General features: G+C 28.6%; 15 protein-coding genes, 1 long non-coding RNA gene and 1 pseudogene across 27 annotated transcripts; 9 read left to right on the top strand and 8 right to left on the bottom strand.

Moving 5' to 3' along the window:
• The first annotated feature begins 11,451 nt into the window (after positions 1–11,451).
• Positions 11,452–14,747, top strand: LOC111030584 (U1 small nuclear ribonucleoprotein A). The gene is made up of 6 exons (XM_022310145.1): positions 11,452–11,666; positions 12,006–12,085; positions 12,197–12,369; positions 14,050–14,233; positions 14,311–14,401; positions 14,466–14,747. The coding sequence occupies exons 2-6, from the start codon at positions 12,019–12,021 to the stop codon at positions 14,623–14,625; spliced, it is 675 nt and encodes a 224-aa protein (XP_022165837.1). The 5' UTR covers positions 11,452–11,666; positions 12,006–12,018; the 3' UTR covers positions 14,626–14,747.
• Positions 14,650–18,112, bottom strand: LOC111030571 (leukocyte elastase inhibitor-like). Of its 2 annotated transcripts, none has more exons than XM_022310125.1 (7): positions 18,010–18,112; positions 17,028–17,468; positions 16,745–16,965; positions 16,460–16,684; positions 15,541–15,681; positions 15,131–15,467; positions 14,650–15,066 (listed from the first exon to the last, which is right to left on the bottom strand). In XM_022310125.1, the coding sequence occupies exons 2-7, from the start codon at positions 17,466–17,468 to the stop codon at positions 14,755–14,757; spliced, it is 1,677 nt and encodes a 558-aa protein (XP_022165817.1). In that variant the 5' UTR covers positions 18,010–18,112; the 3' UTR covers positions 14,650–14,754. The 2 variants fall into 2 exon arrangements, with proteins under 2 accessions (XP_022165817.1, XP_022165824.1); XM_022310132.1 differs by having other exon boundaries at positions 16,460–16,681.
• Positions 18,113–38,379: 20,267 nt separating this feature from the next.
• LOC111030650 lies at positions 38,380–44,552 on the top strand. Its single transcript, XM_022310266.1, has 5 exons — positions 38,380–38,697; positions 40,287–40,571; positions 43,908–44,196; positions 44,300–44,379; positions 44,456–44,552. Exons 1-5 carry the CDS (start codon positions 38,644–38,646, stop codon positions 44,477–44,479), a joined length of 732 nt encoding a protein of 243 aa, XP_022165958.1. The 5' UTR covers positions 38,380–38,643; the 3' UTR covers positions 44,480–44,552.
• A 201-nt stretch (positions 44,553–44,753) lies between these two features.
• On the bottom strand, positions 44,754–50,855 carry LOC111030588 (aurora kinase C-like). Its single transcript, XM_022310158.1, has 7 exons — positions 50,174–50,855; positions 46,632–46,820; positions 46,353–46,544; positions 46,156–46,287; positions 45,746–45,904; positions 45,430–45,661; positions 44,754–45,357 (listed from the first exon to the last, which is right to left on the bottom strand). Exons 1-7 carry the CDS (start codon positions 50,512–50,514, stop codon positions 45,274–45,276), a joined length of 1,329 nt encoding a protein of 442 aa, XP_022165850.1. The 5' UTR covers positions 50,515–50,855; the 3' UTR covers positions 44,754–45,273.
• Positions 50,856–51,058: 203 nt separating this feature from the next.
• LOC111030597 (rac guanine nucleotide exchange factor JJ) lies at positions 51,059–53,456 on the top strand. The gene is made up of 7 exons (XM_022310170.1): positions 51,059–51,570; positions 51,634–51,764; positions 51,824–52,045; positions 52,111–52,297; positions 52,398–52,828; positions 52,896–53,024; positions 53,120–53,456. The coding sequence occupies exons 1-7, from the start codon at positions 51,459–51,461 to the stop codon at positions 53,231–53,233; spliced, it is 1,326 nt and encodes a 441-aa protein (XP_022165862.1). The 5' UTR covers positions 51,059–51,458; the 3' UTR covers positions 53,234–53,456.
• A 186-nt stretch (positions 53,457–53,642) lies between these two features.
• LOC111030751 (uncharacterized protein F13E9.13, mitochondrial) lies at positions 53,643–56,164 on the bottom strand. Of its 2 annotated transcripts, none has more exons than XM_022310419.1 (7): positions 55,213–56,163; positions 55,027–55,109; positions 54,539–54,679; positions 54,280–54,479; positions 54,019–54,146; positions 53,823–53,943; positions 53,643–53,733 (listed from the first exon to the last, which is right to left on the bottom strand). In XM_022310419.1, exons 1-7 carry the CDS (start codon positions 55,289–55,291, stop codon positions 53,670–53,672), a joined length of 816 nt encoding a protein of 271 aa, XP_022166111.1. In that variant the 5' UTR covers positions 55,292–56,163; the 3' UTR covers positions 53,643–53,669. The 2 variants fall into 2 exon arrangements, with proteins under 2 accessions (XP_022166111.1, XP_022166119.1); XM_022310427.1 differs by having other exon boundaries at positions 53,658–53,749; positions 55,213–56,164.
• Positions 56,165–56,384: 220 nt separating this feature from the next.
• Positions 56,385–59,821, bottom strand: LOC111030741 (annotated as a pseudogene).
• A 139-nt stretch (positions 59,822–59,960) lies between these two features.
• LOC111030724 (uncharacterized protein MAL13P1.304-like) lies at positions 59,961–82,138 on the top strand. Of its 3 annotated transcripts, XM_022310387.1 has the most exons (13): positions 59,961–60,558; positions 64,486–65,076; positions 65,165–65,763; positions 66,792–66,905; positions 71,499–71,664; positions 71,932–72,147; positions 73,614–73,904; positions 74,746–78,340; positions 78,417–78,524; positions 79,148–80,315; positions 80,549–80,616; positions 80,791–80,948; positions 81,490–81,973. In XM_022310387.1, exons 2-13 carry the CDS (start codon positions 64,490–64,492, stop codon positions 81,971–81,973), a joined length of 7,554 nt encoding a protein of 2,517 aa, XP_022166079.1. In that variant the 5' UTR covers positions 59,961–60,558; positions 64,486–64,489. The 3 variants fall into 3 exon arrangements, with proteins under 3 accessions (XP_022166079.1, XP_022166085.1, XP_022166091.1); XM_022310393.1 differs by lacking the exon at positions 59,961–60,558 and having other exon boundaries at positions 64,490–65,076; positions 81,490–82,138; XM_022310399.1 differs by lacking the exons at positions 59,961–60,558; positions 64,486–65,076; positions 65,165–65,763; positions 66,792–66,905; positions 71,499–71,664 and adding an exon at positions 71,751–71,864 and having other exon boundaries at positions 81,490–82,138.
• A 4,973-nt stretch (positions 82,139–87,111) lies between these two features.
• LOC111030442 (adenylate cyclase type 8) lies at positions 87,112–213,724 on the bottom strand. Of its 4 annotated transcripts, none has more exons than XM_022309934.1 (24): positions 213,430–213,724; positions 197,981–198,040; positions 142,000–142,099; positions 141,865–141,916; positions 114,038–114,223; positions 113,435–113,608; positions 112,828–113,009; positions 112,145–112,337; positions 111,932–112,081; positions 111,419–111,498; positions 111,198–111,347; positions 110,569–110,705; positions 110,394–110,487; positions 110,161–110,314; positions 107,453–107,511; positions 107,190–107,381; positions 106,668–106,967; positions 105,880–106,395; positions 105,545–105,671; positions 104,388–104,494; positions 103,142–103,256; positions 102,133–102,278; positions 99,482–99,698; positions 87,112–88,153 (listed from the first exon to the last, which is right to left on the bottom strand). In XM_022309934.1, exons 2-24 carry the CDS (start codon positions 198,031–198,033, stop codon positions 87,621–87,623), a joined length of 4,017 nt encoding a protein of 1,338 aa, XP_022165626.1. In that variant the 5' UTR covers positions 198,034–198,040; positions 213,430–213,724; the 3' UTR covers positions 87,112–87,620. The 4 variants fall into 4 exon arrangements, with proteins under 4 accessions (XP_022165626.1, XP_022165635.1, XP_022165642.1 ...); XM_022309950.1 differs by having other exon boundaries at positions 88,025–88,153; positions 99,504–99,698; positions 213,430–213,720; XM_022309959.1 differs by lacking the exon at positions 87,112–88,153 and adding an exon at positions 90,308–90,858 and having other exon boundaries at positions 99,504–99,698; positions 213,430–213,721.
• LOC111030461 (EF-hand calcium-binding domain-containing protein 2-like) lies at positions 161,935–170,066 on the top strand. The gene is made up of 5 exons (XM_022309972.1): positions 161,935–162,053; positions 162,122–162,244; positions 168,355–168,478; positions 168,882–169,089; positions 169,811–170,066. The coding sequence occupies exons 1-5, from the start codon at positions 162,002–162,004 to the stop codon at positions 169,958–169,960; spliced, it is 657 nt and encodes a 218-aa protein (XP_022165664.1). The 5' UTR covers positions 161,935–162,001; the 3' UTR covers positions 169,961–170,066.
• A 29,135-nt stretch (positions 213,725–242,859) lies between the features above and the next one.
• On the top strand, positions 242,860–252,139 carry LOC111030669 (DNA mismatch repair protein Msh6). 2 transcript variants are annotated; one of them, XM_022310307.1, is made up of 22 exons: positions 242,860–243,551; positions 244,356–244,487; positions 244,620–244,723; positions 244,799–244,894; positions 244,985–245,149; positions 245,212–245,346; positions 246,130–246,265; positions 246,333–246,472; positions 246,555–246,692; positions 247,556–247,760; positions 248,307–248,500; positions 248,805–248,917; positions 249,003–249,158; positions 249,237–249,394; positions 249,468–249,586; positions 249,756–249,911; positions 249,986–250,120; positions 250,177–250,401; positions 250,606–250,800; positions 251,164–251,341; positions 251,460–251,611; positions 251,696–252,139. In XM_022310307.1, exons 1-22 carry the CDS (start codon positions 243,290–243,292, stop codon positions 251,966–251,968), a joined length of 3,567 nt encoding a protein of 1,188 aa, XP_022165999.1. In that variant the 5' UTR covers positions 242,860–243,289; the 3' UTR covers positions 251,969–252,139. The 2 variants fall into 2 exon arrangements, with proteins under 2 accessions (XP_022165999.1, XP_022165992.1); XM_022310300.1 differs by having other exon boundaries at positions 244,353–244,487.
• On the bottom strand, positions 252,087–254,373 carry LOC111030699 (G patch domain-containing protein 11). 2 transcript variants are annotated; one of them, XM_022310354.1, is made up of 4 exons: positions 253,963–254,373; positions 253,119–253,374; positions 252,812–253,050; positions 252,087–252,439 (listed from the first exon to the last, which is right to left on the bottom strand). In XM_022310354.1, exons 2-4 carry the CDS (start codon positions 253,318–253,320, stop codon positions 252,200–252,202), a joined length of 681 nt encoding a protein of 226 aa, XP_022166046.1. In that variant the 5' UTR covers positions 253,321–253,374; positions 253,963–254,373; the 3' UTR covers positions 252,087–252,199. The 2 variants fall into 2 exon arrangements, with proteins under 2 accessions (XP_022166046.1, XP_022166041.1); XM_022310349.1 differs by having other exon boundaries at positions 253,119–253,351.
• A 102-nt stretch (positions 254,374–254,475) lies between these two features.
• LOC111030717 (gonadal protein gdl) lies at positions 254,476–256,619 on the top strand. Its single transcript, XM_022310373.1, has 4 exons — positions 254,476–254,622; positions 254,699–254,859; positions 254,996–255,129; positions 256,331–256,619. The coding sequence occupies exons 1-4, from the start codon at positions 254,534–254,536 to the stop codon at positions 256,460–256,462; spliced, it is 516 nt and encodes a 171-aa protein (XP_022166065.1). The 5' UTR covers positions 254,476–254,533; the 3' UTR covers positions 256,463–256,619.
• A 295-nt stretch (positions 256,620–256,914) lies between these two features.
• On the bottom strand, positions 256,915–262,835 carry LOC111030683 (regulator of chromosome condensation). Of its 3 annotated transcripts, none has more exons than XM_022310337.1 (12): positions 262,686–262,835; positions 260,429–260,538; positions 259,813–259,887; positions 259,618–259,754; positions 259,467–259,562; positions 259,333–259,410; positions 259,087–259,274; positions 258,830–259,021; positions 258,553–258,763; positions 258,219–258,470; positions 257,183–257,332; positions 256,915–257,105 (listed from the first exon to the last, which is right to left on the bottom strand). In XM_022310337.1, exons 2-12 carry the CDS (start codon positions 260,521–260,523, stop codon positions 256,945–256,947), a joined length of 1,635 nt encoding a protein of 544 aa, XP_022166029.1. In that variant the 5' UTR covers positions 260,524–260,538; positions 262,686–262,835; the 3' UTR covers positions 256,915–256,944. The 3 variants fall into 3 exon arrangements, with proteins under 3 accessions (XP_022166029.1, XP_022166020.1, XP_022166011.1); XM_022310328.1 differs by lacking the exon at positions 262,686–262,835 and adding an exon at positions 262,527–262,671 and having other exon boundaries at positions 256,945–257,105; XM_022310319.1 differs by lacking the exon at positions 262,686–262,835 and adding an exon at positions 262,366–262,503 and having other exon boundaries at positions 256,945–257,105.
• Positions 262,836–263,105: 270 nt separating this feature from the next.
• On the top strand, positions 263,106–267,036 carry LOC111030711. Its single transcript, XM_022310363.1, has 4 exons — positions 263,106–263,698; positions 265,705–265,809; positions 266,400–266,568; positions 266,772–267,036. Exons 1-4 carry the CDS (start codon positions 263,474–263,476, stop codon positions 267,023–267,025), a joined length of 753 nt encoding a protein of 250 aa, XP_022166055.1. The 5' UTR covers positions 263,106–263,473; the 3' UTR covers positions 267,026–267,036.
• A 2,123-nt stretch (positions 267,037–269,159) lies between these two features.
• On the bottom strand, positions 269,160–276,453 carry LOC111030825. Its single transcript, XR_002604139.1, has 3 exons — positions 275,535–276,453; positions 269,751–270,370; positions 269,160–269,538 (listed from the first exon to the last, which is right to left on the bottom strand). It is a non-coding gene; the product is annotated as an uncharacterized LOC111030825 (long non-coding RNA).
• A 3,229-nt stretch (positions 276,454–279,682) lies between these two features.
• Positions 279,683–282,960, top strand: LOC111030355 (actin, muscle). The gene is made up of 4 exons (XM_022309797.1): positions 279,683–279,810; positions 280,379–280,527; positions 281,669–282,155; positions 282,232–282,960. Exons 2-4 carry the CDS (start codon positions 280,402–280,404, stop codon positions 282,747–282,749), a joined length of 1,131 nt encoding a protein of 376 aa, XP_022165489.1. The 5' UTR covers positions 279,683–279,810; positions 280,379–280,401; the 3' UTR covers positions 282,750–282,960.
• Positions 282,961–288,358: the final 5,398 nt, after the last annotated feature.

Genomic DNA, 288,358 nt, shown 5'->3' with positions numbered 1-288,358 from the left:
GAATTCAAATTCAAATATTTGAATAAATCATCCCAGCACAAGGTTTATAGTTATAATTTTTTTCGATATTTCGTGGCCATCGCAGTATTCTGTACATAAACGTACTACAATATTCCCAACCTGAAAACAGAAATATTTATGTAGTCTTCTAGTTCTTGCCCTTCGTTATCGGAAAATACTCCGAAATGCGATTTACACATACATAGGCAAAAATTAGAACGGTTACAATAGACAATAGTATTAAAGACTTCAATATCCCACAAGTGTGGCAAATATCATCTCCATTCTCTATATAACCGTGATCCCTAAAAAGTAAAAACCACTTTCTTTAACCGAACTGGTCAGCCACAAATACATAGCTAATCAGTGTAATTATGTTTTTTTAAAACAATTTTATTTTTTTGTGCTTTTTAAAGTACAAAAATGTATAATATACATATATTCTACGCGAAAGGCGTGTTTACTATAATAATATACTTGTGTTAGTTATATGTAGGTATACTACTACACTGTACATAGCACATCGACCTACAGCTACCTACGGATTTTTAATTATATAATGTTCTATATATGCTAACTAATATAAATATATATAATATCAACACGAATCATGATCGTCGATTTGCTTCTACGCGGACACATAGGTATCTATCATAAATTCATTAAATAAAATTTCCTCTCAAAATACACAAATCGGATTTGTGCGGCTGCGCATCGCTATTGCTATATGCCTATAATCTATATACATGCATAAGTGCATAACAAATATATATAGGTAATAACTAATAATAATAGATATTATAAATTATCACATTATTAGATTAATGACGATGATGCGCCGCCGACGAGGTATTTTTATTTTTTATAGAATATAATATTGTATATTGTAAGTTTATAAAACTGACTGTCTGACTCACTGCGTGAGAGCTCAACTACACTGAACACGTCCAAGGTAAATAAAGCCAGACGACGGATTTTGTGACGAATGGTTTTTTTCCACTTCCTTTTCCGACGATGACGCGGGAACAATAATTATCGTCTATACTCTATACTCATTACTCAATAGTATAAATAGTGTCCATCATCCGCGATGTAATATTTTATCGAGTTTTCAGTGTTGTATATTTGCGTTTATACAGTACGTATGTCGTATATTATAAAATCGCTGACCGCTGTTCGTACAATGCGTAATTCCTAATTAATATTATTATGCGTGTGCCAGACACTCAACTACTTTACGATTAAACACTCACTGCACAGTGCATATTGTTATTATTTTTTAACAATCGATGATTTGGTTTCAATTGATATAATTACAGTATTGATTACTATTTAATTAATATATTATGTTGCGTATTGTTATATAATTGTACTATAATTGTTACTGCTAAGTACTGCTATTGTAGTACGACCCCGTATACGGTTAATAACCGTCGGTTATAAACAATAATTATAAATTATAATTGTTAGTAGTTACAACTTATGTATAATGTAGATTGTAGGACGTAGGTAGTGTAGTACTGTAGTGTTAAGTGTTTACTGCAGTTTATTATAAACGATTATATTGCCCATAATTTCTAGGACTATACAATATCATCAATGAACGACTTAAAAGAAATCTATTTTGGTTGTTATTTATGATGAACTATGAAGACTTAATGAAAGGTTGTTTCTTTTGTCGCCTTTGGTTGTTTATGAGTCATTATGTTATTAGTCATTACTCATTAAATAGCAGAATCCAAGGAGCGTCGAAAGACGAGTGCAGTATATTTACACATAACAGATAATACAATTTAAAAGTATATCATAAACAGTAAACGCCATAAAACTCACTCGGTGACAGTACGGTGCTATCGTAATGTATTTAATAGACAGAATAATTTCAAAGCTATAAAAAAATACAGCGAGTGGCATTTGGGAATGGCAATTGCTGCAGTTATGAAGCGTCGGCAGTGTTTTATTTTATAGTATTTGAATAAGAGAAAATTTCATATTCTTTTAATAAACCACATAAGCTTTAGTAGAGGTAGACATACTTCCTAGTTCCTAATATTCTCAAACTCCCATGCCGGGTTGCATAGAAAGGTGATTAATTTAATGGTTCAATAAAATTTAATGGACCAATCATAGGCCACTAAATCAAATAAATCATGTTTAAGGGACCATTAATTAATTATTGATTCATTAAATGTTTAGTGAAGGTCCATGCAACCAGGAATTAGTCTACTAATACAACTCATCTGCTATTTTACAGGAAAATTTCTTGTTTACAACTGCAAAGCACAGCAATTTAAAGACGTACAACAAACCTAGGTGAATATGTAATTATATTACTTAGGTAACTAATTATAAGTTATAAGTAGAGTCCGGATTTGTATGCATTTATATATTTGTAATGGGTGTATGCATTTCGATGGGAGTAAGAAATGTGAACGATTTGTGTAACAGATAATGCATAGAAAAAAGTTTATTTTGCATATAGTTAAATGCATATTTTAGAGATGACTGCATATTTGAAAATTTTTGCATATTCAAGCATATTTTGTATAAAAGTTTATTAAACCAATTATTTTGTTTCAATTTCATCGTTGAAATTATTAGTTCATTACGTATTTTTGGGAAATAAATGTTATTCTCCGTATGTTATCGCCAGTAAATTGTGCACTAGTGCCCATTTATCATTTCGTAATTCGCGTTCCGTAAATTTATAAATTAAAATTTTCATTTCATTACAATTTATAAATTTTAAAATGCCGAAAAGTCGAAGCACTATTCAAACTTTAGTAAAAACATGGATTGCTCTTTATTAAATATTTACTGTTCTTTAATAAATGTTTAAAGTCAATGTCTATAATGAAAAAATTAAGTTTATCTAATTTTGTTGAATTATAATTTATGGAAGAAATTTTAAAAAAAATATTAAAATGCATATATTTTGGGTATAAGAGCATATTTTTGCATATTATTAAAAAAAATAAGAGCATATCAAGTGCATATTTTGAAGTTTTTTGATGCATAAATGCATACTATTTTTGCCCTTTTGAGTGCATACAAATCCGGACTCTAGTTATAAGTTATAATAGCTGTAGGCTGTACTGCACTACAATTATTGCTTACAGTATTATCTATAGACTAACAGTATATGTGGATATGGCCCATCATAACAAATTGATCCATAATTTTTTCTAAACATAATACAATATTTAAGTATATTATATTATATATGTATTAGTATAATTACAAAATAATATTATGTAAACCTATTATTTTATTTTCGCTTGCCAATTGGCTATGTTACAAAATAATAAGATGGGAATTATAAATTGTCAAAATGTGTTATACATTAAGTTTATGAGGACGTGTGGACATTCAAAATAATTGCCAAATTCATGGCGTTTATCGACTATAGGTTTATTTTTATAATGTCGAATATATGTAAATAAAGTGCCTATAGTCAGGATTAAACGACCATGAACGTGGCCGAGGACATGCGGTTTTATTTTTATTCGTTATATGAATGTACGGATTTACCCTTCTGAAAAATATCTTTTACGAACCCAAGATAAAAAAATTAATTAAAAATAAAAATAAAAATGAGTACTGCGAAGATAAAATAAAAAACACGAAAAAAAATATTTCTAGAAGAAAATTGATGCTTTATCCTTTCATACATCCAGGCGAACACTAGTAAGTATAACTATATAGGTAGGTAACCTTAAAATTTAGATTGAACTTTTAAAATAATTATCAAATCTCTATAACTTGGGTATATAAATTTAAATTTTATAAGAAACTGAGAAAGTAAGTATACCTACTGAATAAGTGTAATTTATATAAACACGAAGAACATAGTAAAAGGAATCGTCCTGCAGCAGTAATACATTTGAAATGATTTTAATCATATTTTTAAAAATATGTAAGCTGTATACCTACGATTAATTGTATTTTCGCAAATTAGAGACTTGGATACAGTTATTTCCCTCAAAATGTTTGTCAAATAACTCCTCCTCCCCCAACAAGTACACATAAAGAAGACAGATTAGGTTAGCCTACTACCTACTTTGTTAATCATTTATTCATTTTTTTACTGCAAGGCTAATCGGAAGATATTGAAACAACAAAACCATCGAAACTCGAAACAGTCAAAACTATAAATTCTAAATAAATATTATTAAATTGCAATTTATTTCATTTCTAAATCACAAACCATTATGATTTACACATACACATATACAGTAGAGATACATAACGATGCCCAAACTGAATTTAATTCGATGTATCGATATTTGATACATATAGAAAGGTATATATCGATATATCTCAGATACACACAAATTAATACAAATAATAAGAGTAGATCAACAAAGGATATTATTTAATATTTTGAATTGAATTATAAAATAATGTTTTTATCAACTACCTAGGTATTTATGTTTAAGTATTAGTTTGTACCTGCAGTGAGGTGTCTAAAATATAGAAATTCAATTTATTTTTCTATTTAAACTTAGAGACTATAGTCGTATCTCGCTATCTCAGTGTCTTTATGGTATAGTTTATTTGAGTAAAAACAACAAATGTGTATTTATAGGCATGGAAATGTCAGAGTGTAGGTGTACTATTTTGTTTTTTGCCAGATAGTTCAAGTCACTAGTTCTGAGTTTTTATTGTATTATACATCGCATTCAAAGAATTAGGTGTATATACAGTTGACACTGTAGACTGAATTTGTTTTCTAACATTTGCATTTCGATTTCTGAGATATATTTTATGATGGCTTTACATGTGAATTATAGATATTTATTTAATATTAACAATTTAAAATATAAAATATAGTTTAATTTAACATTTAAATACCTATTCATTTGAATAAATAAAATATTTAACGCTCATCCATAATATTATTTAGTATTTATTAATAATCACATACCAAGAAAATAAAATGCATACTTAGTTAAATATATATAATTTATTCAGTTAAATTTAATTTATCATTGATCCATACTATACTAGTACCTATACTCATAGGCGTGTACTGCTAGTCTGTGTATAAAATAACGCATACATAATATGGACGTAGGAAGAAACGTTCCATAAAAATATTTAAAGAAATTCAAAAACACATCGACCTAGTGGAATAATTATTGTATATTAGGACATACTAGTTTATAATAGTACCTATACAGTTTACATGATTATTACCATGATGGCCGATTACCAAACTGAATATTGTTGATTTATAAAATATCATCCTTATAATATAGATTATTAGGTAGGTAGTCGTTATTATGACAAATACATTGTGGTATACCTTTTTTCATTAATGTTGTGGCCTTTTAGGTAGTACATAGGAACTTGTGTTTAATATTAATGTATCAATGGGCAATAAATTGTCCAATTTATATTTCAAATAGGTTTTCGTATAATAAAATAATATCTAATATTAATAATTTGAATTTGATATAATATTATTGATGAGTAAAAATCAACTAAGACATCAACTACCAATTCTTTAGGACTATACAAACAGTGAAAATTAAATATTTTTATGCTTATAGGCACATTTATGTTTATAAAATCGAATTGCTTGAATTGTTTAGTGTTCGTTAATAACGAAGTAGATATCAATTATAAATAGGTGCTAATTAGAACTAAGTAATAACCTATAGGTACTTAATTTAATAAAATGTTAAAAATAGCCAGTCGTTCAAATTTTAGAAAATATATTCTATGGATTTGTTATTAGTGTGATTACAATCAGACAAAAGATTACACTACGACTACGCGGTTGTACGCATTCAATAATATATTGTATACTTGATATTTATACAATTATATCCAGACATACAGCTTAATAATGTTTAATATAGGCTGTATACAACTATATAAACTATACTTCCCTGACTAAACTATTTAGATTTGTAATTTAACCTGCTACTAGCTATACACTATACAACTATTTGATTTACAATTTGATTATTAAAACCCAAGTATTTTAATCCAAATGCTTAAGTCAAATAACCAAAACCCCATACATCTTAAATGATACTCTCCATAAAGATTTTTCTTTCCAGACAGTAAAAAATATTGCCGAAATTGTCTACAGACACATGCACTCTATTCTCCACAACTACCGCGACCCACTGAACTATAATGAGTGTATATAATTCATATGCCGCCATTCCGCAGTTGCAACAATGCAACATGGTCGGGCACTTCACAGAAGCTTTTGTCTGAATTTTCGTAAATTTTATTTCATTTTATTTTAATAATTTTTTTTTTATTCAAAACATCACCTATGCCAAAATATTCTTTTACATATTGAAGAATATTTACTTGTAAAAAAAGAAAAAGATTTATAATTAGAGATTATCAAACAAAATAAGAAAAATGTTACACTCTTGATTGTTTATAGTTTATTGTAAGTCATTACAATAATAATTAATAACATTGAAATATCAAATGTATTCTCTATATGAATTACGAGTATAATAATATTATAGTCATATATTATAGTACATTATTAGTACTATAGGTACATATTATCAAATGCTGATACAAAAGTACAAAACTAAGAAGACTCCAATTCTTAAAAGTTAAAAATCAAAACGTTCTTTAACTAAAACTGTGTAAAATAATAATAATTAGATTAATATTTTCATTCTTGTACTGTAGGATAGGGTAGGGCTATATAGTATATATATCATACAAATATTTAACCGCGAACCCTTTCAGTAATTACGTTTATGGAAAGCGTAACAACATAGAGGGCTCTTTTTGGTTACTCGATTACTACTGAGTAAGGTAATGCGGGGTAGCAGAGTATGATATATAGATAAATAGGTAATTGTATTTTTTCGTGTTATAAACAGCCTACATCACTGCGCTATGTTGTTACGCAGTCCAGCATGCTGTTGTTATATACACAGTTCTTGTCTGTAGTAGTATAAGGCTGTGGTTGTTTGCACATCATTAATCACCTAGGTAAAAAAAAATTGTTGGTCGTTTGCGTTTTGCACTTTTTAACAGAATAACAGGTAACACGACCGGATACTACACGGATCACTGATAACATAGGTAATATAAGTATCTATTATGATTGAATAAAATTAAAAAATATATAAATTATAAATATTTTGTATTTATTTTATGAATGTAAATAATCACCAATTTACGAATCCAGTTAAACCTAAGATTCTGGGTACTAAATCGTTTAATGCATATCTATAGTCCATACATAAGATGTGTCGATGTACTAAAATGTTTAACTTATAAGTTATAAGTCACTGTATATTTGATAGAATAACATATTGTTATTACTTATTAGTTATTAGTTGTTACTATAGTCTATAATATGTGAATACATTCTATGCCTAAACTCTATAGGCTATAATCATAATTATTCATGAACTCCAAGTTTCAGAACTCGGAATAGATATTTAATGGTGAGACCGAGACGTGACTTCTGGAAATATTATCAGTTGACAAACATTACTTATATATAAATATATAATGCGATACTAATAGTTGTTTAACGATAAAATATGAACTCGCTTATATATATATAAAATATATTATTCACATCCAGAAGTGTAACCGGTTGACTCTTCTGTCGGGGTCAATACACGCTAACATACACTTGGCCTGCTATATATTTATTACATACATATCACATATGTATAATGCCATATGATATGAACTGTCCACTGATGATGATATTATTATCACTTTTATAATAATGGCGAATTGGCGTACTTAATACGTATAAATGTATAATTAATAATATATCTGCATTCTGCACCTCTCACAATACTTCACCGAATAGGTACCGAACTACCGATTATTAAATGAGAGAATACGACGTCATACCGTTGTTAATTACTAAAACAATATTAATGGATATGTGTACGTTTATTTTTAACACTGATGACGTATTTCCGTACAGTTTGGTTGTTAAGATTAGACTAATCGACTACCTACAGCTGAGTACAGTATAGTATTACTAGTATTATATTATTAGGTAGGAACCTACAGACTCTCACAGCCTCACATCAAATTATGGGTCCTTACTCCTTGTAAAAAATATTTTTGGGGGATACATAAAATATTATTTAATATGAAATAAGTATTCCTAGTAAAAAATAAAAAATTACAAATTTATTAAACAGGTCCATAAAATAGCCGGGCCTCTATACTCCAGGTTCAACATCCTCCCCATTTACAAGTGCAATGGGTACCTAAATCGTTTGAATAGCAATACAGCATAGGTGGGTAGTACTGTAGTAGGTACTATTCAAAAAAATAAAACTAATATATGTATGTACTACCGAGTCCCAGTAGCTATAGTCTTTACTTTTTAGGTATCATTTTAATCTGTTAATGTTATCTTTGCATTGAAGCGTGCTTTTGCATTCATATCACAATCACATAAAAACTAATCATAATAACAACTTCTGTATGTCAAAACCACAGATATATAAACATATTTATGTATGTTTATATATCTGTGGTCAAAACGACACATCACAAATATGACATGTACGCATGTAAAATGCACGCATCTCTATGGTTATAATTATTATTACTTATGTAATCTCTTTTTTATCTAATATCCTTGTATAGTTATACCCTAAATTAAAAACATTTTTATTTATATTTAAGTTATAATTCAATTGTCGTGTAATGGATACAAATTATAAAGTGGACTACTTGTCTGCATGTATTTAAAATTAAGGGCCCCTGCAAAAGTGTCATTTATAAGGAGTTGTGTTTAGGCAATTGTTTTGATCCTTGTGGTCACTGTTCTTCTTTGTGTGCGTCGTTAATGATCACTAAAGATCCGATTTCAAAAATGTAAAGATGTTGGAATGCATAAACAATATAACTTTGCATCAATCGGAGCACTTTTCAATTTCAGCAAATTATTGACGGTAATAAAATTGATTATTTTTTCAATTTTACCTATCAACTATAATATTAAAAACTATTAAAAATATTGAATATATGCAAAGTAAACTTCATTATCAAACCAAAAATTTTTACATTTTTTTAATCGAACTACTAGAAATACATTAATTTCTGTCAGTCACTATAAGGTCGTTTTGATGAAAAATGTATAGAGTTTTCAGAGGCCTTAATTAAGATTATGCAGTATGCACACGCTTATATACTAATGTACATAAGTTACCTATAAGTACCTAACTAAATATAATATAATAAAACAAATTAAATGCAGCTATATACAATGCCACCTTACAGTATATTATATTCTATAAGTCTATCTTATGCTCTATAGAAAATGCAAATTTACATTTCGTCCAAAACACTTTTTAAACTTCATTAGCATTCCTTTGAAAGAAAATTCTGATTTTGAATTTAGAGCAAAAACGTGCCTTCTTTTTGGGAATTTTGAAAACAAATAGGTAGATATATTTTTTTAATTATCTTGTTTATTTATTTATAGGGCTCCATTACGACTACACCACTGCTGATGACTTAAGTTTTACGTCGCAAAATGGCCAAAACAAGAATCCAAAAATACCACTGAAAAAAAACCTATAGATTCTATAATGTTCTTTTGAATGTTATTTAAAAATATCGAAAATAAAACAATTTTATTATAAAATAAATCTCAAAATTAGGCGGTCTGGTGTGGCGCGGTGGTCAGCCGTAGTCACTAAATATGTATGTTGCGGTCAAGCATCGTCCGGTGTCACTAGCTCCCGGATCGGTGACCACCTGGCTTTTTGGTAATGAATCTTCGACCCACATACAAGGAGTTCCTTAATAAACCGTAACCACCATACAAAATGCTAATGGTCATACAGTTAAGCTAATGGTTAAAAAAAATTGGGTGTTGTGAGCACGTGAGAATGGAGTGAAACTTCTTTACGGCGGGTACGAAAAAAACCGTTAGAAAACATACGTATACGTGTACTATATGTCTATATGGTTGGTTTAGTAAAAAAGATACTGAATATACCAGAATAAGAATGCAAAAAGTCAGATTTCGCTGACCGAAATCGAACCTGCAACTGTCTTCGGGGTGTATCACCTGAGCGTAACGGTCACACACTCACACCTTTTTTGAAACTTGTAAAGAAGTTTTACTTTCAAAAATATCTCAACATTTTAAATTAACACTAAGAGAAAAACAAGATTGATACGATACACACGGAAAAGTATAAATTTAAAATTATATAGTTAAAGGTATTAGTTAGTATAACTAGTAACTACCTATAATCTATATTGTAGTAAGCGGCAAACACTGCCAATAAATTAACAAATGTATTCTCATCATCTAACTATTACTATTTTCTTATTTTGTCGTACTCGATGTTATACTTCAAATACGAACGACTAGATCGGATAACTAGTAGATACTTGAAATTTTCACTAAATGTTTATTTTATCATTTACTATACATGATCAAATTTTCAAAATATTTTGACTAGTTTTGTAATATTTATAGACATTTTGAATTAAAAATTTTGTTTAGTTTTTTTTGTATGAACATTAATACATTTTTATTCGTTAAGTCAAAATGCTTGAAAATTGAACACAAGGCTCTTCACAGTTTTATAAAATAAAAGTTGTAAAAGATTAAATATACATGTGCATGGTGATGGTTTTATTTTTTAAGTAAGTTTATTTGGAGTTAAAGTTCAACTTAAGCCAAAATGCATTAATAGTCTCTTGAATTTGCATTATTTTGTTGATAATGGTACTTACGTTGAATCATTTTCTCTTCTTACTAAGTTTTTTAATCTCTCAATCAATTTTCTCCCGCTAGTCGAACTATATTGAGTACGGGTTTTTTTTGGTGGTTACTGGTTAGTGCTTTATTTAAAAGTTTAAAACAATGTAATTGTAAGAAGATACAAAAAATAAAACTTGATTTATAATTTAGTTATCATATACCTAGGTGGCTAGGTACAAATATGAATTACTGTCTACTAAATAACACTGAACAACCAATATACAAGTACCATTTTGATTAAAGCACTCGGATATTGTCCGAATACAATAATTATAATATTTTAAATGTATAATAAGCACGATTAATAAGTAAGAACGTAAAATACCTACTAACATAACTTCTAACGGTCAATTTGCTAGAAAAATAACTTGTCATCTTATCTTCTCAGTTTTTCACTGCTCACTGGTATTATAAATTTTAATAACATTATCCATGGATTATGATATTCATATAAACATAAAACATAAATATTAATATTAATAATTATTATTAATAAATTAAATAAAAATATAAATGCATAAAATGAATATTATAATAACATAATATAATACATATTATAATATATTGTTATATTATGTTCATGAAATTTACGATTAGCAGCGCCATCTAACGTCGTTTATCATGACTAGTCAATGCTAAGCAATGATGAGCTACGAGCCAACGATGGCCGGACTGATTTTGATTAGACGACGCCGTTTTGTTTATGATGTGCGTTTCGTTATCGTTACCAAAGTTCCGGATGCCGAATGCCGAATTCGAAAACTGTCATGTTCTAGATTTACCTTTTAGTTTTTACTGAAGAGTGAATTGTTTGTATCCACAGGTTCACTTTAGAGTGATTCGGTTAATCTACCTTTACCCTCGCCTTCCAACACCAGAGAGATATCTTCGTCTGTACATAACTGATTAGGTGAGTACGTTTGAGGACTTGAGGTTTTCATCCACAACAACATTGTGTCGGCGATGTGTTTTCTTGAAAAAAAATGTTTGAAAACACGTCATTCAACTCTCCGCATCGAAACTTTGGCACCATAGGTCTTCTATACCTGCCATATTGCCGACATAATCTCGATGAAATAATATTCTATTTCTATGCACATTATGTCTTTACCAACAAATGTTCAAAGATATTGTTTAATAAACAGCATGCACACACGTTTATGATGATTACCTATTAGCTTTTTATTTTATTCATTATACCATAATATTTTATGTTGTATTAATTGACAAAATTATTTTTATCTTTTAGAAATTGTGTAAAAATGTTGGACACACGTCCGAATCATACTATCTATATAAACAACTTAAACGAAAAAATAAAAAAAGATGGTAAGCTTATATAGGAGTCAATTAATTTTGAATAATAGTTGTTTAAGACAATTGTATTGTTCTTAAATATGTAATGATTATTTACATTCTTTATAATTTTTATTTTTAAAGACTTAAAGAAATCACTGTACGCAATATTTTCACAATTTGGACAAATACTCGATATTGTGGCAATGAAAGGTATTAAAATGAATGGACAAGCGTTTGTTATATTTAAAGATATAACCAGTTCTACAAACGCTCTACGTGCGATGCAAGGGTTTCCATTTTATGATAAGCCTATGGTAAGTATTAATACCTTATATATTAAAGTTGAATCTAGGCCATTTCCCCTCTCTCAAAACAGGACGATTCCTCCCCCGGACAAAAAATTAAAAGCAAAAATATTAAACAATAATATTATGCAATTCAAATCAATAAATTTACAAATTATTAAATTAATAATTTAATTGAACAAATAAATATAAATACATTATTATAATTCTATATGTTATAATAACACTATTGCCAATACAAAAGTTCACTAAACTAAATATCAAAAATATTAAACAATATACAAATTACAAATACCTATAAATCAATAAAAGTAGGTACTGTTTACTAGATTTTTCATTAAATAATTGTACAAATTGTTCAATTAATGTACAAATGTAATTCAATAATACTTTTATATAACTTTGGTTTATCAATCATTACCCATTAAATTAAACGTGAATAATGATAATCGATAAATGATCATACATATTGGCTAAAATTAAAGAACCTATTTTCCAATCTATTAACAATATATATTGATGGAGGGGGGAATATCTTAGTCCAAAGATGAAACGTCGAGTGCCACTAAAATTCTGTTAAAACCATGTTATTGTATCAAAATTTTTCCTGCATGATGATATCGACAAATTTAAACTTTTATTTAATACTCTTTCAGTTTACTGATGATATAAAAATCAATGATACCGTTCACTTACTCTAATCAAAACTGAATATGTTTACCTCTGGAACAGCTATACCTTATCTGTAATTTAAGTAGATGCCATGCTATAACCTTTTCTAGTTGTGTGTCTGTATTAATTATTAAACTTTCTTGATGGCATTCCTTTTGAATGTCGCTTCCTTTTCAAAGACTTTGAAATCTTTGTTTATCCTACCCTGAATTTCGACCTCCACATGATCATTGGTGAAGGACCTCAACATTTTAGGTTTTATTAAACATGATACAGCAATGTTTTAGCTCCATAGTTTGCGCCCATGTATTATGCTTTGGCTTAGTTTGTTTATTTGATACTTGAGTGCAGAGTGATGGTCAAGCATTCTTATTTTACCTTATTGTGTCTTAAATTGTAAAAATGTATTTAACTATAATTTAAATGAAGGACCAAATTAACTTTGTTTTTTCCACAGTAAACAAATTCAGTTTTCAAGTAAACTTTTCAAATACTGCAAATTATAAAAACTTCTAGTATTTTACCAAGGTCATCAATCATCTTGTCATTCACCCTAGTAAACAAACTTTTTCCCAGAATATAATTACGTGTAAAATTGTAATGAATTTTATAAACCTAGCAGTTTTAATAAATGGTTTATATTCCTATGTTCTTAATTTAGTTTTTATTACATACAATTTGATTGAATAATATCTTTTCCACACACTTGACAAACAGATATTCTTTTCTATGTATCCTAATTGTTTATCTAAATTCGATAAAGTTCTTGTATTTTAATTATAATTGTATCAAATTGTATAAAATGTAACTCAGTACATACCAGACACTCAGATATTTTACTTCTAGTCATCAAGATTAATTACATGTAATATAAGTTTCAAGGTAGGACATTTATTTGTAATATAAACACTGATCCTATACCAGTTTAATAAAAAATTGAATGTTATACTGTATAATGTGTATAATCAAAAAATACACTAGTAGTGTTAGAAGAATGATTTTTATTATATTTTTCAGCGTATTCAATTTGCTAAATCAGAATCAGATATAATTGCAAAAATGAAAGGTACTTTTGTTGAGCGCCAGAAAAAACCCAAGAAGCCCAAGGATGACGAAGAAGCAAAAAAGAGACGTAAAGCAGCTAAAGAACAGGCTCGTGCTTTGGCACAACAAAACAACCCAGGGGGTGTATCTGGTGGTAGTGAGTATTCTTTATACTAATCGTTTTGCATTAAATGTATTGCCATTGTTACAAAACTAATTCTTGTTCTTCTACAGATGTACCTGAACAACCGCCTAACCAGATTCTCTTCTTGACCAACCTTCCTGACGAAACGACTGAGATGATGTTATCTATGTTGTTCAACCAGTATGTTTTGTGTGATTGTTTTGTATGTAATTGAGCTTAATATGAATTATTTTAATTCCTGTAGATTCCCTGGATTCAAAGAAGTGCGACTTGTACCAAACAGACACGATATTGCTTTTGTTGAGTTCGAAAATGAACACCAATCAAATACTGCCAAGCTATCATTAAATGGTTTCAAGATCACACCTACTCATGCGATGAAAATTACATTTGCTAAAAAGTAAAATTGTTCATAATGATTAATGCACTGATCATTTGTGAAGTAACATAACATATATATTATTATATTTGTATAAGTATTCAAGATTACAATAAAAAAAATAAAAAATATTTCAAATTACACTAATAGGGATTTATGTTTTTTTAAAAGAATTTAAATTTGGTGGTGTCAATGAATATGGCGTAGGCTTATATACAGTACTCCAAAATACTACCGTATCACTTTCTACATGATGAATAAAAAATATAAATGGCTTGTTTACATTAAAAACAGTCTGGCCTCCTCTTGTGATAGTTACTACAGTAGCTGCCGATGCCACGGTACCAATTTCATTGACATCAATTTCAACTTGATGTAAAATGTCACTAATGTAAGAACCTGGATCTGTGGCCATATTTGATAAATCAGCCTTTGAAGGGTCAAACATTTTGTTAATTCCTAAATTCTAAAAACAAAAACAACAGATACATTAAAGTCAAATTGCATTGAAAACTAAGTTAAATATGTACCTGCAAAACTGGTCGTAGGTTGGTCAAAGACTTAAGAGTCATTTTAGGCACAAAGTATGTGAGTTCTGTGAGTCTAGCATTTCTAGTTATGTTTCTGATTGTTTTTCCGTTCATTTTAGCTACTACACTGCTTAAACTGACATTTGTGTCGGGAAGCAAAAAATATGTTATAAATTGATTGCCTTTATATGGTAGCCCAATGGCTTTAAACTCTAGTCCTTCATTTTTATGAAACAATACTTCACTACTGCCAACCATCATTGGGACGTATATGCAATCTTTGTTTGGTCTTGGTGATTTTCTATCACCAGTGATTAATCCATAACAAAATGGTTTTCTAAAATTAAATATAAAATTTATTACAGTTAAATGTTAATATTTTAACTAACTTTTATAATATTTTGAATTACATTCTGGTATAGTTGATAAAAAATGGGTTCTCCCATTCGCCTGTGAAATATAAAGCACTTGCAATAATGGTCTTGGTATCAGCTGAAGGAATGTCAGGCAATATGTCATTGATTTTTCCACGTGTTTGATTAGACACCCATCTATTTAAATAAAAAAATTGTTACATAACATAATAAATCTAAAAATGTTCATTGTATTAATTTTATCCTACATTCAGTTTCAAAGATATATATTTGATTAAAAATTAAATAAACTTTGAAATTTCAGTTTAAGTTTTAATATAGGTTTTGATAACGGTTTTTAAAAACTAATAAATTGCATTAGTCTTTAATATCTCTTTTTTTGTGTGCATCACTTAGTAAATGTTTTCTAATATAAAATTGTGACAAAATAATTAATAATATATTTTATAAAACATAATTATAGTAATTTGAGATGATCAAAAAAAAAAAAAAAATTGATTAATAGAATAATAGGTGACCAAAGTTTTTAAAAACTAAAATTTATAATTCAAAATTGATAAAATTCAATAAATAAAATATTCATTAAATTTATCAATACTAAAGATTGAAATAATGTAATATTTGAAAATGAAAAACTAGTTAGTGAAATAATTCATAATCTATGATCAATTAATCATTCAGTTAATTATAGGCCCTAAGATTTTACAGTTAATACATAAGAATCTAAAATAAATGTATATGTTTATATTTATGATCTTCAGAAATATGGTATATATATTATAAATAGGAAACAATAACTGAGCAGAAAACTAACATACATTATCAGGTTTATAAATATATTAATAAAAATAAACTAAACATTTACAACAAAAAACCGAAATGTTTCAAAGAAAATTAATTAACTAAAACTTTATGACCTTTTGTATTTCATGTATGGTTAGTGATTAATACGTACTGGTTTATAATATGTTTTGTGTGTTCTCCGTCTGATTTGAAGTTAACTGTAATCAATTTGGATTTTAAATAGTCTTCAGCTGCTTTTATAAAATTTTTTGTAATATTATAACCATTTTGAACAAATATTGCTTTTGCTAGGTTAACTTCTGTGCCCAATTTTTCACCAGAGTTAACTTGAAAGTAATTTAATAATAATCCCAAATCCTTAAAATTTTGGTTACTACTATAAATATATAAAAAATATTTTTAGAGTTTAGATCCAAAATAAAATTTACAGACTCACTTGTCAGATAAATGGCTTGTTGTGATCTCATCATAACCAAACAATTTACCAACTTCTGTTTTAGTTTCACCATGAGCTCCCAGAAGGACAAGTGACAAAGCAGCTGCTATACATATCGGAGATATAACTATATTGTGATCATGATTAGAGCTATGTGATTGTAAACTTTCAATTGATCTGTCAATATTCAATGTTGCATCTAATAAACCTATAGACAATGTCTGAAATTTCAAAGTATAATTAACAACAAATACAATACAAAATTAGTGATAAAATAATTTACGTCTGCCTTTGAAGTTGAGTTTTGTACGTGTTGTTGAATTGTTTCATTCATAGGTTTAGTTTCATTCATAGGTTTAGTTTCATTCATAGGTTTAGTTTCATTCATAGGTTTAGTTTCATTCATTGTATTAGTTTCATTCATATTAAGTGTTTCATTCATTATTGTATTTATGTGCATAGGTTTATTTGTTGGTGCATTAGTTTCATTAGTCATTTTATCTAGGAATATAGAATTCATAGGTCTAGTTTCATTAGTCATTTTTTCTATAAACATAGAACTCATGAGTCCGATTTCGTTCATAGTTCCATTTTCATTCATAGCTAAGGTCTCATTAATAGGATTTTTCTTCACCACAGTATCCAAAAAAATGATTTTACTGCCATCCACTATTGACAGTAGAATGTAAATATTTAAACTTAACAGCAACATTTTTGACCACATCTAAAAATATATAAACACAAGATGTAGTTTTTAAAGGAAAATTGAACATAAAAAAAATTAGACTGTTCCTATCAAAACTAAAATATCAATTAATAGAAAGACCATTTGATTTCCTGTTAAACATAAAAAATATTACTGCCTAGGTTAGCCTTGTGTTCATGAGTCCAGTCACAACCATAATTTAAATTTTTTTAAATTTTATAATTAAATCCTATTCATGTCGATGATTAGATATCTGATCCCAAGTTTGACTGTGTTTATAGTTTAATAACACTTAGGAGGAAATTATTTTGTTGTACATATTATATTAATTATGTATGTAAAATAAATACTTAGAGGTAGTGGCGTAATCCTCATACTACTCATATTACATGATTAAGTTGTAGAACTACACTAACAAGTAACATGTGTAAATAAACATAATAATATAATATAAAAAAAATCTCATTTTAAACATACCTAGGAAGAAACATTATTAAAATAATATAAATATACATTATGATTATTATTATTATTTTAATACTTTAACATTAAAATATACCTCTGCAGTAGGTCCGACGGTGGTATCCTATGTAGATAATGTGGAGTTCACGTAGTGCGGCGTGAATTCATTAAATATAACTGATCGATTCTCAATCCAATACCTATTTAATAATAATAATAATACTCGTATAGTAGTAGAAATGATAATAATAATGGTCAAGGTCTGGCGTGTGTGAGTGTGGGTATGTTCGTACCGAGTGGTGGGGCCGTGGTGTGCAGGAGCGTATCAGTACAGCAGTTCGTACAGGAATGATTCGTTTTGTTTTTGTCTTCCTGTAATTATACATTATAATAAATAAGTGTAATGTGTATATACATATGTATAATATATTATAGAATATTATACACACAATATATCAGCGATGTTGGGCGCTCGTAACAAAAAAACTCGTTTTTGCACGTTGTAAATTGTAGTCCATTTTACTGTTCCATTTCGTGTGTATTCGACGTGTAATAATAATATTATTCATGTAATTACCTGCGCTGGTGAGCAATATTCAGTCTCTTATATTTCTGAGCTTGATAAATAACTACCAACGTGTACCTATACTATAAAAACGTCGTGAATTCGAGATGCAGAAATGTGCGAGGGGGAGCTTTAAAAAAAAGAAACTTTTATTCATATTAGGTATTATTTTATAATATCGACGAACACTGCACAGGAGTGGACAGTCTGCAAATCGCAGTACAATATGGAGTATGAAATAATATAATTTACGCAACTTATGTTTAAATACGTCGTAGATATAATAAATAATAAAACATAAACCCATTTCTACACATTTTGAAGTATTAGAAAGAATGAACAATATTAATGAATATTAAATAGGTATTGAATAATTCATATTATTATATACCTACTATTGTGTTGGACATTTCAATCATCATTTTGTTGACTCGTCGTTACTCAAATCTTTTACATCGACCTCGGGAGTCGCGATATTGTAAAATCTCAACAAATCTAAAACGTTTAGATTTATAATATTAGACGACCAAGAGTGTCATGAATACCAGTTACCAACATTTTACCAACCACTTGCAGACTGCAGTGTTCGATGTTTTATTTCATTAACCTAGTACCTATACCTACGCATTATTATAAAATAATTAAGGCGATGCAAATAAATAATAATGACAAATAACTATAATATAGGTATGCGTAAACAAAACAAGATGTATTTTGAATATTTTTATCAGTAGGTAGGTCACCAGACACCAATGTTTATTGGTTTGCGAAAATATGTTTTAATAATTAAAAACAAAATTGTGAAGGGTCTGGACCCATCGATTACAGCCTTGTTTGAAGATATAATTAAGTGATGTTGGGGGCTTCGCCCCCCTATAATTATTTACGATATTTTAATTCGTAATTTCTAATTTAAGTAGGAATGCAAATTTTTTATGTAATCAGAGTTCCTATACTATTTCTTTTCAAAAACAAGCACTGAAAATGAGGGTCTTCTCTACTTAATTTTTAACTTACTCTCCAGCCTCCACTCTAAAATAATAACAAAAAAATAAAATATATTCCTAATGGAAATACCAATTGATCACCAAAAGCACAAATACACAATGTATTGAGACATTGTACATAATACCGTTAATGTGTAGGTACTCTATAAACTATATACAATATACAATATACATATTATATAATATATATTAGTGGCATTTATTATTTTACCTTATGGTCTATAGAGTACAGACTGTGCTACTGTAGTTTATACTCTATATATAGTCTGTAGGTACTCACTGGTATCTACCTACCTACTAATTAGTTTTAAAAATAGGAGTATACGTACACTCGTAATACCTATATTAATATTGAGATTTTACAACCATGTATTCAAAGACTATAAATATAATCTAATTAATATTTAGTCCTCGAGCACACATATTTTACAAAATACTCCAAAAGTGAAACTGCATAGGTACAGTGGCATCGTGAACATTTTTGCTTGCGAGACTACATTTCAGTTACACCACAAACATTTTTTATGAGCTGAATATTGAAGGGGACGAAGTTGTCCTTCACCCAACATAACATGATTTCATGATAAATTCATATAATTTTCATAATTATTTAAAATGTATATTGATATTTATAGAGTATTGATCATCATTGACAAAATAATTTTAATAATTGGATATTTTAGTAGCATTTTTTTTTTTTACCTTGCATTTAACTATTAATTTTAATAGTGTGTACATTTTTAAGATTTTGAGTGGAGGAATAAATGTACCTATTGGTTTTACAATGATGTGCTTTATTTTTTTTTGTGTGTGGCTGGACACCTGCTTTTACAGTATACAATTTTTTTTAATTTTTAACTTCAATATCTTTGCTAATAGAAAAGTAAATCTAGTTAGTACGTTTTAGAGGACATAATTAATGCCCAGTACTCTTCGAAATAACAGGATATACAACACAATCCGATAAAAAGCCGCAAATTTTAAGCAAAAATAATTTTTTTCGTCAAAATCAATTTTCCTATTTTGTTAACTCAAAAACAAATAACAGCAAATTGCTGAAATTATATTGAAACTATTTTTTTTTTATTAGCCTTTTGCATTACAAATTTCAATGTTAGGTAACTCAACATTTACTGCACAATACACAAAATCACACCATTAAAATGTGCAAAATTAAATGAGTAAAAAACGATATTATTTTGTTCATAGCAAGTTTCGAATTAATATGTAAATATTAGAATATTATTGTAATCACATTATACTTCTATATATCTAAAATTACCAATTGTCAATTATCCACAGTACTTAAAAATATTTTTAATTATCACGTTAATCTGTTTAAACTAATATGTAAATTGTCACATAACACTAGATATAGATAGTCTTAGGCTAGGAATGTCTTATGTTTAAAATAAATATTTAAAAAAAAGAGTTAAAAAAGTTACGCTCTCAGTGTGCAAGCCGGGGATTCAAAAAGAGTGTGAGAAGGTTCTCAGGGGTTTTCTGTTAGGTGTAGGGTGCAGAGTGGGGACTCGTTATACCCAGTTTATAGGAGTGATAAGGTAAAAGTATTTGTATCCAGTGCGTAGTCGATTGTATTGAAATATAATAAATCTAGGTACATTTAATTTGTTTAACCATGTTGTGTGAAGTAAGTTCGCGACTATGTTTTTATATCTTAAGGCGAATTCCACTGGGAGATTTTTCCAATGTGACGTCCTCAGTTTTTTAAAAACCGAATGGGCGTTTGTATACTCTCCCGATTTTAATGACAAGTAAACTCTCCCGGGTCTACTCCAATACAACCTGATGAGAACATGTAAACTCTCCCGGGTCTACAATACTTCAGTACTACTAATCTAGGGAAGCATGGGGCATTCTTCGTATTACGAAGTTGGTAAGGTTGGAAAACTTGGTTGAGCCATTATAGTCAATATCGTTTTAAATATTAAAATTAAAAATAGGGTTAAGGTAGTAAAATATTTAAATATTTAAATTACGTATACTGGTTAACGGTAATACAATTGATAATAATAATATATGTTATACATTTTAAAGTAATAATACACTTAAATAAATTATGGTGATCCAAACACAAAAATTGCCATACATGTGTACATTCATGCATATTGAGTATTGTTCTATAATTAAAATTAATTTTAATTGCCACACACTATACAAAATTGTTAAATTAAAACGACAACATTAAACTAAAAACATTTATAACATTTATTAAAATATACAAAAGAAATATAATTCTTAAAAATAAATTAACTATTCCAAACGGAAATTTAACCGCCTAGATTTTTTACTCATCTCATTAATTACTTCATCAAAAGTAATATCTAATATTTAATAAGTTGAAGTCAACAAAAAAAAGTCAAAGGGGGGATATAACCTCTAACCTTCCCCCCCTTTTCCACGCCATTGGTGTAGCAATAACATTTAAAACAACTCAGGAGAGCTTACATATTTACTTCAGGTAAACATAAAGTTAACCCGGGAGAAATTACACATTTCCTTCATGTAAACATGATATTGACGAATGACCAGGGTGAGTTTACTATTTGTAAAAATCGGGAGAGTTTACCATCACCCTACGGAATACCTCGAAGATATTTTTTATGAGGGTCCGAATAATTCGGACCGAATTTAATTTGTTGATGAAAGAAGATATTCACTCTTAAAAATGTTGATAGAAAAATGTTTGCTTGGTCAAAAAGCTTAAACATTTATATTGTTCTTATAGTTATTTAAAATATTAAAGATACATAGTCACGATTTGTATCTAAATATTTTAAGTTCAAATTTGAGCGAAATTCGATATTCAAACAAAAAACTATACATCGTACCTATAGGTACATTATAATACTATTGTCATTGAATATATTAATTATATAATTATAAATCAATACTGTATATTGAATAGTTTAAATAGATTAGTTGTATAATAATCTTAATATTAGTCTAAATATTTTTAAAAAAATGTTGTACATACTTAGTAAATAACACATTACGCAGTTATTGGCAAATAGGTTTCAATAAGTTCCCACGGTTAATATTTTTTTAATTACACAACATTTTCAACCTTTTTTTATTTACCTTGCAGCAGTGCAGTGGTATTATATAGGTATATCAGTTGTAGTTTTCAAGAACACTACGCAAGTGCGTCAAATAACATTGAATGCTTAGAGTCTTTTAATTATTAAGGATATGGTGATATATGATAGCTATCATCAACGAATTCAATCAAATGATAAAATCTCTAAGACTGTAGTATAAAAACGTATGGTTTATCGAATTATAATTCTCTACCTAATGAATATTATATTTCTGATTTCAAAAACCAATCGTCGGAGATTTCAATAGTTTTGACACGAAGTCTTAAATCAGTTAAAACCATTCAAGTATATAATACGTGCCAGTATAATATTTCGTTCCGTTCGTATTAATTAAATCCAGTGATTTCAATTCGGGACGATGATGACCACAGCAGCGATCACGGCTTTTAGAAATGTTGGCCATTTTTGCAGTTTCCACCGGTGCAAACAACATTTACTTGTTTCCTATACATTTTTGGAGTGGGTGATTCAAAATAAAATGTATTTAATGCCACGGACGTATATGAGTATTTTATTATCAAGTCCTAAAACGTCCCTAGCGTCATTGTCGTTGCCTCTTACACGTTTCAACTCGCCCTGCTCATAAAACAATAATAATAACTAATAGTTATTATATGAATATACTATCATTATAACTAGTATTATACGCACACATTAACGTTCTTGTGCTCCGTGAAATTCTACAAAGGGGCTGAGCCCCTACCTCCATGTTCAGTACGCGCAGTGTTGGCCGTTGGGTAAATTACTTTCAAAAAGTAATGGAATTACGTTTCTCGTTACTTCAAATATTTTTATTTAAATTACATTTGCGTTAGTTAAAAATATTTTTATCACGTTACGTTACTTTTTCATAAATAAAGTAGTGCGTTACAAATAACGTTACTTTTTTTTTTATTTCTGATAACAGTTATCATTTTTTTTTAAACCATATTAAATACATATTATTATACACTTTACAATCATAGATTCATAGACCTAGTGATAATAGCCTATTATGTACAAATTACAAAATAATATTATGTAAATAAACAATCATCTAATCTATTATATGGCTATTATTATGGTTTAAACTCAAACTACACATGTCTATAATACTAGTAATAAGTAATGGTAATACCTATGTTATTCGTATTCATATAAAATGTTATATTCTTAGTATTATTACAATTTACATTTTGGTTAGGTAGTATATTATAGTATTAATTATAAATGGTGACTGCAGTCTAGTAAGGTATTAACATCGATGTAGGTAGGTATATCAGTTTAAATGTGTATTTAGAACAATAGCTATGTAGGTAGACAGGAAGTATAGTAGTAAATCATAATTCATTTTAATTCAATTTTATTTTTAAGCCGAACTCTTTTCTTTCTGCTAATGGAGTAATAACACTGGTTGATACCGAGTTGCGGTCGAGATTAAAATAGGTAAAAAAAAAATCCCAGTTGCGGTCGGGATCAAAACAAGTAAAATATCAAAATAGGTAAAAATCCTAGTTACGGTAAAAAAATATGATTAATAATTATTATGTTTTAAAATATTTATATATTTACATTTGTGATATTAAACCGGTTCATATTTGTATGATACACATTTCACAAATGTCAGCGAGTCAATTTGTTTTTTCAAATACTGTTGTATTTTATTTTTAGTAAATTTCTAATTTATGCTCTCGCTTTTTTATTAGTTTCCAAATCTAGTGAATTGATTTTTGAATATGTATCAATCTGAATATTTTTGACACATTTCAAAAATTCAAATATGTTGGGATGTGACGATCGGTTCTCAGTTTTGAATTTAGAATTGAACGCTTCACTTCCACTATTCGTTCTCCAAACATCATTGTTCAAAGCTGCCCAGAGTGTGGTTGAAAAAGTAGCATCATTCCCAATATAATTATCGACTAAATACTAAATAGTCACTAAATTCAGTAACTCTTGAATCTATATGTTGTTCGGCGATTAAATCTAAAAACACTTTTCCCACTTCATCTGGAGGGAGAAAAGTCAATCCATAAACGTATTGTAACCATTAATCGTTAACCGGATACTGATCGCAATTAAGACGTTAATTTTACCTTCAATATTATTAAGACCGCAATTCGACTATGGCGACCGCAACTCGGACAATACCATAACATTAAATCCTGGAATGTCTATTATCGGAATCGACGGAATCAAAAATAAATAAAATTGATTCTGGATATCTTATCGGTTTGTTTTCGTAATACTTTTAAAACTATTATTTTAGTAAATAACGTGGAAAATAACGCTTTAATGCGTTACTTCATAGAAATTACTTTTAAAAAGTAATTGCATTACAATTGCGTTACTTTAAGTAAAATGTAATGCAATTACTGCTGCGTTACTGAAAAAGTAATTGCGTTAAGTCACTACCCAACACTGTCAGTACGCCTCTGTGTCAGCTTATAATTTTTAGGATATTTGGTAGTGTGGTATTACTGGTATTTTTATGCAACTATTAGTAATTTATTTTTATTTTAGTGTATTACTTTAACTGTATGACTGCGTGATAAATATTTATTGATTCATATTATAATCGTCTAATTTATATTTATCCGTGGTATATAAAAATATTTCATGACTAACATATTATCTCAATCCTCGGGGAGTTATTAATTTTATAACATTGAGAAGAGCATTTTACTTTTGGTTGCATTTGATCTGTTTTATTTACAGAAGGATTCACCTAACGATCTCACCTCCTTTTTTCTTCAATAATATCTAATTTCCGAAGTTATTAAATATACCTTATTACTATATTTTTTTAACTCTTGAGATTTTTTTTTGTATTACGTTAAATGGATACAAGTCTTGAGGAGACACAAATCTTTGTTTTATCTTAAAAACCGACGTATAACTTAATTGTTATATTTATTTAGATCGTATTTACACAGAATAAGACAATTATTTCAACGTTAAAAATATGTTATCTAATAAAAATGAGACGCCATTGGCAATCATTGCTCCGAAATTTATAATTTATTTTCCGATTTTACATTCTTAATCCACTCTCTGAGTAGCACTTGCAGTGTATTGTGTACCTACTTCAATATTTGTATTACTACAATGTTTGTCTAAAAAATGTATATAAGTACGGGCATAACTATAATGTAACTGTATGTAAGTTGTCCTTAAATATATGCTTTGAGGGCTACAAAAAATTGTACATGGTGCAGTTTTCAATGTTTAATATTATTTTTTATGCGTACATTACGTAAGTACATCCATTCCTCACCTATTCTAAACTCCAAGCAACAATTCGCCAACTGACGTCAAGACGTCAACTCGATCTGCTTAAATTAGCTTGCGCCTTAGAGTGCTCAAATACGTATATATATATTATACACCTATATAATATATTAATATCTACGCACGTATCTATATGTACCTAAATATATAATTATTAATAGTACTGCATCATTATACTATTATTAGTTAACACGTTTATATATTTAGTTACTTATTATAGTATCTCTATAGGGCTATATCTATTATTATTAAGTATTCTGAACAACCATAAATATCATATTATTATATATCTACACATTATAAGATTTAGCTCTGTTGTGAAAACTAATATACAACAAATATAAATGCGTTTGTCTACGCTTCACATGCGGACTATATTTGTTATTTGTTAAAAGACAAGGCCATATGTCTGCGTCCTGATTGGCCCCTACCTCTGATGTTTAAAAATGTCTATTTTTCATATTTGTACAGAACCACAAAGACTATTTTTTTGAGGGTGTGATTATAACAACTTATAAGGGGTTAAGTATAGGCAATTCGACAGAAAACTAAGAAAAACGAAAATACTTTAACTTCAAAACGTTACTTTACGCCAGTTAATTTTTTCTAAAATAAATTTAGTCAGAAGTTCTATGAATTATTTTTGGTCGATTCGTAGGTGGTCCGTTAGTGTCCTTACCAAGTAAATAAGGAATGTAATGAAAAAACACGTTTTGGTACTTAAAATACTTAGATAGCTAATATAATAAGTTATTATTAATACTTAAATTTTTTTACTGTGAAATGATAGTTAGTATAGTTATTACTAGGTACGGAATTTTAGATTCTAAGCAGAGCGATGAATGTATATTGATTTTACAATGAGTATTTTTTTTTTGTAGGTATATACAATATTATAATATGTGACTGACACAGTATACAATTTGGGTGTTATATAAAATTACCTTCGTTTATTGGGAAATTTAGATGATGAATAATGATCTATATTTATCCTATAAAATTTAATTTATTAGAAAATATAATATTTTTTTAACATAAATATGTTAATGGGCTGGATACAAGATTTTGTTCCTTAGCGTTTTTTTGTAAGATTTTCGTTGCCATGATTACTGGTTAGTGGTTATAGTTATGGGTATAATTATTATTTATTTAGAACCTTAGTCCATATTTAAACAATTTAATTACAAATAAAATAAAGTTTAAATAGCTATTAGAATTTTAAGCTTAAAAGTAGATATTTCAGGAATTATGAACTGTTATGCAACTTACCAGAATTAGAGACATATATAATTAAATACAAAAAAATGATTCTTATTTGACAATTTTTTTTGATTATTTGTAATTAAGTAAAAAATTGACATATAACGTACCACGCTACTTGATATTTTTGGAATTATGTTAAAAACCCAAGAACAAATTTATGATTCATACATTTCTTATGAAGTGAAAAACATCGAGTAGCGTGCTTTTTCCCCGCTAGATTTTTCAATTTTATTTTCACTTGTTGTCGCATGTACTGCTTTCGTTGCACTTTGATATGTATAGTAACTCCGTTGCTTTGCACTTATACTTCCGTGTCTTGCACTTAGGTACATACTTACATCGGTCCGCGGTCGTATTTTTGAGTCTTGACTTCCCTAATTGGAAAATATCCGTGCTGTCCCCCGGAGTGAAATTTTTTTTTGTGGCACATCATCGACTTCCGGAAATCTTTCTTTGCAAATTACAAATCTGTTTTTACGGTATATGTTGAAATACGTTCTGAATATTCATATATATTATTGTTATAACTGTAAAAATATGTAATAATATGTGGACTGTCCCACTGTAAGAAAGCCGATAAAAACAAACAAATTAACTGATCCATATCTACAGATAATAATCCGTGCTTAATCCAGCCTTGTTATTTTGACTACGACCTTAACGATTAATTATCATTATCTACATTATCCAATATATGAAAGGTATTTTATGAGACGCTTAAATACGTACAAATTGTAAACTTTGCCCATATAACAACCCATATTAGAACCTAAGTGACCTACATATAAGACCTGTACACGAAAGATAGTAGAATAAATGCTCCGATTTTCGACTTCCTGACAGTAAATAAGATGTAGTTGGTACTTTTGAATGAGAAAAATAGAAAATGTCCAGTATTTTTGAAAATAATCGGGAAGAAAAACAAAAGCAAATTGATAAAAATGAGAATTTTCCAGAAAAAACAGTTTATGGCGAAATCAATTTCACCAAATGTTTATATTAGCTTATTTCTCTACCGACGGTAAAATTTTCAAAATATTTTGACAGTTCAACTTATTATATTTGTAGACATTTGATATTTGAAATTTTTTTCTATAAATATCGATGAACAATTTTCGCTTGTCCTAAATGTTTAAAAATTTAAGACAAGGATCATCATATTATTATAACGTTTTTGTTATAGCAATTTAATAATGTTAACCCTTTCAATACCACTGACGCACATAGGAGCGCGTCATCATTAAAATTGCCCTCAGGCTCACTGACGCACATACGCGTCTTGTATATTTTGTTATTAATAAATAATTTTAAGATATTGGTGCCTCTGAAATATAATAGTACATTTTATGAAGATTAAAAGATATCAACATCTTTATTAACTAATAAAATATTCAATCATACAGAAGAACCACGAAGACTATAGAATTCTAGTCTTCACGAGAAGAACATATTTTAGTTTTATCATCTGAATTGGTTCCCTAAATGTTATCATTCTGCATCTGCATGGGTCGTTATTTTATTCGGTTCTAGAAGGCAATAGTTAAATATTAATGCGATACCTATACTAAAAGGATTAAACATAAGAAAGATTTTTTGTATTAAGCATTTCATACTACTTTAACTTTTAAGTTCAATTTGGATGAAATGATATATTTAAACGGAGAAAAACAATTTGAATTACCTATTTTGTTGTAATTCAAAAATATTTTTAGTTAGATTAATTGTATATCTTATGCTTGTTCAGTATTCATAGTTTATACCGTATTAGTGTATAATATTACATAGCATGTGTATACACTGTGTATGATATTTCATCTATTCCGTGGTATTACTAACTGTTAAATAAATTACTATAATAATTAATAGTAATTTATTTATATGATAATAAATTTGATGACGGTATCCGCTCAGAATTGTTTTTCTTAGCAATGGTTTATCATTGAATTCAAATTTAACACATCCATTGCAGTGACCTACTCAATGATATTTACACTCAACTCCTACTGTACAGTAGAGCGGTTGCCTATACTTCCCCTCTTTTGCAGTTTAACTCTTTAAACTAATTATGTCCAACGATATACTTTTCAAAAAATATTAATTACTTTTATGTTTAAACGTGAAGATTATACGAAGGTATAGTGGTTTGTATATTATTTTATATTTACATATAATGTATTTGTTATTACAAAATACATTTGTGTATACCTTATCAAACCTACTATTAATATATTATACAGATATACGGGGCATTTAATACTATGCATCGTAGCAATAAGAATTCTGATATCGATTTCTACAAACATATATCCTTAACATAATTTTCTCTTATTAACATAATTTAAATTCACGGTATACTTTAGGTGGACAACATTTTTAAGTGTAATAAGCGTATTATGATATTGCTCATGTACCTATTTGTAATCAGATTTCGTGAGTATAAGCAATAAAGAATAAAATATAGTTTCTATAATATAATAGCTAAGTATTAACTGATTTATGATTATACATGCACATTGCATATAGTCGCATCAACTATAATAATGTATGTACTGTAATTATGATATTTAAGTATTATAGGCACAAACATTATGTTAAAATTTATTATAATACTACCTAGAACCTACATGACATATTCATTTTTTTTTAAGTCATTAAAATATTACGGCAAGCATTACTAATCAGTACCGACGATTGATGACAACTTTAACAACTTAATAAAACATTTAGTAAAAATGCTAAATAGTAATAGAAGTACCTATTATATAAAATAATATTAATTATAATTATTATATCATACATGTGATTTGTTTTTGGCAAAAACGAGTGCAACTTACCGTATTACTAATATCGAAATAAATGTATTTTGAAATATTTAATATTTTAGAAGTATAGGCTGACAGTGCCCAACACAAACATTCCGAATGCAATTTTCATATGTATGTGCGCAATTGTGCAATGATTTATCATTGAATTCAAATTTAATACATCTATTACAGTGACCTACTCAATGAAGAGGTACACTCAACAGTCAACATCTACAATACAGCAGTCCGTATAATAACCCGATTTTTTAAAATTGTATCTGCAAAATATACTATATAAATATTATGGATCACTCAACACAATCTGAGTGAATAACGACGAATTTAACTACAGTAATATTATCATTCAAAATATTACGGTTATCGTTTCTATAACTATCTCGATTACTTACCTACCACCATTATTATTATATTACGGCGCCCCATGTATATATATAATATATATAATATATGTATATCGATATTAAGTTCGTTATTTTGCATTCGTATACAGTATGTAAAATATGTAAATATGTCATTATAATAAATAATAATTTAAATTTATGTAGCTAAAGGTCAAGTTGTCAAAGTGAAAAAAAGATCAATTAAAAAGAAAAGGAAACTAAATCTCAAACCTCAATTGTGTCACAACAATCATTATAATATTCTCAAAATATTAAAAATAATATAATCATAATTATATAATAATAGTATAGACAATAAATGTATTGTAGGTATACATGTATTATGTATAATATTATGTTTATTGTTATAAATCAAGAACCGTGGCTGCATAAATATTTAAAATACTATATAGTCTATAATTCTATATAATTGTAGTAGGTAGTTACGTGTATATTTGTATGTATTTATATTTATTGTTAGATTTTACTAAAATATCAACCAACAGTAGTATGAAGTACAAACATACATACAATTTAAAAATCGAATAAAAATGAAAGCTTGACAGTTGACGGTTGGAGTGGCCAAATAAAACTATTTTATAAAATATAAATTATTTATAGTTGACTGATGATCTAAGTGATCACTTAACCTTGTGTGGTTTTTCTTTTGACATTTTCCATAGGTTGAAAATTTACCACAAAACTCAATGTCATGTGCCAAATAAATGAAACTAATTGGAATCCTATGTTGTCGGTGACAATTATTTTGATTTCATATTGTATATACCTTTATAGTGCCATTATATTAAAAACGTATTTAATTAAAATTATACCTATCCATAGTATAATTTTAGGAAATACTTCTAGAATAATAAATACTAAATTTAAATAATTACATCGTTCTACACTGGCGTCTTACTATATTTGAGTAGAAATATTGCCAGAGGGAAAGACGCATATTTTCAATTTCGGTCTCCTGAATTCAAGTAAACTGAACTCCAGTACACCGGGACTCTGTAGTTAATGAAGTTTTGATTGAGAATCTTAAAACTTGTTTTGGTGGGTAATACGGAATTAGTTCTCTGGCCAAATAATTTGTAGTTCAGAAATGGTTCCAGAATCCAGATAAAAATTACTTATCATTAAACAACTTTTCGAATTAGTTCTGGTACAAATCTGTAATTCTGTATTCTTATGATATTTCGTTAGGTTTTTCAAATTCACAATGTCAGGTGTCTGGAAAAGCTTATACATATAATTCTCCTTCTTCCTTGGTTTCGGCCATTCAAGACCATGCCTCCAGATAAACATACTGCCACCTATCTCTATCATCTGCTACTTCCTGCCAATGACTCTCCGGCTCCATTGTTTCAGCGTCTCTCTTAACGCAATCCTCCCATCTTAAACGCGGTCTTCCAAGAGGTCTCCCCCCTACTGGGTTTTCCTCTATTACTCTTCCTATTAATGAGTCATGTTTCCCTCCAGGCATGTCCTGCCCAAACTAATATACATATAATATTGTATCTAATAGAGTTCCGAAAGCAAAAGTTTATTTGTGCAAATATTAAACATTTAATGACTGCCAAATTTTGAATTTACAATAATTCGAATAACTAACGAAAGGATTATATTACATTATAATCGTGGACCTTGGAGTATACTGAATTTATATTTAAATATTTTATATTCAATGAATATTGAGAACGCAACTACACTTTAATGTTTTATACATTTAAAATAAAGACGACTATATAGTATATATTGTCTATAGTACCTATTATAGTTATAGATCAACAGATGTGGGTATAGAATAAATACCGAATTATTGAGATTGACAACATTTGTTTTTGGCAAAAACGAGTGCAACTTACCGTATTACTAATATCGAAATAAATGTATTTTGAAATATTTAATATTTTAGAAGTATAGGCTGANGTGTCTATAGTACCTATTATAGTTATAGATCAACAGATGTGGGTATAGAATAAATACCGAATTATTGAGATTGACAACAGTAACGTATTTTATAGGATAGGGCTCTCTGGTGGAAAATTATCCCTGGCCGAATCTCTTTAAAAATATTTTATACTGTAATCTTATCTTTAATTGCTGTTTATAGTTATCTAGATATAATACAGCCAATTAGTTTTTATATTTCCATTTAAATTGTTAAATCCTCAATATTTATTTATAGGTACCTATATTTAATTAAATATCAAGGTGAGGATTGAGGAGGTCGATAATATAGGAAACAATCCATGTGAAAGGTTCTAAATGCATTTAATTTTTAGCTATTAAAGTCTCAAAAATGTCTTCAAGGGTGTAATTAAATGCAGGGTGGATGGGTAGCAGTGGGCACCCCTGACAGGCGAGTGGTGGATATATGATGTACATATTATGTGATATAAATAAGTGATAACAGCCGGCGAGGTCGTATAATTATTATAAAAGGCAAAATATATATATATACCTAATAAGAATTAGTACCCGGTATCTAATTTATCTTTATGACCATGCTTGTATAAATTAAACATTATAATAATATATACAATATTACATGTGTATTAATTTATAATTACGTGACACATTTCGGACGGATTGACAAAAATTAAAAATACAAGTCACATAGTTATTACTGTTATTAGTAAACGCGACATATCCAATTCTTTGACAATAACATTAATATGATAACTGCAGATAGTAAAAACATAGACGCAGTTTATTTTGTTATGTGTTATTTTATTACACTATTATATATTATACCAGACCGCCACAGCGTTAGTATTATGATTTATTATGATTTATAGCGGTGACGCGTATCCGACTGTATAGAGGAAATATTTTTTGAACAAAAATTATTATATTATTATTATTATTATTATTATTATTATTATTATTATGGTATCGTTGCAAATATTTCATAACGGCTATTACCGATGTGCGACGACAAAGCTAATTCCCACGTTTAAAATATTATAATATAATGTGCCCAACAAATTCGACCGTGAACTTCACAATTGGCGCACTGCGAAATGCACTTGAGAGATGATAGATATTGTATGGACCGACGCGGTTAGGATGTGTTTTGCGCGATAAAAGAGTTCGACGCGCAAATTTATTAAACGGATTAGGTACTGCCCGTATTTATAAACAGCGGTATAATTAATTAATGATTTCATCAATGATAACAATTATTTGAGTTATCGATTTCATTCACAGGTATTATAGGGTATTTGAAGTTACTGGAGCCCGTGTACGTCTGTACTCTGTATGGCTGCATCCGAGTTGGGTCCCGAAATTAAAATTTCCTCTAGCAGTTGGGTCCAGAATTATTTTAGGTACTACCTACACAAGTTGGATCCCAGATTATTTTCGGTATCACACTAATTGGGTTCCGGATTTTTTTCGGTAAATATACTACACTAAACTAACGTTTTCCTTCCCATTTTTATAAACTGGCTCCATTTATAGGATTGTCTAAGATATATTATTGATTACGTCATGGTTAGGTATGGTTAAAATTATTTTTTGTCAGTAAAAATATGCCTAAATAATTAAAATTTTATAAAATATGATAAAAATAGATAATATAAATATACAAACAAAAAAAATGTCGAAAATCTAATATTGAAAATAAAGATGTATTTACTATTTAATATAAAATACAATTTAAAAAAAATCACTGTAAAATCTATAAGATATATTACATAATATCATTCGTTGCAGATATTTATCTGTAACACGAAGTGAAATATGAAGACTATATTATAGTCATATAGGGATCAACAATTGAGAGAAAAATTAAATTAATTTTGAATTACATATCATATATTTGAATCGTATTCTATATTATGTACAATATACCTATGTTTATTTGTATTAGCTATTTTATATTTACTTAGAATAACCAGTGTTGAGAACCCGACACGGATGCGCTGCTTAGGCGCCCGCTCCGTACTATCGGTATAGTCATAAACGCAAACACACAATTTTTTTTTTGGAGGGGGTGACTTAATTTCTCCTTAATATTAGTTATAAGAAAACGTGATAAGATTTTTTCCGAGTTCATTGTATTTAATACATTACTTAATATTTCATTATTATAATAGTAGGTACCTATTGCTTATATATTATATATTTATATATCATATGAATAACTATAATATTATTGTCAATTTAACTTTTGAGTCAATATTAGACCAATTTACTGTAGAACAGTGTAAATATAGGCTTATGGTAGGCCGTACTGCCGTAGGCATTAGCATAAAATTAATCTTAATGTTTTTAAAATTTCATGGTGACATTGTGTATCAAAAAATATACTAATATACGTAAAAGTTTCATATGGCCGCAAAAAATATTTTTAAATTACAAAAAAATTACCAAAATCATTTAAATATTTAATTTTGTACAAATTTGAATTCAAAATGTCTGTGAATTGTGCCCATATTTTAAAAATATTTTTATATAGTTATAAGAACAACTTATGAGGGATCACTGGGATCATTTATTACATATTAAATTGGAAAGCTCTTTAACCAAGCATTAACTTCTTGTTAAACATTTAAGAGAAACTTTAACGTTTTAAATGCCTATACAAAATAATATACAGTAAGTAAAATAGTTAAAACAAGTTCAAATATTTTGAAAATTTCAATGAGCTAGAAAGCGACGCGATGCAGGTTATTTAAATAAAATAACAGTAGAATACTAGAATGTTTTTATTATTAATACCTACTTTTAAATTGGATAAACTACATAGTTTATACTCAATGGCCAATGCTAATAGTGTATTGTATTATATATTTATATTTATATTTTAGTAATTTGTTTATTATTAGTAATATACAACATATTTTAAAATAATTCTAAATATATTGAAAAGTCAATGCGTATTTAAAATATTATACTAGGTACCTAACTAAAAATTTCAAATCCTTTTCAATTATAACAAAATAACTATTATCTTCGTTTAAATTTCTAATATCATCATCTAAATTTGAACCAAATTAAAATTATGTTACAAAAAATATTTAAATTTCTATGAATAGCTTAAAAAGAGTAAAAAAAAAAAAATTATAACATAGTATTTGGAGAAAACTTTAGTACAAAAATAATGTAATGGGAAAAAGTTAGGGGAGGAGATTTTCTAATTGAATACCTCCTGGTGTAATACGTACAAGTTATTATTTGTCCGTAGAACATTAATCATTATTATGGTGTGGGGTGGGAGATCACTTATTCCATAAAGGGACTCAACCCCTTTCCCACTATATGCGTGTTTGTCCAGGGGTTATTTACCTATATATTGTGCATATAAAATATAGTAAAGACACTATAATATGGTTCATGGAGTATAGAAGTACGCTGTCCACACAAAAATTATTGATTTTGGTAGTAGATTTTTATTATATTACATAATACATTATAATCTACCTATAGACTATGTTTGACAGCTATACGGAAAATTAATATTTTATACACGTATAAAAATAATAATATGCAAAACAAGTAACAACTAATGATGGCGATTCAGTTGAGTGTGCGAGTTTCATAAATCCGGTCACGGTTGTGGGTTGTGCAGCAGTAATGTGTTTTTCATGGGAATACCGTTTGTGGTAAAACCTAACGTTTTTTTACTCATTACTATTTATACGTAAGTATAAGTTCATATTAATAGTAGCAATAAATTCCTGACCACTGGCAATCGGTTGTTTTAATCTATACTATTCGATAGGTACTTTATTTAGTACTTATCGTGTTATAATGATTCAAATATAAACTGCCAATTTTGTTATGATGACATTTTTTTTCTAAATAACTGTGAAAAACTAAATAATTTGTGCTAGTCATCTGGAACTGGATGAGTAGGTTAACCTATCGGCTATCATCACATGGAGTGTTATTGTATAGAGTAATATTAGCCACCAAGTCGTAATATTTTCGTAATTGCTGATAAATGAATAACACAATAATAAGGTCTAACCTTACTTGAGCTAATAAAAAGATCATAAAATGCAGTATTTAAATAATTTAAAGTAGGTACTAGGTACTCCGTACATATAGTTACTAAGTGACCTACAACCTATGTGATATTGAGGTAAAAATATCAAAATATTTTGTTGTATAGCTTATAAGTATTTAAGTCACGTAGAAGAATATAATACTATAATTTGTGGGGATCAAACATTTTACCACCATTTATTCCTTTAATGCCTAATGCATTTTATTAAAATTCTGATATATGGAATTACCTATGCATAACTGCTTTAATACATATTATTTAACATATAATTACTAAATATCTACTTAGATTGTATATACCTACCATAGTACATTAGTACCATTGACACAAGCAAATTTTTTTAAATACGAGAACCTTTTCTTACAGTACATTTTTAAGCAGATGTTTTTTTTTTTGAAAATGTTGATGATGACCTATCTAAATTAATATTTGCAAGAGTTGTTCCTGATTTATTAAAATGTGTGTATGCAGGTACTAGGAATTATGATTTTTCACAAAACATAAAATGTATTATAATATTTATGGTAGGCATGTACCTACTTATTAAATTGACAATGTTACAGAGATCCGTAAAAATCTGTTTTTATTTCTTAAAAAAAGTTTAGCTTACCTACCTTGTCATAATTTGTACAATTTTAATAAAGTTCACGGTGTAGGTAGATACGGTACCAAAAGTACCTATTACCTCAGTAGCTGCAGCCAGCAAGTTCTTCAAAATTTTAAAGACTATGTCAAACATTTTTTTGTAGTACTCAATCGGTTATCAGTATTCACTGTCGTCAATACAAATTGCCTTGCTCTTAGATAGGTTCAAAGTGATTCTTCATGCTCACATACTCTTGTATTTTTTCAAATTACAATTTTTGAAATTTTGAATTTTATCTATTTATAATATTTATAAATTATAGACCATCTTTATGGTGAATAGTGAGAAGTTATCCCTTCTGGTATATACCTCAGGTTGTTATATTTCTGGTAAACAACTCAACAAAATGTAATTATTCCAAAAATTTAACTAAAAAAAATTTAAGGGTTGTGTGGCTATAGCCCTTTAGATTCCTCCTATTGTACACATACGGTGTTCGACAACTCCCTCCATAAAAAAAAAATGTATACACCTCTGGCTGTACGTATTATATAATATTATTATGCATGTCCTTGTAGGTTGTAGCATCTGTATTACGTAGTAAGTAAACTCTTGTATAGTCGTATTTATATTGCAATATTGTACGATACATGATTTACAATAGGTGCCTATATATAACACTGTATATAATATATTTTATAAGATTAACATCCTCGTCCTGCGCAGCTGCAACTCCCATAAATGCCGAATTATTCTCGAGATGTTTAATTAATTTCAATGATTTTAATGTCAGACGAACAGACATAATATATGCACCTTTATATTATGCTGTATTGCTGTACACTCTTCGTGCAGTCTACTATACCTCAGTCCTCAATTGTTGACGTGCTTATACGTATTAAACATGTATATATATATATAGGTGTACTCATTCCTTTATTATTATTATTGTCCACTTTAAAAAATAAGACACGGAAATGTATTTCGTTTTTCTCGGGACGACGAGTCCAGCGCCTACATGTATAGTATTGTATACGCCGTTTACTTATGTAAACATATATAATAACAATAATAACAATATGTTATATATATATAGTAGGTATTATAACGCGACCGAATCCAAATGATAATATATAATATACACAATTTGATATCGCCGTCGCCGGTTTGTTGCCCAATTGAAATCACGACTATAATATTGTTTGGGAACGGCGGCGTGCCAATTTAATTGTTCAATTTACACGTGCACCGCGCAAACAGGACGCGTCACTTATGTAAAACGCGTTCGGGGGAGAAAATGGAAAAAAAATCGACGTCCTCGCGTCAATTTGGTCTCCGCATAGATATTGCGTTTCATTGCTATTTAATGTGCACAGAGGTCATAATCATAACACCGCGACAAAGGCACCAGGTGCGTATAAAAGACCTCGGAGACCTCGGTCGGGCGTCAGTATAATACACGCGTCGATCGTCGTACCAAGTGACTTTATGCTGCAGCCCGAAGACAACAGAAATTAATATTACCGTCTGTCGCGTTATTAATAATCGTCGTACACATCATAGGGATACACTCACCACGCAGCCAGGCTTTAGTCCATTTACCACACTGAGCAGTCCTAGATCACCGGCATCGTGCGAGATCAGCTCTTGCAGCAGCATCGTGCATACCTAGTACATTCGTCGACATCATGAAGGTATCTGCAGCGACCGCCGTCCTGGTTGCTCTGGTCGCCACCGTGCAGGTAAAACCATTGGAAACCGCACATTTATACACCTATATATAGAAATCTACCGTTAATATAGAAGGGTGGTAGGCTATTCCTTATTATTTATTACATTAATACATTATATATACCTGCAGCTGCAGCGCAGTTTTGTTTCCAACTTGAATTTCCAAGAAGCTTTCCCGTTGTCTTATCTATATCACAAGCTCCAACGTCGGGGTGGTTTTTGATACATTTAAAACTGATAAATAAAATAAGTCTTGAAAAATGATTTCAAAAGAAAACAAAAATATGTTATGGGGCCTACAATAGGTTTAGGACAGGGAGTGCTGAGAATTCGTCTAGAAACTACATTAAATAATGGATATACTTTCCAAAATCTATTTTGATATGATGATAGGAAGCCCCAATTTCAGTTGGGTATATCTTTGTTACGTGCATTCAAATACTATTACTGATTTCCACAAGCTCCCAAACGCCACATGTATATGAAATCTATACACGTCAATGTTAAGTATAATTAAACAAAGTACAGTGAAATCTGTATATAACAGACAGTCACGAGACCATCTAAAGTGTCTGTTCGACAGTTTCTATCTTTTTAACTATTTTTTGGCCGGGACTTTATATCATATTGTTCGTTAGAGAGAGGTATCCGTTTAGACAGGTTTTGCTGTATATTTAAAATATAACTGCAAATTTTGGTTACTTAAAAATTACGCTGGTAATAATAAAAACACAGTTACAATATCAAATATAAGATATTTTTACCACTACGTACTTGCCTATAAAATATATTAGAATGAATAATAACAATGTATTTTTATTATTCATGATTCATCATTATCATGCATGACAATCATCAAATATTTATTGTGATGGCTATGTTAAATTAAAATCCCAACCGCATAGTATAACTGTCGTTACTTGTTTCACAATTGTAAGCGGGTAACGATTTACGGGGTATAAAATTTTTCAAAATGTCACTATTTTGTCCATAACTATATGGAAAACGAAGAAGGAATTTTTGTAATTTATTTTTAATTTGAAAACTCCAAATAATTAAAAATATTTTCTCGGGCGGTATGTGTTTGTAGTTTTGTACCTTCTGGTCTGAAGATACTTTTTTGGTCATCAACTTTGAGAGAGATTCCTGGGAAAATTGGATCTAGTTGGTTCTTTTGGAAGGTCGTGATTGAAAATTCTCAGTACTTTTTAAAACGGTTTATAAATTATCTTGGAATTCAAATTTAACACATGTACATCAATTACGGTGCCTAATCAATCACGATGAGGTACACTGACGAGTGACGACTGACACCTTCTGGCTTCTGCACAGCAGATACCTATACTTGGTGGTTTTTTTTATTTGAAACCATCAGGCCGTAGCTAGATGGCAAGATACATAGATTTCATCCACATCGTATTCTAAACATTCATACTACACATATCACATTATGTTAATATGGGCCGCTAATAATAAATAATAAAATTAAAATATTTAAAACGGGTAGCGTGTCTAATAAGGATAAGGACCGTTTTTATCTATGAATTTATAATACGATGAAATACTAAAGTATCATTTCAATCGGTTGTTTCATTTTTAGAGCTCGGACCCGTGTAACATATCCACTTGCTACAAGAGTGGCACGACGAAGCCGCCGATGAATGTGACGCCCACTCGCCTGCCGGTTCAGTCGTCGTCCACCCCGACCAGCCACCCACAGACCACTTACGCCAAGGACCATGCGCACGGTTCGACCACCGTCAAGTCCGGTGCCAATGCTACGGCCACGACAGCCAGCGGAGCGTCCGTCAACGGTACAGAGCGGCCAGCCGTCGCCAAGTCTTCGGCCGGAGTAACCGGAAACTCTACCACACCAAAGCCTACGGTACGTATAATGGTCACTATACATTATTATCTAAGTTAAAACCGAATCAACCCAACCATCCAAAAATATGAGTTGCTATAGACAAGAACACACCATGTAATATTTATATACCTACTCCATTAGGGCCCAGGGGCCTCAGTATAAACTCGTCGATACCCGTATAAATACATATGTATTTTGTTGTATGTGCTATTGTGCAAAAACTAAATAATATGTATAAAATATAAATATAATGTTCGAATAACAAAAAAGCGGGTAAGTGGATGTCACTCTGCTGTACGTTAGGTATCTAAGAGGTCGTTGTAATAGATGGTATTAAATTTGAATTCAATGGTAACAAATCATTGTATACGAAAAATGATTCTGCGCGGAGGCGGTATGTCAGTTTAGGATATTTTATATTGTTATTACCTATTATTAATATGGTAGCCGGTAAGTTGAATCAATATTATTCTTAAATTATCAGATGCTGGAAAAATTATAAATATATACCTATGTAAAATTGGGCTGTTTTGGGACTGAATTACAACAAAATGATAACCATCATTCTTTGTGTTAATACGCAATTTTTTCCAAATTTGAACTTAAAATGTCTGTAAAAGATAACTGTATTCATGTATTTTTTAGATTTATTAGTTATGGAAAAAACTGCTTAAGTGGAACCTTGTTTTAAATTTTCAATCCTTAGCTATAAAAATTGAACATTTCATACATTTTTAACTACAAAATCATTTTCTATTTTCAACTTGATAAATATTGTCAAAATTAGAACTTTAAATGCTTATAAAAAAATGGGCCCATGTATTTTTAATATTTTTCAACTGCTATTTTAACAAGTTATCAAGAGTCTTGTACCTATTAATTTTTCATGCTTTTCGACCAAACGAATACAATTTTATTGATAAAATTTAAAATGTCCGTCAACAGCCTAAAACGAGTCAGAATATTTTGAAAATGTTATCAAATATATAGAAAAAGTATAAGAACTGACGAAAGAAACATTTGGTGTAAATTTCAAGTGTCTTCGGTGATTCGTTTTTGAATTACAACAAAATAAGAAAATTGCTACAAGAGAAATCGAGTGAATACCCAACGTTGTAAAAATTTCAACTTAAAACGCTCATAAAAATTTAATTTGACTTTCCAATAGATATTTTTTTTTTGATAAAGGTAGACAAACTTGTAGGGAATTTCGCACTAATTTTTTTAATCTTAGATATAAATAGAAATTTTTTTATGAATTTCTAACTAAATATAATTTGTTTATTTTCATGATTTTTACGAATTTTGTCAAAATTCTAAGTTTGGATAATCTTAAAAAAATATTGTGGATGTACGCTCAACTTTTTTTAAAATTTCTATTAACAGCTTACAAGGAACCTTGTATTAAATTTTTAAGTTTTATGCCCGAGTGAAAAATTTTAAGGACTAGGGTTTAAAAAAAATAAACAGTAATTAAAAATTGAATTTGCCTATAAATACTTCAATACAAATCAAAATATTTTGAAAAATATATGTTGTATAGAAAATTCTTACACAAATATTCAGTGAAAATTTCATGTATTTACGGTCATTTCTGATAGATTTACATTAAAAATCAAAATCGATTTTTTCGAAAAATGGTTCTGCTTAAAAATTCCCGTTTTTCCTGTTGCTTTTGAGAACTATTGGGAATTTAAATTTTGACCTCCCGAATGCACCAACTAGATTCACTTTCCTACCAGAAACGCTGCTTTTTAAGAAAATCGAAGAAAAGCCACAAAAATAAAACTTAATGTAAAAACACACATCATTGTAAAATCAATACATTCATCTACCGTCTACGTTTATATACATATCTTTGTAACGTAATAAATTTGATTTGTTCTATTTTTAAACAATGAGTGTTAATTAATGTGAATGTCTAAAATATCATTTTCTCTTACATCAACATTGATAAACAGTATAAACTATAAAGTAAGCAAGTAAAATAATATCATTCACCTATTCTTACTCTATGCCATAAGGTATTGTTTAAAATGTTATCAGGTGTTATTATTTTTATTTTACTTTTCCTATAGGCTACTGTGACAATGGCTTTTTGCTAATTGTGATTTAATGTATCAAATAATATATATGATAATTATTAATTGTGTCTAAACGAAATGTTTAAAGTAGGACTTCAAAAAGAAATGGATCCAGATTTGTTAAGTAAATGTGCCAACGATAAAACTCAAAAGAAGTTAAATATTTTTTATATATTATATTTAGGCGTTAGTTACATGTGGCCCCAATAAATATTTCCTGGTAAAAAAAGTACCTATCCGCCCATGGCAGTAGGTACCAACTACTAGACTAGGAATCATTTTCAAAACTAATGTAGATTCCTAGGCAACCTACGTATACATGTTATGATGACAGTTGCAGCAGATATCTTGTATTAAAATATTTAACAACGTTATACTAATACATAGACATACGGCAACATGTGGGTCAGTATAGGTACCTAATTCTGTAACAGGTATATATTAGCTTGGTCATCTCCAAATGTCTTTCGAGTTCCTCTTAGACTGATTTTAATAATTTAGTTTTTGAATATTTTATTAATAAATAGTAAGCAATACAAAATGAATTATTTTTCATTAACACCAACTGAAATTTTTTTTTTATATCATAATTATATAATAAGAAGAAAAATCTAGGGCCAATCCCTACTATGCAGGACTATTCAATTGACAATTAGGGATGTGAATTAAATGCAGTATATGTAGGCTAAATAAAAATAAATAAATATACCTATTTGCAAGTGTAAAACATTTGGGTAGGTAGGTATCCATTCAATTATTAATCAAGTAAGAGTAATACGTCATGCGTCGTGCACTCGGAGGTACAAAACATGTAAATTAAACAATAATTCATTATGTGTAGTTCTAATTTACGTAAATGATTGAATATATAGAAAAAATTTCATTTCAAAATTGAATTCATTAGCACCTCATTAAAAATTCTGTTAAGAAAGCTGTTATAGTAAGTTTAAATGTAATGAATTTTCTACAAATGCATAGCTCTAGCGGTATTGAATATTGATATAGGTGTTAATAAAACAAAATTGAATATCATCGAGTTATTTGTTTTAAAATTGTATTTACCAAGTCTTAAATGTTAGCCAGGGGGGCTAAATGCTAATAATTGTACCAGAACTTTGACTACGCTATATACACTCAATTAAAATGAATAGTATGTATGTTTATATATTTAGCTTAAAGGGTTTGAGCATTTTTTTTTATGTTATCCACGGTGCCACGCGATCTTATGATGATATTCTATTTATTCACCACGTTATATTTATTTACGCAGATGACCGAAGGACATGTGGCTCTGAAACAGAAGTTGAACACAATCGCGGTTAAGTGCAAGGACGAGTTGCACGCCCCCCAGGAGATCATGGCACTGGTCAGCAACACGGTGGTCCCACAGAACGAGCAGCAAAGGTGTTACTTAGAGTGTGTGTACAAAAATCTAAACTTGATCAAGAATAACAAGTTCAGCGTTGACGACGGCAAGGCGATGGCTAGGATACGCTTCGCTAACCAACCGGAAGAGCACAAGAAGGCGGTGACCATAATAGAGACTTGCGAAAAAGAAGGTTGGTTCACGACTAACAATCAACTGAAAACTCGTGAATCGCGAGAAGACAAATACACAAATGTAGTTTCGGGATGATAATCGTTTTTGTTTTATTCTTCTAGCTGTTATCGATCCGAAAACCACTGAAAAATGCGCAGCTGGACGAGTGATCAGAAACTGCTTTGTTAAAAACGGAGAAAAAGTGAGTTTCTTTTGTTTTAAATTTTGAAAAAATATAATATGTTTTTATATTTATAATCTTTATACTTACCATTTAGATAAATTTCTTCCCTAAAGCATAAGGCTTGTTATGTGGATGGAAAATGGAAAGTATGAGTTTGAAAATTTCAACCAAACATGGATATACTAAAAATACCTATATTATGTAATAATAAATTATTTAAGTTATGATTTTTACGAATAAAACACAAAAAAAACATAATAAAGTATTTATTTTATTTGCATTCACCATAAAAATATTTTGATTTAGAACATGTTAAAAACTAAACAAAATGTCAAAAATAATATACTACTAGTATGTACACATTAAAATTATAGATTTCAGTTAAACAAATATCCAATTAAATAAAAATTAGTAAGTATGTATTATAAATCACAGTCTAGCGTGGAATTATTTTTATACAGAAATGAAATTAATCAACTTCACTCATGTAAAAAAAGAAATTATTAGTACAAAAGTGTAAAACATTTTTTTTGTATAGGCATAAAAAATTAAAGAACTATGGTAAATTTTAATTTTCCTTAGCATATACTTCATACATGTGTAGTAGAATTGAATGATAGTTTAAGCATTTAATTTCTTAAGGTACAATAAGACTAAAGAATTAAGACTTATGAGGTTTTAAAATAGTACAAAATAATGTTGTATACAAAAAACGTATTAATGCCAAGTCTTATTAAATGCAATTATTTTGTTATATTAAACTTTATACAATTGACACAATAACAACTATAATAAAGAAATTGAATTTTAAACCAATCTAAATTTAATACTAAGTCTAGTTACAGTTTTTTTTAATAGTTACATACAAAATAGGGATTTCATAAAATTGAAATCTTAAAATAATTGTTACTTTTAGGGTTTGGTGTGTGTTTTTATCCAGTCATGTAGTAACACATCTTTCAGTGGTAAACGAGTCTCTGGTTTCACTCTCAATAACTAAGCCACAATAAATCATATTATTGATTATTATAATATACGGAATGAAAAATGATGTTTAAAAATACTTACACGTGATATGAGATCTCGGGCAAGTGGAGCAACATGTTGCGGGAAAATATATTGAGCATTTAATATCCGTTTATATGTCTCTTCATATGTTGAAGCTTCAAATGGTGGTTTGCCAACTAAAATCTCATATAATAATACACCTACACTCCAAACATCAACTGACTTGTCATGAGAGTTTCCGCTCACCATTTCTGGTGGCAAATAGTCTAAGGTTCCACACAATGTCATACGCCTGAAAAATTAAATAATTTTTAATTTATAAGGGCATAATTATAAAAGATAACATTGACATCAAAGTGGATTTTTTGAAAATTACTTTGAATCCCGTGTATGTACGGACCACCCGAAATCAGCAATTTTCAAGTCACCTCCTTTGGTAAGTAAAAGATTCTCTGGTTTTATATCACGATGTATAATATTTTTATCATGACAGTATATCAGCGCTTCGGTTAATTGCTTAATATAAAGTGCTGCCCTATTGAACACAATAGTAGTACATATTAATTTTTTTATTTCAGTTAAATAAGTTATAATTAGTTTTAAAATGATTAAAATCACTAAATGCATGATTTAATAAAACAATAAGACATTTTTCCTTCTCAATTATAATTCCTCTATAAATGTTCATAAGAAGTGTAAATAAATTATTTTAAGTTAGAAGAAATTGATTATTTATACAAATACATTTAATAATTTAAATATCACATGGTTTGTATTAATATTTACCTTTCTTCAGAGAAACGTTGATTTTCTTGAGCTTGTAATTCTTTGTACAGCTGTTTGGGTGCATATTCTAGGATCATATATACTCTAGCATCATCATGGAAATATCCAAACATACGCACAATATTTGGGTGCCTGAAAAGTATTAATTTGTGTTACATATAGAACTTTCTTCTTCTTTTTTTTTTAAATTTATATACCTTAAATGTGTTTGGATTTCAATTTCTCTTTTGAGCTGATGCTCAACATTTGCTTTTAATATTTGCGTTTTAAATAAAACTTTAAGAGCAACAATAAATCCAGAACTCTTTTCTCTGGCAAGATACACGTTTCCAAATTTTCCTTTACCTAATGCTTTACCAATATCAAAATTTTCCAAAGTCCATTTCATTCTGTTTAAATACACAACCACTATTAGGTATTTACTGATAATTTATTTAAAATTTAATCAATTTATTATGTAATTATGTTAAACTTACTCATTTTTTTTATCTGTTAGACCCATGTTTTTATTGTTTTGTTGATCAGTACAAGGTTTTTCTTCAAGGGTAGCTGCCTTCAAATTGTTCTGGAGTTGATTGACTGTTGTGGGTGGCTTGGCCACTTGAGTAGCTTTTTTTGGAATATTGGCAATAGTTGGAATTTTAAATATTTCTTTGGGGGGAACCCTGAAAATAAAAGGTAATATATTTTAAAAAGTGGATATGTTATAGAATTATTTATTCACTTATTACGGCACAATAAAAGGTTTATATAAGAAATTTAAAAAAAGATCTATCGATAAATCCTTGTAATTGAATAATATTCAGTGAAATTATTTAAGAGCACAGTAGAGGTCTTACCTACTTATTTGACATATACAATTCCAAAAGTTGTAGATAAAAAAAAATTATAGTAAGTAATGATTAAATTAAAGTTTTAAATATGGGTAGAAATTAGGATAGCGCATTAATATGGTTGAAATGTTATTGAACAATTTTCTAAGAATAAAATACATTAGTATAGTTTGTTTATGAATAATGCATAGGCAATTTAGCAACAAACTGTTCTACTTCATCTCGATACTCATAAATTGTAGTATAAAATATCATAATAGTATGAATAATAATTAATCTAATCTTAAAATATTGTAATCCAAACAAATATTAAGTTTGTGCAGCGTACTAGGTAGTTATTATTGTTATTTTAAATTTTAACAATGTTATTACATTTTAAAAGTCTATAAAAAGAATTGGTAGGTAATAAGGGAATTTCAAGATTATTTAAATATTATTTATTGCTTAACCTTTAAGACTCAATGGTTTAAAGATTACATTATTTATTATCATCATAAATAATGTTTATTGTCATACTATATTCCAGTATCACAAAAGTGTTTCAGGATGATAATAATAATTATTTATTTATTTACTAATGGCACATTGTTCTTGATTTAAACTTTAATAATTTATGTCAATGTTTGGTCTTTTAACATTTTTATTAGGCAGAAAAACAATATTGTTTTAATAAATGATAAAATAATCAAGTTGAATTGTCTGACAAAATATATTTTTAAATAAGCACCTAAGTATTAAGAAGAATTTAATTTTTTAATCACTGGTATTCGGAAAAACAGTCCCAATATCTAAATACGTTAAAAAAAAGCCCCTTACCAACTAAAAATATATAACACTTTTTCATTAAAGTATACATTTCATCATTTTTAAACAATATATTATTATTTATCTATAGCCATACATTTATAATATATAATTTTTATATACTCTCGCACCATAATAAAATAAAATAATAAACCCAATATTTTAAACTATTTTGGTATAAACATACATTTGAAATAGAAGAGATCAAAGTATATAGTAACAAAAGTAATTGACATTTGACTTTATCTTAAAAATGATGAAGTCATTATATTTTAATGTAAACTCTATCTAAGTATTTACAACATTTTATTACTAAAAATGTGGTTTTATCGTTCATGTAGTTATTGTTGTGATTATTTTTAATTAAAAGTATGTACCTATACCCACATGTTATATATGATATTCCCTTCAGTACGCATTTTTCGTTCATCTAGGTATTATCGTGCAACGTTTTGATAATTTTGAATTAATTGTGCAAATATTTAATGGAAGTTATTCAAAATAATAATAAAAACCTCAAATTGCATACGGTGGATATTTTAGAAAATTTAAAAAGAATGCACAACTATGTTTCTTTGGAGATGTACTAAATCAAGTTTAATGAATAAATATTGTCCTTGTATTTTAAAAACCGATTTGAACGTAGAAAGTCAAACTTTACTTTCTATTGAACACGATCACTTACACGAGGCAAATGAAAACATGCTTTTTGCAGTGAAAATTCAAAAAATTATGAAAGTAAAAGCCAAAAAACCAACAACGCACCTCGTCAAATTTTTTCATGTACAATACTAAGAGTGTATTAGCCGAATTGCAGAGGGAAGATAACTTAAAAAAACTATTCGTAATCATAGAGGGTATAAAAATCCACCAAAACCGAGATGTCTATCAGAAATAAATATTGAAGGTAAATTAAAATTTTTTTGGATACAATTCCTATCTTTTACAATGTTACGCATTTGTACATTTTTAAAACATACACATATGGATACTTAATTAATTAAAAATTTAATAGGTGAATATAAAGAATATGGCCAAGAAAGATTTTTACTTTACGATAACAGCCCAAATACCTGCAGTGAAAGGATTATTATGTTTGTCACCAACATAGGATTGTGCTTACTAGCTGAGTCGGATACATGGTTTAGCGATGGAAACTTTGGCCTTGCTCCTACATTTTTTAAACAATTTTATGTGTTACATGAACAAAAAAATCAGTGTTTGTTACAGTTGTTTATTGTATTCTTGAGCGCAAGACTCAAGTTACTTATGAGGAAATGTTTAATATTATAATAAATGAATGTAAAACACGCGATTTGTATTTAGTTCCATCCAAGCTATTTACACTTGGATTTTGAATTAGCTGTAATAAATGCCGCTAAAAATATTTTAGGAAACCATATTACAACCTATGTTTTTATCATTTATGCCAGTCGACTCATAAACAATAACAAAAACTAGGTTTGGAAACTATTTACAAAGAAGAGTGACTTTAGAAAGAATTGTGGTATGATTGAAAGCCGGGTTGATAGCTTAGTTTTTCTGCCTTTGGATAAAAGTGATGGATGGAATGACATGCTTGAAAGAAAATATACCACCTCACGCAGAAGACTTTTTGTTTTATTTTTATTTTTATTATGTAAATGGAATTGACATTAAACAGTGGACATCGCACCAACAATACCACAGAGGGTTGGAATAACAGTTTTTTAATTCTCTGTGGTCAAAAGCATCCTACAATTTGGAATTTTATAAAAAAAATGAAAATGGAAGTAGCTGCAGACCAAAAAAAATTGGGGTTACGTAATGTAGGAGATTATAGAAGTACAAAACTTGGTGCTAAGCAAATAGTTGAAAGCCACTTAAAAAACTTATGTATACAAATTAAAAATAATGATATAATTAGATTTAAATTTATTTTTTATATAATAAGATTTTCTAATGGCAGTTAGCCACAACATAAGGAATCAATGCTACTAAATCATTTTTAAAATTTTTTAACTTCAAACATTTTTTTAATTATATACAAATGACAAAAGACAATTATTGCAGATTCCAACTATACTTGTATATTTTATAATAAGAGTAATGTATGTTAAGGAATGTTATTTATGGAATGATTTTGTACTGTGATATAAATAATTACTGTTTAATGTCATATACAAAATATAATTCTTTTAATCAAATAAATGGACCACCTAGTACCTATATTAAATTAGATGCATAATAATATAATAATTAATGAAATAAATGTAATGATTATTTCGATTATATGTAATCATGCAAATTAAAAAAATAGAATTATGTACCTATTTAGTATGGGGCTTTTTATATTGTATTTTGATATTGGGGCTTTTTTTCCTAGATTCCAATCATCTCACCTTGACTGTGCCGCTTGTTCGCACGGCTGTGATGGTGGTTTCTGTACAGTTTTGGTGGGCAGATTTTTAGTGATGTCCGGCTTGCAACCGCGGTTGGACAGCTGTTGGCCGCCAAACTTAGGAGGGTGTAGTAGATCCGGTGTCTTGCCAATAGTTGTGGACACTGATCGACGGTACTGCGCACCATTCGGTTTAGCAGCCGCCACCGTGGTCGTTCCGAAACCCACTGTACGACGGGGCACAGATGACGTCGTATTGGTATTAGGTGCCACAGTGGTTACTGGAGGCGGCCGCGGTCTCTGTAATCTGTTTTCTTTTGACTTCAGTGCGAAAGTACTCATGTTAGATGAAAACTAAAAACAAAACGGAGGGGAAGATGTGATATTGTAAAAGGATTTCAGGATATCAAAGAATGCTCGTATTCAAATTGTTGATACATCCACTCAAGTAGAATCTATAGAAATACCTAGAACTATAGGAGTTAGAAATATTCAATTACAGAATACTTGCTTAAGACTATAATGTAAACTTTTCCATGTATAAATAAGCAGAATATTGAAATACCAAAGTGAAAAACTACGAGATGAGAATTCAACAGCCGACGACGGTTATTTTTGAAAAAAGTAGTTATTAGTTAACAATCGCCATCTGGAATAAAATCACCTGCCAGACGGCAGAACACAGTGCATACGCAGAAGACGGACCTTCTTTGTATCGCAGAAATCAGTGCGGCAAACTGACATTGGTCATTCGAATTTATCCATTATTTACGGTTGTAAAATAATACGTGGATTAAATGATGAATAAGTGAAGAATAATAATCATAGATAATAAAAGATGTATAAATATTAACTATGTAAATAATGATCGAAAATTATAAGGTATAATAATATATTTTGTGTGAAACGATTGACAGGACGTGAAGGCTGGGTCGACTGTTTCCTCAATAATTTTTCTCAAAGCAACCAGCTTGTATTTTAATCGAAAACGGTGTCTTTGTTGATCTGGTGACACTGTAATCGTCGTAACGTACTTTTTTTAAGTTTCCGAAAAACTCGCAAACTCTTAACTTATTCGAATGCTGAATGCCGATTTGGGGAATTGGGGATGACGATTTGTTCAGTTTAACCATTATACCATTATCGGATTAAACTATAATATTGTTACATTATAGCCAGTTCAACCTTAGATCTAACTCTATTCAGATTTTAGTTACGGTGATCTGTCTTCCGTCGTTTTGATCCACTCCTGTGCGTTGCGTTCAATATATTTAAATAATCGAAAAATGGACGAAATTAGTTCGTTTGTGCCCATGACGCCGCCCAATAATTTTGTCAAAGAACTGCGGGGAGTATTGGATCAACAGAACATATTTTCGGCCAAGACGAAACAAAAGGGTAATAGCGAAATAACCGTCCATTAATTGTATGTTTACTAATCGTTTTGTTGTCGTGTAATAGTACTACGGGACTTGGACCAACATATTTGTGATGATACTGAGAAACGCATAGCAAAATTGAGGATTCGATCCATTCAAGAGATATGTGTCTCTGAAACAAATTATATTCACCAGTTAGACAAATTGATCACAGTAAGTTGCTTGTTATTTATGCCTGCATTTCTACTTAATATTCAACCGTCTGGTTACAGTATTTCAAACGCCCAATTGAAGAACAGAAACTTGCTTCAAGTCAAGTCATTGGTAAATTGTTTGGCAATGTTGAGACAATACTGAACGTGAATAAAGAACTGTTGGTTCAATTACACCCGGCCAAAGAGAATATTGGTAAAGTTTTCTTAAACACTGCTCCATTTCTTAAACTTTATTCAGTTTATGCATTCAATTACAAGAATGTATTGGATACACTTCAAGTAAAAATATTTTTTTATTGTTTAATTGATATTTGAAAACTAATAGTAAATAGTATTTATTTTAGGATTTACCAAAATCTCATCCAAAACTTTATCGATTTGTATGCACACAAGAATCAAGGCCAGATGTATCTGCTAAATTGAATTCACTCTTGATAACCCCCATTCAAAGAATACCTCGTTATCTGTTGCTTTTACGTGAACTCCAGAATTATACTCCTACTGAACATCAAGGTTATAATGATATTAAAGGTATAAAATTACCATCATCAAAAGATTCATATTATTTTATTAAGTTTAGACTTAAATATTGTTACATAGTTTTGAAACTTATTTATTTTTTCATTTTAAGCTGCCGTGGAACAAATAAGTAAAGTTGCAGACCATATCAATAATTTAGTTCAAGAACAAGAAAACATGTCCAGATTAGTTAGTATTCAACGTAGTCTTTCTGGTTGTGGCAAAGTGAACATTGTACTACCAGGACGTAAATTAATTAAAGAAGGGCCACTTATGAAAGTGTCACCCGAGGGTAGTACGTCTATTCCCCGTTACTTGATATTGCTTAGTGACATGATACTATATTGTAAAGAGTGGGTTGATCCGGAAAAGTTGGTTTGTCTCAGAGTATTGCCACTCAATAAGTGTGAAGCTAAATCTGTCATGTACAAAAGAGGACTGTTTTCAATAAATTGTCAGTCTGTGGAATTTGTATTTTACACAATGGATGCACCTCATGCCACATGTTCTTGGGTAGAAATGCTCCAGCAATCTATTGACAAGGTCTGTTAATGATATGCTATATTGATTAGGTATTAACTATGTTTTTGTACAACTAATTTTATTTCAGTGCAAAGCCAACTCTTTGATGCCAGTAAAGAGATGTGGTCCTTTGAAATTAGTCAAAAGAAAAAAAGAAAATAATTCAAATAGAAACGATGAAAATTGTTATTCAAGTCCGACTAAAAAAATGAAATCGGTAGATAGTTTTAGAGTTATATTAAATATTCAAGATTATTTTTAAAATTTTAATAATTTATAATCTGCAGTATACTTATTAATATTTTTTTGTAGGATTCAACAATTGTTAGGTCCAATCAAAATATGTCATATATGGCTTCAGCAAGAAATCTTGTATTCAGTTTTGGATCAACATTAAAAAAATTAGTGGGAAGAAATTCAGTATAAAAAATCAAAATCCACTCCATCAATTTCAGATCTCAGTTATGTTGTCCATTTTTGTTTAGATTGAGTTTGTAACCATTAACGAATTATGTTTGAACAATATCTTTTGTGGTAGTGCTACCTAATGCAGTAACATATATTACTTAATAGTTAAATTTGTAATACCATGATTATTTTTTAATTTGAATATTTTTCACATTTATATAAGTTTGTATTGTAAGTAGGTATAACAATTATTTTTATTACTTAATTTATTTTTATTAGAAACATGTGTCTAGTTATTAGTTTATAATTATTTTTGAACAACACTTAAATACCAAGTATTATAAAAATAAAAATCATAACATATTATGTTAATGGCTTATGATTAACATTTTCCATGTGGAATCAAATAAACGATAACTTACATTCAATTACAAATAAATCAAATTTCTTTATTTCAGTCATATCTTAGACAATTCATAAATTCTAAAATAACAGTCTCGTCGAGTTCATTTTGCCACCTGTTAACAAAAGTTACTGTCAAGTATTATTTAGATATCATTATTGATGAGCTTTGTAGTAACTAAAGAATATTATGAGAATATCATACATGCCATGTTTCTTGAAGTGAGATCCAATTATGAATCCGTCCACACCTCTGTACTCGTGTACATTGTTTACAGTTACACCAGATCCAACAAGTACTGGAACATCCACAGAAATTTTAACTTCTATAAAACACAGTGAATTTAATATGTGCACCGTGTTCTGTTTGTGCAAAAATTAAATAAATAATAATTGCATACCAGTAACCTCGTGTGGTTTGGCAGGTTGTCCTGTTGCAGTTCCAGTCACTATAATTCCATCAGACAGAAAAAATTCTGCTGCTTTGGCAGTTTCGATAAGACTTACATCTTGAGTAATGGCATGTGAACTAAGAGTTAAGATAAGAACTAAATAATATAATTTGTCCAACCAAAAGATAAAAAGACCCTGGTATTTTACATGTTGGAGATATTTAATTTAGTTAAATAAATGTGATAATATACTTCATTCAAATAAATTACCTGTGTTTTTTTTTAATATCTGTAAAGATACAAACATCTTGTGCTCCTATTGACTTGCGATACCTCAATAACTTACCGGCACATGCATCCATGTAACCTTCATCCGCGACATGGCCAAATACAAAACCTTCAGCTCTAATGAACTGGAATTCTGTTGCATGTGCAACAGCAATTGCTTCTTCATTGGCTGCAGCCAATATCTAAGGTTATTATCGACAAATCAGTACATGCTGTACAAACAACAATAATTCCAACCCACTTGTAGACCACAAGGTATATGTTCAGGTACCAATTGTCTAACTGCTGTACAAACTCTAGTCATCGACGACACAATTTCTGGACCTATTTCTTTAGCAGGCACATAGGGTATGTCATGCATATTTTCAATGACAATTCCGTCCTACAGTTTATGATAATTTATAGTTCTAAGCAGTGGCAGGCTGAACTGCTGAAGTGCTCAATTTTGAAGTAGCTGTGTCAACTTTTCAAGAGGGTGGTGTCACTTTATGACTGAAAACAGAATTAAATGCAAAGGCCTCATCTCTTTGAGCTTTCGGCCACATTTTTTTACATCATAACTTTGTTCTAAGGATAAATAGGTGGAGGGGTAGTGGTGGTGGTGAGTAATTAATTATGAAAATACGATATTTGGATTTTTAAGTTCAGTCTGCCACTGGTTATAAGTTAATAACATTATTGTATCATTTCTATCGAGCACTGTTTTAAGTATTACAGTTGAATGCTTACTACTCCACATTTCATATATGTTTCAGCCTCTTTGCAGGCAGTGTATATTATTTGTTTAATGCTTCTATCATTCAAAGGTGTGCCTGAACATCAGTACAAAAAGTTGTAGTTTAAAATACATGAATCAAATTTTATCTTATGCCAATAGTTAATTGTATCTGTCGTTGAATACTTATACACTCTTACCTGGTAATGGTTTAACATGAATCATCCCAAAGACATTATTCAATTTGGCTTTGAAAATATTTTGAATGGTATTCATCATAAAATAAATAATTGTTTCACATAAAAAAGTGTCTCCTATTAAATATCAGCTATAAGAATTCCCTAATTATCATTCACAATTTCACTGTTGTGAAAGTATAAGCTGTTAGGTAATCACTATACCCCAGACGTTTTATTGTTGAAAAACACTTATCACTTAGATAAGTCATATTTGACAGTTGTTCTTGTTCATGAATTATTAACATTGAAGTCATGAAATCTAACTTCTTGCCTTTTGACCTTTGTTGGATGGTGCAACATAATATTTTTTAATACATTTTCCTATGCACTGTAACAATCGGAACAATAAGAAGCACCAATTTATTTGAATTTATACATTTTTATTGTTAGTGAGATCATACCATTCAACTTTTGAATAAATTCAAAAGTAATTTTGCAAAATGATTTCACGGAGTCAAATATAATAAGGTTGAAGTATTACTTTTCTGTTATAGAGGTATCAATAAGATAGACAATGATTTTTATTGTTGTATACTATATAATAATATTATATTATATATATTTATTAGAATTAAATTTCATTATAATAAGGAAAATAATAGGACCTAAATGTTGAAACACAAACAATCTTGTAAAGAAACTAAGATAAATAATATTTTTGTTTTTATAACAATAATTGTATACTTAATTGACTTAACGTATAATATTATAAACCTGTATAGGTACATAATACGTATATTGTATATATAATCTTTTTCTTTATTTTTCATTTTTAAATAACTTTTAGAAGATAAAGGCAAAAAGACTAGAGATTGATTAAGGGGATAAAAATGAAAAATGGAAAGAATTATTATGGATTTGTCAATAATATATATTATATATTTTTCTAGATTACCTTAAAATGTAAATAGGTTTGTATGATTAACAATAAATAGGTAGATTGCTTTCAATTTTTTTTTTAATAATTGTCTAAATATTATTTATCCACAGCCTATATGTACACATCAATATTATATACAATAAAGCAATATAGATCCTCATTTGACAACATTTTGTCTATTTATAATATTGATATAAGACCATAATGTACATAATGATATATCCTATTGAGGTTCTTGAAAATTAACAATACATTTTTAAATAATCATATTTAATTTTTGATTTACTTTACAATACTTGACATAAAATGTTGACACCAAATTAGTTTTATTAACAGATGTATATAAATTCTGATTAATGTTTGAAATTATTTAGTTTGTTTCAAAAGAATCTTAAACAAAAAAGTATGGGAAATTATTCAATTTAAAACGGAAGAGAGAAAGAACATCTGAGGCACAAAACTGGAAGTATCAAAATATTGATGAATGCACATAAAAAAGAATGTAAAATAAATGCTAATAGAATTATTCATTCGAGTTGGAAGTCATAATTAAAGCATGAATTGTACTTAATAATAATTCAAAATTATTTGCGCGTATATTTAAAGCGCTTTAAACATTTGAGCCAAACTATATATTTTATTTTTATATCAGTATAATAAATAATAATATCTAAACTACTTTTAATACTATACAAATATTGAATACTTAGATATTATCTTAACTAATTTAAAAAAAAAAATGAATTAAATAATTGCATCAAGCTTAAGAAGAAAACATTTATGGACAGGGTTTGGTTGGGAAAATATAGTCACACTATGTAGAATAAACATTAAGAACAATATTTTATAACGCTAAACAAGAACAATATCATAACGCAATGGAGCGTTGTACATAATTCTCAAAAAAAAAAAATGCATGCAAAATTAAACAACAATTTTTTTAAGTTGTCTTCTCACTAAGTCAGCAACATACACAAAGACGAAAATGGTTTAAAAATAGATTAAATGTTAAAATTAATATACAATATAAATTTATGGTACACTCTAGGATAATGTGATGAGTCTATAAGAGAATCATCTTACATCTTTCTCATTTCCCCCGTCTTATACATACAGTTCAAACAAAAATAAATAAAGTTTGTAATAATTTAAAATTAATTAAAATTATGGGTATAATAAATTTGAATACAACCCTCTAATTGTTTAAATTAACTTGTATCCCAAATAAACATTTTAAGGATATTTTTAAGTTGTTTTACTAATTAGAGATTACTGATTATCATATAAATTTGTAGGTATGCTTAAAGAGACATCACGCAAGGTTTAAGCACATGTCATCACAAAACAAATATCAATATTTGATAAAAATAAATTAAACTCTCATCACTTGTCATTTTTTTTACAGAACAAGCACGAAAACACTAAATTTCTGTTTCAAATCATATATACTGTAGATTTAATTGATTGAAACTTCAACAATTTTAGTTTTTACTGCTATGTTTGTCAGGAAAAAAAAATATAAATAACTTTATTGCAATTACAACTATAAAGTAATTTCATACTCCGAGTCATACTCAATATTTATCAACTTTTGAAAATTAAAATAATTTTAATAATAAGACCAAAAATACCAAATGGTAAATTTAGTTACTTTAAATTTATATATTATTTAGAGGAGGAGATAATGAACTAATGTTTATAATGCATTTATGTTTATTGCTGATTATAAATGATTTTTTTATTAGGTATTTGTTTATAATCAATACTATGATGTTTGGTTCAAGTTAAAAGTTTTTCTTATTCAAAATATCGATTATGTATTGAAATAAATAGGATGTCCATTTTTCCATAGGGGACAAATTATGACAACTTGCATCGCAATAATGGTAATTAGCTGTAAGCCCAACATAGAAATTAATGAAATATTCCTTTGGTTACATAAGTTATAAATCTAAATTCTGATAATCTAAAATATAACATACAAGAGTAAAGGTGATCCACAGAAATGTCTTAAAACACTATAAAAGAAATAACAAAATACAAGAAGCACATAATATTGACAGCGTTTTCAAATGACACGCTGGGAACTATTTACAATGATATTAAGTAATCTTTAAACCTTTAAGTGATAAATAATAAGTAATAATATAAATATACATACATTTTGGCAAGAATTTTTTCTAAATACCAGAGATGATGAGTTGCTTTTAAAATGCCTGCAACTATTATGGTATGTAATACTCTGGATGGTCAGAATCTTTTTCAAACCTTTTTGCTTCTTCCTGCATACTTTCTTTAATTTTCAATATTGCCGCAGATTCATTTTGATCATTGTCCACAGGTCCACCATATCCTCCTAGGTTATAATCACCCATACCACTACCACTATCATCTCTTGGTGTACTTGGCCCATCAGGCGGAGATCGTTTTATTCCTTCAATACCATCACCATTCATTACAGGGCCCATTGAATTTGGTCCCATAGGACCTAATGGTCCCGCAGAATCAGGATTTCCCATCGAAAATTCACCTGGCATACTACCACCAGGTACAGATTTCATCATTGTGTACATATTTTCACCACCAGAGTTTGAATCCTGAGGACTTGCCATTAATGGTGTACCAGGACCGGGAGGGCCTTGAGGGTAATTTCCAGGTGACGAAGATGTATAACCCATTGGATGATTTGGATTACCTGGTGTCCATTGCGGTCGACCAACTGGACCCATGCCCATACCAGGATGCATTCCAGGGCCAGGGCCGGGACCCATAACATTACCAGGAGGCATACCCCGCATTGGAGGACCATAACCACCCCGTGATAGATTCATTCTAGGATTCATTACTGGCGGCCCTGGACGCATAATATCCATATTATTCATCATTGGTTGGTTTGGGCTATTAAAATCATTAGGCATATGAGGTGGCATTCTTACACCAGGCCGAGGTCCACCAGGATACCTAGGGCCCATGAAAGGCTGGTTCATCATTTGATTGTGGGGAGCATTGGGTGGCGGGTGAGGGCTTGATTGTGATACAGGATGAGTGGGTGACGGTCTCATGTTTGAGTTGTTGAAAAAGCTTGGCGGCATTCCGGGTCCTGGAGGAATTGAATCGTTGGGCGGCATCGGGCCCATCGGTCCAGGGGACGGTCCAGTATTGTGTCCAATGCCATTGACGCCACCGGGATTGTAATTGGTCGGATTAACGAAACCATAGTCGTGGAATGTTTTGGCTTCACTGGAATGTTCGCAGTTGTCGCGGCGTTCAGGCGCCGCACAGTATAGATCCCAAAATACGCACCACCAAGAGCTGAGGAACCCGGGTGGCTCACCTAGTGTGATGTTTTTGTCCCAGCGAATCTCGCTGAGGAACGTTTGCGCCGCTTTGGAGGCGCCTGTGTGCAATAGGTATTCGTAAACATAAAGCGCTAACCTTTCTCTGGCTTGTGCGTCCGACGGCACCGACGACCCCTTGCCTTTCGAGTACATGGCGAGCACCGTACGCCGAACACAAACACAACGGTCGATACGAAAGTCCGCCAAACCTATGTGAGACTGATCTTGGATCGCATTAAATACATAATTTTAGCATCAATAAAAACGTAAACACTACAAAACAACAAAACCATGATGGATTCTACTTGATTTGATAACACTGCTAGGAACCCCCGAAAGTCATGGAGGAAACAGCGTTGACAAAGACGTTGTGATCTGCGATCAACTATAAATTGCCCTCCGCATCGCCTACCAACAGTCTACCCCACCAATCCGACTGGCGATAACCCAGGGGAACCTATCGTGCCGCAGTTATAATAATAAAAGAAGAACAAAAAGTAAGAACCAATGGCCAATGGCGTCACTTTGTTATTTGTTATTGCAATAATGCCTTTTTGTAATTTGGTATTTGTATAATGAATATTTTATATTTTTATTAAACCCATAAGAATAGGATTATAAAATGAAATAGCCAATGCCCAATATTAGTTTGATGTATGTGCTACCAGGATATATTAATTTTTAATTACAATTAATATATTGTATTTGATCGATTACCGTGTGGCGTGTGCGTTTTTGACTTTTGATATTTTGCACATGCTTCGTGTCGTTTTTTGATTTGTACGTTTAAAATTTTTTACTTTCCAACTGTCGGTCGCGTGCTTCTTTCGGTGGTCGTACCAATGTTTCACTAATGTGAAATATTGAAAATATAACAATTGTACCTATAGTATTGTAACCATTGTGTATAATCATTACCAGAGAACACCGCCGAGAATGGATAACTGAATAACATTAATTATACCGTGTCGCGTGTCCTCGTTCAAGTTAATCGTCATTCAGTGGAGGCAATGATGACATCTTCAATCAGTTAAAACCAGTTACAACGAAAACGAAAATTCCATATCAACCGCCATCGTCGTTATAGAGGTAAATCTACTCTGAAATTTTGGTTATCGCTTAGTCTTAAATTACAAATAAACAAATCATTTAGTATTCTCGTCCTGGGATTAAGCTGTTTTCGCTTGGTCTTTAGGTGGTTTAGGCTCTAGTAGTATACTACCCATAGTCCATTTAGACATGACTGTGCGGTGTGCATCCACTTGTAATGTGCCTGTCTACATCCACATACTCGTAGATGTTTCACATTTGTATGCTACTTATATCTTGTGTCAATTTGTCGACATAATTGTTAAGCAGTTAAATAAACAATTTGTTGTATCTTGTACCCAATGTAATATACCTACATTATACATTATAGCCTTCATTGTAGAGTGATAGTTATAGTCATTTTCACATTTTTTCTTTTTTTAATAAGTACCTAGTCTTAAATCCAGAAATTTAGTGGAGGCTCAAACTTGTATTGTTGTATAATATTATGTGATACTATCAGTCATAAGCGAGCCCAAGTCCTCTTGACAGGGAAGGCATGACCGTAGCTGTGAAGGTCTGGGTGTCTGGACTTCCAACTCCCCCATGGATGTATTGTAGTTCTTTTAAACCATAGTATACTGATTTATACTGACTATACAGTTTAAATATTCAAGTACCTCAAGTGTTTTCAATAAGTACCTCTTTTTTTAATAACAATAATATCTTCAAAAAATAATTAAAACCATATGTACTTTGACGGTATGGTTAAATATTTTTAAATTCTTCCTAATAAACAATATATGTTTGATTCTGTTCATCAAATATATTTAGAAGTCCATCTAATCTTCCATGACCCCTAGTATTTCGCTACTTTGTTGTAACAATGTTTAATTTAGATTTTAGAGAAGCATCTTTCACAAGTGTAACTTGTTACTGGTATAGTAATAAATAACTTTAAAGCTATGTAGACTAGGAAAAATATTCTGACCATCACAACAAGTGAACCATTTAATTCGTTCTTCACATTTATTGTTCTTATTTGCTTAATGGATTTTGTAGAATTTTATGATCTAATTGACTAACTGTACAACATTAAGCAATTTTTTGAACCTTCTTTTTGGTTAAGAAACACTGGATAATTTTATTTTTGGTGCATTTATAAATCATCAGTGTAGGTATCTACTGTATTACCTTTAGTTAAAACAATGTTGAATTGATACTTATTGTTCTGAATCTCATTTGTTGTTAAATATTCTTATACTTTATAATTTTTACTTCTTAATTTATAATACAGTTATAGCAACAAATCAGTTTTTCAAGAACATTTGAAATATATATGTTGTACCTTCCTACTTCATAATTAACTTTTTTATTAATTTGTTGTTAAATAAAAACACTATTCAATGTGCAGTAAGTATACAAAGTACCTAAAAATATCCTATACTACTTACCTATCATGAGCAAATAAGTATTTATTGAATTTTTACAGCCAGTTGAATTGAACCAGTCGAGTGTTTACTTTGCAAAATAGGAATTTGGAATTTGAGATGCACTAAGTGAATTATTTGATTTATTTTAACTCATATAATTTCACCAGTTTTTTTAAATTTGTTTAATGCATTTTCACATCATAGGTATATGTTGTTAAATTTGTATGCGTGGAAAATACTTAACTAATAGTATACTTGGATGTTCATTTTAGTGGTATTGTATAAAATCTGTTGACTCTGTGTTGCTAATAAAAATGAATAATTTTAGGTAGGTACCTTTTAAAATATGTTGGTATTTACTGGAGTACATACTATGTATTAGTTTCATTAGGCAGGTATTTAGTTTATTTAGTATTTACTATTGAATAACCAAATAATTTAAACTGTTTTGTAAACAGTGACTTATTTTCCAATTTATATTGTGGGGGGGGGGGGAGTAACATCTCAACCAACACTTATCTATATTTTCTTTCAGCAATTTTCAACCTGAGGGTAGTCTACTTTTTTTTAGGGTACCTACATATTACACACATACTTTGATACATACATGAACATTTTTCTATCATAATAAAATGGTTGCCAAATTGGTTGAGAACCACTGTTCTATGGCTTTATTTCATCTTAAGTTTAAAATATCATTCTGTGGTTTATGTTTGTTAATTTGTTGAAAATAAAATAGTAGGTACACTTTAAATTTTTATAAGTTTAAATTATTTATCCATAAATAAAAGATCAAATTTGTATTTGCTTAAGTTTGAGTGCATTATTTAGAATAATGTTTGACAATTTCTTATAATTTTTGTTATGCATATGCATGTATCCATTAATTTAAACATAATATTGTGCATGTGATATTTAGATAAAATATTTAATTGGTATGCACCTGCTGTTTTGTTTAGTGCCATAAGAAATAATAATTATTATTTGATTTACTTTTTAACATTGCACTTATCAGTTACCTACTGTTGTTTATTCAAAATAATAAAATGTTGATAGGTATGTCATTAAATTGTAATTAAAAATAATGTTTAGCATAAACAACTACTTAAGTAGGTAATGCTCACTTACTTTTTAAAAATACCCATATAACCATACAGTAAATTCTATCCAGAATAAGAACTCACTACGCTTGCGCATTTGGTATGGCTAGCGGTGTAAGCAGAGTGCAAGGTGTCAACGGCAATAGTTTGTGGAGTGGGGCAAATGTGCAAATTAGAACCAGTCTTCATCCGCTGTCCGGTGCTTTCTTATTCTAGATAGAGTTTAGCTGTGTTATTAAAATTAAAAAAAACGTGCCTACAATAGTACAATTTATAATAATTATTGTTGATTAATCCATAAAATGTTCAAAACTATAAAAATTCTTGAAACTATGTTGCTGAACTTATTTATTTTATATTCAGTTAATTTATCTATTTTACATACATTTTTAGTTGTCTTGACAAAGACAATAATCATTCGATTTTAGAAACTAATATAAAAGATTTATTACAATTTCACATGGTAATATTCTTATTTAGGTACCTATTTATTTTTATTTAAACCTATTAAAATCTGAGATTATCCATAATCATATGATTATTTTAGTCAAAATTGTGTTGCAAAAATATTTGTTTAAAAATAATAACAGGTAAATTATGAATTATTTATAATTGTACCTACTTAGTATTTATGTATACTCTACCAACATATTTTAATGTTGCAGTAGAGTCAGCGTCATTGCTTGATGTTTAGGGGGCCTGTGTGTTAATATTCAGTGTCTGCCATTTTTTTTAGGCCTTGAGTTTCCGTTCCTTGTAAAGTTCCCTTTGCATTGTTGTGTCATGAGACCAATGATAACCTTGAAATTCAAATAAAGTGTTTAATTATTATTTTTCTGAATACTGTATTTTTTAGAATAAAATGAAAAGCACTCAAATTTTTCTTCTAAAATGTACAATTAAAATGTTTTAATATATTTATGTTTGAGCGACAAAGCTTTGAATATTAGCCCCTAAAGGTGATGAAACAAATAAGGTTGAGAACCACTGCTTTAAATCATTCATTGAGCTGAAAAAATGCTGCATTAAGAGTAGGATAATAAACTTTGACCTTAACGTTTTCTTCTATTAGTGTCAATTTTCTGCCACTATCTAATTCTTCAAAAAATTTACTTTTTTTTTTGCGTTTTGATGAAAATGTAAAGTAAATACTCCATTTACTATTATTATATATGACACTGCCTATACCATATGTTTTTTATAAGATTTTTCATGTTTCATTCCAGTCCTAGATCGCCGGGGGGGGGGGGGGGTAAGTCCCACACTTTTCCATCTGGTTTTTACAGCACTGAGTAAAGTATAATATTATGTAGCTACTAGTTTATAGCATAATTAGTAGACATATTGAATTTGTGTAAGTAACTGGTACCACTTTTACCGCCTTTTTTCAACAATGAAATAAAATTTGTAATTGAGAGTTTAAAAATTATAATATATATTTTTTTTGCTTTCAGAAACATGGAGAATTTTGAAGCAACAGAAAATGTTATGTGTGAAACGCCCCAACAACAGCTATTACCCATTGAAAATAACTGTCAGCCAGTTGAAAATGTATTGCTGAACAATGATGATGCAGAACCTTCAAAAATTGTAGATCAAATTACTAATTCCGAAAACCAAATATCTGTAGAATCAACTGATGCCAGTTCTCAAAATGCAAATATTGCTGTTGAACTTAGTTCAATTGTTCCAACCGATAATTCTATGCCACCTCTTCCACCACTTCCTAAAAATGATAATGGACAAATGCCACAACCACCAGCAGCACCAATCTCAGCTGATTACAACATGCAAAACTATGCAAACTACAATAATTATATGTACAACTATAACAATTATTATGGCTATCCTTATCCTCAGTACCAATGGGATTATAATAGTCAACAATATTATCAACCATATCAAAATTATTACAATTATAATTTTAACCAAGCAAATCAAACCCAAACATCAAAACCACCTCCACCACCACCTGATGCTGTGCAGTTACCAGTTGAAGAGAAGCCAGCTAATAAAACCAATGCTGTCGTTGACGACTCTAATAGGTAGCTTAATATATTTTATAGTTGATTGTGTATATTAATATAATTAAATAGCTGATACCTATTAATAAATATATATTTTATGTTTCAGATATTCTCCTACGGCAGAAACTGATGATGATGATCCTATGAAAGGATCAGAAAACTATAAATCTGATGTTCTTCTTGAAAAACCTACACAAACTATAAGTGCTGTTCCCTTTCAAACTGTAACATCTGAACAAATTGAAGTGCAACAAAACATACCAGAGAGCATTGACAATATAGTTCAACAGACCATTGACCCTCCAACTCTGCCTTTGATTACAGCAGTGCAACAGCAAGTTCCTGTGATTGCCCAGGTGCAACTATACAATATTCAGGCTCAACAATCTAGCTATCCAATAAATCCACAAAGTCAAACTGAAACTGTTAATGAGGTGCTAAATCAACAGCAAACCTCACCTGCATTAAACGGCAAAGATGACTCTATTGAGAAAGTGTCCAAAGCATCAACGGTGTTGGGTAAATCCCAAGCCAAAAAACGTCTTATGGCATTTTCAATGATGAAACAAAAGTTACAAGAACAAAATAATTCAGTTACTGATAATCAGAGTCCAGATATTGGAGAAGGAAATGACGGGGAATTTGTACCGGAACATAATGTATTTCAAACAGTTACAAAGAAAAAAATTGTTACTAATAAAAAAGGTAAGCGAGTTATAAATGAGATATTTATCAGTTTGTATTATTACATTTCTTTTTGTACTCAATGTAAAAATTTCTCGTTGGAAAAAAGCTTATTTCCAGTTTTTTCAATTATTTTTGCTTTTATGCATAACTCTGCTGACATATATGTCCTATATAGTCTAGATGTAGATGGGTTACTGACAAAAACCTAGACATTTTTGTTAATTTCTGTTTTTTTTGTGTTGTTTTTGTTCATGGTAAACCTAGAATTAAAAATAATTCTCCTATGTATTATATTTGAATGCTTGTTATAAAGTATATTTAAATGCTTTTTTCAGTTCTTGTTTTAATGATTATAAGTGCTTTAAGTCCTGAACCTTACTAACAACTTTAGGGGCCTCCTTACTACTGGATTCTAAGGAAAATTGTATAGGCAACTTCTTATACATTCAGCAATTAGCGGTGTCACGGTATTAGTCGTAAATGATCGTTAAAAGTTGTAACCCACATAGTAGCACGGAGGGATCTCACCTGCACTCACACGTCTGATAACAATTTTGTGATCCAGAAAAAAATATTTATTTTCCACTCAAACTGACAACTCTAATTAAAAAAATACGTCGCAACGATTGCATTGATTTGCATTTTGAAAAAATATTCTAATTTTCCTCAACTTGTATGAGGGATTAATCGAGGCACATTTGCATGATTTTAGTTAGTTTTGTCTAAGTTTAAAATTTTGCCAATTTTTGATAATTATAACAACATTTTTCTAAATGTATCAGAATCATAAATCATCTAAATTACAACAGTTAAAAATGTGGCTTGATCCTTCCCTTGTACATATTATGGAGAGTCCGAATACTTTTTCAGAATAAAAATTGCGATAACTGTCGATACATATCTTTTGAATTAGAAAAAAAACGTGCATTTATGAGGCCCCTCTAATAACTCAAAATTTAATCTATCATCTAATTTTGTGACACTATCTCATGTAAAATACTCAAATTAATAATTTAGTTTACTGAACAATTTTATTCGTTTTATAGTTGCTAAAGTTATCAAGGCTCAACAAACGATTGAACAAATTGAAGAAATGAAGAAAGATGAATTGTTACAAGGAAATAATGCAGCATTATATCAACATCTCTTAAGAAGTGGCGGTAAATATAATATTTTAAATTGTTGTTGAATGCTTAATATGTAATTTATGTATGCAATTGTAAGGATTATAATAGAGCATTGATGTATAGTTAAAACTAAAAATATATGTACAACATAATAGAATAATTCATAAATTAGTTAAATTCTGTATAACATATTTTATTTAAAACTTAAACCACTTCAAATTCAAATGTCTATTTTTAATTTTGGATACAGAAACATAGCACTTAATTTTATGACAGTTTAAAATATAATCTAATGATTATATTTATTTTCTCAAATTTCTATCTGAAGTTTAAATTAGATTAATTCCAACAATTCTCAAATTAAAATATTAATTTTTAAAGTGAAACACATTAAATAAAATGTAAAAAGAAAAAATACGGATGGGTACCATGAACAATTTTTCTTTACTAAATAGCTCATCTGAACTTAAAATTATTATACATTTTGGTTTAATTATTGAACCTAAAATCTAAACCCGTCAAAATAATCTGTCCTAGTGAATGAATTAGAAATATGGGTGGCCGTTTTCAATACTTAAATATAGTATAATAAATAACTATGTTATAAATCAATTTTTTTGCTAAGATATAGTATTGTAAGTATAGCTACTTTATAATAATATATTTTAATATTTATGAATATTTTTCAATTACTTACAAATTAATTGGAAAAAACCAGTTAGTATCCCAAAGGAGGATATTTGGTTGAATTAGCGGGAGAGCTAGAATAATCCAATAATAATAATGCAAATTTTAATTTTTTTAAGATGGGAGGGCTATTTAAATTTCTTAAGTTCCTCGCCTGATGTCCACCTATTTGTGTACCTTCAATGTCAAATATTACTTTTTAATTGTATGTCTTTTAGTATTAGATTTTGAGCAAAGCAAAGAATGTATCAATTTTACAATTATGTGATTTTTTTTTTACTGTGTCTTCAACATGTTTCCTTATAGATTAAATGCTTTTACCATTCACTTTGAGGAAGTAGACATTTCTCAGTACTTTTTAAAATATCTGGATTGAAGGTTGAACATTTGTTAAAATTGTAATTACAATAGTTGTTGCATAACCATTTAAGTTACTCAATCCAAGACATGCATTACCTTGATAGTAGATACTGTTCAGCATAGTGCTTACCAAATGTCCACTTTAAGATTCTGAGCAGAGCTATAAATGTATTGATCTTAGAAAACGTTTTTTTTTTTTGTGTATAGATGTTTTAAAAAATGCTTTAATCTACAACTTTGAGATTGATTTATGACAGAAAATCAGATGTAGTTGGTGTTTCTGTTAGGTCAAAATTGAAAATTTTCAGCACTGTTCAAAATAATCAGGAAAAACGACATACATTACAGTGACTTGCTCAATGACAAAGTACACTTGACATCTGCTGTAGCGCAGAGTGATTACTTTTTTTAAAATTTAAATTATGTTTTAGAAGCAAAAATTGTTATAACATAAGTATAAACTTATTTCTCTTGTTTGTTATTTTGGTATATATTGTCTTGACTTCAGTAGTTCAATAAAAACAACTGTAAGTTAATTTTTTTGGAAAATTAACAGCTTTAAAAGTATTTGACAAGACTTATAAAATTCAACATACAATCCTAGATGTAGGTTTCTTCAGGACTTTGTTCTGATGGCACTTTTTGGTTCATCAGGATGCCTTGCAAAAAATATTCTGCAATGTTTAGCATTTTTCTAACTTTTGCAACTTAAGATCCTTGATTCTTGAATAAGAGGTGTGTTCAAATACTACCAGGATTTTATTTTTAATAAATACAAAAGTTAAGTTACACATTATTTAAAGATACCTCCTTCAAAATATTCTCCAGACAAAATGCAATGGTCTCAGTGTTCTTGCCATTTTTTGAAAATCCTTTGAAACTGCTCTGAAGTTAAGACTGAGTTCTGCTGCCGTATCCGCTTTAATTTCTTTTACATTTTGAAATTGTTGTCCTTTGAGTGCAAATTTTAGTTTTGGGAAAAGAAAAAAACACATGGGTTCAGATCAGGATAATATGGAGGGTGCGGGACAGCAGGTGTTTTTTATCAGCCAAAAATGCACTTATCGACAGCGCCGAATGGGCTGGCGTATTGTCGTGGTGAAGAAACCAGGTTCTTGTTTGCCATTTTTCTGGGTATTTTTTACAAATTTTTTCTCCCAAATGTATTTATACATCTCCGTAGAATACCTGATTGACTGTTGGTCCATGGTGTACAAATTCATAATGAGCAATGCTTTCAATATCAAAAAAACAATCAGCATTGTCTTGACATTTGACCACACTTGACAAGCTTTTTTTAGCCGAGAGGAAAATTTTGTTTTTCACTGGAATGACCTAGATTGTACCCATAAACTCATGTCTTGTCACCTGTTCTGTTTTTATAAAATTAGGATCGATAGAACGATTTTGAAGGTCTTATCAAATTGTTAAATGATTTTTCTTCTGTTTGAACATATCAAAAACGCCAAACAAAACAAAGTGACTCGATTTAACGATGTGTTAATTTAAACTGAAATAAAATAGCAACTTGTGTTTCCTTTAAAATATTTACTAATACGTGGGGAATATATCTATATATTATAGTTTAAAATGTTATCATGCTTGAATTAGCCGTAATAATATTTGTCCTGGTACTTTTTAAATAGACCTTGTATTATTTATTATTCTATTTTCAACTACTTTTTAATTATATTTTTATTGATAAAATGAAGTTAAATACTCATTATTAAGGCATAGTTTTTTAGGTGACTTGTCAAAATTAATTGTCTTTAGGTTTCATGCTACCTAACCTACCTATTAGATGCTGGTCAAAAGTTCAAAAGTTCTAACTTAACGAATACCATTTTTTTTTTCATGATTTGTAGTTACCATTTACCTAATTCATTTTAAAATCTTGTTAGATGCCATTTTTCTTAGAATAAATTTGATAAAAATATGTAGATTAATAATATATTTAGTTTTGTAATAGTTTCAAATTGTTGTAAAAAAAAAAATAAAAAAAAAAATATTGATTATATTGTACTATATTACATGTCTTGTAAATACTAAATAATTGTTGACTGTCATAGAAGTATTGAATACATTATTTCTGAGTTTTGATGTGGGCTAATAAAATATAAATGAATACAACTTTATATTCATATATCTTTATGTATATTTCACAACAATTATAATGACCATCTAATATAAACACATTACTTTCAAATCTTTTTAACTCTAAATATGACTAGTCTTGGGTATTTGATAGGTACCTACTACCTATGACTGTTAATTAAATCACTTAATATTTAAAATCAAAAAGTAACTTTTGTTGACATTTTTAAGATTTGGTATTTGAAATGAAAATGTGAAATTGAATATATTTCATAACATTTATTTTCCTTAAACAATACCATATTCATATTGAAACATTTTGAAGATAAATGTTTTTCTGTGGTTATTTTATTTTATTTAAATCATTGCCTGACGGAAATTGCACAAATTTTTATTATTACTTAAAGATAACATACAATGTATAATTTATTAACAGCAATGAGTGATGTACACACAGATAAAACAAATTAAAACAAACATTTATTGTGGTCCCGAACTAATATCTTATTGTTTTGGTTTTCACTAAGGCTTATATTCTAAAAGATTGGGTTCTGAATTAATGAGACGCATTTTTCTCTGTAGAGGATCATTAAATAAGTAATTCGTTGATCGATTATTGAGTTGAAAAGTATGTGTAGTTTGTGACTCAATCCTGAGAACACAAAATGCAAGTTAGTTAATATTCGAGTAGCATCTATTTTGCCATTAACCAGATTGCTTATGAATTGTATGTTCAAATGTTCAATACTTTTTTTCTGGTTTCAAGGCTAGCTAAATTTAATAATTTAGAAACCAGTGCATAGTCATGTGGTGGGTGGTTAACTTTTAAAACATATCCGGCGAAAGAAAAAAAATCTTTTTTGGACACTTTCAATTCGTTCTATGTTTTTCTGAGTGTAAGGAGAGCATACTACCAACCCATATTCCAAGATTGATCTTACTAATGATGTATATATTGCTGTAAGACAGCTTGGTCTATATTTGGAGCCCTGAGTAGGTAAAGCTTTACATGTAATGTATTCTATGTGATTATTAAAGGATAACAATGGTACTAGTCTCACTCCTAAATCATCTACTTGATTTACTCGACGCAAGATTTGGTTGTACACTAGGTATTCATGAATGATACATTTATGCGTTTTGAAGAATGTCATAGTCTTGCACATTTATCTAAGTTTAAGGATAGGCCAACTGTTTCGCACCAGTTAACAAGTTTAAATAAAACCGTTTGTAATACTATGCAGTCATCCATAGTAATTATATTGTGAAACAGTTTTGCATCATCAGCAAATAAGAGGATTCTACGTGGTTGAATGACTTTAGACACCGCATCAATAAAGATGTTGAATGATAAATGATTAGTTTTGATTTCGGAAAATATTTTATTCACTAGTTATTTATTTATTTATTTGTTTGTATATTTTTATGGAAGCTTTACTGAAGTAAATTAATATTGAGTCTAAGTTAAATTAATTTTTATTTTAGGAAATGAAGCTCCAATCCTTCAGAAACTTGGTATAGAGTCATTGGCAGAAAAATATTCAGCTAAGATAAGAGAACAGGATAAGCGCTCGAGTAGGCACCATCACAGGCGTCGAGATGAATCCAGGAGAAGCCACAAATATCGTCGTCGTTCACATTCAAAATCCAGGTTATTATTTTCCCAATTTTTATTCCTCAGCACAAAGACTGTACTAAATCCGATAATAAATATTTAGCGCAAAAATTATCCACAGAAAACAAAGTCCCGGGTCGTCAGCATTGCTGCAATATTATTCTATAAACTTTAGTGAAGGAAGCGCTGAGCACTTTTTGTACCTATTTGATATTTACATTATCATTTAAATAGAGGTATATCAATTACCCGAAATTATTACTGCTTAAAATTCATGTCGCCATGGCATTATTTTTCATTTAGGTCTAGGTCAAGATCAACAGAAAAGCCAAAGATGCGAGCCCTAGAAGTCAAGAGTTGGAGAGATTTTGTCAAAGGTGGATTTCATTTCGACAGATTTAGAAGATTCAAGATGGATGAAGCTAAAGAAATGAAAGATAAAGAGCGCAAGTCCAGAAAAAAGAAAAGGCACGGAGACTCAAGATCTGATAGTAATAACCATAAAAATGAATCTAACACGTAAGTTAAGTTTTTTTTTTTAACAACGGTCAGTTGTGTATTTACTATTAAAACTGGGCGACTTAATTTTTTTTAACTCAATTTAATATAGACAAATGGAAGTTAAGTTTAAAGTTAAGATTCTTTTCTTTTTGTTTAATTTGTAAAAGTTTCAATAAGTAACTTAACTCGCTATCTTTTTTTTCTTATATAATTTAGAATTATACTTTTTTTTAAGGATAAATATTTAAACTAATTCCTTCAGGTATTTCAGATACTTAAACACTCGATCAATGACAAAATCCAATAAAATAATTGAATTACATGAATATATTTTTTTTATCAATTTGTCTACAACTTTTTCCGAAGTGATGGTAAAATTGTTAACATTTTTTTGGTGAAATTATAACAATCAAATTTTTCATTTGAATATGTTTAATTACACATATAATATTAATTATTAATCAATTGATAGTATGAATACAATGCTTAATAAAACCATTATTTTATTGTACCCCATTACTCTGTAACTATATTAGTAAACACTAATATTATGTAAACATTAAAAAAGTAAAATAATATAACCATGAACCAAGGTTTTCTGCATTAATACTTAATAAATTATCAACAAAAAAACCAGTACCATATTTGTTTACCCAACTTAGTTAAGATTTAATACAGAATAATATTTATTTCAGCCTTTGTGTCACACACACAGTGTACAAATACGTCTGGGATACCTTGTCTATTAGTTATATTTTTCTTTTCTCGATAATGGTTGTAAATGTAGGACGTTTTCCGTTTATTCACTACCCCTACTTTTATTGTTTTTAATAAAACAGAGGTAACTTTGTTTTGAAACCAATGGGTTTTAAGTGGTATTTATAGGGAAACTATAGAAACTTTTCTAATTCCTATTCCAACAGATGGGCATATACATTGTTGCCAATTATCATTGAACATGTTGCTGTAGGCACGACAAAAATATCTGATGAGTAACGCTTCTACTGCATTGATCAAACTTTTCAACACATGACGGTGAATCCTTCCCTTAATTTTGTAGATCTTAACACTTTGGCTCATGCCATATAACCATTGAGAGTTCTTAGGGCAAGGCTACTTGATCCAGTACACGTAGTGTCTTAGAAATTTGTTTGAAACAATGATACAACACAGCATAATTCATGCCCCCAGAATCTAAATAATATGTTTGTGTGGATTATTATTATTAAATGCTTAAACATACCAAAGAAAAAACCGATAAAAAAGTGATAGTGAATAAACGGAAAAGGTCCAATAATTAACTCTAAGTAATTTAATTAAAAGTAACTTAACTTTTTAACTCATTAATGCCCAGTCTTGTTTATTCTCCTCTGCATCACAATCATCAGTAGAATACAGTTATTTCATAAGCACAAAATTATAATTTGTACTTACCTTTTATTTATTTTAATTGTCTGTGTTATTTTTATATCTATATTTTAAAGACCATTCGAAACAGAAAAAGGAATTGGAGATCAGAAATTACGCCACAACTTATTAGATCGTAAAAAAGAAATTCTGAAGGGTCTTGAGGTCACCACACACGAAGGAGACTTTACTAAGGATTTCCCCAGCTATATTATTCGATGCACTAAAAATAAACCATCCATAAAGTTTAGTGAAAATCCAGCAAATGCCACTTATCATCTTCAGAACAGACAGCAAATGTTAGCCACACTTCTTCCAGAAATTGAAGCAATTGTACTCAAGTTCTTATCTGCAATGAAACCAAAAAAGTAAAGTATATATTCATCATATGTTTAAGACTAAGGGTTAATATTATAACCAAGGGCATAAAACATAAATTATTGATAATGATTTTAAAATGAATTATGTAATATCATTGATTTTAATATAATATACAGATAAGCCATCCTATTATTATTATTGGAAACAACTAATTGCATTCAACCGCTAAGTTCGCTGTATCTGTTTGCATTTGTTAATATTGGAAGTGGTTGAATGTAATTAGCTGCTTTCAATATTAATAATAGGTTGTCTAAGTAATGTGCAAGCAGTCCTGACAGTGATGTTGATACCATAGAAAAAAAATATTAACAGTAGAATGCCTTCTCTGTATATTAGAAAATCAATTGCAATTTTGAATTATTAGATTTTGCCACTGACATGAGCTTCATCACAGTGTTCCGATTTCTCTCACTATCGTACTGAATTCTCCACTCTAGTCCATCAGCGTGTACACTATTACTATAGTTACTACACATTCACAGCTGTCGACTGTTGGCAAATGCTACCAAATGTTACCAGATGAGTTTTTGTCAATGCTTTGGTTGTTCTTTTGTGGCCTTAGTATTGTAAACACATTGCTATAACTACTGTAGATTAGCCCGGTGGTGTTCTAATGGATTTTTCACGAGAGGGGGGGGGGAGGAAGCATAGTTCATTTTTTAGGTTACACTATTACTTGATTTGGATTAAAAATATAAATAGTTTTTATAAGATCATTAATACTGTGAAAAGGTCATGGAAGAAGGGGGATTTATCCCCCATTTGAGCCACTGGATTTGCCAATTTTATTACATTATACATTGTAAATTATAAATTATTTTGTTTTAGGCTCAAAGAAAATTATACCGATAATAACTGTAACAGCATAGACGAAAAACTTTTAGTTATGATGAAAGATAAGAATATTTATCCATTCAAAGGTTGGTGGCCAAAAACAAATTTTATTGTAACTCAAGTCAAAGAAGATCCAAATATTGAAATAGATGAAGATGTTTTAATGAATGAATTCACAACTAGTAAACGAACTAAAAAATCTAGATTCAATGATGATACATCTCTTGTTGAATTAAGACCTACTGTTCCATCTAAGTGGGATAGTGATTATGACGGTAGTCCAGCTGCTGAGAATAAAGTAGCATATGTTGGAGTTACCCAAAGTGTAGAAATGAATACTAATGATAATATCTGCACAATCAAAAGAGAAGAAAACAATTCTTTGGACATAAGCCACCAGGAAGAAGCAATGGACACTGCATCTGATGTTGGTGAAGACGAATCAAAGATTGAAGTTAATGTTTGTCCAGTTCTACCTGTTCAGATTCAAGAACCACAAGGACACACTAAATTAAATACAGAATATGAAGAGTTTTTGAAAATTGTAAAAGCTGAGAAGGAAGAATGTGACATTTCTATTACTACTAATGCGAATGTAACTACTGAAAAAGATTCTGAAAACAACTTATCAATGAAGTCTGTATCATTGAATAATGATTCAATACAAGACGAGTCTGAAGAGTACATGTCCACCAAGTCTTCAGATGAATCTGCTTCATTACGAAATGCTGCCGAGGAGTCTGATTCCAATGATAGATCATTTAATGAAGAATTATCTACTATTAATTTAAAGAACAGAAAAAAGAAAAAATCGTCTAGTAAAAAGTCTAAGACATTTAAGAATAAAGGAAGTAAAAAAAAGAGGCATAAATCGAGTTCCAGTGAAAGTTCACAAGATTCAGAGTCAGAAAGTGATAGTAGTTCAGATGATAGTGATTCTGAATCAACCGATTCAACCTCTACGGTTGAAAAAAAGAAAAAAAAGAAATCAAAAAATAAGAAAAAAAGAAAAACCAAAACAAATTACAAAAAGAAGCACAGGAGTGATAAGAACAAGACTAAAAGTCCTGAAGATGAAAAAGATGCCAATAGTAGTATTCTCAATTTAATCGAAAAAGCATTAAATGTTGAAATTAAAAAAAGACCTTCTGATAGTAAAGAACCTAAACATAAGAAGAAGAAAAGAAAACACGAAAAAAAAGAAAATAAATTAAATGAAGAGAATGATGACAAATTTGAAAAAGTTAAAGATTGTTTAAAAGAAACAATTACAAAATTGGTTAAAACAGAAAAAGTGAATAAAAGCCAGTCTCTTTCATGTGATGACACTGTCATTGAAGTATTAAAATATTTAAACGACAAAGAAAAAAAGAATAAAAAATCAAAGAAAAGTTTAAAAAGAAAGCATGAATCAGATATTTCTGATGATGAGGAAACTCCTAAAAAATCTAAATTAGTTGATAGTTCTTTTAAACCTAAAGATAATGATAAAAAAAAGAAGAATAAAAACAAAAAATCTGTTGATTCAGATGAACACATAATAAAAAAAAAGTCTAAAAAAAAATCTAAAACTACTGATACTTCAGAGGCTGAAGATGTAGAAGTTTTAAACCAAAATAAAAGTAAAAAAGATTCAGTTCAGTTTTTTGAATTGCGACCCAATGAGTGGAACACAATTAAAAAAAGTTCCAGGAGGGGAGTCGTCCATCACTCGGAATTAAAAAATAGAAGTAAAACATCACCTGTACATGATACCAATAAATACAATAAAAATGTTAGAAAAAAAAAATCTGACTCACTTAATTTAATAGATAAATGTCCTCCTACAAATAGCAGTAAAAACAAATATGAAATACCCAAATGTCTTAATGAATTTAATGAAAACGTTGAGGAAAAAGAAAGTAAAAAAAGATCGCAAAAGCCCAACAAAAATATCAAAAGTGACAAAATTGACAATGTTTCAAAACATCTAGTTGAAGAAAACAAATTAATTAATTTTAAGAACTCTGACCATGAATCTAATGAAAAAGTAAAGGATTGTACTGAAGAAAATTATGAGTTGTTAAACAAATCTGCTGACAAATCTCCTATTGATATATTTAAACTTAAAAATGATAATACTGAACAGCATGATACAAATAAAGATCTACAGAGTATTTTTAAACCACAGACCCAAAGTGTACTACCAATTGATTTATATGATAAACCTCCTATTACTTGTACTGTTATTAGAGCTGCTACAGAAACTGTATCTTATAGGGATAAAGTAAAAATGAATTTAAAGAAACTTTCAACTTGTCAAAATATACCATTTGGATTTGGATTTTCTTCACCAATTAGCCTAATTAAATCTGATAAAATCAAAGATCTTAAAGTGACCTTAAAAGAAGAAGAATCTAATAATGATGAACCAAAAGTTAATGAAGCACAATTTTTAAAGTCTGATACACCCAAAGTAGTTAATTTTTCTCAAACACAAATAGAAAAACCGGATGTAACTAAAAAAGAATTACTTAAAATTAATATTGAAACTAATGACAAAGCATTAGATCATAGTTATGATTGGGATGACTCTGAAGAATCCAATACTGACCATTCACTTGTTACAAGCACTAATACATCAGAACATTCAAGTGATGAAGGAGAAAGTGAACAAATTAATTCAAATTTATTGAAAAATGACCCACCAAATATATCTAATAAAAATGAAACATTCTCAAATGATAGTGAATTTAAAAAACTCGAGGAACTTACATCTAATGTGTTTCAAACAAATAGTAGTTCAGATTCAGTAATCAAAGAACAAGAAATTCCTTTAGTAGTTGACAATTTTCTTATGGAGAAAGAAATAACCACTCTGTCTAATTCAACTGTTTCCTCTGATCAACATTTAGATTGTAATACTGAAGGTTTGGAAAATGAGGTTGTATCAGTTAAAACAGAGAAAACAAATTCAGATCCTATGTACTCACAAAAGTCTAGCACCAATATACTAGAAGTTTCTAAATCCAACAATGAACTAATTACTCAATGGACGTCAGATTGGATAAATTTGGATAAGTCAGTTACTGAAATTAATCATTCAAGTAATTCTAAATCTGGGGATGAAGAATTACAATTAAAAAAGAAATCTCGTTGGGATAAACAACCCATGGATAATGAAATAGGCAAATTACAGAGTTTTAATAATAGACAGGAAGTGTATAAGGATGAAACTGAAACAAGCATCTTAACTGATGAACTAAAATATACTACATCTAACAATGAGGATGATCTTTATAACGAACAAAACCAAACATGTGAAATAATGTCAATAAATTGCATGAATGATGATTATCATGAAATTAATCCTTATGCATATGATGATTACTTTCAAACTTATGAACAATACACTGGTATACCTATGTATTCTGAAATGAAAACGATCGAACATGATTTACTAAGTCCAATTGACTATAGTGTGTATGAAAACTTTAATCCAAATTATAGTTACCATACTGAAGATTATGACATGTGGAAATCTGTAGATACAGATACATCTGAACACGAGATAAAAGCCATTCCAACCATTGATGAAACAGTTTCACAAGTAAGATAATAAACAATTTTTCTTATCAATAATTATTTATATATTGTGTATATTAACAATTTCATTTTTCATTTAGTTGGTCAATGTTTTTGAAAATTTTCCGTCTGACAATGTTGGTGAAGTTGAATTTTCTAAAGAGGAAGTACCAAATGAAAACATTGATACTATCATTTCAGACACTCGGGTAAATATATAGTAATTGGTTGATGATAAATTTATGGCGGTCGTCATAATTTGTGATAAAAGCTTGCTATTCAAATTCACTCAGTTCTCCCAAAATCGCATGTTCAATACTGAATACATTTATACGTATCAATAAGCATATGTTTATCTGAAATCATATTAGTGTTTAGTACCGCATATAAGTCAATCATTTAACCATAATCTCAAAATAAAACTATCAGAATTATCTGCAGATGGCTTTACTTTTACCGCACATTTGTCCAGATAAGGTATTTTTATGATTTTTTATTTTAACAAGATGACTGACTGCCTTCCAAATTTCCTTTTTTTAAATAGATAAAATATATGCGGCATTGAATGTTGTAGAATGTGGTTATAAATGATAAGTGTGCAGTTATGAATAGCGCTCACTAAAATCATCACTAATTGTATACTAGTTGGCTAAGAATAAGGTTTTTGGAGTTAAATTATACCTATAAACAAATATAACTTATTATTTATGTGTTTGATTAAATAAAACTCATTGTAAGTTAACTCGTAAATTATCACAAAAAGAAACTGGCCTGCTTTAACTATTTTTCCAGCAGTGTAATCAACAATACTAAATTACAACATTGTTTTTAGGAGGAAATTGTCAAAAATGAAAAATCAGATAGTGTTAGTCGCGATGAATTATTCGTCAAACTATATCATCAACATTTTCAACACTACAATCAAAATCCAATTAAATACTCACTGAGTGATCCTGTTATAATTAATACAGACAAAGTCAAAGTCAATATTCCAGATAGTTTGACATCTCAAGAAAAGTTGCCTGAAACTGAACAAAAATCTGATGATATAATGTCCATACCTTTACAAACTCGAGCATATGTATGTATACTTGACGACAATAATACCAATCTTTATCTTACCAGTGACAATTACATGGCATATTGTGCTGTTGAGGATAGATGTATGGTGCACATATCTGTAAATGCATGTAACCGTGATGGAATTGGTAATGATGTCCGACATTGTTTCAATGTAAACTTAAGTGGATCAATAAATGAGTATTGGTTACATGCAGATTTAATTCCATTTCATGCTCCATCTGATGCTGAATCAGGTGTGTTCAGTGATGACGAGAGGGACTCTTTGGATTCAGATTCTGGTCATGAAGAGGATGTAAATAATTACAATAACGAAAACAATGATCATATAATTGAAAGTGAATGGGAAATAGTTGACAACATTCATGACAATGTCAATAGCTGGCTAGATGAACCATATATACTTAAAAAATATAATATTGAACATGATGTTGGTCATATCAATCAAGAGCATTATGTGACTAGTTCCTCCGAATGTGACACAGATGGAAGTGAATTTTCAGATTCTTATGTTGAAATGTATAACGATAAACAAAATACTAATGAAGATCATTTTAAAAAGTCTCTTGAAACTAAAGATGATAATCACAAATACCAAGATATGATTGATGAAGTCACACCTTCAAATGTTTCTGAAAATACTGAAAATACTGATTCATTAGTAAAAACTGAAGAGTGCATAAAGTCATCCGAAAAATTAGTTTTGAATGTTGAAATTAAAAATGAAATTGATATGCTAGAGGTTGTTAATGGGAATAATATAACTTCAAAAATAAATTCAGAAAACAATGATGTCTTAGGGAACTTAGTAGAAGAAGTAAACAATGATAACGTCTCAGTAATTTCAAAAGAAAAAATAAACCTTGATGACGTCTCAGTAATGTCAGTAGAAAAAGGAAACAACCTTGAAAATGAATCAGGTAATAACAGACATTTGGAATTAAGTTGTAAAAATAATATAGGTAAACTGAATATCTAATTTTTCTTAATTGATAAAATTATGTTTCAAACTCTTTTTAGTATAATATAGTTTACATAATATTACTTTCAAGTGTCTAAATTAAAGAATAATAAATATCTAATAATATAATAATTAATCAATGTTTTATACCTCTCATAGCTTAATTTTATTATATTTGTTTATATTTTGTAGGTGTATTTATGAAAGAAGAAGTTACTGTTGCTGACCTTTCAATGATGGAAACCATTATTAATCAAAAGGTATTTTATCAGTATTCAATTATAATGTTTAATCTTTATTATTCTTTACTTACAATTGTAAGAAATAAAAAAAAATTTAATCTTTTTGTGAATAACTTGTGTGCTTATACATTTTTCAATTATATTTGAGTTATTAACTTTTAACTAATAATTTGACTGTTGTAAATTGTTCAGATATTAATTCAGAAATTAAAAATTCGCGCAAAAGAAAAAATTCGTGAGAAACTGCCTGACACAATAATGATTCGCTATAGTGACAACATGGATACCATTAAACATCCATTCTTAGGACTGTTTCAGCCACCAACTAACAGTATCCTATCTAAACCAAGGTAAGAACATGTACACGCATATACAGACATAATATTTATGGATATATTACTATATTAGTGCTTGTAATTTTTTTTTTCTATGATTGTAATATTTATAAATTGCTTCATCAATCAAAATTAATTAAAAATACATCTGTATGCTGTATAATTTTTATTCATATCAAAATATCACTATACCTATATATATTTACCTATATCCAATTTAATATTCATAATTTCATTTTCAATAGGTATTAAGTATTTAAGCATTTGTAATTTTTATTTTATTTTTAATTTATACCTTTATTATCTAATACTATTAGTATCTAATTATAATAATAATATTAATTTAGATATGGTTAATGGTGAAGTCATAAATTAAAAAACAAATTCATATAGAATATTTAAAAACTAATAAATAATTGATGTTACTCTTAATTTATTTGTTATTACTTATTACTGTACTGATGAAGTGTCATTGTTGTTTTGCTTTATGCCATTAAAGTAAAATATCTATTGAATAATTTACAAACAACATTAATTTTTTAATTATTGTGTTTAGGTCTACTAAATCACCACGCACTTTAAACTTATCTAAACGTGTGACTTTTGCTGATGGAATCCGTCCTGGAGACAATTTGGCAGCATCTCCAACGCACGACGACTTAGGTTGTCCATTATCACCTCCTCCTCTTAAAACATTAATGCGAGAAACATTAAAATTCAAACGTAACATGTATCCATTTAAAAGATCAAAGGTACGCACTAAATTGACAATGGTTAAAAAGAAAGTGGCCAAAGTTACACCCTCAATTAAGGAAACCAATCCATCCGTCATTGAGTATTATATTAGCCGCCGTCGTCTTGCAGACTTGCCTATTGGAGAAGTCCCCAATAGTAGTTTCTTAAGTTCCGATCATTCATCGAATAATAATGAGGGAACTGAAAAAAATTCTACACCACCTAGACCCACAAGAGAAGTTACTCCAGTGCCATCTGATACTGAGTGTTGGAATGACGACGATACCATTAAAAACAACAGATAATAATTCAAGATTAAATGAGCTTTATAGAAGAGTGAAATAGTAAAATGTCAACCTATGCCTTTAGTTCAACGTTATATAAAAATTATATATAAACATGCATTTATATTATGGCTACATAATTTTATATACACCATATACATAAGTTATTAATAATTTTATGGATGTATATTTCTTGACATATTTTATTTTGTCTAGATCAAAATATATATCTTAATATCATTTATTTTTATTACCTATCCCAATTATTTTAATTTGTGTACAATAATTATTTATCTATGTATTAATGTTTATTGTTTATTATATGAACAATGTTATTGAGTATGAGAAGGTGCCACATTTTGGGTGCATGACAATGTTTTTAAAACATTTTTTTTTTCTTAAAATAATTGATTATTATTTGTTACAATAATATAACTTAAGATATTATACCAAATAGGCAAACAAATATTAAATATTGAAATAACTGTAACTACTACTACTATAGATAATGCATTAATTTAACTGCTATGTTTGAATACAGGCATTATACATCTAGAATATTTTTAAATCCATACTACTTACCAAAAATGTTTTTTCAATTTAATATCCAGCATATTACAAATATTTTTAGTTTATGATTATTGATTATTTTAATACCTGCATTTTTAAATTGATTAACTGTTTATCATAAAAAATTTCTAATTTTAAAATGCTGCCTCTTCTTTCACTGTACAATTTTGACTGATTAGCTAGTAGCCATTATCCAATTCTCTGCATAGTAGCTATGGCAGACTACCAATCACTGTAATTTTAAAGAACTAATCTCTAACCATTTTACTTTTACGTCCTGACAAATGATTTTAAATGACAAATTATATTTTTTTTTAAAGAATATTATAACTGTATTTTTAAAATTAGTTCTAACTGTTTTTATAATATAATGTAACATGGTGTATTATATATTATGTGTATTGTAACTATATATAACAATGTTAAAAATAAAAATTTGATTACAATTTGAGATAGATTTGTAAAACTTATCACATTTGATTTGAGAATGTATTATTGTATGTAAGAAATATAATATAGCCCAATAGCCCAATAGCCCTACAGGTACTTTAAAAGTTTAATGTGCCCACAAATAATATTTTTAAATATAAAACAACTAAAATCGTAATTCTTCATTAAAATATGTAATTCCTTAAAAATTAAAAATTAAAATGTATAAAAAAAACTGTCTATATAATACTCCGATATTTAACTTCAGTAACTTTTGTGGTGAGAAAATGAATTTTGTTGGTGCGGTTGAAAGGTGAAAATTGAAAATTCCTTAATTTACAGTAGTTTTGTAAAAAAGTAATTATGTTTTCGGTATAACGTATAACTCATAAACAAATAATCGCAGATACTTGAAATTTTCAAGAAATTTCAAAAAATAAAATTATGTAATTAATATTCATGATAAGAAACATAGGTAATATTAATATGTAATTATTTAAATGTACTGTTCTGTAAGACCAGAATAAAAAGACCAATGCAATAAATTGATCAGAACCCATGTCTTTCGTTTCACAACTATACCACAACTTTCGGTGTGGAATACCCGAATACAGAGACCGCAGACGAGTACGGATTATATACATATATAATTGCTGTTCACTGACAAACAAGAGAACACTGTTTTAAAAATTTTAATAATGTTTATCTTACAGTAAGTAATAGAAACAACACAATATACATCACATAGGTAAATAATAATATAGGTAAGTACCTTAGTACTAAATAGATTCAACATTCAAAGATGTCGGTTAAATTACACGGTACAAAATGGGAATAATATAACACCTTTATCATTAAGTATAAACAATAGTACAACGAACATTGAACAAAACACTTACAGTTATAATAATATTGATATAAATTTACAGAAGAGGGATGTGCATTGAAAGGCAATAAGACCACGAGGGTTGGTAAGAACTACGAACTACAAACATTGCAGTTTACAATATAGCCATTTAGGTTAGAGGGTATACCTTTAATAATATTGGCGATTCACGATTCCGCATATTGTAGGAGTTAGGTAAGTTGGTACCTACCTGGCTACCTACCTACACAAAATTACAATACTTTTTAAGCGTTCATACCTATAATCTAAAGCGGTAATCGGTATGCCTATAAGTCCCGTATCATAATAATGATAATAATAATAATATAATACATTTATAATTATAGTAATTAACAGTTAATAATTAATAGTAATAGGTTATGTTATATACACACATCTTATAAGTTGTATTATACATTATGACTAGGTTGAGTAAGGGACAGGGATTTTCAGGTTTGCAAACACTGATTATGTATAATATGAATGAGTATAGGTATTTGGTATAAAGACAATTGTATATTTTTAACAACTTTTCAAGAAAAACGAAAACTTGATTGTTCTTAATAAATTTTAATTTTCTACAGAGTGATTCGCTAAGCATGCTCACCACCATTTTTCATTTAATAAACAAAATGTTCAAATTCTTGAGATTTTTTGTAATAGGTACTTAAGGAGGCGATACAAACTTCTGTTTTTATAATAAGAACCCAGCCCATTATTACTGTAAATTAATTAGTGGATAATTTTTTGAATTTTTTATGTAGTTACCTATAGAACACAATTCAAACAAGTAGTTTTTAAGTTATTAAAATTTGTATACTAAGGATAATAGTCCTTAATAGTTGGTACTTACTATTAGATTCAGTGGTTATTATACTTAGACAGTCGGACCATTTTTACAAATTTTAAAATATGTTGATAGATAGATCAGTCATCAATATTAATTAAGTAGGTAGGCAATACAATTATATTAGTATATTATACCATCACCATACAACGCAATAGCTTTCAATGTTGCTACCACTATATTCTTCATAATATAGTAATATTGCAAACCTATTATTATGGGCCTATTATCTACTGATTTTTATTTATTTTATTCACTTAAATAAGAAAGTAAATTTTAAAGTATTAACAAAACTAAAAATGAAAATGTAATTGTTTCTCTTGAATAGTTAATGTAAAAATGTAAATACCCATTGAAAATATTATAGGTAGGTATAATACAAAAATATTCTAGTTACCTATGTTTATTGCAAGGACATAGTTGGTAAGCTAGTTACTGGTATCTTTTATGGGTACCTATTTGGTCAAAATATCCAAGTTCAAATCAAATCAATTTTTTCTTGAAAATTGTACGTTATACTTTAAAGTTAATAATTTATAATAATAATATAAGGAACTTATTGTAATACAATATAATGTAATTAAAGCTCACCAAGCTTGGATACGGTCAAGACCGGAATTGAAAAAAAATTGGGGTGGGTCTTTTTGCATGGATACTAGACACTTATCATTTTTACGTTCAAAATATAAAAACTCTTGCTCAACATTTAAATATTTTGGGGAAGGGGGTCCGAATATTTGTAAGAAATTAGTATATTTAAAATTTAATTCGATGCCTACAAAAAGTATTTTACAATAAATAATTAAATAATAACAATACAAAACGTATTGCATATTTTTATATTGAATATTGATGAAACATTTGATTTTCAAATTTAGTAAGTATTTATTATTATTATATAAACATTCAATAATCAAATTAAATTTGTTTGGTATTAATTTAGATGAATCACAAATAACTGACAAATTGGAAATAATAATTTTTGCGAAAATGCAGCTGACGAAACTTTAATAGCACAGCGTGAATCGAGTACATTTTACTACTGCCACCATAAATGAAAAAATCGAGTAGAAGAAAAAATAAATTAAAACATATCTGCGTGGAATACATTGATGATAGGTACCTAGTAGTGAACGGGGAGGGGGGATGTTGTTCCTAATTTATTAAATGTTACCTCTAATTATCTTCTAAAAATGTCATTTATTGACCATAATGATCAGGTAACGATATTTAAAAAGTCTGTTTCGTATTCTAATTATTATTATTTATTATTATTTATATATCATTTAATAATTAGAAATATTGAAAACGATTTTTATACGTTTTTTAATTTTGATTTGTCTGTGGTCGTGTCCGTATCGTCTATTATTTGATGTCTGAGAGAAAAAAATTCTGGTAAAAAAAGTCATACAAACAATATTAGGTACAAAAAAATCTATATTTTCACCTTCCTCGTGGACTGTTTAGACATCCATTCTAGTAGGCATGGTTGGGCATGATACTCAAAAAAGTATAATGATACATGATACATGCATTTAGTGTATCTAGATACATTGTAAATGTAGGAAAGGTACAAAATATTAGATTCATGTAGGCATCAAAGGTGCAGAATAAAGCTAGGAAAAACTTATATATCTGCAACACAAAAAGTGTGATTCAATTGTTTTAATTTTATAAGCTATTGACTGTATTCTGTTTACCTAACCGTATAGGTATAAGGTATTACTCTATACAATGAACCTACATTAAAAATATGAATGTTTCTAATTTAAAAAGCTACCTATTGACTGCATTATATTTTAGATAATATTATTATTTTTACAATGGCTTATAAACTACCTACTAACTGTATTAATAATTATTGTATTGACTTTTTTTCCAGAAGTTTTTTACCGGGACTTATTTCCTTGATTCACAATTTGTCTGTGGATATTCCGTCCTTAGATATTTTGATCTAGAATCTTTTAATGATACTATGAATATTTAAAAATATATATACATTTTATATGTACAAGGAGATACATTTACTAGGTATATTAGACTATTTTACTCAAACATATAACTTGTCAGATCTTTTTGAATAAAGTCCCATAGGTATACAGTAATACAACCCTCCCCCACTACGACAAGCATTGGACTCGATAGGACGATAAGGGCATGGACCAGTTGTGCTTAAACCAAAATTCGTATTTTAGGGTCAGTTTACTAATTGCGTTGCATATACTTTAGGTATGTATAATGTATATGTATACTAGATAAATTATAAATGTACTTCATTGTATAACAATTGTTAACATTGACAAACTAATCGTTTTGATTCAATCTAAAAAAAAACTATTTATTTATGTAGGTATTATGAATAATTTTTAATTATTCACTAAAAATATACTGTATTATAAAATAATTTTATAATTGTGATTCATTTAATTGTACTTATATTTTTGTGTATATTAGATTATAATATAATATGTATTATCTATATGTTCATGTTCATTATACCAATTACAATAACAATATTGTTATATGTGCAGCTACTATTGAATGAAATGAATTATCGAGGGCAATTGGTCTATCGACCCAGAAAATACCGATCACAATTGCTATATCGACCCATAGAGGACCGAGCGTAATTGGTATACAAAAAGGTTATTTTAAGCTCAATTGGTAAGCTCCCGACGTCAATACTCCAATCATTTTCTGAAAGTATGTATAGGTAGTTGTACAAAAACATGTTTACACAAAAAACGGATTTTTCTTATACAAATATGGGTACTTAATGTGATCTTAGAGCTATATAATACATTTTTATATCGACATTTCAATATTGTACAAGTATTTTAGCAACCCCTCGACACCCCCATTACGGACTTTGGTCTACTAATATAACGCACTCCACCTCCAAGCCGCCTCTACCTGCACCGGTGCGGTGGTCATCATCACCTCAGGCACGAGTCGGCCGCCGCGAAGTTACGGGGCTGGAGGTTCATGGACGCCGACCTGGGTGGGCTTTGGCGCGCCGGCGGTTTCTCGGCGATGGGTGACACCGACTTGCAGTACCTGAGCGACGTACCGGCCGCTGTGGTCGAGGTGCCGGCCGCGGCCGCTGACTTGCGGTGGTTCTTACGGGAGTCAGTTCGCGCGACCGCCGACGTGCCGCTGTCGCAGAATTGCAGCTGTTGCGCCGCGTCGCGTTTCTGTTGCTGGAGCTGTCGGTGTTGCTGCAGCGTGTTGCCGAAAGACGAGGCCGACAATAGGCGGCTACCCCCGGCCGCGACGGCCCTGGCCACCGCGGCACTTGCACCGCCGCCGGCGCCGTCGTGGGCCGCGTTTTGTTGCTGCTGTTGATGTTGTTGCGGGTGTTGCTGGTGCCGGTTGGACACGCGAAAACTGCTAAAGTTCACCAACCGGCCGGGGTGCGTGCGGTGGTACTGCGATTTGGTGCGCGTCAGGTTGTTGTTGCCTGCAACATCTGCAACACGTGTACGCGCGCGCCCGCATCAGTCAAGCGTCATCGTACAGGATGAAAGGTTGTGTGATATTATGCATCATATTATTATGCCGGGTTGCACAAACAATTTACTAAGCAAAACTACGAATGAATGGTGAGCTAATGACACCTTAATCATGATATTCATCCGTTAATAAATTTCAGCAGACCATTAGGTACATTTTTTATGCAACCCGACAGCATTATATTATGTGAAATTGTATAATGACACACGAACGAATGTGTACATATCAGTGAAACCTCGACGAGTTTTTTGGTTCGGTTAATTAAGTCTCATCGGTTCGTAAAGGAAGGTAAGACAAAAACGTTGGTTCCGGTATCGGGTACTTCAAAATTAAAAAATGTAGGTAAGTTTATTAAGTTTTAATCAATTTCAATGAAACATAATATGATTAGAATACAATTGTAAATTAAAACTGTCAAAGCCATTAACTGAAATGTGGAAAAATACCTATTTAGTAATTAGTATAGGTACTCAAGACATCGGTTCCTAAAATATAATCAAAAAAGGGTTAAAGATCCGAAATGTTACAACTGGTTCTTTTCTGCAGTCTTACACATGCCGAGGGCTCATGGACCACTGGAGAGTAATAATAGAACAAGTTAATCGACTCAATTGTATACCTGTACGAGTAGGTATTACGTACAGATAGGTACCTAAAAACCACAGTAACATATTCTACGATTTAAACACCGATACGCATGATATGAAAAAAAAAATTGGTCAATCCGTAAATATGTTTCGTTGTTTTCCCCCACACAAATAAATCGATCTCGGCAACTGTAAGTACATCCAAAAGTTGTTTTTTACATCCCTTACTCCCTTAACGTCGCGAGTTGTAGACATTTACTGCACATGGCATATCGTATCATAATATAGGTATACTACGACTGCATTTATAAATAGCGGAGACAGGTTTTTAAAATATCAATGTTTATATTATTATTTACGTAACGGTATTGTCGTATATTCATACCGATACTTATATAGTTAGACATATTTTGCACGTGATCTGTGCTACTAAAACTTTTTTATGCTGAGTTCATTAAAAATCACCACAACTGCAGACGTGTTAGAAATGTTAAAATGCAGGTTAGCAGCTGTAGTGCTCAATTATTACGAGCTTCATGCCATATAATCATGCAATAAATTACAAAAATGGTAATATATTTGATAAAAGGTTCATAATATATATACATAAGCATATAGGAATATTATTACATTCAGATTTGTAATAAAATATTTTATAGATTTTATATAAGTCTTCTCATATGTTCTTCTATGACGCTTCACCAGCCACCACTGCCAAAATAATTTTTATCATAATAAGTTTACCTATAATAGAAAACAAGTGATCAAAAACAAAAAACAAGTCAACACTGCAGTAAAAAATAGGTTCTGACGGGCCGGTGATTTATAACTCCCCGCAGTTGCGCCACTGGGCTTATAAATTAAAATTGAAGTAAAAACTTGGATATAATATGTGCGCGGATGCAAAATAGTAGCTTGGCTTTATTGGAATTCGGTAAACGCGTTCAGTGACTGACTGCGAAGGAAACGACCGTGGTCGAAATACCGAGTGAACAAAATATTTAAGTCGTGTATGGTTCGACAATCGATGAAAATTTGACGGCCGTCGTACAGACGAACAGAACGTCATTCCTTAAATTTTTTTTATCCAAATAAGGTTCAACATAAAATCCAACTGATCGCGGACTCGCCTTATTTTTGCATATATATAGGTATATTTTTTTTCCATTGGTTTTTCTCGTCATATTAAGGCTGCGAGTGGTAAAAAAAAAACTCGTTTACCTAAACGGCACATAGGTGCAGATTGTAGGGGCACCACATACATGAAAATGTCACACCTGAAGGTAATTTAATGTGAAAACATAAAACGCACGTTTTCACTTTGAAATTTCTTCAACATTTAAAGGAGGATGGTAAACTCATACGAAAATAAATAACCTTGAAAAAATATTAGACATGTAAATTCCTATACAAATATTTTAATGCATATACCTATATATCTGTTGTATATTTGAGTATATACATTTCTATTTACATAATACTTGTACCCTATACAAACATTTTAAAGTTAAAGTTAAATATAATTTTTCATGTAGTTACTTAAAGTTTGAAAAAAAAATTACAATGATTAAATAAAATATATAGAGTAATAAAAACGATGTTTCGTGCCTTATTTTCTGAATGATGGGCATGGAAATTGAACACGTGACACGAGATAACGAACGTATATAATACGTATACACATATATACATAATTATAATATTAGTTTAGAAAACGCGAAAATCTGAGAAAGTTTCAACGTTTCATTTTGTGATATTATGAAAGAGGAGAAGAGATTATATTAGCATACTACAACATAATTTGTTATAGTACTTTTACACATAGTTTTTTGTTTTGCAACCGAGTTGAGCCCGTGATCAAGTCACTGTATTTTCTAAATGTGACGAATATATTATTAGGTCCATAACGGACCCGTGGACAGCTGGTCCGGCCGACAACGTTTTTGAAAATCGCATACGACCATCCGTTCGTGGGGGTCTTGCTGCAGTGTATACATATCGGTTTTATATTCTCCACACGCATGTCATCATCATACATATTATATATACATCTGCACCCGGCGTCTGATCATTCCTGTAATAATATTATGCGTATTTTGTTGAAAATAGACGTGGATAACAGCGTCCTGTAGAAAATCGGGTGACATCAGATCGAAAACTGAATTGTTTAAAACACGTAAAATATTCGAGGGGTAACAATTGAGAAAATGTTCAAGTATAAGATAATAATATATTATATTATAAACAAACGGTGAATAATTATTGTGACATTTCGGAAGACCATACTCGTTGATATTTTAACGATATATTATAATTTATAAACACACCTATTTCGACGTTGTATAAAAAAAAGACACGTTAAAGGAAGCTTTGAGACTTATTTATGTTTATACTATCTTGTCTCGTATTATGATCGGCATTCCAAATATCAGAGATTCAAGTAAGTACCTACCATATTTGGCTATTTTTTTTTTTTATAAACTAACCACAATTGCATACTAGCTGTTTGTTTATAGATTTACAGTTGTTTGATTGTACGATTTCAACTATGATACCGTATTATACATAACGATAAACTTTGCCTAGACCGCGATCGTTTTGAATATTATCACTTTATTCGATTACTTTTATTTTAGTTTCGAATCGGATGCCCCGATTTTCTTATTTATCGTGAATTCATGACCATTGACCATTGTTGTTTCCATCGGCATAAAGTTATAGCGACATTTAAACACAGCTGAACGACTGTTCGTGGATGAAAAACCAATGACGTCACATTGCAGTCGTTACAATAATATACATATTTTATAGCTGTACAAATATAATATACATATATACAGAGTAAGTTACCAAGCATGTTCGCCCCCTTCTTCTGCTTCAATAAAGCAGTTCTTAAACATATAGATTTTGGAATTTTCAAATATACTTACAGACCATTTTATTTTTAAGCTCTTGAAATTTTTCTAGAAGATTTGTGTGAAGATACAACTTTCTGCGTTTTTCAAATTTTTAATGAAAATGTTCATGAATCAAGATCAAAATCTGAACGAGAATTTTGCTATTGTAGTTTTAAAATTGTAGTAATTTATACTAAAAAATATATTTATAAATACCACGTTCGTCAGAAAAAAATATGCAGATTAAAGCAAAAACGTGATAACTTTATTGATCATCGGACGCCACGCTAGTTAACTATCGAAAAAGAACGTCTACTAGCTGTCTACTATATATTTAGCTATTATAAAATTATGGGGTCGTGCCAGTAAGCCTAACATCGATGTGATATAATAATGCCGTCAAAACATATTTTCCTACACACTATCACTGTAGCTTACCGGTTGGAAAGAAAAACAACAGAATTCGGCGTAATATGGCGATGTTGCCTACAATAGCAGATAAAATCCATAGGTATGCTTGCAAACACGGGGCGAGGCTAGATCACCATGCCAATCTAACTATTAGACAACTCCGATGACATCAGAGGTCTGAAGCCAAAAAATTTAGATTAAGGGCAAGAGTCACTTCGTTGGAAGTGCGACTTCATAAATGTATAAAGTATATTATTAATATCTAATACGTAAAAATTAAAAATAGGTACAATTGATAAATATATTTAGACTTTTATAGCCTTATAGGTACTTTAAATCATTAAGGTCCAAACCACTTATAAAAAAAGTATATTAATCTATCAATATTTATAATTTATAAAAATGGTCCAAGTATAATAAATACATTATTGGAGTATACTAGATGAAATACCCATAATATCTATTTTATATTTTTGTGAAACAATTTTTACGACTGACAAATTAAAGTAGGTACTTCAATAATTTTAAAAAAAATGATCATAGAAATTTCATGAATTTAAAAATATGGTCGTTATGTATATTTAAAAATCCAAAAATCTAAAAATCTAGAAATCTTAATTTAATATATTCATTAATAAATGAAAAAAGGTGTGAGTTCGCTTGGTGAATCGCTCCGTATATAGAAAAACACAAATTACAATAACAAACGAAAAGTTCCTGAAATGTTATTCTAGAGACTAGACTGAGACTAGACCGAGAATAGATATTAGCTGGAATTCTGTGAATATTATAACAGTTACACTGATGCGCCAAATCAGTTTGTAAATCTTTTTAGTTTAAATCTCAAACACAACTGTTTTTGTGTTGATTTAAGTCTTTTTTTACGACAGAGTAAACACATATTATATACGTGTTAGACTATTTGTATACTAACCATATATTGTGTGTCTAAAGAATTAAAATAGCACTGTTGTGCAGGCATCCGTAAAGTTAAGGACGATTTTTTTTATAATAAATTACAAGTTGAATACCAAAAGATCTAACAACTTTTAAAAACAAAAGATAAATATTAAAAAATTGTATAATTAATTTCAGAAAAGTTTGAAGAGATTTCTTTTTAAAAATAAGTTCTAACTGCCGTTGCCTGTTAGTGGTTGTAATGTAAGAGTTTTAAATTTCATTTTTAGACTTGAAAACACGCTTTGTTAACCAACACCTATATAATTATGACGGAAGACGTTATACATGTAAACATATATAAAACGAATATTTATATTACAATCGAAATGAAAACAAACCAAACCACAAGTATACGGTTAAATAGTTATTAAAAACACAATACAACAATTATATTTGTGACGATGCTAACAAGTTAGGTTAGCAGTATACATGTAAAATATTATCGAGCTTTAACGACTAATTACATTGACTTAAATATATTTATATATTATGTTTATAGACAATGTAATAATTTGTGTGGGCAATAAATAAAAGTTTCGAACAAAAGTTTTCATCGAATAAACATCATGTACCCCAAATAACAATTTTTTTTAAACAAAGTTCCAAAAAACTTTATTTATTTATGATTATTTATTGACACACAAACATAAATTAATTATACATTGTTATTAAACTTTTCGTTTCTCGACATTGATACTCATAAATGATGATATACCAAGCTAAAAATATAAAAATATATTTTTAGATTCTATCAGTCTAATAAAGATTTCAGTGGACGACGAGGTGGGATTAAAACTTTAAGTAAATAATAAAAATTACTTAATACTTTAAAAACAAGACATTATCTGTTCAAATATTTAAAATAAACAGCGAAGTACCTATTCATATAATAGTAGAAACTAGAAACTACTGATAATAGAGAAGCATTTTTTAGTAAAATTCTAGGAATCTTTATAATTATATTTTTTTTCTGTTTAGAGGTACATGGTTTTCTAATCCTATATTTAATTTCTTTCTTTATAATTTATCGTTTTAATTTGTTTAGAGTTTTAGACCATAATTTATTTTCTTTCTTATTTGTCCAATAAGTTATAATAATGACATAATGTACATTCCTCTCACCTTTCACCTTTGAATGATCAGTTGACCCTATCGTATTTTATAATATTAGTATTTTGTTATTATATATTAGCCAAATAGCTGATGGTCAACACAAAATGGTTTACATAATTGCTTAGGCCTTCAGGTTCTTAATGCTCAAATTGTTTATTGATATAAATCTCAAATTAAGAATTTTTAGTATCAGTTCATGGTTTTAAACTAAGTATAGTTATTAATCGATGATTCGATTAAATACATAGATTATCTCTTGACCTTTTTTATGTATAAATAAATAGTTAAATATTTCTATAATTAGCACAATATTAATAGGTTTAGGTTATATGAACACTAGATGGCACTCCCGCGGGTATAAATTTAAAAAAAAATGTTTTTAGTTATAGTAAATCGTTCGAGAACGGTTGAATATTATTATTTCTGATACTATAATATGTCAAACAGGTGTTTGAATCTTCATATTCTTGCGTATAGTGTTTTTATCTACGGAAAAAACGTTATAGCTGTCTATAAAAGAGAAAATATAATACATGCATTGTGTCATTTCCAATAGTCAACACTCATCATTTCATCGAAAAGCATTAACATTTAAACATATTTTTTTTACATGCAATTTAAAGTTTTCATATATTATTTTTAAAAAAAACTTTCATTTTTTATCTTTATTAGAATAGTTACTTATATATTTTTCGACTGACAACATTAATTGTATTTTTATACTTCAGAGCAACATATTTTCCATAAAAATCGAATTTTGAACTAGGAGTTGATTAAAGGTAGTTATAACTTATAAATATTTGAAGTTTGGAGCGGAGTAGAGCGTGGTGTTGTAGTACTCCGCAATGGGTTGGTTTACTACAACAATATTACATTACACAATTACACCGCGTCACCGTTCATCGAAACTTTAAAAAGTTTATGAAATAAACTTTTAAAAACATTAATACTTTTCCAGATTAACAGTGTATTTACTGCAAGAAGAAAATTACCCAGTAAATAAAAATTGTTTCGGTTTGAATTATATCGCATTGTGAATATTGTCGGTGAATAAATCACTCAATAAACCACGGTTGACTAATTATACCTGCCTATTATTTTTTTATTGTAGTTTCCTAGGTATGGTTTTTAAATACCTATAGTATACTATTGTAAATTGTTATTATCATCTCGATTTTTCGATAGTCATACGGCTGTATCGGTTTATCATGTCATCACGACGTTCAAAATATTATTGAACATTATTCATAATACAAGTCTATTGTTATACGTATATATAATATTATTGTGGCGATTATGTCGTTAGGATTAAGTCATTCCTTCGCGGACGTTTAACAGTACCTACATCACGCAAGCGCAGTAATACTGTGTGCTCTATAGAAATCCGTTAAGCGATCTAGTGGGATTAATGTTAGATATTAGGATAATTCACTAATATTCGACATGTTCGTATTTGAATGATATTATATGGTTATTTTCAACCGAAACTGAAATCAGAAGTTTTTTGAATTACCCAATGCCGTATTAAAAAGACACGTAATTATAGGGTCAGCCTGTGACCCGCTTATTCGATCTGTAGACACCTAATGACTAATAAGAATATTGTATGCCTACACACGGGCATACATTAAGGAGATTATACAAAAAAAAAAAACACTTAAAATTGTTTGAGCTGACCACATTTTTAATACTGTACCGACGATGAAGGAGCATATCTGTTTAACTGTTAATACTCTATAAACTAACCTAACCAAATTAACTCGGCAACTATACAGAGTGGTCTTTATTTAACTTTTTCTATAGGTTTTTAAAGTAGGGGCCTCAAAATACTGAATATTCTAGCTCAATATGCATATTATACATATCCGAAGTGTCATTACTAGGAAATCGTCAATTATTTTTTTTATTTGTAAGTAATAAAATAATAAAATAATCCTCACGCTTTTCAATCTTATCGCATTTCTTGACCTCAACAGACAATTTTGGAAGGCTGCGTTGTCGAAACGAATCAAAGATTCGGTTCGCGTACAGTAAAAAAAAAAGGTTGCAGACCCCTGGGTTAATGGATAAGAAATATCGAGTGTTGTACGACAAAAGAATCACCCTGTTTAATATATATATATATATATATATATTATATCATACATATATTCTACACTGGAATCTTGTTGACGCCAAGATTAGTGTTACACATAATACGTTTGCCCGGACAACACGTCATTATTATAATATTATATCTATACATACGCAGTATATTATTATATCCTGAATGACGTGGGTGCAAAGCATCATATTACTGCAATAATTGAATCACGCGAACAAATCACATAATATTATATCGTCATCTATCTATAATATATATATATACATACATAAATGAATGTTTGTCTGTTTCTTTGTCCTCAATAGAATCGGAAACTACTGGACCGTTTTCAATAAAAGTTACATCAATAGATTCCTAGAGAAACCCTTATTCCTTCAACCTCTACGCTATTATGCACCTATATAGGGTGGTTCACACATAAATTTAATTTTGACCACGAACATCAAATATTATATTTTTCTCTATTTAAATGGTTGCCATTGGTTATGGATTATAGAGAAATATGTCGTGTAAAATTGTTTACAAATATATTAAAAAAAAAGATCAAAAACTAATCATAAAATCTAATACTCATGAACACGATTACATTAATTACACTTTCTTAATTCTGAAATATTTTTGATGTAAACACTAAGTGTTGAAGAGTCTTGAAGACGAATACCAATTTTAACGATATTGGACTTATGTCGGCTTTTAATCATTCGTCGAATATTTGTCTACAGTCTTTTGTGTTTACATCAAAAATATTCCCAGAATTTAGAAGTGGAAAATCATAAGATTAATCATTGTTTTTGTGCTTGTGTTTGTACTATATTTATTGTGAACTGAAGGAAAACGTAAAACGATAGAAAGATAGATTAACCCTGGCGAAATACGTCAATTATACAGCTAGTATATTGTATATATACCGAGTGATTCTTTAATCACCCGGCACTTATTATTTCAAAAAGTACTGTATGTTGTAATTTGAAAAAAATGGATTTAAATAAATTTAAAAAAAAAATAGATGTATATGTATTATATATGTTTTTAAAAAACGTTGTTTTGTAACGACATGACTAAATATTTTTATACATGATTTATGTATAAAACTATTTTCAAAAGCATCAATATTTTTTGAATAATGAGTGTCTTACGTTAAATTATGAATCCCCGGTATATAGAATATGTCATATTTTAATATACGCTATATCAATACACCCACATATATGTACCTACATAATATATAAACGAATCGTTTATAGTCAAAAGTAATACAAAATATATGAAATTATAATAAAATAAAATAATATCATATGCTTAAATCAGAGTCATTTTGATTGAAAAATACATCGATTAAACCTGACTCTATTTTTAAGATTTTCGGACGCTCTTCGATTATTTCGGATCTTAAGATATATATAATTTAATTGTTTTTAGAACTAAAAAATTCCTCTCTGCTGAACAATTGTATGTGGGACTGCAGAGGAATATGACTATATAAGGATGTCAAAATACGATTACTTCTTCTCTCTGACCCACCACCTACGCACCACACAATTTATTTGTGCTGTTAGTTTTAGTATTGGGGCAAATTTAATTATTTTCCTATTGTTAAGCTTTAAGTTAAGAATATTATTTATGTTTGTAGTTTTGTACGTTATAATGTTTTAATATCAAAGTGAGATATTATGATCATTTTTAAATTGTAATAATTTATATGCTCATAACTTGCATACAATTTTGAATACTCTACAGTCTACATATTCCAAAGTGTTTACATAGATAATGTTCTTAAATTTAATAATAGGTCAATTAATTATAATGTTAAAACAAACATCGCAAGGTTGGTTCTGCTGAATGAAAATTTGCTTTGTAGAGAGTGGTTCAGGAGAGGTTAGGTCGCGAGGGTACAAATAGCTGGTGCTCGGAGTTTCATCACTTTGAAATGCCAATAAAAAAATACGAAAATTCATTAGTAAATATATAGCGAGATTTTCTATGTAGTAGTTTCACATCAAGATGTATTGATTATCAAAATAATAATCTACAATGAAAACGAGTTATTTTCTGAATCGATATTTGCATGTTTTTGTTTTATCGAAATAATCATTATTTCTAGACAGTTCATTTGTGTTCTAAGAATTTCGTTTAAATTGCTTTGGACGTATTTGATACAAATAATCGACTTATATTATAAATATAAAGACATGAAAGCCATAATTGTGTCGCAGTAACTCGCATGCAGACGTCTGTGTTTGCTGCCACCCGTAGAGCACAACACAATCTACGGTGCTAAGTGATCACTGCCAAAATATCCATACCGTAATAACATACATTTTAAAGATACACGAATAAACATTTTTTTTTTTTTTTTGACAACGCCGCCCCCTCCCCCCTCCCTAAAAAAATACGCCACTGCACATTTATGTAAATAAAATTATGTCTATAACAGCAGTTTAAGGGACGATGCCTATATATTATATAATACTTGTGGTTACGTGTCGGTGGTATATTATTGTGCGTATCTACCTATGTGTACGATGTATATTTATTATAATAACCACCGTTCTAAACGGTTATGGTGTAATACTAAATTAGCGTAATGTTTTGGTGTATTAATGCAAATGTTGCGTTATTAGTCAACAGAGCAAGATTAATGAGATCCAATTTGGTGGCGAAACCGTAAATAATTACGATGTATTACAGTCGATACAGTAATACGTTATACGTACAACAATATAGTGCCTAATTATTATAACCGCGTTCTCGACGAGATAATCTCATCGCTCGGGTGTGTTTATATACTTATAATATAATGACGGTATAATATAATAATATATTGTATATAAAACATAATATACAACGATACAGGTATACACGAGCGACGATATTCTTTCTCGGGATTTAGTCTCGAATCGATGGAATAGTTCAAACACCGCGGTTTGTTTGATTTATTGTTCGTACATTATAATGACATAATACCTGCACCATTTTAATACGCGGGCAAACTTGTTAAAGCTCGTTAACCAACGCAAAACAAGACATAGAAATCGTACACAGACACAAGCATAGTAATAATAATAATAATAATAATAATAATAATAATAATATAATACTACACCCTCTCGTCTCTCGTTACCACCGCGATAACACTATAATAATATATAGCCGTACGCTTGTACTCGTTATGTATTTATGATGATTAGTGTTGTTAGTAGAAGCGCACTCACGATGAAAATGTCTTTTTTTTACTGTGTTTTGCCGGCGTCTGGCTTGCACCATCCCGTAGACGACGGTCGCCAAGCTGCTGATCTGACTGGACTGCCGGCTCAGGCTGTTCGCCACAGCTCCCTTTTTGCCCACCACGAAGTACGTTTTCATCTCACCCTTGCCCTTGACCGCTATCGAGCCCCGGAACTCCGTCTCGTAGCCTCTGTCCATCAGGATCTACGTCCGAAATCATAACAATAATAACGTGTATTAACCACAATAGTAGAATATATTATATGAAAGACGACTGCAGTGTTGGACGGCGCGTCGATACGGATTCGTATAGATTAGGTCAGGTAACATTATATGTATTTATATGGATCGAAAATGGAGATTGCAATTTTTAGTTTGCGAGTACAAATTCGAATTGATAAACCGAAAACGTTTATATTAATAATATTATGACGTATAATATGCGCGTAAAGGTACGGGCACAATATATTGTACATCATCGTTATCGATTTATCGGACCGGCCGCACCGGTTCTTCGATATTCATCATTTTTATAGTATACAAACAGCCGTTATGATATTTAGTCATGACGATATTAATATAGGTAAATTATATTATTATAAACGAAAACGTATTGCTTATGCGCTGCTTCGCTGTTTGGTCGTGCCAACCACCAAAAGCGAAATTATTGTTTCTCAAAGCGTTGATCAAATATGTCAGGCATACCGCCTTGATCTGACATATTGTGTTACTCGAAATGTAATTTTCCGGCAGTACACTATGGTACATTCACCTCTATATATAACTAACACATTATACATTTATATATATTATATATTATAATGTATAGTGAACACACATTCAAAACATTAACAATTTAATAACCATGTTCTAACGCTGTTGCCTGTTGCGTGCACGTGACATCATTTTGCACACAATCCACGCGGGACAATTTAACATTATATTGTACGGTACACGATGTAACAAACGACATAAATCTTAACAAACGATTTTGCAAAATACAACGATTATTCCGGTAATGGCTACTCGCATACCTACACGCCTATATGGAGGGATGGGTGCGCGCTTACATTCTCGATATATATAGATTGTGTACTGCTGCGTGTGACGACGACGGCGCCGTTTATTATCGAAAGAAAAATAGCGTTCAAAGTTTAAAGTGTCCGACAGAAGAATATGTTAACATAAATTTGAAATTTATGGATGGTAATATATAAGTCGAACGTTCTGCAAAATAACGTACCTGCATACGCGCAATGCGTGTTTATATGACGTAACGCGCGCCGCACCGTAGTTCAATAAAGTGAATTATTTTGTTTATTCCGACGGATCTGGTTGGTCATCTAAAAGGATATTATACTTATATAGGCTACCTCTGTATATTATACTATTTTATTTTTCCAAATTGATCCGTAGTATCCAATTTTTATTTAAAAACGAAATATCATGAATAATGCATGAACGCACGCGTCTATCTATATATTTTGTAGTATACCTACCCGGCACCCGCCTATATTTCGTATATTATTCTCCGATACAAGCTTAAAACTTTTTATCGTACTTATGTGTATTTACTATTTTTATTTTGTTTAAACATATTTAGAAACAACTTTCACAGACAGGTACTATAATTCATAAAACTTTCACACGAACAATCAATTAAAAGAAAAAAAGCTGGACACATTTGCGCTGGTTCTAGCTGTAGGAAAGAGTATTTTTGAACTTGGAAAACGATTCTATAAGCAATCTAAGTAGATCTCAGTTAAACCTAACAAAAAAAAGGTCAAGATTTCGTTCTAGCATTGCTACTTGAATATATTATTTTTACTGCTTATCATAAACTATAAACTATATAGATACATTTGTATAAAAATACTTTTCTAAAGTTAAAATTGTATATGTGTAGGTACATAATTTCCGAAACATAAGTTTTTAGGAAACTTATCTTCCTAAAGCTCAAAATACTAAAACAATTAAATGCATGCATGTGATTAAAAAAGGTTTTAGACGGTTAGAATTGTGGATTAGCACACGGAAGACTATATGCAGTGCATGAAGTATGATTTGACTGTATAAAAGTATTTTGATCACTATATATATACCTCTATAGTATAGATTTTCAATATTATTTTTTGCTCTTGATATTTGATGATTTTACTTTATATACGTATAGACGTGTAAATCATGTGTTCTTTAGTATGATTATGCAGTATAAATTGTTATCGTTATCCTACCAAACATGTTTACAGTGAATAACATTTGGAATTGTATAGTTATATTTGTATGATTAAATGTGTTGCACCTACGTGTGAAAAATATCATTTAAAAATGCAATACGTTTATGCTTTTGGACGTAACTTGTATGGTTAAAACTTATATAAGCCTTTTACAACACATGTACTATTACATATATTATATTATTGATGTCACGATACGATTATTACATTCCAGCTTTTTAAAAAGACACGAAACCACCTCTGGACATAAACTTTGATCATTATAGCCGAAGCGCCGACCACAAAAACATAATAATATTAAATAAATTCGAGTCGGCGACGATACGGAAGTATATGAAAAAAAAAAATTAAAACGCCGTTCGTGGTAGCGTCAAAATTAATTCGATTACACGATTTCTCACCTTGGCAGTGCTCTCGGGTACTTGTATCCGGCCCATAGTGCCCGTGGAATCCATCCTGGAAGCCTCATTCACGGTGTTTCCCCATATGTCGTACACGGGTTTCCGGGCTCCGATGACTCCTCCCACTAGGGCACCGCAGCTTATTCCTGTCGCACACGAATCGATCAAAATAAAATAACGCCGTTCAAATGATCTAATGATTTATAAATTATACGTGATTGGTATATGTACACAGAATTATTTATTTGTACTCATATAACGGTGATTGTATGTACATAATCACCCACACTGTGTTCATTCATTTCGCAATACTTGGGTACTTATTGTTAATTATAGGTGTGGTCGTATGGGGTGCCCTTCACGGTGTGTTAATCATACCTCCTCCCCGGACCATCTATGTCTGTGTATATGCATAATGTTATAATATGTGTATTTACAAATTCGTCTAACCGCCTCTCGACTATAAACTTTAAATTTTGCTCGACAATTTTGTACAACCAACGATTGGAAATTGATGACTAAACATTGGAAATTTTCAAGCGGCATGTAGTTGTAGAAAATTGGCTGTTTCAGATTTTTTTCAGTGACATTAGGCGTATAGTTTATAAGTGAATAAAAAGTTACAATAAATTATAATTATGTGTGAATAAATTACCTATAATATTATGTAATATGTATTTATGGATATAATAACTATAGAATAATAACTGCAGTGTCCTTAAGCAGTAATAATTTCCCGGAAATGATTATAAAAAATAGAATACTTTAAAAGTATTAACTATAAAAAATATATATACGATACTTAATAAATTAATATCAACAATTCAAATATAATGAAAATATAGTGAAATATAATATTGAAATGTTAGTTGAGTTTGTATGTATGACGATTATTTATTTATTTCCTAAGTCAGTTTGTTGGTTCGATCATAATGGACATAATGTAGTGTATATTTTGGTCATCAGCATTAAAAATGTTCCTACTATTTTTTTTTTACTAATTACTTACCAACCCTGAGCTGAAAGTTATTAAACGAGTGCACATTGACATCTTGTAAACATTGTTTCATAGCTAATGCAAAATCGACAAGAGCGCAAAGGTGACCGTATTCGTCTTCTCCGTCCTAAAACAACAATGTTATGAAAATATGAATTACTGTTACATCAATTATTTAGGTATGCGCTAAATTACGTTTCTATGAATTAGCCTTGGTTATATACGAGGTCAAAACACAGTACACATTGCAGACATTTCAATCAAACATAAAAAAGGAAATATTATATTACCTATAAATTACTTTTCCAAGGAAACATAACTAAAGTAAGTTTTTTTTTAATATTTAAAATTAAATTCAGACTACCTATTACCGAACAAGATAAAAAAATATTACAACAACCAAAATTATGTTTCATGATTTTAAGTGATGAAAAGCATCGTGAAGTAAATAAAATCCCATTTGTTCTATTTGAATGATAATAATCGTGTAAAAAAATTGGATAAGACAGTTTGGATCCGTGTCCGTCCGTCCGGCTATCCCAATGATTGTTCGACGTCCTTTGATATTTTTCAGTATTGGGAGGGGGGGGGGGGTAGCCAGAAAAATTTATACTTATATCACTGAAGAGTCGTGAGTGGGACATTTCAAATTCTTTTTGAACTAAAGAAAAAGTCTAGTTTATTCAACACACAGATAACATTCATATATGTTCTTATACTTTCATGCAAATATCAAGTTAAGTGTGAACGAGTAATTTCAAAACTTAACACTTTAAAAACTATACTTAGATCTTCGATAAGCCTATAACATTTGGATCCTTTAACTTGTCTGTTCGTTGAAAAATACTTTATTTAATTTCTGAAGAAAGATTAAACTATTACTACCTATATAAGAATTTTCCATCAATATAAATTAAAAATACTACTATTATAATAATTTACAATTTATTTAATCAATGTTATTTATGTTAGTGGAGTTTGTTTTTTTACAAGGTTTATTATTTTCTATTTTATCTGAAAAAATTGTAAATAAATATGTAAAATATAGTTGATCATAAATTCTTTTAAATTATTTGGATAACAAATAATTTTAAAGTAATACATTTTAACTAAAAATAAATTACATTTATTCTGAAATGTTTGTATAGAGTGTTGAGACCTTTTCATAATGACTGGGCCAGGGGTCTAATCATTAGCCAGACTGACTCTGGTTTGCAATACTAAATATTATTTAATAATGGTAATAACATATTCTTACTTTAACACTAGGATTTAACCCGGAAGCGGCCATATAGCTTGCACCGACGGTTTTAATTTTTTCAATAGAACCAAATTTCGTTTCCGATAATAATTCATCGAAGTCGGCTGTAAAATAAAGTAATTGATGAGACTTAACGAACATTATAATTATTAATATTGTAGTACTGAGTAGTGAATATACATGCATATTGAACATTGCACATACAACATTTGTGCACTTCAGTTCTTTATTAGCACGTGTGTAGCAAAAACTTTAAGACAGTTAAAACGCTTTCACAGGTTTGACCGGTTGACACCTAAGTACCTAACCCCCTATTTTCAAAGGTTTAGAGAAAACTTAACACCAACAAAAATACATGCTATTATAATGTGCCATGTATGATAATATATTACAATATAGGCCCCAATTGTGATGATAATAATAACCATGATAGACCGCATAGTATATACAGCGGTTTGCAAACATTTTTGGCTTACAACGCCCTTTCTGAACCTAGGTTTTTTAAGGGCACTATTCCAGTTAAACTATGACTAATCATCATAATAAAAAGAAAAAATCGTAATGGGTAGTATGAAAATATTTATTTAATTAAAATTATGCATAATAGTTACATTTTTATTCACATAATCGTAATGTTTTCGTCACTCTCAGGGTCCGTATTTTTGGACCGTATACATTTCTAAGGAAGTATGAGCGCACTGCGTCCCTGTAAAGAAACTGTGGCGCACCAGGGAGTCGCAAAGCACATTTTGGGAACCGCTGGCATAGTATATCACTGCACGCATTTAGGTAAGTGACAGTTTTAATTGAATCGAACGTACATATACATACTTAACCGACACAATTTAACAAAACAGCAGGTATCCTCGGAGAATATGACATCAATATAATGTAAACAGCATATTTTATGAAATATAAACATATTCGTGTGCATAGATCAAGCGATGTTAAGACTGACGTCCATTCAAACAGCCTCTATACCACCCGGATTACAGATTTCATATTGTGCAAACGTCCCCCCTTCCCAGAGATAAGCAATTGGTAAACGGGAAAAGAGGCGAAATAATATCGTATTTTAATACGTTTATTAAACTCTCTATATAATATATACCAATAACGCCAATACTATTACAATTTACGTCTCGCAGGCTTACCTATAATTTCGTTCAGCAACCTGATGCATTCCATGCCTTTGTTTATGTCTTCCGAATAAAATTCAGTAAAGTTCGGTATGCTTGCAAACATAACGCCAACCTTGTCGATGGACTGCGAGTACAGTTCCTGTGAACACGAACGGGTTAATATACACATACGCATTATAAATATATTATATACGATTGAGGTTTATTATCAAAAATACAAATTAAATATGCACTTCTTCGTGTCCAAGGGGGTTGTTTTATGATATATATTTGTGGTTCAAACCACATACCGCTCCCTCACCACGACGTTAAGTTTTTATTTTGACTGAATCCCCACATCTACTTACGTCTGTAGTGTGCCTGCGCGAGGACGACAAGAAATGGTGGGCGACGTGATCGGGCAGTATATTGCGCAACAATTGCCGGTTGTTGGTCCTGGTCTCGCGCATTTCGGTGAGCTCACGTTCGGCTTCCCGTTTCCACAGAAAGTCCAGCCGGGACGTGACCTCTACCAACCGGGCGTGATAGGCCACCAGCACCAGGAACACGATCAACAGCAACAGCATCTGTGACGACAGCGGCATGGTCCGGTGTTCGGTGTCGGTCTGCGAGAACACCTGCGGGTAGGCCAGCGACGTGAGGCCTGTATACACGGCCACCATGATGGATGCCAGGAAAGTCTTGACTAGGAAATATAGCTTGAGCGTAGTGGCTAAGGCTATGAGGCACAGGACCCACGTGAACACCAAGTACTCGGGGTGCACACAGTCGTTGGACTCTTCGGTCCGCCGTTTCGTCCTTCTGCCGTCGTCGTCATTCGAATCGTCCTCTTTCCTGATTAGGTGCTCATCGGGTGTAAACAGCTACATTATACAAATTTAAATAAATAGTGTGTACCTACGAAACGTACTGATTTGTATACGATTTATTTGTTTTGTTTTCGTTTTAAAAAAAAAAATCGAACATCAAGTTATCCCTAGTTACACATAGAGGCGTTGTTAGGTTTTTATTTCACTCCAACTGTGGACAAGCTGTGGGACGTGATTTCGGGTAGGATTTTGTGAAGGCATCTCCATCAGATGGGGGACTGGAAGTGTGTGTGTCAAATGAAAATATTAACAGTGAAGATACTCACGAGACTCAGAGTGGAAGAAAAACATATGAGTCCGACTACAGCACAGATGAACATTGTCCGCCTGAATCGGTTTTGCACCAACACTGAGGACATCCTTTGCAAAGCGGACGGCAAGTGCATGAACTCTTCTGCCATGACAAGTGTCAGTGCAGCGCAAAGCACAACGGTGGTGAATGCCAAGGCGACCAATAGTTTCATACATCGGGGCAACATGATCGTTTGACAACATACGACCAACAGCCATATGATGAAACAACACGCCATGTTTGATTTAAACATGTCTTCGCGTAATTGACAAAACTAAAAAAAAAAAAATGTATAATCAATGGTTATAATCGTGGCAAATACATGTAATTTTAATTTTTGAAGGTAGGTCTATTAGTTATTACGTTAGTTTTGTATTGATATTTTTGCACTGACGAATATGCATAACTACTATTAAGGTAATGAAAGGGTAATTTTAATGCAGGTAATGAAAAAAAATTTGATAAATAAAATTATACAATAGTTTTGTATTCTTACTTTAGTTTCGATTTCAGGTTGTTTGAACCTTAAAGTCCATCGATCTATATTTTCGTTCCTCATTCTTTCATTACTCTCGACTTCGATACAATGATCCATAATATCTTCGGCATGTTCTACGTCTCCTTCAATTGTGTTTGGAGTACCACATTCACCGTCATCGATTTCCAGTTCTTGATCACTTGTATTTAACTACAAAAAAAGAAATTTAACATTATAATTGTGTCCTAATAAATTTAAATATTTTAGTTTTTCAAATTTACATTTTCAAATGGTATTTCTGGAGTCCATTCGTTGAATTTGTTGTCATCGATATAATCCTCTATAAACAATAATAAACTTAAGATCATGATAACTATTGTTAATAATATATACTCCCTCCCTGATAGTAGGTTTGAATTTAATCTAAATATTCATTATGGATTATATTGCTTAAGTAGTTTAAGTCCTTATTAGAAATTAGTCTCCTAAAAGATTATATTATTATATTAGATATTCAATAAGACTTATGTCAATTATTGAGCAGTTATTTACTGTTAGTTGATATTTAGGGCGTATGTTTATGGATTCCATCTATTTCTTATGTATACACTAATAACTACTATTGTATAATATTTACCTGTCGATTCTCCCAAGACTTAAATTTAATATTAAATTATTAAATAATTACATTCGTTAAATTGAATACCTTCATAAATATTTAATAACTAAAGTTATATTAACTGTAAAAGTGCAGGTTGTTGGTTTGATAATATATCATGTACCTTCGATAATTTGATCAGCAAATATTTATATTGAATTAGATTAATTTTTTAATTTTTTTTTTCAAATAAACACTATTCAATATTATGCATTAATACGTTTAACATAATGACTTGATGTGATAAATAAATAATTTTATTAAACAATTCAGTAAAATATAAATACAGTCTAAGATGTATGGTTTTTTTTATTTACAATTTTTATAAATGTAAGACAAGGGCAGGGTCGATAGTATTACCCATTGGCCATTCTGAGACACAATGATCTATGTAAGTAAGTATGCCGTCGGAATTGATAAATTTAAAATCGATTCTATTAATAGCCATAATGGTTGTTATAATATATTTCAAATTAAGTTTTTTAATAAATTGTAAATTGTTATTTTTTTATCATTTTATAATTTATTTTTGTTGTAAATTGTATAGCTGTAGTAACATTTTAAGTTGTATTTATTGTTAACTAATTTTCTGTAGGTATATTTCTAAACCAATAAAACGCGTGGTGCATAAATGTCAGCATAAGTAGTCAATCGAAAATGAAATCTATAGAAATCGGAAATAGTGAGAGTTCTGCAATCTGAATATGTTACGTATGATACATCAGAATCTCAATAAAGATCTTTACAGGTGACTCTATTGAACATCTTAACTGAAATGTCAGAATAGTAAGGAAACGCATACGAAAGATAGCACAAGTTATGAATTTTGCAAATAGTTTTACTCATCAAATTAATAGACTTTAGAAGGTTTTAATTCAAATAAAAATGAACGTACTAACAAAGTATATTGTAAACTAAAATCGTTTATTATAAAAAAAATATTATGTTTAAATACCTAATAAATACTGAATATTATATTTTAGAAAACGATTTTCTATTAATTAATAATTATTAATATTTATAAACGTGTCTAACAGTTTTCTTTTTTTTTCCTAATAAAAGAGTAATTAATATTGGATAATTTTGATAAGAACTTGATATAAAATAAAATAAGTTATATCAAAAAAAGAAACTAGAGATTTTTTGATAATACAGCTGTAATATGCCCGGATATCAAGATGACTGGTGATTAATGTTTGTGTTGCCGTGTATGCCAGAAACTTAAACCTCAAATAAGGAAAAAACATCATAAGTCCTAATTATGCTGTCTATTTTTAGAGACTACAAAACTTTGCTAGTCAGGGAATTATACAAGGTGCTGAATGGACTTTTTATTTTTGATGATAATATTTATAGGTACTATACACCGTAATACCATACATGCAGTTCTTAAGTATAATTTATGCATTTATTTATTTGTATGTTATTATTTTTGAGTATAACATTTTTTATCTCTGTTACAGTGTAACCCATCCTAATCTGCTATTCAACGAACTTGCTTGTACTAACAATACTGAACAATATACATGTATGGAATGGTCCCTGCTACACTATTATAGCTGTACCGAATGCATCGTAACAGTGTCGAATATATTATTATTAACTTTGACTTTTGTTATGATACAATATTTATTATTTAAATTAAAACAATGTGTTTATTGTTGAATAACATGAAGTTAACTAGGTACGTGTAGAACATTTATGTTATGTGTACTTCACATGTGTTGTAACTAGCGATTTTGTCCCACGGCATGTTTGTTTGAATAAATAAATAAATTAAGCAAAGATTAATACATAGATATCTTTAGCATAAATTAAAATTATTAATATTAATATTCAACGTAAGTCGTGAGATTTATTATTTTTAAATGTGAACCAAAAATCGGAAATGCAAAAATAAGATTGAATAAGCATTTAACTGTAATATGTAGGTATATTATGTTAATTAGATAACTCAATCGACGCAAATGTCAGTAATAATTACTGTTGGTCAACAAACAATAACATCAGGTAATAAGTTACGCAATATATTTTGATTTTTAAATTAAATATCTTATTTGTGTTACGTAGCTAAATGTAAAATAACTGTATTGTAAATAGTGTATTAAAAAAAAATATTAGTAATCATGAAATATTAATTTGCCAAGAATAGTATGAAGATAAGTTATAAATTCCTATAGTATGTTTGTTTCACTGTTGTGTGCAGCATACTTATTGCAAATCGGATATTTTTACATTGTTAATATAGTGGGTATTTTATTACATATTATATTAAGTTATAAGCATTTAATTTGTTTAAAACATAAACTCATCTTATAGACAATAAATTACCAATTTTCGGTGATATTAGTTTTTGCGCATTGGAGTTGAAACACAATTTCTCATCCGACCATAAACGTGGTCTCGAAGAACTAATTTTCTGTAGCTTTCGGTGACCTCGACACGGCTCTTGTTCTTTAATCAAGAACGTTTCAATCCCGTGATCCTGTAGTACAATAAAACACAATACCGTGTCATATTGGCATAATTTTGGATAATAGTATTATAGTGTATTATAATTATACCCTTAAATAAGCATCGCGATTTTCCCCGTGACCGGGTTCCGTATCGTAGGCTTCTTCTAAGCAATCCAGAGTAGCCTTGGATATGTGAACACGACTAAAGCCGAACAGTGTATAATAATTTTGACGTTAATGCAAAGGATAAACCAATAATAGAATAAGCGTTTCAAAAATATACCCAGGTATTCCTCCAGACTCCAAGTGATTGGCTAATGTCACGTCATAAGACCACACGTCAAACTGCCACTTTCTGAGTCCTAAGACTCCACAGAGAACCGACCCGGAATGTATACCGATGCGCATATTGAGATCAACCTGTTTCAAATCCAATAATTTAGTGTTTGTATTTGAATTTAATCGGGGCGACCCATTTTATCATGGTCCATGTACGTCCCAAATTATGCCTGTATGCGCCCGAAATGATTTTGACATAAACGAGGTAAAGTCGGGCAATGTTAAAATTTCTTTGAAAAGTTGCACAGGCACATTAACTCTCATGTCTTATTCATAGCCCTCCGATAACTAGTCATTGAACATCAAACATTAGTAAGTACCTCGATGAGTCGAAACGTATTTTATGGATAAGTACTTCCGACAGGTATCGATGTTCATGCGGGGACAACGATGCATATGCAAAAGGGGCGAGTACAGGTACCTACACATCGGCAATCGACCATTTGATTTTTTTTTTTATCTTTTGGGGCGCAAACGGACTTCAAAATGTTCAGTGATTATAATATTATATTATGTCCTTTTTTTATTTTTAATGCAATATTTACAATCTATAAAACAGTATTATGTACTTACATTCAATTTATTTCTGACTTCTTTAATCGCGTTAATCATATGCAAGCCCATTTCTACACAACACACGGCGTGATCTTGTCTAGTTTGAGGAAGTCCTGATACGCAATAATAGCAATCGCCCAAAAGCTTGATACGAAGACAGTGGTTTTCCTAGTTAACACATTTAATATGTTATAATCTTTAATAAGACGTTTTTTTTTAAACACAAATTTTATATTTACCGCAGCTAGTTTATCGAAATTAGCGAATAGATCGTTCAGTACTCTGACTAATTCTTGAGCACAAGTACGACTCGCCCATTCTGTGTAAACATATTAAAGCAAATTAAACGATTAGTCAGATCGATACATAAATATGTATTTTCATGCATTTATGTTTAGCATTTCTATAAACATGACTCAAATAGAATTTATTAAAAACGGTTGAATTTATATTTAGATACAACTTAACTATACACGGTATGGAAACTAAGGAGCTACATAGTATATATAGTATGATAATTAGTACGTTCTCATTTGTATTGCGTGAAGATATTAAAGGAGTATTTAATTTAAATCGAATTGTATTAGTTGGGCATGATAATATAATAATTAACATATAATAATAATAATAATAATAGTATGCAGCATATATGTTTTTGTAATGTAATTAATTGATTTAAATAATGTCCAATGAAATATTAAAAATCAATTGGGTAATATTATTGACTTGTAGATTTTACATAATTCACTGACCTGTAAAACCTTTAATGTCGGCAAAAAGAATACTGACGTCTTCATAGCGATGAATGTAGATTCGGTGAAATTGATTTGGCATGAAAGGCCCTTTATCCGTTTCAGAAGCGATGTCTTTAATTATTTCCCTAGCCACGAAATCCGGTAAAACTACATCAAACAAAATATGATAATGACCAATCTGTATAACAATATAATGTGTTGTCAGTGTACCCGAAAGTAAAAGTTTTTCTTGTTGTTCGTTTTCCTTTTGGGTTTTGAACCGGGCTTCGGTGGATCTATGCGTTTCCAAAAACGCCTTTCGTTGACTACGGTCCGTTAAGTACTTTGTATACATTCCGGCAAAGTTGACAGCAGCGTACAACAAACTCATTGCGGTTAGCTGGCGAACGACGCACAGTCTATTCTGTACCCGTGGGAAAACATTTTTAAGTAGAACAAATTAAAAAAAGATTGTAATACACCCTCACGAAGAAGACAACGCGACGCACAATCCAAAGTCATTATAATTGTTACCTTATTGTTTCTATCTCAAGTTTTTACAAAAATGTGTTCATGCTATAGCCATTCACAAACGATGAGTAAGTTAATTAGGAACTAAAATGTTTATAAATTATAATAATAGGAACTATAAAAATTAGAGTTATCGATTTCGAGAAATACCAAGAAAAAATTCGTATAAATGTTAAATATATTGATATTAAAATTAAGCACATACAACAGGTGTGCGCTATAGTGCCTATAGTCTAAAATCACTTGCTAATCGTGTGTGACTGGTGTTAACCAGGTGAACTCGAACGGAATCCTCAAAAAATCGATGACAGACGTCATCGGATACGATTAGAGAAATCGGGGCTGTGCGGCGTGTCCCATCGACTAGGTATCAAAATAATTACTTTTTCTTTCGACGATTTCGTGTAGCTCGTGATGAGTATGTGTAACAATGCGGTCGAACAACCGGCCAGTATGCACCATCTCAGCGGAAGCGGTAGCATGGCATAAGTAACGAACACGATGAACAACACGTACCACACCAGATATTCTCTAGATCCTTGACCATAACTCTCCCACACGAAACCTTTCATAAAATACATAACATAACATTTGGTAAAACCATCGGATGCATATTGTTACCTAATTAATAATTATTATCTACATAATAGCGCCTGCGCCACGTTTGAAAAAACTCGGATTCTCACTAGGATTTGTATTTTTTTTTTTTTTTTACTTTAACCCGACTATTGAAATTACAAACCGCTAATTGCTATACAGTAATAAAAGTCATCAATCATGTGTAACCAACTCGATAGTTACGACCGAATGATTTGATAGACGAACAATTGATGGAAAATCAGGATTATCCGAATAATTTTACACCCGCAGCACTAAAACTTATATATGCGTGTTACGACGGTTAATTATCGTTAGCGTTACGATATTATTATACATTTATTGCTATAATAAATTGGAGTAAATATAAATTTAAAATAAATATTTTATCACCTTGTACGTTGATGAAACACCACGTGAAAACAGCTGCCCACTGCAGGTAGTTGTTGGCGAAGCATTTCCACCAACCGAGCAGACACACGGTGAGATTGGCAAACATTGTCAGGCACGTCCATATGGCCCTTTGGCTGTGGTACGGCTCGTGGTAGGTCGGCAACAGCCACACACCTGTTTGCGTCGGAAAATCGGCAGTTAGTGTAAAGTATACACTAATAAAGGTTCAACAATAATGTTTTATAATAATAGCCTTGATAATATTATATCGTCAAAAGTCGAAATCCTTTGTTTGAACGCATAATATATTCTCTAACTATATATATATATATATATATACACTGTGTGCGGAGTCCATACACTTAAATAATATCATAGATTTCAAATAAATAATAACAGTATATTATATAAGTACAACGAGACGTTATTACTATATTATATGCATTGCGTTGCATGGACGGTATATTATCATAACCGCTTCGTTATATATATTACCTACTCTATAGTATTGTGTTATTATTGTATTTTTACCTTTGAAATTTCTTCAATAACACATTTAATCAATAGTCGAAATAATTTTCGTAAATCTGAAAGACATTTTACCGGCTAAGACTGCTTTAAGTGTCATGTCGACGAAATTAACGATGATTAAGGACTTCTGCCGTTGTCTGTGTGAGTATCTCTGATACGATAGCTCAAGACTGGGTTCTCGAAAACTGTTGGTGAGCGTTGGACAATAAATGCCTTTGTAAACTCTGCCTTTTTTGAACACAGGCTCCGTGTACTCGACTGTAACAAATAATAATTGCACTATTAAGCATGCCGGGGCACCAAGATTAGTATCACAATAGTATATGTATATTGTATAATACTACTGTAATTGAATACAATACTGCACAGTAATTGATGATTCAAAACTGTTATCTATTTTTTTAAGCATAAATTGTACGGAGATAGAAATTATTTGAAATGCACTCGCCCGGAGAAGTTTTATAAAGAGATTTGTTTGTTAAAAAATAAAAATAATTGTATTGGTTAAATTAGTACAAATGCCTTCATAGTAATAATATGGCCGTTGGAAAAATATTGTTCTTTTAAAAAATATCGATTGACACAATAATTAATAAGACTATATTATTAATTATTCCTAATAACTCAAAACATGTTCTTAATCTGAAGTCTCTATAAATTTACTAGATTTTTCATCATAAAATATACAGCCGAGTTTGCTTTAAATAAAATAAAAAAACTTCACATAGGTACACTATTTTTTTTTTGGATCCTGGATTTTGGTCTGATATAATGTATAATATATTATAACACATCATAATAAAACCGTGGAAGTCAGTCTAGTTGCAATCTATTCATGATGAATAATCACTGCACTCTACATTTAAAATCTTATACAACATTAACGTACTCGATATTGTACACCTATATATACACACATCCACTCTTTTATATTCATTATACATTTTGTATTGTCCTTATAAATATTACGAATGAGTCGAATGACAATAACTAACAATAAAACCCAATAGAGCACGTATAAATTAGCGTAGACGATGTAACTGTAACATGTAAATAAATGCGGATTGTTCATAAAAAATATTATTACCTATATCGTATTACGGACGAGATAGATTTAAAGGAGTCCTTTAAGTTTCCGGGTTATCATCCTTAGGGAAATAACAATATTAAACGCGTATGATGGCTGAGGTAATTTGGCATTGCGAGAACACGTGTATTATTTTCCACAAGGAAATACAATTACAATTCGCGACGGCTTACCGCACGGGCCGTTTACCTGTGTATAGGTATTACTGTATTACTGTATTAAATAGGTTATATAGTGCAATTCTGTACTCTGTATAATATATAGGTATACCACGCAACGGCTCCCCGCCCAGTTATTGATTAAAGTTTTAAATAATAATAAAAAAAAAAAAAAATTAAAAATTAACATTCTCATTGCTAAAAATTTTAGTATTTAAAGCGTACCTTTGGGATATAGTATGAAATTATATGTTTTTTTTTCATACACGCATACATATTATTTTGTTTTCATGAGAAAATAGAATTAACCAACCCAGGCAATAAATCCAATACGTACTCTCTAAATATAAAATATTAACAAACCAATTAATAAATTGAATTAAAATACAATATTATTTGATTTAGTTTCATGTAAATAAATATTATCTTTTTTACGACATCGCGAACCTCACATAACTCAACTGTTGTATTAAAAATGTATTTCTTAAAAGATGAAGGTTTGAATATTTATTATAGCTGTACTTCGTTAAAAAGGGTAATTATTTTTATCCAGAAAAAAATTTTAATTGATATATTATTTATCTTATATATTTTACATTCATATTTTTTTGTCAATTATGTTCAACATTGGGTAGGTACCTATGTCATGCTTGTACAGGAAACCAATATCATTTAAATTATTTAGTACATCCAATTTTATCCACAGTTATTATGAAGACATTACTTGTTCGGTATCTGATAATAGTGATAATAGTTCCAACCCATAATATAAACTTTATTTCTCATGCAATAGGTATTAAATAGCTCTATTATTATTTGTGACATAATCTACTAAATTACTAACACATACCTTGGTAATTACATTTTAAATATTGATCATAGTAATAAAAAAAAAATATTTAATAAAATCACAAAATGCCAAATTACAATAATTATTACCAATAAATTTTATATAATTATCAGTTATTACCATCAGAAACATACAAAGCGAAGTTATAGAGGAAATCGGAGAAAACGTACCTGTAAATTAAATTTAATGAAAAACGATTTGTCCTACGAAATAATCATCATCGTAAAGCGTTAATACGTACCATACTATTATTATATATGTATTTAACTATACGTGAGTATAAGGCGACATCAGGATGGGTTGGAGCGCAGTCCTATACGAATGGGGTTTATATAAATATAAGTATTAGTATTATTAAATATAGGTATAATCTTAATATATATATATATATATATATATATTGTGATAAAGTCGGATATAAGAACGGAAACGTACAAACGATTTAAATTACGCAAATTAAATTTGGATACTCGTATCCACGGCATTAGAACTTATTGCAGTAAAACTGATTTATTTATAATATGGCTTCAATTCGATGACAACAGTATAATAATGTAACTGGTAGGTAATAAATTATAATAATAATATCAGTATCAGATTTACATATTACAGTATAATATCAACTAAGGATATGTAAGAAGCGATTTGTGTAGGTATAATAGATTGTATTAATACCTATTATTAACACTAATATATATTTCCAGGAAATTATAAAAGAATCATTGAAGATATACGAAGAGCGTCTTAAGTGTACAAAGCTTTTAAATTTAGAAACAAAAGCTCAAAGCAGTGGAAGAAATTAATGTTGCTCGAATGATTGACGGCTTTGCTAATTGAAAGTTTAAACCATAAAATAATATATTATATACGCTACGTATATTATTATAAATGATCAATTTAAATAACATTACTATATTTTAGAAGTTTAAAGTTCAAACACAAGGTTTAAGGCTCCTTCCATCTTAGATTTGACGTGCCCCGACTAAGGTCAAAACTTCGAGGTCACGTTTCAGGAAATACATAAAATATGTTAAACTGTAATTGGCTGTTGTGCCGTGCTAGTCTCTGAATCTATATAATTATAATTATGTAATACACATTTATCTAATTTACATTTTACAGGATACCGACGTACAATTCTCGGGTGTGTTAGGTGTGTCGACTGGAGAGGGATAGAAAAATGTGTATTCTCTACCAGAACTGATGAAACTGAGATGCACTGTAACCATGAATATTTTCATACACTAGAGAACAGTCATATTTCGAAACGTTTACAGTAGCCGTTACAGGTATACTTGTTTATTGAGTCAAATACAAATATTTCGAAATTAATTAGAGAAATTAAATTTCTGTATACCTACCTACGCCACTCAAATCTAATTTGTAGTAATTAATAATAATTGATCGACCAAGGGCTTGTCCCAAGTCGTGATGGTCTCTATTACACGGGAAATGGACGGTTTGACCAAGTGTAGACAAGAGAAAAAATTAAGCAACGAAATCTCAGAATACATCTTAATATTGAATACAGCTGCCGGTACCTTTGCAGAGAACGTTAAGAATCAATATATTAATTCGAATATTTTCAGCTTAAGTCATAATATAGCAGTCAATGTACAGCAGCATGGCATGATGATTATTTAAAAAAGTATTAACATTTTTTGAAAATATTTAATTTAGAAAATTTAAGAGTAAGATACATGCAATTCAAACATGTTCTATATTGCTGTAAATTGTTTCCACCCTTGTTCGTAATGTTATTAATCCATCTCATGTACTTACATTAGATAGATTAATAACATTAAAAAAAGTACTTTTAAACTTACTAAAACAAAAATTTCTAAAAAAAAAACACCGTCTAAAACAGAGTTGACAACTCAAAGCAAATTCGATGAAAAAACATGTAAATTATGTATTTAATATACTCACAAGTAAAATAATTATGTGTTGTATCAAACTTCTAGTTTTAAATTTCCTATCAAAACGTACATTAGACACTTGATTTGGAATTAAAAATTGAAAAGAGTATTTACTGTGTGATTCTTTTAACAGCAAACAATCTTTATTTTGAAATGTATAAACGTTTTAGAAAAAATTTTTTTTACATTATTTAATATTTCAATAAGTCATGACGAAACTAAATTCAAAATATAATTATTGCTATTATTTTTTAAATTTTGACTCTTTTTAAAAACGGTATACATATTTTATAATGTTATAATCCTGAGAACGATATTTTCGTGATAATTGTCAATGTATACAAATCGAGTTTTGAACCATTAGTTAATTTTTTATTATGACTTATAGGTAAAAACTTATTTAAAGTTTAGATGGGATTTGAAGTTTAATTTTTCACGAAACCTCTTGGTTTTTAATGACTTCAAATTAGGAATAAAAAAAAAAAAAAACAAAAACATTAATACTTTTGGAGATAGTGCTTGAGTGTTTATTGTTCATAGATCCGCTTTGCATAAATTATGTGTTAAATAATTAAATATAAAAACAAATAGTTATTCATTTTTAATTTAAATTTTAGCAGTGCATAATAAATTAGAACAACAAAATATAATTAACGAATGGTGTCATTATTGTCACATAATAATAGCGGTTATATAAAGGTAGTTTAAAATAGTAGGAACCAGAAAAGGTTGGATATTTTTTAATATCCTTTATAACACAACCGTGTAAATAAAATATTTTCATTTTTCTTTAACCACATACAACCAGCTCATTAATTAAAAATATATGAACGAAACTATTAAAAATTTAAGACTAAAAGAAGCGAGCAAGGCAATAATAACTAGACAAACAATCGGGGTATGGGGCTATATTTTTGGTAAAATTATTTTTTAACCGATGTAAAATAAATAAACTTAAGGGTGGGTCATTCGTAGCCATTATTTGAGGAAAGTAATTGTATTTATACACATTCTACATTGAACCGGGCGACTATACATTATATAATTTCGGCAATTAATTTATTTTGAACAATGAAACGAGCGTCGCGTAGAGTAATACCTACATTATACGGCTATACTAATTGTGTTATTCACGTTCGACAATAATTACAATGTACTAAATATGTTATACATACACTACACTGCAGTTATATTACAATTTATACCGCTGACAGTGCTACTCACATTATATAGTATTAAGGGCACGTTATGATCGTGTTTAAAATTAGCATCCTCGTGGCCACGCTCAGACCTTCAAAATTGAATTATTTTGATACACGGGTATATATATAGGGTCAACGATAGTTTTCAAAATGGTCGCATCCCAAACGTTAACGCTAACTGCGGTGCGCTCGAAATATTCAGATATTGCGTGGGTCAGTATTACATAGTTCCCGTTGAATTCCTACCCTCTTCACGATCGCGCAGTCGTCTAATATTGGGTTGGTATACCAACCCATAGTAGGTAGTAAAATATGGTTTACACGTATGTGGTTTAGTGGTTTCCGATAAACGGGTTGAGTCGGTGAATAATCAACCGACGTATATATTGTTGTGTTTGAGCGTGACTGATATCGACAAGCGCGCGTCAACAAAATAATTGATTAAAAAAAAATTATTACAGAATAAGACGTATAGGTACACAGAAACATTGTAATACATATTATTCTTCAGTGTTTATTTTGGTTGAATTTATCCATGGTACTCGATACACTGAAGTCTCCCACACGGGCGTGCTGCCGAAGCCAAACGATGTTAGATTATAATAATGTATGTTGCGATTGCCAAACATGATTATGATGGATGTAACAACGTAGTGTTGAAGTTAAATTGGTTTTGTCTAGTTCACATCGTAATTAACAGTGCTTGTAATTATGTTGTCAGAACGATGGTTATTCGAGTGACGAGGGAAAGGAAAGGAACACAGAGAGCCAGAGCTGTCAAGAGGAAATTGCAAATATATAACGTGTTCACCCTAATAATATAGTTAAATGAAATCTTTAATAATAATATCGCCATCGTCCGTCAGTCAGTTGTCGGTAATCACTAATCATAGACGTTAAAATCAACCTCAAAACGTAGTCAAACGTTTAAAGTTTATCTATTAATAAGTTATAATATATATATTATATTATAATATTATCTACACATGTTTACGATGTAACCATTACAAAAACAAAAAAGAACAATTAAATTAAGGCATAAAGTAGTGGTGTTAAGTATAAAGTAGTAAGTGGATGGGCTGAAATATTTTTTTTTAAGTAAAATACCGTTTTGCTGTGCTAATTTCTGCAACAAAGTTGTTAATGTTCGCTAACTATTTGATAACTTTTGGTATTGAGTCGGAGCTCGTCATATTATGTGTGTTGGTAAAGTCTATAGACACATGACAACAAGTTGCATACATAGAATTAAACAATCCTGCTCATTAATAAGTTAAACAGTTAAAGTTAAGTTAATTTTAACTTTTTTAAATTTGATTTTGAATAATTTAGTTTTTAACTTAACTGATTTTCATTGATATAAACTCAAAAATAATGAGCTAATTTTAATCAAATACAAGTTATGCGATAAATAATAGAATAATAAATATAATGCAACTGTTATTTATGATGCATATTGTATAAACATTTACTTTTTATTACTATATACCATATTACAGGCCAATAATTAATTAAAAAAAGTATTATCATGATAACATAAAGTTCATTTATTATTGTAAGTATTCGTACAACTTTCAACTTAACTAAGTTAAAAAAATGAAACAACTATTAACTTTTAACTTTTAAAAATGTTTTCTATAAATATTTAGTTTCAAACTCCACAGGTAGGTACATGAAATTATATTCAATAAAAAATTATCTTGTTTTAACAATAATTGGTATAATATATATAAATTCCAAAGTTAAAAAATGTTCTTTTACTTTTAAAATCAATTAATGTGTAATCATTTTGTGTTAACAATCTTAGTAGGTAGTTGATACTGTAACAAGAAATTTTTTAAAAGAATCTCATTAGATAATAAATATTTCATTAATTGTAATTAGTAACTAATGTGTTGTAACTTGTAGCTTGTAGGTTTAATGAGCACATAAAAACAGCGTCAAACGTATAATACATAAAATGTAACTAACATAAATGAAAACTATTATTAAAATATAAATATGTACATTATACATAGTTATAGATACATTAAGTTAACAAACTGCAGTTACGAATTTTTAACTTCACGAAAATATGACACGATTGTCGATTAAGTAAATGTTCCTTCATAACTTTTATTTTATTCCAGATCTGCTTCAAAATATGAATATGTAGTCTAAGAACATCATTAATAAATAAAGCAATATTTATACGTACAACACCCGGTCAGTTTTAATGTTATGTTCCCGACAGAATATAATACACATAATGATTTATGTAGCTGAGTGTTGATCAAATTTGATGTAAGTATCCGAATGGATACTTTTGAGCTAAACTTCATTTGTACATATTTAATGTTAACATAATGCATGTACGAGTAGGTAATTATCTATTTTAGTAAACATTTATTGTTCTAGAGTTAAATTAATTTTGTAATTCATAGAAAATGTATGAGCACTACATACCGATATTACTCAAGAAATGCCATGTCTACAACTGTATCTCGTGTCAAAATTATTTTAATAATTAATAACTAGGTGTAATAACTAATACTTAAGTAAATAAGTAATAATCATATTATTGCTTATAAATCGGAAAAATTCATTCGAAAGAAATATCACACATATCTCCAGATATACGTACAATAATAATAATAATAATAATAATAATAATAATAATAATACAAAGTAATAATAATAATAATAATATTAATTGACTTATACGAGGCAAATAAAATATAATATGTCATATTGTCATTATAGACAGTCCATTAAAATCGAAATATTATACAAAAGTTCATGGTTTAATAGGTACTCACTAAAACAACTTCAATACTACAACAAATTATAATCTACCACAAGTTCAATAATTGATATTTATTTGGATCTTGTACGAGTATTGACTATGACTAAAGAACACTTACTTAACTTTTTTTAATTGAATGTTAATGTTAAATGGCCAATTGTATAACAAAGAAAGATATGACCACAAATATAAAACACTGTATTTTTATATCAGTGTAGGATATGACTCATTCGATTCAACGATATTGTTGATTATTACGGCTATTCTCATTTGAAGCCTTTTATGCTATTATACTAAAAAATATTTCATCTGTTCGATTTTGTATTGCATTCATAAGGAAAATATTCAAATTTTCCAATTTAATATAAAACATTTGCTTGATTTTTAAATAATAGATAGATTGCAATCGATTTGGTGGAGACATTAATGGAGTGTAAGGTATACATAATAAAAAGCTTTTTAAAAAGCAATAAACCTAACAGAATAAAAACATTATTTCTTATAAAAACGACAATTCCTCATCTCCAAAATGAATAATTCATAATTTGTTCTATATCATACGTTCATTATAATTTTAATATTAAGTATATGCATATACATATTTTAGTACATTAAGGTTAAAATAACATATAATCTAACTTATTTGAGTTTTTGCTTCTACTTCAATATATTATTATGAGAGTAATAAACTACTAATTACTATTAACTTTTTGTGCACATTTAGTATAATTTAATTATAGTAAACATTAATGTATTATGATACTTATGGTAATTGGCAAGAAGTTATCTATATGACTGTATCCTAACCATCTAACTTAAAGATAATCTAATTTATATCAAGTTCAACCTGAAGATAAAGCGATATATTAAAAATTATCACTTGTAGAATCTCGAAGGATTCGAAACTTTTAATTATTTTGACGTGTACACAACTTACAGCTTATGACATAAGTATGCATAATGTCCAAAAATAATCGACCCTGACAGTAAATTTGTTCTTACTCATTAAAATAATTAACAAATTATAATTATATCGAATGGCCATTTATATATTTTCAATTTTAATTTTCTTTCGTACTTATAAATTTTAAAAAGATGTTATTTTATTTTTCATGTTATAATACAATTTAAAACACAAGATTTGTTGGCCTGAATTTTCAAAAGTATTTTAAGTTCAGCTATTTTTTTACTTTACAAATTCAGATCAAGTTTTGAATTTTTAAATGTTCAATATATTTTTTAAATAGTTGGTGAGATTAATAATACATTATTTAGAATTTAAAGATTTGCAATTAAATAATTTTCTAAGTTAAATTACAATACAAAATTAATTAACTAGTAAAATCGATAAAAATTTGTGAACCTAAAATATCGATGGGAACAAATAAACAATTATTCTTTTATAAGTACTTTGTACACAGTAATTTATAACAACAACCATAATTAGTCTTCACGAATAAAAATTGTTTGAATGTTATATTTTTTAAATTAATTTCTGAAAAAAAAATATCACATCTAAAATTTGCAGTGTTTTCTTAATGTCAATTTGAAAAAACCAAATACCGTATATACTAATCAAAAGTAGAAAAAAACATTAAATCTACTATCAGACAATTAAGAACAAACCCACACACACAAACAAAAAGTATACATTTTAGTACTACTCTTTAGAAAAAAAATGTGAAGTAAAGATTTAATTAAGAAGATGTCAGAAGAAAACTGGAGAATGTCTGAGAATCAAAAGGGGATCTTGTGAAAAGAAAATTAACCAATATGAAGTTAAAGAGATAATATGGTTTGAACATATAAGACGAACACTGTAAAATACCTTTACATATTTTAAAGAATTTATTACAAGTGCAGAAATTACTAATATATTACTAGGTAGTGATTTTTGTTCATTTTTACAGTAGCTAATTAATTTTATATTATAGAAGCTTGAGTCGAAGTATTGTTTCGTATAAATATTATAGCCAATTGAAAAATGACATTACATAACACTATATTATTACCCACGTTTAAAATGGTTTTATTATATCTATCGATTCTTAAGGTTTGTAGGCGAGCAATCTCAGGTAATATTTATAGAACTGATGAATCGTAGGTAATACAAGTTGAATCAATTGTTACCTTTAAGTGAAAAAATCTTATATAGGTAGGCACATAAAACATTTGTAGGGAGTATTGAAATATTTGAAAGGGTTAATGCCTCCCTCGAGTCATGCTCATGCACCGATGCACGTGACCTGCAATTCCTACCAAAGTGGACGGAAGCAATATTTCATTTCAGAGGTTAAAATATCTCAATTTTTGTACTGCACATTTTATAATATAAAGGTATAATCGCCCACTGCACCTCAAAATAGTAGATAATAATAAACAAACCTCAACCATGTATCAGTTTTTATTATTATCCTCAAACACCACAAGTGATGATTCTAATAATATTATAACAATTACCTATTACATTAAGTGTGTACCCCGAGTTAGCAGAGAACTATAGAAATCTGTGCTGAAAACATTGCATAGTTAAGTAAAATTATGTATCGTTAGGCATACTACGGCCGTGGTCGTCATAAAAATTACAAAACTAGTATCGTTAGAAATAATTATGGACAATGGACAACTTTTTACAACTATGATTAAAACAGAAAAAATTAATTTATTTCAAAAATAATTTAAAAGATATTATTATATTACATTACTGTACATTATTAGTTATTACAAAAACTTGAATTCTTTCTTCGAGTATTAAATTTTAAACCTCTAATAGGTTTTCAATAATACAATTTTCCTAAATCAAAAAGTATTTTGTTTTATAAGGCTTTATTGATTATAGGGTATCTACCTATATTGTTTGTAACTTATAAGCCTGAAGATAAACTTACTATTATAAATACTGGAGTTCAGTTATATCTTAAAACTTTAAGTAAACTACACTTATTTATTGATCATTTTTGTATTTTCAATAGTTGATTTTTTTATAGAGACAAATACAAACAATTGAGTTTAAAAACTACTAAGTAGTAAACAGGACATTAAAAAAAAAAAATATTGATCTTTATTTAACTTCGACAACTTGACTAAAATGACATTTGCTACATATATTTACATGATTTATCAAATAAAATACAATTTTTCTCATGATAATTCCTTATACAAGCTAATCAAAAATTATAGAAAACCTTGAAATGCTATTCTAATATTTAGATTTTACATTATAAATAGGTAGTCAAATGAATAATTTTCAGTTCTTAGGATTCATATGAAATCATAATTATGATACAGTTTATAGTTATTCAATAAACCTACTATTTAATATGGGCATATATTGATTAGGACATGTTCGCTTAACTGACTTAACTTATTATTACACGATCAAAATTGGTAGTTCGAGTTAATAGAAAGAAAAAATGAATGTATATCTAATTCTATATAAACAATATTATAACCTAATTGTTAATACATATTACACAAACCATGCACACATATTGCATATTAAATATATAGTTGTACCTAATAGTATCATCGGTGATCGATCTTAAATAATATTAGTTATAATTTATGAATTATGTCAAATTCAACATACTCTATACAAAAATAAAACAGAGCCAAGTGAAATAATAATCCTGTAGTTATTCCAGAGTCCAAAAACGTGTATTGCCACTTTACGGCCATTTCATTGCATATGATGAATTATAAAACTGCATTAAAGTAATTCCGACTAAATATTACTTTAGGTAGGTATATTGGATATACTTTCCATTTTCTTAGAAAATATTAACGAGTTTTACAGTAGGTAGCAGGTACGTTACATATTTTTTTTTCTGTTCTTCACTTCACACTAACGGACAAACATTGTTTGAGTTGAATGTCAATAACACTATGATTTATGAGTTTTTCTTTTCTTTTTTGTGAACAGACCAACTGATTGATAAGACAGAGCTGGTAAAAATATATATTATGTATTAATCATTGTCCATTTCGTTCCATCCGAGAATCGTGTAAATCACTCATTAATAGCTTAAATCGTTTATTGCGTTTATTACGGATATATTATGTACTTACTGACATTTAGGCTCGGGAAAACGATAGATGTGATAAAAATAAATACCTTTTTAACAATGTGATCAATAATTTTCACCTGGAATTTCATGACGTTAAAATGAAAGTTGTAAATCACCATAGTCTACAATGTACATACACACGATGCTGTTGTTATCCAAAAATTCTATTAATTTTTGACATGATCACAGTTTGTTTGCGCACGCGACGAACGGAAATTGATATCATGATGGCAAACAACCTATATGTTGTATTATAATACCTATAATCTTTTAATGCGATTCGATTTCGGAATAATCGTTGTGTCTATAGTTTTGAAAGTATAGAAAACGTAATGTTTATTATAAAACAAAAGTTTTGTACTTAGCGTAAATGTAAAAATTAACTCATCCCTAGTGAAATAAAATCCTGCAGGATAAGGTAAGGAAATGCCACAAACACTTTCAATAAAAATCTACACGTGTTAAATTATGTAAGCAATGTTATGTAATAAGTATAGTCATAATTTGTACATATAGATAGTGATCGAAATAAACCAAACGATATATTTCGTTAAAACGTAAATTGATGATTTAAATTATTACGTTCATATCGGGCAACTATATACCTACAATATGCACATGATAACTAGTTAAAATATTATAATGTTGATTTCGTCCTTTTGAAGTCCTCGGTCGAACGTAAACAGTTTAATTTCTTCAAACGTAAAGACGATTACGTAAAGTTATACTATATGTGTCTTCGTTTTCCATATAAACTTTGCACCTCAAGCAATAAAGTGTAAGTTAAAAGGATTATTTGCGTCTAACTTTAAGCATTAAAATTGCGGGGATATTTTCATTCGGAATTAAATTATCCCTAGAAGGGCTTAAAGATTTATCTACAAAATGATGAAATGATGATAAATATGAAGAGTTTTATATTTTCACTTAAAATAAAATTGTTATGGTAGTTTCAATAATATTTTATTATCATAGATTATTATTAGCTATAGATCGAATATTGTGTATAATATACAATGTACATCAGTAAAAAGCATTTTTAAATATATTTTACATACTTAAAATGTGGTTTAATACAATAATATACTAATATAATTTTTAATCAATTAAAAAAAAAATAGTGTTTGGTTTTTACTAAAATAGGGATTTCTGAGTTTTTTTTTACGGGATTGTTATTACAAGTTTGTAGTTCAAGTTTCTCCTACTCCAAATGAAAACTCTTTTTTGATGTGGATCATGAACTGAGAAGAGACTGTGTTAGCATTACTTCCTCACAAATGAATATACATACACTGTACCTAGTGTACTTTTATGTTAACAATTATCATACGTCCATACTATACATACAACATACTTAACACATTATTTATCAATAAAAAATATACAACTATTGATTAAATAAAATATGTATGCAGCGACTTAAAACAAAAAAGTTGAGTTTTAATATACTAGCTGTTATGTATAATACAATAAAATTTAGCAGTTCGAACACGCGTATAATGTTCTAACAGATTAAGATACACATACACATGTTGTTACTCCAACTCAAATATTATAATCAAGTCAAAATTTCAAACTTCAATGAATAAGTCTATAATTAATTTCGTGAGTAGTGTATTTAGTGGATAGTATAAGTAGGAACACAAAAAGTAAAAACAAGCAACTTAGATAAAATATAAGAGTAGATATACAAGATATAATTCATGAACTAGTTTATTTAACATTTAATTTAAATAATCCAATAGCCAAGCAACAATAGTGTACTCTAAATTATAATATCTATAATCTATATACATGCATTAAAAACATAAATTATAAAAAATACTATAGTTGTAAGCTACACGTTTGACAGTAAATCTATATTTGTCAATTAAAAAGAATGTTTTTCAATAAAGGTAGGTAACCTATAGGTACATCTGTACAAGGTTTTACCTACCTTTTTTATCACACACTATATTAGTGACATTTTAAATTAAATTGTATTAAGTTAATAATAATAGGTGATATAAAAAAAATATATAAACATGGACTAGATGTAATTTTATGTAAATTGAACAACCCTTAAAATAAAAACAAAAACAATTAATTATTAAGAAAAATTAACGTCAATCCCTAAGAATCATTAATTGTAGTCATTACTCATATTACATGTAAGAATCATAGAACTCCAAACGGGAAACGTGAATATTATACTACTAAGTAATACGTTCTTATGATTGATTAGTATGTCGATAGGGATCTTGAATACGTTTCGTTTTTTTTAATAAAAAAATTAATAAATAAAAATCTTGTTTTAATATTAATATTAAATTAATATCAATAAATTTAAAATTATATCTGAAACACTGGTCTAAAATACCTAATTTAGGTATTTAAAAACTATTTTTAGAAAGGAGTGGGTTATGCCATCATAATATTAATAACGATCTTCTTCTCTTTTTCTTTTTATTGGGATTAACAAGAATTGCTATCACACAACCAACATAAAATGGTGTTAAAACAGAAAATCATTTTTAACAGAAAATAGCATAATATTGTGTGCACAGTTTCTTTACAGTCTAAAGTAGTTACAACCTGTACTAAAAATGAAATTTAAAAGAATTTTAATTAGATGTATGTTGGTAAAGAATTGACAAAAGAAAGATTTCTATTAAACGAAGAAAAGATATTTTTTAAAAATGTCTCGTTTAATGAAAGAGCGGGGCAATTAATAAATGAGTGATAGAAGTCACAGAAGTCACAGAAGTCGCTTCTGCAGTTGAAGGGGGTTTACGAAGGACCGTGGTTAAGCCCTAAATTGAAACCGTAACCTATTTGTGGAAGTACATTGTAGTTCTATCCCGAACTTTAATTATCGTCACGATTAAAGATTTAGCTTTTATCTTTAATCGTGATTACCATACACCTATGGAATTAAACATGATTGTAAAAAAGTAATAATATAGTTCAGAATAAAGTAAAAAAAATTTTTCACTTAAACTCAAAAAATATAAATTTCAAACACAACATAATAAGTTTTTCTTCATGTGTAGTACCCATTTGAATAGTTTTTTTTGGAATTGTAATCAGATGTGTTAACGACATTATATATTTCTATGGTTTATTGTAGAGTGCCTTGATATGCTTATAATTATTTATATAATATCAAAACTCTCTAGTTTATTGTCCAAAACCAGTAATGAAATGGATGGCAAGTATAATAAAAATTATATGAATATTTATGTATGTTGTGTAATTAAGTATACGTGTGTATAATAAACAATAAATATTATTATATTATGTAGGTACAAGTACCTATCGCAAGAATATATTATTTATTTTTGAAAGGTACTTGAAATTAAAAAAAAAATGACTAGGTATCTAGTGCAATTAATTACACCATTTAAATTAATTATTCAAGTAGGTATAGGTAATTGATTTTATGTGTAAAATTTGGTATTTTATATAAAATGTATATTGACAAATATACAATAATATACTATAGAGTTTTAGACCCGGTGTGGCTCAGTGGTTGGCCTCAGTCACAAATGTGTTCTGGGGTCAAGCAACGGCCGACATCAAAAGTTATCGGATGGGTGACCACTCGAGTTTTTAGTGACAAATCTTTGTCCCGCATTCACCTGGTCCTGAATCAACCGTAACCTCCTTCAAAATGTTGATAGTCATAGTTGCCGATACTAAAGCGAGGTCAATAAAAAAAAGATTTAAAAAACAATAGCGTTCATTTTATGAAGAAGGTAATGAGAAAGAAATTGTATTTCATTGATCCACTACAACTGTGATTACGTTTGTACTTAATATGTTTTCTATGAAAAATTAGACACATCAAAAAGCAACCGTCATAATCCACACAAGACTAAATATACTTAATTGGAAGTAACAAGTATAATATTATAGGAACTCAATACGAATAAACAATACGATTACACATATTGTATCGGAATAATTGCATTTTTCCCACACAGAAACTCGTATATAGGTAGTCGGATATAAAATTTCCTATTTTTATTTACTCGTTGTTGATTATACTCATATAATAGTGTATAATATAATACATAGTACGTATGGCAGGTGTCGGTTATATTTTTACCGAATACAAATGCGTTGGTAGGACGCTATACCCCCGACCGTTAGCTGAAGTCAGTATATTATATTATTATATAGGTAGTATATACGCGATGCGTAGCGGTAAGTAATGGACCAACCTCAAACGTAAAAGGGGTTCAATTTTCTAGTATAATAATAATAATAGTGTGTAATAATAAAATTCATGTACTGAACAAACGATAATGATAAACTCGAAGTTGGTATATAATAGCAGTACTGCACCGAGAAGTAATAATGTGCTTGGACCTGGTGTGTCGAAGAATGTTTCGGTATTTTCAATGATGCAATCGTTTGTCAAGTGAACACACACACACACACACACACACACGCACACACACACACACACACACACATATTGCAACACAAAACTGCTTCACCTCATTCACCAATATCACCCCGGTCGTTTCTCTACTTTGATTCGCTATTGGTACGTCTTAGTCTTGTCACGAAAACCCATTTTCCCCGAGACGTTAGGGCACGTTTTGTCTACTTTTACCCCTTCCAAATATCAAATCATACAATACTCGTAGTCTCGGGAAGTACCCACAACCCCCCGACAACGGCAAAATGATATTATAATAATAACACAATAGTCAATGTTAAATTAATATTGTCGCTATTGCTTTGTTCATATAATATACTTTGATTGATGAAGTCACGTATTATCTCAGTGACTTCGCACTTATCACCTGACTAATTAGAATTCATTTGTTTGTAATATTATAGTTTTTTTCTATACTGGCTGATTATTTTAACAGTATTATTATTATTATTTTAACTCATTAGCTAAAATGTTTTTGTAAATATTTTTTTTTACATAATTAAAAGTTATCACAAAACAACATTTTTGAAAAAATTAGATTTTTATCAATTTTTTTTGTCATAATTATTTTTTAAGTTTTTAAATTTTTACTTTACAATTTTTTAGTTCTAAGCAGAATATTTTTTTTGAGAATTTTATTGATAAAAATCGAATTTCCAACAAGTTGTTAATAAGTTATGAGTAATTTATGTTTTGATGAGTAAAGTAGACCAACATTTTGAGGGACTACAATTTATAGATACCTGCCGTGCCACTCACTCATTTCACTCCACCCATCTGAATTTTAAATATTATTACTTATTATACTACCTAACTATAACGCCCCATTTTAAGTTATATAATTTCTCTATTACATCATTCACATAATATTATTATTGCTATACCAACCCCAACAAATAAATAAAGAGTACTCTCTATTATTTAAAAATGTTTATATATTAATTATTTATCTTCCACATTTTTCTTTTAAAATTACATATATTAAATTTCAAGATTCAAAGTGGGGTAATTCTTGGGCGATGGGGGGCGAAACCCTTCAGAGGTGTCGACATGAGCCGGCGGCGGAGAGTCTTGAATTGGTGATAAAAGCGAACAAGGGGCAAAGCCCCTTAGTAATACATAAAAAATGTTTGAGATTGGCCAGTTTTCTAAAAAATAAAAAAGGTAGTGAAATTATAAATTTATTGGTCAAATAATGTTAACTCTATGATGGATGGTATCACTTATGTTTATTGTAAAATACAACGTTAATCCAAAACTATTCTTAAATTTTTTAATCTTCATAAATATTCAGAAGGTAGGTATATAGGTACTAGTATATTACACAATAGTACAGTACACACTATGTATGTAGAACTTTTATAAGTACATAAATAAATCACCAATGCGTTTTTAATTAATTTACGTTCAAAGATTTAGTAGGTAGTCTTAAGAATATTACTATACAAAATATACTTAGTATTTTATATTATAATTATTAATTAACAGAAAACTGTAAACGCAGTTAAAGTTACAATCCTTTTAAAAGTATTAATAATTATTAAGCTAATAATTTTTTTTTTCATTGGAAATAAACTAATTTGAGCACCTATACATTGAATGAATATAAAATGAAACTTTATTAACTCCAAAATAATTTACATCGTTATATACTTTTAAAAGTTTAAATGTTATATGACTATATAGTACCTATTATATATGTCTACGATAAAAAGCTATTTATCATAAGATTATTTCGTTTTTTACACTCAAGCATGTCAGTTATTTCTTTTAATAGTTGATTATAATAACCAAATGAATAATATGAATGTCCCCTTCCATTTTCATAAAAAAAAAAATTAAGAATTGGAATATTATGAATCATATTTACATTATACTGTAGATCATAATATTATATAATTATAATTTATACAATATGTGACGACCTTACAGGCAAATGAACGAATTTTGTGAACAATGTCCAAACATTTAGGGAAATGTGATTACCTCCGTGAAACTATATCTCGCTAACCTATTTGGCTATTCAAGACATTTTTGGTTAACATATCAGCGCATGAGTTAAAGATATTGCAAATACAGTATGCTCTCTACAGATATATCAATAAAACTAATAATAATTTAATTCGCATTATTATAAAATGTATAAATCATTTTAATTTAAAAAAACACATATCTATTAAACATAATTTTATTTAGTAATGTTCCTTTTGCAAATTCAGTTATATGGATTTGGAGACAAGTCCGGAATTCCATCGAAATAAGTCTAAACATGTGTATAAATAATAAAATTAAAATTTGTCCGATGCAGTAGACCGCAGGCTTGATACGTTGGCCGATTGTAGAACGTATTTTGTTTATAAAGCATAGTTATTAAGGATCGACAGAAGCATTTCCCATGTGCAAATATAATAAAGCCTGAGATCAATAAAATTACGCCTTCGACCTTTGTCCAACACTTTTTTCAATCTTTATTTCTTTCCATGTTTACTTTTTTAGCTATCATCACAGAATTTTAATTTAAATATATGTCCGGATATAGTACAAAATGGAAGTATCTAGGCTAAACGTATTTTTACTAAAATCTAGAGTGGAAAATGTGTATTATAAGTTGATTATGTGACATATTAATTATCCAACCGGCATTTTTATTTTGTACAAAATATGTTTTGAACGTTTACCTATTATACGTTTTATAAAAACAATCAGGCGGTAGATGAGTGAAAGGAAATAAGTCAATTTGGTAGTTTTTCGATCATGACGCTATCTTGTAGAAAACAATTTCTCACGTAGTCATCATCAAAATATTAGATTTTTTATTTTCTTTTATCTTAAATTATTTTGGTTGATGGTAACAATACAAATGTAATACTACCTACTGCAGTTTTAATGGCATCCTTTACGGAGGGCGTATTAACTTCCACCCCATTCACATGATCTATTTTTTTTATTCTATTTATTTGGTTACTTTTTTGTCCTGAAGTATAAATAAGTAATGTTCAATGTGAATTATATATTGAGTTCAGTCCCTCCTTGAAATGGTCAAAAGACGCTTCTAAATAAATACATCATTACGTTATTTATCTCTATTAATAAAATATATTTTGCACTTATCGATTTAAATTTAAAAAAAATGTTTCTAAAATTATACAATAATAATGTAGAATGGCTTAAAAGATCTAATAACAAGTTTTTACCTTATGTTGTATTACATTATTATAAAAATTATTTAGTATGCACCTACTAAAGACCTTCCTGGGCTTACCCAGACCGACCAGGATTCTATAAAATGCAAAACGGACTGGGCCAGATCTTTATTAGAACAAAGTTACGAGTTGGGCTTTTCTTAAATCAAATCCTGGCCGGGTCAGGCTTCAATGAAAAATTATAAATTGTAATAGAACCAAAATTATAAATAAAAAAAAAATATATTTTACTATGCAATATAAATTATAGACACGTACAAGTGAGGTATGATGAAATTTACTAGGATTACTCGCCAAAAACTATTCGTGGGTCGGGCCTTAATAACTTAATAATATGCAGTATTTTGTCCTCGCTGTTTTTCATTGAATAATTTACAGAAAACTATTCTCATAATTGTCCTCATTCTATGACTTTACGGTGTTATGAGATTCGGGTTGAGATAATCATATTTCAATATAAACTATAAAAAGGTGAGCAAGTGGGTAACATTGCTTCGGCTGATCAGTATAGGCGTTTTATTAAAGGATGGCTGTAACCGCCGGTTGTAGTTTGAGCATCACTATTGTTAAGTTTGAACTTTTTTGTGAGACAGTTGCTTATTATGTATTATAAAACAAGAGTTTTGTTTTTTAAAAATGTGTTTGTTATGATTGTGTTTTCTGTATTTTGTAAATACAAAATGAAAAACGTAACCAAACGCAAATTAAACATTCAATATTTTTACGGGAATGTGAATTCATCTCGTTACTCCTTATTTTTTTTTTTTAATTTAAAGAAAACACGAAATCTGGATTGTTGTTAGGAACATTTTCAATAAATATTCAAGATTGAATAATGTTTTTTTATGTACATAAACAAATATAGTTTTTTTTTAAGTGGTTTGTATACTAGATATTCTAAATTCAAATCTTTTAAACAACTTTGAAGTTGGAAAAAATGAAAACAATTATTATTCCTTAAATTATATATTATAGAATTCAAATTAAATTCATCAATTAGCCAAATTTAATACAGTAATATGTTAGTAGGTATACTTCCTAACAAATCGTTCTGTCAATCTAGTTCATATATAGGTATATACAAATTCCTTATGACTGGCCCATCCTCAGCTACAAAAATTGAAAATTTTATAAATGTTTAACTACAAAATCATTTTCAATTTGTTTATTGTTGTCAAAGTTTGAATTTTAAATGCTTATAAAAAAATCATACCTATGTATTTTTAATATTTTTCAACTTATATTGAAACAATATACCAGGAGCCTTGTATTAATACGCTTTTTGACCCGACAAATACAAATTTTATGTACATTTATAAAATAAAAAAAATTGAAAATGCCCGTCAATAGCTTAAAACAAGTCAACAAATTTTGAAAATTTCATTAAGTATACGAACTAACGTAATAAATGTATTGACATAAATTTAAAGTGTGTACAGTTATTCGTTTTTGAATTATATCAAAATAAGAAAATCGCTGCATGAGAAATTGAGTGAATATCTAATGTTGTAAAAATTCCAACTTCAAACGCTCATAAGAATTTAGTTTGATTTTCCTTCAATAATTTTTTTTTTGATAAAAGCATACAAAATTATAGGGAATCTTGTATTAAATTTTTAAATCTAAGACACAAAAAGAAAAAATTCTTATAGATTTCTAACTCAAAATAATTTCATGATTTTCATGATTTTTACGAATTTAATCAAAATTATAAATTCAAATGTGCATAAAAATGTATCGAGGATTTATGCTCAATTTGTTTTTTAATTTTCACTAACAAAAAGTTACGAGGAACCTTTTATTACATTTTCAAGTTTTTTGACAGAACGAAAATATATTATCGACATTAGTTTAAAAATAACAAATAATAATCTAAAATTTCATATGCCTATAAATACCTAGTTCAACATGAGCCATAGTAGTTTGAAAATTTTATGGTGTATTGTATATGTATCTTCGGTTTTTTTAGAGTTACTCTAAATAAAAAATAAAATCGACTTTTCGAAAACGGGTTTTGCGTACAAATTCCCGTTTTTCTTTAATTTTTTATTTGTTTTTCCCGTCGATTTTTAAAACTATTGGGAATTTTAAACTTCGACCTCCCAAATGCACCAACTAGATTCACTTTCCTACTAGAAAAGTTGCTGTTGAAGAAAATTGAAGCACTTTTACTGCCCCAAACCGTGATGACAAACACAATAATAAATAAAAAAAACATACATCATTATAAAATCAATACATTCATCCCTCTGCTCAAAATCTAAAATATTTTCCTTTTAAAAAGAATTCAATTTACTCAAATTCTGTTTTATTCATGTTGACGTATAAAAACAGATTTATTGTAGTGTTGTATTATTATTGCCTATTTGTACTAGGTTGTACTAGCTAGGTGCCTACTTTTCTGTATATACGTGCTGTATGTACTTATGCTCTAAAGTCTAAAATCAAAGCTGTAAGCCAACTTGAATAATTATGATGTATAGGAGAGAGACTGACAAGTCACAGTTATATAGTTCAGACACTCGATTCACTCGCCTCAGAACTGGATAGTGGTGTATTATTATTTATTATTGTAAACTTACAACCTGCTATGGGGTTTATCATCGAAAACAATTCTGGAATCAGCTTTGCAATTAAAACTGTAATTGCTGATTTATTTCTTTAATAATATATGTCGCAGGGTTACGGAATAGTTTTTTGTTTCACTAAAAGTAATTACTGAGAAGATTGGAAAATTGTATCTTTAAAGTATCAACTAGACTCCTCAATTTTCAATCAATAGTGAACAAGGATAAAAGAAAATTTTAAATCTTTCTTACTTACTTACAGAAAAAATAATATTCTAAAAAAATACTAAAATTACAAAATTGTATATGTACCTTTATTTTTCTTAAATATAGATGTATAATAAAAAAAAATTTATTTAAAAAGTAATTAAAATAGTAAATTTACATTAAGGTTTAATAATTGTATGGTGATCTTTTTAAAATTATTTAAATTCACTGTAGATATTACTAAAAAATGTATAAAATGGACTGAAAAATGAATGCAATATGGTATCAAATAAACTAAAATTAATTCGAGTTCTTAAAATAATGACAATATTAAAATATTTATGGTTAGAAAAATATAAAAAGTACCTTCAAAAATCTATCACCATTCATCATAATGAAGGGTTTAAAAATTTGTTTATTAATGGTTTTAATTAGTAAAGTAAACTGTATTAACAACAATCTACTAATGGTTCATTTACGTTCATAAATCAATTAAAAATATTGAATAAATACTAAAATGTTTGAGATTAATTTCTAAATACTAACATTCTGTATTCTCACTTTAAATTATACGAAAAGTTTAAAACAAAACGATTAACGTAAAATTCATCCAATGGTAAAAGTTATACTCAATCTGTATTCTTTCATTTTAATCACAAACATACTAAATTAATAGTTGCAATAGGTAATTCCCTAAATATTTTTTAAATATAATTAATACCGAACGCTCTCGTATTTATTGATAGCTATGTTATTTTTAATGGGAGAGATATTGATACGGGATAGTTAATATTATAAAATATTTTTGCATAGATTTGAGTAAAATCTACAGGAAAACTATTCTTATATGAATCGTTCAATATTTCGCTCTTGTAAATATACCTAATACATAATAGTAGTCTGTTATCTCAAAATTCAAATCCTGGAGATATCTAGTACCTATATAAGACTTTTGTGTTAATTGTGTCAAAATTTAATTTATAGTGTTTTTTTTTCACCTTAATGTAATAACAAAATACATGCGAAAATCAAATAAAATGATAACTCCTAAATTAAATACCTAATATTATTTATTAAAAATGAAATAGTGTACTTTTTTTGAATTATAACATTTTATTATTATTACTTATATTACTACCTACCTAAATATAGCTGTTGCCTGTTTACACGTTTGACATATTTGTTAAATCTGAAATTATTGTAATGTTAAATGTCTTATTTTTATAGTGGAGAAGAATATAGCGAATTATTATGGATTAAGATAAGTTTAGATCATTTTTTATTTTTGGGATGGAACCTAAATAAAATTTCATCTTATTTTATACTGAAAATCTTTCCAACAAATTGCTGCGTATCTGACTGCCATTATATAATGCTGAGATAATAACTAATTAATGGTTTTACATTATAGTTTAAGATGAATGGTAAATAATAATAATAATGATACTTAAAATTCATTATTCAATAACATTTATATCAATTAAAGCGTTGTTAACAGTGATAATTTACCACCTGAGGTACCCTAATCCCCAGACAGAGAATTTTTAACAAATTAAAAGTCTAATTTTAACATTTTTAAGAACAGTGAAATAATGATTTGGTTTTGAATTTATAAAACTTAACCAAACATATACCGGTGTAGTGTAATGGACAGCCTGCCCGCTGTGGTTCTTTGCAAATAATTAAAACATTTTAGAGAATGATATCCAATGTGTATTGTGTATAGTATTAGATAATTTATTATTTATACTAATAAAAAATAATAATTGTATGAGTAGGTACACTATTAAAAAGGATAAATAAATAATTTTGAAAAAAATATAGTTAAGTGCTTTGTATTATTTTATAGCAGGTGTAAAATTACGTAAATTGCAATTTTTATTTTTCACAAGTCAAACAAACTGAATGTAATATACAAAGAAAATTTAATAATAGATTTAATAGTATTTTTATTTTAACTAGTATTTAATTTATATTTGAAAAAATAATTAGTTATTTTCCAACGTATTTATATAAAATCCATTTTTAAATATAAATTAATTATTTCATTTTTTGCCGGATTGACTTTCCTAATTTAAAAAATGATGCGTGAATGAGAAATATTTCTTCAATTATTTCTATTAATTTCTTTGATACATTCAAATAAGTACAATGTATTTATAATTATGTGTTAGAAACGTTTTCAAATTTATTAGTTATGATTTTAACACTTATTGTTTTTTATGAAAACATTCGATTGACCGCAGGGAAAGAACCGAAAATAACTGGCACGTTTTTGGGAAAAACTGTTGTTAAAATAATGAACCAAAATGGATTGAACTTAGATTACTGCGTTGGTATTGTACTGATACTTGCAATGTTTCTGAAATAATAAAGCATACAAGAAATGCTGCCAGAGCTCTTTGCCGAAGTCATGCATTGAATATTTTACTATCTAAGTCAGCAAATTTGAAAAACCATTATAGACATTTCAGAAAAAGTTAATATCGTTCCTTGTATGCCAAGGCCATCAGTGAAACAAAATTGTAGGCCCGACATCCTATCTGATTCAGTTGAAGATTATTATAGGAAAAATACGTTTTTCACCCAAAGATTTTATGAAAATATGGTTCTGATATAGAAATAGTTTTATCATATTTACTTCCACAGAAAAATATCTCAATTAGAAACTGAGGAACTACAAAGAGTAATATCACATTTATGAGAAAAATATTCAGAATTACTAAATTCGAACATAAGTACTTACAAAAAAAGTCTTCAAGTCTGAAGTTGAACTATGGAGAGCCAAGTGCAAGAGTAATAAAACAATGTACAATATATCGGATAATATAATAATTAATAACTTTTGAAATTGTGTGATGAAGACATCTATCCGAATTGTTATTTTCTAATTAAGATTTTGGTTGTACTACTTGTGATAGTGTCATTGGGAAAGATAAGATTTCCTACCCCGAAAACGTTAAAACTCTGATTGATAAATTGAATGAGTGAAGAGAGATTAGTTGGATTAGCTCTGTCAAATGTACATAATGATGTTGAAATTATGCCTGACGAAGTCATTGGCCAGTTTACCAAGAGCAAAAAAAAAGAAAGGTAGATTTAATTTATTAAATTTGAATATAATATTTTATTTTTATTATTCTTTTATTGGCATATTATACACTATTGTGTAGAATGTAAATATATTATGTAACCTTATCATGTTTTTAATTTTAAATGTGTATTTGCATTATTATTATTATTATATTATTTTTATTTTTGCTGTACTTACCAGATCTATAAATGAGTGTTGTTTTTCAAGTATAAAAATGTTGTCATTTATAATACCAGTTTATAAGAATCAATTAGAAATGGCGATATTCAAAAGTATGTTATTGAGTATGAATAGTATCATTCTGATGGAAAGAGTTTCCCCCCTTGATGAATTTCTGGATTCACCCCTGGTACAGCCAAATTTCTCTAAAAATATATACACTTAACCTTGTAATAACTTGGAAATTTAGTGTAATTCGAAGGATCGTTTTGTTTATTGTACCTGTAATAATAATCATACATCACTAACCAGTACCCTGCACTAAACCGAGTAAGACGAAAACAAATTGGCCTTTTTAGTTTTATGTTTATGTCTGTTCTACTTAGAACGTAGAAATTGAAAGTGGATCATAGCCATCACTCATCGAGGCTATCTTTTTTATAAATTTCTTACACTGATATATTGTACTGTAGAAATAATATTAAATAGCTGATTTATATGTTATACAAGTATTTGTATATGTTACCGTAAATGCCCGATCACTATAGGTAAACCTAGGTTTTACTAGTTAATGTTAGGTTTTACTTTTGTACTCAGTAAATGCTGAAATTATTAATTTTATTCGGACTTTTACTAAACACGTTGCGTACATCCTAGGATATACAAATTGACCTACTAAATGCTGATCAATACACGACACATAACATTTAAGCGATAAGCTGCGTAAAAAATATAATTATATATTATTAAAACAAACTACTGACATTTATTTAAATTCTTTATACAAAATAAAAATGCATTTTAAGTTGTACATTTTATCTGGCAATCACACTTCAAAATTTTTGCTCGCAACGATTAATAACAATTATTTTATGAAGATAAATTTACGATTGCAATGTGTAGTTACAACATTATATGTGTAAATATTAATAATTTACCTTAGGACTTGCATTTTATCAGGCTTAAGATTGATATTATATAACTTTTATCATGATATAACTTAGTAATAGCTGATATATATTGATTGGTGGTACTGATAAGCATACACCAAGCTGTTGCTCAACTTTCACTATCATTCGGGCAAGGATTTTTGAGGTGTGATTGCCAGAAAAAATGCACAACTAAAAAATGCAAATGCCGCTAGTCAAATGTATTATGTAATAGTAGGTGCCATAATAGTAGAACATGTGCAAATAAATGAAAAATTTAAACAATAAATATTTTAATAATTATTTCTAACTACCCACCAATTTTACTAATTTTTGTGGACAAATAAATAATGATTCCGATTTTAAATGAATTTTGTTTTGTATTGAGAGTTTAAATAAATATCAGTAGTTTGTTTTAATAATTTATAATTATAATTTTTACGCAGCTTATCGCTTAAATGTTATGTGTCATGTATTGATCAGCTTTTACTAAGTCAATTTGTAATATCCTAAGATGTACACAACGTGTTTAGTAAAAGCCCGAATAAAATTAAGAATTTCAGCATTTACTGAGTACAAAAGTAAAACCTAGCATTAACTAGTAAAACCTAGGTTTACCCAGTGATCGGGTATTTACGGTAACATATATACAAATTAAATTATGAAATGTCCGAAAAATAACTAAAATGGGCGATACTTAAAAAATAAACTTAGTATCTTCTTCTTACCACATGGAGCACATAGATGGCCGGGCGACTGAGATATAATCATGGACCATATTTACCAAAGCATTTAGTTTACCATAACTCTGAAACCACTCGCATCAGTTTTATTTTAGGTACATCGAAATTTCTACAACAATTATCTGCTTTGCAATTTACAGAGAAAAGGGGGCCCATTTGAAAAACAAACGCCTGCATCACCACAGAACTCACCCTAAGTGGTATAAAAAATCCCGTGTGTTCAAAAATATGCTCTCCAAGTATATTTAAAATTTCTAAAAATCAGAATTTGATTAACTCTATTATTGAACTAAAAGGGGAGAATGTCTTTGATGAATCACCTTGTATAAATGTCACTATAACTTTGAAATTTATTTTCTACACATTTTGACTAAATTACTAATAATTATAATTATAAATAATGTGTCTTTGAAGTATTTAGATTCAGTCATATAATTATATTAGTTACAAATGTAATAATATTTTAGCACCTATTTTAATGACATTAAATATTTGATTACTTGGAACTTGTGATGTATTGTTGGTGTTGTAGTCTGTACCGTCAAACGTATCCTAAAATAAAATAATATTAAACACTTTATTGCAAATATATTGTTATTTATACTTTGTAGAAAATATTATGTGTAGGTACATACCACTGTCATGTTTGAAACAGAATTTGTCTTTTGTATGTCGACCGGCTGACTCCGTTTTTTCTGGCTGTGAATCCGATGTATAGCTCTCAGCCATAATTCTCTGGAACATAAAGTAAATTTGAATTAATGTAAAAAAATTGAATAGCATTAATAAAATATTAGTACAGCCTTCAGTGTATAATATATGGTTTTATACTAATTAATTTTATATCGACGATTCACAAAAAAAAGGATATTGTCTTTGTGGATTCAAAAAGAATTAGGTATCATCCAACCATGTAGTATATAAGTACTATAAGTATATATTATGCGTAAGATTCGATGTACCAATATGTTATCTGTTCTAAAATTAAATTATAAAGCTAAATAAAGTACATCCTAGTTGCATCAACTATAAACAATAATATCGAAAAAAATAAATTGGATTCTCATCTCTATAATGTTATCCGTTGGGTACTTAAAGTAAGATCCTTCAGACAGTGTATTACCTATGTGGCTACATCATATTAAAAGTTATTGAGAATAGTCTCATTCAGTTACAAATATTAGGGTACCTACATAGTACATAAATATATGATTAATCTTAAATATGCAAGTATCTATATAAAAATCGATGTATATTTTTTTTTTAATAATATTATTATGAGGTACTATGCAAGTCTTAGGTCAATATGAATTCCAATATAATATGGGTTATTATAGACTTTTGATAAAGTATGTATTGAATATGCTAAACAATTAAATCTTTATTTAAATATTTATTAGTATATTATATACGTCTTATTACATTAATGACAACATCTAGAATAATATTTAATAAAGTAAAAATATATGAAATAACAATTTTTTCATAATGAGTTATGATTATTCTGTGTAATATAGTTTTATATTATTAGTTGTAAAATATATAATATAATAAAGTATAACATAAAGAAATTTAAGTCTTAAAAAATGTAACTAATTTCAATGTAATATGGATTCTAAAATTAGCTAACTTGACACCTATACTGACTACTGTCTAGTAAACAGAAATGGTTTTATTTTTATTGTACATAATTAACTTGTACCATCAACAAAGCAATATTTTTGTGAAAAAAAAATTATTGTAATATAATAATCTAAATACTTATTTATATGTTTAGACTAACTTTTGCAGAAGATTTTTACATTGATACAAATACAATTAACAACGCTCGAATAATAATTAATATTTTGTTTATTATATCACATACCTATTTAAACATTATAATATTATATCAGTACAAATACGAAAGTGACGTTAACTAGGACGAATTCGACATCAAGTGAAAAGTTTTAAAAAAATCGGTAATAATTTTTAACAAAACTATTTGTATAACGTTTAAAACGCAGATGTTATATCTAAAAACAGTATCAGCATACAAATTAATGTAGTCTGGGACTGAATTTTAAGCGCGTGGATAAGTTGTCGTTGGTAGGTATTTATAAATGTGGTTACCGGTCGTGTATTAAGATGATTTATTTAAGGTATATTACGTCTCTTGATTTCATTATTAATCTTCAGAAAAAGCAATACAGACACATTCTAAGTCACGTTCAAAATTAATAATTTATTGTAATAACTGTACACAGTACGCACATAATATTCAAGTATCAAAAATTGAAACCAGCATATAGTACACGATTATGCATTTATATTACACGTTTATGTGAAGGATATTCAATAAGTAGACATGAATATTGATAGATACCAGACAAGATTCGGGACATGAGCCACGGATCAGCCATACCGAGAGGATCATTCGGCTTTGGTATAAACGCGTTTACAGTAAAGTGCATATAATTTGACAATAATATGTTGGAATACGATTTTGACGTTATCAAAAAATTCATGTGTAGAATGAACCGAAGGACATAAATACAACACCGGAATGGAACATACGTATATATGCTTCAATCTCATAGACTTTTTATTTATTTATATCTCCCGTACCCCTGAAGTTGAAACATTCGCTATTCCGTTTGTCCACGAATTAAATATTTTAATTTTAAGTTTTCAAATAAGATTCTTATCAAAAATTCAATAAGAGTGTGTATGTGTTTACGATGTTATTTTTTATGTAAATATTATATGAACATAATATATTACATAGTATAACAGTTTTATATTCAATTAGACTGCATAGTTATAATCGATTTGTCTACTGTAAATTTAAGTACGTATAAGTACAGTGATGTACACTGCACATCTTGACACGAGGAAAATGTTAATTTTGGAAATCGAAAAAACTAAAAAATTGGCTTTAGGTCAATAAGAACACCAACAACGAAATCAACTTCCTAGTATTCTAGGTCTATAGCTCTAAGACAAGCCTACATGCGGCATCAACAGATCCTAACGCCCCATCACCAGATCCATTTACCGTGATGTCTAGTCCATCAGTTAACCAGTGACATATACTGCACACCACTAACGCACATGTTCGATCTGACGCTAATGTGACGGGTACAAATCTCACACAAAATAAAACAACTTTAGAGACCTTGCGTGGCACGGCGGTTGGCTGTAGTCACTATGCGTGATGATGTCAAGCACCGGCTGTCGTCACTAGTTTTCGGATGGGTGTCCACAGGGGAAATAGTAACGAATCAACGCTCCACATACACGTGTTCTGAACCAACAGTAAAAAACAAGCTAATAAGCTATTATCTATTTTGAAGCGGATTCAATTTTTAAAGAAAAACCTCAGCCAATATTGACATCATATTTTCTACATTTTTAGATGAATTTAAAGATCTATAGTTTATCCCTTACTCGTCAATGTCATTTTTAAACTTATTGAATCCAAAAATGATAAATAACTTGCGCCAATGCAGGAATTCTTTTACGCAATATTATGGAAAGCTAAAGAAAACCCCATATTAAAAAAAAAAAAAAAAACAGTGGTAATAAAAAAATGAAATAAAAATAAAATTTAGATCATTATTATGTAAATGTAATGGGCATTACAAGTGGTAGTTCTATTTAAGTTCTACTGGGTGGCCTAAACCAAAAATTGAGTTAAGAAAATAAAGCTAATAAATATAAGTCAACAACAAAGACCATCAGAATATTATTCGATTCTGATCATTATTGCAAAAACACTTTAAAAAAAACCTGGAATCAATTCAACTATTGTAATCGAAAAAGTTTCATACACACACACAGACAACCTGACGTAGCTCGTTTGTGTACGAAATGATTTAGAAACATCAAACCTGAACTAATAGAAACAGAAACCATTATATAAACGAGTTTGTTACTTCTGATGCAATACAAGAGATTTATTCCAAACTTCCGTGATTTTTTTTCAATTGTCAGGTACCTATATATAATGTAAGGAATAAATAAATAATAAATTTAATCTCTTGCTGGCTGGTTAGAGCATATCATAAGATATCACGTTATTCGACGACATATTTACGACTTCCGATATAGTAGAAACATACGACCACCTATATAATATTATTAAAACTGTAATTTATTATTTTGCATGATAAAAAAAATTATTATTACGTTCATAATCTACAGGAAAAGTATGAGATTATTTTAAGTTCAGGTAAAAAAAAACTATATATTAGTAACATATGATGTCATTTTAAAGTTTAAATAAAACTGCGTCTACAAATTAAAAATGATTCAATATGTCTACTCCATTCTTTTTAATTCCTGGATCAACGCCGGAAAATAATAGAGATTATCTTTCGGTATTTGTAGCTAAAAATACTTTTTATTAAAAATAATGACGCCTACAAAACATATTTCCTATGGCTATAATTCATAATATTTATTTCAGAGACGGATCTGAACACTTTAAAAATGACCAGATTACTTATAGAGTAGTTAGTGGACAGGATATGGAATTTAAAAAAAAGAAAATCAACGAAAAATATTTAAATATTTACTTTTATTAACCTATTGTAGCTATGGAGAAATGCATGCATTTGCAAACACACAATAATGAAGTGTTGTTTTGATTTTTAAAGCAACTAGCTAGCTTATAATTATGACTTTTATTATACCGATAGGTACTTAGTATATTTTTGTGATGACAAAATATCATCAGCTGTTTTTCGTTAAACTAAAACTGTCATCTCTAATGTCCGTCATCCTCGTCACTCTACTATTTATTGATCTATTGATGCATAATGCCACGTGAGCAAAAACGCTAATAATTACAATACTACATGGTGATAACAATGACGATAAAATAATATGGTTATCAAAACAAATAAATATTTTATTAAATTATAGAATATAAGTAATGAGTAAAATGTAGTGGTCAGTCGTTAATAATTATAAAATAAATAAAGTAGGTATTGTGCATTCAAGAGTTTAGATAACCTAAAAATGTCTGTCAGTATGTACCATTATTTGTTGTAAATTGTAATATATAAATGAAACATTTATTTTAATAAAGTAAAATGTTTAAAATTTTAAATATACTATAGACACATATTATTTTATGTATTATATTAATTCGTATTTTTTTGAATTACAACAAATTGCCAATAATCCTGCATGTCTGTAAGTAGTTTAAATTTTCTACCTATGTAAAACACTAAAATATGATATGTAGTTATATTATGTATAGGTGTAAGTATGTATACAATATGTGGTCGAGCACAAAAAATAGAAGATTACATAACATTCCATGTAGGTAGGTAACCCAGAAATTTATGTAACGCAACATTTGGACGATCCGGTAAACTTGTTAATAAAAAAAAAGAAGGCGATATTTATTATGAAAAAATATAAAATTCCAGAATAATAATTATATTTATAGTAGGTATTAATATACATACATTTTTTCTACTTCAATCGAAGTTTTATTACGACCAATAACGCTTTATATTAGTGGATCTGTATACTCGTATAAATGTCTTCGACCTTACAAAATTAATCCATCACGACATTAATAACGCATTAGTTTACCCCTTTTTCGGCCCTAGAAATACCTGTCGAGGGGAAAATAAATTAATTGCCTTGAGATAGAAGTAGAAACCCATCGAGAATACCAAACAAAGAGCATTTATCCATGGCATTCAAAACGTTTAATTTTAATGTTTTTGAAAATAACTGATTTATGTGTCTGATTGTTATTATTGAGGGCAGGTATCACATTTCTAATTAGAAATAATCAAACGTATTGGTATGTTACAAACAATAAACAAATACAAAATAGCTTTGGAATTACTGGTGTCAACAGCTAATAATTAACTTGACTTTGACAAGCATGTCTAAAAAATGTAAAACTATGGGTATTTAGTGTAAATTAGATACATAGTCATTTCGTCTCTTTTAGATACCAATGGCAAACAAAAATCAAGTTTAGATATTATTATAAAGCCTAAACGGACAACTGTATTTTAAGGGATAATTCAGTAATGGTAATAGTTAGTAATCATAAATATAATGATAACCGGAAATATATATAGAAAGTTTACTTACTGAAGTCTGTACAATTAAAATAATAATAAAAAAAAAAATGAAGAACATACCTAGTCACATAGTCATTATGTGTATGTATTAAATGTTTTTTTTAGTATGGAGTTCGATAAAACCAATTATTTAAGGGTTTTTAGAGAGAGAAAACGTGAAACGTTAATCATCAATTAATCGTCACGTGACCAAGAATATTACATTAAATATTTTTGAATTCTCACATTTTGTTCTCATTTTAGGCAGTATGGTAATGATAACTTAGTTGAAAACATCCAGTTGACTTGTTTAAATTATCGAAATAAAATTATTATGAACTACAGTATTAAATTCTGAAAACCGAATTATGTAATGTGACATACATAAATATATAACTTAATTTTTGATTCTAGACTATTCTTAAGATTACGTCGTACTCGCATGTGTTGTCTCCCTCTTACACACGTACAACGTAGCAAATTTTCATTCACTATATTCAACAGTGTGCTGTTTGTTTTGATATTAGAGTGAATTTACCAACTATACAATTTAAGATTATTACCTAGGCTTTTCTTGATATTATTTTTTAGTTATGAACTTTTTGAAACTTTACATTTTAAAATTATCATTACTCACTTTAAAATAATAATACCAATAAAATGCTACTTGAGGTCCTAGATAATAATTTTACCTTTACATTTTATAATAGGTCAATTCACTCTATTATCAAAACTAACAGTACCTACACTATTGAATCAGCTGGTGAACAAAAAGTTGCTTTGGAGGTGTAAGACAGAGACAAAACATGCGGGTGCGACGTCAATCTTAACTAGAATACAATGTTTTCCAGAAAATACTACATTGTATTATCATACACTATCGGTATCTGGAGCACTGGTTACGTACAACGTGTAGGACGTGAGCATAATTACTTTAAATTATGTAGTGTTTTTTTTAATTATTACTTTTTAGCGGTTTAATTTTTAACCATAACATAAAATGTAGTTTATATTATGGTTTATATTGAAATATTTACAAATCAATACTTAAACATTTAAATGTTTGATCTATGTCAACTTCGTTTTATATTATATAATGATGTATAATATGACAAGTTTTATATTTTCCAAAGGTGACAGTTATTGAAGAATATTGAAATATGAGGTCCTCTGGGAAAACTTTTTGCAATTTAAGTTTTTATTTAAACTTATCTGTATGAAATTTTACAATAAAAAAATAATTTCAACACGCATATGTCGATGTAACTAAATATAATGTTTTTGAGAAACTTATGTCAAATATCTTATTACATATCTTACAGGCAAGATTAATACTAAAATCATTAAACTTAAGCTCGACCACTTATAAAAAAAAATCATTTTAAACAACATCAATTTCATTAAAGGAAATTGTATAGTGGTTCACATTCAACAAGTATAAATTATCACAACAAATGGATTGGGAAAAAAACTAAATACCTATATCGTAAATATTCAGAATATTATCACAAGTGTTCGTATAACAATGTAATTATTATTATGATATAATCATAAGTTATAACTAAGGGAGACTACATTCTAATTAACTAAAATAGTTCTTAGGTACTTATATCTAATTAAAATACTCACAGGTTTATTTTGAAAATATAATATTATTTATAGCACCTGTATAGATAGTATACTATATTACAAACAATAATTATTATATTTAGTAGGTTTAAGTATCAGAATATAACTTTTACAAGTTACAACCAATTGGTCGTTTAATTTATATATTCAATGTATTTGAAATAATTAATATGTACGGGTTTTCACAGAGAAATACAATAATATATATTATACATTGTATGTATTGTAAATATTACATATTTTTTTATCATTTTAAACTTAGTAATTTTAAGATATAAATATATTTAAGTTGTAAAACTTTAAAAAATAATACAAGCAATGTTCTTAAATATTATTAACAACAATTTTTTTAATAATATTATTTTTTTTTTTGATTTTTAATTAATACTTTACTAAAGATAAATTGTTACTTCCTCCACTTTTGAATAACAATCTTATTAATGATAATTTTTTATACTATATAACTATTAAATTACATTACAATGTTTAGTAATAAATGGAATAGTTGCAAGAGAAATAAAAAATATTCTATAGTTAAATACTATTTCAATATATCATAAAAGGTATGTTAAATGTTCTAAGTTTACTAATACATTTTATAATTCTATTAAAACAATGTAATATAGAAACTAAACTAAACTAATTGAAAGTTACTAAAACGTCTGTAACTATTAGAGTTTAATAAATCACTAGTTAATGATGCAATGTTAGCTGCAGAACATCATTTTTAATTAAAAATCATAGTTTGATCTTTTATTTGATACGAGGTACTCGTATTTTAATTTTAAATTTGAATTCATAAATATTTAATATTAAATTAATTTTTCTAAATGTATAGAATAATAACTTTAGTATTTTCGTCTTATATTACTATTGTAAATTATAATGTTATATCTATAAAATACTATAAACTAAGTGTCTTTACATTGTATATTAATAAAATGTTTGGAATTGTTAGTTATATCATATTATAGGACGATTTCAATAATTATAGTAAGTAATACACGTTATGTCGTTACATTATACTTGTACAACAATGATAAATTGTTATAAAAAAAAATGTAATGTTTTGTGCTTACTTTTTGTAAATATATATATTACTTTCATTTATAAAACCTAAACAATTTTCATTTTTTTATTATCATTCAATAAGAGTTAGTTATTAAAATATGGTTTTAAAGATAATAAATTCAACAATTGGATATTAAAACACACGCCTACACACAATTATAAAGGGATTTTATAGAATGAATTTAGCAAACATTTTTTTCAGGTGAGTTATAAAATTATAATTTAACAATGTCAGAATGATATAGTATTCATTTAAATTTTAAAATCAAAGTTATATTGTTTGATAAAAACAAAAATAAATGACCTGATGATATAAAAAAATACAATACGCTTAAGGTCTATATGCTATAATGTTCAAATATTCATGCCGAAGAATAATATTAAAATTTAAATGACTAAGCACCAATCATATGACATATGTAGTACGACCGATTTGAACTGATGATTTTGTACATCCTACAATACGACCATAATAACTGTAGGTAGGTACCTAGGTATATGTGTAATGGACCCAGACAATCGACCATTGAATCATACAATACATTTTACAATTGCACATACACAAACACACACACACACGCACAAACATAAACATGAAGAATGTTCAATGCATTGTGGTATACATTGGTCCGGTGTAAGTATATAAAGCCACCTACGTAAATATTACACATAAATTCCGTATTTGAGTCGCGTTAATCAAATCCTCACTTCAGAGGGACGATGGGTATGAAATATATCAGAAACCGTTCAACAACAAGTCGTTACGACAATCCAGAAAAATATAAAAACTTTCACATACGCTTGCAATGGCCAATGAACAATGTTTTTGAACTTTATTACGACCAGACCCCGTCCCTGGCTTCCCCGCCATCGCCCGCGCCTACCGACGTCAATCCTTCTCGTATACTTTACCATGCCATCCACACGTACAAACGCATATAATATATATACATATATATATATACTATACATATAGAACAGACGAACACGAGCAGTATATATTATATATTTCTTAAGCCTTCCCTTTGTCGCACAGACGTATGCGCGAGGGGAGTTAATGTGAATATGTACGTTTTTGTGATTTGGTTTTCATGCACAACGATATCTTTTCGCGCGGTGCACGTGACGTGCATTTTTATTGTCCACTCGGCTTTTAACGGCCACCGACATTATAGTCAGAATATTGTTTTCCCCAGCTTGTCCTATGATTATACCGCACACACCATATTACTACGTGCACCCTTATATTTCAAACATCCGACTGCTGAAGGTATTATGACTTTTCAAATATGTGCGTATAGTGTATACTAATGAAATCTAATAACAAGGTTGGCTCAAATGCGCAATATATATATAAACGAGAACGCCGAGAAAAAGGCAAATTTACGAGCACATATATGCTTCATCACAACGTAATCCCAACTAGGAGTATAGGTATATTAAACAAGACGAAAATATTGCTTCGGAATGTGTGATAATTATCATATCTTATATATTAAATAATAATTTTTAAGTAGGTATCTACTATATAAACCACCAACACATGTTTGTGTAACAGGTGACTACCACATATTAATAATTTCAGGTGTTAATTATAGACTAATTATTTTTTCTCTCGACAGTATCGAAATCTCAGAACTGTACCTACCTTCTATTAATTATACGTGTATGTTAGTGCATTAATAAAAAAAGTTACAATTTAATACTTTAGAATGGCCGACATTTTGTTTATTACGTACCTAAGTACCAACCCATAAAATTGAATTTTTATGGGTCATGTAATTTGATTTCCAAGCAATGAAAATGATTTCCTAACTTTTACACAGCTTTAAGTGCCAATAAATATGATCACGATAATATTTGTAATCTTCAAGTGTTACATTTTTCAAGAATACACTAATATTAAGTGAGTATGTTAAATAGTTAAGTCATTATAACGACAAGTGTAGCAAGACATGCGAGGTCACACGGAGGAAGATACCTAGGTAGGTACCTAGATAATTAACAGCTAAATGGAGTTAAATTAACTCTGTAGTGCACTGATTAGGACATAAACTGTGTTGGACGCATGTGTTCTTTGACACAAAGAGACAACAATAGGGGATAATTCTTGTGTGTTGCACACTTAATACTCTATAGTTAATAGTAAGTACATCATAGTGTAAAAATATATACAGTTTATATAGTGTATAGAGTGTGTAAATGTGAGAGCATAATATTATAATATGATATTGACATAGTGCCTACATAAAAAACCACTAAATAGTTAAAATTAAAAATATGATGGTTATCAAAAATGTGGGCAAGTGGGTGTCGCTCTTCTATTGGTACAATAGATGTCTAAAGGGGTTACTGTAATGGATGTGTTAAATTTGAATTTATAATGACATAAAAACATCGCGCTTAAAAATCAATTCTGATCAAATACGGTCTGTCAGCCTATAGTTTAGGCTCAGCTATGAAAATTAAATATTTTATAAATTTGTAACTATAAAATAATTCACAAATTTTCAATGTTTTGATGATGGTTGTCAAAATGTGAACTTTAAATTCTTTAAAAAAATCGTGTTTACTTATTTTTGAGTTGTTATAATAACAACTTGTAAAAGAATCCGTGTATACAATTGTGAAGTCTTTTTACCGGGCGAAAGTTGTTGTATTAATTTGTATAGAATAATGTTAAATACCTATAAATAGCTCAAAACAAGTCAAAATATTTTTAAAACTCTACAATGTATAGAAAATTATTAAATAAATAATTTATGAACATTTGAAGAATCTACAGTTATTCGTTTTTGAATCACAACAAAATATGTCAATAACATAATATAATGTCTATAAAACCTCAAACGCTCAAAAACGATTAATTCGACTTTCCAGTAATATGTTTTTTCTTATTAAAATTAGAAAAATGTATGAACATTTTTTTATCTACAATAATTTTTAAAAAAACTCATAACAATCGATAATGTCTTATGCCAACAAATAGATGGAAAAAAAGAACAAAAATATTTTCAAATTTTAACATTTTATGGTGTATCAAAATACTTAAATAAACATTCAATGAAAATGTTAAGTATCTAAGTTACTCGTTTTTTGAGTTGTGCCAAAAAAACTAAGTCAATTTTGACAAGAACTCTTAAAAATTCCAGATTTTCCTTAATCTTAACGAAAGAAAACAACATTTTAACAACGCTTTTGAAAACTACTGGGAGTTTTCAATTTTGACCTTTCGAGCGGACCAACTAAATTCACTTTTAAGAGTTACTGAAGTTGAAAATCGAAGCATTATTTCGACTACTTACCGTAACAAACAGACACAAAAAAAAACACAAGTCATTGTGAAATCAATACATTTATTGCTCGTAATCTTAAATTTAAAATTAAATTAATGTTTTTTAACCAATTGCATTTAAAGTTCGACTAATTAATGAAAAAATTATTAAATATTTCTAAAAATTATCTTATATGTATCATTTATAAGGCAAGTTATCATGTCTGCACTAATTTTAGTTACTTTTACATAATGCGGAAGTGAAAATCTAGAACATTCTATACATAGTAATATATTAATTAATATAATATAAAATAATTTCAAAGAATATTTATGATTTAAATATAAAAGTTTATTTGACTTCATTATATAAACTTATTACTTAGTGATGATTCACAATACCAATAACAAATACATGTTTTCTTAGCATTAAGAATACAATATGGGCCATCCCCCCCCCACGAACATATCCAGTGGTCACTGGGCACAGTATCTTCTTGAAGAAAAAATAATATAAATAAAGCAATTTATGTAATAATAATAATAAATAATATAATAATAATAATCAGTTATAGTTATGTAATAGGAATAGTGATTGACATGTGTGTTTTAGTGCATAAGTATAATATTATATTAAATAATATACCTAATCTTTTTTTTAAATATCAATAAGACAACATATTACGTATAATAACAAAATATGAACATATATATTATTTATGATTTCGTTGAAATAAATAATAGTAATTCGATCAAAAACTAAACAATAATAAAATCACGAAATAAGGATATTGTTTCGTTATACAAGCCCATTTATAAGTGCTTATGAATACTTTTATCAACATTTAAAATTAAATAATGAGAAAATCAACAAAGTGTATCTAAATACAAAATTGCAACAAAAAATTTGAGATCGTTGAATGTATTTGTTAAAATATATAGGTATGCCCTTATTCTTATACAGACAATTCGATACCTTAACTTAACTCTCAGGTTTATGTTGTGTAAAGATAAAACTAGAAAAAAAAATCACATCCATTTTTATCATATTTATAAAAACTGTTTAAAACATTTTTTATTTCAAGATTTCTGAAATATTTCTCAAAAACCATATAACGTTCGTTTTGTATATTATGCACGACTTGATTTAACAATTTAATATCAATTTAGAACACTAAAAACACAATGAAGTTAAAAAAGTTTCTCAATTATTTGAAAATAAATAAAAATTACTATTCAGAATAGTTTTAGAAAGCATAATTAAATCTACATATTATATATATATTACCCACTTACAGAAACTTGACTTAAATAAATATGAATATTTGTTGTTCAACTAACAATATATACTGTTTTAATTAAATTATTATAACCATGTTATATGATATATAATATTTTAACAATTCCCATTTTATCCTTAAGTGCCGCAGTCTAGCACAGAAATAGGCTTCTATTAGGTACCTAATTTGCAATAAAGATCGATACTATTCCGCCGAATCGTATAGATTTCCTATTTAAAGGTACTTCACCTTGTAATTTGAATAAGAATATTATGTGTATAATGTATCTATGGATATATGTACATTTTAGCTATGAATACGTGAACTATGGTCAACTTTTATCGGACCACTGCTAATTTGTCGAACCACCTTTGCCTTTTTTTTACCTGTCTCCTCGCTCTGCAAGCAAAGTTTTATTATCACCTGCAGCTCCTACGTGATGTGCATCTCTCGGGCATCGTGACCGAGCGTTATATAATATTCATTCATATTAAAGTTACCTTCATTTTTTTTCCACCATTTTTTTCCTTGTTTCAAAATTTATGTATTTCAAACATAGACAAGTAAAAGTTTTGCAGGCATTATTATAGATAGATCATCAATGTCCGAAACACTTATTCTGTATGTGTCAAATCGTGTTTTAAAGTTTTTCCCCATTATATTAGCTTAGACTTTAGTAGCATACGTTGTATGACTGATATTATGTATAAGTAAAACGAATTGATATACAACATTTTTTTCGATTTCAGTTGACTTGTAGCTTGTGGGCACATGTTATTTTATTATTAAATAATCTCCAGGCGGGGAGATGATAAAATGGGCTCCCATGGCTATATTTAATCTTATAATTTTTTCCTAAGGGTATTCCCAACAAAACGAACATCATTTACATCGAGGTACCTACACTCAGTCTAGTTATATTTATAGAATATGTGAATTTTCGATAGATAATAAAAATAAGTTTTAATTTATTTGGTAGGTACACATTTGGTATTATGTAGTGAAATAGTAGCGATGAATATTATAAATATTATTATGTTCATTCCATGGCAAAAGACACAGTGTAGGGGTTTGAGGGTTCACTTCCCTCCCTTCATAATATGGAAATTACAAATAAATGTATTTATTATATAAAATCCAATTATCATGATAACCCTCCGCTCCTATATTAAATTCTTATGTATGGCACTGATTCATTCAAATATTTAAGCCACAGTTACCATAAATCATAATAAGGTTCATAAGTTCAGAAATATAAAATTATTATTTCTATACGATATGTTGCTGTTAAATACATGTAATTTGAATAGTAAAATAATAGTTACTGGTTATAAGTTTTTACAGTAGTGCAATTATTCTGTAAAAAACTAAAATTTATGAATAGAAATAAAATACATGCATAGGTAATCTTTACCATAAATAAAATATGATTGACATTTAATTATTCTTGACGTATTTTATAAACTGGGAGACAATGAAAAATATGACACAACGCACAAATACCAAGTAATAATATATAGCTTATTATACGTAGCAATATACGAATTTAGCATTGTGTTACATAAACTGTGGATGTGTATTTTTAATCGAGAATTTCAGAAACGGGAAGTTGTACATTCTTTTTTAGTACTTTTAAATCCAACTTCATGTTGGATTGCACTTAATGGCAGCATTACATTTTCATATCAAATTATGTTCACGTGTAACCGATCCATTACTGAAAGTTTAGTGTCACGTGTTCGCTGTAAAAACCAATACTGTAGTTAACATGAGTAATTCGACTCCCCTGGTTGTCAACGCGTGTAATACGATCATATGGTTTTTAAATATTCTGCTAGGGCGGTAAACATGTCCTGTAAAGGTCACTCAGCTAGTTGTTTGATTTTGGTTGATGTATTCCGTTCTCGGACCGACAATGCCGCGCAGGAATACATAAATGAACAGCTATAGGAGTGACGGAATTTTCAGATAAAGCCCGTGGGAAAAGAGGGTATGATGAGATGAGGATATTTTTTTGTTATCGCATATGCCTCGTGTAGAATAAATCTAAAACGACACGACAAGGGAGTCAGAGTGCGGTAAATAATGCATTGATAAAGACTAGACCATAGACTAGATATGGGGATTGAAAAAAAAATGTTGAATGGACTGTCGCTAACTCAACAATGGCAATGGTCGAAATGATCATGGCGGATTCGAGGAGAAAATATTGAACTTCGTCTCCACTTGTCGTGATAGGATTGTGTGTGGTTATAGTAATAATTTATTAATCTTACGACCTATTTCACGTTCTACGTAAAATATTCGGAAGATGACATTTTTTTATAACTCACATATTATAAAATATTAATGCATTTATCCCATCAACATGTTAACTTTATCATAAATGTGCCAAATAAATTCTTTATTACAAAATATCTTAGAAGTTAACATTATTAAACAATCCGAATACAGCTTATCAAATAGTTTACGAATAAATGTCTAAAGTTATTAGTATAACTTGATGCATACAAAATTACAAAATAAACCATTATGATAAATTGTTGTACTTAAACTTATAATATAAGGGAAACATGATGGTGAAAATGTATGAACTACAAAAACTTCAGCAATTATTTTTAATACTTCTGGGTTTATTATTCTTTAAAATATTTTATTGATTTTATTGGACATTGACATTTACGTGAAACCACAAAGTATTTTTAAACAAATATATATTTTTTTGAAAACTGGTACATATTGACATAATATTATAAATACGCAGTATAGTTAAAAAATTATTTAATGAAAACCATTAAATGGAAAGTAATTTAGTGATAACATTTTTATAAAATAGTAACGACATTTATTTTTTACATGAAAGTAAAAACAGTTATATTTTAATACAATTAATAGATGATGTATAGAGCGCAATAAACTAACCATATTATTTGTAACATTAACTATTAAAATAAGATATTTTTTTATTTTGTAACTTTAAGTTGTTCTTGGAGTGGTCACCTATGAGTCTGAATCATAATATTTATTTACTTATATAGATTACATAATACACCTTTAACAAATAAACATAATATATGATTTAAACTCCCTGATCAGTTAAGAGACACTATATTTTATTGTGTAAATGGACAGTGACGACGAATTTGACAGTGGCGGCGGATATGGAGTCGGATCCAGATTAAATAATGATTTTTCCAGCTTAATAAAAACAACATTATACACCACCAACGTAATAATGTACAATGAATATGGATGATAGAAGTATACAACTAATTATAAAAATCACAAAACCTATTTAATTATCATAGTTGAAATTTTTATTGAATTATAAAAATGTATCTATTAAACATTTAAAATTATTATTCAGTTAAACATATAGTGAAATTCTTAAATTCTTCGCATTTGTGTAATAATTTGCTTATAATTTATAATACATTTTAACGAAATACGTAAAAACTATTACCATTCATTCCCTGTATAACATTCTTATTTTATACATTTATACATTAAAAAAATAAATGTTCAAGAGTCAACATGTTCGTGTTCCTTATACCGCATGGTATCTCACACGAGCTGCACTCAAATCTATACTACAAAAGTTACCCTAATTTCATTGACGACATGTGGTGTATTATTATTTTTGTATGATAATTCAATGATAAATTATATACAATACGCTGATCAAATTATACTACATTGATAATTCTATTAAATTCTAATTCTAATTCTTTAAATAATTATTTAAAATCTAATAAATTTTTAGTTTTATATATAATATATAAAAGCAGAAGTCGTGTTAAAAATTTAGTAGATTAACCATTAGTTTAGTTGTGAAGAAAAAACTTATAACCATGGATACATAATATACCAATAAATTATAGACTTATTCACTAAAAGAGCTACTAATGAGGGCTTATTGCTACATGTTTATCTGGGAACAAATTAACTTTATCAATTATCAAAAGGGAAAATAGTTAAGGGATGGTGATTAAGAAGGTGTTGCACACTTGACAGAAAAACAACTAGGTACAACATTTTGGGTAGATTTTGAAATGAAAATAGAACGTTAATGATACATAATTAACTCATAAATCTTTTAGTAGAATTGGCGAGTGTTTGATTATATTATGAATTATTCCTCCTCAATAATCATAATATATAATATTATGTTAATAATCAATAAACTAATAAATAATTTAATACAATACAAAAGAAGATCAGTTCTTGTGCCTCGAAAATATAATTGATAGTTTTATACGTAAATGAATAATGCATTTAAACTTATTCGTTATGTGTTTTTGTTACGTTTAAAAGTTATTACACAAAAGTATAAAATCATAATATGTACCTAACAAAACAGTTCAATCCTTTTCAAAAGCTATAAACTCAAATGAGTATAATTCCCAATATTTTAAATTTAATTAAATTACTAAACCAGCCAACAAAAACTGATCAACCCAGCTATAAAGTGTAATGTAATCATCCAATTTATTCAATCAGTTTATTCCTGTTATTAATTAAGATGTATATATATATATATATATATTATATTGTACAGTGAGTAATTAATATATATAATACACAATACGTAATACTTAAATATACATATTAGTAATATGGGTTTTTTACCGAAACCTTATGGATTTTAAAGTAACTTTGTAATTACTTATCGAAAAGATTACTTTGATCTTCATCAAGTAGGATGTTTTGAAATAAAATATTTCGATATCGGACCGCTTCGTGTAGAATCTAAACTCCCTAATTAGTCAGCGTTAAAATACAATTTAAAAAAAAAAACGAGTATAAAAGGATAGTTCAAGGGGGAAAAATGTGGAATTAATTTGATTCGTGCACGCAGTCCACGTAAAGTAATTTAAATTGAAATTCTCCGTAGATAGAGTTTACAGGATGCCATCGTGTACTGTAATCCTACATTTAGATGAAAGGAAGAAAAATTTGTTTTTTTTAATTTTTAAAGTATTTTATAAATTCATTATAAAACTTCCGGCAACAGGCAAATATTTTCAATTATTTATTTTCAAAGGATATAATATGTTTAATTCTAATCAAATTCAAGTAATTGATAGAGATGAAACAATTTTGTTTATTATTAAAAGTTATGGATAGAAAGTGAAAATGTTCACCATGTAAATTATTCTTATGTCATCCTTTGTACAAATACTCAAAGATATATTGATGAACAAAATATTGAGATACCTAATTAAAAAAAATCACCAAATATAATTCATAATAAAGTTTGGTCTTTATCACTGTATGAATATTGATTACATTGATTGACATCGTAATACCTAAATTGTTTTTAATAGGCATTTCATGTAAGAGTTGTGATGATTAGTATCTAAAAAGGTATAGTTTATTAAAAGCTTCGATGAAAGAATATTTACAAATTATATTACAAAATCAAGATAATTTAAGCAATTCATTACAGTTTTTTTAAACGTTCAAGATTGTTCCATTAAAGTAAAATAACCATTAATGTTCTAAGCCGAGGAAAAAATGTTAATTATATTGTTTTAACCGTTTAAGCTTGATTTTTAACGGTCTCAAAAAATGTAAATAAAATATGAAATAGAGTTGAGTATTTATTTTAAATGGATTTTACTGTATTTGTAATTGGTGCTAATATTTAAAAATAATAAAACTAAAATTGATCAGTTATTAATTTTAAATATGTGAAACAAAAACATCAAAATGTATTGAGTTACATTCTAAATATTTCAAACATTTACGCTTTACATTGAGTACCCACTTCAAAAAAACAAATCATCTCCATATATCTCTCGTACATAAAGTTATTTTTTTTTAATGTACTATGTTTATTTTGTCAACGCGTTTTTTATAAAGGTCCACTTTAATCAGTTATTACTCATCTTAAGAAGAAGTTACCCTGATATTTGTTGTATACGTCTTTCATGTGCGTAACATACCAAATTTTACGTTCAGCAAATCAAGTTCAGCTCTGTTAGTTAAATACTCATAACCCGCTTTAAAATTAGAATTTAATAAAAAGCCCATGAGACGCCCCAGATAATAATTTCACCTTTAAATTGTATAAGTAGTCAATTCATTCTAATTTTTAAACTAACGGAGCTCAACGTGATTTGCTTAAATTTGAGATGTTACTCACTTGTAAGACGGAGATAACGAATTTTCTGCAATTCTGTAATCTTAAATACTTTTCCGAATTTCTTTATTTTTCTTAAAACATATATATATATAACATCAACTTCATACTATGCATACATTTATATTATGCATAAGCTTAAAATATTATACAACCAAATTAACACTAGTTTATTTTGATGTGTAGATATTCAGCAAAGTGAGTTACGGTAAAGTGAGTAAACATAATATTAATATTTAACGGTCTGTAATCTTAAAAACATAATGTTTAAATATATATTTTATAAACTAACACTTTGTGAGTTTAAAAATGCAATAAAATATGTTTTAAAAGTAATAACTGCATCAAAGTACTCTGTAGTTTTCTTAAAACGAACATAAATTTAAGTGTTTAAAAAGTATGTATTTATATAGTTTGAGTTTTTACTAATCAATAGGTACCTATGCAATGTGGATAATTATGTGATCTAATCAATTTGACTAATTGAGTGTAGTGTTTAAATATTTAAATGTTTATTTTATTTTTTAAATTGAAAACGATGTAATAATTTTATCACGTATTTACTAACTTTTAACAGGATAATAAGATGTACACACTACATATTACGTATATCAATGCCACCGATTTTGATAAACTGCATACCAATGTAATACGTGCTACAGTGAAATAAAACGTAATGAAGTAAAATGTTTATCTCACTTTGGTAAAACGTTTGCGAACAAGGTATTTTTATTGTAATTTGTACTGCAAAAATAAGTTACAATTCAGTAAAATTGTATATTTAAAAAAAAAATTCACATAGCATACCCTAATTTTCTTTTTTTTATTTATAAGCAAAACTTGCATTTTTAAGTTCTTAATTGTTATTAAATAGTTTAAAGGTAATATAGATTATATGAAACAACCCTATCAAAGAAAAAAAAATATGAATAGTAATGAATTTATAAGCCTGTAATAGCTTATGAAGTTGCAGAAGATAAAAGATAATAAAAAACAATTATTTATAATTACAATCTAAACAACATCATTTTTTATTCAATTTGGCTTAAAACACTCGAATTAACATTTTAATAAATCACACAGCTGCTACAATTATATTGTTTTTTATTAAACGTATCGACATATTTTTAATTAATATCCAATCAGACTATTTAATTTGTTAAAATGACTGAAGACAACATATCAAATAGCAGCGAATCAGATATTGCGACTTTCGGTATTCTCGGATACATAAATTATACAGTGTAAATGTACATTAAATTACATATTTTATGATATTTTTAGAAATAAAGAACGATCTTCAGAAAGCTATTGTTGATGCATTTTCATTGTTTACAAATGACAATGACAATGACAATATTAACAGCATATCAATTACTGATTTAGGCAAGGTTATTCGTTATTTGGGTACGTATATTACGATGGAAAATTAATGGGAAGCAAATTGTGACCTATATAAATTGTTACCCATATTTCTATTACCTAAATATAATTAAGGTTAGTCAAAAATAGGTTGATTTTATTATACAATGCTTATCAAGTGATTATCATTGTATAATACACATAAGATATTAAGTCCATACATATAATATAATATATATACATATATTTATAAAGTTTATGTTCAGATATAATATTATAAATTTTAATTTACTAAAATATATTGTAACGTAAGCTAGTACACACATACATATACATCCCAACCCACAACGGTGTTAGTGAAAATATACCAAGAAAAATGTATGGACAATTTTCTGTCATACAGTGATCAGACAGTTAACACTCCTATATTATATAGTACCTAGATATGCTAGTCAATTGGAAAGCTCTAATTTGAAATATAATACAAATATTGTATAGTGCTGTATTTTTTTTTTATGCAATATGGCCTCTCTTTGTTCTAGAAAAAATGTACTTACATTAAACCACAAAAATATTTTTTAGATTATTCAAAAACCAACTTCTTTAAAAATTGGAAAATAGCCATTTTGTACAGTTATATATTTATAATATGGAGAAAAACACAGTTTTTTTAATCAGTTGTATTTTTAATGAATAAAAGAAACATATATTTTCAAAAATACAGCATAACATATTGTACTATGTCATGTATTGGTTTTCACACTTTGATAACTAGTAGGTACTAACCCAATAGGTAGGTAATAAGGAATAAATTACTTGTTGAAATTATATGAATTTTATAATGTTTTTATTTGTTTTTATAATAAAATCGTCCTATTTGTTCACAATAAACTGCTATAATGCACAAGTCAAATTCTTGAGCTCATTATTTTTGTAACGAAATTAACGTGTCGCTGGGAGTATCTCGCACATTGTTTAATAATTCATTATATAGCTCTAAATTCTAATTTCGTTACATAGATTATGCCATCATGACACAAAACTTACCTGACTGTCACCAAAACGATTATCAATAACAACACAGCTCTATTATAGTTTATAATATTACGTAAACGCACAGACCTTAAACTACTAGACAAGAACTGTGTATAACAAAAGCATGTGAGTTGCGTAACAACATCTCACAATGATGTAGGCTGTTTTTACAAAAAAAAATATAATAATCTATATATCTTACAATCATCCCCCGCACTACGGTGCATACGAGTAATCAAAAAGCGCCCTCCATGTTGTTATGCTTTCCATACACTCATTGCTTGTCTACAAATACAAGGTCTATGTGTAAACGATCGAAATGTGCTAGGAGAATAAAAATCAAAACGATTAACTTTGAACTTTTCACGTAGCGCGTACACGTATTTATACAGGTGAACAGAGGACGGCGGACGTAAGCCCATGCGACTATACGCGTACATATAATATTTTAAATAGAATACTAGAGATAACTATCTACTTATTCGTAGGTGACATTTTATTTCATTTTTTAACTATTATGTAACTGTGTTCTCGAAAACAAAATACCTGCACAGGACCGTTAGACGTGAACTGGGGAGTGGTCCTGGGAAAGGGGGAGTGGTGGGTAAGAGAAAAAACCACACTGGCACCACAAAATAATTTCCTGAGCTAGGTGGGAAAAAGGAAAAAACCCGGTCGACCCGTCCGGTGGAATTGACGCAGACCGTCGTTTATCGACGTAGAGCGATCGATTTCCTTGATAGATGTTTACATCTAAGTCATGTTGCAGTCCGCGGAAAAAAGAAAACTCACAGCACCGATATGGATCCTCTGCCCTGTACTGCTACGTCTACATTTGACAGGGCGAGGTCTTGGATTTTTTCACAGTGCCGACTTTTGTAGTTCGTGGAGGCAATATATTATTATTATTATTATATTAAACTCGACGAATATTGTTTAAAATTTGATTTTGTGAAATCCAAACGGGTGAGGTGGTCGATCCGTCAGCCCCCGCCGTAGAAGGGACAACACGATAATTCCATGCGATATATTATTATGGCTCAAGTGCCTTAAGCCTTTAATATTATTTCCGTTCAATCGGTGTTTGTAAACTAACGATCCGCAGCAACTGCAGATAGTAACGCATTACCATTATACTGGTTGCTGAGCTGGACGAGGGGTGATATTTAATAGTAAATAAGTAATGATGTAAAATAACAAGTATAATTTTGACCATCTTGGTTATCTACTAAGATTGAAGAACGGCAATTAGTAGTTAACCGTGGCATTAACTGATAGTTAGAAATTTTAAAGCAAATAAAATATAATGTGTACAATTCAAATAAACCGGTATTCGCAATCGCATGTCGATCATATTTAATAATTGTGTTTTGAACATTTGCCAATGCGGTATGAAATTTTAAAAATGTACTTGTGTAATATTAAATAATATGTGTAATAGTATATTATTGATACACGATGTTTGAAATTGCGTTTAAATGTTGAGCCTATTTTTGATGTTCGAGTGTTCGTTTGATTTTACTATTGGCACGTATTATCTAATATTTACTTTCAGTTGGAAAAAAATTAACAAAACCCGTTCTGGTTCTGTTTTTTGTTTGTTTTTTAAATTAAAACTGTTTTATTCGTTGTGTGGTGGGTAAGTAAATATTATAAAAGTACCTATCGGGTAACGTTGACCTATATTATAAATACTGATCAACAGAAATTGTTTAATAAATATTATTATTCAAGACTCACGAGTTTATATACTACCCATATATAGTTACCGATGCTACTAGGATGGCCCCTACTTTTGTTTGAACTAAATTCTTTTAAGCCGATATCAAACAATAAATTGCTTATAATAGGTATTACAGATGATGGAGCATTTTTTTCTAATAGTAAAAATCGGTGATATTATCGGCTAATAAATGTTGTAACGATGGCCATCGCACAAATGGCACGATCAATCCTTTGAACTCATTCTAGTAAAATATTAATGACGAATTGTATGCAACGATGCCGGTTTAATTGTGTACACTATTTTATGCTCTATTGCTCTATTATTATAATTTTACTATGTAGGTATAGGAACATAAAAAAATCAAATCGTACACTCTACAAGTATTATTTATTGGGTAGACCGTCCATGTGAGTACATAGTAATATGTATATTGAATAATCTATATATTATATCATAAGTATAACGTATAGAAATATAATTACTTATTTGCATGGTTCATTATTATATACCTAATACCTAACCACAATATTTTGAACTAATATTGTTTGAGTTGAGTTTTTTATTATCTTAAAATAACTGACAAATTAATACTAAGTCACTCAGATAATTAAATAGTCATATAATCAAGTATACGTATTTATTATAAAGTATAAAAGTTATATTAGAAATACTTTGCAGATTGTAGTCTTCAGCTTTTTAAGTTGAAACTTTTAAAGTTTCCATAAAAAAGTAAATATAAGTATTGCAATTTTTAAAACACATAGGCGGACATATTTTAAATATTATGAGATTGACAAATCAAATTATTATTAATTCATTTATAGCATAATTATTAATACCTTTCATTTGGACTATTATTATATTTCCTGTTAGTCGACAGCAGATGAGGCTCTGTATGAATATACTAATTATTTTTTTCCAATTTAATAACAAAAACTAGTTGCATCAGGAAATCCAAAATTAACAGATATCAGAACAGCGATATTTACAGTATCACCAGAAGCCACTTGAAATAATCATTTTTCTTAATTGTGTAATTATTCTATCTACTCATAATATATAGATCAGTATATAATTTTGAAACTTGAATCAATGACTTCTCAACCTCTGCAAAAGACTCCAGTTTCCATAGGATAGTTATTAATATAATACAATTACATACAATTGGATGGTTAGATACTTGAATTATTATCGTTTCGCAATCTTATATTTTAGAAAAATAAATTAAGTAACAAAGCGAATGAAATCGAGGTGGAACTGGAAACATACTATACAAACACATTGAAAATGGTTTTCCGACAAATTGTCATACTCCATTTAAAACTGAATAGCTTTTTAAACCAAAAAACCAATCGAATAATTTCTTTTAAAGTTCTACACCCCTTCTGTTAGATGCTTTCCAGCGTCATTGCGTATTTTATGCGTGGATATTATTATAACCGCAGAGCGAAAATAATGTTCAGGCAGTCAAGTCGACTAAGATTGTGTGAAATGAATGATATTTTTGCAGTAGTACCTAAGCAACACCGCAAAGAGGGTTTGAAAATCGTTGTATTCAAAGCGGTATTCAAATTAATAATACTGTCGAGCACCACAACGGGTGCAAATACAAGGTTTCCTATCGCGTAAAAAAAAATCCATAGTAGTTAGTTTTCAAAGCCGAAATAATATTAGTGTGTCTGGGGGGTAATGTATGGAATATGTCAACTGATCAATTAACAATTTTCAAAGCAGTCACGAAATACATTATGCTACATAATCGAGTTATTTCATTTTCAACTTTTATATTATAGGTACATTATAATACTAAATTACAAACATAATATACTCACATATATTTACCTCATATATGTTATGTATTTATGTAGGTATACTTTATACTTATGTATAACCTTAGTATACACCTACCTATGTATACCTTAGTTTTGTAATTATCAAATGGTTTAGAGTAAACCGACAACATTTGATTATATTAAATAAAAGACACAACTATCGGATTACCTATGTATTCAATGGATGAATTACGAACAAATTAATTAAAATATTCAAAGTAATAAATAATTAGAATATTATAATGGAAAAATGGGACTAAAATTTAAAAAAAAATTTTTAATGATCTCTTAAATATATGGTGATTGATAACCATATAAATAAGTATATTAATAAGCACCTAACTTTGCTAAATTAGATCAATAGTTAAATTACTAATTTTAAGTTTAATGAAAAAATTGTTGGTCTGTTTTTAAAATAACATTAAGGATATTAAGTGACCTAACAAGGACATGATAAATTGGGTAGTTGTACAAACGAATCGGAATGTTTTGTGGCAAGTCGGAGACCGGGAAAAGTTTTCTAAAAGAAAAAATACAGTTATATATATATTATTAAATAGTCGTATTAATGATACGTGGCTATCGTTTTAACGGATATTATAATCTAAATCATTATCTTAATAACTTATTATGTATTTCATCCTAGAGTTAAATGCTTTTCGGTTACATTATTTACTGTCGTCTGATTTGTATCTTATTCTTATTTTATTTCAACAAAAGAAACTAAGATTTCAAACCAGAAAGTGAGATAAAATATAATAATACACATTTGGTTAAATGCATTATTCAGAGCTGTTGTTCAATATTTCGAACATTATACCGTTTGTTTGTATATTTAATCAAGTATTCGTAAATTCAAAATAATATACGTAGACAAATATACCTATACTTTGTAAATAATTTAAACAATATATGGTATTTTGTTACATAATTTCAATACATCCGTAATAATATGAATATATGTTATTCAATACATACATTTAAATACATTAGACATTTAAAATAATAACTAATATTTTCAAATTTCCATTTTACATTTTGATAATATTAATTACGATACACCACCACGAACAATTTTAAATCACATTTATCTTTATATAAACCCAAAACCTACTTTATTATTAAACTACTTTATAAGATTTGAAATAATACGATATAATTTAAGCATTACAATCTAGAAGCTTAACCTGACTAGTCTAGATGAACAACGAAAACCATTAATATTAATTAACACAATCCATTTTCGATATTATACCTAGGTACTGTATACATAATTTAACGAGATGATACTACCAAAACCATATGGTAACATATGAAACGAGTTTAGAGTTAATTGTATTAGAGAAGTTCACAAGATTAGTTTGACTTGCATGCGTTTACAAACCAAAAAAACCACACTACTAACCACTAAAACCTATAAGATATTATTCAAAGCGCCACATTCCTTAAATATGTTATATTTATCAAATTACTATACGTACCTCTTTAATTTTGTATTCATTTCCGGAATAAAAATACCTATTTAACTAATATTTTTTGTAATGATAATGATTATTATTTAGGATGTGTCCCAACCGAAGAAGAATTGAATGAATTCACAAACATTGTGGAAAGTCAAAGTGAACCGAGTACCGTCGATATGAATGTATTTGTACCACATATGGAGAAACAAATAAGGGCATTTAAGTACCTAAGTCAATTGCTTAATTACTAGTTGCTACGTTAATCACTATTTACAAGTAAAAATATCTTTGAAATACACAACACCTATGAACAATATATAAATATAAAATCACTAATACGTATACGTCATATAAATACAATCAAAAAGTGATAATGATAATCATGAGATGATATTCAACAAAGTTAATATTGGATTTTATGATGAAAACCGGAATATACGGTCAAGACACTTTTTTTTATGGTTCAACGAATTACTTGTTTTGTATTCAGTCCCTAACCTAACCTAACACTTCCAACAGATAAATCCACAATAGGACATACGATATAATTATAGATCTTATTTCTGAACAAACAGCAACTGAGAAAGTCTTCTTTGGTATTTATAATTGATAGGTAACTATTTTAGGTATAAACCGGCAACGGCGGACGAATTGCTGCAGGCATTTCGCACTTTAGACACGGAAAGTAAAGGCTCGTTGTCTGTGGATTTTATGCAACAAGCGCTCCGCGAAGGCGATTCATTAGATCCTGATGATATTACCGAAGCAATTAAGACCGCTTACAACCCCGATTTCCAGTGTATACATTACGACATATGGATCCACAAGTTATTGGTAAGTCCAGTCACCAACTTTAATTCCTATTTCAATATTCATCAACTGATAAAATCATAAAATAATTCGAAACTCGATGGTAAGTATAAAATATAATACTCTAACCAATCTGACAGATGCTGGATAAACTATGTATTTTAAAAATTAGAGGACGAGAGTTTAAATTGACTTTTCTTACAATACCGAGGAACTATAGCGAGTTTCAGCGATTCTGGTAGGTAGATGATAAGTACAATATTTTCGTCAACGATGACTATGAATACTAATTTGTATATTAATCCGATCCATAAAACGCAAGGTTATATAAAGTTTAAATAGGTAAATAATAACCTTAACCCAATGCTATTTCATAATTTGTTTTCGAGAACGGTATAGCGTAGTAGCGCGTACAAAAGAAGAGCAAAAAGTGTAATAAAAAGCCCTTAAAATCACGCAAACGTACGTGACTTAGTTCCTTTTGTTAATACGTCGAAAAGTATATAGTGCGCGGGATCCTTGGAAAAACAAACTATAATATTTTTTTTTGTTTTTAATTTAAGTGTTTGTAAATTATGTAACGACGATGGTATATAGTAAATACCACTAAAGTCGATTAATAAATGAGACAGAAAATATATCGACTGCGATAGGTACATTGTAATAATTATATTAAAGGTGCCGTGGTGTACATATTATACTATTACAATATCCGTATTGTATTTATTTTTCATTTCCGTTGCAGGGCAAGACCAAAATGGACCCGTACGCTATAGCCGCCAAAGATGTCGAATTGACTAACCAGGCAAGGGCGGCCGAGGACGGAGAACTGAACCGACTGTTATTATTGTCCAACGAGAATATTGATATCGACCCGGCTGCAGCGGCTGTATAATATTAGAATATTATAACTGCTATTCAAAACCAATAAAAATATATTACGACTCTAATGTTATAAACGTGTATCGATATCGTATTATAAATACGTATACTGCGCACGTGACAAGATACGACACGACCACCTGAGCTGTTGACGACACGCCGCGAGGGGTTTGGGCATGGGGGTAATTGGGTCGAAAACAGGTCAGGCACGAGACAAAAGAAGAAGAAGAAGAAGAAGAAGAAGAAGAAGAAGAAGAGGAGGGAAGAAAACCGAAAGAAACTATAACATTATATTATTATTATTATACGTATACAGAAAAAAAGTGTAACGCCGCGGTGGCGCGGGCGGGTATAAGCTCTGCATACGGTCTTGACACGGTTTCAAAAAAACGTCTTTCGGTGGTGAACGGCTTATTTCGGTTTGCCGAGGACACGCTTTTATCGAATTAATCGATGACGGGCTTTTCGGACGGCGTGCCAAAAACCGTATAATACCAAAACGGCGACGCGACCGGCCGACCTATGCCGGCGGCGACATTGGTGCGTGCGTGTCGGACCTAATGCCCCGGAAACGCGCAGCCAACGAGGCGGTTCGCGAGCGCACACGTCATCCGTAGTCGCGCCGGAGACACGTCGTCATCGTTCGCTGGACGTATATTGTATATTATACGCTATTATACGAGTGTTTTATGGAACAGTGTGACATCCCTTATCTCTCCACCTCACCCCCACCGATATGCAACCCAACGCCCATCACAATTCACGATCGCCGCCACTAAACTGCCGTTACATTTTGTCCTCTCTCTATAACAACATTATGTCACGCACGAGGCGATCGCGCCGTCTGTATCTACGAAGACGATTTTTATGACGAATGCGATTATACCTCTCGTCCGGCGACGGAATCACGCGAGGAGACTTTTAGCACTACCGTTGGTTTTGATCGCTGTGCTATTGCAGGAGTACCTACGCCTAATCTACCACACAAATTATACGATTGATTTTGCAATTCTACAATACGCTAGGAATTAAATTCGATTTGACCACGACGTATTATCACGATGATTATTATTGTAAAATATTATATATTTATTAGTTTATTACCACGGTCCACGAGGTCGTAGACGATTGAACATCAAAAAGTACACCGAATTAGGTACGAATTATGCTCTTATTCGTGTTTTATCAAAAAACGACCTTTTTATTTTAATATTTTACATTATGCGGTATAGTGTGTACAGTGTATACGACAGACACAACTGTTGCCTGTATTATACTACCATAATATTTTTTTACCTACCACTTAACCACATATAATTTTCCAAATGATATTTATTACATTAATTTTAATTTAAAAATTACTTTTGTTACTTAGGCACAACATAATATTGTAACGCTCCTGATTTTCTTTTTTTTTTGGTTATTTTGTGCACCATAGATGATATAAAACAACAGTACAAGTGTTAAGAAGGTATACTACTTTTGTACGTATAGAACAATACAAGCTATTACAAAATTGAAAATATAGATTATTGGAATTTTACATTATTTTTCGATTCAGTTGTCAAATCAATCAACGGACAAACTTAAAACCAGTGAAATGTACAAGACAGTTTTAAACAAAATGTACTTTGGTTATATTGTAATAATTCGGATACTGATCCGACTATCCGAGAGACTTAAAACTTTTCATGTATAGTATATAGTTAATACAGTAAATACAGAGCGATTCACCAAGCATGCTTATCCCTATTATCCCGTTAATAATAAATTTATTCAAATTTTAATTTTAGGACTTTGTATGTATACTTAAGGGTCAAAGGCCATATTTCAAATACGAGTATGCTTAGATTTGTTTATGTAACTGTGGTGATATAAACTTCTTTTTTTCAAACTATACTTTTGATTGTAAAATGTTAAGGAGATGTCTTTTTGAAGATTCAGATGTACCTATATCAATATGTCAATAATACCTGTATCAAAATTCGAAGTAGTTTTAAGGTCATTAAGTTATTAAGAATATAGTCTGCATTCCATCGACAATTTTTAATACTTTAATTTAAAAGCGAGTTATAAGTATGAAAAATATTAAAATGCCCATAACAAATTAAAATAGGACACAGATAATATTCTTACCATAAAATTTAATAATAGGTTCATTTACTCTAATATTAATATTAACAACAAAAATGGATTCTGCTGAACACAAATCTGCTATAGCCGATGTTCTACGTTTGTGAGACAGAGACAGCGCATGCGGGCATCACATCTTATTATGTAGTAAGTAAGTATACTAAAGATAATAGGTTTAGAGATCTGATAGGGGCTACGATGATTTAAAAATTATAGTAATTAATATTAATTAGTTATACTTATAATTTCATAATTTTCAAAAATTGTCCAAGTATAAAGGTAGATTTCCACTAAGTATTAGCCTAAATAATATGCAATCTACTTTATATTTTAGGTAAAACTGTTATTAAGGACTATTATCCTTAATCCTTACCACATAAAGTTTAATAACGCAGAAACTACTCGTTCGAAATTCTATTTATCAAATCTTTATAAAAATAATTTGACTAACAATAATTTACAGCTAATATTAGGTGTTTAAAATTAAAAAAGAAGTATATTCACTCAGGATATACTCCTTAAATATAATGAAAAATCTAAGAAAAATATAGTCTTCAAGTGTACTTTACAATTCTAATTTCCAAATATCAAAGTTTGAATAAAAGCATAATTATAGAAAAAAAAGGGGGGGGGAAATCAGAATCACCCTATGAACAGTATACATATAGTATAAAGTATAAACTACACTGTAAACTCCTGCAGTTCATAGCAAAAATTGTTTTTGGGAAGCCATTATTTTATTCTATTGTTTTCAAATTTAATCTCACCAAAAAACTGCCAGTGGCTAGTATACACACAATACATGTCGATTTTTATTTCTATTTTATTTGTTTATATACGTTAATCGAAGTGATTTTAGTCCTATTTCGACTTCCAGTTATCAATTTATTCAATTGTGTATAATATGTACATAACCTTTAAAGACAAAGTTTTAAAATTTCTATTACCAATACACTTATACAAATTAATATAAGATTTACTACACAATATAATTTATTCCTTAACATAACTATTAACCAACATTTTTTTAATAGGAGTCTTAAATGACGGTGAACTGTTAACAAATGAAAATAAAATATAACTATTAGGAATATTTAACCTGTATATTTTTTTTACACAACTGTGAAAGTATTATTTAGTTGTTTATTTGAAATCTTGGTGCATTATGAAACTGTATTTTAAAAGAGGCTGGAATTAAATAAATCATGGTTTTATTGATTATTTTCACATTAAAATGTGATAATAGTAAATATCAATGCTTTCCGCATGAATTAACCTGAACCCTATATTATGACCACCATTATAATACAACTATCATACAATCCAAATAATTCCGAAGTATCCCGGGTAACGTACATCCGAAATAATCCGATTATTGTGTTTTATTCACTGTACAATTATTTAAACTTTAAATGCTATACCGTTGTTATATGTATATGTGTATAAAGGGTCAGACATTTCTTATTTATTTTTAGATCACATTTCTCCATTTCGTAAATTAAAGCTTCAGATAATTAGTTCAATATAAGGTTGATATCATATCAACATTTTCAGATGATTAATAAACTACTTAAATTTTAAAATATGCACAGGTTTTCAAATCAAAATCAAAAGATATTGTTTTAATGAATAAGAAAGGATGATTTAAATAATTTATGAAGAACAATATTGCACTGTAAAATAATTTTAAAACAATACATATACTGATAATAATAATACTAAAAATAATACACTAAATTGGTGAATATTATTATAATAAATTGATCGCTGTGATTCAAATTTGTCTCAATTGCCACTACTTGTTAATGTTAAATATTTTCAGAATAAATTATAGCCAAATAGTCAATAGTGACTTACTGAAGTGATATAAAATGTTATTATGATTTAATGATTCTGAAAAAAAAACGGTTGTTGTATTAGCATTGAGTATATTTTTTTTTTTTACTAGAAATAAGCCTCAGCTGCGGAGGCCATTGGCTGCATTGAGTATATTATATTGTACAATACATTTACATATTATTCTGATTTTTGATCGAAATGAAACATATTAAAAACACCTTTACTATATTCAAAATTTGAAGAGTTATTGGAAGTTTACTGAAAATTGGACTAATTTTTTGGGAATTGACAATATTGAAAAATCAACAATGACTATTTCAATGTAATGTAAAAAAAAAATTCAAATGTGTGCAATACGATACTTTATAAAACTTTCTATGATACATATATACATGTATGCTTTAAATTTGTTCAAAAATATTGCTATTTTTATCAAATACACTTTTATATATTTTAAAAATGACTCTCGTTAAATAAGTACTTAAATACATTATAGTCATTATATAAATGAATTTTTAAATATTAAAATATAAATATAAAACTCTGACTGAAATTGAAAGTAAATAATAATATTGTTTTTGTATACAGAAAAAAAGACATTCTTTAATAATTAATTTAAAATATGACTTAATTGAAAAGAGGTGAACGTAAGCAATAAAATTTGCACCTCTGGGTGGAGTGTTAAGGGTAAACAGAGTTTAAAGAAATATAAAATAAAAAAAAATTATTTGCAGACGACACTTATTCGGCTTTGCAGCCATTCAAACTGATATTTAAAATCCATTCAAGACATATTATTTAGATTAGTGATTGACGTTAAATGTTACTAAAAAATATTTTAATCATAATTCACAATAACATTTTTTTTCGGATTCCTATTGTAATTTTACTTACAATTTGTTCATAATAATTTGAGCTAAACACTGATGGACGAAAAAAAAAATTGTAGCTTTGGATGCCAAGACGATATAGTTTTAATTTTAAACTACATATTATTATTAATTATGCAAATAAATATCATATGGTATAATATTTTATTATTTATTATTATTTTAATGTGGTAGACGGTAGGTGTACCAAATTAATAATGTAAGAATACGTAAACACATTATTTGGAAATCGATTTTTATATAAGTGCTAAACGTCAAGAAGACCACACATAATAATTTGGAATTCAACCAAATTACTCCCCTACAGTAACGTCCATCAGACTTGACATCTTCTAAAATTATGTTGTTGAGTGACAAATTTACGTTCTAAATATAATATATATATTCAAACGGATTTGTGTGATATTAAATATTTTATATTTAATTATTACAGGTAGGTAATCCTTTAAAATACGAATAATTTAATAAGTTTTTGACTAAAACGATATTACGACGGTATTGACGAATATTTTATATTTAAGACAGTGAAACACAATCTGATTAATCAAAATATATAGGTAGGATACCTAGTAGAATTATTTCAAATGTTTGTATAAGATTTTATACATGAAATATAATTTTAAAAATATGTTTACTCTTTATGAGCTATTAAATAAATAGCTTTACATTTGAAAAAGCGTTTGATAGAATTGATCATCGATTATATTAAAAAATAAATTAGAATCAATCGGTTTTAATAATTCATTTCTTTCATGGATAAACTCTTTTTGAACAAACCGCACTCAAATTGTAAAATATGAAAACTACACATTAAATTTAATTAAGGTTTTATCTGGTCTCCCTGACTCCCTCAAAGAGATTATTTATCACTGTTACTATATTCTCTCTGTTAATCAATATCATTATTAAGGTCTTATAAAATACTCCGAATGGCTATCAACTTGCCAATGACACTTAACTTTTCAAAAAAATTTAGTCTATTAAGGATTCAATTAATTTCAAAGTTGATTTAAATTTTTTACAAATGGTACTTTAAGAATAGTATTGCTTTAAACATTAACTAAATATGCTCTACTGTATCTTACTCGTTAAAAATAACAACCTCATATTTTAATTATGCAACATACACACTTAGTAGTAAGTTCAACTCGTAATCATACCATAAAAGATTTAGGAGTGATATTTGATTAAAAATTAACTTTTAATAAACATGTGGAATTTATTCGAAATAAGTAATTTATGAAATTAGGAATGTATTTTAAAACGTAGGTATGTGTATAGATTTATACGACAATACAACATCAAACGTTGTATATTTTTCTTTAGTTGGATTCCAAATAGGATATGCCTCATTAATATGAAGCATAGACCATACCGGTCAAAATACGAACTATTCCTCAATGTTTTAAGATATATATCATATAAATATAATGTCGAAAAAATGATACAATAGGTTATTTTTTTTAAATTGATTCTTTGAAAAATAGATACTTCACATTAAATTTAAGATTGTTGTTTAAATTATTACATAATATATGATTGATTGTTCCAAACTGCTTGAACAACTAAACTTTAAAATAATTCTAACTAACCCCAGAAACAAACCCAAATTTTATCTGCCAAATTGATAACTTTTCTTATCAGTTATCAGAGATTCATTTTTATACAAAAATATGTCAGTTTAAGTATTAAAAAAACGTATTTAAATACATTGGCTATTGTGTATACCTATAAGAATATGATTATAGTAATAAGATAAATACAAGTTTGAACATATTCCTTTTTTAAAAGAAATTATCTAATGTGTAAACGCATGATACAAACGTCCAAATAAGTGTCAATTATCAAACGAGCAATCTGATTGTTTTTTCAAGTTATATATTACCCCACAATAGTATAATATACATGTTTATATAACCCTTATAATTTTATCAACCCTATACATTTATACCCAACATGCATTCATGAGTCCTGCCCCTGTTCGCCTGAATTTTTAATTGATTTCCGTTAAGTTGGTTCTTTTATATTGTATATATAATGTGTTTAGTTTTTGATCAAAGCAAGACGAATTATGTAACTCTGCGACATTTTATTGAATATTGTACAATAATAACTGTACCTCATTAAAAGCAGAGATGGGCAAGGTGCAAAAAAACATATATTAAGATTCAAGATACTAGATACTATACACACTTTGTTTTCTTACCTTTAGAAACAAATTACTAGATGGTAGGTATAATAACCTACCTATAAATTACAAGATGCAATTTCAAAAAATAATTTAATACTTTAATATTACTTACACATTGTACTCACACATACATCATTATCTGCGCTTGATAATATTAATATAGTTTTTTTTATTACAAATTAAAATAATTATTCCTAGTAAAAACACCCCTTGATTTGTAACGAATTTAAATTAGGTACAAAAAAATATTTTCAAAATCGTTAACACATTAAGATAAAATTAGTGTTTACTTATAAAATCATCACATTGTGTAAATACTTTTTTGAAAATCAGATTCTTATCATCATTATTTTTTACTTACGTACCTCACGTGGGTATTATGTTATTTTTCATATGAACCGAAAACAGTAATTTTATTTGATATTGTTACAGATAAATTTAAAGTGAGTTCTCCATTCGAACGAATTTTCATGTATACTGCACATACCTTCATATACATATACTATATAGTTATACTGTTATACATACTAAAAGAGTAATTTTTGGCAGCTGGCCTTTTCCAAGCCAGTACACAATTTTAAAATAATGAATTGTTTTGCCAAAAACTAATTTCATGGATTTCTGTCAAACTGCTTGTATATTAAATAAACCAACATAAGAAAATATTATGATTTTTGTCAAGCAGATTAGATTTTTGAATTCAAAATCAACTTTTCATACGCATTAAATGTCATTTAAATCACGGTGTACTAATGATTCCTCGCTCGAGATATCATGCTCATTAATGATCAATTAATTCATTAATAAATTATATGAAATTGTTAATTTTGTGTTTGATAAAATAGAATTATTATGTGATAAGAAGTGGTTGAAAAATAAGGAATTCTTGATGGAACAAAAAACAAATTCATTAATATTCCTACGTTTAATATCTCAGTTTTTTTCTCTTAAGAAAAATGTGAAAGTATTTCGACTTTCCTTCCTACACTGATAGCGTATTAGTATATATATATTATATAAAATATATGCTTTATGTCATCTATTCTAAGATTTCTAATTAATTTAACTCTCTAGAAATACGCATCATTAACAATGATATAAACGCATCAAAGTAAATCTTTATAAAAACATTAAAAATAATAATTTTATTACGATAAAAGCCAGCTATTTTCAAGACTACAGAAGATATTTTAACTTATTTCGCATACTCGCAAATAGGTGGTTAAGAGCTATGTGGAAAAAGACAGTTATGTCTCTGGGCGAAATCTACAAACGGAGCAAGGAAAACGTGAACAGCTAGTAAACAACTCACAATAATTATCGTAAATCACTAGGTATAAAATGCAGAACATGATGTACGGTATTTAAAATTTATTATATTTTTCAAACGTGTAGGTTCAACATATAAATAAAAACGTCATTTGTATGAGTCGGAGTACAGCAGTAGATTGGCCGACGTTTAAGCACGACACGGGAGAAAAACGCATATATGCTACAAAATAGCATGTAATCATTTGTCCTCGTGCACAGCTCTTTTAAAACTGATATACTGATCTGTGATATTATAGTGATACGAGATGTTTAAAGGTTACCTCACCTGCGTATTATGCTCGATTCTCTGTTCCATTTTACATTCTACATGCCACCACTAATTATATGGCCAACCAGCCTCAAATACGAGTGATGTCGATTTTGTTGAACACCAATGCGGACCATGAATTTAATTTTAAATGTATTTTAATGAACTTCAGTTAAGTTGAGTAATATTTATATTGTAAACTTTAATAATTGCGCATCGTACTTGTCTAAATTAAGATCACAAAGCGAGGTAAACCGACTTTAAACCGATTGTATAATTGTTCCCTCACCGATTAATTTTCGAGTGTAACCAGGCATTTATATACGTTAGGATTGTTGCAGTTTCAAATCATATGACGATGCGAAAACCAGATGTGCGCCATGTGTATAATATAAATTATAAAAAATACAACGAAAAGGACGATAATATTGCTATCTGTTATCATATGTGATATATTATTGCTGTTTAGAATTTCGTATATTTTGTAGACGACATTGACGGTGTAAACCGTTATATAAGCAATATGGAAATCAAACTACTGCATTCTATTACGTTTTCGCACTATGTCGATAGTAATATTATTATTATTTCATAAGATTTACGTCAAAGGTATTACCCTGCAGCAGGACATCTAATGTAAACCACCTCATACTATATAATATATATATATATATTACATACACCCAGGAAACTTACAAGATTTATTGATATAATTAAAGAATATTTTCAATGAAAAAAAACAAATAACACGCAAACATTATTTTCAAACATTAAACCGATTTTCTCCCGACTCATCGGACCACATGTTGAGTTCACATAAATAATAATAATAAGAATAAATAATAGAAAGAAAAAACTGAAGAAACGCATGAACTGTCGCTGTCGGTCGCGGCGTGGCAGCGGCGGCAAACGGAAGATATTGAATAGTTACGCCATATCCGTTATAATGAGACTTTTATAAAGAAAATAAATAATGTAAATACTAAATACATAAAAATGTATTAATGTACCTTTTGCTTCGAATATAATACAGAATACATTAGTACACGCACCAAATCTTTAAAAATTAGCAATTTTCGAGTGACTTAGTATAGACTTATATTTTTTTGAGTTTTTCTTACTACTCGATAATAGAATCCTGATTTAACATTAAAGTCATCTACATTATTTTAAAGCTTTTGTAGGGATATACAGTGTTATACACTTATACGTATCTTCTTTTGAAATTAAAGAGTATTGTACTTATACCAGTGGTGGATTCGATGGCCTCCACAACAGATAAGATAGTCAGATATTAAAACAACATAAGTACATACTACATACATATAGTTGTAATTATATAAGGTAGGTAAAAATAATAATTATAATCACGCTTTTTTGGGTCTCTGCAAAGAATTTTTCTGTATCCATCACCGGTATTTCCATATGGGTAAGGTTTGAGAAATCCAAGGAAAACCTTGGTAAAATAATCACATAATGCGTTGTATTGTGATTTTTAGAATAAACACTCACAAACAGATTTTTATCAGCGTATACCGTTGTTTGTTTTAAGAACATCACTCCTTGCAGCATCCCAGCAATAATGGTGTGCTTAGTACTTATCAAAATGGATGTATATAATAGTGGCTATTGAGACATATACCGATAATAATATTATTATTATGAGCATAATATACCACATAAACACCGGTCCTGTCTTTTATCGCCCGTCATCGTTACATATTTGATTTATATAACTTAGACAAATAAAAACAAAATTTTAACAACCGTACTCGATTTAATATACACATGTAACATAACTGTAATATCCCTACTCCTTTAAAGATCTCAACCATGCATGACATATATACAGGGTGATTCACCAAGCACGCCCCTTAATATTGATAAATTAGCATTTTACAATTTGTAAAAATCGTAGCACCACTGCAGGAAAAATTTAAAAAGCTGAAAATATGGTCTAAACTCCTACAGTATAGGTACCTTAAAATTTAAATTTAAAAAATCATAATTTGAATAAATGCATTATTAAACGACAAAAGGAGGCTGGTTGAAAATTTAAAATGCTCGGTGCTCATCATCCTATGTAATAGGTATATCAATTAAGACTACGGGTCCATTTATTACATTTAAGCAATAATTTATTTAATAGGCATGTATAAGTACATTATACACATCATTCTTCGTCGCATTTCGGCTATCTACACTCATGTAAGTACAATACATAATACTAGTTATTATAACCTCCGTAATTTGTGAATTTTTGACTTGTAATATAATTATATAGGTACATACTTACGGTATAATTTGAAATAAAAACAAAAACCCATGGATTCGCCTTGATTATATTATGAATTTTGAATACAAAAATTATTTACACAACAGGAGTGCTTAAACTTTAAACTATTTTCACACTATTTATACACTCATTGTTGAGGCCATTTTTTTTTATTTTCCAAAACAGTGTCTGTACATTTAGTTTGAGGTGCGCTTACATATAAGAACAATGCCAGATTGATAATAAAATGTCAAATCTCTAACGGCCGCGGCGGTATTGTGTAGGTTTTAAAAAAACTAAATATCACCCATAATTTTAACTTTATATTTTAAAACAAAATAATTTTTTAAACACATAATATATTGATGTATAAGAAATATCTAATGTGGAACCAATAGCTTTAGATTCTGAAGGGAGCGGTGAATGTATTGATCTTATAATGATCATGTGTGTTTTTTTATTATATGTGTCTGTGTTCTCGAAAAGAAGCCGAAATAATGTTTCAGATTATAAAATTAAAAGTAGCCAGTAGGGTTTTAAAATTTTAAACACATAAATTGACCAAGAATGAAGATGATGAGTGTTTACTGTTAAAATACCACTGCGCAGTCCCAGTGCATAAACTATATTATACTGCTGCTTCAAAATAAGTTAATTGCGTGGTGTACTTAATTGTCTAAAATGATTACATTTTTTGGAACTCATTGACTTTGATTGAATATAATATTCAATTTAAGAGTTATTAATGGAAAACATCGCCAGCGCTGTACACAAAAAAAAATAAGAAACAAATTGTTGAATTTATTCAAGAGCGAGTCTGTACAGATAAAGATACGTGTTATGTTATTGACCTGCAATTTTTAATTAATTTATATTTCAATAAATATGTGTTACCATTTAATAATCATTAACGACATTAACACTAACATTAAATGTTGATTAATATACTCCTATAACGTCTAAAGTATTAAAAAAATTTACTAAATAGTTAATAATAACATTAACTAAAGTTTTGTCAGCTCTGATTTCATTTTTCATACGAATTCTACTACACTACTTACGATTTACTATAACACACTCATTTATGTAACGAAAACCACAATGATGCATGTCCAAAGCCCCAAACTATAATATAATCCTAAAAAACACACATTACAAAGTTACCTGTTAATATTGTACAACTTCAGCAATTTATAAAATATTTGTATAACAATATTAGCACATCAAAAACTGAAGCAACAACGACATGATGAATGATGACAATTTAATTTAACTTTGAAATGAATTATAAAAAAGGTGGCATTCAGCTATTTATTCGGTTGGAACGATTTGAAAAATAATAGATTATTTCAGAAAATTCTTAAAATTATTATACAATGTATATTACAAATGTACATAATTAATTATTTTATTTTTACGTTTCTACTGTTTTTTATAGGAGCCTTTATAAATTTTAAGATGAAATAACCAATGAATGGCTGGCTGAGCTAAAGAATAATAAATAAATAATAATCTTAGGTTTATGAAATGCAAATAATTCCAAAATATTGGAGAAGATTTGGCGAAAATCTGATTACAATGGACCATTGTGGGAGAGAGCAACTTAACATATATAATCTAATAATCTATTGTTGACTTTAATTTTGTTGTGAAACACTACACTGCAGTACCTGTAGGTCCTCTACTCCTTTTTATTATGTAATATTCGAAACGGTTGAAAAACGATATTCTTCGTATTATAATTAACATATAATTAACATTTTAATAAAAATATTCTTCATAAAAATTTAAAAAATTTTTCAACGAAATATATTGTAGATGGTTGATGAACGTTAAAATAATAATTGACGTATTGAACACATGAATACAATTAGAATACAAATACCAATTTGCAACTCGTACTCGAGTTCAATATGCATACCTTTAAGACTTTAACCTATTTAAATATACCCTTATCGACATGTGTGTGTGTGCCTGTAGCCTGTTAATTTTAATAAATAAATAATACGTTTAATCAGAAAATTAAAACTATTTTAAAGTCAGTTGATTTTGGAGCTAATCAAAGTTATTTGTCTCAAAAAAATTTATTATTCTAGTTACGACCGATACAATAAAATGTGGAAAATTTTATAATATTGTACCCATATGTATAAATGTATAATATGTGTGTAATAGCAATAAAAATTTAATATTCGTAGAACGTGTATAATTGATAAAAGAAACAGCAATATACATTGTCAAACTGAATACTTTATAAATATGGCAGACATTCACTATAAATCTATAATACATCATATTAACTTACTCAATACAAAATTATAATATGAGTTGTACTTAACAATACTGGGTGAACCGATCGACGTGAAGAATTTAAGGTTTTCAGCGAGTATAATATTATACGGATATATACCCATCATCATTATTCGTTGTCAAAAGTTTTTAAAAAAATGTGTGTATAGATTTTTCTCAGTACCTATATTAATACAAATATAAGAAAAAAAACGAATACAACAAAATACATAACACAATTTCTGATTGCTTACTTCCTAATAGGATTTTCATCAAGTTGTCATGTTAATACAAATATATAGGTATGTATATATATAAAACTTCAGTCTATAATATAACAATCCTGAAGAATTATGGTGTTATGAAAATTAAATATTGCAAGTTTCGTTTTAATAAATATATTGTTATAAAAAGTACCTATAGATAGCATGGCAATTCATAGCAATATCGCTCTTTACCATAACTATATATGTCACACATATATATGATAAACAATAAAATAAAAATCCTTGGAAAATGTCATCTTGATAGTTAACAGATCAAATTAGTTAAATTAAACTATTCTTTTCAGAAATTCGATCAACTAGTCAATCTGCCAATCATTTCTAAGTATCATATTATTTTAAAAATGTGAGTTATTTATTTATTTATTTTAAAATCGTAAACGAAAGTCAATATTCGGACATACTTTGCACACTAAGTAAGTATACTCCTTTCCAAGCGAATGAGTGTAAAGAATGTTATCGAACTAAAATCTCTAAAAACAATTTAGATCAGAGATCTTTTTATACGTTTTTAGAAAATAGAGGAGATTTTAGATATTGAAGTGAGTGTTATAAAATCATGGTAATCAAATGTGTACTATAAAATTGTTCAGATATTATATTATAACAAAAGTGATCGTAATATGTAACAACAGGCTATAAAGATTGGATTAATCTTAGTATTACATGTATTATACATTTATACAGCTGAGTGGATTATGAAATTATTTCGATAGTAAATAAAATTTAAAAATGTTAGTACCTATATAATACACTCAATTGCCTTTAAAAATTCATCTTTCGTATATTATGTACCGTCATCAAGTCGACTACCTACATAATACATTTAACCGGTCATCTTTTCATCAGTTTTTATTTTTTATTTAACGTTGAAATTTCACTATTTTTTTCTATTATTATTTACTATTGAATACCAAGAATAAATACATAAAACTACAACAATTTTACCACTTGCTATACATATAATATATGGAATAAGTAATTGACTCAGTTCTACCGAATGATTTCTGGAATTTCGTAAACGCATTCGCACTCAACTTGAAATATTGTATGTTTCAAAAAGTGTCAAAAATAATTGAACTTTTTCCTCTCGTGGGTTATTTTTCAATAATATATTCCATATTGGTTTTACTTCTGCGAGATTGCCGACTGGTAAACACAAACAGCAAGTATGTCTGGCGACACAGCATATTAAAATGTAAATCAGTTACTAGCAGCGTTAAGTTTTTGTAAATTATCGGTAAACTGATTAGATGAAGCGAATCGGGATGAATGGAAGAGAAAAAAACTTAATTCATTATTTTTAAGGAAACTACGAGTTCAGTAAAGTCCGTAAATACTAATTAATACTAATTCAATATTTTATATACTTTACAAATGTACAACTTCTTAAAGTATATTATACTTCCGTAAGAAAATGTTTTTAACTTAGAAAAACATACTATTTGTACCTACTGGCTACCTTCCATTAATACAGCCCGTCATTTAGACAATAGGGCTAAGTATATGGACTAATATATTAAAATATTGTATCAGCCACAGATACCTTATTATTATAATTTATAAATTATAATGTATGTACATATATGTATATATTTTATAAAATATTAATAACACACAATGTTTTGACATACAACTACTAACTAGTATAAAAGCATGATTTTCGAGAGTTAATTCTTAGGTGTAGGTACACCAACAATTTAAAAAAATTTAATTTGCATACAAATTTATAGAAATTAAGGTTGGTTCTCATTTGGAAAAAGAAGTTTGACAATCACATGACACTGTTCTAATTATATAAAAATCTAAATAATTCATTGTTAAAGCAAAAATGGGGCCCTTATAGTCGTCCTCTCTAAATTAATTCACGAATTATTATCAAAACAAAAAGTTGCAACTGGCCCTCTAAGATAGAAGATAATTTTACATTAAATATTAAATACATTAAAATAGTTTTAAGTGGCAGCATTGATGTAAAAAATAATTACAAAAAAAAATACGTAACATTTTATTTTTACAAAACAATACAATAAGCCTTAGAGACTACAGCATTTAAATTTGGAACTATGCCAAGCCATCAAATCAAACGGATGTTAATCGTCCATTAAAAGCTTTTCAAGTTATTACAATGCCTAAGACTGATCGAAGATGACCTTATTGGTTGATAAAAGACTTTCTTTTCATAAAGAATAACATTATATACATCTAACAAATTGATTGACTTGAAAAAACCCACGATGAAAAATTTCACAAAGAATTATCAAATTTATCAAACCACTTGATGAAATACACGTATAAACATGTTCTCTCTCAATACCTGATAAACTTCACCGACTCAAGAAAAATTGGTGTTATTCTTTATAACATAACTTAAAAGAAACATACAAACAAATATAATTCCGAGCTTCTATGGCCAATTGGATTCCTATACTATATAGGAGTTTATAATGGTTGTACTGTATTATGGTCTGTGTTATCAATGTCACTTATTAATTATTAGTCTTTCAGACATATGGTAATTTATTTAATAATAAAAAAAAAATGTTTTTATTTATTACGGATTTTGTCTTATTATTATTTTTATTATCATTATTGATCGAATTTCTACATCTGTATACGAAACAGTCAAAATGTTTATATTAATATGTTATAATAAGATATTAACTGAAATTTATTCGATGAACATGCTTTGTCCATGAGTAACATTGTACCTAAAATAGGCTTTTATGACTCAAAAATAATAAGCAATAATGTTTTTTAAAAAAAAAACTTTGAATTTGATATAGGTAAATCAAAATTCGAACAAGTAGTTTCTAAATTATTCAAATATACATACCTACTAATAATAATAGTCTTAAAAATAATTTAACAAAAATATATAATCTTTGTAGTACCAATTGGATCCATATTATTTATAAAAATACTGAGACCATTTCTGCAATTTATAAAATATTGATAGATTAATAATTAATATATGTTACTAAAATGTTCAAATCATTATAGCCATATCTTCTACACCCATTACCATGGATTTATTGTCCTTAGTTCATAAAGTTAAAGAACTTAAAAACCACTTGTTCGAATTTCAATTTAAATGTACTAAAAATCTTTAAAAAAATCATCTGCTTAACAATTAAAAAAATTAAAGGTTGGTTCTCATTTAATACATAGAGACATTTGTATCGACATAAGACACTCTTTAAATTACATAAAATATCCAGTCATTTAAAAATATGGTTCTTGTATATACTTAAGAATATTCCAAAATTCAAGATTTGAATAAACTCATTACTTAAATGAAAAAAAGGGAATGAGCATCCTTGGCAAACCACTCAATATAGCTATGCCGTGTTCAGTGTTGTGATAAATTTCTGCTTGGGTATCATTTGTTAGGATTGGTTGTTTCAGTATCGCTTTGCATCTTACTACGTTAAATAATTATTTTGGTATATTAATCATGCGTTACGGTGCAACATACCTAGAAATAGGGGTAGAATATAGATACGTTCCACGTTCAAACACTTTCCTCGCTAATTGTATATTACTCCGGTTTGTCAGTCATCGTCATTATACTACAATAATTATATAAACACCTATTCCCCTTATTTCAGCAATATGCATATAATAGCAACGATTAAGTCATATTTGAGTTTGAAGTCTTATAAAATACATTATCTGTATTCAAAATGATAACAATATGAAAGGTAGAAAAGAAAGGGAAAAAATGGATTTTTTTAAATACCCAAAGGCCTTCGACATAACATCACTCAGGTTAAATAGGTAAATACAATAATTATTAGTTTATGTATACCAAATAGTCCATTCATTTTAAATTGTTAAAGTTGGTATAAATACTTACAACTGAAATCATGGAATTTTAATGACGTTAAAAATAAGTACGTACTTAATAACATGGTGAAAATTATTAGTGTGGCCGTCACATAAAAATACATTTTCATTGAACATCCCAACTAAAATAATTTCATGCCTATATCATAATTGCAACGTATACGTAGTATATCCATCACATTTCATTAAATGGGTTTTAAGAAAACTAGAGGCTATATTATACGACTTATGATGCATTTACATTTTTTTAGAATGGTTGGTCAATTATTATAACTACGATTTGACATTCGCATTATATCCGGAATTTCGTGACTAATTTTATGAGAAGACAATTGAGTGTAACTGATTTTTCCGATTGATAGTATGTACTTTGATATAATACTATATTATATGAAACTGGCATGCTTTTACTACACTAGCTATAGGTAGGCACTACAAAAAAAAACATTATTGTAAAACCAATATAGTTTCATCGCATTACTCAAAATCTAAAATTGTATTTCATTGATAATGGTTGTACATAAATTATTGGTTACGGTTGTACTTTTGTGTTTATATAATACAATATAAGTGTGTGTGTGTAGGCGCTCGCCCACGCAAGTATGTACATACAAACATTGACAATAATATTGTTACAAGCAAATCTCTCGGAATCACGATTTACAAAATGAATCGGAGCATACAACTTTGCCCGTCTCCCTTATTTTTTTTCTGCATAAGAGTTTTTTCCTAATCACGATGTGTACAAATACCCAACGATAATTTGAATGACTATACCTACAATATGTAGGTAAAAACCGTAAAACTCATTTCATAAAAAACGGATCGATTTCACTGTGTCACTGAGTTATTAGTTAGACTTTAAGAAGCTTAATACTATTTTTTCGTTATTCTTACAATATTAAATTGACTCCCAAACTTAGCAGCTCTTTGAGTTTATATAAATTGATCTATACATGACCACATTATTCACTTAACTTTTATAAATGGATAGTTTTCTAAGCACATTTTGTTAGCCTAAGTATTAAGAATATAATATACTTAGTCATAGGTAAATACTAAAGTGAGTTTTGATTGGTTAATTAACACAAAGTCACAAAGTGAAGACGATCACCAACTCAGAGGACAGGTCCGGTATACTCTTTCATAATATTGTTGATGAAAATACGATAATTTGAGCTTATCATAATCACTCGGACTGGAAATGTTTGTATAAATACGAAATGTCCATCACGACATAAAAAAATATCCTAATATGTGCTAGTAAAATTAAAATAGATTTATTGTAACGAAACGACGACAACCCGAAAGACCAAACCCCACACGGTTCGTAAGTAAGCTGATATCATATCGGTGAACACAAGCAACAAATTTGGAAAGGAAGGAACGATTCACAAATTGGAACGAAAAATCCCATCATTCATTATACACAATATTTGACGCAAGTAACACAAGTAACTTACTTCTAGTAAAAGTACAAGCATCAAAAATCCAGGACCCAGCTAGTGTATTATCTACTACTTAAAACAATTGGGAACCTAACTAGCATGGGCATTTAATTCTGAGGCCCAATTCGTATTCAGCCCCGGACAATATTATAGTACGACGTACTAGCCTGCAGTTGATCTGACTATTTAATATTACACACACGCAAGTCAGAGTATAATTCATTGTATTTATACCCAGCTCCTAGTTACATACATTTAGTTAAAGATATTTGTGTGTCTTATTTTTTGTCCAAAGATTGGGTAAAGCGAACAAAAAAACTTGTATAACATTACCTAAAATATATTATTATTATTATTACGTTTTCAGTCACGATACACGGCGCACCGTCGCGGCACATAATATTCGTGAGTGTATATACGTAATTTCGTTACATAATTGGATTTTAAACAATTGCACATGCCATCGTCGGGGACGACAAGGTCGTCAATATCGAAATCGAGTTATTACTAATTCTGTTTTCGGTTGTCCATTCATTTTCCCGTCCTAATCGATCGAAAAATATACGACTGGGCTTATATAAATAGATAAATTATATTGACGGTATGGAAAAAAACAACAAAAAAACATAATGGACAAGATTGTCGGCTACAACGGTGAGTCGGCGACAGTGGGAAGAAGGCAGTGCCGTGTGTACCCGGCGCCGAAGCAGCTGACGTCTTATTAGGGGCAGCCGCCGTCGGGTCTATCTACTATTACGCTGCCGCCGAAGTCTACGTACACTCAATGAATTGACTAAAATTGTAATAACATTTACACAATATGATTTCTATACATTTTGTCACAGTAACAACGACCGAAAGTCAAAAAAAAAATAATGGCCAGTAGATTAATAAAATTAACTAACTTTTAAAGTTATTAAATATAACGGGTAACTAATGAGTAGGTCTGCAATAATATTCCATTACTAATTAATTATTATTACCTACTGTGTACGATACATTTTGTATTATTGTTTTAGTACCTATATAATATTAACGCTTTAGTTATATCCTATTAACAACACTATTAACTGAAGGTACACATCTGTTATTTTCTGACCATTGTTACTGAACAAAAATGTACTGAGATGGTATTGGAAATCACAAAAATAGGCAAAAAAAGAGACCTATCAAAAACAGAGTAGGTACATAGTAAAGCAATTAATAATATAATATACTATATTATAGGGGAAGTAACTCAGGCCTAACCTTTCCAAAAATAATATACAAACATTCTAAAATCTACGCATTCCCCCATAAATCGTAAAATACGATATATTATTATAACCCCTCCATCCTCCTCCAATCAATACTGTCATAACATTGCGTGCGAACCGATTTGCGGCTCTCTTAATATTTAGTTTTTATAATGATATTATTGCACGTGCGTAGCTATATATTATTATATTATTGATAAACAGTATATCATATTATTTTATGGTATACAGTTTGTATAGTAGTATACACTACGTTAATACATAATGGGACGTGTGTCATCTCAGGATTGAGTGACGTAATACAGTTTCTCGGCTCCAGGCAATTACGCATAGTGTACTACACGTCTACACATTAGTGATAAGTACATTCGTTTTCAGCGAGGAAACAAAAAATAAGCCAGTGTATTATATTATTATCCTTTATTGTATAAATAATGTAACAGTCATATACAGACGACTGTTGAGGTGATACTGAAATGGAAAAAATATATTAAAAAAACAAAAAGACAAATATATTTAAGACTTACGTCAGCAGTGTTAGAGAACGTCGTTTGGTATTTTTAATTTTTATGTCTATTTCCAATAATTATAGTGATAAACCAAAATAATAATGATTAGACATTAAAAAAATGTGTTTACATTACACTGACCACGATGCGAAAATGTGCAAATAATTAACGGTTGATTTTGAACTTAACGCCCCCGACGATTTCGTTATCGAATACCTATCTACAAATTCGATTACACCATACCCTTTCCTGTTTTTTCCTTTTTCTACAAAATGCGTTAAATATATTTTATAAGGAAGACAAATGAAACAAATGGAAACAATAATCTTCTACGATATAGTTACTACATGGATTATTAAATTTTGATTAACTTTAGACTTGCTTGATTATAAACATATCGAAACTTTCTTGTAAAGAAGTAAACGGTGGTACACACATAATAGCTGCATAGTCACATAAATACACGAACATGGAGATTTATAACAACACAATTAATATAAAAAGATACTAGATTAGGTGGGCCACAGTGAAGTAAATCGTAAATAAATATTATAGTAAGTTAAAATAAAAACACAACATTTTCATCACATGCTGATTACGAGATATTTTGTCAGTATGGACAAAAACGACTTTATACAACGGACGCACACTAGTTGCCTCTCGAAGTCAAAAATGTCAATAATTTTTATTGCATTGCCTCCCGAGTCCCAACTTTATATACGAGTTGACTCCCAAAGTACCCTAAATGTTATCATAAGCAAAAAAGGCATAGGCAGGTAAAAATGTATAAGAGGTTCCAAAAATTTTCAAATATCATGTATCAAAAATAAGTTTGTAATTTCAAAGTACGAGTAGTAGTTTATAACTTTTTTGCATTGATATTTGACACGATACCTATACGACTTAACATTAAAATAATATACTCTTTTGTGTAATACTCTTTGAGTCTCCGCGTCCTAATATAATAAATTAATTCATCGAAGTTTTCACAAAACCAGTTTTTGACATAATCGCAATGTTTGGTGTAACTCGATAGCAAATAACCGTAGATACTTGAAATTGTCACCAAATTTTTAAAGTATGATTATTTTGTACATGGTTAAATTTCTTAAGATTGTAGGACACTTTTATATTATTTCAGACATTTATTATTTGATAGTTTTTTTTTCTTTAAATATCGATAAAATATTTTCCAAGTATGTTCTTGCTTACTGTCGAAACCACGTGTATACCAGAAAGAGCCTAGGAATTTCAGACTACCTCTTCGAATCTCCGATCAACTAAAGACAACAGCAATAAAAGCAATAATATAATAATAACAGCAATAACTCAATCTAGGAAAACCTATGTATTTATTCATATTATGTAATATTAATATTAAATATTGTTGTAAGCTTAAAGCTAATAATCGAAACTGTTGAATCTGTATATTAATAATAATAAAAAAAAATGTTTGTTTAGTCAAAAAAATTATAGGTAATACAAGGTTCCTGATAAGTTGTTTTTACAGAAATTTAAAAATATTAAAGATACATAGTTTTGAAACTGACATTAAAATAACTTGGGTACAGGGATGTATATCCCATAGCCCCCTCCCCCGTGAAATGGCAACTTGAAAATGTATAAGATGGAGTTAAGCCAACCCCAATCTTGATCCTTTCATGATTCAAATGGTAAATTTTAAATTATATTGGATGCAGGACGCTTTTAACAAAAATTTCTATAACTGGAATTAAGAGGACGTGATACCCGCATGTGTTGTCTCCTTCTTACAAGTGCGTAACATAGCAAATTGTACACTCAGCAGAACACGTGTAGCTCCGTTAATTTAAAAATTAAAGTGAATTGACCTCTTATAAAATCTAAAGGTAAGGTTATTATCTAGGCAACCTCATAAGCTTTTTATTATATTTTTATTTTAACACGAGTTATAAGTATTTTAAGATGTATAAAAAATTTACAATTTTAAAATACTCATAACTCACGTTAAAATTAAAATATAATAAAAAACCTATGAGGTTGACTAGATAATAATCTTACCTTTAGATTTTATAAGAAGTCAATCCGCACTAATTTTTAAACTAACGGAGCTACACGTGTTCTGCTGAGCGTAAAATTTGTTATGTTACGCACTTGTAAGACGGAGACAACACATGCGGGTATCACGTCCTCTTAATTGAGGTCCAACTAAACGAGATACTTTATCATATGATATTTGAATTTCAAATATTTAGATTTATTCTTAAATCTACATTAATTTAGAGTTTCACAAATGTCATACATTATCATATCATTTGTTAATTGTTGAACTAAATATTATAAACGTGTTGAAAAAAAAATTGATTTTAGGCAAATCAATAAATTAGTATAATAGTATGCTAACGTATTAATGATAAGAATGTAAAATACTCATCCATTTTTAACAATCGAGTTATTACCTAATGATCTAAAATTGATTCGTTGTAACGTGTACGTAAAATAATAAATAATTTAGACACCAAAATTATTTTAGAAGGTACTGTGTTCAAATTCTTTAGTCGTTGATCGGATCACTCTTGAGTCTTGACCCTTAACCAAGCAGTTAGTTTGCCAAATTGTACTATTATAGTATATATTACACTATAAACTCATACTCGGACTATTCGGCAGTTCTCAGTAAACATTATTAATTTAATTATGTTACTCTTAATCCTTCGATCAACTACACGATGGATATAAATCATTGATTTTTATTTTAAGAGATTTTAAAATAATAAGATTAGATACAAAAATATATGTTTTATATCAGTGATAAGTGATTATTGATAACACTTTTAAATATTATGTATTATATATTTTACACTTATAGTTTTATTATACTAAACATTTACTATTTTTTTTAAATTCTATAGTTACTATTTATTAACTATATCTATACTATGTATAATATGATAAATTTATAATTATTCATTATTATATTAACTATATAACACTGTGATAACTTTATAATTATTATTATTATTATATTATACATCTATTATAATAACTATGAGTTTTTTTTCATAGTGTCTTCTCTATTATTTATCTGTACATAAAAACCTTCACAAAATATCCTATAATATATACTAATAATATTTTATTTTTCTGTCAAAATAATGTGCAGTCTTTGATTATACTATACAGTGTACACAATGTGTATTCTATATGCCAATATGCCATGGTACCAATACAAGGACCTACCTACATGCAATAAAATAAATAAATATTATACACTAAAAGAATATTATATTTGTGATTCTATTTGATTTAGAAATCCTATATCGTATCGAAAGAATTTTATATAGTTGATTACTTTTGATAAATGGAGAATGGGCAAATATAATTTAGTGGTTAAATGTTTATATTGTAAGTTTCTTTCCCGGAAGTAATCTATTTCAATAAACTTCAAATTGTCATTAAATATCGTTTATTTATTCGAACTAAAATATAATATGTTACATCTCCATATGACCATATTATTATACATTTATATTTTATACTCAAAGATAAGGAAAGGTACGGAAATACATGATGCGAACGATCGAAGGAAATGACAAATCAAGATAGGTCTAATGAAAAAAAATTGCATAGCAATCTAGTAAATAGCCTAATAGCATAATATTATGTAATTTTATGTTTATTTAAATTTGTCAATCATGGCCCATGATTAATCGATGCAATGGTTAATTTATCATTGTGTGCTCGAATCCGGTATTTTAAAATTATTGTTATGAAACAAATTGTAAAATAGTAAAAATTATGTGGAGTTTATGGAGGAATAAGAGCGTAGAAGCTGAGTAACTGTAGGGCTTAAAAATGATTAATTTCTAAAAGTAAAAATGAATTACCTAATAGACCACAATTATTACATTTTAAAATGGTTCGAAAAAAACGCGTTCTCTTTTCTACCTTTGTATATAGATGATTCAAATACGATATTGCATCGATATTGTGTTAATCTTCATTTTAGATCGTATTCGACGTATTCTGAGCAAAATTTCAAGTTTTACCCTCACCTGATATTATTTTCCAAAACAAAATACCTTTTTGATACAACTACTAAGCGTCAAGGAACATGACTTAGTGGAAATTCACAGGAATGCAATGGAAGTCCAGAAATGTCGAACGATTCATAACAGTCAATTAATATTTATTGATCATTATGATAATTAATGTGGCGTTTTAGATATTCAATTTTGGAATTTAGGATCAAATGCAATCCTTTATAATAAAAATTAAATCCAAGGCCCAAAAATGCATGCTTTTTATAGAACTTCTTACCCATCAACTTAGTTAAATTATAAAATATTTTAACAAATTCACAATTACTTGATTTACTGACTAATATTTATTTTGACACGGATACCGTTTCTGTATTAAAATTAAATAATTTTTTAAAATATTAAATAAGTACTATATTATATATGAGAAAAAAATGATGAGTTTTAATTTTTGTAATCCCGAGAACTTCTAACCAACCCTAACTGGGATAATATATATTAGCCCTATTACCTTGATCATTTTAGATTTTATTCCATTTTCGTCTACTTTAATGACTAAACAGTTTGTCGTATTATTTTATAGGTTCCTGTAATGGCCAAGTTCATTACACTTCATTTCTACGCAAACAGTTGGAGGATACTGGGTGAGGTAGAGATCCAAGGGTATAAGAACATTAAGAACCCATCAAAGTCTTGTCATACTTTTTCCATCTATACTATAATAATATGTACTTTTAGTAAATAAATTAAGAACAATTTCTCCATCTCAGAAAAAAAACCTATTACGAATCAAATTAAAATAACTAATGTATGCAATACATTATAAAATACATACCTAATTTTTGTTTATAAATTTTAAAACTTTTACAGACATGTCTACAATAATAATTGTTTACTTAATTTTCATTTGTTACTACTTACAGTAGGTAACAGGAAGTTTGTATTTTCAAGTAAATTAACACAATACTTAGTATTATGATTTCATCATAACTACACAAATTTGGTAATGACTTAAAAATATCACTTTTTTACCAATTTAAATAACTGTGAAATAAACTATACATTTTTAAGATTTTTAGTGTAATCAATTTCTTATTAGTTTTAGTAAAACAAAATATGCTACAAAAACATCTTTATAATAACATCAAAGAAACAATAATGAATAGCAATTTAGTTATAAACATTTGACAGTAGTAATATTTATTCATAGAAAAGAGAAGATTGATTAATATAATATTTAATTAATAGTCCTAACTTCTAAGTACATCGAATATGAAGACCAGTAGTGATGGCATAAGTTAATCCAGTGGGTGGGATCGTGGGAATCATTTTATTAATTTTAGTCTCTGGATACTGTTATCTGTACTTATATATTAAAACATTACGAATATATAAGATTTTACACATGCATGTAAACTACGACGACACAAGATGATTATATTTGGGACAACTAAACTCTTAAGTCTACAAATGTTTTCCTGAGCCCTAAGGTATTGTTTCCTTTGTAAATATCAATCTTGACAAATCCTACATATAGAATTCAAAAAATATCTTCAAAACACTTTCTAACGGATTAACATAGCCAACTTGTTCCGAATCGCATTATCAAGTCTAGAATTCGAGTTCTTGTAAATATATAGGTATATGTAACTTTTACTATTTCCTGGATCGAATAAAATTATAAATATTTAGAATTGGTACTAGATTTAAGATTGTATCTATAGACACTATTACTTATTAGTTTAAACAACAATCAAAATATAAGATATTTATTCGCAAAATCAAATCGGTGGAACTGGAAAGATGTTATACCCAAAAGTTTTCAAACAATTTTAATGTATTTATTTTAATACAAATTTAAATTTAACGCTGATATTTCTAAAGTTATATGATGACGAATATAGTTTATACAATTATATGTTTAGGCATTTTGTCAAATGTTATTGTTGATTGTTCTGCATTACGTAATTTGTTTTAATAAACCTATTCATGTAAGATGGATACTTACTTCTTGTTGTACTTCGATAAATACATATTAATATATTATTATTTATAATAATGTATGAAATTTCATTTTCATATGTAAATTATATAATATAATATATTGTAAATATATTGGAAGTTAGTTATACATTTTAAATCACCGATAAAATAATTGTATATACATTCTCAAGTTAAGCATTTAAATTTTACCGGGTTATGAATCAAAATTAGATGATTCAACGATTGTTTCTTATAGGAACTAAATAGTATATTTTGTAGAGTTAAGTACACATAAACTACTACCATAAAATATTTTATTCCATTGCTGAAACTGCATGTTTATTTTTTTTATTATTATTGTTCTTATTATTCCTCATACGTGTGAAAGTAGAAACTTACTACTTACACATATGGAATTGCAACAAGTATAATGTATATACATAAAGTAATAATAACTGTAATTTGGTACCAAGAGAAAATTTATGTCAATCCTATTTTTTCATGATTTGATTTGCTAAATTTTAAAAGAATTGTGTAATTATGCAACTTAAACTGTTTCGCTAATTTTGATAAACTATAGTTGCCTTCTTTTTTTTATGTTAAAAATATTGATCTCCTTCCGAGGTTAATTTCAGTGCGTATGCACTTAGCACATAATCTATATATACTTGTCTACTGTTGTTATGCATACATGGATATATAAATAAATACACTTATAAAAACAATTAGAGAAGTCCTAATTTGTAATTTTGTAATTTGTTTATTACGTTTAAAATTCATTTCTCACACAAGTATTTTATAATATGAGGGTTTTTAATTGTTTCTATAAAATTATCATATTTTATTGGCATAATGATAACAAGCATATAGTAGGTATCGATCATCAAGATTCTAGTTAATACCTTCATATATTAAATAATATATTGTATTATTGTATATTAATAATCTTTTTAGAAAATTGACTGTTAAAAACAACAGTGCAGCACCTAAGCAAATTACTTTAGTTCTAAACTACAGAGTTTTTTTTATATAAATTGGTGCTAACTGTATAATGGAGAGAGCTCGTATCATCAACACAAATGTATATTAACAAGACCAATGCTATATTTTGGCTACGTTTTTTTTAATGTACTTTGAAGTACAACACATTACTCATGATTAGATATAACATAATTGCTCTCACTTATACTAAACAATTTGATATTGTATTCATTCCGTAGTTTTTATGGAAGTGTTTTAAGTAAATATTTCAGGGAACCATAAAACAAGTAACATTCGTACGTATATTTGTAAATTATGTTAAAGATTAAAATTTCATTATTAAATACTGTACAACCCAGCTACAGCGGGTTGGTAAGACTAAATAATGAAAATGATGGTTTAACAGACAAATATAATGTTGTTTTATGAACATGATTGTGAATTGTGATATTACATGTGTTGATGCATTTTCAGAATTAAAAAATAAAACTACCTATTGAAAACTTACTTGTTTTTGGTTTGTCTCGTAAGAGTATGGAGTGAACTTGATTCTGATTGCATTTTCCACCTGTAAGAAAACAAAATATTAAACATTGCACTATCCCTGGAATTTTTTTTTTTTATTATTTTTTGTAAAATGTATGTATTGTAGGTCCAATTTCAGCTTGATGCATTCGAATAATTAACATAATATTCGATTTAACATATTATATTGTCATAAGGTAACATATAATGTATACAAAATTATTAATAAATTAAGTTGAACACAAGAAATATTGCAGTAAAACTGGTAAACTGGTAAACTGGTTTTAAAGTTTCCTCGTTTGAAAGATTTCAATTCATCTATGTTCTATATTATAGTAGGTATGTTATACTTGTGTATAAATATTGAAATGTTTGCATTATATATATATGCCAATAGCTGCCGTTCTAAATCGTAATATAACGATTTATTTACTTGGTCGGGTAAATACTAGTAACTTTGGTCTATGGGTGTAAATTGTACAGAAACATAAGTCAGTTGAAATAATAATATGTTAATAAATTAAATAATAATAAATGTATGTTAATGTGTAAATATTTTAACACTTTATTTTATATATTACACACCTAGAACAAATTTACTCATATATTATATTTTAATAGTGTGCAAATTTCAATTAATCAGATTTCATACATTGGATTGTGCAAGGTATAGTTGTATAGGTAATTTAATTAAATATAGGCTTATTTCAAAGTTTTTATATTTATTCATAAAACAGTTTACCCGACAATTCTTACCCGTGTTTACCCGACAAGTTTTAAAAAATTTTGATGTACGTAATTCAATATTTAAATGAGTAGTTTCTAAGTTATTAAAATGTTTGTACTAAGGATAATAGTCTTTAAAAATGGTTTAACAAAATATAAATTATATATTAAAATTGGATTAGTATTTAATATTTATTATACTTGGGCTATTTTTAAAAACTATTAACCTTGATAGATTAATTTTAAGAACTAAAATTGTCAAACCACTCGAAATCTACTAGTACGAATTTTGATTCTGATACGTTAAAATCATCCATTGTATAATTTACAGTTGAAAGGGGGTGTTCTAGTTAAAAAAACAGATGTTTATATCTTTACGAGACACTCCCTAATACAAAAAAATCGATCAATCTATGTAGAAAACATGGTCTTAAAGTACCTATACTTCGAAATTCCAAAAATAAGATTTTTAATTTTATAATTGCTGAGCTACATTAGTGTTTACTCAAAGCTATATAAAAAAAAATTTTGAATAATTACATTATTGAAGAAAAAAGCGGGTAAGCATACATGGAGAATCACCCGATATCGCCAATTATACTTTAAAACTATTCAAAACGTATTAAAACTTTTATCCTTTATTTAAAATATAATAATAATATACATAAAAGTTTCGAACCCACCAAAAATATTTTTGATCTACAACAAAATAATTAAAGTTGTTATTCTTTTAATAAATATCTATCATTTCGACAAAATTTGAAATTAAAATGTCTATAAAAAATAATCGCGCCTATCATTATCCTATTGGGTATCTTTGATATTTTTAAATAGGTTTAAATTTTTAATAACAATTTACTAGAAATATTTATTACATTTTCAAGTTCTTTGACCAATCAAAAATATTTTTATTGACATTTTTAGAAAAATAACTTTAAAAATTCTATGAATAGAACAAAAAGAGTCAATATTTTAAAAAACATACCATGAGTCAAGAGTCCTTTATAATATAGCGATTTAGTGAAAATGTTTAGAAAAAAATTTAAATTATACTAAATACATATTATATTTTGTTACCGTGTTTTTGTTTTATATATATAGGTAATTTAAATATAATTTTTTTTTTAGTTGTAAATTCATCAGAAATTGTGAAAGTATTATAAGTTTGAGCAAGAACTGTAGCTGCGACAATTTGCGACAATCTTTGAGGAAATTAAAATATTTATGATACATTATATCAGCGGTTCTCAAACTGTGGTACGCGTACCACTAGTGGTACGTGAAAGACTTCATGTTGGTATACGGAAGGCCTTAAGTAACACTGAACCAGATATTTCATCGCTAATATCAAATCCACAAATCCAAGGTTCTCATTGAAAATTTATTATTTAATTCATTCTTTAATTTTTAAACACTAATAAATGTGTATTAATAAATAAATAATAACTATATTGTAATATTTTACTGCATTTTTATTTAAAATAAATGTTTTTAACTATGTAAAGTTTGTATCTTTCTATTTGTGACCATCAATGGTACGCGACTAATTGATAGTATACTTAAGTGGTACGTGAAAAAAAATGTTTGAGAACCGCTGCATTATATATTTATATTGACCCTTCTGTTAAAAAACAAAGAATAAACAAGGTATGTTTTTACACGTATCACGTTGGAATTTTTATTATTTTAAGTTTTAACCGTTGTACCGATAAATATATATACATATTTCTAGCTGCAGTGCAGTTCCAGACACATCTCACGTCACAAAAACTACTTGTTTCTACTACCTCAGGTCAAAACCGAATTCAATATGCTAAAAGGGGGTTTTGGAATTGTTTACGGTAAAGTATTTTTTTACGATTTTTTTTTTTTATTCATAGTTTTCAACAAGAGAAAATAACAAAATCGCTTTTGCTTCAATTTATAGGCCGTGCATATTATAAAATAAATTTACCTAGGTAATGTTGTGTTTACATTTATTAAGCACAAGTATTAAATTATATAGCTATTACTTACTAGCAACCGATATACTTTAAAAATTTAGACACAGGGAGTGCAGAGAAATATAATATGTATATACAAGGCGGCACACTAAGTGTTCTTATTTTCTCATTTAATTAACACCAAAAAACGAAAAAATATTACGGACCTCCCTGTATAGCTGTTAGCTGTATGTTATACGCTATTTACTTTGCAGTATAACGGAATGGCATGCACGAAGACTACAGTAGAACACTTTACAAAGAACATAATTGGTATGCATAATATATTTTGGTATCGTATTTTCTGCACTAGCCACCTCTGACTATAATGCAGTTATTTCTGTAGTTATCGTAAATTTCATCACCGGAAATCAGTGGTCGCTGATGACCACGGACTTAAATATAATGGACTGGAAACAAACAGTTTATCAGTGACCACGAATATTTGTACAAGAATGTATGAAAAAGAGACAAGTGCGGGGGGTCGCAATGGGCACCGAGAGTTCTTACGCCACCTGTATAAAACGTGGACTAAGATACGAAATGTGACTCCAAATAATACCAATACCGCTGAAAAAATTCAGTGCCCTGTATGAGGAACCTTTTGGTGGCCGTCCCCGCCAACGTGTGCACACATTGAGTTTGGAAAGAGTATGATGGTGAGAGGCAGAGAGAAAATCAAGCTTTAATCAAAGACGAAAAAATATTGAAATTCGCACCTAAATTCTATAAGTACCTATAAACTATGGAGGGCTTTGGTCACCACCCCATGAAATGATAGACAAGCGTGAGACCTTAGGAGACTGTGGACTAGTGATAAATATGAAATAATGAGACATAGAGATAGTAGGCACACACAAAACACACATTGCACTATATTAATACGTGGTTACGTGTTTCGTCACGCCGTTATCTCCAATCGTTTTACGTTATACCTTTATTTTCTTCGACTAAAAAAGCTCGTTCCATTACAAATCGAAGTTCAGAAAATTATATAGCCGACGGACTAGGTGTTCGTCACGTTTCCTACCAGAAGCCTTTCGAAGAGAAAAAATAATGTTTTAAGTTTTAACAATTTACCAATATACCCGCTCCCCCATATGGCTATATTATGAAGGTTTAATAATATGATCTTCCTACTCACCGCCGCTGCCGCAGAGCTCCCTAAGTTAGAATCGTCGTCACTGTCAGTGGAAGACGGGAAAATTTCTCGCGACATAAATCCACAAACGAAAATATGAAAATTAATTGTAATGTGTACTTTCATGCGTGTTGAATGCATCGGAAATCTACCCAACTAAATACATATATAAGAAATTTCACCTGCTAAATACTGCTTGATCATGGGGGTTTGATGTATAAATGACAACATTTAAAAAAAAACGATTACATTCATAATACTATACGTATATTATTATTACCATTCACCGCGGAGTTATTTGGATCATAATTCGAATTTAAATATATACCTAATGCGAGATTAACTTCTCAATTTAATCGCGAAAACTTATTGTAAAACTATTAACTACGCAGTAAAAAAGGAAAGAAGTAATATAGGTTCAATATTTTATATATTTCAACAGTAAACGGATCGTTTATAACATACAAATTATTGTTTGCACTAAACGTTCATTTTGCGCATGGCATAACGATAAGTAATCCGAACCAGAAGTCCGATTTTATACGAATTCAATATTATTATAGATACTTATTAAGCAATACAAAGTTCTTATAGGTACGGTCCCTATTGGCAATTATAGTATAAGTAATATTACTAGAGCCTATCTGTGCATTTTATACACATTCAAAATTAAAATGTTTGAAATTTGAATTCAGCATTGATTTCATTTGATCATTTGTTAATAATGAGTTATTTATTATTTACAGGGTTAGTAAATTTACCGTAAAATCCGCATGAATCCACTAAACAAAGCCCTTATAAAATCAGTTTTTCAAGCGTTTAACATTGATTTATTATAATATAGTAATATACCTTTTTTTATAAAAATTCACAATTATAAAAACAAAATATGATCATCAATATTACTAAATGGAAGGTGATTAGCATTTATGGGCAGCAGGCACTCAGTAATGCCAACCGACCTGGTACTTTTAGGTACTATTGTACTTTTTTTTTCTTAGTAAGTGCCAACCGTCTTTTGAGTTTTCTAAGTACATTACTGGGAATTGAGATGGAGGATAGTTGTTTGATTAATGGATTAATATGTAAAATTAAGTTATTATGAAATTAAAAGTAATTAAATTAAATTAATTGAATGAATGTAAGATTTTCTAGGTCTGCATATGAAGATCACATGTATTTGATAAAAAATGTTTATCTTACTCTAATGCTTACTATACAAAGGTATAAGGAGGTAATGTAGTTGCAAGGTTTAATATAACCTATATACGTGAAAATTGTGTTAGAAATAACCAAATAAATTGAATTTAGGGGCAGTAATAAAGGTGAGATTAATAATTATGATTCATAAGCTGCGAGTTATTTCGTTATTTTTACCCACTGGATATTTCAGTCGACTGTCAGTGCAATAGTCGGATTAATGCTATAATGATTCGAATACTTCTTGTAGAATAGGCAGTATATTATTACTGTAGTGGTTTTCGAATTATTTAATTACAACATATTTTATATAGTTTAAACTCTTGATTGGCACAATAATAATTATTTATTTTATATACAATATTAATGTTTTCCTTGAAATGTTAGTTGATCATCATTTTAGATTGAGTGGAGTGACGAATGTATTAATTCAACAATGATACATGTTTTTAATTCAGAGAGGAGCGGTGAATGTAATGATTTTACAATGATGTGTATTTTCATATTTTATTATTGTGTCTGACGTCTGTCATCACCTTTTGAAGTAGTAAAATGCATTGAACTTCCGCATTACAGGTGGATTTTGGTCGAAAATTAGATCTAGTTGGTACTTCGAAAAGACAAAAGAAAAATATTCCCAGTACTTTCCTCAATAATTTGAGAACAATTTGTGAAAAACGTGAATGTTATGGAATAAAGTCGATTTTTTTTGTTGAAGAATATACTAACAGTATACATACTTAAATGTTAACTAGATGTTTATATTAAGATGTTATACATGTGTTAGAACATGGATTTATTTTAACATATTTTGAATATTTTAAGCTATCTAGTTTTTATAAGTTATAAGCTATGAGTTATAACAGTTGGGAATTTAGATTTTATTTAAATATCAATAAATTTTCTCTTGATCAAAATAAATGAAAATGTACGCGTTTTTTATATTGGAACTAATAAAACAAAGTTCAGCGTAAATCTACAATAATTTAGTAAAGATTTTGATGAAATCGCTAAAATTACAAAAAATTGCTAATTGTAGTTTTTAAAATTCATACCAATCATAAACCCACGATTTGAAAAATATTTTGTACTGTAAAATTCATTAAAACTGCAAGATTAAACGTGTAATAAGTATTTACTAAGTTCTTTGTAAATTTTTTTTACAAGAATTGTTAAAAAAATTTAGAGCAATTTAACAAATATTTTTTATACGCGTCTGAGGTTTAAATTTTTCACGAAATTGGATATTCACTCAAATATTAACAATTTTTCATCAAACGAATATAGTTGTAACAGACAAAGCATTGATCGTAGAATTTTGTAATATTTTACTATTAATTAAATCACCATTTTCTATACTCAATGAAATTTTAAAATTATTTAAACTAATTTTAAGATATTTAAACAGCTATTTTTATACAACAATAATATAAATGTGGCGATTTTAGCTCACCATGGCTTTACAACAATAATATAAATGTTTTGTTGTTTTTAAATTTTTGGTAAAAATTATTTAATTGATCAAAAAGCTTGAAAGTGTAGATAATGTATATTATATTTAAGGTAACTTATTACGTATAATTCACAAGCAGTTCATACAAGAACTAAAAAATATACAAACACAACTGTTGTATTGATATTTAAAAGTTAGGTACTGAAACTTCCCTACATAATACTATCTACATACTTAATTAGAATTTGAAAATATCTGACTTAAATATATTATAAAGAACATAAAAAATGTAATTCAATGTCTATTTGTATTTAACTTAGTCTAAAATAATACAAATATATTACATCATAATTCATAACATTTATACATTTACAATAGATATAACTGTATATAATTCATAATATTACTTAAACAAAATACTAAATAAATGGTGACAGTGAAAACTAACAACTATTGTACATGGCAGTACTTTTCAAATTCCATACCAATCTATTAAACTTAAAATACAATAAAATACAATACCCACATAACCACACAATAATAATTGATGCTTATCTGTTTTTTAAAAATGATATACAAAATAATTTTAAATTTTAAATATTATATAAAATGTAATAAATTACAAAGTTCGTTTTAAATTATTTGATTATAACTGTCAGTATGATGGTACAATCTATAATTCAATGAATAAAAAATATATATATATTATGTTCGTAAAATGATTCATTTCAGAAATTAGAAATTCATAATTACATTTAATTAACAAAATTTTAATTAATTTAAATACCTATCAAATATTGTACACACACTTTAGTATAGGTACCAGGTAGTATAAGGGTATAGTACTAGAGTTAGACGTTTTCAATGAGTACATTAATCACAACTTATTTTATTATAACGACGAATTCATTATATTTTAATATGTTATAAGTACGTACTTTATTTATTCTGAACACAAAAATGCCAAAATCATAATATTATTCGTTTTGATTAAAATTGTATTGAATAGATACAATAAAAAAACCTGTTTTGGAATTCGGATCACAATTTTCTTAATGTCTATATATTTTTCTTCCTCCGTGTATTTCTTTAACAACGTTACACCATTAACACAATTGTCTTTAAAATATGAGTAGTAGTGTATAATTTATATACGAGTATAACAATAACATACAATATACTATCCAGAATGTCCAAGTTATCCGATAATACCTGTATTATAATATAATAGTCAATAGATGATGGAAAACAACGAAAGTATAGAATACGACACCTGTGGCTCATCTTACAACTTATTATTTAACATTTAAACATAATATTATTAAATTCGTGGACTTCCTTAAAACGGACAGCTTAAAATGTATCAAGCGGCAAGTTACATCCTAAGAGATATCTCATACAAGAAACACAAGCAATCAATCAGACTCTAAAATTAATTTGAGGAGCTAAAATATTCAACTTCATAAAATGTAAAAAAATTGAACTTTATACAAGGTTAGGTTAGTTCATGTATCTTTGAATTAATATTGTACAAATTTAACTATCTCCATTGACAAGCAGATGGCATGTGGAGTTGTAGCAGTCAAAAATACTAATAAATTCGTAATAAAATTAAGATATTTAAATATTTTTTTAAAAGGATCAAACGATGACTTACTAAATATTTATAATTTACAAATTAAACATTTAATTAGTGAATTCATACCAATAATATTATTATCGAAACAGAATATCTACTTCAAAACCACTCTTTGGCCTATGATTTCGACAATACTAACGAAAATGATGTACAATTTATAATAATATCAATATTATAAACTTAAATGTAGTTAATATAAAGCTATTGCAAGTGAACTTTTAAAAATAACCTTCATGTGAACTTTTAAAATTTATTTTTCACTATTTAATTGTGTCAACAGAGTTATTTTGTTAATTCAACAGGTTTTTTGATTATTACCTCACATAAATCATGTCGAGTCTCGTGTCAAATCCTTTTAGAATAGTTCAAAGATGGTCATTAAAGTTTGTTATTTATTTCCAAAATTATTTGTATTTTCCCTAGGGAATTACTGCAATGTGTTAGGTCGTAATGGTTTGGAGAGCAGGTTGAAAAATAAATGTAAGACCATTTGACAACGTAGACAATGTATATCTCACAAGACAAAATGTCGCCGCATTAATATTATCATAAGAAGAACTTTCTTTGAAAGTTTTTTTTTTAAAAGTATGCTCCTTTAAAAAAATAAGTTTTTTTAAATTGAATAATCTTATGTTAGTAACCTATCATTACATGCCAATAAAACTAGTTAATAGTTTTATTTATTGATATTTTTAACGAAAAATAATATAAACCAATTAAGATATTTATTATTCACCGTCTCCCTGCAATGATTTATTTTGAGAAATTACCTAATGAAATATATGATGTATAATATGTTCTCATACATACATAAAATATGGCCTCCAATTCTGGGGTAATGTCAAAAAATCCAAATAAAACAAAATTCAAACATTTCAAAACAAAATCCTATACCCAATCACTAATGCCTTATTTTATATTTCCAATTGTGCTCTACACTAAGACTGAATAATCAAAAACATTCATGAAAAAGCCAAAACGTATTATAAACGATTTTTTAACAGACTAACCTACCATCTCAACCTCCTGATATCTGATCTAATTCCTGTAAATCCCCCACGACGTCTGAAAAGAAATTGGTGTAGATTCTAAATGATAACAACCCCGATAATAACTAATAACGACAGAAAGAAATAAAAAAAACATATATATATATATATAGATATGTGTGTACGTACAAATGGTAGTGCTATCACTAGATGGCTTCTCCACTCACATTTGTATTTGTTATTCATGTTTTTATTCTTGTAGCATAAATTCTTATTGTTTATAGCTAGGCCACAGATAGTACATTTATAATAAAAAAAAAACGATAAATACATACATAAATACAGACTCAGTATAATATGTTCATCCACTAAATGGATTCTAGTTTTTTTTATAAATTATGTAATTAGTAAAAAGCTAAAAAAATTGTTTCGGATAAATTATAATGAAATGGGATATTTAATGAACACGTCATAGGGCAATTTTATTAAAGACATTATTTGGACATCTAATTAGTGTTGTTATTTTATTTATTCATTATTATAATAAAACTGTTCATCGAGTAAGCCTTACGTTCCAATTATTATTATTAATGATTAGTTATAATTTGATAGGTAGTTTTTTAAATAACTCAAATTTTTATTTGATACATATAAATTGAGGAATTTAAAAAATATATATTTGATACATTTAACTCAATATTATAATATCATATCTTTGTTCTATACATACTGGACGTTGTGATGCTGTGGTGGACGGATTTGGCCAGCTCTTTCCATCTAGACAATAGAGATATAGAGCAGCGGCAGTGTGCCATACTTCACAACCTAGTTGTTATTTTATTATGCTTTAGCTGTTAATAATTAGTTTAACATCTAGTTTTCTCCAATTAAGTTAGTGATATAACATTACTGTATTTTTATTAACTACACCTTAGAACCTAGCTAAAAATACACATTTTCAAAAAATATTTTTTTTAAGGCGAATAGAAATGTTAATAAATTTGAACTTAGAGCTGAGAAACTGAAAAACATATGGTAAGGTAATTAAAATTACAGTAACTATAAATGACTAAATTTTCAAATCACCAAAGCCCGCAAATCTTATAAACCCATTACCAGAAACATTTAATCCTTAGAACAAAGTTAAATAACTCAAAAACTAAACGTAAGATTTTTGATTCTGATATGTTAAATTGTTCATAAAATTATACACTGAATAATTTACAATTGAAAAATGAGATCCTCATTTGAAAAACAAATGTTTGTTTCTCCGCGGGACATTCCTTATAGGTAGTACAAAAAAAACCTTTAAAAGTACAAAATGTAGTTTTTAATAATATTTAAAAATTCCAAAAATCAGATTTTAAGTACTAGATCATTGTAGAAAACGAGCAGAAGAAAACATGAGCATGCTTGATAAATCACTCTTTACATTAATATTACACTAAACATAAGTATGTACAAAAAATAGGAATCGATCGATGGTTTATTTACAAAAACTCCATAAGTAAACTATAAACGGTACAATACTATACAATATTACTACCTAAAATTTGAAATTATTAAACAATTTTAGAGAAGTAGAGATGCTGTATGAGTTAAATGTTATAAGAAAGCTTGTATTAAATTTTCAAATTTTTTACTCAGCGAAATATGTTATCAAAAGAAAATACTTTTAAAATAAATGCTTGGCATTTTAAAAAAAGGTTTCTCATAAATGTTCTTACCGTATAATTCAAAAATATCGAAAATTCATATCCAGCTCGATATCCAGTATCCACAATTTTCTTCTATAAGTGTTACAAGTTCAAATATTTACGAAATTCATCAAAATCTTGAAAATGTGTACTTAACCTATTTTATAGATGCAAAATGCATACAACTTGAAAAAAATTACACCAGATTCTTTAAAATATCAAAATATTTTTTAAAATTATAAAAAAAACCTAATCTCTAAAGATTTTAGATATTTTGATGTGATTAAAAAAATATTAATAACAGAAACTTGAACCATTTCACTTTTACTTAAACTATAATTTTCTATGATAAATATTACATTATCAAATATTTAAACTTATTTTAAGCTATTTATACTATGAACCTATTCACCCGTTCTATGGTATTGGCTCATAAATTAATAGTAGGTACAACTTTATTAGTGTTATTGTTGCAAATAGAAAAAATAATTCATAACAATATAAATACCTACATAATGAAATAATATTCGAAACATAAGCTGACAGACCGTTTCAGTCTAAGAATCATTTACCATGGTATACAATTACTATTAAACAACTGAATTCAAATACTCAATAAGAGGGTACATTCGACACCTAATATACATCATAGAGACTTCCACGGATTTTTTTTTTAATATACTTATTACATGTATGTACAATTTAAAGTAGCTCTATATACGTCGCTCAAGTCAGGTTAAACTCATACAAACTAAGGCCTTAACAAACTAAACTTCGATTAACTGTTTTTAGTGTAATTAATTGCTTTCAGAGTTTCAGACTTAAAAGACAACATTTCTGGACAAGTAATAACTAACTTAAAACGCGTTTCCCTGAAACCAACATAAACTCTTACGAGTTACGATGTATACTATTAAACCTATATAAAATCGAATAAACTCCTATTTTTAAACGATAGTTGCCCGACATCCAAATCAATGTTACATATACCTATAGGATCGTATTTATGAACATTAGATAATAACTATTTTGATTATTTAAACATAATATAGAGTATAGTAGTTATTAGGTACATTAAGTTCCGTTTCAGAAATCATATACATCAATATCCTAATTATTTATTATGATTTGAATAAAAATAACCATTACCTACATCTAGAAAAAAGGATAAATAATTATTAAAGTATACGAGTGCTTCGCCAAGCATGCTCGCCCCCTTTTTTCAACAATGCAACTATTCAAAATCTAATTTTTTAATATACTTTAATACTTTGTTTTCAAATTCTTGAGATTTTTTTGTACTGCTTAAGGAGTGTCCTATGGGAATACAAACTTCTGTTTTTGGAATGAGAACACCCCTATTGGACTATAAATTAAACAGTAGATAATTTTTTTGAAATTGTTAACACATCAAAATCAAAATACGTAGGTACTTTCTTGAATTTTTTAGTTATTTAACTTTGTGTTCTAAGGATAAAAGGTCCATAGTAATGACTAATGAGTAATGACTAATGAGTTTATAAGATACTGGGGCTATGGTGATTTGAAGAGAGTAGTTATTTATATTAATCCAACGATATTAATAATTCGTAACAATGGCCCAAGCATAATAAAATATACCAGATCCAATTTTATATCCATTTCATATTTATGTAAAACCATTTCTAAGGACTATTATCCTTAATACAAATATTATATGTAACAATATTTGTTGCATAAATTGTAATGCTAAAAAAACTATTGTTAATAGTATAACAGAACCAATCTGATTTTAGGTTTAAGTAAATTGTATGTATAATTCTGAATTATTTTTTTTAATGTTTAAATTTATATAGTAAAATTTCACTACCTAATTTTGGTTTTAGTTTTCATATTCTTATAATTCTCTGTTTCTGTAACTATCTATCTTTGTCACAAGCTTGTACTGTAAGAAGATCTTCTAGCTTTATCTATCTTAAACACATAATGTAATGAATTTTCGTTCTATGCTTAAAATTATGTGTGAGAAACAAATAAAAATAATAATAACTGTAATATTAATAATGATGACATTTTACAGGAAATTATGCTTAAAAAATGGTTTATACTGAAATAAGAATCTATTGAAAATATGGGAGTGTACTCCGCTCTGATTAATAAAATTACCACTACATATTTTTTATGGAACTATTAATAATAATAGCCATCTTAAAATATTTCGCATAGTTTTTTTTGCTTTTAAACATCTAAGATTCTGAGTGGAACGATAGGTTTCACGATAGAAGCAATGATGTGAGTGTGTGTTTTTTTTTTGCCTACTCACTTTTTGGAGCAATAAATCGCGACAATCTTCAATTTTCAGAGTCGCCTCATGTATTCAACACCAGCTCACGAACTAATTGATTTTATTTTTTGTTTTAATTCAAAAAATCATAACCGTAAATGTTAACTTGAAATGTTGACAAAATATTAATTATATTGGCATTTTCTAGACTTAATAAACTTTTTATGCTGTTTATAGACATAAAACATTTGAATAATATATGGAGTAAGAAGTTTGAAAATGCAATACAAGTTTTTAATGGAATAAAAAAAAATTGTACAAGCTTTAAAGTTCAAATTTTGACGAAATTGCATTCAAACGTAAAACAAAACTATTATTTTTTGAAGCGATTGTTATTTTATTGTAATAAAAGAAAATTAATCACAAGGATATTAAACTTCCCGCCATAATGTACCTACAGTATTATGTTATATTCAATGAATTTTTAAAATATTTGGACACATTTTAAGATATTTATACCACAAATCTATTAGTTGAAGATGAAAGATGAAGACTAAAACCCAGCTAAAATGATTTTAATTGCAAAAACCTTAGTTGTTTTCTAGTTTTTATTATTACCTTTGTGTGATCAATAGCCAATAAACAAATTCATAAGAAAAAATATTAAGATTCAAATATAAACTGTACGTATTTAATATTTATATGTTTGTTATAATATACTACATATTATTACATTATATATTTATATACCTAACTGGTTACAAAATATAATAAGACGTCATAATATTATAGTAGACTGATACTAAATACATTTTCCAAAATAATGTACATTATAATTGTTGACATTCTCATAAGCATAACATTTGTACTTCTAATTTTTGGTTGGTAATTTAATTAAATGAAGCACGCATAAAAAATAATAAATAATAATTCATACTATAACTGTTTCTAATAATGAAATAATTATTAAAACCCAAGTTGTGGATACCTATTTTTAATGAATATTGACTATCGTGGTTACAGAATGTGAGATAAGAGAATTTCTTATAGTTTTACAAGCTTTTTCTGAACATAACTATATTAAATCGACATTATTTTGTTTTTGTTATCAAAGTCACACGTGTATCAACGTAATCAATAAGGTAATTTATATAAATACATGGCTGAATAGGTTAACTCAACTAGATAGGTACCTACCTACTTATGTCGTTATGAAATATAGGTAATTATAATAAGGTATTTTAAAAATGTAACAATTTTAAACTATGTAGTTTCATTTTAGTTATATAAATATAATAACTTTAACATAGGTAATACAAATGTGTTAGGTTAATTAATTATTTTATTATACGTTTTCATTCATAATATTCTACAAATTGTGCAGTAAACTCAATACGTTACACTCGTAGTGATTACCGAATTATATGGAATAGTTATTATCTACATTTTAAATTAAAATTGTTACTATCAATATTTTTGAATTTATTTTCAAATTCAAATTTCTATTGAGACCTAATATGCTTTATTTTTCGTCCTGTATGATTTCATATTTTTTTGTTTTCAGTATATTTACCTACCACCTAGTAAATTTACAATTTATGAATAAAATACATTTGATGAAATGTTCAGATAAGATACAAGTCATAAGTCGTCACATATAGGTTCAAATTAAAATTATTTATAGTGATATTATAATTTATAACATACATTTTACCAAATTAAAACTATGAAAACCATTTAAAATGTTAGACATCTATATGAATAAAAAGAAATATGCATATTATATAATGAAATACATTTGGATACTTTTGGATGATATAATTAGACATTAAGTAATAATAACTATACAATACCTATTATATATTATTTAATCATATACATATTAAAGATACATCAAAAAGAAAAAAACTTTTTATTCGTGTGTATAAGATTTACTCTCGGATATATCTACTAACAAAATACAATAAAGAACTATGGTCCGATGGAAAATAGTAGATACTTAACTAGATACTTAAATACTTAATGTGTAAAGCATCCAACGGGCAACGATTGTTTTTAATTTAATCATATACTAGTAACATAACTACCTATAATAGAAAAACAACACAAAATATCCAAAGTTATAAACCAAATCGAAAAAATACCAACGAGTGTTTACGATTGCAGATTACATTGTATTCCCGCGTAAATCGCCGTCGTTGGAGACTCGGGTATGTTCATAAAAGCATTAGGTATAAGTGTTTAGGTTAGTAGGAAATATAGTTGGTATAGGTATGTAAAAAAAACCAATAACCAATAACTATAAAGTGGAAAAAAAAACATTTGATTGCTCGGTCACATACCTGGATTTCGTTGACGACACGATCCTGCAGACTTCTACGAAGAATAATATAATATATTATACTGTATTATTATCGTTTATTATTTTGTACGGAACTCTGCGAAACTCGCGTACGGCAACGGCGGCGACGACGACAACGACAGCGACGACGGTACACAGATGCAAACTACGTCCGCGTGAACTACGGTCGCGGCGACGGATTTTCAAGCTTTTGGCGGCCCATGCGGGATCGTCGTCCGAGTCTCGTCACTCCATGGGGAGGGGGAGTATGACCAACTGTCTGCGGCAAATAACCGTGCGCGCCGCCGCGGCGTCGGAGAGAGAATTGTGGCGGGACCGCGGCGGCGGCGCGGCGCGGCGTTCTGCTGACCGACCGCGGAAGGCGGAATAATAAAAATAATATTATGTACATTATAATATTATTTTAATTTTATTATTATCATGATCGTAACGAGTGTTTGTGACGGTGTGAAACTGAGGCAATTATTTTTTCCGCATTTACTATTTGTTTGTCATTACGCATTATTATATGATAATTTTTAATAGGTGCGAGGCGAGCGATCCTCACGGACATCATGATACCGTCTAATTGATTGAGATGCCGACTTGAAGCCCCACCGGTCCAGTTATTGTTTGAAACTGCAGTTTCTTTTTTTTATTATTCGTGATTTTATCTTTTATAATATACCTACTTGGGCTAAGTACTACATATATCGATATGCATAAATGTATCAATTTATCATTTAGTTATCGGTCACGAGTTCTACATAATACTACAACTACTTTTAAGATTCATATAATGATATACTGTTTAATATTTGTAATTTAAAAAAAAAATTAAATATTTAATGATTTTAATTTATTACAGACTATACACTCAAGATGTGCAAATAGTAAACTGTGAACGAGTAAAATAACAAATTAGTAAACTGACGGTAAAAAGCTCAACAATTTCCACGTGCCTGTTTTGGCACCTGTGCACCTAGTGCGCCTGTCACCACCGAGATTAAACAATCAAACACAGATGTACTTTTTCAGTACATTTTTAGAATTTCTAAATAATTTTTGAAAATATGCCTATAAAAAAAAATAGGAAAAAAGGAGGAAGAAAGTAATTGTTCTGCTGCACAGTCTTCATTGAGTAAGTCACTGTAATGCATGATAAATCATTGCATAGGTTCCCATGATTTATGAAAAACGAATTTGAGCAAAGACTTTATATCAGCACTCAGCATATATCTATTACTAAGTATATTTTATGTTATACTTGTATGTACCTATTTATATTGCTATTAAAGTAATTTATTTTACTAAATAAAATAGTAATACGGAAGGAAGGTAGAAGCTATTTGAAAATGATATTATGTGTTGGAGTAAAATATAATAATTAATAGTATACGTTAATAGTAGTAAGGTCCCACAAATAATATTTTTGATTCACAACAAGGAAAATCTAATCGTAATTCTTTGTTTTAATATTGTGAATACGAACTTTTGATATTTTTTAATTAGTATATAAACAGTTTATAAGGAACCTTGCATTGAATTGTCAAGGTTTTTGACCATACGTCTTAATGTTACTTCTAGGTTTACTTTTGTAATTTCTTATACAAATTTGTAATTACTTACCTAACCATTTTTGTGTTGAAATGTAAGAAATATTGTTTATATTACCATGTAATTGGTTGGCGTGAGAATTTAAGATTGTAAAAGATTTACAGAATTTAAAACAACATAAGACGATACATCCGAGTGTTATACACATATTTTTCTCTCTTTTGGTGTCTTTTTATTTGAATATCGAGAATAATTGAAATTTTAACTCTAGATACTTAGGTTAACCAATTTAATTATTTTAAGCACATTTTAAGCTGTAATCTAGTTGTATGATATTCCACCTGTTAAGTGTTTCTTTTTTTTTAATAATAAACAAAATTAAGCGTAAGTAGTGTAATCTAAACGATTGTTGACCGGTATTCTAGTACTGCAGTAACGTCAGTTACAATTAGTTCAATTGTATCACTTATTTTTTATAATATACTGGTATTGTACTACTTTTATTAATAAATAATATGTATTACAATAGTAAAAAGTTATTCTTTTGAAACCCAATAATTGAAACCTAATTTCCATCTCAAGTATAGACAAGTGTCGGAAGTAATTGTCTTTCGTATTTACTACCTATATGTACCTAGTACCAGTAGTACCTACTATGTTACAGCGGTTATAAAATTATGAGTTATACTTATGACCAATATGACAATATTAAAGGGGACTTCACACTACTGCGTGAAATGGCTTTAATCATGAATCGTGATTTCTGGAGAAAAAGAATTATCCGTAATTTCTCAAAATTATAATATATTTTTTCATTTTTCTAGTGAAGTTGTAAACATAATAGTAACTGGTATCTTGTTATCACAATGACACAAACAGCTATCAGATCAAATTGTTATTTGATAATTATTTTCATAACCAGTAATCACATAAATACATAATTGTAAACATTTGACTTGTGTAGGATTGGATTCTACTTTCTAGTATCTACAATATAACGTTGTATTCACTTAAACACATTGTAAACGATTCAACCAATCAGAGCGCATATTACCTTAAATCATTTGATAGGACTATAGCCTATAGGAGGATTTACTCGGGGTGAAAAAACATGTTTTAATGATTTCATTTAACTTCTTAAGGGTTAGTTATAATACTATATTTTTACATGATTATAGTAATTAATAGAGTAATTGTATTGTTCTATTCATTATTGGAACATATTATGACCTTTTAATCAATAACTGAAGAAAGATAACTGCAATACACTCCACTATTTAGTTATAAAATTCTTTGGCAATACTTAGTTTACCTCCACACATATTATAAACTATAAACATTGGAGTGCATATCATGCTTTTAAGACATTTTATTAATCCGCCAATATATTATGCAACGGAACACATTTATGTATGGAATTTTTAATAATAGCATATTAAACATAACTTATATAACTTAAAAGGATCAATTATCGATAACTATAAATTATTTAATGTTCTAACAATAGAGAAATTATATAAAAATAGCCATTTTATTTATTATAAAAAATTATAACTTAAATAGGTCGATGAAAAAAAGCATAAATCTACAATAAAAATGAAAAAAAGCTTATGATGCAAAAGTTACATATATTTTAATAAATCATTCAGGTCAAAATGTATAGAATATCTTGGTCCTACGGACTTCAACACTTTGCCGATTAATATTAAAAAGAGTATACACGTGAACTACAAGAATCTTAAAAGTTTAATTATAATAAAGTATAAACTATTGTTCATGTGTTATTTACATTGCCAGAATAGTATCTAGTAGGTTGTAATTTTATTTGTCTATTTATTATTTGTGTACTCATGTATAATATATTGTATATTCTAATATTCTTATCACCTTAAAAATGGTGTAATTATTTTCGATTGATGATTTAAGTGATACAAGTTGTAACTCTCTGCCATCAACACAAGCATAGCTTAAAGGTGGTAGTTCATATTTATTGAAATTTTGTTCAAAATTTCATGACAAATAATTTAAAAAAATATATATATATATAATATATATCATAAAAACTACAATTGATGTGGAAGAAGAAAACATGCATATTAATGTCATGGCCACTTCGTGAAATCGATCTTTTCATAAAAAGTTGTACATTTTATGATGTGGAAACTGCTTTGTAAAAGACGAAAATATTTCAAGAAAAGGTTACTTGTTCATGAAATGATCACTTTGATTTAACATCGTGAAATCTCAAATCAAAAATCAAGCTTCTTTGAGTTGGCTTTAAAATTTTTATTCTACCTTTGACATTTGTTTTGTGAAAGTCGAAACTAAATACACAAAGTTTGACTTTGCCTAATTTCACATATTTCAGGAAAAGTGCATCCTTGTTTTATTTTAACTTATATTAGAATATATTTTATTTAAAAATGTTACTATTTATATAAATATAACATTGTTGGTCATTCTCGTGTTTGGTTAGTTAGGATAACGTTTTAGGAACAATATTTCCCAAAAATGAATTAATAATTACGTAGGAAGTATCTTTATCGATTAATAATTGCTCTTCTAATTTTAAGATTAGAAACTTATTATTTATACATTTCTCGCAATTTGTAATTTTTTTTTAAATTATTGTCGATAAAAACTTTTTCACTTGATACAACATCATGAAAAATGCAAGGTTTCTCATAAGTTGTTTTGATAGTAATTCAGAAATATTAAAAACACACATACATGGTCATTTTTATATGCTTCTAAAGTTCAATTTTTTACAAAATCCATCAAAATCCTGAAAATTTGTAAAGTAATTTTCGGTTAGAAATTCATAAAAAATTGTATTTTTATTTTTAACATTTGAATATTTTAAAGAAATGTTTTCCGATTTCCGTTTATTCTGATTAATTAATTCATATTTTCATATTTTTTTATGAGTATGTTATGTAGATACATTGCTTTTCTTTGATTGCTTAGATTACGTTTTCATATATTGAAGTGAAACTTCTTTTCAGAGGATTCGAAAAGAAACCCATTACAGTTAGCCGTCACGACATACATGTTTCTATACAATTTTTTTTTAAATGTATTTATTTATTTTTTTATTCGTGGTAACGAACTCGTCTCATTAAATGGTTATCCTGGAAAATATTCCAGTATGTAGGGTGATTCTCATATTGATAATATAACCTTCCTAAGACCAATATGAATATGCATGTTTGTAAAATGTCAAGCAAATTGGAAGGGTAGTTAGCATGATCTTGCGTTTGAAAAATCCCAACATTTTATTTTATTTATATAAATAAGAAAATAATATGGAAGATAATATTTGAAAAATATGCTCAATCTCTAGGTATAGACGTATACGTACATGTATTTTATGTTAATTTGTGGGTGAAACATATATGTAAAATATGTAAGTTTGACACGACATAATTGGTTCCTTATCAAAGGTATATTTAAAATTATCATTTGTATTTATAAAGTTAAGGGACTAGGAAGTATGTAATAGACATTAGGTAGCTAATAATATAATATAATTTAAGTGTATAAACTATACATTATGAGCCACAGTGTGCAGTGTGCACCTATACTAAATATACAAAATAAGTTCCGTTACCTTTATGTTTAAAAAATATATATTAAATCCGAAAAGAGTCAAGATCATTAATTTGCTTAGGTACTCAATTAAATATCATTTATGGATGCAATTTTAATTTTATAAATTGTATACAAAGTTATTTTTGTTTGAAAAAACGAAACTCTAAACAAGGATTGAATGATTTACATTTTATTTTGTCCCATTGTTAATGCTTACATCATTTTCAGATTTATCTATAAGGACATCAAATATCAACGTAATCGACATCGACGTTTTTCAGAATTTGCTGTAACTTATTATATGTAATACTTTTACAGATTTGCAGTATACAATATAAATAATAATATTTATATTAATATTATACCTAATCTGCTGTTATATATCATATATACTATTGTAGTATTTATAATAATATATTTTATATAGTAAAATAAATAATGGTATTATGAGCATGCAAAGATTCTTGTGATCTAATTCAATTTTATAAATGTTTCATTAACTTGTAGAGTTGTTATAATTTAAGAAAGAATTATACTTTTTTTCGTTAAATAACCAATATCAATTGAACAATATGATTTAACTTAATAATTTCTTAAAGTTTTCTGAGCTTAAACTTCCACAAGGTATCATTCTCTTATATCTCAATTTGTACTAAACTATGAAAAAAGTACTTAATGTCAAGAATGTTTCCCTTTTAATTATGTAAGCAAGTTTGTTGGACTGCAAACAAGAAGTTTTGTTGGTATGAAATGATACAGTATTTTTGTTGTATAATGACGAATTGACAAATTAAAAATAAAAAAAGATTGAAGTTTTATATTGTCCAATATCCATATTGTAATTATTGTATTAACAATGAGGTTTACGCAACAATAGTTTCAAAACTTTCCACCTTCATAATACTATAAATGTGTAAATCCTTCCCAGTTTCGGGGTACAGTCAGTGTTTAGTTATTTATCAAATAATTCACTCAATAATCTACAACTTAATTTTACAAAAGATTGGTCGAAATTAATTATTTTTCATCTGAGTTTCGAGCATTCCGTTTACATCTTCATAAACACGCGATGAACGTGACATGAGTATACATTAGGGCTCTAAATATTTCAATTCATATTTTGCATATGTGACGGTAGACACGAGCATTTGGCATTTATATTATGCGTTTTGTCTATGAGGTTTTTGGTTTTTACACGATTAATCTCAAATAACGATCTTTTAACTTCCGTATATACGCTGAAGCACTGAGCAAGTTCCGTGTATACTGCATCCGCCGACCATCGTAAATGTGATACGCTGATGAATACTTCGCTATACTAGATACCCTCCATTTATACACGTCGGAAATATCATTTTTCTCCGTAGCATGGTTTAATATTTAGTGTAATATTTGTATCTTACTAACACTTTTAAATCAAATCGGTATTAACATAGTTCGTCCAACATTGTTTGCTACGGTTGATATGGTTTTACTTCGATTCACTTCACTTATACTAAGTACTATACACAAGCATTTGAACGTTCAATCAAAAATTAAATATTTCAAAACTATGTAGAACTTAAAATAACATATAATTTGGTATAAATACGTGTCAAACATCCAGTTTTTTTTCATCTCCATTTACTGTTTATGCGTGTCGTGCTTATAATTATTAACACTAAGTATTAATATTAGATATATTATATGATATTTTAATGTATATTATGTGTATGAATTTTAATACAAAAAAAAATAATGGCACTTTATTGATTACTGGTCACATTTTGGTGTCTAACCAATTTAGGTTGAAATATATCATAGACCTATCGTGTTAACTGTGAAATTATGTTCCTGAATATTTAAAAAATATATAGATAAATATGTTTATTTTAGTTACATATTATATATTATGATAAAAGTATATCGACATTCATTATCAACTTGCAACAAAAATACAAACAATTTTTGTAAATAACATTATCTACAATTCCTATAAGCATTTCATTATTCTCTTGTAAACCAACATATTATAACTATAAATTTTTTTTTTTTATGTTTTATATTTTATTTACCAAGTATTTCTATAATTATTAATTAAAACAGCATTATGCTGATTTTTACATTTTAAATATTGTAGAAATTATAATTATTCACATACATTGTAGTAGAATATATATATAATTATATCAGATCTGATTCTCTTAAGTTACATTTAAATGTTGAATATGCAACAATATTACTTTCATCCATGCATACCGTATGGGGCTTGGGGCGTGTCAATAGCAATGACGTATAATTACCTATTTATAATAATTAATGGTTCAATATTGTTTAATATACCTTAGCCCATATAAATAACAAACCTTACACTTAACTGCAGGTAGTGCACTAATAGGTAGATATTAAGTAGTACCTACACCTACGTAAACATTCAACAGTCTATAAATATTATACCTATTACCTACTTATTATACCAATGTTTCTAAAATTTAAAAAAAAAAATTATTGTAATCCATGTTGAACTTCGCCTTATTTATTTAATTGTACGTTGAATCAATGTTCAATTTACAGTTTCATTTTATTTATTAAAACATATTCTCTATAAAACATTTAAAATGAATTGTACGCCATTTGAAACCTAACTCAATTTATTACTGTAAAGGGAATAACGTATTTCCTATAAGTGTATAATTATAGCTAATATCTATATTTTATACGTACAATAATATCGCGCGTATTTTATATTATTTTGAACTCTGAATTTAATAATATTACCACAGTATATTCTTTAATTTTAAAATGGAATCAAAAAAAGTATAGATCTTGCTCCATAGTACAAATGAGATGTTAAAATGTATCTTTTAAAAAAAGATCATTAACTAATTTTTGGCAAGCTTACAAAAAACTTCACATTTAAAGACGCACACAATCATTGGACAACTATTGTGAATACTCTAAATGCTCAATCGTGACTATATCGACATGTTCTAAATATTAGATTCATCGGAGAAAAGAATGATTTTTTTCAATCACAATAATACTACCTATATAATATGTTTTTATACAAAATTATAGGCATTAGACAGGAGGTAGGAATGACAGTTTTACAAGAACATTTTTTTAAGCATTACGATTGAACGTGAATATCATTTTTCTGTGACCATTTTATGTAATAAGTAATAACTTTAAAAATAAATAGTTACATCATTAACTTAATTTGTATTCATTTTTGGGGGATTTAAGATTCTCACGGAGAGCAGAAGAGTTGTCTCCATTTTCACTACAACATAAAATACCTACTTTTATAGATTATGATTTTTTTGTATTTTAAAAATTAAAATAGATTTTCCTTAGAATTGAAGTATATAGCAACTGAAGACTGATACCTAACCATAATTATTTAATCATATCTGACTATTTTTTGAATGTTTTTAAAAGCGAAGTTTGTCTTATTATGCCATACTTCTTATAATCCTCCAACATGTATCTGAACAGTTATTTTTGATAACTTCAAAATACAAAAATACAAATTGAAGCTACATCGTTATCTATTACATTTTTACATAATACATATACTCTCAAAATTATTTTTGTCTGCATCGCCCCATGATATTTTTCTTTAATTATTATTTGTTACGTAATATCACTGACTAATATGTATTAAATTGATCAGTATTTCATGAAATTTGGCTATATTTGGATATAACATGATTTTTATCTTAGAATATTAATAATTATTAAGTTATAATAATAAATGTTAGTAGTTATATTGTTAAATTTGTGATCAACAATTAAAATAGGCCCGCTTTGGTTAGTCCGGGAAACCTTTAAATCAGTAAAATATCGGGGACCCAAATGATTGGCAATCCTAACCAACATCCTAGTTAGTTTTACCACTGAGTCTAATGTTAAAAAAACTAACAATATAAAATAAGTTCTACTTAACTTAAATCTTGTATGTTGAGAGTAATATAGTGAATGAAATCAATTATACAACACTATAGTGTACTGAATAATAGATGTCTGTCTTAATTAATCTTATACATTTTAAATTACAAATATAAACAGTTAACAGATAGCCATATTATGTTTAGTTAAAAGCAGCAGTGTATGTAGTTCGTTAGGTTTTAGTTATGATGACAAAAAAAAAATGCTGATTGTGTTATAAATTAAATTTAAAAATTATTATGTGATAAAAGTTAACAAATAATTATTCGGTATAAAACATCTTTGGGGGAGGGGAGTCTGAGCATCTATACCCTCAAAAAAAATTATGTTTATGTCACGGCACAACTTACTTGACTACTTGAACAATTACAGGGAGAGTAACTTGTACCAAATAAAGATGGCTGTGTAATTAAGCATTATAGACTAAAGTATAGAAATTATATTTTCCTTAGAATAAAAAAAAACAAACTACACAATAATTACCAGTAGCTATATTGTAGTATGGATGTACGATATCCTTGAAATTGGCCCAACAATATCATCCGATTGGTTGAAAAAATGTGCAAATATTTTGCAAATAATTGCCAATTAATTTTTAGTTTCTGCAAAATTAGTATTAATTTAGTTCATTTTTTTGACAAAATTAGACCTCTTATAATGGTTGTTTAGCTGATAGTATTTTAATGACATATTTGCAAATTCTAAAAGCTAAGAACTATTTAATTATCAATTTATTTTTATAATTAGGTGTATTTATACAGTATGTAGTCATTCAATACTCGACGCTATTTATTCTTAATACAAGTTTTAAATATTTTGGTAACTAAGTAATAAAGGCATGCTAAAATAATATTTTATATTAAGTATTAACACACCGATGATAGATGTAATAATATGTAAAATGATAATCAACTATGATTTCTAACACGTATTATACAACTATATAACTTATAATAGTTAAAGTATTATAATATTATTAACTATATATGTATCTTTACTGGATAAGTTATTTATAACTACCCACCAATCCATATCTACCCACAATAATAATTGTAGATGGTTCAAATGTATCATCCTAAGAGCATACTCGTACTTGTATAACATGTATAATACAGTATGCTTCACATATACATAGATTTTGTAATACTGCAATAGATTAGTACATCTTTAATAAATAATAACTATCGATACGATGATACCTAAAATTTAATGTTATATATAAGTACTATAGCCACTAGGTAGGCATCCCTAATTAAAGTAATATTAAATTCCACAACAATATATGTATAGACGTAGAAAGTTATTTCTAGTACCTACTTAATTCCATTAGATTAAAGCATAAGTATTAAGTATATCATTATCAAAAGTTCATAAATCTATAGGATCACATTTACTACAAAGTTCCAAGCTATAAACTTGTAACAATAGATATTGTGGTACCTACTATATTATGTTGATATGATTGTATACAAAAAGTTATTAGAACTGATTGGTCTCTTCTATGTGTAATCCCCCAACTATTGTGTTAGTACCTACATAATAGTCAATAACTGTAAGTTCCATCCATGATTACAGATTACCTACCTACGTAATTTCCTGTCTATATAATAAGAGACTCATAGCAACTCTTGAGGTTACAGCTAAACACAGAATACCTATATTTAATATTATATTACAAATATAAGCTTTAATAAGTTGTTTGTTTCAGATATGTATAAAGGTAAGTAAATCATTTCAAATATTAATGAAAATAAATTAAATAATATTTTATACCAACCATTGATGTGAATATGCGATGGTAGACGATGAGCTGCTGTCCACCGTATGTAATAGCTCTACAAGGTGATATAAAATATTACTATCTAATAGTATTTATCTATATCATATACCTATGTATAGTTCCTATATAGAACAGACAGTTTTTAATTTTTTAATCTTGCTATAATCACATTTATTATTATTATTTAAATCGGTTTATGCAAAAACGTACCTACTTCAATTTAAAAGCTTTTCCGCCTGTTACTCTTAAATCTCAAAATCCCGTCTCATGTGTACCAAACACTGGATATACCTACAATATTTTAAATCATTTTATAATAGCGCCGTCCGGGGACCGTACACTCAGTCGATATTGTCTCCGCGGTCCCAGCACGGCGCGCCGCATTGCACATGTATGCAATTATTTACCACGCGTTCTAGAGCGAATCTCTTTTTAACACTAAAATAAATCATACCTCAGCTTTGGCCTGAACACTTTGTCGTGGCACGTTCATACAAAGTACCGATCCAAACACCACGTGGTACGATAAACAGCTGAGAATGTTGCCAAATGTTTGCTATATTCCCATTTGTCAATGACGGGCGCGATCCACGAAAAATCTGAAACGCAGTTGTATAATTGGCTGTTACTACATCACTTATCTGAACGGCCAAACAAAATCATCATGTTCACAGTGTTTGTAAAATATTCGAATGCCCACAACATATTTAATGGCTTATGCTAATGAGTGGCTTAAAATCTTGACAAATTACTTACAAAGTTACAAATATATGCAACAGTAAATATCAAATAAAGTACCCACCTACGCCTACTTGATCATATTAAACGAAGATTATTAATTCACAATTATTATTGCGTATTCGTTTGTACGAATTGTGTTTCATCTAGGTATTGCGTTTAGTTTAATACTCGTTTGGCCAACAGTCAATACGCGTATACCTATACAGTGGTTGAGAAAAATAATTGATAATAAATCTAATTTAAATATCATTTAGAAACCAATCAAGGCCGACATGATATTATTATTATAGGTAGGTACTTTATAATATGTACCTATTATATTTATATAATGTACATTATGTTTATGAGCGCCGTTCTGGTAGTAGGTAATGCCAATTAAGCAATACACGACTCGTGTCAGAAGTGAAGTTTCCAAGTATGATTATTATTATTCAAAATACACCAGCGAATACGATGTATTATTGTATTTTATCTATATTTTCCAGCATAATATAGTTATTCATATAACTTCATGAACTCATAACTTTGTCAATGCCTCCGCTTGAATGCATTTGGACTTGAGTGTTAATTGTCCAGCTACTAATTTATGTTATAAAAGAACTCACAATCAAATGCTCATTTAAATGTAAATTGCACCTCCTCTTAATTAAGTGTAGGTATATAGACTACTTTTGTCGAAAAATGGCGTTGCCCGTTGACTAAACACACTTTGACGTAGGTAGTACAAATTAGATAATTTGATTTATCAATAAAATATGCTTATGGCTTACCTATGTCCTATATAGTAGTACAATATTATATTCTCTTTGTTTTATTGAAAATTTGTTTTACAGAAAAATTGTATAGGAAATTGAAAATTAATTCGTTATATAAAAAAGAAATAGTGTTGAAAATGATACCAATTCAATATTAAGAAATTCGTGCAAAAGTGCTGTAATTGTATTATAAAAGGCCAAATGGTTCATTATTGTACTTCAATAGAAAGCTGATCATCATTACTCCAGGTAATAACTAATTAATAATCAATACATTATTACATCAATATTTTTTATTTCATCAATAATAATCATATAGCTAATGATTGTAATGACTAGGTAGTAAAATATATAAGTATTAGATTTGTATAATATAATATAAACCTGGTTAAATTATAATATAATATAATTATAATTTATTGTTTTATTTTTTTAATGATGGGTTTGTTTTATTTTATTCATTCAAAAATTGAGTTGTGAAATAGGAGTTAATATAAATGTACATACTAATATAAAATTATAATTATTTAATAATAAATAAATATTCCGAATACTGTTTTAATGAGAACACATATAAAACTACTGTACTATACGCATGGTGAAATAGTACCTATATTCGTTAGTGACAACGAAATTAACGAGTGGTTTTTATTTTATAGAATATTTTTTGATATAAATTTCTTATAATTTATGTTATGATAATGTTATTTATTTATGTTTGTCACCAATAATTAACCAGAAAAAAATGTACAGTAGTATATTTTGTTGTACCGTATCTAGAGATAATGAATTAATATTAGTTTATACGTTAATATTTTAATATATTTTGATAAATGATTTATTTTCGAATGCCGTAGTTTCGAAATATTTTATTTTGTATTCTTCTCATCCACGATCCACTATTCCAAACTGCAACAGATCAATGTTGAAATTAAACAGATATTACTGTGTAATAATTTTCTAAAAAAAACTGTTCAAAAATAAATTACATATATATCATTACAAACTTACTTAATATATCTTTGTAACAATTCAGAAGGTGATAATCACTAATCATCATTTAATTATAGTAACGGAAGTAATAAGCTTTATTCAACGTTCACAATGAGAAAACATTGTAGAAATATAATTAGATACTTAACTTTATCATGAAAAAAAAAAATGCAAAAACATAATTATTGACTCTTAGTAATTGGCAAACTGTTGAAAAGTGTTCTACCAAATAATATAGATAATACCTTAATATAGTTTAATAGGTAATTGTACTCGTTCAAAATAAATTTTCAAATAATTTTGGTTACAATATCGAGAGTACCTATACCACAATCACAATTTGGTTGGCTATAGAGTTAGGTTAGCCCCCAACAAGATTCTTTTAATAGATAAAATTGTTTTTATTATCATTTAATATTTTTTTAAATATATAGGCAAATTATGAGATGAAATTTTTTATTAGTAATTAGTATCGACAAAACCTAACCAACTTCAACCACAGTTATTGTATACAAAATATATTGTGGTTATCTATGAACTATTCATGATTGCCATTAAAAATTTATAAGATTGATTAAGAGGATGTCCTCGAATTATTTTTTTCCGCCCTCTTTAGAACTACGCGTAATGTAGTGAATTTGCGTTCAGTAGAACCAATGTTGTGTTGTTAGGTTAAATTAGAGTGAATTGTACTATTATTAAAACGAAAGATACCTACTAACAATATCTGTACTCGTATATTGGCTTTTATACGATATTTAAACTTGTACACGAGTGATATCAGCAGTAATCAGTATAATTACACGATATTATTGTAATATATTACAATTAAAAATTTAACATTATATCTCTGAGAAATTTGAATATCGTAAAAAATCAAACGTAATACACAGATAATGTGGATTATAATTGACGATATTTAATTGAATCGATCAATTCTCTCTATTATTAAAGCTCACAAAATGCAATCGTTTCAGCTGAAAGCAAATTTGCTATGTTGCCAGTAGGTTGGATAGATAAAACAAAATTTAACAAAATATAGTGCTGCACAGACATAATATTAATATAATATGATAATTAAGAGTATGCCTAATAATAATATCTTAATTTGTGGTATCATCTATTAGAGGATATTTTCTTTTTGATTTTTGTTAATGCTACATATTTCCTTAAAGTGTCTACTTGATGTTGTAAGTTATTTTATTGTAGACTCCTGTGCTCTCCGGATAAGCCTGAGTAATAATGGCAGTGTAGCAATAAAATAAGGCTTAAATATCTTGTGAGTTGTAAAAAACTGCAGAAGGTAAACTAAAGATGGAAGCTGCACTCCCAGGCTCTGCTTAGAGTAAAATTATTCAGTCCCCTAAAGAAAACAATTTTTATTGTGTCTATAGGTGTAATATATTTATTATTATTTAGCTGATCTGTATATATTAGTTACACACTTGATCGATTACTCGAATGTTATAAATAAATAATAATAATATATTTTTAGATAATGAAATAATATATGAATATTAAAATAATATACATATTGTTTCCACGATATATAAAACACTAATTTAGACGACTAAATAATATCGCGTGTAACGTTTTTGAAGTATATAATATGTATAATACTAATTATTCATAAGTACCAAGTACTTTTATGTAGTACCTATACCTACCAATGTTTGTTGTATACGTTTTGATATATTTTCACCGGCGTATTATTTTTATATTTAGAAAATGTACTATATTTTGAAGTAGGCATTCAAATGTTTTGCTTGGTTAATTTATGTGCTCGTTTTGCTTTATAAATCTAGTTTAAATGGCAAAGAAAAAATTGTATCCTACTAACTCTTTGAAGAACACCGCCGTAGAAATACGATCGACAAAAGATTTGTCATGAATTATAACGCCTTGATAAATATATGTTAGTACATGACAAAAAGGGGGACAAGTAGAGGCGTCCACCATTAGCTTTTTCTGGGTCAATTATAATAATCATTATAAGGGCTGGAATTTTAATGCGCTAAAAATTCTAAATAATATACTAAATTATTTTTATTTTTAACAATATTGATACCTATAAATTCTATTATTTTATATTTGGTATAAATGATAATAAACATTTTAAACTTTTAAAGAATTTAAAAAGTTCTACCGTCAGAACTGATTATTTAGGACTTCTTTAATCTGAAAAAAATCATTGTTTCTTTTTTTTATAGATTTAGGTCTTATATGTATTATCCTTTAGGAACACAGATATAGTTTATTAAATTTATATAAAAATCATATAAAAGCATGTGTAAACTGTAAAATAAAATTTACTTCAAATTTTAGATTCAAAAACCTTAAAGTCTCCCAAAAATCCTAAAATGCAAAAGAGGAAAAAAAAGACCTTACAATTTCAAATTATCAAAAATGCAAATCATAAAAGCTTTTTGTTCTGTTTTAAAAATACATGAAACGTATACCTACCATACCTATGTATTAGAAAACAAGTATCGCCTAAATTTGGAAAACCATTTCAACGTCTATCAAAGTCCCAGCCTCAATAATTATTTATGTAATAAAAAAATCACAAGATAAATATTTTTAAAATTAAAAATCAGAACATTAGTAAATTTAAATGATTTTTATTACACTATATTATGAACATTCAAACGAACTACGGAGAACGTTGGTTTTATAGACTGATCACATGTACGTATAGTGACCGCGGGTTGGGCCAAGTGCAGTGACAAACAAAGTTTTACCTTTTTGATAAAAAAAAATTAAATGTTCGCAGACTACATTTACATGCAATAGTTTCGAGTTTGTGATATGAACGGCTGAATAAGCTAGAAACATTATTATTTTATAAATTACCTAAAATGATTAAATAAATAGTATTATTTTATTTATTTAAAAAAAATTGCATTTACTAATTTAAAAATACATAACGATTAACTAACTATATTTACAAAATGTACCTAATTCATAAATAGTTCTTACATTCCTTACCTATATGGCTATATGCCTATATGAAAGGAAACTTGTCACAATCAATAGTTTTTCACTATTCGCGGATACTGAAAAAAAAATTTAAAAATGAAAATATCCCCCCTTCCCATTAACAAATTACCGCCGATGCCCTTGCATGAGAAGTATACGAATGTGCCATGTGCACCATTACTTTACCCACAGTCATGATAAATCTATTCACACATCATATTTTTTAGTTACCAAATATTGAAGTGTCTTAAACCGTGTTATGTGCTGCCATCTGTTATCTTTAAAATATGTCTAATACAACTGATTTGATTTTTTTTTCCGTAACAAATTACAAGAAAAATATATTATGCAGTTGTTGATTTATCCGTACCTACTTAGTGAGTACTAATAACCATCAATCGTTATTAATATGAAATGTAGGTACTAGGTATATACCCACCTGTCCTAGTCCTACCTACCACCTACAGATAATATTATGTTTACTTATATGAATTATTGATGTGTTATTTTTTTCTATGACAGTTGCTTAAAATTTACTAGGAACTTGTTTAACGGGCTTAATAGCATTTGCATATTGTAAGTAGGTAAATTGTTTAGAAACTAAGCAGATCTGACTAAAAATGTATTTCAAGATACAATAAAATATAAAAAGAGTAGAATCTAGTGATTTTTATTTAATTATTTTATTTTCTAATTTTTAACTAATTTTTTTTGTGCTAGTTTCTATTTTATTATTAATCAACTTCGTCTCTTTATCACTTGTATTGTCTTTTTTTCTCGGTCACTTTTCAGGACAATAAATATTAGATACAATATAGGTATAAAATATCATATGTCACATTATATTATACGACTATTGGCTATTAGACAATTAAGTAATAGACAAGTATATTTTGGGATTTTTTTTTCTAAATCAACAAATTATTTATATTCAGTAGGTATTTTTAATTTGTATTGATCATTAATGCTCTTACGTCGTTAACCTATCGTTCATTGTGTATATCTTATCATTTTTATTTAGATTATTCACTACATTTTTCAGGGTTATAATAAAATGATGGCTCATATTTGTGTGGTTTTAATAGTTATGAAATCTCATCCCTGCTAATGATCTGCAATAACAGAAATACTGTTGACAGAGTTAAAGATTTATAACGGTCCTACTCGATAATTTATCAGCGACCATTGTAATCAACCAGCGCTATAGAAAAAAATATTCTGTGGTGCAACATTGCAGCATATATTATGCTGCCCAGGAAATTACGTAATAATTAGGCGCACCAATATATAAATAAACAATATTAATTCATTATTACGTTTTGTAAATGCGGCAGTTTGAATAATTGAACGAAGCCCTTCCCGGACCCCGGTTAGGACATAGAATTATTATCATCCACGTCAGTCCGTTCAGTCGTTCATATAACATATCTCCGTACATACAGTCAGAAAAAAACGTAATTTAATTAATAAAAAACGCATGTCAAATCAATGAAAAATGGGTGTGATTTTGATTTGATGAAGTCAATTGATTATATTCAGGTAATTGATTTCATTAAATTAATGAAGCTGAAAATGGGACTTAACCTTAGAGTCTAGAGACCTTATCAATGGTGTACGATTTAGATGTTAGAACAAGGATAGAAGTCAACAATATTAACAATAACAAATTCCTAGGTTCTGAAAATAAAACAAAATTGGCAGGCATGAGATTATGTTTCTAAAATACTTGTGTAATTTAATATATTATTTAAATTTTAAATCAATCAAATTTCTATCATCTAACTCAGTGAATTCCTTGAGTAATGATTTACTATTTGGATCTTTTATTTTACTGTTCATCAAAGGAATTAACCTAATAACAAACTCATTCCATTTTTCAAAAATTGAATTATTTTTTCCCGGGTACAATGTTTCAAAATCAATGTCAATCTAAAATACAGAATAAATTTAATTATATGCAAATTTATTTGTTTTAATTGCAGAATTCAGTACCTATGGTACACGCCATTTATTTATTTGGTTTATTAAAAACATTTTAATGTAGGGTAGTGTGGTCTACGGTGAGACATGTTTATCAATGAGACAAGTAGAATAATTTTTTTGAACAACTAATTTAGTTGTGGTTAATAGCATAGATAATAAAGAATGGATAGGCCATGTATAACAGTTGATATTTGGAGGTAAGATTTTAAATTGTTATCTCCAATGTAAAATCATATTTTCATTGGTTTCAGATGATAACAGTTCGAATCAAAGATAAAATTCGGTTTTTGATAATGTGAAGTAAATTTTTCAAATATTTTTGTTTTCGTTTTTAATATCGTTAATTAATTTATATGTGTAAAATATTTATATATTCCGACTCGGTAAGTTATCTATATTTTGAATACGTATTAAACAAATCACTGTTTTAATGTTAGAGTGTACAATTTTCATGAGAATGAGAGAATGTAAAAAAATCAAGTGGGTTTCAATGACACAAAATGTTTGGTCTACAATGAGATATCTCATTGCATTAAAATGTTAATTACAGGAGAGGAAAATGAATTCCAGACTTGTCCATGGACAAAAATTTTATTTTGAAAAAAATTGGACAAAAGTCCGAAAATACAAAATATTCTATTAGATTTTTATCTTTAATTATATTATTTATTATTGTACATGTAATATTATATATTATTATAACTGTAAAGTGATGATTGGTGTTTCAAAATGGACTTTTCGATCGATTAATGGAGGATCCATTTGTATCAATTCGAAAAGAATATTAAATAAATAAATAAACTTACCTTTAAACAACTATCAAAAGCATTGTTCTTCTAATTCAGTTATAAATAATTATTTATATTATAATTTAATCATTAAAATATTTCATTCACATCAAGATGCTTTCGTTAAAACGTATACTATTTAAAGGAACTTGAATAATGTTATCCAATAACATGATTTCTAAGGAAAGTAGCTAATGTAAAGATTGATTTCAATGTATTACATTTCATAAGCTATTTGCTTTAAATCATTTTGTTGACAATTGAAGTACTATTTTTCATTAATTTCACACTATGATTATGAGTAAAAATTAAGATATCTTTCATCGTTTTTAAGTCAGTTGAACATAAAATATAATTTTTTTTTTCTTTATTTTAAAGGAAACCAAATAAAAAAAATCAATGCATTGGCCAAAATTTGATTAGATATTTTTACTCTTAAATTAAAGAAAATATGTTTAAATTAATTATGTTATCTTTTAAGAAATAATGGCATTTGTCATAAATTTTAAAAAAACAATAAAATAGTAAATCAATGGAATGAAATCATCGAAATTAAAACTATATTTTTCCTGAGTAGTATAATAACTAATAAGTGGTATATTATGAGCTCTGCAAATTGAAATTTCCCTAAGGTTTTTTTCCTTAATGGCTTTGAGTATCGATGGAACTTTTATAGGGAATAGGCTTTTATGTGTAACAGTACCATAGTATTTATTATTTATTTATCGTATATGTGCACTGCAAAGTACAAACACTAACTGAATTGTTTCGTAGAAAACGCACAAGTTAGAATATTATATGTCAATGTTAGCATGACTGTACTCAGAATATAAAACTATATGACATCACGTTTTCTTTTAGTCGATTTTGAATTTTATCATTATTATAATCATTTTATTATTTTTGTGGTAATGTACTTGGGTAGAGTTCGAGACAGGAAATAATTTTGACATTTCAAGAATTTGTTTTAAAAAAGCTAATAGGAAACAATATTTTTCTATTTTTATTTTATTTAACTTAAATCCAGAAATGTATAGTACACCTTACTAATATTCCTAGCATTAAATATTTTAAGCTGGCCTAATTTGTTGATGATAAAATATTTAATTATTGATGGGTATACGTATTTTCCCGGCTAGGTACATGTTTATCGTTACTTAATGATTATGACAAAATGATAAAAACTTTACTACCTACGTTTAAATTTATTTCCAACATATCCTATCATAAACACAGCACCTTTTGAAGGTTTAATTTTATCTTTTTTTTATGCATTTAAGTTTTTGGTCGCTTTTGAGTCACACACGTGATGGTACAATAAAATACGAAGTATGAATTATAATAGGATATAGGTTAGGTATACAAAATACTAATCTTAATAATCATATCAATACTTAGAACATTTTTCTGGTCCAATATTTTCCAATTTTTGTATGATAAACAGTTATGGGAATACAATTATGTACGTCTTATGTGAAGTTCTTACACGCTTCTACGTTTAATACAATTTTAAATATTTAGTTCAATGTGTATATCAAACTGCCAACTGGGAAGGAACGCAAGTAGTCATACATTATGTCTATAATATCTATCCATCACAATTCACCACGAAGGATTAAAATTCGTTGTTGTAAACTACTGCATCGATATATTAAAATTGTGTCCACGGCTAACCATAAAACTAGTGACCTGTAATTAAAAATGATATTCCGCCAGAGAGTAGCGACGGAATAAGTGTTCGAAAAAGATTACCTTTAACTTAGATTTACTTCTTCAAATTAGTTCATAAAACAATTGAATATAATTAGGTATCTACTTGAAACATAATAGTTTTGCCACATCGATTATTATTGTCATATGTTCTAAAACGTAACAAAACAAGAAACTTGGAGGAAAAAATAAAAATGATTGTGTTAAACTAGTATATTATATTTGTTTCTGCACATCATGCAGAATTTAGTTTTTCATAGTGGAATTACCGTTGTTTGACCAGTAAACCTCCCCACAAAAATTTTTGTAGGTAGGTATTGATAATGACCGAAGGGTTTTGCCAACAATAGTTTGTCTCATGTAACAGGTCAGAACAAAATGTAACACATAAATACCTCCATAATTATAAATTTTTTTTTATTATTATAATAAATCACAAAACTTAACAGGTTGGTAATTATTTGCAGAAACATGGTTCTATTTAGTTGCAATACATATTTATACATCCAACCCAATGTAACACTATAAACTCGAAGGAAAAAATAATGACTTGATTCAAGTCTAAGTTCAAGTCATCGTTTTTTCTTCAAGTTTATAGTGGAAATTCTTCAGAGCCATACCACACGATACCATCGAAAAAGCTAACATTGATTCAATGATTCAGATTTCAACGATTAGGAAAAATGGAAAAATAATATGTATATTATTGACTTTTGTGTGTTTTGTATGTTTATTTGGTTTTGAGAGCAGCATTTTTGATTCTTTACATCAAAAAGTTACAAGAATATCAAATTCAAGTGTTTCTAAAATGAGACTGGATGTCTGGATTACACGTCCAAAATCATAAAGAAGACTTTTTCGAATTCTCTTAGCTCTAATACACATTGTGCTCATCATGTATACCTAAGGCCGGCACTGTAATATACATGATACACACAGAGTTATCGAGATATCTAACAAAGAAAAACGATATTTAACACAACATGATGGAAAACAGCAGATTCAAAATTTTTTTTTTACATAAACAAGACTTAGAGTTCAGTCAAAATGGTTTTAAAATTAAAATAAAAATCCTATGATATTGCATGGATAATCTTATCTTTAAATTGTATAAAATGTCAATTTACTCTAATTTTTTAAACTAACAGAGCTAAACTTTGCTGAGCGTAAGATTTTTTATGTTACGCACTTGTAAGATGGAGACAAAAAATGTCGGGGAAACGTCCTCTTATAACAGATTCAATCCAGTCAACAATAATATCATAAAAAAATAAAAAATAATTAATACTCATATCTCACTATTTATAAAACGTTTTCTAACTACCGTCGTTTTCAGTATTTTAATTTTTTTTAATAAACACGATCTTAATTTTCCATCTTCAATAATAACCTCTTTGGTACAACCTGTAGATCCCTCTTAGCATTACAATTAGTTCCAACCCATTCTGTCTTATTGCGTAAAAGGTATCATATTAATGTATGAATTTGGTAAGTATAGTAAGTCTAAATAATATGTATTCAATTTGAACAGTAAAAATTACGAATAGTTCATTAAAGGTAAAATTTGCTGAACTTATGTGCCGCAGTCAATTGTTCACTAACACGCGATTATTTTTTTGATGACGTTAATGAGTTTACGCTGTTGTGATATCGTTAGGTATTTTAAGTTATTATTTTACATTTCATACGTGAAACAAATGAATGGCGTAATATATAAAATGATTAAAATGTATTAAGTTGGGCATAAATAATAAATTATTTGTGATGTAGGTACCTACTATTAGTGTACGTACGTATATTAGCATTTCTTTATAACATGCAATGTTAATAATTTTACCTTCTACGGGTAATAATTTTGAAAAATAACGCTCCATATTTTGTTTAACTGACTTACTTTAGTACTGTACTAATATTATATTCAGTTCTTAATAATAATAAATAAACGAAGTTAATTTTAAAAACGTCGACAAAAGTACATTTACAATCGTTCATCTCAAAGTTCGCATCAGCAGATATCTACTATAAAGTAGGTTACAATTTTATTTCCAGGCTACAGTATAGTTACTATAGAATAGATTAATCTTCGAATGGTAATTTATCCTTATTGCCAAATTTTTGTCTAGTCAGCCTTTGACCTTGTCAGCTAAAAAAACCCTATAATGTCCGTTGGTGGAGCATTTGGATTCGATCGAATGTCCGTACATATACTTATATTATATATGTCATGTAGTACAAGATATACCTCTATGATTATTATTCAATTTAGTTACAATTCTATGAATTAATATAGAAATAGTGAAATATAAGAATACTGAATAAGTAATATATATTCATTAAATATTAATACCTAATGGATAATGATTAATGAGTAGGTATAATGAGTGTAGAAACGTTGAAACGTACGAGTATATAGGTACATAAGATACTGAGTAAATACCTAGTTATACTTTTCTTTTCCCAATCAGGTATGCGGTTACCCCACAACTTTTTTGTTATTTTTATTCTGTGAACATGCAATATTATAATTTATAAGTTTATAAGTTATAGTTAACCATAAATAACATAACATTAATTGTATTCATTACATATTATAATATTTAAAACAATGTTCTATAGACTGACGGCTTTGTATAGATAAACTGCCTATGTTTATAAGTTAATCCATTACACGAAACAAAATTTAACACATTAAAATAGAAGTTAGGTACTTTAAAAAAAGTAACTTGTTACCTATGCAGGTGACTTGGTTAAAAGTAACTTAATAGTTAATTTGAACTTTTTAACTCCTTAATGCTCAGCCTTGATTATGTATTAATGAATTGTTAGATATGTACCTACAATTAAAGTTACAAGTTACTTGCATGGTAGGTAATTAGTATTGTATGGGACTAGTAACTCTACAAAATCATTAAATTTGCATACACCTATGCACTTATGGACTTATGAGCCCTATAATATGCACTAAACACTTTTTTCTAGCGATTAATTTAAAAATATAAATAACTTAAAATAAAAATACCTCTTATACATATATACCTCTTATCTATATATACCATGGGCATATAAATAAAAAAATCTAGGTTAGGTAAATTTCTAGTTAAAATAATATTTTTCCGTTTTTATTGATATATACTTAGTACACACATTGATTACCTATACAAACCATGGATTATATAATCAATGGTACGAACTTTAAAAAATAAAAATATTTTTTAGTAAAATATTTGTATTTATGAAAATCATGAGAAAAATAAAAAATTAAATATTGAAATATTTATGTACCTATGTCCTATACTATGTTATTATTATAAACATACCTAGTTACTTTTTTAATAACAAAATAATCTATGTAAATACTAAATACATTTCGTTTTTCACACAACCTCATGACTAATTGAGTCACAATTTTATTCCCTTTAATACAAAGACTTCGGACCGGTTGAATATATTTTTTATAACTCAGACTAGGTCAACGTTTTTGGAAAAAATAGTTTTTGAAAAAAACCATCGATTTATTAAAGATACTTAAGCTTATAATTTCACAATTTATTTTTATTTAATTATATATTTTTTCAAATGTATCTATAGTAGGTATCATGTATTTAGCAATGAGGTACTCATTAAAATCAAATGTATTTTGTATTTTAATACAATTTTGAAAGTATTGTGCATTTGTGCCGATCCCTGATTTAGTCTTACACTCTTATCATTGTTTATGTTGTAAAATGTATGAGTGTATATAAAAATACCTATCGATATTTCTTGAAAACAATTGCACATACCTATTTGCTTCAGGTTTATTGGGTTTGTATTTTGAGCAAATTATAATTATTAACGGCGTGTTGGTGTATGTCCATCCATATAAGTTACATTAGTTATAAGCATATGATTGTAAGTTTTGAACAAAAAAAATATACAACCAATATAAATCTATACATTTTTCTTTATTTGTATTTTAAACATTCATATTCTTAAAATACAGTTGCAGCTTTTGGCCGACTATCACTTTAGGAAACCGTATACATTTTTGGGTAGAAACTATGGTGTGAAATCACTAATCAGGGAACGTCCATTTCCACCTTAAAGACATAGGTACTGCACGGCAACAAGAGGATTTGCGGACCAGGACGCCAAGCCTACTGGTGGGTTCTCGTTGAGCTGCGACGACGACGCAGTGCACTACCAATGTACGGTCGACTGGCAATGTTCAGCCGGCAGTACCCTCTCGACAGAGCAAGATGAAGATGTGCGGTGCTCGACGGCAATGACTATGGCATGCAAGAGCAGATGAGTTTAGGAAAAAAAAGCAAAGGAAAAAAAAGCAAGTGAAAAAATCAAGTGAAAAAAAATCATATGGAAAAAAAACAAATTGAAAAAAAGTGAATGAAAAAAAAATCATATTGGAAAAAAAAGCGAAAATCAATTATTATTATTATAGGTATAAATTATTATTTATTACAAATAGTTTGTTAAAAAAAAATCAAATAAAAATAATTCATTAATTAGATGTATTATGTATTATAATAAGTCATAAATCAAATTGCAAAGATGAAGTAGTTATCAATAGATTACGTATAGGTCACTCAAAGATGTCCCATGGACATCTTATGCGCAGAGAAGAACCAGAAATGTGCCTAACCTGCGGAGAACCTCTCACAGTCAAGCACCTCCTCATCCACTGCCGTATCCATATAGATACCAGAAAAAGTCTAAAATTGCCCGACAACCTCTTTGAAGCCCTCAGCCTTATCCATGACAACACGCGCGTCAACACCAACAAAATAATCATATTTTTAAAACAAATTGATATGTATAATTTAATTTAATTTAATTTAAGAATCTATTGTATAACTATACTCTATTATGTACTAATTACCAATTTTTTTTGCAAGCTAATAACCCTAGTAGTTGATGCTGTACCACGAATAAAAAAAATAAATAAAAAATAAGTCATAAGTGTAGGTATTCAGTGGTCGAAAATCGAAATGGCTCAAGATAAGTGGAGGGATGCCTTACAATTCAGATTTCCTGATATCATCATAACATTCTTCATACCTTGTATAGTATTTTTTTTTTATAGTTCACATTTTGTTTATAATATTTTTCTGTGGAAAATTGAGATTATATAGTTAAATTTGTAAATTGCCATTAATACTAACAATATAATATGTAATATAACAAAATATGTTAGTATTTATTATTATTATTATAAAAGGTGCTACAGTAGGAAACCCTACGAAACGGCCTATACGAAAAATAAAAAGTTTTCTTATACATAGGTATAAATATAAAAATCATAATAATTATTTCATTTTAAAACACAAATCTTAGGAGGAATGCGTTATTCTAGACAAAATAAGTAGAGGGATGAAAAATGTAAGTACAAAAAAGTAGAGGGATGTCATCCCTCCGTATCCCCCCCCCACTTCGACCACTGTAGGTATTACATGTTAAGTGCATCAACATGATAGTGCTATCTGAATCTATCTCCAATCTAATTTTTTTAATCAGTGTCCAAATAGAGAGATGATTATAGCTAACGAGTTTAGAAAATCGATGATTAAATCCTTCTGTTTGATTATTAGTACGCTCTGCATTTTTAATAGTTGTTTCGTGTACATTCCACGTAACAGGTGGGAATATTTCGAAATTTAGTTTTTTTACCTGGCCGTGATATTCCAATTGGTCTATTTATTCTCAAAATATAAGTTTGATCAAAATAATTATGCTATAGCATAGGTTATAAATTATAATCCTAAAATTAATACTTTAGTAGTATTTTTTGTTATTATGTAAAATTTATAGGTACTTATAATAATAATAATTCGTTTTCGCTTTTTTTTCCAATATGCTTTTTTTTCATTCGCTTTTTTCCATATGATTTTTTTTCACTTGCTTTTTTTCCTTTGCTTTTTGTTCACTTGCTTTTTTTTCCTAACCCCAGAGCAGCTATAGAGGACGAGTCTGAAAATGAGACTTTGTTGAAAGACCACAATCGCCGGAAACGCTGCTCGCGTTCACTATAGTTTGTTCGGTGGGTATGGGCAATCTGCGGCAGTGTGGTTTAGGTTAGAAAGCTTGGGTGCAGACCGATGTATGTCCTGTACGTAGGACACGGAGATGGTGGCTGCAGGAGGAACTTTGGACTTGACACTGAGACTGGTGGAAAGGTTATATGCTAGGTGGTGGCTGTCCTAACTCCTAAGATGATGGACATGGATTTAAGAAATCTGGTGTGCTACATATTATTATTAGGTAGTGGAGACTTCCGGTTATAACCGTATGCTGAAATTATGAAACAAAATTAATAATTTTGATTTTTTTCACGATTCTACGACATGGTTATATATTATGGTCTATAATAAGTTGTAACACTCATAGTAAGTTATACTTATAACTTACTCATTTTGATATTCAATATCGTATGGGTCATATTTTGTTTCATGATAATTATCAGCTATCTATAAATAAAATAAACGGAAAATGAATCTATCCGACCAACCTCGTGTGCTTTTAGGAAACCCGTACATTATTTTATGATAAAAATTAAAAATAAATTTAATTCCAACAAAAATAATATGATAACATATAAATTATGGATTGTAATTGTCAGCATTTATAAATTACTTATTTTTGTATGGTTTGGTTGTACACTTGTACTATTACCAGACTATTCACAAACTTATTACCTGATTAATTATTATATGTATCAAAGTATAGAATTAAAGAAATATGCACTAAAACCAAAATATGCATTTATATGCAGAATAAAATTATTTAACTAGCTTTGTCTCAAAATAAAACGTACCTATTTGTTTCTTACTCTGCTATTTTCGTGATTGTGTAAAACAAAATATGCAAAAGCTACAAGTCCTCTGCCCTAGTAATTATTATAATTTTTAAGTATAATATTAACCCATTTCATTATTCTTTTATTTGGAATAAGGTAAAAATAATCGTTCTTATAAAAACACTTAATTTGTATACCTTCACCTGCACACATTTTATTTCACAAATTACACATTCACGCAATTCGAATGTAAATATTTATATGTAAAATCATTCTTAGTTAAATTTATCTTAATAAAAATCAGTAATATAACGACAAATTGCTATTTTTTCCATTTTTAATTTATTTTTAATGTAATATCATAAAATAAAATAATTGTTTGAGTTGTTTTATAAACCTGTGCCCAGTCGTAGGTGAGAATCATTCTATGGTGGAAATGAATAATATTATTCAAAATGTTGTGTATGATAAATCCTATGTTAACCTATGTTATCCTATTTTAATTATGGTAAAAACGTTCATCAAAATATTTGGAACAAAGGAACTTATACTTTGTGAAAAAATGTAATCTGAAACAATATTTTATGGAAAAAATGTAAATCAAAACAAATTTCTTTCGACAAATATGCATTGAAAATTCGAAACAAATGTAAATAAAAACAAAGGTAAAATTTGGAAATTAATATCACGATTTAAGATATACAGGTTGCCCATCGGCATATGATGAGGTGAGTACCAAGTTGAGTTCTTCATGGTGCTGGAAATTACAGCAAGCGCCAAGCACTCTCTGTGAGAGAAAAGTAAATTATACCGTGTCGCTGCCGGCTGCCTTGCTGAATTTTAAATTTTGTAATTTTTTTTGCTAATTTAATTTAAAAATTTTATATTATTTTCCAAACATTTTATTGAAGTTTGCTTTCAATCTGTACAAGCAGTTTAACAGTAATTTAATATTATAATGTAAGTTTTATAGATTTTATTATTTTATTATAATAATCAAGCTATAATACAACCAATATATTTATAAGTCCTAATTAAACTTAGCAGTTAACACATACGAGTACGAGAAACCAGATTCTTCCAAAAGATATTCTACTAAATATACTTAGTACCAGATATCCATGTCCTAATAACATCCTCTTTCTTGAAATGCTCTTGACAAATGTGAAAATGTTCATTTAATTTCATACCTAGTGCATTTTCCCACAAATCTAATGATGCTTTGGGTGTACCAAAAGTACTACTTTTATATAGTGTTTTACAATAAGGAATGCAACACTTAATTTTATTATATTTTTTAAATTTGAATAAATATTTTTATATAGTCTTACCTAACCTAAGGATATCCTACGAAAGTATGAAGTCTCAAATCTCAAGTGTAGTGGAAATAATACCATACGTTATACAAAATAACAGTGTTGTATGCGGGCATGCGGCTAAGTAATAGGTAACTAATAAGTATCTAAAGTACTTAAAGTGTTTATATATATTATCTTAAATCGTGGATAGGATCTATGACATAAATTCAAATTAATTAAGTGTAATAATTAGTTCGTGATTTAAATTGTGATAGTAGAGAGAGCTAGCGTCTTTTTTCACAGCTATGAGTCAATCTCAACTTCAAACTTTAATCATTTCGGCATAGGTCGATGGGCAACCTGTCCTGTATGTCTTAAATCGTGATTAAAATAATATGTTGACTTGGAAAGTTAGAACATTTTTTTGAGAAATAGTGATCCATTTTTGTTCAGGTACAATAACGATAACCACGGTTGCAGTTATTACAACGGTATATTATCTTCAACCCGGCTGATAACCGATTACCGATTGCCGCCAAAATGTGTTGTTCGCTCAATATTGCACGACGATTATTATTATTTACTATTGTATTGGGTTTAAGGTTATAGCCTATGTCCCTGTGCCCCTGTAGGTTCCTAATCACTATTGACTTTGGAGAACTTGGCTGTTCTACGACACAAGGTACATTTGTATTCTGTAGTTTGTGCGCACATGGCAAATGTCTCAGGTTATAGATAGCTGATGAACAGTATTCGTGAAATTCGTTTTTCGTACCAGTCTTTTTTCGTCCACACTCATCGCTTTTCTGCGATTGTATAGGTAATCGTATTTAAATGTGTCGTGTAAACTTTTTTTTAATCCAGTTTTCCATAAATTGAATTATACCACAGTCACTTACTCACCGAAAGTGAATTTCTTTAGCATCATCTTATATTTCATATTTATGAATTTGGTGAAACATCAATATGTCCAAAAACACGTTGTTCAATTATTTTACCCGGTCACCCAGCTCCGGGGCTCCTAAAACGAACGGATCGCCCAAGCCCGATGGTGTAGTGCCATCGAAGACTCCGTCAAAACGGCAGTTTTCTAATACGAATAAGGGCAGTTCTATCACTCCTAAGAGGACACCGAAGTCTGGAGTGAATGGAAGTTCAGGAAAAAAAACCACCAGTAACAATGGTAGTGAGAAGAAAACTACTGAGAAGAGAAAACCGAGACCACTTGGTAATAACTTATAAAATATGTATTAATATATAATAAGTAGGTATAAACTTATTGTTGATTTTTCTATTGGAATGGTTCTGATTTCAAAAACACAAATATGTTTTTATGTATTGGATTGGATACTAAAGTCTTAGCTGTTTTACTGATACAATAACATTAAAACCAGTCTTGTAAAGGACTTCAGTAAGAGTATTCAGATACTTTTTAAAATAAGTGTGTGTGTCTGTAATTGAATACTTTTATAAAGTACTTTTTACAAGACAGCCAAAATACCCTTAATGATAATTAAATGTTCATTTATCTTGTTTGTTATTAAACTACAATTTGTTCACCGTTACTATTAAACTATTAGGTTTTTGTTATTGTCTCCTAAAAATATTATTTCATTAGTAAGTGCAAATAGTACATTGGTATTTTAATTTTTCAATGTTCAAGAATTTTTTTTAAAACTCTCCAATTTTCTCAGTGTCATGACAACGATAAGTACTCAAATATGATATGCTGTAAATGTTTTGACTACTTATGCATAAAATGTATGTAATTGGACTAGTTAGATTGGATTAGGTAGAACCGGGTAGAACTTAGTTTATGTTGAGGAATTATTAGAAATAAATATTCCTATTTACCTAAACTGATAAGACTCAATAATTGTACAGTTTGTCATCTCATTTATCATAGGGGACTGAACGTTTAACCGTAGTAACAAAATAGTTGCTAACTAAAGCTGTATCTTACCAACCAAAATATTTACTTAAAAAATATTGAACAATTTCATGATGTTTATTTATTTATTGTTATTAGAAGAATCTATAAAAGAAAATGAAGAAAATGAAGAAAATGAAGAAAATGAAGAGTTGCCTAAGAGAAAGCGTCGTAGGCTTGCGTATGAAGATTTGAGCGGTGATGAAGAAGATTCAGGAGATGAATATGTGCCAGGTATTTGTTTTAAATAAATAATTATCGATCAAAGTTCTCAGATTTAATTAAAGTTTTGTATGTTACTTTCCATTAGTATTTCATAACTGCATTAATGATTTATACTTACTGTGTTGTTAAAATTGTTTTTAGATAAGAAAGTTCTATCAGAATCTGAATCTGAAGAAAGTCCTGTACCATCTGACAATGATTCATTTATTGATGATGAATCTGATGGAGAAGTATCCTCTGTTAAAGTATATTATAATATTTTTAAATTATGATCACTATGTAATGCTAATTAATAAATATTCTTAACTATGTAAATATAGATAAAAAGTGGGAAAAATACAAAATCTGTTGGAAAATCAAAATATTCTAAATTAAATAAATCATATACTCCTGCTGTAGACAAATCTATTAAAGAAGTAAGACTTATTATGATGAATTTTTTTTTTGCTAAATAATTAAATTTCAATCTAATAATACAAATAATTTAAAATGTATACTGTTAACAGTCAACCAAAGGTAATGGAGTTGATCACGACAATTGGCCTCATTTAAAACTTGAATTTTTAAAACCAGAAAAAATCAAAGATGCTAATAAGAAATCACCATGTGATCCTAACTATAATCCTCGATCATTGTATGTACCAGAAGATTTTAAATTGACATTAACTCCGGTAAATACATTTTTAAAAATGTATTATGGAATAACCATTACATTACTATGTATTTTTGTTAGGGAGTTCGCCAGTGGTGGGAGTTAAAAGCGCAACATTTCGACTGTATATTATTTTTTAAAGTTGGAAAATTTTATGAGATGTATCATATGGATGCTGTTACAGCTGCTAAGGAACTTAATCTTTTATACATGAAGGTATTTATACAGAGATACACAGTTAATTTGTATACTCAATTTCAAATAAGCCAGGTGAAACTGTGCAGCCTCAGAATGGCAGGATAGAGGATATTTTTAAGATTTATTATCAGTCATGACAGTTTTTGTTGAAATATTATAATTATTAAATACAAATTTCTAAGATATATTGCTTAAGAGGATGTCTCAGTCCATACAATATGGAAAATCTTCGTTCATCAGAACCTGTGAAGTTGGCTTTAATATGAGTGAATTGACCTTTTATAAAATTATAAGATTAAAAAATTATATTATCTGTGTTAATGATATTTTAATTTTTAAGTGAGTATGTACATTTTTGAACTGCAATATTTTACATACTTATAACTTCTCAACAATTGAAATATTTTAAAAAATAGACTTAGAAGCACAGACCTTATGTTTTCTAAGTGTACCATAAGTTTGATAATATTATGTTCCTTCACTCTTTTATTATAGCTGACTGCTCAAAATTAATTCTGCTGAAGTGCTGAATGCAAATTTGATATGTTGTATTTTTGTAAACTGGGACAACACGTCATGTGAGTGTAAATGTGTGATGTACTGTGATATTCTCTTTAGAGGTTGTTACATTATTTACTGTTTACAACTCAATAATATGTAATTTATAAAAAAAGTTCTTCGATATCACCCTTGGAATAGATATTACGCTGAAATTAGAATATTATCACATATTATTTTCAAATAAAAATATGAAAGATTTTTAAACTTTTTAAACTTCATGTCATATATTATTGCATTTAGGGAGACTTTGCTCATGTGGGATTTCCAGAAACTGCCTATGGTCGTTTCTCAGCCATTTTAATAGAAAAAGGTTATACTGTAGCTCGCATAGAACAAACTGAAACACCAGATATGATGACGGAAAGGTGTAAAAGTTGTAAGTTAATACATTGTTTAATAATTACTAATTTATAATATTTTTTATTAATCAATGTTATTTTTAGTAAAAAAGACTACTAAATTTGATAAAGTAGTTCGACGTGAAATATGTCGTATTACAACAAAAGGTACTCGGACTTTTGGTATTATTGATGGTGAAACAAATGATGCTGAAAATTCATTTTTGATAGCTATTTCTGAAAAAGTATTTATTTATATTCAAACTTATTGTGATACTTATACACGATCTTAACTCATTATTTGTACTATGCTTAATTATTGTTTAGGAAATTAATAGTTCAACTTCTTTGTATGGTGTGTGCTTCATTGATACATCAATTGGTCTCTTCCATCTTGGGCAATTCGAAGATGACTGTCATTCCTCACGCTTACGAACCTTGTGTGCTCATTACCCACCAGTACAAGTAAATCGCTTATTGAATGATAATATTATATACTATATTTATTAGTATTTAATATTTATGTTAATTAAATAGTTGTATACCAGGTGATTCATTTAGCATAAGACATTCCTCATTTGAAAATATTTTTACATGGTTTCAAGTTTCACTGTTTTAAAAGGTTTTTTTACCCTTTTGAATGATAACAAACAGTTATAACTTATAATTATTTAGGGTTCAGATAGGCAAAGTGGAGTGGTATGCAGTTGCCCCTCAAAATGTTGGTCCACTGCTGTTAAATACTTAAAACTGTTTTTTGTCTTTCAAAAATGTAAAAACATATTAATTCTTTCACTACTCCAGAAATACTAATTATAAAACATTTATACTATTCACTGTTCCAAATGTACCCTTGTGTTCTTTTATTTTAATATATATATAATTTATATATTATAATTAAAATTGTATGCAACATACACGAGCTGTTGAGCATAAGTAGAGTAGCAGTGAAAAAGTTAAAATATATATAGATATATTACAAATTCTTTTTAACGACTAGAAACCATGTAACAATTTATTTAGGTCAAATTTACATAAAACATTTAAATACTATTGAAAATTAATTTATACTAAAAGGAAGATGAAAAATAAGAAAATATGACTTAACTAAGTTATTTACATTGCATAATTTGAAATAATTCATCGATTGAAATATTATATAGGTACTAAATATAATGTAAATTTGAGTTTTGTTGTGGATAAGCATTAATTCTGTAAACAAAAGAAATAACAATATATCTACAATCAATTGCCAATTAACAACCAATATATAGGTACATTATACTTGTTTACTTACATTGGCTATATCTATATATATTTTATTTTAGATTTTATTTGAACGTAATAAATTGACAATGCGTACTAAAAAAGTCATTGACACTATGCTCTCTAGTGCTGTTAAAGATGCTCTAATCCCTGACATCGAATTTTGGCCATCATCAAAAACCTTGATTACTTTAGCAGAAGGAGACTACTTTAAGCACGAGAATAATGTGGTATATCCGGAAAAATTAAAAACATTTTTGGGCAGTGGTAAATATTATTTAAAATATTTTATATTATTTTTATTAATTATAATGATTAATGGCATACCATTTTATTTAGCTTACGCCACACTTTCATATGTTATCTCGGTCTTGAAAATATACAACATAGCAAATTTGAATCCTTAAGTTCTAATTTTGTGTATTATGCTTTTATAATAGAGTTAATTGAATAATTTTATAATTTAAATGTAACAACATCTATGTTATCTCATAGGTTTTTACTATATATTTACATTTTTAGGCAAGTTATAAGTACATAAAATATTACTATTTAAAAATTCTTTTAACTTTCTAAGGATTAAAATAACTCCGGATAAAATACAGATAATGATTTTACCTTTAAAGTTGATAATATGTAAATTCATTCTGGTAAAAGCTTACTATGTAAAATTAGAACTGCTGAATTCAAATTTGATATGTTGTACGCTCATTAATACGGAGATAATACTGCATGTATTATGCAGCATGTTTGCATGTAAGCTTGCATAGCTTAGCATTATAGCAATTTTATAATTGTTTTAATTTATTCCAGACTCTGACTTACAATTGAATGCTAATGATGAATGTGAGCTTGGTATTCGAAGTCTGGGTGCTATTATATGGTATTTACAGCGATGTAAAATGGACTTCCAACTTTTGTCTAGAGGAAGATTTGATATTTATAAACCAGTTGATGATGAATCTGTTAAGTTATTAAATCAAGATAATATTAACAGTAAACATATGGTAATTGAATTTAATAAAACTTTTCACGTACTTTATTATATAATAATAAGATATGTATGTATAGATGATTAACAGTCATATTATTTTGTGTTCATCTTGAACTATTACAATTATATAATTTATTTCAAATTAAATTTTAGAATTTTTTTTTGGCTTAATAACCAAGTACATATATTTTATTTTTCCCAATGTTTTGTTTCGATAATAATAATTAAATACTTATTTTTAATTTTGAAGCAAGAAAATGTACCTAATAATTATTATTTATAAAATATGGATTTTGATTGTTTTGTTTTGTTTTTAGATCCTTGATGCTATAACACTTAAAAACCTGCATATATTAGAAAACTCAGTGGGTTCAAATGCAGGAACATTACTTAACAAGTTGAATCATTGCTCTACACCATTTGGCAAACGGTATGTGTATTAATTTTTACATAAAAATATGAAATTTTACCCTGGTAGAGAATTATAATTAATACCATGCAATCATATTGTTTAGATTACTACATCAGTGGTTGTGTAATCCATTGACAACAATATCCAGTATTGTAGCTAGACAAAATGCAATTTCTTCTTTAATTGTTATTCCTGATTTAATGCATGAAATACGATCAGAACTGGCCAGTTTACCAGATTTAGAACGTTTGTTTTCCAGGTAAATATAAACATCTATATGAACACATATTTTATGGGATAGTTTTACTATGTAAGACTAATTTATTATTATCTTCAGGATTTATTCTCAAAGTAGTAATGGAGTTGAATCAGACCATGCAGAAACTAGAGCAATATACTTTGAAGAAAAGACTTATTCAAGAAGGAAAATAATGGATTTCATATCGATATTTAAAGGTTTCAGAACAAGCGTTAATATTATGGAAAAATTTCAAAGTAATTTTAACTAACAAAATTGTTCAATTTATACCTACTTAATAATTTGTTGATGAAATATTTATATTTGTAGGAGCTGATATCAAAAAAGAGAGTTCAGAATCTAATTTATTGGCTACTATTTGTAATTACCCTAACAGCTCTACCCCTGGAGTATTTCCTCATTTAACCGAACTTCTTGATAATTTTGAGGTAACTAGAAGAATTCAATTTAATAATTATTAGTTTATAACTATTTACTTTATTTTTAAAAGAAAAAATGTTCATTCAATATTATTATATAAGTTTCTAATTATTACCTACTCAAGGAATGATTTTATTTATTGTTTGTGAAATTATAATAGTTCTACATTTTTTATAGAATTCTTTTGATCATGACGAAGCTATGAAACATGGTCGTATCTTTCCTGAACCTGGGATGGATGATGAGTATGACAGAGTGTTGGAAAGTATAAAAGAAGTTGATGTTGAGTTAAAATCTTATTTAAAAGAACAATGTAAACACTTTGGATGTACTGTAAGTAATTTGTAACTTTGTTTTAAATCTAATTTCAAGTGTTTTTCAAAAACTTTACCTCTAAATTTTTTAAGGTAAATTATTTTGGATCTGATAAAAAACGATATCAGTTAGAAGTACCTGACGCTGCATCAAGGAAAGCTGGAGATGGATATGTACTTCAAAACCAAAGAAAAGGATTCAAAAGATTCACTACAGATCGTACAAAAGTTGGTAAATTTTAATTAATTTTTGTTCGTGGGTTTTAATGTTATTTGCTGTTTAGGAACTTTTGGAGAAAATGATGAGTTATGAACAAGAAAAAATAGATGTATTGAAAAATCTCAGGGAAAGAGTGTTTTCGCGGTTCTGTGACAAGTTTGAGGAATGGAACAATGCCATCCAATGTTTGGCTACTCTGGATGTATTTATGTCGTTAGCAGAATACTGCCGGTGTGAAGAAGAAGTTATGTGTATTCCTAGATTTATTCCAGCTATTGTTGGTAAAAAGGTCAGTCATATAGTTTGGTAATGTAGTTGAGTCTATATTTAATATTACTTAATTTTAAAACATTTTAGTAACAATATTTTACTTCCTTTCCATTATTTAATAACTAGTTATCGCTACTCAACTGTATAAATTAAATATATAAAATAGTTGTTACATACAATTTTAACATTGAGATTGTGGGGCTGCTGTTTATTTGATATTTAGCCATTTGTTGAACTCCTTGAGGGGCGTTATCCATGCGGTTCTGGTGGAGAGAGTTTCATTCCAAACGATACAGTTATTGGAAAGGAAGAAGATGGAACGTGGAATTCTAGTTTGATATTAGTGACAGGTCCTAATATGGGAGGCAAGTCTACATTGATGAGACAACTTGGCATCATCTCTGTTATGGCACATATGGTAAGAAACGCTTGTGGCTGAACCATGGTTCATTCCTCAATGTTTATTAGCTTAAGAATTTCAAAACTAAAATTGGTAAAATTGAATTTCATATTAAAAATATTAATTTCAGTAATCAATAATGTGTGATAAGTAATGTAAGTAGTTGCAATAAGTTTCAGCTTAAACTTAATAACAGTTTAAGTAATAACTGTTTTCAACTAACAGTTTTTAAAATATGTTAGCAAATTAATCCGAAACAAATATTAAATGTTTAACTTATATTTCTAATTGATGTCTAATTTAATAATATACATTGATAATTGGACAAAAAATTGCTGAATTTGTTTGTGCTAAAATAACAAAAGTCAACTTGTTATTTAGGGTTGTCGTGTTCCTGCAAAAAGCCTTCTTCTCAATCCAATTGACAGGATATTCACGAGGATTGGAGCCAACGACAATATAATTGCAGGAGAGTCAACATTCTTTGTTGAATTGTGTGAGACATCAGCTATACTTCATCATGCCAGCCGGTTTTCATTAGTCTTAGTTGATGAACTTGGTTAGTTATTTATTTATTTTAAAAAATTATGATTAAATAACTTAAACTAAAAATAGTTTCATAACACTTAACTTTACTTTTTATTATCTTATTATTATAAATAATTTTTAATATTTAGGCAGAGGAACTTCAACATATGATGGAACAGCAATTGCCTCAGCTGTTGTTACAGAACTGGTACAAAAACAATGCCGTACCCTATTCTCTACCCATTATCACTCGTTGGTTGAAGATTTCAAGACCAACCCATTAGTTGCACTAGGTCACATGGTATAAATTCACATTAATATATTTATCATTTATAGATGGGTTTTTAACACATATATAGTTTATCTTTTTATTTTTTTGTTTCAGGCATGCATGGTAGAAAACGATGAAACAAATGAAATGGATGCAGAACAAACTCAAGAAACAATTACTTTCTTGTATAAGTTTGTAAATGGAGCTTGTCCTAAATCATATGGTTTTAACGCTGCTCGTTTGGCTGGCATGCCAGCTGACATCATAAAAATTGGTTTACGTAGATCTAAAGAATTTGAAACTGCTGCTAAGCGCCGAATACTATTCAAAACATTGTTTTCCTCTAATGATAAATCTGTTGTGAAGACAGCTATTTTAACTCTATAATTTATGTATTAAGTTCCTTATACATTATCAGTATTTTCAGACCTCATTGTTATTATTCATTATTTTTTTTATTTAGGTATTCATTTTTTTTTGTCGAATTACACTTATTATACAATGCTAAACAGTAAATGTTTTTTTTTATTACAAAAAAAGTACAAATTATTCAATAAATTATAAGACTTTGTTCCCATATTTTCATTGTGTATCATAATTTATCTACTGTATTTTATTTTAGTGATCTTGTCGATTGGGACCAGGACATTCTTCCATCAAATCACTCTCGTCTTCATATACTGTTCCACAATAAACACAATAGTTATAAGTGCGCCTCAAATAAAATTTTAAAATTTCCAATTGTTCACTTAATGATATAATATTAATTTCTTCTTCTTTTTCTTCTTCTGGTTTATCTGCATCAACTTCAGGAGCCTCCTCGGGCCAAAAGAACTTTTCAGATGGTTCTTGTATATCCTTAAAAAACATTGCAAATATTTAAAAATTACTATTTAAGATTTTGCTAATTAAAGTATAAAATTAAGTTAAACTATAAAAACATATATCTTTAACAAATTTCGGAATTGTCTGAATAAAAAGTTATGTATAATTAAATTTAAAAATTGTAACTAATAGCAACGCTGTCAGTCTTTTAAAAAACTGGCATATGGATGCCTTTTTGAACTTGAAATGAATGTCAAGCTTTTAAATATAAATTGTCTTTAATTTATTTGGAACAGACAATCTCTAAAATAGTAAAATCTAAGTTGTATTCATTTTTTCCCAATCTGAGAAGAAATTTTTGAAATATATAAGATCAACAATTAAGGCTGTTATAAAATGTGATACCTGTTCTAAATCCATTTGGCGGCATACTCGCTGGCATCTAAATAAGTCCAAGCGGTCTAATTTTTCAGCAGCTTCCTGAGCCCGTCTCTCTCTATACTCGCACACACTGGGTCCGGTCGACCGTCTACTTTGTATCATTGACTTTTTCATTTCTCTGATGTCTCTTAATGCTGCTTCTCGACCCAAACCTTTGCGGTCGGTTTTCAACACAATGCCAATTGGTTCCACTCTTCCAGAATCTACCAGAACACAACAATAGTAACTCAGTAAAGCAAAGGTTTTACACAATCCCAGCAGAAATACTAACTGTTTTTTCCAATTCCTGATCCGGGCTTGTAACCCATTTTTTGTAATAAAGTAAAACCTTTGTTGGTGTTGTCAATGGCCTTTTCCAGTCCTTCCTGGCGTTGCTGCTCTTCCATCGCCTTTGCACCAGTAGCCTTGTTTATCAATTGGCATTCCTTTCTCTTTTTCATCTGATTGTGAAGTCTTTGCTGTTCGTGCGTCATCAGCAGGCCGGGTCGAACATCTTTAACAGTCCTAACAGATCCATACAAGGGTGACTGTAATGACAGTACAATTATACAAACACAAAGACTTGCTCTTATGAAATGCTGGTGTAACATATATTGTCAATTATGGATGGGTAGTGTTAATTTGGAAATATTTTCAAGTGTTGTTTTTATTAAAATTATTAATTATTCTGCAAACGAATATTAAATTTAGATTATAATATAGAATGATGTGGAGATGCTAACTGTAGTTAGTAGGTCTGAAATATTGCATGATTTGGGGTCAATTGTATACATGTAGTGTCCACCTCTCGGAGTACCCCGGGTGGTAATTTACTCATTTTCATAACAATTATGCAAATGTTCATACATATTTTTAATTCTTGAAATGTAGTTGAACATATATCATATCTACTCAAGCGAAAACTAAGTTATTCAGGATAATTTGTAAATTCAAGTTATAGGTTTCATAGTGTTAATAGATTGAATTGAGTTATTAAAATAGTAGCATTACATTTTCAAAATGAATCAAAACCTTTAACAGGTGTTAATATGTAATTGTATATTCCTTTCTCATTATAATATATTATAATGTATAAAATATCAGAGCACATTGTGAACCTAGCGATGGGTACCCACTCAATGTTGAGGAAAGCATCGGACATGTAGTCGTCTTCTTCATCGTCCGTTGCGGCCATATCAACTGGAGTTTGGATGTCAGTGATCGCAGTTTACAGTTAGAGTCTCCAACAGTATTACTTCCGGTCAATTACTAAACATAAATGAAATCGTCCCAATTGCATTCCGGATCCCGGCTGGTAAAAATTACAAGTGAAGGTAATATAATTTAATATAATAATACTTTCTTCTCGATCGAAAATAAGTACGAGGGATACAACGATGGCTCGCTAGACTGTGGCTACATCAACCTATTATTTAATATTACCATTCACGAACCATAAAGTAGTAGTAAGCACTTAACAACTAACTAATAAGAAGTAAGAAAAGTTTTTTCGATTCAAAAAGTAATTTTCATTTCTCACGCTTTTATCACTTGTCAACAATATGCATTGATAACAACTAAGATTATGATTGCTTATCAAAATAATAAATACTATATTATCATTGCACATATTTGATCTTTGGGTAGAATTCGAATTGGAGCTTTTTTTTTCCAACCGTTTTGAATGAAACTCGGCCTGTGTTCACCATGACAACTTCGGATAACCAGAATGAGACTCAGTCCAGACTCTATTTCCTCAACGAACAGTTACAGAAAATGGTCCAAGAGTTACCCAGGTAAATCAATGGCGATCGAGACTCAGTGGCTTGGTGATTTTTATCAGTCATCACCAAATTGACATTCTCGTTCCAGAAAGTACCAGCAGCGCATACCCAATGAACTTCTGTGCGAACTTACTGAATGTCTGTTGGACAAAACGCTGTATTCAATCGTCAAGGAACTGACAGATATTCAGCATGTTACAGAGAAACAAATGTTTCAAAAACGATTAGAAATGATCAATAAACATTCCGGTGAGTATGTGATCGCGTCAGAGTTATAAAATGTGTACATCCTGGTAATGGGTTGCGGCCAACTACCTACATAATTTTTAGTGATATTTTATAAAAGCAATGTGTATTGAGGTATTGAGCAACAGTTCTGTTTAAGTCGTCATACAAAAACTACTGAAGTCGGATATAGTCCAGCCAGGCAAGACCGAAATGAGACTAAAATTGCAAGCAGAGCACAGAAGAAACTTGAGAGAATTCGATAAGAGGATAGTGACTGAACTTGACGAAAAGGTAATGTAATCAAATACTTGGATTTCTGTATTTAACCGGACCTCATTAAACAACCTTGTTATGGTAAACAGCAGCCCATAAGAACAATACCTGGGGCTTTGTTCCGTGTATAATCATGAAGTAGCAATCTAGATTAATATTTTTAGTTAAATTGCATGTGGGGCTTAATGAGGTCTAGGAACAGTCGGTGGATCAATAAGTTTCATTCATCATAATTAGGTAAAATCTTATAATAAATCTAACAACTTAATTTTAAAAGAAATTTTTAAGACACTTAATTATATCCACCTTCATCATCATTTAATAAAATCATCTCTTAATCAATTGTCATTTAGTTTAATACATATGTATTAAAAGTATTAACTAAGGTTGAATAAATTAACCAAATTTTATAGAAAAAAGTTTTTTATATAAAATATTGCATTACAAATTACTCATAGCATACCAATGCTATTCGTTTGTAACCCAATAAAGTTGGTGGGGTAGTGATTGCTACCTCTCAATGACACAACATACAATGGATAGGATAGAACTATTGGCACTTACCTATTTTCAGTAAAACTATTGCAGTCAACTCTCGATTTAACGAAATTCGATATAACCGGTCCCTTGAAAATATCGCAGTATAACGAACAAATGTAATGTATTTTAGTCTCCTCGATGTAACGAAGCGTTTTTGATAAAAACTCTCGAGATGTAATGAATTTTTATAAATTTGGAGCTTTCTATTACGAATTTTTAATTTTAATTAAGATAATATACATGTCTCTAGTGTATAACTCTATAAAAAATATATAAAAATAAGTATGTTGCTATTACCACATAATAGATTACGAAGTTTTTCTGATGATTATCATGCTATAGGACACTCAAGTACAGTATCGCAATTAAGATAAGTCTTATGTCGAATAAATACATACCTTTATGACTCATATATTTTATACATATGTATACGAATAATAAAATTATTAAATAAATATATACAATCTCTTTAAATCACGGTATAACGAATTCAATTGGTCTATTCTCTTGATATAACAAATTTCGATGTTAAGAACTTTCGATATAACGAATTTTTTTCTCGGTCCCTTGAAATTCGTTATATCGCGAGTTGATTGTATATAGTTTCTCATAGAAAATTATGAAATTGAAATTGTAATTATATTGTATTTGTCTAACTGAAATATTATTTTATTTGCAGCGACGAGAGCAACAGAATACATTGCACATGGCTGGTGTACCAGGATTTGATGTCACAGATGATGCTGGTCGTATTCAAGTACAGATACGTTTATGTGATTTCATCATAAGACTGAGCCTAATTGACGTTTAAAAAATAAAAACAATATTGCACAGGAAAAATTTTAATTTTACTAAAAAGAAAAATATTGTCCTAAATCATTGATTAATCCCACTTAAATATGCATATTTCAAAATTGTAATAAATTAATAATTAAGTTAAAAATAAATAAATAATAATAAAAAAAAAATGATTAAAAAGAAATAAGTAAAAATATAATATTTCAAATGATTGAGACAAATTAAATGTTTTTCATGTATACAATACATGCGTGCAAGTGTAATAAGTTCTGCAATAAAAAAATAAAACTGAGTAAATTTATTTAAAGTATGTTTATCCTGTTAAAAAAAAAACTTTAGGAATTAATAATTGTTTTTGTTCAAGTTAACTTTTCAAATGTGTAAAAATTGATATTAAAAGAACAGATATCAAAGTAAACTTTCTTACTGAGAACAAAATTACAAATTATCTATAAAAAAAAATAATTATCATAAGAATTATTGAGTGTTGAAATGTTAATCTTGTAATAGCAAAAATACAGCTGAATCTGAAGAAGTTGCCTGAACTATTGTCTTCTGTTCTATTTTATTGGCTGTATCGATATCGGTTGGTATATAATAAATAACATCAGAATAATCCTTTTCTTCAAAACCAACACCCCAAGCCATCAATTTATCTGAAAAAAAAAAATAATAACTTATGAGCACTGAGAATAAAATGATTTGTTTAGTTAAGTTTAAGAAATTTTCTTACTATTTTCAGTAACAACAAAACTGTTATCTGAACCACAAGTCGCGATTTTAATCTGCGGCAATGATGATAACACTTTGGGAACTTTTTGGTTTTCTGCTATATCCATTCCCAAACGACCATCCTTATAATCACCCAATACATACACAGCACCTATATAATCAGAACAAACAAAAATATATTTATAATATAACAATACCACAATTATTTAGAAAAAAATCCAAACTAGAATTACGCCTAAATAATATAATCGTCATATTGTAAAGCAGGTATTAGAGTGACCTCTTAATAAGGTGCATTTGGTTTTTATAGTGATTTTAAATGTTTTATTTAAAAGTAACAATTTCTAGAGACTTGGAAATCGATACAAATTGTTCGTATGAAATGATTTGAAAAAAAAAACTGGATCAAATAAACACATTTCATATTATTATATACTACTTAACTCTTCAAAAATAAACTGTCAAATAATCTACGAAGGTTAATCAAGAGCCCTTTACTAAGACAATTTTTATATTTTTTTAATTAACAAAAGTTGAAGATTGAGACAAATGGTTTCTTTAATATTTTTATTATTTAGAGAAATTTATGTATGGCACTATTCTCGGTGTCCCTAGCAAAAGGCCTGTGACAATGTTATACTAACATTGTTAAATTCGTATTAAACTGTTCATGTATAACAGGGGTGGCGAACCTTTTTTGAGTCAAGTGCTAAAACTTAAAATCAAGTATTTTGAAATATGCTCGCGTGCCAAAAAAAAAAAAATGAATTTTACTAGGTAAGATGAAAATAAAAAGCATGCAATACTTATACATATTTTATTAGGTACACATTTATTTGTAAGCTTTTATTTCATATATTAATGTGATGTGTTGTGATAACATTGGTTAAATAAACAAAACAAAAGCCTAACTAATTTCATTGAAAATTTAAGATAACAATTTTTGACAGTAAATATCGTGTAGAAGTTAGTTTTGTTGCAGACTAAAAACAAGCAATAAATTATTATTAGTATAATGTATTTATGAATACACAAACCTTGTTCATCTAGTAAAGTAACATGCTGTGTTCCAGCTGATATAGACTTAATTTTGAGACGACTTAATGATTCAGATATTTGTGGAAAGTACACACATTTATCATCATTTTCAACACCTAATTGACCATGAGCATTCAGGCCAAAAGAGTAAATAGAAGAGTCTGATAAACGTAAAAATGTAGTGTCGTAGTTAGCCCAGATATCATCAACTTTTTTACGTAAATTTAACAGTTGAGGATTTAACAGTAGTTCTGAAAAAAAAAAATGTATAAGCCATAAATAAAAGATACTTACAATATATTCAAAAATTTTATTTTATTTTATAATACTCACTTTTGCCAACGCGTGAATCTCTATTGGAATGCCTTTGACATATTCTACCAAGTTGACCTTCATCTCCGCATCCCATAGTGTACACTTTGTTTTTAGACAACATGACAAGATGATTAATACCAGATGCAATTTTCTTTACCTGGGTCATGATTAATTTAGGCTTCAATTGTTTTTCTCCGTTAGGTTGGAATCCCATATCACCGTTTTTATCCTATGCTCCATTGTATTAAATTAATACATATTTTGTTGTAAATTAAATTTATTGTATTTAACTTACTCTAAATGTTCCCCAACTATACACATTGCCATTACTAAGAAGTATTGCAGAATGAGAACCTCCGGCAGATATACTATATATTTCTGCACCTTCTTCTTCAGGAATCTGTACAATTCCAGGTCTAGTTTCACTGTCTTCAGCCGAAGTATCTCGGCCCAATGCACCTTCATCATTACAACCCCATGACATGAGCTTTAATGAGCAATGACTTAATTAATTAAATTACCAGAGATAGGTACTAAATAATAGTTAATTACTTTTCCATCTTCAGTAACACCTAAGACATGCATACTTCCAGCAGCAATAAGTTTGAATTTGTAATTCTTCAATTCCGTAAGATTTGTAAGCTGTTCGCGGTCAGGGCCTAAACCAAATAATCCTGCTATCACTATATCTCGCCCTTTGATCATCATAATACCAGGTGTTTCAATTCGGTTATCAATGGCTAGAAAAGTATACATAGTTGAGCCATAAAAGTCACCAAATTTACAAATTTAGTTTACCAATTTTATCTGATGATTTTTCAGTCTTTTTTCTCTTAACTTCAGTTGCTGGTTCTTCAAACGATTTTCTTTTCGGTCCTAAAATATATTTATACATTACTAAATTATTTTAAATATTAAAAACTTGAACTAACCTTTTGAACTTGTAGGCTGTGGCTGGTTTTCAGACTCTTGTTTACGTTTAGTACGAGTGTTGCCATTAGTTGCAACAATTTTTTTTGGAGTGGCGCCTAATACACAAACATTAAATTATAATACTACTCGTTTATTAATAAAATAACTCACTTGTCGATTGTCTCTTTTCATCTCCATTTGATTGATTATTTCGTTTCGATTTTACTGTAACCAGTTTATCATCAGAAACTTCAACTTCAACATTATTTTTCTGGCCTTTTCCTTTCTTTATTTTAACAACTTGTTTACTATAAATAAAGATTTTAAGAAACATTAAAAATTAAGACTTAATTAGTTATTACTCACCCATTGGTTTTTGATATAACGTCTGGTTCTGCAAGTTCATCTATACCAGTTAAACCGTTTACTTCTTTTGGTTCTCTACAAAATTCATTTCAAATATTATAAAATAAAATTAGAAAACAATAATATTAATGATGTTACATTGTACAAATTATTTCTAGTATTTTTTATTATCATCTAGGTAAAAAAAATATTTTACTTCGATACAATAAACATCTAATACATAGATATTGGGAAAAGTGAAAATATATAAATATTTATCACTCAATGTGATATAACACAGAAATGTTCAAATAATCATTGTTAAGAACAAAAAATAAATGGAAAAAATGTTTCTGTATAGCAAAAAAGTAAATTAAAAATAATAAATGAGGTATATTTAGAAACATACACTTATACATTAAAAAGGGGGCATATTTCAGTGGGAAATATCTGTAAAATTGTTTCATATATGGGAAAATGTCCTACATTACAGTAAATTACTATCATTTAAAAATAATTAAACATTAACAAGTAACTAAAAATCATTTATACTTTAAAAAAAAACTATAATTTAAGATATAATTAAATTAACTAGGTACAATAATCAGTAGAAAATAAGTATAATTTATAAACGCACTCTTTTATTACAGTCGTATTATTTGGAACATCAGTAACAGTTTTTGTTGTGTTCTTGGCCACTGCTTTAGTTGGTCCCTTTTTTTTACCAGCCATTTTAACAGGAAAAGTCTAAAAAATAAAGATTATACAACAATCACTTTTTACATATATTATTCCACAAATAGTTTATTTTCAGTTATAGATGAAGTCTTAAGGTTAAAAGTTAAATTCCTAATAACCTACGGATACAAGCCATATCAAGTTATTATTATTTTTATAATTAGGTATGCCTAAATAAGAAATAATGGATCTTAATGGTCAAATTGAATGTAAAATAAGTATAATTAACTTGTTTTACATGAACGTGTCACATATGTAATGAGCATTTGTCATTGTACAAAACCATTTTATGTTTTTCGATTTACTATATAGGTGAAACTTCAAAAAAAACTTATTCAATTCTAACTTCTTGCATGGATACCATTTTTACATCTATCTACCAATTAGTAAATAGTAACAATGTTTTGTAAATACAGTAATTATGATTTAAGTAGGTACCCAGCAAATACTTATATAAATAATTGTGTAAATACACGGCATATTACCTATATAATTTAACTTCAAAATTATCCACGTTATTTTATACAAAAAATTGTCTACTCACTTATGATCCAATCCCCACCAATTGTAATATAATACATAATACTTATACTATGTGTAGCATACATAAATACTGACTATGCAACAGTATTATTAGTGGTAAAAATATAAAATTAAGACAATTATTTATATAAGTGTAAGAATATTCTTTACTAGGTTCACATATATATATTTTTAATTAAAAATAACCTAATGATAAAATAAATATGACAATTAGTTACGTACTACCTATGTTTTTAGTTTCAAAAAAGTAGGCAGGTACCAACCACGTACAGAGATTATGATGTCCAAGATTATATTACATTAAATGATATGATGAGTAGAATAATAATTATGAACAGAGAACATATAACAATGAAAACCAAAATGGTACTAGGTATTGAATCTAAGGCGATTGACACTAGTCAGTATTTAGGAACAGCGTATAACTGTCATCTATAAGCAAACAATACCCAGCCACAACATATTGTAATGAGCATGTACATAGCTTTACGTTTAACATTTTTTAAACATTCAAAATTATTAACATATGAAAAATTGTGTAATAAATTTAACTTGAGTATTAAGATTTCAGTTTTAATACATTTTCTTTAAATCGTAAGATCATAGTTATACATTTATTTATATCAAAAAGCATAATTAGTTGTCAAGACAAAAAAAATTGAAAAATGTATAGCTACAATCTACATCCTTAAATTTAGATAAGCGAATGTATAAATTTGTAAGTTGTTAGTACAGTTTGAATATGACAGAGAGAAATAAAAACTTGTTTTCAAAATGCATTCTACTTCACTAGGTCGATTAGTGTTTTTTTATTAGTTGGAATAAAAATAGGTCATTTTAGAATGAAAAATATTTGGTATTTTTTCAAGTATTAATTCAAAGTGTCTTATTCTTCAAATGCAATTGACTACCTGGTTGATCACAAGAAAAATGATACCCCTGTTTAAACGAGTTTGTCCTTAAATAATATTGAACATAAAAATGATCAAGAGCACGTTAACTCAACAGCGACTAGACGTTTAAAATAGGTACATAAAATGTATTATCTACGGTTTATGTGCGTTACGTTTACAGGTACTACAATTTGGAGGATTAGCGTTTGAAGAATAAAGGAAAATAGGGGATTTTGTTTTCAGATACTTATGGTTATGGTTCTGTATAAGATTTTTAGAAAAATGTCAGTCACCAGTTCTCGGATTTCAAAGCGAACGTTGCTTAATGAACACGTTCCCGCCGCATTCCACAGTTTTACCGCCAAAATGCAGCGGAACAATATTTATACACAATACTCACTTATGGACCGACGGTGAGACCTGTCAATTATCGACGGAGTAAAAAAAACGCGATCGATTAATGATGATTATCTACGTACACAAATTTAAGTCTAGAACTCGGAAGGCGAGGAGCTAAGAAATGATCCGTAGGTAGGTATTAAATTTCTTACATCAACTCACGAGTTGTTCAAAAATTGATGCAAAAATCGTGAAAATTATCCGCGTGAGCACCAGAGGAATGTTTATAATGTTAACGCGTGTCACCGTCGCGGGAAAACGAAAAACAAAAAAGTGTAATAATAATAACAGTAATAGTAATAATATTAGTTAATAACTGACCAGAAGATGACGCACGGATTGGTGGTGTGGACCGTTGTCCGTTTAACTGTCAAGGCAATTTCAGTGGCCGACAGTAAAGTGAGGTGCGATTGAGATTTCAGAAATTATTTTATTTCGTGCGCAATCTCGGCAGCCGAACACCCGTTGCACCTCCACCCTTCAACCGACGCCGGTATTTTTCAGGTGGGGATTTCGTAACGGAAAACCGTCGGCTACCGTGACGCAGCTGCAACCGCCAGCTGTTCCCGCGTCTTATCAACCTATCAACGTCGTGCCATAGTCATGGACATGATTAAATATCTTTAATCGTGGTCATGGACGATACAAATTGTGCACAAACCAGTTATCAGGTCTTTTTCAATAGATAACCTTACATAAAATATTTTTTTTTCAAATTATTTTATCAGTAAATTTAGTTTTTTTGACGGCGGTAGCCGGCAATCGACCATAGATAATAGATAATAAAGATTCTTTAATCGTTATTATCAATTATTACCATTTACCATGCACGCAATGAGCACCATGAGTTTATAACATTAGGGTTATTATCTATGATTATTGATTACAAATTCTAAATTGCAATCCATTTTTTTTAAAAATATTCTTACGTATCAGTATCGTCCATTGTCAATAACATGTCTTACCAGTTGCTACATTATTCACGACTTTCCTTGTCACGAATCACATCTCGCGAGTCTAAACTCTAGAGAGTAGAGATCCCCGATCACATAACTTAACGTCACGAGCCCGTTTGTCAATTTTTATAAACAGTTAACGCTACTGCGACGATGGACGACACTTCCATCATCAGCTCACTGACCAAGATCAAGGTTCACAGCCTCAAACGTAAAGCTCCGTCCTCCACTGGGTCTAGCAAGAAACAAAAGAGGTTCAAATCTGATGACACGTGCAGTGAACTTTCCATGACCACTTCCGAGGCGTATGGTATCAAAAAAGTCACCGACGATTTCGACTTAGATGATGATCAACCCCTTACAAACAAGCCCGTCGAGGTGAGTGTCTAAATTTATAATATTTTACTTGTCGATTATGGTGTTAACCGAAATCTATAAGTAGGTAGAGAATATGCTAGGTAAATTTACTATGCTTTGTAAGTTAAGGAATTGTATTACTATTCACTTCAATATTACAAATCTAGTAGTGAACATTTTATAACAATGTAAGCAAATATCTATTAGGTACATAATATTATCTTCCATATACCTATGCATCTTAACTATACATCTTTATTGAAATTTTGATGCAACTAAATTAAAATTTTAACCAGTAGTTAGTTATAAACTTTATGTTGGTATGTACTAAGTACTTAATAATTTAGTTCTTGGTATATCAATTACTAATTTATATTTTGTAAAAGATTGTCTTGAGTAGGTACCTATGATGGTTACTAAATATTAAATATTACATTTATTTCATATTTTATGTAAAATCATAAAGGATAGTTATTAAATTAGATGTAATATTTAATTGAGTATTTAGTCAAGTACTTATCATACTGTGAAAATTTTATACAACTTATATTATGGTAATGGATTAATGGGTGTTAATTAATATATTAATTATTATTTGAATCATCATAGTCCCTTCTCTTCAAAATCTGTTATCATGAATAAAATAAGTTTAATATCTCAAAAACTGCACATTCTAATTTCGATTTATACATTTAAACCTATATATAAACAAATTCAAAAAATTTATTGGTTTAACAATTTAGGTACAGTAAAAACGGTTGATTCTTATTTGTGATAAATAAAATTATATTACAGGGAATCTAGGAAAAGAATCTAAGGAAAACAAACTTATTTGTCTATAAAAATTAATTACCCGTTTTAATTATACCTATTATCTATTAATTCTTGTAATTGAGTCATATATTAAAATCTTAGGTAGGTAGATATCAAACATTTTTTTTTTCACCCTAAAGTTATAATCCAGGTTCGGGACCTAAAGCATTTGCTTATTTTTATAGATTGACTTAAAATGTAGTAGATCGCTATGTAAGTGTATGTCATGTTACAAGTTACAACCAGCTCAATTGTGAAATTTGAAAGTGTTTTTTTTTGCTTTTTTTTAAGCGATTTTTTAAAAAAAAATGCCAATTTCCAGTTCATATGATTATTTTTGCTTTTTTGATCAGTTTTTCTAGTTTTTAATGGTTTTCTCCTGAAAAATTGTTTTTGATAAAATTAAAATTAAAAATAATTCTTATCCTATCTACGTTTCCGCGTATTTAATTAATTAATTTTTTTTTCAATTATTTGTAAATATTGTTTAAATATTTTTACTGAAATTTAAGTTTTTTAAATGCTTATTTGAGTGCTTACCATGATGTTTTTTAACGCTTTTTTAAGCGCTTATATGAATGATTTTAAGTGCTATAAGTCCTGAGCCCTGGTTATAATAAATGAAAAATGTCTAAGGTACCTAAGTAATGTTTAAAAAAAGTGTTAGGTTTATATTATAGTATAATATAAAGCCACTATGTGTATAAACTTAGACTTACACTTCACCTAAATACTATAAATTTAAGATTTTTAAATAATGAGTAAATAACTAGGTATTTAACAATATTTTTAGGTTTAAAAAAAATCGCAATTTAAGTACCGATAAAACATTTTTAATTCAATTGCGATTTCAAAATGTTTTGTTGTTTCTTTTCAAAATATGTTATTTTTATTCAATTTATACTTAATAGTGTTTGTTTTGTATTTTCAAAGTAAGTAGTAAGTAAATATACTTAAATTTCCTAAGATCAGAATTTGAATAAATAGGTACATAATTAAAAGTAAAATGGGGTTATACGAATTCTATAGTCTGTGAACATTACGAGCATGATCTGTTAACATGGTGAAATACAGTTTTAGATGGGGAACTTCTATTGTTTTTTGCGTATAAGCAAAAATTGTAATAATATAATACTTACAATAATACCTGTTATCTTTTCTTGCAAAAAGTTGGTATAGTTGATTATCTTTATTTATACATTTTTTTTTTACAGTTTATAATATTAGATACATCTCAACTGAATAGAAATAATGGAGTTTTGTTTTCTGAAGATCTTAACGATGACTTTGAAGTTTGGACATTGCAATGTCCTGATGATGTAAGTAAACTTTTTATATTTCTTGTTTTTAAAGCTGTTTTGTGTTTTCAATTTAAATTATTATGATTATATATGAATGAAAATGTTTTAATGAACGAACATTTTTTAATTTATACTATTTACATTTATTATAATTTACATCTTTTATATAGTTAATAAGTTGTAATGAGTATTAACTATATATATCTGTATAGTAAATGGATACTGTATCATAAAATACCTTTCATATCCTGACCACCAGATCTAATATTCACAACTATGATCCTCTCATTAGATCCATGCTATGGTCAAACGCTTATGTAGTAATAACTAATTAATCAATGAGTTAAGACTAACCCCTACACATCTTAAAAAATGTAATTTTGATGATCAATATTTATATTATTATTTATACATAATAAGGTTTTACTTAAAAATCTTTATGTGAATACAATTACAATTATGTTAGTGAAGTCCTGTGATTAATTAATAAATACAATAAATCACATATTGCATACATTCGTTACAATTTATGTTTTATTAATACAAGTCTAATTTATTCTGTTTTTAATGTTTATAAGTTAATAACTATTATTGGTGTTATGTTACAGATAGATATTAATAGTCTACTCTCACAATCCATCAGTTTCAATGATGTGAGAAAATTGGAAATTAAAAACACAATGTCTGATAAAGTTGATTTGATACCTTACAGATGTCAAGAAGGAACAAATATTACTATTGTGACTCCAAGTGAAAGAACAAGCAATTTATCCTTGAGTAAGTAAAATATTCATATGAAAAATTTGTTTTAATAATTGTTCTATCCTTTATTATTATCATTAATTGAAATCATGATTTCATGCTAAATATCTGGCTATACAAATAATTTTTTTTTATTTTATCAAATTTAAAATATGAACTTCAAATTAGTGTTCAGTTACCCTATAGTATTACACATATAATTTTATTTTATTTTTTAGATGTGGTTCCTTTAGCTGGAACATTGATCATGTGTAATCGAATTAAGAAAGACAAATTAAGTAACAATGGCTTACTTCCAGTTGATACTATAGAAGATGCGACCAGAAGAAGATCAGAATTAATGTCAAAAATTACTAAAAGACTATCAAATAAATATGAAACCAATGCATTTATGAACACAGATTTAAAACAAGAGATTAAGGTGGAAAAAGAATCACCTAGAAAAGTTAAAAAAAATAAAAAAAAAAATTGAATTATACATAACTTTGCAATTTTTTTTTTTTTTGAAACTTTCAACTTCGTAGTTGATTCTATTAGTTCTACTAATACACAGATTAGTATCTGTATTCATTGATAGAACAATCTATTAATGCATAATTGAATTATATATACATGATGTATAAATGAGTTAATATTTATATTTTAAATCATCTACGCATGATTTATAGACATACCAATTGATAACAAAGTGTTAAGAATATTGTATGTTTTAAATTTAAAAGTTAACTATTGTTATGGGATTGTTTTTATTATTTCAAATATGAGAAAAAATTCTTTCTCATCCTCAAACTATTTTTTTTTAAGTACAATAATTGTGAACCTAGGTGTAATAAATTCATTGTACACTGTACAGGTATCTACTTGTTCATAACTTGATTTCGTTCATGATTTTCTATTTTTCGTTGACTGAAATATTATTTTCATTAATTTAAATTTACTTTTATGTTTTTTATAAAAATATATTGCAATTTTGAATATATAAATATACCTTCCGATCTAGAAATAAATAAAAGATGTGGACTGGACACAAAATATGCACCTCTGTAAATTATAAAAACATGGCCAAATTTAGGTGAAGGGGCAAGTAGTTAAAATATCTAGGTTCCCATAAGACTTATTCTTTCTTAGCTATTAAAGTATTAAGTACTGTTGTAATTAAACTTATATAAGTTCCTCCTTTTTAGTAATACTAATATGTACATAGAAGTAACAAAATACCTTATACCCATTAAAAACTTAACAATTACTAACAGTAATTTATGTATCCATTGATGAACAACTACATTTTTTTTTTTTTTGTCAGTGGCCAATAAAAAAGTTGAGCGTAAATCCACATTAATTTTCTATGAGTGTTTAAACTTAGAATTTTGACAAAATTTGTAAAAATCATGAAAATTATCAAATTATATTTAGTTAGAAATTCATAAAAAATGTTCTATTTATATCCAAGATTTAAAAATTTAATGCAACATCCCTTATAAGTTCTACCTTTATCAAAAAAAAATAATTCTACCGAAAAATCAAATTGAATTTTTATGAGCATTTGAAATTTAAATTTTTACATCATTGGATATTCACTCGATTTCTCTTGTAGTGATTTTCTTATTTTGTTGTAATTCAACAACGAATTACTGTACACTTGAAATTGACACCAAACGTTTATTTCATCAATTAGTATACTTGATAACATTTTCAAAATATTCAAACTAAATTTATAGTTGTCAGGGGGTGAAATTGGGAAAAGTAGACATGATAAAAAATTCAATTCAGTTCTAAAAAGTATTATCGTATTACTCGGTTGATAAGTCTGATGGACAGAAGATCGGTATGTTTTGGCTAAAATAACTGTCTTCCACCGATCCCCTTGATAAAGACGTAAGAACAGGCCCCTCAGTAAATAATCTATCTAATAAATATATCTATTTTATCGTTTTTCTATATTTATTCCCTTTTTGCACACAATCTACAAGAAGCTGCAAAAAAATCTCAATTTCAACTTATTCAGTTTTTACCTGCTCACCAATCAATTTAATATAATTATATTATGTAAATTGTAAGTTTGTAATATCTGCAATCTGCATAATATCGTCGTTGGTGTTGGTGGAGATGTAACCAGTTGTATTGCCTATATTATTCGCTAAACGGTAGATGACTCTGCGGTTTTAATGTTTTTTTTTTCAAAATGTATTACTCTTTTTTTTTACTACTTTCAATTTTTATTTCATTTTTCCTGTGATTGTCGACCATATAACACTGTTTACTTATTGTGCTTAACACATTTAGAATCTTATGATTCGAAATGCTTAAATTTCAGAGTTCAGTATCGTTTTCAAAAAGGAATATAATAGTCTATACTTTCTATGTACCGAAAAAACGAATCGGTCGGAATTTACATTTGAAATTAAAATATTATTTTTGTATTTCCCCTCTAAAATGGAAATTATAATAAGTTCCATGGGTACGATATTTCGATATTATAATATTAAATTCATCTGAAAAATCTAACATTATTTTTATTTCAAACGTTATGCACAGATGTCCCTATATATTTATATAATTAGGTAAAGAAATATACCTATGCTATAAAATATTTTGTTCTGTGATAAATGATAATATATAAATATAATGTTTAACATATATTAAATATTATAAAAAGTGTAAATATACTCGTCATGCTCGAAGACATGTTTCGTGACATTTTGCCAACATCGTTCCATCTAACCATATAAGTATTTTTTAACGTTAGAAATCAAATTATTTTTAATCTATAGGTTACCTAATAATAAATCTTCACAAATACGTACTACGACTACCTACCCATAATGGGATATGCTTATCTAACTGAAAATTGCGGAAATACATAATTAACTTACCTACATGGCTACATTACTTAATACTTTAACATTTTTTGTAAATGCGGTTATTTGTAGTATCTACTGATAGTGACCGCTATTTTTCATCAGCATTTTTCACATTCAACATAAACTATATAAACATATTAATATGTTATTATAATTTACAAATATAGATTGAACGTGTAGTTGGAATACCACCCCGCCATTTTTATGTATTAGCATATTTACCTATATATTTATTATTATATTTACTCATTAAGTACTTTGGATTACGGTAATGTATATTATATTTAGACTAATATTATCAACTTTTTAATATTTTTATACTTAGATCTTGCTTACTCTCACGTCTCATCGCCTATGCGGTAATCAACCTAAAAGTTAATAACAATAATGTATGATATCATAATAAAATTATAAAATTACCATCATAAAGATGAGCGATGTATTTTGAAAAAAATAGTTTAACATACTGATTACTGATTATTACTAATAGACAGCAGTTGCCAGTATAGGTAATTAAAAATAATTTATGAAATATCTTTAGAAATAGATTGGTTGTGTACTCACAGAATGATGATTGCCCAGAACTCAGAATCATTGTTCATTCGTTCTTGCGCAATAATGGTTTATCACTGAATTAAAATTTAATACATCCTTTGCAATGGCCAATTTAAACCCCTCTAACACTGTCATGTTCGTTGCTCATGTTGCCACTATAATGTAGCACCTATAAGGACATATTTTGGTCACTGGGTGTAGGTAACTGGACGTGTCTGTGACACAATCTGTTCGGCGAGAAAACTGCACTCTGCGGCCCGACGAAAATCCGTTCTTTTGCGCATCCCCATCCACGCGACACCCTGTCATATTGGAACCGGTCTCGATGACTTAATGGAAGACTGGCAGAATCTGAGGGCCATGTGTGGATTTGCGGAATCGGCGTGTTCTCTCGCTGGACACTGGACAGAGTATAGGTATTAAGTATTATACAGGGTGATTTTTTAATCGTGCTCACCCTGCTTTTATGCTTAAATTTTGCATACATTCAAATTCAGATTTTTGGAATTTTTAAATACACTTGGAGACTATATTTCCGAATACTTTTGTACAGCTTAAGGATAATTCTGTGTCAATACAAACTTCTATTTTTTTTTAATAGGAACCCTTGTCTTTCACTTATAATTATTCAGTAGATATTTTTTTTGAGAATTTTGATGTATCTGAATTAAAATTCGATGGAGTGGTTTTTGACTTAAATAACCTTGTGTTATAAAGATAATAGGTTATGATAATGAATAAAGTAGATATGAGTAGATATGAGGGCTTAGATTGTATGAAAATGTTAGAAATTATTAATTACCTGCCATTGAACTAACAAAATAAATAATTTTGTAAAAATGGTCCAATTGTATACAAAATATAACAACTAATTTTATATACAAACATATATATAGTTTATATTTTTGGTAAACCATTTTTAAGAATTATTATCCCCAGTTTACACATTTTAACAACAGTATTCAAAAACCACTCATTAGTATTTTGATTTAGTATGTGGTACATCAACATAATCGAGAAAATCTTCAGATAAATAATTTTGAGCAAAAATCGGATATTCTCATATGAAAAATAGAAGTTTGTATCGCCACAGGACACTCCTCAAGTAGTACAAAAAATATCAGGAACTTAAAAATATTATCTTTAGATATAGGTACCTACTTCAAAGTTCTAAAAACAAAATAAAGAGAAAAATGGGGGTGAGCATGTATAAAAATCGCCCTGATATATTAAGTATACCTACTATAGAGTACTATATTTATGTATATAGATACACCAGTGAAGGACGTCACTAACGAGTAATGATTGCCTAAAAGCTAAATAATTAATATGCACCCTTCTAAATTATTCCTTTTTACCTATATTATGTTTCTTGTTAAACCGTGATTGCAAAAATGGCAAGTGGAAATAATATCGGGAAAGTATAAGATTATGTGCATAGTGCATGCATACGCGTGTTATATCGCATGTGCTATTTTAATCCTCCGAAGCGGTCCAATTATGGCGTTCGCATTATTATGTGTGCAGAGATAAACGTTTTTTTTTATACATCGTATTACTATTATTATTATTATATTCGTCGTAAACGAGCATGGCGTGTCTCTAGAACGCCCTAAGTCCTAACCAAAAATCCGTATGTCAACGAGTGAGCGAAACACACAAATTTGCAAATGTCGAACAACTAACATTAACAACAGTGTATAATACGCAGGCACTTCAGCCAACTATTCGAGTACATTCGATGTATACACTTAAGTCTTAACACATTACAAGGGCAGAGGACTTGTAAAACATTTTCATATTTGTTTTACGCTATCACACAGATATATTATAGTCGAGTAAGAATAAATAAGGTTTTATGTACAGATAAAGATGTATGTACATTCTAAATGTACGTATAATTACGTTTCCATATAAGTACATATTATGTTAAGTTTATTTTTAATTTGAATTTAAGAACTTCTGCATTTCAATCCTTTTGTTGCAACATTTTTATAAATTTTGAAAAATATAAACACATTACACATGTGTATGAATATTTTCTTTATCACCGAACTATAATATAGCGGTGTATATTATGATATAAAGTGTTATATTTTTATTAAATTTATTTTGTACGTCTCTATTAGGTACTTTTGTGTGTCATTATGTGTCTGGTTTCGATGGAAAACGCGTTATTATTAATTCACAAAAAAAGTTTAAAATTAATTCAAGTTGCACTTGCACATTAACTGCAACACGTACAAATTACATATCATGCAATAACATATCGTCTGCACTTGATCATCGATTTTGTACGTTTATTCCAATAAAATAAAAAATATATAATATATTACATGCATGATGATTTAAGTACCTATATACAAAGAGTAGGTACCGGCCGTACTCTAGTAGGTACTCATCGGCAGTGCTATATTGAATGTGTACCCTATGCCCTGGTAGGGTTTAATGGAGCCTGTATAGTTCCCGCTATTTGTTAATACTGTTTTTGAGAAATCTTCTGTGGAGCGGTTTGACTTTTATATTATATGACCTATATAGATATTGGGTAAGTTCGTACACGCTTTTGTTTCCTGTGATTACCAGAGAAATTTAACATTAGCTATTTAATAATATTTACCAGCACAAAATAACGCGATATAAAATTGTTTTCGTTACAGAGTTTTAGATGGAGCTTTTACGGAATTTTTTATTTATATGGATACGAGCCAACAGAAAACGTTCAAACAATTTTTCTCAAGCTTAAATATTTTAGATATTTTAACAAGTTGATACATTTTTATAACTAGAATCATTAAGAAATTAATTTACTGCTCGTGTTTGCATGTCAAACTGACCTGTAGCTAGACATAGTGACATCGTTTTTATTAGGTTTTTGTTTTCCACAAAAATCATTTATTTAGGTAGGTATTCAATTATTAATAAATAAAAAACAAATTAACAATTATTTAAAATATCTGTGAAAGATAAGAGTCCTTATATTTTGTTTATTATATGTTTATAAGGTTGGTAAAACACTTAAACAGCACTTTAAAAATAACAAAAAATAATAATTGAGATTTATAAAATTAGGCAAATGTAATAAATAATAAATTTATAATTAATAGAAAAAGTCATTTTAAAATATACTGATTAATGATTATACTGGCCAATGACAAACAGCACATTATAATAAGTAGTATAAAAATAATTTAATTTAATTTTAGTTTTAAGTCGCATCGAATGTTTTTATTTTGGTAAGTGCCTATAAAAGGCGCAATTTTCACCACACATTAATAATAAACATAATTAATGGTAAAATATATTAAGACTAAGTAAGTAAGGCGTTATATATTTACTTGTATATTATATTATATATAATTAAATAAACAATTTCTTCTTACAAACATTTTGAGTTTTGATGTATAATATATAATACAAATATTTGATTATAGTTATGTTAGTAGCAGCGAATAGTAGAATATGTATTTTATTATTTTATACCTGTCATATTTAATGCATTTTTTTTTTTAAATATAACGTTTTATAATCGCTCTTGACATTTATGTTACATTAATGTTTTAAGTGAAAAAATCTAGTGAAATGTGTATTAATAAAATTTATATATTTACACATTGCTATTATTATTTATTGCACATATATCCACATTTCCATATATATATAAATTATAAACTGTGTTATTACGTAATTAGTAACTACTAATTATAATTTGTACAATTTATCTAATAAAAAAAATTTTGAATTTTGATATAAAAATAAACGAAATCATAAAATCATATTTACATTATTGTGTGAATATAGTAATAATTTATTTATGTATGCATTTTTATACATATTATGATGTACGTATAGTATACCTCTATATAATATTATAATATAAATGCATATTCAACTTATTATATTTACAACGATATGGTAGTTTTAGTACAAAATATTTTACTAAAATAACTATTAGCATTAACACCCAAATTATTAGTTTATAATAAAGGTAGGTAATAAAGTATACCATTGTATTTGATTAGATTTACAAAAATGTAGGTAGGTTACTGGTATCTATATTAATGAGATATTTAAACATTTATATTCTTAAAGTTATGTAAAATAACGTTAATATTATTTACGTATTTTCAGTACCTAGCTAGGTTACTACTTATAGTAATAAAAACCAATGCGTGTACATATTTTAACTGAATTGTGGTTACTTTATGATATTTTATATTTAATTTGTAAGGGCTTATGTATAGTTTTTAAATAAGGCTGTAATTTTTTATTATTATTAAAGGAATAATTATTGAATTATATATTGTACATTAATACATTATGCAATAAGTGCTTATCTTCGAGACGTAGAAATTTCTGTAGAAATTGCCATTATAGGTAAAAGCTAAAAATAGTTTTTATATTTTACAAATAGGTGCACTCATTAATTTTAAAACATAAGATCCGAAATGTATTATTAAATAGTTACCTACATTTAATCGTAATTCGGTGTACTTTTATGTTTTTAACGATACCTCATGATAAATGATAATGAAGTTAAGATCAATATTGGGTACCTAAACATTTGGGTTTAGTATACCTAATACCTATCGCAATATTATTAAGTATATGAAAATGTGCTATAAAATTAGTTCTCATCCAATTGAAATATATATTTAACCCAAATTTATCTATCAACTTGTTTCCTAAGTTAAATTTAATTAAAAACGCATATATAGGTATACATAATGTTATTGAGTATATTTTTTATGTTATTAATTTAATTAATAAATATACATTTAATATGATTGTATTTATATACACAGATAATACGCAAGTATAGAAGTTTTCGAAACATATATATTTATTCACACATAAATATATTTAAAAATAAAACATTTAAAATCTTAAAAATCACTAAACGAATTAAAAGATTGAAAAAAAACTTAAATTTAAGTATCAACAGCGTTGTAATAGCACCAAAAAAAACATAAATAATCCCAAAACTAAATAAAAAAATAACTCTGTCTAAACATTGTTTCTGGGGAATTTTAAAAATCCATTCTAATTTAATTATACGATATAAAATGTTTAATGTATATTTAAGCTATTAGTATATTATTTATATATTAGAGTTTAGTCTATGGTCATTACTCATTATAGTGATATTATCAATGCTCCAGACACGAAAAGAAGTATTAAGTGGGTGTTTCTGAATAGGTAAAACCTATTTATTTGGAATTTGATTATTTATCGTCATCGAACAGAATATTTCTTATTATTTATGAAAATCCAAGATAATTTTTCTCTTCTTAAATGTATTAATATGTTATATTTTTTTTTATTAATCTGTTGGTGTGATTAACTAATTTTATTGATATGCCTATCCTTCAAAGAAAAATATGATGTTTTTATATTTGTAGTTAATTTATGTAGTTATAAGTTATAACTGGTTAAATCCATTAATTTATTAGTAAGAAAGTATTATTTATTTTAAATTTAACACTCACTTATTTGTGCGTTAGTTAAATTTTAGTTTTATGACAGATGATATAAGTCAAAATTTGCAAAGTAGAAAGTGCTTACCAGTGTATTATCCAATATTTTAAACATATGTACTAAAATGTCAGTTTTTGACGAGAGCACGACGTAAAAAATAATGATTTACACTTCAAACAAATGTTAGAGTAGGTAATTATTCTTACAATATTTTGCCCTCATGAAATTCTGACCAAGTGGGGGGCCGTTTAAATGATGACGTAGATGCCACCTGTTTCTTCATTCGAGTACGAAACTCTAGTCTTAAGAATAGCTAATAGGACACATATTGCCATATTTTTATCCCTCGTGTACATTTCTAGTAAATGTAAAATTGTAAATTATTAAGATTTAATAAAAGAAGTGACTTAAATGAACAATATTATAATAATTACACGATCAACTTAATAAACGTATTGATCTTTTTTTCGCAGGGAAAATAGTGCTCTAGGATCCTTTATAGATATGTTTTATAAAAGAGAAAAATATTATAAAGATATTTATTATTTACTGTCTTACTGGTTATTTACACAACCGGCATTTTAATGTCCTAATAACTCACGACACACGACTAACATTTACCAAATTAAAAGCGACTTTACTAGATTTGAATTTAATGTATGTAGATATATTATTGTTTTTTTTCTAACCCGAATAAATTCAATCAAAATTCAACTGAAAAGGCAGATTATTTTATATATCTATGTATAATATATGAATAGCAGTCGAGTTTCTCTCAAACCGTTTTGTTCTGCAGTTATTTTAATTTGTAAAAAAAAGACCTTTTCGCAACACATCGAAGGAGAACGAAATCGTTGTTCATAGGTTTAACTCTGAAGCACTAAAACTCGAGAAGTGTTATATAGGTTGGATCGAACATTCGGACGTGTTCTAGTGTGGTTAGAAAAAAAATAGACGAATACTGTATAACGGATTTCGCTGGATCACGCCATAACTGAATATGTAAACTGGCCGAATAGTTAGTAATAATAAAATGGATCAAAACGGTTTTTGGCACAGTCCCACATGTAGCCTCCCCCACTACGATAACGTGTCTCAAAGTCTTAAATAGGTCTGTTGTGAATTGCAACAGTCGTAATTTACTTGACTTTTATAGTAATGAGCGAAAATACTTCGTCACAGATTCAAAAATACTGTTTATAGTATTTTAGTATAATATTGATTATTATCACCGTAGGATACATTTTTTTTAGGTACAACAAACTTAGTTATAAATATTTGTAGCAGACAGCAGTGTTTTCTTTAAATCTATAACATATTTTAATACAATACGAATTCTTAATTACCTACCTAATTGTTTCTACTATATAATATATCAATAACTACATTAATGTCTTATCTCGTCTATCTCGTATGTTCGCCTATGCACATTTTATACAATATAATATACAAGTCTTAGGTATATTAATTGCAAATATTGATAAAATATGAACATATAAAAAAATATGCAAATAATCACATACATTTGCGCTAAGAGGTTAAAATAAATGGCATAAGTAATAAGCAATAAACAATTTGAGCCTCAGCAAATTTGTTCTATATATTATATATTTGGAATTATTCTAATATTACACCTTAAACTTTCACTTTCAAGTTTCAACGTATTACTGGTCAATCGAAAAATAAACCTCCGTATAGAATTTGGATCACTGCCTTTATAGTTAGTTGACGGTTGTGTACGTATGTAAGTACCTACTGTATACAAATACATATATAGGTACATTTTATTAGAACAATAATACAAATAAAAGGAGACAGATATTTACTTAATTTAAGGTACCTATGATGATATTTTTAAATCAAGGAGTATATTAGATATGATTGTTATTAGTGTGTAGGTACCCACATACTATATTAAGAACTTTTTTAGTATTACTAAGATCGCTAAGAATGTTTAATTTTTAATAGACAATGAGATAAACGTTATAGACAAACAAAAAATTAAGTAGGCTTATAATAAGTAAAGTAAATTTATAATACGAAAATAATATTAGGTACACTCAAGATGGATTTATAAGTTATAAATACATTTGTAAAGCCAAGTTGATTACACTATTTAAATATTTAAATCGATAGTAAATTTGTGCAATTATCCAATAAAAATTATAAACTTCTTCTAAATTATTTTTTGTTAAAGAGAAAATGTTTGTATTTAATATTTATTAATATGTTATAATGTTATTTGTTAATATCTATAACATTTTATAAATTATTCCAACTTCATCATTTTTGAACAGATATTTACCAAGCTTACCTATCATAATATTATTATATATTATTGTTGTTGACGTCAATTTTTTTTATAATAAGTTCTATCACTATTTAATCGAAGAATTTTATTTGTTTATTACATTATTTAATGTATAATAAATCTATACAAGTCTATCATTACAGTGCATATTATAATTTAATCAGTTACCTAGGTACAACAATATTGTAAAAAAAATTATTTACACGTTGCTACCAATATTATTTTAATTGGACTTTGATAGTTTGATGGCAATAATAAAATGCAATTTCTCTAGTACAAGGATTCGGAGGAAGTACTAACAAACGATTACCCTTTCCCTCTCTAAAATGGCGTTTTATCAATCAAAAGTAGATATCGAGATATTTTTAATTTGAATATGACCTATTTATTTTCATAATGATTCCATAATATGCGCTAACAAAATAATTGATTGCAAGTACGTAGTTGACAAATTTAATACGATTTTAAACAACAGAAACCCTCTAAAAGTTAGTTCAAATGAACTATAGTCTATAACCGAATAATTGTAATAATATTGATTTTTGAAAAATATATTTTACTGGTATAATTGCAGTTTGCATGTTATTGCATAAATTGTATTAGTTGTAAAAACAAATGTAGAATACATATATATATATAGATGTGAGCTTAATTTTGTCGCACTAATATAAATATAAATATAATTTTAAAAAAACATACTGGGCATGTACATTGTACAAATATTTAAATAAAGAGCACATTTATTTTAATTATTCGATATCCTACAAAGGTTTACATACAAATATAATAACAACATAAAATCTAAAATACAAATTGCATAAATTAATTTAACAAATAATTTTTAATATTATATCGATATTATCTTTAGTTGTTGGTTGCCATCATACATGATGCACATGTTGTATATTAAATCCATTTACTTTTTACTTTTTCTCAAGAAACGAAAATATCTATAATTTTGTATTGTATGTTATTTGTTGAATGCTTAACGGAGGTACATTTCTTTATATTTAAACTGAATATTTCGTGTTAAAAGCATTTTTATTGGTATTGAGGTCATAATATAGTAACGAATTTAGTGTGTCGCCAAACATTGCGTATTATAGGTATGTTTGGTTTGTATTGGGCTTCGGTAAACAATTTTCACGCAATTTCCTTCGAATAAAACCTATTCCGATTACAACAATTCTCCGAATTCTCAGAATACGATTCAATTTTTATGCTTAAACATGGCTAATTTAGATTTTAAACGATTTCGGTGTACATCGTTTCGAATTGCACTTAACGTTTCGACATCTTATTGGTATAGTGCTAGTGCATACAATCTCCCCGAGATCCAAATCTATAAGCTCAAGAGCACACACGCATACATATATAGGTACAAGTACACAACACATAATCTAATATTAAATTATGATGGCGATGATGGTCGTAAAAATAATTTTAACGATAATATTACCTACACGGTGGATGTTATTTACAATAACAATACCTAATAATAATAACGATTACCTATACGTGTTATTTATTATTATTATTACTATACGATAAAGCATAGACATGGGTACTCGGGGTATCGAAAGTCGGGCGGTGCGTAAAAATAGACATAAACGAAAAAATCCGGCCGGTGGTCGACGGGAATTTCGGATTTTGGATAATTTCGAGCCGCCCCCTCCCCCGCCACGTCCCCGGACCGGCGGCGAGTGCGCCTCGACGGATTCAACAGCGGCGGCGGCGGCGGCGGCGGTACGACAACGACGATGGAGGGTCGCCGGCCCGAACCATATATGGCGGGCCGGCCGCGCGCAGGGCCGCCGAGTCGTGGCTGCGGTGGCGGCGGCCACACCGGCGGCGCCCCGAAAATAGTGTTTTGTGCCCCCCGTCGCATAGCCATGTATGGGCGGCGGCTGCCGGTATTTTTGGATCGGTCCCGTTTATAAAACCGCCGGTACCGACCAGCAGAACGTTCATTAGCACATCCACAGCGGATCAGCAGCCACACACTAGCCGCAGACCCGCCGCAGTCGTACAGATTTCCTTCGTCGTAAACCGGTGAGTAGTACAAAGTTTTTACAATATTAGCGGCTGCACACGAGAATAATAATATTATGATAGCAATTCGACGATCTCGTCGAGTGATCCAACGACGAAGAGCGAGAAAATTAAAACGCGATATCATACAATCACTCAAAGTCCGTTTGCAGTTTTTCATAATATTATAATATTGTACTTGGGACTTTGAATGTTATTTGAAAAAAAAAAAAAACCATAAGAAACTATTTTTCTCTCGTTTTTTCATACTTTCGGTTTTACAGTCAAACACTTTTATTTTTCCAAAGTTTCTCTACTCTTATTTATTTCTATTTCGGTACAAACGGACCGTGTAGACGCGATTTTTTGTCGCGTCTTGCTATACGAACGTTTTTAAAATTTCCTCCACTGTTTTCGACGGGTCGTTCGATTTCTGTTTCTTTCTTCTGTTAACGAAATTTCAAATTATATTAATATATACCGAAACGTATTGTAGACTGCGGGCTTCCACGTACCGATAACGTATTACCGATTTTGACGTCCAGTTCACGATCGTAAGTTTATCGTTTTTATGTAATTTTTTTTCCAGGTTCAAAAACCCAAACCAGCAAAATGTGTGACGATGATGTAGCAGCTTTGGTAGTCGACAATGGCTCCGGTATGTGCAAGGCCGGTTTCGCTGGAGATGACGCACCCCGTGCCGTCTTCCCCTCCATCGTCGGCAGACCCCGTCATCAAGTTAGTATAAGCACCCATTTAACCCACCGTTATGTTATGATATAATTTTGAGAGGTTTTCCAAAAATTTGGCTGAAAAAATATAAAATTGCACTTTCCATCTTATTAAACGAATTTCGAAATACAAAAACAAAACACAACTGTTAACTACTACCATAAGGCCCTCCCAGAATTCGTGACCATATAAGGTAGCGTCCCGAAAATAGGACAGCAGTGCCCCGCCTTTCGAACTCTTCCGTAGGCCCTTCGCCAACCCGTCCGTCGGGGTAAAAATAAACACACCGTATGTCGCCAGCTGCGGACACTGTGCGGGAGCCAAAGCATTTTTATTATACTATCGTTTTATATATACATCGAATTTCAAACAAACCCTTCCACCCACCACCTCTTCGACATCACCGTCCAATAAAAATAGATAGCACTTGTGCAACGCGTCTGGAAATACTTGGAGGGGGTCTGGAACATTACAAAAATAAACGTTCCACATCAGCTGGTCCAGTGCACACTGCAATATTGATCACACGTTATAAACTTAGAACGCTAATGTGCAGGCTTTCTCCGAATACCCAGAATTATTATTATTTCACACGATACTTTTCGCTGTAAAATCAATTAACTTACAGTTCCAATTTCCAATAAATAAAAATTGTTTTAATTCAGAAATTATAAAATATATAACTTGATGTTTATCTAATCTGTCCCCGTTAAATGAAATAATTTTTCATGTGAAACTCATTATCGATCACACCTGGAAATTGTATTTACAATTTCTATCTTGGCAATGAAATTTGTCATATTTAAATTATGTTGTCACACACACTGCGAGGGGGGTTTGGGGGCATTGTTTATAAATACTGCTCTATATAGAACTTATATTGTAGATTGGCAACGTTAATCCTATTTAATAGCATTTATGAAATTCTACTTTTTTTTTTTGTATATAAACGATATTTAACTATAAATATTGTTTCTTAATGATATCATTATAGAGTTCTGACCCTTGTAAGGAGAAGTTTTTTTTTTAAATGCCTACGAAATTATTAACATGTTATTTGATTGGAGACGAACGCTCACCGTTATTGTTATATTTTGTCGGGCCGTATGTTTCGTATTTTGACCTATGGATTTATATTCTTTATTAGGGTGTCATGGTCGGTATGGGACAAAAGGACAGCTACGTAGGCGATGAAGCCCAAAGCAAACGTGGTATCCTCACTTTGAAATACCCCATTGAACACGGAATCATCACCAACTGGGATGATATGGAAAAAATCTGGCATCACACTTTCTACAACGAATTGCGTGTTGCCCCAGAAGAGCACCCAATCCTGTTGACCGAAGCCCCATTGAACCCAAAGGCTAATCGTGAAAAGATGACCCAAATCATGTTTGAAACCTTCAACACACCCGCCATGTATGTTGCCATCCAAGCCGTACTCTCCTTGTACGCTTCCGGTCGTACTACTGGTATCGTTTTGGACTCTGGTGACGGTGTCTCCCACACAGTACCCATCTATGAAGGTTATGCATTGCCCCATGCCATCCTCCGTTTGGACTTGGCTGGTCGTGACTTGACCGACTACTTGATGAAGATCTTAACCGAAAGAGGTTACAGCTTCACCACCACCGGTATGTATTTTATCATCACCCGTATCCACGTGTATTAAAATCTCTACTTATACTTAACGAATTTTTATGATTACAGCTGAGCGAGAAATCGTCCGTGACATCAAGGAAAAATTGTGCTATGTCGCTTTGGACTTCGAACAGGAAATGGCTACCGCCGCCGCTTCCACCTCATTGGAGAAATCCTATGAATTACCTGACGGACAGGTCATCACCATCGGAAACGAACGTTTCCGTTGCCCAGAAGCCTTGTTCCAACCTTCATTCTTGGGAATGGAATCTTGCGGTATCCACGAAACCGTATACAACTCCATCATGAAGTGCGATGTTGACATCAGAAAGGACTTGTACGCCAACACTGTACTTTCCGGAGGTACCACCATGTACCCAGGTATTGCCGACAGAATGCAAAAGGAAATCACCGCCTTGGCTCCAAGCACAATCAAGATCAAGATCATTGCCCCACCAGAACGTAAATACTCCGTATGGATCGGTGGTTCCATCTTGGCTTCTCTGTCCACCTTCCAACAGATGTGGATCTCCAAACAAGAATACGACGAATCCGGCCCAGGCATTGTCCACCGTAAATGCTTCTAAGTCATCACCTCCCACAACATACAAAATCAAAATTACAATCACGCTTTATGTTCATTTATACTGAAGAAAACCTATGTGTTTTTTCTTTTTGTACATATCGAGACGATTTTTGCGTCGTTTTACACGGGGATAAAATAACAGTTCGATTTTTGAAATAAAAAAATGTATTTATTAGCGCGTTAATCGTTTCGAAATAAACGTTTCTATACTATTTGTTGTTGAACTTTTTATAAAACCATTTATATCCTTTATCACTAAATGAAGAACATCAGATACAATACAGAAACATAAAAAACAATTAATAAGTTTATTATTTGTATACAAGTGTATAACTTCATTACAACTCAATGGTACCTATATCGAATAACAAAAATTGATTATTTGTGAAATTAGTGATTTCACTTGTATATTATATTAAAATAAATTAATATTATAATAATTATGGCAATTATAAAATTATAAATATTATAATAATTATAATAATTATAAAATTATAAATACTATAATTTATATCATGGTTCGCTTTAGTCAAATATGAAATTAATCAATTGGATAGTAGGTATAAACAAATTAATGAATAACTGTTCAAACATTATAATGTAGTTCAACTAATTTAAATATAATATTATACCTATTTAATAATTAATATAGTTACACCCAAATAAATTCGAAAAATACATTATGACTGACGATATTTTTATCAAGAAAATATAAGATTAATAATACTTAAAGACAACTTGGCAAGAACAAGTCAGCAGCATTATCATCACAGCTAGTATTATCTATTCATCAAATTATATGAAAATATTTTGAAATTAGGACAAGTTTACCCGGCAGTTCGAATTATTTTACGGATAATTTATTTTGATCAGATCAAAATGATGAAGATTTAAAAATATCTTACACAGATGGGTTCTAAAGAGGTGGTTGCCAAATAAGGTAAACTTGACTTCTAATAATAGCTTTAATACTGAAACTTATTTTTGAACGTCATCACTCATCACTCATCAGCTATGATATACAATTAAAGTATGTTTAGTAATTTGACGTATCGTCAAATAGTTTTAAAAATTAAAACGAATTTATACCTATACATTTTATAATAATAGCAATTTTTATAATTTATTAAACAATTTTAATATAAGCTAGTATTAGTGTAGTACTATAATCTCATTATATCCACTTAATATCAAATAGTCATTAACTACAGTACCTACCTATACATGTGATATAGAACTAAATTAAAATAAAAGATAAAACAACGTGAGCTACGATATAGCTATAAAATATATTATATGTACTTAGAGTATATAGGTATTAGATACTTGCTGTTGCTTAAAAATACATAGAAAAGTTTAATTTAACTTATTATAGTATTATTTTGTTAAGTAGGTACCCATAAACGAACATAGGTAGGTACTTGTAAAAATTAAAACTTATGTAGTTTTATGAGAATTATTTTTACTATGTTTTTAATGAAATATATTTTTTAACATGTCACTTAAACGAGTTTATATAGGTTTCGTCACCTATATTTACACACCTCCCACCCCATAATTAAATACGCTATAAGTGGATTGTGGGTACATAAAATATTATTTTTCGTTTTTACACAAGTATTCAATGTGCGTTCATCAATTTTATCAATTTATATTTATTTTAATAGAATCAATAGAACCTATAATACGCATGTATGTGGTATATTATGATTATTTTATATAATTGTGATCACTAATATTTTTAGTTATTTCTTAAAAGTAAAAATTTACTATTCTCATTGAGTATGTTCTCTTTATTATTTAATTGTATTGTATAAAAATTAAAACATTTAAAAAGTTATAATAATAAACATTTCAGCGTTTTTGCATCATAATTTGCAATATTATACATTGTTTTTCCACGTGATGACCACGAACGCCTACTCATGCTAAACCCATATTGATTCCAACTAATTATCCGCTTACAGGTTCATTTACATTTTCATACTTTTTTTAAATCAATAATTATATCGAATAATGTCCATAGAAAATATTAATGTTAATCTCAGCCAATTATAAATTATATCTAATATATTATTATAATATAATATGAACAGCTGATATTAGGTGAGAGTTCGTTTTCACCGCATACTGTTCGCGATTTGTATTTGTAGTTCCATGGACTATATAAATCGCCATTGTAAATCACCACAAAGTCTACCGCGAGCCTTTCTATAGGTTTGCAATCACAGAGACTCAAGTTCAAAAGGCGACGGACATTGGACACACACTATAATTATTAATTGTTAGAACAAATGAAAACAAAATTACAAAACATTATATTATATTCATCGATAGTCATTAGTCATCTCCGTTCGGTCGAATTTGAAAATCATATTATGTATATAACATATTGAAACAAGGCTCTATGTGTATTTGAAAAAAAAATGTTGCACTGCAAACGCTCTTTATACTGATAAAATCATTTAAACATGTGAAAAGCCAAGTTACAAACACTTTTTGGGAAAATTGAATGCATTTATAGAGCTATAAGTTTTTAAAATTTGTTTTGCACATTTTATTTTCCATACCGCACTGAAAAATAAGTGCTACGGTAATAAATAGTAATATTATATTGTACGAGAAATCTATGTACATTTACCAATGGGCTTTGTGCGTACTCGTAAGGCGATACGTCATATGTCACACTGTAGGTAATAATAAGGGCATAAGGTACCAGCAAATCAACATAATTAATATTGTGACTGAAAACATTAAAAACCGAGACTTTTTAAGAAAGATGTCTCTCTATCGGGGACGTTTATCCTGCACTGCCCAGACACCTACGACCTACATACTTAGGTTGTTATTCTTGCGTGACTGTATTTTTAAATAAAATAAACTATGTTTTAATTAGGAAAACATTATTATTAGGTTAATATATTCATTAACTGGTTAACACGAGCCAATTGTAACACCATTAAAAACGGATATTGACGAACCCGAGTGTGTATATGGAGTAGGTGTAGGTAGGTACCCTACTGGCGGTAAAAACTATTTATAAAAATCGACTTTATGAGGCCTCGTTGGGGAATACTTTTACATACCACATAAACGCAGTATTCTACATACATTTATGATATATACAATATACACACATACAACACTGCATGTTTATATGGTCAGTTATTACAAAATCAATTTTAAAATTTAAGTTTCAAACAATTTTTAGTTGATTTCCATAACAAAATTATTATTATAAATTATAACTTTAGATATATCCTTAATTGCAGTTGGTTCTCAAGTTAACTTTTAAAACTTAGAAGAATAAAAGAGACGAGCTTGTATCATAGGTATACATATTTTATATTTTGTAAATCTTTATTCTTCACCTATAGGTGTAAATATGTATTAATATATTATACAAAAATTTACACAGAGTATAAATGGTGTTAATTATTTGTCATGGGAAATATTACATAACACTATAATGTATACACTATAACGTTGCCATAGATAAACCAACCATTATGTTTTTTAGGAAATATTTAATAGGTACTTCTCATTAAATTACTTTTTTATTCCATAACAATACCTAGTTAGTAAAATATTAAACATAAAACGATATTCAAACATTAATGATTAAATAGTATAATATATAACTACCTACTTTGTTTTAGAAATTTAATCTAATTATTTTTTGAAGAATATTTATCTTATGATATTAGTTCAATGTTAAAATTTGTATTGATACAGAGATAAAAGTATTAAGGCATTTAGAATTATGTTCGTAAAATAATAACACTTTAGGTATGCCGTATACATAGTTTGTATGTATGACCTATGTGTGGGTACCTATGACCAATATTATACATAATATTTAGTTGTTCGTAAATCAAACAAAAGGTTGTAATATATAGTTGACCTTTTGTCCTGGCTCTTCTAAAAGAGGCTGCTGTGAATCGTATCTATACTAATATTATGATTTGTAATGCAGGAAGCTTGAAGAATTTAAATTATAAATCGGAATTCATATTTCTTCGTGCCAATATTGAAGCACGGCTGCACTGCATTGACTACTTACAATTTTTAGTACCGGTAATATTTTTCTCTGTCAATAAATTAATTAAATTGTCTGTAAAAAGCAAATCTGTACAATGAACTCCTTCCAAGTTAATGTACCTGTTACTAATATTTTGCTTTAAAAAAAAAAACTGTAACTAAAACTAAAAAAACTATTTCCAAGATTAAAAAAAAAATTTATATACGACGTATACAACTAATGGTTTTGTAGCCAAATTTAATAAAAGTCAATAAAAAAAAAAATTTTATTTAATAAAACCCATGTATCTAATCCTAAAAATATGTACTATATATTTATACCATAAATATTAGAAGAAAAAAAATACTTGTATTTCATTTGTAACCGTAAATATTATAAAGTATATACTATGTACATAGCTAATTGATCTAAATAATTTGAAGCACCACCAGAGTCCACGAACGCATCCTATTTAATGTGACCCAGGGTATATTATAACGCGTGTTCACTATAAACTGCAATAATAAAACCGTTTCGCAAGTAGTGAAGTAGGTATACCTAGGTATATTAATAATGTATTATCGTCCCGAAGCAATGGCCTATATCGTTTGGCGTTGCACTGTGTCAGGAGTGAAATGTATATGGAATATGTTTTTTTTAAATGTTAAAATTAAGTCGCGCAAGCGTAGGTAATCCGAGAGCGTCTACAACCGTTATATAGTGTAAAATGTAAATATATATAATGTAATGTGTACAAACTGTACACCGCGAGCCTTGTTATCGTCTAAATAAAGCTTGTACGCGTTGGCATTTTGTCATTGATATACAGACAGTGTTTGCGCCGACGTACGCGCAGTGCCGCATTTATTATATTATTGTATTTATGCCATACAAGACGAGGAAAAAAAAAACAGGGACCTGTGCACTTGGAGAACACGTGTGGCGCGGCGGCCACGTTGTTATTATTATTATTATTATTGGGTTTGAAACGGCGTTTGTGCAGAAGCATCAAAATCGTGAATTATCGAATATAATATTCAAGGAAAAATTAAAACAACGATATTGAGTTGATATTGAGTGAACACTCGGTCGCAACCTGTCCACGGATAAAGGCACACGAAATCGAATTTACACCGTGTGACGTGCATCGGAATTATTCAGCGTACATCGTAATGCATGACTCTATACCATAATAATATTATGTAGGTACTTGTGTATAATAATAATAGTACTTTAAACATATATTATACGACCACCCATACAACACATAACTGTGTGCAAACTTTATTTAACTTCGTGTCCCCACACTTCAGTGTTCCTTATAACTATAAATTATTTGACTTAGGTACCTTTGATGCGCCTAAACCGACTTTTTGATTACCTAATATATTCGCGTAGTTATAGCGAATGTTTTTATAGCCGGATTGGCTTCGTTACCCGCGCTCAACATAATAATATATGGGCACTCCAGGCAACAGACAAAAGGTAGTTTTGTCAGTTTTGATTTAATCCATACCTGTTCATTGGAAACCGAAAAAGTACCACATAAGTATTAAGTTACTAAATGAAAACCTACGCCATAATATTAT

Source organism: Myzus persicae, unplaced genomic scaffold (genome assembly GCF_001856785.1).
Source record: "Myzus persicae strain clone G006 unplaced genomic scaffold, MPER_G0061.0, whole genome shotgun sequence".
In the NCBI taxonomy this organism is placed as follows: domain Eukaryota; kingdom Metazoa; phylum Arthropoda; class Insecta; order Hemiptera; family Aphididae; genus Myzus; species Myzus persicae.
This window is presented reverse-complemented; position numbering and strand designations above follow the sequence as displayed.

What these genes read in the sequence shown, in the direction of transcription:
- LOC111030588 (XM_022310158.1), bottom strand. Translation starts at nt 50,514, where the DNA reads ATGAGTACTTTCGCACTGAAGTCAAAAGAAAACAGATTACAGAGACCG. An exon ending in CTAACAGATAAAAAAAATGA is followed by an intron (nt 46,545 to 46,631) that starts GTAAGTTTAACA and finishes GTATTTAAACAG; the next exon opens with AATGAAATGGACTTTGGAAA. An exon ending in CCCGAGATCTCATATCACGT is followed by an intron (nt 45,358 to 45,429) that starts GTAAGTATTTTT and finishes ATTGTGGCTTAG; the next exon opens with TTATTGAGAGTGAAACCAGA.
- LOC111030584 (XM_022310145.1), top strand. Translation starts at nt 12,019, where the DNA reads ATGTTGGACACACGTCCGAATCATACTATCTATATAAACAACTTAAAC. An exon ending in CGAAAAAATAAAAAAAGATG is followed by an intron (nt 12,086 to 12,196) that starts GTAAGCTTATAT and finishes TTATTTTTAAAG; the next exon opens with ACTTAAAGAAATCACTGTAC. An exon ending in CATTTTATGATAAGCCTATG is followed by an intron (nt 12,370 to 14,049) that starts GTAAGTATTAAT and finishes TATATTTTTCAG; the next exon opens with CGTATTCAATTTGCTAAATC.
- LOC111030597 (XM_022310170.1), top strand. Translation starts at nt 51,459, where the DNA reads ATGGACGAAATTAGTTCGTTTGTGCCCATGACGCCGCCCAATAATTTT. An exon ending in GGCCAAGACGAAACAAAAGG is followed by an intron (nt 51,571 to 51,633) that starts GTAATAGCGAAA and finishes GTCGTGTAATAG; the next exon opens with TACTACGGGACTTGGACCAA. An exon ending in CGACTAAAAAAATGAAATCG is followed by an intron (nt 53,025 to 53,119) that starts GTAGATAGTTTT and finishes ATTTTTTTGTAG; the next exon opens with GATTCAACAATTGTTAGGTC.
- LOC111030461 (XM_022309972.1), top strand. Translation starts at nt 162,002, where the DNA reads ATGACTGAAGACAACATATCAAATAGCAGCGAATCAGATATTGCGACT. An exon ending in ATCAGATATTGCGACTTTCG is followed by an intron (nt 162,054 to 162,121) that starts GTATTCTCGGAT and finishes TGATATTTTTAG; the next exon opens with AAATAAAGAACGATCTTCAG. An exon ending in TATGGATCCACAAGTTATTG is followed by an intron (nt 169,090 to 169,810) that starts GTAAGTCCAGTC and finishes TTTCCGTTGCAG; the next exon opens with GGCAAGACCAAAATGGACCC.
- LOC111030751 (XM_022310419.1), bottom strand. Translation starts at nt 55,291, where the DNA reads ATGATGAATACCATTCAAAATATTTTCAAAGCCAAATTGAATAATGTC. An exon ending in CATATATGAAATGTGGAGTA is followed by an intron (nt 54,680 to 55,026) that starts GTAAGCATTCAA and finishes CATAAACTGTAG; the next exon opens with GACGGAATTGTCATTGAAAA. An exon ending in CAAACCACACGAGGTTACTG is followed by an intron (nt 53,944 to 54,018) that starts GTATGCAATTAT and finishes TGTGTTTTATAG; the next exon opens with AAGTTAAAATTTCTGTGGAT.
- LOC111030571 (XM_022310125.1), bottom strand. Translation starts at nt 17,468, where the DNA reads ATGTGGTCAAAAATGTTGCTGTTAAGTTTAAATATTTACATTCTACTG. An exon ending in ACTCAACTTCAAAGGCAGAC is followed by an intron (nt 16,966 to 17,027) that starts GTAAATTATTTT and finishes TTGAAATTTCAG; the next exon opens with ACATTGTCTATAGGTTTATT. An exon ending in ACCTACGACCAGTTTTGCAG is followed by an intron (nt 15,067 to 15,130) that starts GTACATATTTAA and finishes TTTTGTTTTTAG; the next exon opens with AATTTAGGAATTAACAAAAT.
- LOC111030669 (XM_022310300.1), top strand. Translation starts at nt 243,290, where the DNA reads ATGTCCAAAAACACGTTGTTCAATTATTTTACCCGGTCACCCAGCTCC. An exon ending in TTAAATTGACATTAACTCCG is followed by an intron (nt 245,150 to 245,211) that starts GTAAATACATTT and finishes TATTTTTGTTAG; the next exon opens with GGAGTTCGCCAGTGGTGGGA. An exon ending in TTAGAACGTTTGTTTTCCAG is followed by an intron (nt 249,159 to 249,236) that starts GTAAATATAAAC and finishes TATTATCTTCAG; the next exon opens with GATTTATTCTCAAAGTAGTA.
- LOC111030724 (XM_022310393.1), top strand. Translation starts at nt 64,490, where the DNA reads ATGGAGAATTTTGAAGCAACAGAAAATGTTATGTGTGAAACGCCCCAA. An exon ending in AATTGTTACTAATAAAAAAG is followed by an intron (nt 65,764 to 66,791) that starts GTAAGCGAGTTA and finishes TTCGTTTTATAG; the next exon opens with TTGCTAAAGTTATCAAGGCT. An exon ending in AGTATCCTATCTAAACCAAG is followed by an intron (nt 80,949 to 81,489) that starts GTAAGAACATGT and finishes TATTGTGTTTAG; the next exon opens with GTCTACTAAATCACCACGCA.
- LOC111030355 (XM_022309797.1), top strand. Translation starts at nt 280,402, where the DNA reads ATGTGTGACGATGATGTAGCAGCTTTGGTAGTCGACAATGGCTCCGGT. An exon ending in TCGGCAGACCCCGTCATCAA is followed by an intron (nt 280,528 to 281,668) that starts GTTAGTATAAGC and finishes ATTCTTTATTAG; the next exon opens with GGTGTCATGGTCGGTATGGG. An exon ending in TTACAGCTTCACCACCACCG is followed by an intron (nt 282,156 to 282,231) that starts GTATGTATTTTA and finishes TTATGATTACAG; the next exon opens with CTGAGCGAGAAATCGTCCGT.
- LOC111030717 (XM_022310373.1), top strand. Translation starts at nt 254,534, where the DNA reads ATGACAACTTCGGATAACCAGAATGAGACTCAGTCCAGACTCTATTTC. An exon ending in ATGGTCCAAGAGTTACCCAG is followed by an intron (nt 254,623 to 254,698) that starts GTAAATCAATGG and finishes TTCTCGTTCCAG; the next exon opens with AAAGTACCAGCAGCGCATAC. An exon ending in AATGATCAATAAACATTCCG is followed by an intron (nt 254,860 to 254,995) that starts GTGAGTATGTGA and finishes GTTCTGTTTAAG; the next exon opens with TCGTCATACAAAAACTACTG.
- LOC111030442 (XM_022309934.1), bottom strand. Translation starts at nt 198,033, where the DNA reads ATGCAATCAGAATCAAGTTCACTCCATACTCTTACGAGACAAACCAAA. An exon ending in CTGTTTCAAACATGACAGTG is followed by an intron (nt 141,917 to 141,999) that starts GTATGTACCTAC and finishes ATTTTATTTTAG; the next exon opens with GATACGTTTGACGGTACAGA. An exon ending in ATCGCGATGCTTATTTAAGG is followed by an intron (nt 110,315 to 110,393) that starts GTATAATTATAA and finishes ATTGTACTACAG; the next exon opens with GATCACGGGATTGAAACGTT.
- LOC111030711 (XM_022310363.1), top strand. Translation starts at nt 263,474, where the DNA reads ATGGACGACACTTCCATCATCAGCTCACTGACCAAGATCAAGGTTCAC. An exon ending in CATTGCAATGTCCTGATGAT is followed by an intron (nt 265,810 to 266,399) that starts GTAAGTAAACTT and finishes GTTATGTTACAG; the next exon opens with ATAGATATTAATAGTCTACT. An exon ending in AACAAGCAATTTATCCTTGA is followed by an intron (nt 266,569 to 266,771) that starts GTAAGTAAAATA and finishes TTTATTTTTTAG; the next exon opens with ATGTGGTTCCTTTAGCTGGA.
- LOC111030699 (XM_022310349.1), bottom strand. Translation starts at nt 254,021, where the DNA reads ATGGCCGCAACGGACGATGAAGAAGACGACTACATGTCCGATGCTTTC. An exon ending in GATGCTTTCCTCAACATTGA is followed by an intron (nt 253,352 to 253,962) that starts GTGGGTACCCAT and finishes TGGATCTGTTAG; the next exon opens with GACTGTTAAAGATGTTCGAC. An exon ending in GCCAAATGGATTTAGAACAG is followed by an intron (nt 252,440 to 252,811) that starts GTATCACATTTT and finishes ATGTTTTTTAAG; the next exon opens with GATATACAAGAACCATCTGA.
- LOC111030650 (XM_022310266.1), top strand. Translation starts at nt 38,644, where the DNA reads ATGAAGGTATCTGCAGCGACCGCCGTCCTGGTTGCTCTGGTCGCCACC. An exon ending in AGAGACTTGCGAAAAAGAAG is followed by an intron (nt 44,197 to 44,299) that starts GTTGGTTCACGA and finishes TTATTCTTCTAG; the next exon opens with CTGTTATCGATCCGAAAACC. An exon ending in TTGTTAAAAACGGAGAAAAA is followed by an intron (nt 44,380 to 44,455) that starts GTGAGTTTCTTT and finishes CTTACCATTTAG; the next exon opens with ATAAATTTCTTCCCTAAAGC.
- LOC111030683 (XM_022310337.1), bottom strand. Translation starts at nt 260,523, where the DNA reads ATGGCTGGTAAAAAAAAGGGACCAACTAAAGCAGTGGCCAAGAACACA. An exon ending in GTTATATCAAAAACCAATGG is followed by an intron (nt 259,755 to 259,812) that starts GTGAGTAATAAC and finishes CTTTATTTATAG; the next exon opens with TAAACAAGTTGTTAAAATAA. An exon ending in GTGTTACTGAAGATGGAAAA is followed by an intron (nt 259,022 to 259,086) that starts GTAATTAACTAT and finishes TGCTCATTAAAG; the next exon opens with CTCATGTCATGGGGTTGTAA.